The sequence below is a fragment of the Rhinoraja longicauda genome, chromosome 24, assembly GCF_053455715.1.
Source record: "Rhinoraja longicauda isolate Sanriku21f chromosome 24, sRhiLon1.1, whole genome shotgun sequence".
Classification (NCBI taxonomy): Eukaryota; Metazoa; Chordata; class Chondrichthyes; order Rajiformes; family Arhynchobatidae; genus Rhinoraja; species Rhinoraja longicauda.
Window position 1 is genome coordinate 32411327 of NC_135976.1, and position 251610 is coordinate 32662936.

Genomic DNA, 251610 nt, shown 5'->3' on the forward strand with positions numbered 1-251610 from the left:
GTGGGCTTTCTCTGGGCGCTCCGGTTTCCTCCCACATTTCTAAGACGTGCAAGTTTGTAGGTTAATTGTCTTCTGTAAATTGCTCCTGGTGTTTAGGATGTGAAAGTGGGATAAGATTGAACTAGTGTGAATGGTTGATCGATGGTCGGCATAGACTTGGTGGGTTGAAGGGCCTGTTTCCACCCTATATCTTTAAACTAAAACAAAGCTAAATTCCACTCCCATTTGAAGAAGGGTCCCATTCCGAAACATCGCCTATTCATCCTCTCCAGAGATGCTGCCTGACCCGCTAAGTTACTCCAGCACTTTATGTCTTTTTTTTTTTTTGCAAACCAGCATCTGCAGTTCCTCATTTTTCAACTCCCTTGTTCCCAATGATCAGCAATTGGCATTAAATTACTGATGCAAATAGCAGTCACTTTGCTCAATGCAGTGAATGATGCAGTCTCCTTCCTCACACCCATCCCCAGCATCGACTAGGAGGAGTTATGTTACAGTGCAAACATCTTCTATCTACATCTAAAGGTTGTGGGTTCAAATCTCATCACAGCACCTGAGAAAATAACCCACCTGAACACTTCTATGCAGAATGAGTGAGTGTGTCAATCGACAAGGCACCTCCTGCATCGCAGAAGACACAGACAAAACGAAACAAAAGTTGGAGATGGCAAATATTGTATATTGAAGATGATGAATCTGTACTTGTGCAGAGAATGTTTCTGCTTCCAGGAAAAGTCACGCTGAGATCATGTTCAATATTGAGATTAATAACACACAATTAAGCTTTTTTTTTCTCTTCACTTGCGATAATTTTTTACTCAAGCGTGTTTTATTGTCATATGTCCCGAAATGGAACAATGACATTCTTACTTGCAGTAGCACAACAGGTTTGTAAACATAGTTTCAGTTTCAGTTCAGTTTATTGTCTCGCGTACCGAGGTACAGTGAAAAGCTTTCATTGCATGCTAACCAGTCAGCAGAAAGACAGTACGTGCTAACAATTGAGCCATTACATTATAAGGGAATAAATAACGTTTAGTGCTTGGTTAATCCAGCAAGTGCTCAATGGATAAAATACAAGCAAACAAAACAATAAGTTCAACAAATAAAATAAATAGTGCATATTGGGTTCCATATTCAAACCAAAAGCCTTTGGTTATGAGCTGCATGAAAGTGTAAGCTATGAAGAGGACATAGAGAGTCATTGTGGAATGCAGTTTGGGTTAAGTGAATGCACAAGGATGTGGGAAATACAACTTATGAGATAACAGGTGAAGAAAGCATAAATGCTGAACGGTTTTATAAACGGCAAGAGATTGAAAGGTCCTCATGTTCAGTTTAGAGATACTGCGTGGAAACAGGCCCTTCGGCCCACCGAGTCTGCACCACCAGCAATTAATACTACCCTACCCACACTGGAGACAATTTACAATTTTACCAAGCCAATTATCTTGCACCTGTCTGTCGTTGAGCAAAGGAGGAAACCGGAGATCTCGAAAAAAAACCACGTGGTCACGGGGAGAACGTACAAACTCCATACAGTCAGCACCCGTAGTCGGGTCTCTGGTGCAGTAAGCGCTGTAAGGCTGCAACTCCACCACCGTGCTGTGGAGCAGAAGGACCCAGATATCCACCCAAAACTTCATCCTCAACATTGATGGTCTCCCAGTATCCACCTCACCTCACATCCGGAATCTTGGAATCATCCTTGATCAAACCCTCTCCTTCGACAAACACATCAAACACATCACAAAGACAGCCTTCTTCCACCTCAAAAACATTGCCCGTCTCCGTCCATCCCTCTCCTCCACAGCTGCAGAAACCCTCATCCACGCCTTCATCACCTCCCGTCTGGACTACTGCAACAGCCTCCTCTATGGCGCACCCTCAAAAATCATCAATAAACTTCAATACATTCAAAACTCCGCTGCCCGTCTACTCACACACACCTCGATCCGTGACCATATCACCCCCGTCCTTTATAAACTCCACTGGCTCCCCATCCCCCAGAGAATCCAGTACAAAATCCTCCTCATAACCTACAAAGCCCTCCATAACCTGGCCCCATCCTACCTGACCGACCTCCTCCACAGACACACTCCCACCTGCACCCTCCGCTCTGCTGCTGCCAATCTCCTATCCCCCCACATCCGGACCAAACTCAGATCCTGGGGGGACAGGGCTTTCTCCATCGCTGCTCCCACCCTATGGAACTCACTACCCCAAACCGTTAGAGACTCCTCCACACTCACCACATTCAAAACATCGCTGAAGTCTCACCTGTTCAGTACTGCCTTCAACCACTGAAGGTCACCTCACCTTCTGTCTCCTTTCTCTGTTCATTTATTTATTTACTTATTTATCTATTTATTCATTTCCCTATGTTCTCAAAATCTCTGTAAAGCGTCTTTGAGTATATGAAAAGCGCTATATAAATAAAATGCATTATTATTAATATTATTATATCCCTGTACATGAATCATTGAAAGTTGACAAACAGCATGTGGGCAATTGTTGCAAGAAATTTGAGTGCAAGAATAGTGACACTTTAGTTCAATTATATAGGGATCTGTTGAGACTGCGTCTGGAATATTTTGTTGGTCTGGTCTCTATACTTAATGACAGATATACTTGCAAAGGAGAGAGTGCAGCCAAGATTCAACAGTTTGATGCACAGCTGGTAGAGCTGCTGCCTCACAGCACCAGAGGCCCAGGTTCAATCCTAACTCTTGGTTCTGTCTGTGAAGAGTTTGCACGTTCTCCCTGTGACTGCATGGGTTTTCTCTGGGTGCTCCGGTTTCCTCCCACATTCCAAAGACTTGCAGTTTTGCAGGTTGATTGGCTTCTATAAATTCTCCCCAGTGTGTAAGATGTGAAAGTGGGATCACATAGAACTAATACAAAGGTGATAGACGGTTAGCATAGACTCGGTGGACCGAAGAGCCGGTTTCAACACTATATTTCAACTAAACTAAAAATTCAGCAGTCTATACTCTGAACAAGGAGGGTCTTGACCCAAAACATCACCTATTACTTTTCTCTGGAGATGCTGCCTGACCAGCTGAGTTACTCCAGCTTTTTGTGGCAAATCGTATGGAAGCAGGTACAAGAGATGCAACTGCTTGTGCATCTGCCTCACAGCTCCAGTCGCCTGGTTTCAATTCCGAACTTCATTGCTTTCTGTGTGGAGTTTGCATGTCCTCCCTGCGACAGCATTGTCATCCTCTGGATTCTTCGGTGTCCCTCCCACATTCCCAGAGCATGCGAGGTGGTAGGATAACTGGCAACTGTAACATGCAAGAGAATAGGTGAAGGGATGTAGGTTGGGGAACAGATTAATGGGATTGTTCCAAGAGCTGGTATGGAATCGGTGGGCCTAATGGGCTCCATATATTAATAGGGTTTGACAGGATATCAGCAGGGATGAAGCTTTCCCTGTTTATATGGTGCATCTGACTCAAAACATGAGGTCATTCATTCAAGAATTGGACAAGAAGAAGCCTCTTCACAAAGAACATGGTGAATCCTCGAAGTTCTCCCATCAGGAAGCCATGAAGGCTCAATCACAGTGTATAATCAAAGTAAAAATCAACATTTTCATTTGAAATTATAGGAAACAAGGGATATGGAATCTGATCACAAAAGTGGGGCAGTGTCAGCCATGTTGCCAGTAAGTGGCGGAGTAGATACAAAGGGCCAAATAATCTACTGAAGATAGACACAAAGTGTTGGAGTAACTTAGTGAATCAGGCAGCATCTCTGGAGATAAAGGATAGGTGAATTTGTAGGTTGAGACCCTTCTTCAGACTATACTCTTGCTTTATGTTCTCTTCAAACTATGAGCACTGCATGGTATGATTTTGGACACATTGCTGTTATCTTAGTCGAATGTTGTTTAGAACAATTAAGGAAGTTCCTTTAAATGCTCTATTTTGTTAACAGCAATACAAAAAAGGAGCCCTCAAAGCCCACAAGTTGACAGCTTTTTCTCCACCTTCCTGCGGCACAGTGGTGCAGCTGGTAGAGCTGCCGCCTCACATCGCCAGAGACCCAGGATCCATAAATTTTAGCTCCTTTGTCAGACATGACCTCACTCTCATAAATGCACAATGATTCTGTCACAATTGCTTGCTAAGATCACATTAACTTCGCCCTAAAAAATGCGGAAGTGAGATGCTGAAATAATCTATTTTGGATTTCCCAACAGTCTCACTTCTCTGTTTTTCTTTCCGAGAAAGTATATTGAATGTGTTCAAAACATATCTCCTCCAAGAGATCCTTACTAATTTAATTTGCCCAAACCTAAAGAGGATTGAACTCGGACACAATCATTTCATTACCACTATTAGTTCTTTACTGATTGTGTGTCCAATCGTACACCGACTGTACCAGGGTCGAGGCACAACTCCAAGCAATCCTTCCAAGCGGTTAGTAATTCTTATCGCCACAAAGGCTAACTTTAAGGGCACCAGTCTGCCTTGAAATAAATTAAAGTGAGATATAATTATTTTATTATCTTTGTCCTTTATTAACACAGTGTCCGATTGTATACCAACCTCCCTTCCATTGACTCCATTTACACTATATGCAGCGTAGGCAAGGCCACCAGTATAATCAGGGTTGAGTCACACCCTGGTCACTCCCTCTTCTCCCCTCTCCCATCAGGCAAGAGGTACAGAAATGTGAAAATGCATACCTCCAGATTCAGGGTCAGTTTCTTCCCAGCTGTTATCAGGCAACTGAACCATCCTCTCACCGACTAGATAGCGGTCCTGACTTCCCATCTACCTCATTGGAGACCCTCAGGCTATTTTACTCGGACTTTACTGGACATTATCTTGCATTAAAAGTTATTCCCATTGTCCTGTATCTGTACACTGTGGATGGCTGATTGTAATCTTTCCACTAACTGGAGAGCATGCAACAAAAAGCTTCTCACTGTGAGAATCTATGTTGTATAAGGATGCTATTAGCTGGTATAGTTAATTAGTGATATTGATATGATATTGATATTTTGTTGTAGATGGTTACATTTGTTGTTGCTTTAGTTAATAGAAAATGAATGTCTATTTTAAGTAGAGAGCAGTGAAATGGATGCCGGTTTTGAGAAACAGTGTTATCGGGTGGAAAGAATGTGTTTATTAGCTTAAGAGTGATTGGGAACAGACAGGTGCTAAAGGGTTTCTTTGTTCTTAAATGGGTGCTTTGTTTTGTCGTATTAGCTTGGATGTTGAAGTACTTAGAAGCAAATTCATGCAGTTGCAGAATAGTAGATAAGAGTTTTTCTTCTTTCTCAATAACAACTCCTTATATGGGCATATGTGAAATTCAGAAAAGTTAGTTTCAAATCTCTCAGTGCTGCATTTCCCTGAAAGCATGTGACCTGTATTAATAGGTTTGGGTTTTTTCTGTAACCATGGGAATTGTATTAAGATTGTAATTGGTTGTTAATTTCCTATGTAACACCCCTTTTCCTTTCTGTATTAAAAAGTAATCAATCATGGAAAAGCTGTTCTTTCCCTCTCCCTAGTTGAGATTTCTTCAGACACTGTATTGTATCTGGAGATCTTCAAGGGAAGAACCCCACTCTGTTGTACTCATCCAGTATTCATATAATTTTTAGATCCAGACTGAAGGCAAAGAACTCGGATTTTATTTCGGAGTCACGTGAGTGACTACGTGAAGACCCCGTCCTGCACGCATGCGCGACATTAGCGTTCACGCAATGCACCCGCGACGAACGGGAGTCCAAGGTGCTCCCGCTACAATTTAAAAAGTCGGGCCGACAGGTAAGTTCTACTGTGGCCGTGAATATTTCTCTGTGCTCTGCTTTAGGAAGCATTGGCGACCCAAGATGAGCAAGACCAGAGGAAGGAAAATTGCAGTTCGCCCCCGTTCGTTTCCCGTTGAGGAACGTTCTTTGGAGGGGGGGCAAGAGGCGGCAGTAACTACCGAGCCGAGCCCAGCACCGCTAGTGCAGCCTGAGCAGCGGGCTGGAGGTACCTGCAGCCAGAACCGGGCGGTAGTGTCCGACGATTCGGATGAAGATGCTACACCGCTACACAGCGGCTCTGGCAGCCGCCTAAGCCGAATGGAACGGCTTATGGAGCAAATGCTCCAGCGAGACCTGCTAAGAGAGCAGCAGCAGACTCGCCAAGGGAGGGCTCAGAGCGCCCAGGCACTCCCGCAGTACCCTTTAGGGGCACTGGCCATTGTGTCACCTTCTAATGAAGGCAGCAGTGGCGACCAGGCCTGGGCTGGTCAAGAAGAGGGGTTGTTGGCTGAAGATGTCCGGAGTACGCAGAGTGTACAGGATCAGGAAGAGCTGCTGGGGGTGGTCAACCGCTACGTGGTCATTCCACGAGGGGGTCGGCCTTTAGAGCCGAAACTTGCAGCCAGCATTGACCACCTGTCCTCAAAACCCCTACAAGAACGGGTGGTCAATGAGGCTCTTGAGCTATACACAGCCCCAGAAAATTGTACATCATTAAATGTACCAGCTGTAAACAGCCAAATTTGGGGACATTTGGGGCCGAATATCAGGACCCTGGAGTTGAAGCTCCAGAAGATCCTTAAACTCCTGACTGCAGGAATAACATCATATGCTCGGTCCATTGATGGGGTGGACATTTCCACAAACCAGCAAGACACATTAGCTCTGCTGTGTACCACCCAATACCAGATAAATATCCTACGGAAGGAAAACATCAAGCCTGCCCTCAACCCTAAGTTTGCGGGACTCTGCAAAACACCGGGTTCAGAACCTCCAATTCTGCTCTTTGGGAAGGATCTTCCAAAAAAGGTGAAAGACCTAGAGGAAGAATCCAAGACCTTTGGTCTCGTGAGGGTAGGTTTAGGACCGAGCAGACCTAACAAACCCAGGCGGCAGTACCTCACGGCGTCCACCAGTCATAGACCACCATATGGGACTGGTGAAAGCTCGGGGTCCGCAATTATTCCCCGTAAGCCTTTTTTAGGCCAGGGCCCAGAGCAGACCCCATGGAAAATGCGCCACCCCCAACAACAACAACATCAACGTCAACAGCAGCCCTCTACAGCCCAGCAGACACCTCATCGTCTAGCGAAGAGGCGCAAGAAAAATTAATACCAATAACCATGGAGGTAGGTGGGTCTGGTACCTCTCGGCATATGAGCAGTAGGGGCTCTATATTATCAGGGGGGAGATTGCACTTGTTTTTGGATGCATGGGAAACCATTACTAATGACAAATACATACTAACCTGCATTCATGGTTATAAGATTGAATTTGTTCATGAAAACGTTCCGCCAGTTCAGCACATACCCCAAAGGGTATTCACCCTCTCAGTCAAAGACAAACAAGAGGGTCAAGCTGAACTTGTGAGGCTACTAGCAAAAGGTGTCATTGAAAGAACAAATCATGAACCTTTGGAATTTGTGTCTAATATTTTCACCAAAACTAAAAAAGATGGTGGATGTCGCATCATCATTGACTTAACTACGTTAAACGACTCAGTTAAGTATACACATTTTAAGATGGAAACTTTTGAAACCGCCAGACTTTTGATTTCTACAGGTTACTTTCTAGCAGGCATTGATTTAAAAGATGCCTACTACTCAGTACCCATACACAAGGAGCACCGTAAATATTTAAAATTTATCTGGATGAAACAGCTATGGCAATTTAAAGTCTTACCAAATGGACTAACCTCCGCTCCAAGGTTGTTCACTAAAATCTTAAAACCCGCCTTGGCGTTATTAAGAAAACAAAAGCATATAGTCATGGCGTACTTAGACGACATTTTAATAGTAGGGAAAACCTTGGAGACAGCTATTTTGGCAGTAGCAGCCACCAAACGTTTGTTTGAAACTTTGGGGTTTGTCATACATCCAGATAAATCCAATCTTACACCGTCCACTACCATGGACTATCTTGGATTTACGATTGATACTGTTCGCATGGTTGTAACTCTGCCAAAGGGGAAAGCATCAAAATTGGCACTATCATGCCACGAACTAATGCATAAACGTCAGCCAACCATACGGCAGGTAGCTAGAGTTATTGGCAAAATGGTAGCAGCCTTTCCAGCTGTACAATTAGGGCCTTTGCACTACCAAAATTTACAAAGAGCAAAAGTGCACGCACTAAAGCAAAACTCAGGTCACTTTGACCGAGCTATGTATTTAACTGCTGAATCCATTACAGAGTTACAATGGTGGACAAGGAACATTAGCCTCAGTTCCAGTCCCATAATTATCACTAACCCAGTATTAACCATTCAAACGGATGCCAGTGCTTTGGGTTGGGGAGCAACTAACATGCAATCCAGCACAGGGGGCAGATGGACTAATTCTGAATCATCTTGCCTACAGACACGAGGTATCAACTATTTAGAAATGTTGGGTGCGTTTTATGGTTTAAAAGCATATTCATCTAATACGCATCATGCACATGTCCGGTTGCAATTAGATAATACCACGGTGGTGGCCTATATCAACCACATGGGTGGTATAAAGTCAACATCGTGTGACAAATTGGTCAACATAATTTGGCAATGGTGTGTCGAAAGACATACTTGGTTATCAGCAACTTACCTACCAGGTAAGCAAAATACAGTGGCAGACACCAGGTCACGCAAATTTAACGATAACATCGAATGGATGTTAAATCCCAAAGTATTTGCCGAAATTACAAAACAATATGGCACACCAGATATCGATCTATTTGCATCCAGGCTAAATCACCAGGTACCAACGTATGTCGCTTGGGAACCAGACCCTGAGGCAGCAGCAGTTGATGCATTCACGCTGTATTGGGGGAAAATGTTCTTTTATGCTTTTCCACCCTTCTGCCTCATCAGTCGGGTGTTACGCAAGATTCAATTGGATTCCGCTTCAGGAATCTTGATAATACCCGACTGGCCTACACAGCCATGGTTCCCAGTGGCCCTCGACATGGCTGTCGAAACACCGTTGGAATTCCCCAGCAGTCCGGAATTATTAATCCACCCAGTGTCAGGCATTAGTCACCCGTGCCATGACAGAGTCAATCTCCTGGCTTGCAGATTCTAAAAAGACCTATACTGGGCCTGGGACTGTCTGAGGACGCCATCAACATGATGACCGCATCCCACCGGGAGTCCACCAGGCGACAATACCTGACCAACATAAGAAAATGGGAACGGTATTGCTCCGAAACAGGAACTACCTACACTACAGCAACACCCACCAGTGTTGTAGAATTCCTGGTTGGATTACATCGGGAAGGACTCAGCTACAGCGCCATAAATACAGCCAGGAGTGCGTTGTCAGCTTATTTGGTTCCAGCAGCAGGACAACTGGCTTTGGGGTCCCATCCACTAGTAACCAAAGTCATGAGGGGCATTTTTAACACTAACCCTCCCAGACCAAGGTACACTCAGATCTGGGATGTCAGCATTGTGCTGACGCACCTTAGGGGATGGCCACCACCCAGGGCACTCACGCTGGAACAACTTACACTGAAATCAGTCATGCTCATGGCACTAGTGTCAGCTCAAAGGGTACAATCCCTCCACCTTCTGAGGCTGGACAGCATGACAGAAACATTGGACTGTTTCACATTCCACATTCAGGGACTGGTCAAACAAACTAGACCAGGTACCACGCCTCCAGTTATGGAGTTCTGCACATATTTATCTGACCCACGGCTGTGTGCCAAAACCCATCTCGCCAATTACATAGACACAACACTCAACTTAAGAGGGAGAGAAAAAGCCTTATGGATAAGCCACAAGAAGCCTCATGGTCAGGTGACGAGCCAAACCATTTCAAGGTGGCTCAAGCAGGTGCTTAAGTCCGCGGGAGTAAATACCAATGTTTTCAAATCTCACTCCACCAGGGCTGCATCTACGTCGGCGGCAAGTCGAATGGACGTGCCTATGGACCATATACTGGCCAGAGCAGGATGGTCCTCGGAAAGAACTTTCCAAAGGTTTTATAATAAACCGCTGGCGCAACCTGCTACATTTGCAGACAGAATTTTAGAGTCTGCAGATAATATTTAATTTGAGCCCTGGGGAGCTCTCTGTTTTTTGTTGTCATTAATAAACCTTTTTTGTTCACAAACAGGCTCTTTATTGCGATAACATACTTCCTCCCTCTAAGGTCTTCAGACAGTGAGTGAAGCATGAGCTGGTACACGGTTCGGAATCACAGAGCTTTGAAGTCTTCACGTAGTCACTCACGTGACTCCGAAATAAAATAGTAAGATTAAATGAGAACTTACCAGTTCGAAGTTTGATCTGTATTTTATGAGGAGTTACGATGAGGGACTACGTGCCCTCCGCTCCCACCCTTTTTTATACAGATCAACTGGTAATCAAGTTCTTATTTTTTCTTTACTATATTTATTTCAATCGTTGTGTTTTTTCTGTGAATCCACACCGCTGCTTTGAAGAATGTCGCGCATGCGTGCAGGACGGGGTCTTCACGTAGTCCCTCATCGTAACTCCTCATAAAATACAGATCAAACTTCGAACTGGTAAGTTCTCATTTAATCTTACTATTATCAACTGTACCTCAGTGCATATGACGATAAACTAAACTAAACTAAACTTGTCAACTGGACTGTGAATGATAACCTGACCAAAGATTTTGTAAAATGAGCAAGAAGAGATTTATAAAAACATACAATGGTGTTGAGGTTTAGTCGGAAATCCAATCCCCCTCCCAACCAGGAAGGCTTGCTGGGAAAGTCTAACTTTCGCCAATTGTGGGTCAGGTTGTACTGGGTTACTTAGCTGGTTGTGAGAATCGAACTTGGAATGAAGCAAAACCCATCAGGAACAGTGGTGCAGTGGTAGAACTGCCGTCTCACAGTGCCCGAGATCTGGATTCGATCCTGACATCAGGCGCTGTCTGCGTGGAGTTTGCATGTTCTCTCTGTGACCACATGGGTTCTCTCCAGGTGTTCTGGTTTCCTCCCACATCCCAAAGATATACAGGTTTGTAGGTTCATTCGCATCTGTAAATAGCCCCCAGTATGTAGGATGTGAACGTGGGATAACATTGAACTACAATGGTGTGGAATGGGTTGGCCCGAAGGGACTGTTGCCATGCTGCATCTCTAAACGAAAATATTAACAAGCTCCGGACATGAAACGAGACCCCCCCCCTGAGATCAAAGTCCCAGCCAGGAGCACACCCATCACAGTTCAGATCAAATCCCACCCACATTGGCATGTCTTGCCCAACACTAGTTGCCTGCCAATGAGCCATTCCTTGGTCAAGGGTGATCAGAAAGATGGATGTGGGTGTCCTGGAGACCTCTGTAGCCAACATGCAGCTTAGACATGGTGGTCCTCTCTCAACTACAGAAGGAGATGATTCCAAAGGTGTGTCCAGAGTTGGCACAATCCCTTCTGACTCTGTCCAGTTATCTGGACCTCGTAAGTTCATAAGTCATAGCAGTAGCATGGAGTCATAGCGTGACTACATTCTATCATTGATGAAAATTCCCTTTGATTCTTGCAATAATTTATTTCCAGAGGGAACTTCCAGCTGTTTGTCAGCAATTAGCTCACTCATGTTTCACTATCAGTTTTCTTGTTGCTTTCTTCCTCGTTTATATTATAACATTTTGTTCGCGATGGGTGTTTAGTTCTCTGGACTAAGAGCTGAATGATAAACATCCCAGCATGGGGTCTGCATCTAAAATGATGTTGGTGCCAATTCTTCTCATTTGTTTCTTGCCTGGTGAGTAACATTCAGAATTGGACATTCTGATAATTAGTATTAGTTTGGGTGTTATACACTGTTTCCACTGCAGAGATAGTTAAAAATGTGTAGACACGTAAAGCTGGAAAATGTTCAGCACGTAATAATATGACTAGTATTGGAATACACCGATCAGCCAAAACATTATGACCACTGACAAGTAAAGTGAATAACATTGATTATCTTTTAACAATTGCACCTGTCAAGAGGTGGGATATATTAGGTAGCAAGTGAACAGTCAGTTCTTGACGTTGATGTGTTAAATGCAGGAGAAATGGGCAGGAATAAAGACCTGAGCGACTTTGACAAGGGCCAAATTGTTATGGCCAGACGAGTGGGTCAGAGCATCTCTGAAACGGCAAGGCTTGTGCGGTGCTCCCAGTCAGCAGTGGGGAGTACCTACCGACAGTCGTCCGAGGATGGACAAACTACAAACCGGCAACAGGGTGTTGGGCTGCCAAGGCTCATCGATGCGCGAGGGCAACGAAGGCTATCCCGTTTGGTCCGAACCGACAGAAGGTCTACTGTGGCCCAAGTCACAGAAAATTTTAATTGAGGTCACGGGAGGAATGTGTCACAGTACACAGCGCATTGCACCCTGCTGTGTATGGGGCTGCACACGGAGGACCAACGGCATATTAGTCAGGTGGTCATAATGTTTTGGCTCATCATGTCTTAATGTTTTGGCTGATCGGTGTACAGTCACATAGCCCCCTTCAGTCTGTAGCACGGTACTACATAAATCATCACCAATGTATCTGAGACAATGTATTTGCACCTCATATTTCGCTTGGGCAGCTTCTTGAAGTGTACTTCAAATAGCCCTTGTTTTCCCTCTGTCTCCATCCCCTCCCCCTTCCCAGTTCTCCCACCAGTCTTACTGCCTCCGACTACATTCTATCTCTGTCCCGCCCACTCCCCTGACATCAGTCTGAAGAAGGATCTCGACCCAAAACGTCACCCATTCCCTCTCTCCACAGATGCTGCCTGACCCGCTGAGTTACTCCAGCATTTTGTGTTTGTCTGAGACTATGATTGATTGTGAAATAAGCAAAATGGGAGTTTATTTTTAGTAAGATCATCGAAGTAATATCTTCAAGGTTTAGTTGCACCCATTCCATTTGTCAACAGTTTCCTCGTTCTCATTAAAAGCTGTTGTGGAAAAACATTGTCTCCAAATAGGTTCTCTCCAAATTATACTAGACCGATTATTTAATGTACAATGTATGAAAAATGAAATGGCTCCGGAACATGGATGAAGAAATAAAATGAGGAGCTTGACTGCGTTGACAGCATTCTCGGCATTAGTAATCATTTTTTATTTTAACTTTCTAGCCTCACCTTGCTGTAGTCCACCGTAACCCGTCTGCCCCTTTGCCAAATGCAACTTCTGCCAATATCACTGATTGTCAAAACCGTCATTTATGGTTTTGAACTCAATGTCTTTCTGGGCCATTTCCGGACAATTGGTGGTCACACATTTTGGTGGGTTTGGAAGGCGACGTATAAAGAGGAGAGGGGGGGGAGGGGCACTGAGGCAGGGGCAGGTAGGTGGCGGGGGCAGGTAGGTGGCGGGTGCACCTGGAGAGGGTGAGGGATGATGGCTGGAAGATGGGGAGGGGGGAGATTTGGGACGAGAGGCCAATGTGTGGAAGGGGACAAGAGGATAAACAAGGTTCAGGTGAATTAGATGGAGATATCTGGTGGTGAGTAGACTTAACGAGCAACAGCACCTCCAACACTCGGGTAAGTGCCTGCCATTGCTTATGGCTACATATTGGTACATGATAATAGAAAAATTAGGTTGAAGTGGAACTAAGGACGGTTGGGAGAGGTTGGTTTGTCTAATGATAAGATTGTTCACATCAACATTTGTGGCTCAGGCATTTCAGTGCAGATGGTGGTGCAGCGGTAGAGTTGCCGCCACACAGCTCCAGAGACATGCACGTTTGTAGGTTAATTGACTTTACTAAAAATGTACATAGCCCCTAGTGTGCCTAGTAGGATCGTTCTAGTGTACGGAGATCACTAGCTAGCGCGGACTTGGTGAGCAGAAGGTCCTGTTTCCGCGCTGTATCTTGAAAGTAAAGTGTAAAATCTGTTCTTCAAGGCAGTGTAGGGTCACCCAGGGATTCATCCTGGATCTCTGGAGTGGAGAGTAACCCTAGAATATACTGACATGGGTGGGGGTGGGGGTACTGACATGGCTGGTCCAACTGCACTTCAGGCTAAAATGATTGAGCAACAAGGGCTGAAGAGGGCCATGCTTAGAGAGTGAGAGCAGATTGGTGGACGATCAAGGAGCCCCCCCCAACAAAGAAATGGGCAACAGGGACGAAGTGGAAGAGTGTCAATCACAGATAACACGACACGAGGAGTATTTACTCTGACTGTGAACTCAATCAATAGAAAAAAGTCTTATGATCATTGAATTCTCCAATTTTACATTACACACACCCTACTCTCTCTCAGTTTTCTGTGACGGCCCCACTCAGGTGCACGGCCATTTCACCCATGCCTCTTCCTCCCTTTCTGCCCTGCCCACTAGCAAATATACCCCTCCCTCTGACTTTACATTTTGCTTCACTTCTCTCCTTATCTGACAAACTTTTCACCTCCAGTCTTTTTCCACCCGTGGACCAGTGAAACTTCCACCTTTCACTTGCCAGGCTTTATCCCATCTCCACCTTTCTACACCCTACTTTAATCAGTCTGAAGAAGGGTCCCAACCTGAAATGTCACCAGAACATTCCCTCCACAGATGCTGCCTGATCTGTGAGTTACACTGGCACTTTGTGTTTGGTTCAAGGGCAAGTGAATGTCCAGACACGGGTTTGACCATTCGGCGCATCGTTGGATAGGGGAAGAGTGGGTGGGCCAACAAACACTGCGTTAAGTAGATTTGTCCTGTACATTTTCTGAAGATTTTTCCTCTCAGTTTCAGGTGCACCGCGGGCAAAGAAATATGTAAGTGGAGTTGTGGGAAAAAATATCACAATCGATTGTCACTATGAAGCATGGTACCATTCACACACAAAATACTGGTGTCAAGGGTGGACTCACCAGTGTACAGTTGTAGTGGAAACAAATGGGCAACACAGACGGAATGGACGAGTATCAATCACAGATAACCCGACACAAAGAATATTTACTGTGACTGTGGAGGATCTTCACTCTGGAGATACAGGATGGTACCGTTGTGGAATTACTGCACCTGGCAAGGATCGAATGTTTAACGTTTATCTCCAAGTATCTGACGGTACGTTTTTCAGTGAATGACTTGGTGTCTCCACTGAAGTGCCTGATCCATGTTTTCTCCTGGAAGGTTCAGGGCAGCACTGATATCCCGAGGCTCCGCAGCAGTGCAAAGACCTGCGGGGAGCAGTCGGGGGTGGGGCCCGGGAAACCCCACTCATGTTGCTCCCATCCAGTGCGGGCTCTGTCCCACTGAACGGCCACCCACTTCAAGTGGGATGCTCCGCACATTTCCCTGCTTCTGTACTGTATGAAATGTCACCCTGTCAGAGGTTTGCATTCCCACGCAAACTAATAATTCGACAGGAACAGATCAGTGAGAAACAAGTGAATCAAATGTATCAAAATGACCTTTCTGTCCTGGGCCTCCACCATTGCCAGAGTGAGGCCACATGCAAACTGGAGAAACAGCACCTCATATTCCATTTGGGCAGCTTACAACACAATGGCATCAATGTTGAATTCTCCAGTTTTAGATAATGAACAAATCCAGCCCCACTCCCATTCAAACTGAATGTGCACACATTTCTTCCACATTCCCATCCTCCTCCCCCCCTACCTCCAATCTCCCAATGCCAATCTTGCCAATCTCCATCTCTATTTTCCATCTCCATCCACTGTGGCAAGCACAGGAAGTCAGATTATTATCTGAATGGTGTCAGATTAGGAGAAGGGGAGGTGCAACGAGACCTAGGCGTGCTTGTACATCAGACAATGAAATAAAGCAGGCAACGAAGAAAGCTAAAGTCCAGAACCAGGAGTCACAGGTTAAGAATAAGGGGTAGGCCATTTAGGACTGAGATGAGGAAAAACTTTTTCACCCAGTGAGTTGTGAATCTGTGGAATTCTCTGCCACAGAAGGCAGTGGAGGCCAATTCACTGGATGTTTCCAAGAGAGAGTTAGATTTAGCTCTTAGGGCTAAGGGAATCAAGTGATATGGGGAAAAAGCCATAACGGGGTACAGATTTTGGACGATCACCCAAGATCATATTGAATAGTTCAAAGGCCTGAATGTCCTACTCCTGCATGTATTTTCTATGTTTCTATGCCACCTATTTCCCTTCCTCTGGCTTCAAATTTCACTTCTCTTCTCTCCCTATCTCCTTATCCCACAGCCTTTTGTCATTTCATCTGTCTTTGCACAACAATCTGCCAATCAAACCCCCCCCCCCCACGCTCCCACCACTTGTATCCACCTATCACTTCTCTTCCAGCTTTCCCTCCCTACCGCCCACCATAATACGTCTGAAGAAGGTCCAGACCCAAAAAGTCACCTACTCGTTTTTTTATTATATACTAATTGTACATAATAATCTACTTAGTATCTCTATTACAACCATCCTTAATTTCATTTTAATTTCAATAGAAAACCAATCTCTATTTCAGTACAGCTTTTCGGACACCCAGAAACAACTTCTGCTGCAATCTAATAATAAGGAACTCTAGATGCTGGTTTATAACAAAGAAAGCCAAAACAGTGGAATAACTCAGCAGGTCAGGCAGTATCCCTGGAGAACATGGATAGGTGAAGTTTTGGGTTGAAACCCTTGGGTTCTGAGCCAAAACGTCACCTGTCCATTTTCTCCACGGATGCCACCTGACCCAGCATAACTCCACCATTTTGCGTCTTTCTGCTGATATTTTCTCCTTCCCTGTTGCTCCTCAGCTCCAAATCGTACCTATTCTCCATCATGTTCAGTCTCAGCGAGATCCTTTCAAACTACTGCATTCATGAGATTCCCCCAGTAATAACATTACCCCATCTCTCCAGTAGGTATCTGAGCCACTGGGCTAGATCTCCCAGTGCAGGAAAGGCCAGCTCTCTGGTCAGAATTTGCCCTTGCGTTTGTCAGGGTTAAATGGGCTTTGCAGTCCCACCAATCTAAGCTCTTTAATTGTCCCGGCAGCGTGTCGACATCACCAGAGCTCAAATATGGGAAGGAAAGAGAACTTATCAATAAATGTGATCAACAGTTAAGTCTTAGCAGCAGAAGCAACCTTTTTTCATAGAGGGTGGTGGGCGTATGGAACAAGCTGCCAGAGGAGGTAGTTGAGGCAGGTACTAACGCAATGTTAAAGGAACATTTAGACAGGTACATTGATGGGATAGGTTGAGAGGGATATGGGCTAAACACAGGCAGGTGGGGCTATACACTGAACTTTTCTTTTCTTCCATTTATTATATTGCTATATATTGTTTACAAAGTACTATGTTTACATTTTCTGTTGTTCTGCTGCAAGTAAGAATTTCATTGTTCTTTCTGGGGCAAATGACAATAAAACACTCTTGCCTCTAGTTGGGACATGTTGGTCAGTGTGGGCATGTTGGGCTGAGTGGCCCGTCTCCATGCCGTATGACTCTTTGTGACTCTTATTTGCTGTAAAATAAGGCCAATTACACCAAAGAAACATCAGCACATCCACAAAATCAATCAGCGTTTAACTCAAGGCAAGGGCTTCCTTCTGACAATCGCAGTGACTTACTTGAAGGCAGCAGAATGCAAGAGAATGGGGTAGAGAGGGAGGGACGGATCAGCTGTGATTAAATGGTGGAGCAGACCATATGGTGGGACCCATGTCTGAGGAAGGATGTGCTGGTTCTGGAGAGGGTCCAGAGGAGGTTTACGAGAATGATCCCAGGAATGAGTGGGTTAACATACGATGAGTGTTTGACAGCACTGGGCCTCTATTCGCTGGACTTTAGAAGGATGAGGGGGGGATCTCATTGAATCTTACCGAATATTGAAAGGCCTGGATAGAATGGATACGCAGAAGATGTTTCCACTAGTGGGAGAATCTAGGACCAGAGGTCGCAGCCTCAGAATTAAAGGACATAGCTTTAGGAAGAAAATGAGGAGGAATTTCTTAAGCAAGAGTGTAGTGAATCTGTGGAATTCATTGCCATAGAAGGTTGTGGAGACCGACTCAAAGGATATTTCTAAGGCATTGTACGGTTGTCAGGGGTTATGGGGAGAAGGCAGGAGAATGGGGTTAGGAGGGAGGGATAAATCAGCCATGTTTGAATGGTGGAGGAGATTTGTTGGGCTGAATGGCCTAAGTACGCTCCTATCACTTGTGAACATGAACTGACGAACTCGATCTGCCAAATAGCCTAATCCTGCTCCTATGACTAATGAATTTAGGATTGCAAGTGAAAAGCAGGTGATGCTGAATTGTATATCCTTGTCTCAACAGAACCTAATAGCCCTTCTGGGACTGAACCAATGATGACTACACCTTTGACAAGTGCAGAAAAAAGATCCAATGATAGTCAAAATGGCACCACCCGATGCAATTGCACTGAATGGTACAATTATGTTATTACTGCTGTTTTGATTGGCTCTGCTTCCATATGAGAATTAACAGAAAAAGAATTTCCTCTTTCATTTACTAGTGTTAAGTGCCTCAGAGTATTACGTCAATCAATTCAAATGTTCAGATTGGAGTGTGCAGTAGAATTGAAAGAAATAATCTAAGATCCAGCACACACTCAATGGGCCAAATAACCTCTAGCTATTTTTTTAGTTTTTAGTTTTAGCAAAACAGCACAGAAACAGGCCGTTCCACCCTTCGACACCCATAAATCAGTCTGAAAAAGGTTCTCAACACGAAACGTCATCTAGTCCTTTTCTCCAGAGATGCTATCTGACCCGCTGTGTTACTCCAGCTTTTTGTGTCTATCTTTGATCCCCCCGTTAACACTAGTTCTATGTTGTACCACTTTATTGTTTACTCCCAACACATTAAGAGCAATTTTACAAATGCCAATTAACCTCCAAACCCGCATGTCTTTAGGATGTGAGAGCAAACCAGAGCACCTGCAGGAGACCCACGTGGTCAAAGGGAGAACGTACAAAATCCACGCAGCCATCACCCCAAGGTCAGGATCGAACCCAGGTCTCTGGCGCCTTGAGAAAGCAGCTCTATCAAATGTGCCAATGTAACGCAGAAAAGATGAGAAAGTAATTGATGATTCATCTTTTGATTTTGTGCACCTCCATAACATCACCCCTCATCCTCCTGCTCTCCAAGGAACAATGTCCTAGCCTGCTCAACCTTTCACTATAGCTCAGGCCCTCGAGTCCTGGCAACATCCTCGTAAATCTTCTCTGCACCCTTTCCAGCTTGACAAAATCTTTCCCACAACATGGTGACCAGAAATGAACACAATACACTCAACGTGATGAAGCTCCAGGATTACACAGAATCACATCGGGTCACATAGGATTTAAGGCACAGAACAGATCTTCAACTAAGCTGGTCCATGCTGGTGTTTACATACCACTCGTCACTTCTCCCATCTTTCCTTATCTAACTTTATCATCGGTAGACACAAAATGCTGGAGTAACTCAGCGGGGGGAAGGCAGCATCTCTGAAGAACATGGATAGGTGACCTTCGGGTCGAAACCCTGGAAGGTGGAATCTCCCAGTTGAACTGCTTGGGCTCTGGTGCTATATCCTGCTTCATGCAGAGATTTCACACAATCAGGATATGAATGTTTCCAACACAAAGTAGTTTTTTTTTCCTCCCACTGATTCTGTATCTTTTCTCCATTGCTCAGTTACATGTTATGGAAGGTAGGACGCTGGCTGTACTTCACTCTGCTTGGGATGTGCAGTATCTCAGTCTCATTGTACACAAGTATAAGGAAGGTATGTTTTGCGGAGATCATCAGAATCGCTGAATGCTTCCAAATGATGTCCATTAATACTTTCAAACATGCTGATAAAATAAAACAACTGAAGAGTGTTCACATAAAGCATTTCACAAATTCAGGCCAAACCAATGCTACACGTAGATGATATCAATTGGTCTTGTGTGCAGAATGAACTGAAGTGCTTGACGTAGATGTTGTAGAGTCATTGAATCAGAAAGAAATACAGCGTGGAAACAGGCCCTTTGGCCTACTGCGACCACGCAGGTCATCTTTTCTGACCCCCCAGTTCCCTCCCCTCTACTTTCAGTTTGAAGAAGGGTCCCGACCTGAAATGTCACCTATCCTATTTCTCCAGAGATCTTGCCTGACTCGCTGAGTTACTCCAGCACTTTGTGTCTATCAGGCCATTGATCACCAGTACACATTAGTTCCATGTTATCCCATTCACTGATCCCAACTCTCAATACACTTGGGGAAATTCACACTGGCCAATTAACCTGTAAACCCACAAATCTTTGGGATGTGGGAAGAAAACAGAGCACCTGGAGGAAACCCACATGGCCACAGCGAGAACATGCAAACTCCACACAGATAGCACTGAGGTCAAAATCCAAGCAAATTATTGGACGCTATGAGGCAGCAGCTCTATCAGCTGCATCAATGTGCCAATGGGAAGCAGAATTCTGGTGCAAGTGGCCTTGTGAAATAAAGCACATTCCCACAATCAATGAATCTGCTGACTTCGGTTTTCTTTTTTGCAGTGACACAATGAACTGAAACCTCACAGCTTGCCTAAGAAGTCAGAATGAAGATCCACTGGTGATAGTGATTGAGAAACAACTCAACTCTACAACAAGACCAAATGATCATTATTATTTTGAATGAATCCATTAATTAATAAATTGATTGATTAATACTTTGAGATTTTGAGATTTTTGAGATTTTGAAATACAGCGCAGAAACAAGCCCTTTCGGCCCACCGGGTCCGCGCCGCCCAGCGATCCCCGCACATTAACACTATCCTACACCCACTAGGGACAATTTTTACATTTGCCCAGCCAATTAACCTACAAACCTGTACGTCTTTAGAGTGTGGGAGGAAACCGGAGATCTCGGAGAAAACCCATGCAGGTCACGGGGAGAACGTACAAACTCCGTACAGACCGCACCCGTAGTCAGGATCGAACCTGCTTCTCTGGCGCTGCATTCGCTGTAAGGCAGCAACTCTACCACTGCGCCACTGTGCCGCCCAAGTGACAATGTGACAAGCCACAGTGAAATTCTTTGCTTGCTAAACCGAGCTATACAAATAGTTACCCATAAAGAGCACTGACAAAGTGTTTTTCATTTTGCTTCCATAATACACTGTACAGAATTAACTTTTCTTCTCCTAAAACTATTAACTTAGTTCACTCACTATTGACTCAGTAAAGATGCCATCAAAACAATATTGCTACTCTTTATAACAATGACTTATTATTTTGTATTGTGTAGCATGAAATTTCAGTCATGAGGAATAAATTGTATTAAATCCTGGAAATGCCTCATGGTTTTAACTGTGAAGAATATTTAGAAGAAGGAAATTATAAGCTATGACATCCCATCGATAGATAGAGCTTTGGGGGCTAGTGGAATCAAGGTATATGGGGAGAAGTTGGGCACAGGTTACAGATTGTGGATGATCAGCCATGAATGGCGGTACTGGCTCGAAGGGCCGAATGGCCTCCTCTTGCACCTATTTTCTATGTTTCTATGTTTCTATCAGATCAATTGTTCCGGGAGTATTTTTTCTCATGAGAACATCATTGTTCTCCCAAAATTCAACAACATCAACAAAGATTTTTTTAAAGCTATATAAAAGCAGATAAATTATTGAATTATTTGAACAAAATGCGATATCCTGGATAATATTTACAAAACCTTGCCTGTCCCGTCATTACGAGAACATTTCTATCTTCTTGAAATATGGAGGATCGTACCAACAAATGTGATTGTTGGTTTCTAGGGCATTTGGTGAAATATTGCACTGTCTTGCAGAAAAGTAAGAGAAGTGAGTATTTTAATCCTACTCTGGAATCTAGTTCTGCTGTTAAAAAGGCAAGTGTAAGTATTTTGAATGAATGAATGAATGAATGAATAAGTTTATTGGCCAAGTATGCATATACAAGGAATGTGCCTTGGTACTCCGCTCACAAATGACAACACAAACTTACAGTTAACAATTAAGAATAAAGCATAACCACATCAAAACAATAAGGATACAACATTACAATAGACAATAGACAATAGGTGCAGGAGGAGGCCATTCGGCCCTTCGAGCCAGCACCGCCATTCAATGTGATCATGGCTGATCATTCTCAATCAGTACTACGTTCTTCCCTTTTCCCCATACCCCCTGACTCCGCTATCCTTAAGAGCTCTATCTGGCTCTCTCTTGAATGCATATCTTATTACGGTCTCAACATGCGGGTGAAAATAAACCAGAGCAAAAAAAGAGACTACAGACTTTGGTTATTGAGTAGAACTATCACCTGTGGAAAAAAGCTGTTTATATGTCTGGCTGTGGCTGCTTTGACAGTCCGGAGGGAAGTGATCAACCATAAATGTGTTAACTTTCTATTTTATCCAAAACAGTAAACTAAAAAACTGCTCTTGCAGCTTTCTCTAGAACATGAAGGAGGAGGTTCTGAGTTTATGACTGTTATTTCCTTTAATCATTTTTTTATTAACCGTTCGTGACGTGGTAGACAGTGCAGATTTGCTTATCTAAGCAAAAGAGTCAGAAATGGAATGTTTATTCATAAAGCAGAGTGTTAGAATACACCTGTGAAGGTTACAGATCCATTATTGATGGATACCAGTAACTTACCATTTAATCTGCTTGGAATAGAATCAGTTCAATTAGTCTGGCACAGTGGAGCAGCGGCAGAGCTGCTGCCTCAGAGTGCCAGAGATCCAGGTTCGATCCTGACTACGAGTGCTGTCTGCATGGAGTTTGTACGATCTCCCTGTTACCACATGGGTTTCCTCCAGGTGCTCCAGTTTCCTTCCACATTCCAGAGACGAGCAGTTTTGTAGGTTAATTAGCTTCTGTAGATGTCCCCAAGTGAGGAGGAAGTGGGTGAGAAAGGGGGATAACATAGAAATAATCTAAAACAAACTAAACTAGTACGAAAGGGTGATTGATGGCCATTGTGGACTTGATGGGCCAAAGCGACTGTTACCACTCTGTGTCTCTAAACTAAATTAGTGAGGATGGCTGTCAAAGTGTACAGAGGGATATAGATCAACCGCAGAAATGGGCGGAGAAATGGCAAATGGAGTTTAATCCATGCTCCATGTGAAGAGTTGTACTTTGGGAGAAAATAATGTAAGAGGAAGGTCAAGATGCCTTCTTTACCACTCTATCTTTTTGTGTTACCACTTCCAGTGAGTCATGGATATGGACCAAAAAATCCCTCTGCTCATCAATGGTGTTAACCTTAACAATTATCAATTGTTACCAACCTTAACACCATTAAGAAATACCATTTGAGTCATGGTTGAGATGTTAAAATAATATCTTACTTCTAAAGCAACTTTAACACAGTGGAACATTTCAAGACTCTGCACAAGAGAATTCGTAAATAAAATCTTGTTCCACACCACATAGGGATGTTTGTAGTCAGGAGGTATTAAGAGGTCCACTCTTCAAAAGATTGATGAACAAAATTACTTCTGCCCCACTCGCATAATCAGCCAGAGGTTAGGGGAAGATTTTGCAACCAATGGATTATTAAAGTTCATTTGGAAGTTTGGCTCCAGTGTGATCGAAACTAGTTTAAAAAATCAACGCATAACAACAGAAACAGGCACGCCCTCGTGGAGCCTTTTGTAAAATAAGCAAAGTGACTGAAGTGGAAATAGATGCCTACAGATCTCATCAGTATTGGGGGGAAAAAATGATCATTAGTCTACTTTACTTTACACTTTACTTTACACTTTACTTTACTTTACACTTTACTTTACTGTCATAGCATCATCGAGTCATACAGCATGGAACCAGGCCTTTCGGCTCAACTTGCACACAGTAACATGCCCCATCTACACTAGTCCCGCCTGCCTGCGTTTACCCCATAACCCTCCAAATCTGTCCTATCCATCTACCTTGTCTTATTGTTTCTTAAACGTTGCGATAGTCCCTGCCTCAACTACCTCCTCTGGCAGCTTGTTCCATACACCCACCACCCTTTGCATGAAATGATTACCCTTCAGATTCCTATTAAGTCTTTCCCCCTTCATGTTAAACCTATGTCCTCTGGTTCTCTATTCTCCTACTCTTGGCAAGAGACTCTGTGCTGAGACAATCAAGCCGTCCAAGTGGACAGATACAGGATAACGGAAATAACGGTCAACTTCACACTTATGTCCATGTTGGGTCACATTGTTTAGTTCAGTTTAGTTTATTGTCATGTGTACCGAGGTGCAGTGAAAAGCATTTCTGTTGCATGTTATCCAGTCAGCAGAAAGACTATACATGATTACAATCAATCCGTCCACAGTATGCAGATACAGGATCAAAGGAATAATGTTTAGTGCAAGATAAAGTCCAGTAAAGTCCAATTAAATATAGTTCAAAGGTCTCCAATGAGGTAGATGGGAGGTCAGAGCAGCTCCATAGTTGGTGAGAGGATAGGTCAGTTGGGTGATAAGAGCTGGGAAGAAACTTCCGTGATTCTGGAGGTGTGCGATTTCAACCTCGTACCTCTCAAGCACTTCGTACCTGATGGGAGAGGGGAGAAGAGGGAGAGACCCGGTCTTGATTATGTTGGTGGCCTTACTGAGGCGGTGTGAGGTGTAGAAGGAGCCAATGCATGTCACTCCTCTGTGGATTTTGAATTCTTTTCTGTCCTGGACTTCTGCTTAGATCATATACAATCAAGCCAAAACTTAAGTATAATAGGTAGAGTGAAGGTAACGATACAGATGCAGAATATAGTTCTCAGCATTGAGAAATGATTTGATCACCAGATCCCAAACACCAGCCATTAAGATTTATTTTTGTTCAGCCACTGCTAATTTCCAATCCTGAAACTTGCAACAATGATAGAATGAGCTGAGTAAAACAGAAAGACTTCTATAAGCCCCACCCCATTGCTATGAATATACTTATACTGTAATGAATGGTAATTTCGAAACTCAAGCAGGGCTGTGCGAAGATACAAAATAGGAACAATATCACAAGTTTCACTGGGATCATATTTGCTTTAAAAACGGAAAACTATGGACTTTGTATTTCTTTATTTCATGATCTCCTTCTCCGGTAAGTGCCTGCAATTGCTCTCAGCTACATATTGGTACATGATAACAGATAAATTAGGTTTTAGTGGAACTAAGGACGATTGGGAGTGGTTGGCTTGTCTAACGATAAGATTGTTCACACCAACAGTTGGGCGGCACAGTGGTGCAGCAGTAGAGTTGCTGCTTACAGCGCTGGAGACCCGGGTTCGATCCTGACTACGGGTGCACTCTTTATGGAATTTGTACGTTCTCCCCGTGACTCCAAAGGTTTACATACTTATGTTAATTGGCTTGGTATAATTGTAAATTTTCCCTATTGGGTGTAGGATAGTGCTAGTGTGCGTGAGTCGCTGGTCGGCGCGGACTCAGTGGGCCGAAGGGCCAGTTTCCATGCTGTATCTCTAAACTAAACAAAACTAAATTAGCTTATATAATAATAATAATAATGCATTACATTTATATAGCGCTTTTCAAACACTCAAAGACGCTTTACAGGGATTACTAGAACATAGAGAAGAAAATAAATAGATAAATAAGTAAACGAACAGAGAAAGGAGACAGAAGGTGAGGTGACGGTCAGTGGTTGAAGGCAGTGCTGAACAGGTGAGACTTCAGTGTTGTTTTGAATGTGGTGAGTGAGGAGGAATCTCTGACGGTTTGGGGTAGTGAGTTCCAGAGGGTGGGAGCAGCGATGGAGAAAGCCCTGTCCCCCCAGGATCTGAGTTTGGTCCGGATGGGGGGGGGGACAGAAGGTTGGCAGCAGCAGAGCGGAGCGTGCAGGTGGGAGTGTGCCTGTGGAGGAGGTCAGTCAGGTAGGATGGGGCCAGGTTATGGAGGGCTTTGTAGGTCATGAGGAGGATTTTGTATTGGATTCTCTGGGGGATGGGGAGCCAGTGGAGCTTGCAAAGGACGGGGGTGATATGGTCACGGATCGGGGAGTGGGTGAGTAGACGGGCAGCGGAGTTTTGAATGTATTGAAGTTTACTGATGATTTTTGAGGGTGAGCCATAGAGGAGGCTGTTGCAATAGTCCAGACGGGAGGTGATGAAGACGTGGATGAGGGTTTATGCAGCTGTGGAGGAGAGGGATGGACGGAGACGGGCGATGTTTTTGAGGTGGAAGAAGGCTGTCTTTGTGATGTGTTTGATGTGTTTGTCGAAGGAGAGGGATTGATCAAAGATGATTCCAAGATTCCGGATGTGAGGGGAGGTGGATACTGGGAGACCATCAATATTGAGGATGAAGTTTATATGGATGGGAAGTCATGCAGTCTCCATTATCCTACCTCTATAATCTGCAAAGTATATTGGTCACAGAAGATCAAACATACCCAACCATGGGAACATGATTGAATCTGAGTGTCCGATCCCTCTTTGTACTCGTAGGAGATTGATGCACACAAATCAGTCCTCTTGCCTCATTCATTACGACAGTGACTGCATTAAAAATCTCTTGATTGTCTGCAAATTGTTTGGAAATTCTCTGACGATGTTTCAAGTCATCCTTGTTTCCTTTTGCTTTGTGCAGCATCTGTTCTTGATAGATTGATTTGGGTTTTTTTTCCACATAATTAAAGCCATTTTAAGCATTTTAATTCCGAACACACTTATCCGTTATCCATACTTTTTAATTGCTTTCTGCTTCACTAACTGGGCTGGATGTCAACCCAAAACATTGCTTATCCTTCTCCATAGATGCTGCCTAACCCGTTAAGTTACTCCAGTACTTCATGTCCTGTTCTGAGCCATATCATGTCACTAAAAGGACGGTTAGGTGATTGGAGAAAAAAACAAGTGCAAGATGATATGAAGAATTGTGAAATTATCTATCATGACACGAAGCAAGCATAAGCAGAATATTTCTTAAGAGCTACCAACGTGGTTAAACTTTGGCATTCCTTGCAATCTCGCTGTCCCGTTTCTGAAACCGTTTCAATTATTTGAGGAGTTCAGGAACTGAAAAAAAAGTACTTAAAGCAATGTACATATATATATATATCTGGGGATGAAGTAAGGACAAAATATTTTATGCAGCAAGAAATCATGATCTGCCACTTTCACATTTAAACACTCAAATGAAACAGACGTCTCTTGCCCAGAGTAGGTGAATCGAGGACCAGAGGACATAAGTTTAATGTGAAGGGTAAAAGATTTAATAGGAATTTGAGGGGTAACTTTTTCACACATAGGGTGGTGGGAGTATGAAACAAGCTGCCAGAGGAGGTAGTTGCGGCTGGTACTATCCCAATGTTTAAGAAACAGTTAGACAGGTACATGGAGAGGACATGTTTGGAGGGATATGGGACAACCTTGGGCAGTTGGGACTAGTGTAACTGGGACATGTTAGCCGGTGTGGGCAAGTTGGGCCAAAGGGCCTATTTCCATGCTGTATCTCTCTTTGACTCTATGTAGGGTGAATTAGAATTTGGTGAGAGTCAGGACATTGGAAAAGCAGCCAATGTAATCAAACACTTGTCTCACCCTTGTCAGTCCTTCTTCCTGTTCCCATCCAGCAGAAGGTGCAGAAGCTTGAAACAATGCACTACCAGACTCAGGAACTTCGTTCCCTCTGTAATCAAGCTGCAGAACGGTCCTTCCATAAGCTAGGGTACTGTCTTATTCACCTCTACCCCATTGCGGACATTGTACTTTGTCTATGAAACTGATGCGCTACAATGCTTAGAACTATTCTGCACTCTATATCTTCCCCTTTGCTCTATCTATTGCACTTCAGTAGGATGATTGCATTTATGTTTTGTTTAGTTTAGTTTAGTTTAGTTTAATTTATTATTGTCACATGTACCAAGGTACTTACAGTGAAAAGCTTTTTGTTGCACGCTATCCAGTCAGCCGAAAGACTATACATGATTACAATCAAGTCATCCACAGTGTACAAATACAGGATAAAGGGAATAATGTTGAGTGCTTGGATGGCATGCAAAACAAAGCCTCCCACTGTACCTCTGTACTCTTGACAATAATGAACCTAAACATGGAGCATATGTTTGAAAGTCCTTAAGTTCTCCAGTTACTAATCTGTCACAAATATTGTGTTTTAATATGTGTTTTATATTTTCACACTGAAGTTACAAATGCTGCTCTAAGTGGACCACGTGCAGTAAATGGATCAGAGGGGCAATCAGTCCAAATCACATGTACATATGATCGACATTACAGCAACTTCCCAAAGTACTGGTGCAAAGGCAGTGACTGGATGACCTGTACTATTCTGGTACAAACCACAGGCCGCAACAAGACCTCTAATGACAGAATAACCATTGCAGATGATACCAAAGTCAGGCAATTCTCAGTCACTATGGAACATCTCACACTGAATGATGAAGGGTGGTATTGGTGTGCGATTATGAGCTATATCTTCGACCTGCGAAGTCGTGTGAAACTTAATGTCATTCAAAGTAAGGCTTGAATATACTTTTGTAAACGTAAATGCTTTTACATAGTCTGCTGTATGCATTATTATATAGTTTGCAGTTCCCATAGCTTTTATCAGAATTATAATTCTTGAAAGAAATTAGGATATTTTCTGTTGGAACATTGAATTTTAACTATTTTAATCTTAATTTTAATTTAACCCTTAATTTAAATTTAATTTAACCTTTAATTTAAGTTTCATTTAATTTAATTTCAGTTCAACTGGAACATAGATAGGACAGGTTTGGTGGGATATGGGCCAAGCGCAGGCAGCTGGGACTAGTGTAGCTGGGACATGTTGTGGGCAAGTTAGGCCAAAGGGCCTACTTCCATGACTCTATGGCACTACGATTCTAACTTAAATTTTAACATAGTCATTGTACTAGTTTCACTGCCATCCTAACATTCTGTCTGTAAAACTCGTTCACACCTAGCTCACAGCTATCAATGGCCTGTTTCCTTGATCATTGTTACTGTTTTACATATCTTTCATTCATTTGTTCCATATCTCTCTGTTCCATCACCGTCTATATCTCTAATTTCCCTTTCCCCTGACTCTCAGTCTGAAAAAAGGTCTCGACCCGAAATGTCACCTATTCCCTTTCTCCAGAGATGCTGCCTGATCTGCTGGGTAACTCCAGCTCTTTGCGTCGATCTTCATTTTAAACCAGCATCTGCAGTTCTTTCCTTCACATTAAATTTTAAGTTTTTGTTTGGGTATTGGGATGGGTTAGATTAAACATTTTATAGACATTTACCTGCACTACTAGTGAACAGTAATTTACCTCAATTTTAACAAGTCATCATTTACTTCTTCCATTCACAGATACGACAATGACAAAGGAAACCTGGTAAAGACTAAATCTTTATAAAGTTATATCTTTTGAGCACTTAGCTATAGTGATGGATGATACATTACTTCTGTACATGGGATTATCATTGTTTCTTGATGGTTGTACTGGTCAATGTTTGGCTAGAGAGTTGGGGGAGAATGTAGAGAATGATGGATTATTTTTATATGGCTTCAGAATCAAGGGGAATATGATAGACCATGTAAAAGTGTACAATATGTGGTGGAGAATCAACATGTTGGATTGTACTTTAGTTTCTTTTAGTGATACAACGTGAAAACACATCCCTTGGCCCACTAAGTCCATGCCGACAAATGATCACCTGTGTACTTGTTCCATCCTAAACCTTATGGACAATTTACAGAAGCCTGAAGAAAGGTCCTGACCCAAACTATTACCTATCCCTGAACTTCAGAGATGCTCCCCGACCCGCTGAGTTATTCCAGCACTTTGTCCAGCAATAGTCTTGCCCAAGCAAGCAAGTACAAATAATCGGACGCACATCGACCTGTACTGTCAGTAAACTCCATTAGTTTAAACTGTTTTGCCTCTTTTCTCTCAGGAAACATAATACTAATTACCATTTCATTTGGAGCATTATGCGTTGGATATTCCTTGCCATTCTGCTTGTCTGGGGTATTGTGACCATGAGAATGTAGGGGAAGAAAACAGGTAAGATTTATTTTATTCACTCCTTTCTGCATCTTTAAATTCAACATTGACAGCACAAAGAGAGCTGGAGTAACTCAGCAGGTCAGGCAGCATCTGTGGAGGGGATGAATAGGGGATGTTTCCGGTCAGGACCTTTCTTCAGACAGATGAGGGAACACTTTGTTGGGAATTAAGTTAATAAGTTCATAAGTGATAGGAGCAGAATTAGACCATTCGGCCCATCAGGTCTAGTCCGCCATTCAATCGTGATTGATCTATCTCCCCCTCCTAACTACATTCTCCTGCCTTCTCCCCATAACCTCTGACACCCGGAGTGTAATAGCAATCTCTGCATGGGTAAAGCTGTTGCCTCACATGCCAGAAACCTGGGTTCGATTCTGAGCTTGGGTGCTCTCTGTGTGGTGTTTGCACGTTCTCCCTGTGATTATGTGGGTTTTCTCCGGGTGCTCCCATTTCCCCCCCACATCCCCAATCCTTCACAGGTGGCACAGCAGTAGAGCTGCTGCTTCACAGCGCCAGAGACCCGGGTTTGATCCTGACTACGGGTGCTGTCTGTACGGAGTTTGCATGTTTGCCCCGTGACCTGCGACAGCTTCGGTTTCCTCCCACATTCTAAAGACGTGCAGGATGGTAGACTAATTGGCTTGGTAAAATTGTAAATTGGCCCTAGTGTGTGTAGGATAGTGTTAGTGCGTGGGGATCGCTGGTCGGCGCGGACTGGGTGGGTCGAAGGACCTCTTTCTTTGCTGTATGTCTAAACTAAACCTAAACATGCTGATAAATCGGTAGTTTGCTTCTCTTTTATTAAAGTTCTATCCTACACCCTAGGGACAATTTATGGGGAGTTACAGGAGAGCTGTCAGTTGCCCAACCTGTCGGGTATTTTGGAGTTCTCTGATTTTATTCCTTTTGTTTAGCATGTGTGTAAAATGATGATTGCCAAGTATAAATTGGCAGGACGCAGAGACTCAATTCTGTTTTGCAAGATGTGAATTGTCTTTCATTCTTTCCCTTCCAGGGCAAGATGGGTCTGTTACTCTGCACCACTTCCTCATAACTCATCTGTTCTTTCAACACTGAAGACCATCCAGTGAAATGAAGAACAGGGACTATGACTCAATCCACCTAGTTTCTTGTGATGACTCTATCACACCCTGTTTCCTGTAAAGTCTATCACACCCTGTTTTCTGTAAAGACTCTATCCACCCCGTTTCCTGTAAAATGACTCTATCACCCTACTCCCAATTCCTCTGTCTATGCCACATCTGTGCCCAGGATGAGGTGTTCCATAGCAGGGCATCGGAGATGTCTTCATTCTTTAGGAAACGGTGGGTCCCCTCTTCCATTATAGATGAGGCTCTCACTATGGTCTCCTCGATATCCCACAGCTTTGCTCTTGCTCCCCCTCGCCCCATTCGTAACAAGGACGAATCCCCCTTGCCCTCACTTTCCATCCCATCAGCCGTCGCATACAACATATAGTCCTCCAACATTTTCGCCTCTTCGGGATTCGACTACAGGCCACACCTTCCCATCTCCACCCCTTTCCGCCTTCCGCGGAGACTGTTCCCTCCGTAACTCCCTGGTCCACTCGTCCCTTCTCAACCAAACCACCCCCTCCCCAGGTACTTTCCCCTGCAACCACAGGAGATGCAGCACCTGTCCCTTTACCCCTCTCGACTCCATTCATGGACCCAAGCAGTCTTTCCAGGTGAGGCAGAGGTTCAACTGCACCTCCTCCAACCTCATCTATTGTATCCGCTGTTCCAGGTGTCAACTTCTCTACATCAGCGAGACCAAGCGTAGGCTCGGCGATCGTTTCACTGAACACCTCCGCTCAGTCCATCTTAAACTACTTGATCTCCCGGTGGCTCAGCACTTCAACTCCCCCTCCCATTCCCAATCTGACCTTTCTGTCCTGGGCCTCCTCCATTGTCAGAGTGAGGCCGAACGCAAATTGGAGGAACAGCACTTCATATTTCGCTTGGGTAGTTTACTCCCCAGCGATATGAACATTGACTTCTCTAACTTCAGATAGTCCCTGCAAGATCAAACACTGGTCTTTGGCGCTGTGAGGAACAAACTCTATCACTGTGCCATTGTGAGACCCTGTGTAATTTCAACCGTTAAACCTTTAGTGTTTCTCCTGATTGCTTGCCACACAGCAAAGGCACTTCCCCTGAGAAGTCTCCAATATTCCAGCAGGACGTGAGGAGATTTGCACAGAATTGCATGAAATAGTGTAATGTTATGATTGTGAGGAAGCATTACCAGCTGGGTTGGCTATTTTGTGAAGTCAATAACCAATTTCTCATTCTTTGAACTAAAGCTCAAGTTTCCGAGGTACACTGCATGTTGCTGAAGCTCAGTGCCAGGAACTAGTTTGGTTTAGTTGAGGGATAAAGCATGGGAAGAGGTCCTTGGCCCAGCGAGTCCACACCAATCATTGACCGCCGTTCACACAAGTCAGATGTTATCCCACTTTCCCATCTACTCTCCACTGGCGTCAATTAACCAACAAACCTGTACGTTTTTGGGAAGTGGGAGGAGGTCGGAGCATCCGGAGGAAGCACAGGTGGTCACAAGGAGAACCCACAAACTCCACACAATCAGTACCTCAGGTCAGGATCAGACCTGGGGCTCCTGGTGCTTTGAGGCAATTAATTTCACAATTATGCATGAAAGCAACATTTTATTCGTACCTTATTTGGTCTTGGTTTAATTAAAGCCCGTCATGTTTACAAAATTACCTGTTTATCAAAGAAGCAGTCTCTAGACGTTAGTAATTTTTATAAAACGGAAATGTGGTAAAAACTATTTTGTTGAAAAAAATCACCATACTCATGAAAGTTTGTTATAACTGTCACCACTTCCGCAAACTACTTTCTAAAACTATTGCAGAGTTGAGAAACAATGAACTTCCTCACCACAGTTCGTCTGAATTTTTTTAATAATGATTTGGGGGTTATAGTGTTGCTGACAAGGCATGTGTTTATCACCCATTCCTTACTGCCCTTGTTGAAGTGGCTGTCAGCTGCCTCCTTGAACCACTGCTCTCCTGGCAAGGGTTCCACCACAATTGGGCAGTGTGTTCCAGACTTAGACACAGCCAGCGATATATTTTGAAATCAGGCTGGTGCGCGTGACTTGAACTGATGAGTTGGGAGCATGATTTGATGACTCAGAACATAAGAAATAGGAGCAGGGGTTAGTCATCCAATGCTCAGTCCCACTTTAACATTAATGGCACCTACATAAACTAGGGTACTGTCCAATTCACCTCCGTCTCATTGTGGACATTGGACTTTGTATATGGAACTGACGCGTTACTCTGCTGAGAACTATATTCTGCACTCTGTATTTATGTTTAGAGATACCTCATGGAAACAGGCCCTTCGGCCCTCCGAGTCTGCGCTGACCAGTGATCACCCATTCTATCTTGCACAATAATTCTGTCCACACACTGATTTACAATTGTCCAGTTGCTTTGCTAGATTTGATCGCCCTTTCACAAATCATTATTCCAGGTCAACGTGTTACCATTTCAGCAATGTAACTGCTCTGATATAATAGTGTAAGAAAATAACTGCAGATGCTGTACAAATCGAAGGTATTTATTTCACAAAATGCTGGAGTAACTCAGCGGGTCAGGCAGCATCTCAGGAGAGAAGGAATGGGTGACGTTTCGGGTCGAGATCCTTCTTCAGACTGATGTCAGGGGGGCGGGACAAAGGAAGGATATAGGTGGAAACAGGAAGATAGAGAGAGAACTGGGAAGGGGGAGGGGTAGAGAAGGACAGAGGAACTATCTAAAGTTGGAGAAGTTGATGTTCATACCACTGGGCTGCAAGCTGCCCAGGCGAAATATGAGGTGCTGTTCCTCCAATTTCCGGTGGGCCTCACTATGGAACTGGAGGAGGCCCATGACAGAAAGGTCAGACTGGGAGTGGGAGGGGGAGTTGAAGTGCTCAGCCACCGGGAGATCAGGTTGGTTAAGGCGGACTGAGCGAAGGTGTTGACCGAAACGATCGCCGAGCCTGCGTTTGGCTTCGCCGATGTAAAGAAGTTGACATCTAGAGCAGCGGATACAATAGATGAGGTTGGAGGAGGTGCAGGTGAACCTCTGTCTCACCTGGAAAGACTTTTTGGGTCCTTCCATGAATATAATATACACTGATATAATACACACTTTATATCCAGTTTTATCCAGTTTTACTCTGCCATCATAGAGTCTGTCCTCACCTTTTCCATCATGATCTGGTTTGGCTCAGGCACTAAGCATGTCATCTGGGGGCTGCGGCGCATCGTTTGATCAGCCGGGAAGGTTGTTGGCTGCAACCTTCCCCCCATTAACGAACTGTTACACTGCAAAGGCCAGGAAGCAAGCGGGTAAGATCATCTCTGATCCCTCTCACCCTGGCCACAAACTCTTTGAAGCACTTCTCTCTGGAAGGCGAGTCCGGACTGTCAAAGCAGCCACAGCCAGACATAAAAACAGCTTTTTTTCCACAAGCAGTAGGTCTGCTCAACAACCAAAAATCTATAGCCTCCTTTTGCTCTGGTATTTTATTTGATTTTTCACATGTGTAAATTATATTGTTTTATTCTTAATTGTTTACTGTATGTCATGTTGTTACTTGCGAGCAAAGCACCAAGGCAAATTTCTTGTATGTAAACATATTTGGCTAATAAAATTTATTCAATTCAATTCAATTCGATTCAATTCACTTTTCAACAGTGATTCAGCAATGGGGACCATGGGTGATTCACAATGGTGTCGAACCAGCCAGCTTCTTTCTACCTGGTCCTTCCAGGTGGTAGGATCCGCTGGACCGAGCTGCACTCTTGAAGAAGCTCAGACCAACTTATGATATTATGATGGGGTTGAGAGAGAAAAATAGACCAGTCAATGGCGGAGTGGACTTGATGGGCAAATGACCTAATTCTGCTCATATGTCTTATAGTATTAGGGTCAATGGCTACAGCATCAAATGCGGTCTTCATTGTAAGTCCCATCAAAATTATCCAGCAAGTCTCCAAGTTGCAACAGAGTTCTATTACTGAGAACCATTGTAAGAAAGGATTGGGAAGGTTTAGAGGGAAAGTAATAAAAAGGATGCTGGTGTATACCAAAGATGGACACAAAATGCTGGAGTAACTCAGTGGGACATGCAGTATCTCTGGAGAAAATGGATATGTGATATTTCAGGTTGCGACAGAGTCCTAGAGTCATACAGCATGGAAACAGGCCCTTCGGCCCAACTTGCCCACAACAACCAACATGTCTCATCTAGGCTCGTCCCACCAGCCTGTGTTTGACCCATATCCCCCAAAACCTATCCTAGCCATGTACTTGTCCAAATGATTCTTCCCCAGGCTCATTGAAGAGGGTGAGGGGACCTGCAACCAAGAAAAGAGCAGGATAAACTAGGGCTAGCAATACACATCTGAATAAGGTTTTGAGGGATATAAGCCAAATGTGGGCAAATGGGACTAGCTTAGATGGGGCATCTTGATCGGCATGGACGAATTGGGTCACAGGTCCTGTTTCTATGCTGTATGACCCTATAGCACTAACTCAAACTGCTTATAAGTTGGAAATGAACAGGAAGTGCTTGCAAGAGAATCACGGGGCGGGAAGAGCAGGCACCAGCTGGCTTCAGAGTTTTTTAACTTTTAGACTTTAGAGAAACAGCGCGTAAACATGCCCTTCGGCCCACTGACTCCACGCCGACTAGCAAACACCCCATACACTAGCACTATCCTACGCACTTGGGACAATTTACAATTTTTACCAAAGCCAATTAACCTACAAACCTGTACGTCTTTGGAATGTGGGAGGAAACTGGAGCACCCGGGAGAAAATTGCCGGGTTAAACTAATAGACAATAGACAATAGGTGCAGGAGTAGGCCATTTGGCCCCTCGGGCCTAATCTCCTCTGTCTGCATATGATCTATATCCTTTAATTCCCTGCAGACCTACGTGCCTCTTAAAAGTCATTCTTGTGTCTGTCTCCACCACTTCTGGTAGTACATTCAAAGCACCCAACACAATCTGTGGAAAAATTTGCCCCGCACATTGCCTTTGAATTTTGCCCCCTTCACCATAAAGCTCTGTCCTCTAATCCTTGAAATCACTACCGTGGGCATAAAGGTTCTAACTGTCTACCATATTTCTGCCACTCACAATATTATATACTTCTCTAGGGTGGCACAGTGGCGCAGTGGTAGTGTTGCTACCTTACAGCGCCAAGTTCAATCCCGACTTTGCTTTCCGTATGGAATTGGTACATTCTCCCTGTGACTGCGTGGGTTTTCTCCAGGTGCTCCGGTTTCCTTTCACACTCCAAAGACCAGTGTGGCAGTGCTAATTTTTTAGGTGCTGGAGCTGTAACTGGTGCCAGAGCGGCCACTGTTAAATTCCCAGCTAGTTAAAATTCCCCGCTGTTTATTTTAGTTCTTTTTTACAGAGGTGCAGGAGTGGCGCTCCGGTGAGCACCTCTGCCAAAGACATGCAGGTTTGTCGGTGAATTGGGTCCAGTAAAATTGTAAATTGTCCCTAGTGTGTGTAGGATAGTGTTAGTGTACAGGGATCGCTGGGCGGCGCGGACTCGGTGGGCCGAAGGGCATGTTTTTGTGCCGTATCTGTAAAGTATCTTTAAAGTAAAGTAAAGTAAAGGTCTCCTCTCAGCCTCTAACAATCCAGGGATAAAAGACACAGCCCATCCAGCTGTCCTTACATCTCGACTCTTCCACAATAAATAATCCCAAGAATGATAATGGGTTTAGATGTAAATTTGTTCAGCAATTTTTTAAGCAGAACACATCATACCAAATGCATTATGCAGGATTTGAAGCATTTAATAGGGATTGCAAAAGCCATAAGATTTTTAACTCTCCTGGCAACAGTCTTTTCGTCACGAACAATCACACAGTTGATCGAATTCTTCCAACAAGGCTCAGAAAGCAAACAATTAGGCTTTCACAGGGGCCTGGGCATTGTACAATGGATGCCTTGGTACTCATTTATGAGGCTAAATCTGAGGCTATCAAAACAAGAAGTTGCACTTTCCATTCTCCATTTGAGTTGAGGTCATGGTCTTGCAAGTGTGGAGGGGAAGTGGAAGTTTACATACAGCAGCGCAGAAGTAGGAATACAGGCTAAAGAGCAGCTTTTAAAGTGGAGTTAACAACAGTAAATAAAAATGGGTCTTACTCTTCTCCTGTCAGTTGTTTTTCTCTCAGGTAAGAAAACCATTGCCTTGTTTGGATTTTTTTAAGTGTTGTAAATTTAGATTTGTATCTGTCTGATCAAAGATCTTTTGGAATTGCTAGCAACATTTGTTTCATCGGTACAAAATGTCCTTCAACTACCTTTCAGGATGGAATTTTCTTTTAACCCTCAGAGAAATGTAAATGTGTGTGTAGGAAGGAACCACCGATGCTGGTTTACACAGAAGATAGACACAAACTGCTGGAGTAACTCAGCGGGACAGGCAGCATCTCTGGATAGAAGAAAGGGGTGGCTTTTCGGGTCGTGACCCTTCTTTAGACTGAGAATCAGGGGAGAGGGAAACGAGAGATATGGAAGGGTGAGGTGTGAAAATTAGAGATCAATGAAAATGTACAACTTCGTTAGCCAGAGGAAGGTGACAACGAGGCATACAGTGTAAAATGTGTGTCCCTGTTTCAGTCACAATTAATATAACGGAACGTCACACAGATGTGGTTACATGAATTCAAACATGGCTGATATGAATTCTCTCATCAGGCAGATTCACTTCATAACAAATCTTGTTATAACAAACAGGCCATTTTGCTTTAAATAGTACATTTTGCAGGCATCTGCCCCATCCAGATAGCTGGCTTGTTCATATGAATAGGTGATATGCTATTAATGTATGTAGGAAGGAACTGCAGGTGCTGGTTTAAACCGAAGACCAAAATGCTGGAGTAACTCAGCGGGACAGGCAGCATCTCTGGGTAGAAGGAATGGGTGACATTTTGGGTCAAGGCCCTTCTGGGAGAGTATAATTGAGAATGTAAAGGGGTTTTTTAAAACGCCAATTTATGTGCAAAGTTTGGGAGAATCATGAGTGAAAAAACAAACAACTAATGTGGTTTAAAAGCTTTCATTTCCTGTAATGGAAAATTACAAATATTAAAACTGGATTGAAAAACACAATTTTTTGTTGGGATCTGAAGAGGCTTTTAGATGGGTGCATGGGTATGTAAGGAATGGAGGGCTATATCCTGGCTAGACACAAAAAGCTGGAGTAACTCAGCGGGTCAGACAGCATCTCTGGAGAAACGGAATAGGTGATGTTTGGGTCGAATGAATGATATGCAAAAATGTAATAATGATCATATCTTTCATTCGTTTGTTCTCTATCTCTCTATATCACCGTCTATATCTCTCGTTTTCCTTTCCTCTGACTCTCAGTCTGAAGAAGGGTCTCAACCCGAAACTTCACCTATTCATTTTCTCCAGAAACGCTGCCTGACCTGCTGAGCTTCTCCAGCTTTTTGTGTCTATCTTTGGTTTAAACCGGCATCTGCAGTTCCTTCCTACACATATATTATCCTGGCATCATGATCAGCACAGACATTGTGGGCTGAAGGGCCTGTCTCTATGCCGTACTTTTTCATGTTCTATGTTCTACATTAGCTAACCGCATTATCATTTACATTAATATTGACCCCTGTACAACTATAGCAGCCAGTCATTATCTATAGAAAGTGACAGTCTAATATGTTTCTGGCTTTGCTGACTAGGACTAATGAGCCCCCGTATGAATGCAATGAGGTTTAATTGAAGCGATTTTGTACACTCTTGTAGTGATTGGGAAATTTTGGTTTGATTGCATCTGTCAAAACCATTCACGAACCGATTAGTTTAAAGTCTTTATAAATAATTCTGCTGAGCTGAATTCCAGGAAATGAAATTGCTTAATTATTAGGCCAAACGTGTTCAGGATTTCGGTTTAGTTTTAGTGTAGAGATACAACGTGAAAACCGGCCCTTCGGCATCATGTTCAGCACAGACATTGTGGGCCGAAGGGCCTGTCTCTATGCCGTACTGTTCTATGTGCTGTGTTCTATTAAAATGGTAACTACTGTTGCAAAATTCTTTTTTTGGTTTATGAAACACTTTGAAACAACTATGGACCATGAATGGCACTATATGTGAGACCGTTCCTCAGTTAATATTGTCATTTCCAAGTAAAATCTCTCTGTTCAACCTATTTAATGAGATGGAATCAATCGACGTATTTTGTGATGATAGAATTGTGCTAAAAGATGGAAAGAGGAAGAGGTGAGATGGCAGATCTCAAAGGTGAATTTAAATTATTTGTTGGATTCATAGAATCCCTAAATCTCCTAGAGTTCCTTTTTTCTTTAGTTTAGTTTAGTTTAGTTTCTAAATGTCACGTGTACTGAAGTACAGTGAAAAGCTTTTGTGTTGTGTTTTTAACTTTAATAAATCACTCCCACTTGTCATGCCCGGCAGCCACGCCTGCGCAGTAATCCTTCCGTGTTCAGCATCCAAAGGTATCCAGTCAGCGAAAAGACTGTACAAGATTACAACCAAACCGTTCACTGTGTACAGATATAGGATAAAGGGAATAATGTTTAGTGCAGGATAAAGACAGTTCAAAGGTCTCCAATGCAGTAGAGGTCAAGACCGCTGATTAGTTGGTGATAGAATGCTTCAGTTGATCTAGTTTTTTATTTACATGGATCCAGTTTTAATTTAAATTGCCTTTCATGGATTACCCACAGCCTTTGCAAAATGTTCTTAGCAAATTAGCCTGGTAATGGACCACAAGTAATGAAGAAACTTCTATGATAGCCATTGAAGGTGCGAGGGAGAAGATAATGTTAATGCACATTTTATATTGAACCAGATGAGCCATGGACCCATTGGGTGTCATTGTTACTAAAGGTTCTTTAGTAACTTGTGTGCCACTCATCCCGGCCCCGGGCGGCCATTGCGGCGGCCAGCAGCAGGAGAGCGGCCGCAAGGCGCTGCCCCATGTCCGTCCTGCCGGTGGCCATCTTCTTTCACCTTCTCTCTGCCGTCGCGCTGCACCACGTGAAGAAGGTCAGGCAGGGCACGCCGGGATGGGCGCCGGTCCTCCCGGCTCCGCTGCGCAGGCACCCCACCCCCGGGCCCAGAAACCCTCCCCCGTTGTGACGCTGTATTAAATCAAAATGGCAATCTCAAAATTGCAATCTCACATATGACCCGTTGGGTTCCCATTGTGATGCTGAACACGGAAGGATTACTGCGCAGGCGTGGCTACCGGGCATGACAAGTGGGAGTGATTTATTAAAGTTTAAAATGTGAATGACTTTAAACATATAACAACAATTTTAACGAATCTTGCTACTGCACACCGCAGGCCAATGATAAGTATGGTGCCCCAAACATTGTTGTGCTATTGTGTACCATTTTGGCTGTATTTCGGGAACATACATACAAACATACATACTACATACATACATACATACATACATACATACATACATACATACATACATACATAAATACATACATACATACATACATACATACATACATACATACATACATACATACATACATACATACATACATACATACATACATACATACATACATACATACATACATACATACAAGATGAGCGTTTTAGTGACATGTAGATGGATAAATGAGGAGGATTTTAGTCTAGGAGGGATTTTACAAGGGTCTTCCTGAAATGAAATGCCAGCCTACATAAAAGGATAATCCTTTCTGATATTTCTGCATGCCATTCTACCCTGGTCATCCTGAATAGACAATGCAATGGAGGTTTTTAAAGAATGACTCACACAAAGCAGAAGTGGGTGCACATTTTGTACCCTTATCTTCTTTCTGGGGTATTTAGTGTCATTTAACTCAATGGTTCAATGGTTCTTGAGGCAGAGACTATCTCAATGTTTAAGGAACAATTGGACAGGTACTTGGATAGGGCAGCTTTAGAGGGATATGGGCCAAACACTGGCAGGTGGGACAAGTGTAGATGGGGCATGGTGGTCGACGTGGGCAAGTTGAACCGAAGGGCCTGTTTCCACGTCGTATGATTCTATGACTCGATGGCTCTTTACTGTAAGTGAGATCAAGTCCATTTGCATTTGAAAACAAATGGACTGAAACTTTGCAACTATAATCACTTCCATTAAGATTGTATTTTCAGCAAAGCAATACGTTTAGTTCTAGTTTCAGAGATACAGCATGGACACAAGCCCTTCGGAGCACTGAGCCCACGCCGGCCCATTCACACTAGTTCCATGTTATCCCACTTTCTCATCCATTTCCTACGCACTAGTGGGTAACTTATAGTGGCCAATTAACCTGCAAATTACAAGGTCACAGGGAGAACATGCAAACGAGAACATCAAACTTTCTGCAATTTGGTTTTGGGCAGACAGAAATGCAGAAGTAATCAATTGTAAGTAAAACAGTCAGACCAGGTGCAAGGTGAGGAGAGGCTGAGATGACCTGGAAGCAGGCCCTTCAGCCCAACACGTCCCTGCTGACCCTCACGTCTTTGATGAATGAATGATACTTTATTGCCACTTGTACCTAGGTATAGTCAATTGTTTTGTTGTGCCATTGCTGGAGATCTCTGGAGGACATGGAGAGGTGATGTTTTGGCTCAAGTCTGAAGAAGGGTTCCGATCTGAAACATCACATATCCATGTTCTCCAGAGATGCTGCCTGACCCATCGAGTTACTCCAAGGCAGTACACCACGTGTAGAGCACCACAGCCGAGGCTGTACAACACGAGTGCAACACCACAGCCTACAGCCATTCTGTACACCGCCATTGGTCGCCAACTCGCGGTTCACAGACCCGCCAGCCGCCTGCCACAAGAGTCTGTGTTCCATGTGTGCATGGAGTGTGTGAGGTTGCAGTACCTGCAGGGGCTACACCTTGCCTTCTGGCTGCACTTCACATCCACCATCCTCATCTTTGGACACGCTGTGCGTAGGGGAGAGGGTAGGAGGGCCTGAATATGTCCTGGTTGGGTTGCTCCTAGGCCTGGCCAAGCCGGCCATCCGCGAGTCACGGCGCCAGGCGGAAGAGGGCTCTGCCTGAGCTGTTTGCCTGCTCCTTTTCCGGGGTTACCTCCATAGAAAGGGACTTAGCGCTGTCAACGGGCTCTCTGGGAGATTTCCGGGACCGCTGGGCACCACGGGGGATGGAATGGAACCTCAATAAGGATGGGAAAATAGTGATTTAATATTAAAGAATATTTGCTTTATTTTGTGTTATGGTGGTGGGTTTGTTTGTATTTTTGAGTGTATTTTTGTAAAAAGTTGATTTAAATTATTTTTGGTTAAAAAAAACCTCATGTGTCGCCATCAAAGAAGCTCACTGGCTCACAACAGTGGCAGTGTTCCCCTCTTGTACATTTGTTGTATGTTTTCGATCTCGCAGTGACGCACGCCGACATCAATGGACCAGGTGTGGCAACTGGAACCGTAGGAGGCAGAGTGGAAATCACCTGCAAATTTCACACGTCCTTCAGCGGCTATCAGAAATACTGGTGCAAAGGATACTATCCACGAACCTGCGTGGTTTTAGTTCAAACGCAGGGACCCGAGACGAAAAGCGGAGATGGCAGAATAAGGATAACAGCTGATAATAAAAAGGGAGAACTTAAAATCCAAATGGAGGGGCTAAGAAACGGCGACAAGGGTTGGTATTGGTGCGGAATAGAAAGATCTCACCTTCTGGACCCATTACATCCTGTGGAGCTTAAAGTTCGTGAAGGTAAGATGTAGATTTGTGTTCATTAATAAAAATGCAATATGTCTCTACATTTTTGTTCAATTAAGTATCTGGTTGGAAACTAAACTGAACCAGTAACATTAATATAGAAAAGAAGAAGTACAGATGCTAGTTTACCAAAAACAAGATACAGATTGCTGCAGTAACTCTATGGGTCAGCCAGCAGAGAGTCATAGAGTCATTGAGTCATAACAGTGTGGAAACTGGCCCTTCGGCCCAATTTGCCCACACCAACCAACATGTACCATCCACACTAATCCCACCTGCTTGCGTTTGGCCTATATCCCTCCAAACCTGTCCTATCCATGTACCTGTCCAATTGCTTCTTAAACAATTAAACAATCCTTATTGAGGTACCTTAACTACCTCCTCCAGCAGCTCATTCCACAAACCCATCTGCCTGTGTGTGAAAAAGGTACTCCTCAGATTCCTATCAAATCTTTCCCCCTTCACCTTAAACTTATGCCCTCTCTCGAGATCTCTGGAGAACATGGATGTGATTTTTCAGGTCAAGTCTGAAGAAGGGTCCCAACCCAGAACATCACATATCCATGTTCTCCAGAGATGCTGCCTGACCCATTGAATTACTCCAGCACTTTGATTTTTATTTCAATTAGATTCATACCTTTGTCTATAAAATTGGATGAAATGTGGTGTTTTCTTGTAAACCTGACCTCCCAAAGCCTTTCCAACATTTACAACACATAGATCACCTATGATTGAATGGCAGAGTAGACTTGATGGGCGGAGTGGCCTAACCCTGCTCCTATAACTTATGAACATGAACACACAAGGCAGTAACATAATGGAATAATCTCCACTAGCCTGCAAGAATGCACTTTTAATCAGGCCCGGCTCACCTGCTGCAGATTGAGGACCCACGGAAACTCACCTGGAGGGCCAAGTTTATGAAGCCAACTTGTTAATAGATTAACAAAGACATTTGGAGAGAAAGAAAACAATTAAAAAATAAAGCTCTGACCTGCAGTTCACTGATTTTTATGTTACTCAGTTTGTTTTCTCTCTCTAACTTCACTTGTTAATTTATTAGTATGTTCTTTCTGTTTGAGTTGCATTATAACAGTAAATCCACAACTCAATGTTAGCGAATAAGTGAATGACAAAATTATGTTTTTATGCATTTTACCAGGTCAAAAGCTACTTCCTTCGGACAAAGAAAGACTAAGGTAAACAATAAATATATTTTTGTAGCTCTGCACAAAATATTTAATAAATATTTAAAGAAGGATATTAATAAAGTGTGGTCAAAGAATCTTAGAGTTGTACAGCACAGAAACAGGCCCTTTAGCCTAACATGTCTTTCCCGACCATTGTACCTATGTACTTATACACTTCACTGTATTCACTGTATTAATTCCAAATAACTTAGGATAGTACGGTGGCACAGCGGTAGAGTTGCTGCCCTACAGTGCCAGAGACTCGGGTTCGATCCTGACTCGGGGTGCTGTCTGCTCAGAGTTTATACATTCTCCCTGTGACCTGCGTGAGTTTCCTCCGGGAACTCCAGTTTCCTCCCACATTCCAGAGACATACAGGTTTGTAGGTTAATTGGTGAATCCGGTAAGCATTGTAAATTGTCCCTAGTGTGTAGGATAGTGCTAGTGTACGGGAATCATTGGTCGGCGTGGACTCAGTGGGCCGAAGGGTCTGTTTCCATGCTGTGTCTCTAAACTAAACTTCTATGTCTTGCTCATTCGAATATTCATTTAAGTACCTTGTAGTCTTTCTGCCTCCAGTACTTACTCTGGCAGCTTACTCCAGATACCAACTACTCTCCAAGTTACTCACCTTTACACCTCCTCCTCTCACCTTAAACCTGTGCCCTCTAGTTTTTGACACCTTCACCATGAGAAACAGACTGTGGCTCTCTTCTATACTGGGCCTCTCATTATTTCATATATCTCTATCTTGTCAGCCTCCTTTGCTCCAGGGAAAACAGACACAACTTATCCAATTTCCTCTCATCACTCACGCCCTCTAGTCCAGGCAACGTTTGCAGCAGTTTAAAGAACTTCATAGACGAATGCTTCTTAAGGGTTGCCTATGTTAAGGAAATTTTAGACAGATCCAGGATTACATCCTCTGAACTTCAGAAGACTGAAAGGTAACTTCATGGAAAAGTGGAACATCCTTAAGTCTGGAGATGGGAAGACTGCTCCCTCTAGTGGGAATAGTCTAGAATTAGGAGTCAATGTTTAAAAACATTGTTCATTTAAGACAGAGATAAGAGGAAGTTATTTTCTCTCAGATGTTATTAAGTCTTAGGAACGTTCTTCCTCAAAGGGCGGTGGAAGTGGAACCTCTGAGTATATTTTAGGAAGAACTATCTGATGAGCAAGGGTGTGAAAAGTTATAGGGGGACTGTTCAGGTTACAATCACGATCGTTTGATTGACACATACAGCGTAGGTACAGGCCCATTGAGTCCATGCCGAACATCGATCAGTTAGTCACTCTAGTTCTGTGTTATCCCACTTTCACATCCACGTCCTACACTAGGAGCAATTTACGGAGGCCAATTAACCTAAGAATCCTCATGTCTTTGGGATGTGGCCGGTTTTTAGATATGATAGTGGCATTTAAAAGGCTTTTAAACAGGGACATGGAAGGGCAGGGAATAGAGGGATATGGATCACGTGAAGGCAGATGAGATCCGTTTAACTTGGCATCATGTTTGGCACAAACATTGTGGGCCGAAGGGTCTCTACCGGTACTGTACTGTTCTTTGTTATAGACAATAGACAATAGACAATAGGTGCAGGAGTAGGCCATTCGGCCCTTCGAGCCAGCACCGCCATTCAATGTGATCATGGCTGATCATTCTCAATCAGTACCCCGTTCCTGCCTTCTCCCCATACCCCCTGACTCCGCTATCCTTAAGAGCTCTATCTAGCTCTCTCTTGAATGCATTCAGAGAATTGGCCTCCACTGCCTTCTGAGGCAGAGAATTCCACAGATTCACAACTCTCTGACTGAAAAAGTTTTCCCTCATGACAACGTTGTTCTATGACAACGGAGCACCCAAAGGAAACCCACGTGGCCTCAGGGAGAACGTGCGAACAGACAGCAGGTGAGGTCAGGATCTTATTAAAGGGCAGAGCATGTTTGGGGAGTTGAGTGAAACATTGTTCCTAATTTTTGAGCGGGTATATATTTTTTGAATTTCCTTTCCTATCAGAGAGATGGTTCCCCTGGTGTAGGCAGTATCCATACCGACAGAGAGCAGTAGAATGAAGACCATTGAACCCCCAGCACTAACCCAAGTGGTTGGATTATTCTGATCCCACAGCTCACAACCACCTCTTACGGGATGCCAGATTTTAAACCATAAGACTATATGACATAGAAGCAGAATTAGGACATTCGACCTATCGAGTCTGCTCCGCCATTCAATCGTGGCTGATCTATCTTTCCCTCTCAACCCCATTCCCTTGCCTTCTCCCCGTAACCGTTGACGCCCTTATTAATCAAGAACCTATTAATCTCTACTTTAAAAATACCCAATGACTTGGCCTCGACCGCCGTTTGTGCCAATGAATTTCACTGATTCACCATCCTCGGGCTAAAGAAATTCCTCCTCATCTCCTTTCCTAAGGTATGTCCTTTTATTTTGGGCCTGTGCTCTCTGTCCCGATACTTTCCTGCTACTGGAAACATCCTCTCCATATATGTATATGCTCCATCCCGTACAGCCACAGGGCTCCCAAAATCCCACCCACTTCTCTCTCACTCTTGTGGCAATCCTTCTACACAGAGTTGACTTTGAGCAAAGACTAAGCCACAGACATTGGGAGCAAGCCCAGGCCCACTGCCCACTTCGTTCCCTTCAGGCAGCTCACTCTGCCACCGGTCCTTTGACTGATTCTAAAAATCGTTTTCACACCTTACCCTTCCATGTCTCTAGGTCTCCCTCTCCCCTGATTCTCAGTCTGAAGAAGGGTCTCGACCAGACACATCACCCATTCCTTCTCTCCAGAGATGCTGCCTGTCCCGCTGAGTTACTCCAGCATTTTCTGTCTATCTTCGGTGTGAACCAGCATCTGCAGTTCCTTTCTACACATCAGTTAAAAAAAATGGAATTATGTTAGATATATTAAAATATTGATAAAAATTGATCAGTAAATAAAAATAATAGAATTTAAAGACATAAGTTAATTAATTAAAATGGGAAACATGGAATTTTTGCTTATATATTTCGTAAGAACAGCAACATCGTTGAACTGAAAAGAGTCATGCTAAGGTGGCACGTTGGCACAGCGGTAGAGTTGCGCCTTAGCGCCAGTGATCCTGGTTCGGTCCTGACAATGTGTGCTGTCTGTGTGGAGTTTGCACGTTCTTCCTTTGACTGCATGGGTTTTCTCCGGGTGCTCCGGTTTCCTCCCACACCCCGAAGACGTGCGGGTTTTGTAGGTTAATTGACTTTGGTAAAATTGTAAATTGGACCTATTGTGAGGGGTAGGGCTAGTTTACGGGATGATCACTGGTTGGCATGGCCCTGATGGGCCGAAGGGCTTGCTTCCGTGCTGCATCTCTGAAGTCAAAAGCCCAAAATCTAAAAGAAGAACCAACTTTGAGAAATGCAAAGTTGAGGGGAAGGGTGTCGATATGGAATAGGGGTAACACGGTGGTGCAGGTGGTAGAGTTGCTCCCTCACAGCGCCAGAGACCCTGGTTCGATCCTGACTACGGGTGCTGCCTGTGCAGAGTTTGTACGTTCCCCCTGTGACCACATGGGTTTTCTCCAGGTGCTCCGGTTTCCTCCCATATCCCAAAGACATGCAGGTTTGTAGGTTAATTGGCTTCTGTGAATTGTTCCCAGTGTGTAGGATAGAACCAGTGTGAACGGGTGGTAGTTGGTCCGCGTGGACTTGGTTGGCCGAAGCACCTGTTTCCACGCTGAATCTCTAAAACGAAAAATTTAAAACTACTAGAATTAGATAAATGCAAATGTATTGCCTGCAACTTTGATACCTCAGACTGTACTGAGAGGTTAAACAGTGATCTTCTACATTAAATCAGAGATAATAAGATCTTGCATAATTGTTCATTGTTATCTTTCACGTTTCAATGATATGTGATCTGATATGTCTGCAATTATTTTAATGATTTTCTCTTTTTCAAAACCGCCAAGGTTTTTCTTAATACTCGGACTAGTCTTCGGAATACTAACGATTATGTTCTTCGGACTCCTGTTCCTGGTTATCAGAAAAATTAGAAACCACAAAAATAATGGTAAGTTCAGAAACTAAAGCAAGGTTAAACCTTGTTTTAATGGCACACACTAGCTGGATGAAATAAAACTAGTTTAAATGGTTGTAGACATGTATCATGTTGGAAACATGTATCAAACAAAGAGGGCCCGGATAGCTCAGTCGGTAGAGCATCAGACTTTTAATCTGAGGGTCCAGGGTTCAAGTCCCTGTTCGGGCGTTCATTTTTAGGGCGGTCTGGTGGTGCAGCGGTAGAGTTGCTGCCTCACAGCGCCAGTGACCTGGGTTCGATCCTGACTACGGGTCAGGAGTTTGTACGTTCACCCCATGACCTGCGTGGGTTTGCTCCTGGATCTCCGGTTTCTTCCCACACTCCAAAGACCTACAGATTTGTAGGTCAATTGGCTTGGTATAATTGTAAATTGTCCCTAGTGTGTGGGATAGTGTAAGTGTGCAGGGATCACTGGTCGGCGCGGACTCGGTGGGCCAAAGGGCCTGTTTCTGCACTGTATCTCTGAACTAATCGCTAAACTAAATAAACGAAACTAAACATGAAGTGCAGGAGTAACTCAGTGGGTCAGGCAGCATCTCTGGAGGACATAATGTGTAGGAAGGAACTGCAGATGCTGGTTCAAACTGAAGATAGACACAAAAAGTTGAAGGAACAGCATTTAATCTTTTGCTTGGGCAGCTTATACAGCCCAGTGGTATGAATATTGATTTCTCTCACTCCAAGTAACCCAGGCATTCCCTCTCTCTCCATCCCTCCCCCTGGGTCAAGATGCACCAGCTTCTCACTTTCACCCGACAAACAGCTAACAATGGTCTGTTTCCTTTATTTTGGTTACTTTTTTGCATATTTTTCATTCATTGTCCTTTATCTCTCTACATCATCGTGCATATCTCTCGTTCCCCTTTCCCCTGACTAGGCTGAAGAAGTGTCTTGACCCAATACGTCACCCATTCCTTTTCTCCAGAGATGCTTCCTGTCCCGCTGAGTTACTCCAGCTTTTTGTGTCTGCCTCTGGAGGACATAGATAGGTGACCTTTCAGTGCACGACTCTTCCTGAGACACATGAGAAAGCTGGGAAAGAGTTGTAGCAGGACAAAGACTAGCAAATTAGAGTTGGAAAATCTAAATCTACATCCGCAGTCCCTTACACCTCCAAGTGTGAGTTGCGCTCAGATGTGGGGGATTTCTGATCGGCAAATGGGTGGACAAAGGTTAGAGTGAAAACGGAGACAAAATGATAATGAAAATGACAAAGGCAAAAGAGGAGTTAATAGGGTGTTTATAAGTGGAAGAGGATGGGTACACGTTTAGTTTCGTTTACTATTGTCACATGTACTGAGGTAGAGTTGTTGTCTATTTTGTTGCGTGCTATCCAGTCCGCAGAATGACTAAACATGATTGCAATCAAGCCATCCACAGTCTACAGATATGTGATAAAGGGAATAACATTTAGTGCAAGATAAAGTCCTGTAAAGTCCAATTGAAGATTGTCCAAGGGACTCCAATGAGGTGGGTGGGAGGTCAGGACTGCTCTCGAGTTGGTGGTAGGATGGTTCAGTTTAGGTTTGCCAACTTTCTAACTCCCAAATACGGGACAAGGCGATGTCACCGCCCGCGCCCCACGTGACCTCACCATGCCAGCGGCCACGTGCTCCCGCTCCACCAATGGCGGCCGCCCGGGCTGGGAGGCAGGTTGCTACGCAACCTCCGTTAGGCGAACACACTTGTTCCTGTTCCCCGAACACACTAAGTTGGCCTATGTCCGGGCCTAATACGGGACAAGGTCGGTCCTGGATGGGACAAACAAATTTAGCTCAAAATACGAGATGTCCTGGCTAATATGGGACAGTTGGCAAACCCTAGTTCAGTTGCCTGATAACACCTGGGAAGAAACTGCCCCTGAATCTGGAGATGTGCGTTTATAAAGAGAAGTGAAATGTTAAGCCTGAAGGAGGGATATCGGTAGAAGCGAACGGAAGGGACAGGAGGAAGGAATGGTTGGCACAGTGGGAGAATGAGTCTGCACCAGGGTCAGGAAAGGGAGGGGGGGGGGGGGGGTGGAGAAAGAGAATGGGATGGGGTGTTACCTAAAATTAAATAATGCAATGTCCATGTCGTTAAGTTGTAAGCTACCCAAGCAGAACTTAAAGCATTGTTTCAATGGTTAAATCTTGATTTGCAATGATCTAAACACATCTGCATTTCAGAACTGTACGCATGTTGTCAGGCAGAGATCTCCTCATATTTTCATTTCAATAACCTCATTTTTAAAAATTTCATTCTGGCATAGATCTCATTAAAGGAGTCTGCCAGAATTGCTGGGACATCCTTTATCTCTTTGAAAGAATAGGAGCTCTGTTATGCTGTCTGTCTATTCAGCACAATATAATGGTGACATGACGGCCGCTAACGTCGAGGCAATTTGTGTGTGGTACAAAGCAGCATGCATTGTTCCTTGCAGGCGATCTTAAAATCTTTGAGAGTCACGTTAGCTACACAAAGGTGATTTTTATGTGCTAATTAAAAGGACCATTTGTCAGCAGTTTCTCAGAGTCAAGTCCATCCCCAGTCCGGTACGGTGGAAAGAAACAAAACAGCTATACTTTCCTGAACAATTGTCGACACACTAGACGAGTGAGCTGGCTAATATGAAATGATTCTTTTGTTAATAAAACTGGAATGTAGAAGGATGAGAGTGGATCTTCTCGGAACGTATAAAATTATAAAAGGACTGGACAAGCTAGATGCAGGAAAAATGTTCCCAATGTTGGGGGAGTCCAGAAGCAGGGGCCACAGTCTAAGAATAAAGGGGAGGCCATTTAAAACTGAGATGAGAAAAAACTTTTTCACCCAGAGAGTTGTGAATTTGTGGAATTCTCTGCCACAGAGGGCAGTGGAGGCCAATTCACTGGATGAATTTAAAAGAGAGTTAGATAGAGCTCTCGGGGCTAACGAAATCAAGGGATATGGGACGAAGGCAGGCACGGGTTACTGATTGTGGATGATCAGCCATGATCACAATAAATGGCGGTGCTGGCTCAAAGGGCCAAATGACCCCCTCCTGCACCTATTTTCTATGTTTCTATGTTTCTAAAACAGGCCCTGAGAGTTCTGCAGCATCGTCTCTTGCTGCTCCCCCTCTGTGATTCCTCCTGCTCTCCGACTCTACGACCCCATGCATCTTTCATTCATTCGTTCTATATCTCTCGTTTCCCTTTCCCATGACTCTCAGCCTGAAGGAGGGTCTCGACCCGAAGCATTACCTATTCCGTTACTCCAGAGATGCCGTCTGACCCGCTGAGTTACTCCAGCTCTTTGTGTCAATCTTGGGTTTAAACCAGCATCTGCAGTTCCATCCTACACATTTCATCTGCTTCACTGCGAAATCTCCTCAAGGCATTGAATGGCGGTGCTGGCTCGAAGGGCTGAATGGTGTCAAGTTAGGAGGAGGGGGCGTTCAACGAGATCTGGGTGTCCTAGTGCATCAGTCAATGAAAGGAAGCATGCAGGTACAGCAGGCAGTGAAGAAAGCCAATGGAATGTTGGCCTTCATAACAAGAGGAGTTGAGTATAGGAGCAAAGAGGTCCTTCTACAGTTGTACCGGGCCCTGGTGAGACCGCACCTGGAGTACTGTGTGCAGTTTTGGTCTCCAAATTTGAGGAAGGATATTCTTGCTATGGAGGGCGTGCAGCGTAGGTTCACTAGGTTAATTCCCGGAAAGGCGGGACTGTCGTATGTTGAAAGGCTGGAGCGATTGGGCTTGTATACACTGGAATTTAGAAGGATGAGGGGGGATCTTATTGAAACATATAAGATAATTAGGGGATTGGACACATTAGAGGCAGGAAACATGTTCCCAATGTTGGGAGAGTCCAGAACAAGGGGCCACAGTTTAAGAATAAGGGGTAGGCCATTTAGAACGGAGATGAGGAAGAACTTTTTCAGTCAGAGAGTGGTGAAGGTGTGGAATTCTCTGCCTCAGAAGGCAGTGGAGGCCAGTTCGTTGGATGCTTTCAAGAGAGAGCTGGATAGAGCTCTTAAGGATAGTGGAGTGAGGGGGTATGGGGAGAAGGCAGGAACGGGGTACTGATTGAGAGTGATCAGCCATGATCGCATTGAATGGCGGTGCTGGCTCGAAGGGCTGAATGGCCTACTCCTGCACCTATTGTCTATTGTCTATTGTCTATGCCTGCATTGAAGAAGTTCTCCTCTCTCTGACGAGAGTTCTGCAACATCCTCTCTCGCTGCTCCCCCTCTGTGAGTCCTCCTGCTCACCGACTCTATGACCACGCATACCTTTCCTTCATTTGTTCTCTATCTCTCTATATCACCGTCTATATCTCTCATTCCTTTTTCCATGACCCTCAGTCTAAAGAAGAGTCTTGATCCGGAACAACACCTATTCCTTTTTTTCGCAGATGCTGCCTGACCCGCTGAGTTACTCCAGCTTTTTGTGTCCACCTCCTGTTTCACTACCTGCTGTATAATCTTGTTTAATAGAAACATAGAAAAATAGGTGCAGGAGTAGGCCATTTGGCCCTTCGAGCCAGCACCACCATTCAATATGATCATGGCTGATCATCCAAAATCAGTACCCTGTTCCTGCTTTTTCCCCATACCCCTTGATTCCTTTAGCCCAAAGAGCTAAATCTAACTCTCTCTTGAAAATATCCAGTGAATTGACCTCCACTGCCTTCTGTGGCAGAGAATTCCACTGATTCACAACTCTCTGGATAAAAAAGTTTTTCCTCATCTCAGTCCTAAATGGCCTACCCCTTATTCTTAAACTGTGACCCCTGGTTCTGGACTCCCCCAATGGTTTGTTAAATTATATATTGTTTTTCTGTTAGGAGTTAGTGTTTTGTGCTTTTGTTTAGTTTGAGCAGCAAGGTACGTAGATTAGGCAGAAATTATATTACTACAAAATACCAAAATATCCATGGTATACCCAGGACACAGTTCAATTCTTTAGATTAAATTGTCTCTGTATAAAATTCGGTCTTAGATTTAAGTTTAGGATTATTATTGTCGCATGTACTGAGGTACAGCGAAAAGCTTTGTTTTGCATGCTATCCAAACAGATCACATAATACCATTACCATAAGTACAAGCAAAACAAACACAAGTACCAGAGGTGGAGCAAAGGGGAAGATACAGAGTGCAGAATATAGTTCTCAGCATTGTAGCGCATCAGTTTCGGAGACAAAGTCCAATGTCTGCAATGGACTAGAGGTGAATTGGACAGTACCTTAGCTTACGGAAGCTACCATTCAAAAGGCTAATAAAACATTGTTCCCAATGTTGGGGGAGTCCAGGACCAGGGGTTTAAGAATAAGGGGTAGGCCATTTAGAACGGAGATGAGGAAAAACCTTTTCTCTCAGAGAGTTGTAAATCTGTGGAATTCTCTGCCTCAGAAGGCAGTGGAGGCCAATTCTCTGGATGCTTTCAAGAGAGAGTTAGATAGAGCTCTTAAGGATAGCAGAGTCAGGGGGTATGGGGAGAGGGCAGAAACGGGGTACTGATTGTGGATGATCAACCATGATCACATTGAATGGTGGTGCTGGCTCGAAGGGCCGAATGGCCTACTCCTACACCTATTGTCTATTGTCTATTGTCTAAAAGAGGAAAATAAGCTGTTCCTGAGTCTGATGGTACACGCCTTCAAGCTTCTGTATCTTTTGCCTGACAGGAGCAGGGCGAGAAAGGAATGGCCAGGCTGGGACAAGACTTTGATTATGTTGGTTGCTTTTCTGAGGCAGCGTGAAGTGTGGATGGAAATCAATGGCGGGGAGTCTGGGCTACATCTGCAACTCTGTCATTTTCTGCCGTCTCAGGCGAGGCTGTTCCCAAACTAGCCTGTGATGCAACCTGACATCACAGCCTTCTATGCTTTCTATGGTGCATCTGTTAAGTAAATAGGAGAGTGTGTCTGAGCACAGCAAACGACAAGGGAAATCATTGTTGATTAACAGAACTCGTCCTGCCCAATTAACACGAATGATCCAAAACAATTTTAAACTAATCTGACAGCGTGGTGCTGCAGCAGTAGAGTTGCTGCCTGACAGCGTCAGAGATCTGGGTTTGATCCTGCAACGGGGAGCCACCTGTACAAAGTTTGTACGTTCTCCTCAGGACCTGCGTGCGTTTTCTCCAGGTGCTCCGGTTTCCTCCCACACTCCAAAGACGAATGGATTTGTAGGTTAATTGGCTTGGTATAATTGTAAATTGTCCCTAGTGCGTAGGATAGTGTTAGTGTACAGGGATCACTAGTCGGCGCGGACTCGGTGGGCCGAAGGGCATGTTTCCGCGCTGTGTCTCTAAAACTAAAAGTAAAAAACTAATCTGTATCTCAGCTGGAAGATAATTGTTGATCTGACTCAATTTTTAAAGCTCGGCCTTTGCATGTAATTGTTCACAGGTTCGAGTGAACGTGTGGATGGCTGCAAAGTGGAATTTAAAGGAATGCAGGAAATTGAAGGTGAAGCGACAGGTGAGTGGACCAAGATTCTAAAAAGGACCGGGAAATCTCAGTGTGACACGGTGGCTCAGTAGTAGAGTTGCTGCCCCGCACCGCAAGAGACCAAGGTTCAATCCTGATTATGGGTGCTGTCTGTAAGGAGTTTGTACCTTCTCCCAGTGTCTGTGAGGGCTTTCTCTGGGTGCGCCAGTTGCCTCCAACATCCCAAAAACGTACAGGTTTGTAAGTTAATTGGTTTCGGTAACTTGTAAATTATAAATTACATGGTTACAATCAAGTTCTATATTAGATCTATTGCGCTTGATAGCGCTAGTGTACGAGGTGATCACTAGTCAGCATGGACTCAGTGGGCCGAAGGGCCTGTTTCCACGCTGTATCTCTAAAGTCTAAATCTTTAGAGACAAGTTTGCAGGGTTATGGACCAAGCGCAGACAGGTGGGACTAATGTAGCTGGGACATGTTGGCCGGTGTGGGCAAGTTGGGCCGAAGGGCCTGTTTCCACACTGTATCACTCTATGACTCTCGGCAAATCTTTATTGACACTGCATCTATCTAGGTTTTGCTTTTAACATTTGGGTGTGCATGTTAAAAAAAACAGTGCATTTTAGAAATTGCATTAGACAGAAATGTTTTTAAACGTTTCCAGTTGGCCCAACTTAATATCTTTGTGTTTTTTTTAGATAAGAAGGAAGGAGACTCAACAATAGGGAACTCTGTCCCTAAGTCAAACTCTATGGTAAGGCCTACAAACTTTTAGCAACATTGGATGTTTCAGTGCCTGCATAATTATTTAAGGGGCGCATTGCAATTGTGATACAAATCTCCGTTATTTGCAAACTAAGATATCTCAGTCAACAAATTTTATTTACCACTGCAATCAAAGTTGTAAACTTTCTCACAGTACAGTAACTAAACTTTAAAATGTGAGCCAAAGGTAGACACAAAATGCTGGAGTAACTCAGCAGGACAGGCAGCATCGGTGGCGCAGCGGTAGAGTTGCTGCCTTACAGCGACGCTGGAGAACCGGGTTCGATCCTGACTACGGGTGCTGTCTGTACAGAGTTTGTACATTCTCCCCGTGATCTGCGTGGGCTTTCTCCGAGATCTTCGGTTTCCTCCCACACTCCAAAGACGTACAGGTTTGTAGGTTAATTAGCTTGGTAAATGTAAAAAATTGTCCCTAATGGGTGTAGGATAGTGTTAAAAATTGTCCCAAGGAGGGAAAAGGATACTTCCAATATAGTCCCTGGTGGACTCTTCGGAAGTGATGACCACACGATACAAGATACAAGATGCAAGAGAAGGAATGGGTGACATTTCAGGTCGAGACCCTTTTTCAGACACATCTCCACCCGAAACGTCACCCATTCCTTCTCTCCAGAGATGCTGCCTGCCCTGCTGAGTTACTCCAGCATTTTGTGTCCATCTTTGGTTTAAACCAGCATCAGCAGTTCCTTCCAACACATTTAAAATATGAGCTGCATCCTACCTTAAACATGCCATCGACCTATCCTGGGGGGGATTAGATTTAAAAGATCCCTTGTAAAGCTGTCCCTGCTTACCTCAAATTTATAACCTCTAATTCTAAACCCCCCTACCCTGGGATAAAGATTGTGAATCTACGTCCCTGATCATTTGATACACGCCTCAACGTCCTTTGCTCCAGAGAAAGAAGCCCCAGCCTATCCAACATCTCCTTATTACTCCAGGTCACATCCTTGTGAGATTTTTCTGCATCCTTTCTAGCATAATGAGGTCCTTCCTGCAGCTGGGTGATCAGAACAGTGCACAACTTGCTGTTTTATAGCAACTGGTTCATGCATTCCAATATATAATATCCTTACTTTTAATTATTGACTGTATTTCTTTGAATTGACTAAATGTATTGATGTACTATAACCATTAAGTGCTCCATTCCTGCCACTTACACTCGTGATTGAAAGATACAGCATGGAACGCACTAGGGGAAATTTGCAGAGGCCAATTAGCCAACAAACCCACATGTCATTAGGATGTGGGAAGAAACCGGAGAACCCGGAGGAAACCCACGCAGTCACAGGGAGAACATGCAAAATCCGCTGCGCCACTCACTCTTCTGATCCATAATTTCATATTTTGTTACAAGATAGTTTTCGGACCATCAAGCCTACGTTAACTCTCGGGGCCTATGTGTTCAGTGCACAAACATCTGCTTTACTCCGGTTGCTGGACTTTGCTGATAAATCAAAAAATTTGCCCTCAGATGAAACCCAGTCCTGTTCGCCTTTATCAGTTCAATGCCGTGATGTACAGTACGTTCAGCCAAGCCGCTCCAGTTCAACAACTACCCTCATGGAAACATGATAACAACCAGATAATCTCATTTCACTTTTTTCTAAACTATTGGCAAGGTCGTCAATTGTAACTCTCCTGCTCTTTCACCAAGTATACCCAGGGGATTTTTACATAGAAACAAAAAACTCAACAGGCTGAATAATACGCAAAAAGACACAAAGTGATCGAACCCTGGTCTCTAGTGCTGTAAGGCAGCAACTCTACTGCTGCGCCACCGCACCGCCCCTTTTATAGGTGACGTTTCGGATCAAGACCCTTCTTCAGATATGTTAGCTTCAATGTCTGAAGAAGGGTCTCAATCTGTAACGTCATCTATCCATGTTTTCCAATGATGCTGCCTGACCCGCTGAGTTACTCCAGCCCTTTGGGTCCTTTCATGGGATTCTTCTGTCCATTTGAGAGTGTGAAGGGATCCTTGGATTAAGATTTATCCCGTTTTCCCCTTCCTTCAGTTTCCTCTATTTGACAATTGAACCATCCCCTCACCCACAAGAGCGGTCCTGACCTCCCATCCACCTCATTGGAGACCTTTGATCCACTCCTAACTTCACTGGACTTTATCTTCCATTAAACGTTATATCATTTATTCTGTATCTGCACACTGTGGACGACTTGATTGTAATCATGTAAAGAAGCCAATTAACTTACAAAGCCATACGTCCCCAGGACATATGGGTTTGTAATTTAATTGGCTTCTGTAAAATTGTTCCTCGTGTGTGAGATAGAACACGTTGGCCAGTGGGGACTAGGCGGGCAGTAGGACTTGTTTCCATGTTGTATATCTAAACTAAATTAAATTAAATCAATATCAAACTTGGCCACTTGAATTTAGTTTAGAGATACAGCATGAAAACAGGTCGTATGGCCCAACCACGCCAACCATCAAGCACCCATTCATACCCTTTTTATGTTATCCCACTTTCTCATTCACTCCCTGCACATTAGGAGCAATTTTTTTAACAGAACCCAAATGACCTAGAAAGTTGCACATCCTTGTTAATCAACAACTTTCTTTCTTGCACAAATGTTATTGGCTCCAGCACCACTGTTTGTTTTACTGGGAAATATATTATTGCTAGAGCCAGCAGTTAGTTAGTTGGACAAAAGTACATCTTCAATTAATCTGGTTTCATTTTTTGCATGCGTATTTAAAAAAAATATAGGTGCAGGAGTAGGCCAGTGGGCCCATCGTGCTAGCACCGTCATTCAATATATTATCATGGCTGATCATCCAGAATATCAGTACCCAGTTCCTGCTTTCTCCCCATATCCCTTGATTCCGTTAGCCCTAAGAGCTATATCTAACCCCCTCTTGAAAACATCCAGCGAATTGGCCTCCACTGCCTTCTGCGGCAGAGAATTCCACGGAGTCACAACTCTCTGGCTGAAAAAGATTATCCTCAACTCAGTCCTAAATGGCCTACCCCTTATTCTTAAACTGTGACCCCTGGTTCTGGACTCCCTCAACATGGGGTACATTTTTCCTGCATCTAGCCAGTCCAAGCCCTTAAGAATTTTATATGTTTCTATAAGATCCCCTCTCATTCTTATCTCTTCTAAAAGACTAAGTCCTCTCCTCTATCTAAGTGTGTTCAATTCAAAACTAGTCCCAAGCTGCACAAATCCACTGTCTAAATTCTGGGGAGCAGGAGAATCTCTGAGACTCAGTTTAGTTTCATTTTAGTTTCGTTTGTTAATGTCATGTGTACTGGGGTACAGTGAAAAGCTTTTTTGTTGCGTGCTATCCCGTCAGCAGCAAGACTATACATGATTACAATCAAGCCGTCCACAGTGTACAGATACAGAATAAAGGGTATAACGTTCAGTTCAAGTCCAGTAAATTCCAATTAAAGATAGATCAAAAGTCCTCAATGAGGTAGACGGGAGATCAGGACCGCTCTCGTTGGTGAGAGGATGGTTCAGTTGTTGAATAGAGGAAAACAGGGAGAATGTACAAACTCAATACATGGATTTATGACATTTCAAGTTGGGACCCTTCTTCAGACCCTTCGCCAGACAATAGACAATAGGTGCAGGAGTAGGCCATTCGGCCCTTCGAGTCAGCACCGCCATTCAATGTGATCATGGCTGATCATTCTCAATCAGTACACCGTTCCTGCCTTCTCCCCATACCCCCTGCTTCTGCTATCCTTAAGAGCTCTATCTAGCTCTCTCTTGAATGCATTCAGAGAATTGGCCTCCACTGCCTTCTGAAGCAGGGAATTCCACAGATTCACAACTCTCTGACAGAAAAAGTTTTTCCTCATCTCCATTCTAAATGGCCTACCCCTTATTCTTAAGAGTCCGAAGAAGGGTCCCAACCCGAAACGTCACCCATCCATGTTCTCCAGAAATGCTGCCAGACCCGCTGAGTTACTCCGGCACTACTCCGGTTTTGTAAGCCAGCATCTGCAGTTCCTTGTTTCTAACACGTCGGTTTTGTTTTTCCCTTCTCAATGTCCGCAGTTGGCCAAGGAGATGGAAGCCGCAGTTACCTACGCCACCGTGGCAATCCAGCAGAGCGACAACCGACAGGGAGACTCTGCCACGTATGATAACGTGAACCCTTCCAAGATTCAAGAAGAGAACAAGCCGTCGGTAACCGAGCCTCCAAACTCAGAACCGATCGAGTATTCTACAATTGCATTCAAAAAGTAAAACTCTTCCCCAGACGATCGAGCCGTTCTTTGCAGAACAACATCCCTCCAAGTCACAACTTATTCCATTTGGATATGCGTGTCATTTTGCACCTGGTGTCCATCCACAGGTCAGAAGCCCACGTTATCCCATTGCTTACCCTTGGTACACAAGTGCCCACCACTAAGACAAAGGGAGAATCTACTTCATCTGGAGAAAGAGCCCAGACCAAGGGGAAATAAGGCAACACACATACTTGCAGATACTGAAGCACAGTGAAAACTGCTGGAAGAACTCAGCAAGCCAGCAACATCTGTAGACACAAAGGGATGGACGGATGTCTCTGAGCCAAAACATCGACCATTACTTTGTCTCTGCAGAGGTTGCTTGGCCCATTTATTTCTTCCATGTGTTTTTTTTTTGGCTGAGGGGAAGTCAATTGGATCTCGGTTCTTTTCTTTACACAAAATGGAAAGGAAATATGGGATTCCCTCTCCCAAACATTTGCTGAGGTGCGCAGGGTCGTAGGGGAGGGAGGACAATTGAAAAGTTTGCTAGGCTGGGGAATCACGGCCCAAGATAGTTCCAGATATAATTAGCCGCAATCCAATTGAACTGTAGAACTGGCTCAAGGGGCCGAATAGCTGTCTCTTCTAACCTAAACTGCCCATCTAACCTAAGATGTGACATCTTAGTCAGCATCACTAATATCCTACTTAACTACAAAGTCATTCCCCAGCAAAAAAAAAAGCTTTAGACTTTAGAAATACAGCGCGGAAACAGGCCCTTCGGCCCACCGAGTCCGTGCTGCCCAGCGATCACCCCGTACACAAACAGTATCACAGAAGCCAATTAACCTCCAAACCTGTACGTCTTTGGAGTGTGGGAAGAAACCGGAGCACCCGGAGGAAACCCACATGATTAAAGGGAAAACATATGGACTCCGTACAGACAGCACTTGTAGTCAGGATTGAACACGGGTCTCTGGTGCTGTGAGGCAGCAACTCTACCGCTGCACCACTGTACCACACCGCTATTCTCAGATTCAGGGATAAACACAAAGGTAGAGGGTCTGCTTTAGATTAAACGGGGAGGAACAGGAGGTTGAAACACAATGCTATTTGATGGTTCCTTGCATTTCTGGCCTGTCTCATGTAAAATGGCTGTGCCATTCTGATACATACTGCCCCAGAACGACATGAGGGGACATGCACAACTAGCATTTCTTCCTGATTATTCACTATTTAACAATTAGTTTATTTTACACATAGTTGATGCAGGCTTTTGTTACAGTATTTATAATGCATGGACTGCCTATTTACACTTAATGTGACTGATGTGCTGTGGCTTTAGTTTAGTTTAGTTTAGTTTAGTTTAGTTTCGACATACAGCGTAGATTGAATTGAATTGAATTGAATAAATTTTATTAGCCAAGTATGTAAACATACAAGGAATTTGCCTTGGTGCTTTGCTCGTAAGTAACAACACGACATACAGTAAACAATTAAGAATAAAACATAAAACACTAAAACATTAAGAATAAAACATTATAGTTTAACCTTGTGAATGAAATAAAATACCAGAGCAAAAGGAGGCTACAGACTTTTGGTTGTTGAGTAGACCTCCTGCTTGTGGAAGAAAAGCTGTTTTTATGTCTGGCTGTGGTGGCTTTGACAGGCCATTCAGCCTACTAAGTCCACGCCGACCATCAATCACCCATTCGTACTAGTTTCATGCTATCCCAATTTCGCATCCTACACGCTAGGAACAATTTACAGAAGCCAATTAACCTACAAACCCGCACATCTTTGGAATGTGAGAGGAACCGGAGCACCCGGAGGAAACCCACGTGGTCACAGGAGGAATCATATCATATCATATCATATCATATATATACAGCGCGGAAACAGGCCTTTTTGGCCCACCAAGTCCGCGCCACCCAGCGATCCCCGTACATTAACACTATCCTACACCCACTAGGGACAATTTTTTAATTATTTGTTTTAACATTTACCCAGCCAATTAACCTACATACCTGTACGTCTTTGGAGACGTTTGAATGTACAAACTCCTTACGGACAGCACCCATGGTCAGGACCGAACCCGGGTCTCTGGTGCTGTGAGGCAGTAGCTCTACCGTTGTGTCACCATGCTATCTAGTGTTCTGTTCTCCAGGTTTAGTTCTCCATTAAAGGTAAGCAGGTAGCTGTGCATGATTCATTGTAATGGAACAATGGAGCAAAGTAAATTGTTTTCTGTATGTCCTGTTGTTACTTGCGAGCAAGGCACCAAGGCAAATTGCATGTATGTAGCTCGGTGGTAGAGTTGCTGCCTTACAGCGCCAGAGACATGGGTTTGATCCAGACTATGGGTGCTGTCTGTACGGAGTTTGTACGTTCTCTCCATGACCCGCGTGGGTTTTCCCCAGGAACTCCGGCTTCCTCCCACACTCCAAAGGTGTACAGGTTTGTTGGTTAATTGGCTTGGTAAATTTGTAAATTGTCTCTAGTGTGTGTAGGATGGTGTTAATGTGTGGGGATCGCCGGTCGGGGCAGGCTCGGTAGGCCGAAGGTCCTGTTTCTTCATTGATTCTCTGAACTACATTGAACTAAACTAAACAACAAGAGAGCTGAAAGGAAACACAAGGAATTGCAGATGCTGGAATATTGAGTAAAAGACAGTGCTGGGGTAATGGGTCAGGCAGCTGCCGTGGAAGGCAACGTTTTGAGTCAGGACCCTTCTGCAGTCTGAACATTTCGTATTTTACTCAAAAGGGGGGGTTACCAACTGATCTTTACTTTAGTCTTTAGACTTTAGAAGCACAGCATGGAAATAGGCCCTTCGGCCTACCGAGACCGCGCCGAACAGCGATCGGCCCTCGACTAGCACTATCCGATATATTAGGGGCAATTTACAATTTTACCAAAGCCAATTAACCTACGTCGTTGGAGTGTGGGAGGAAACCGGAGCCCCCTGAGAAAACCCACACGGTCTTAGGGAAAATGTACAAACTCCATACAGACAAAACCCATAGTCAAGATCGAACCCTGGTCCCTGGGGCTGTAAGGCAGCAACTCTACTGCAACGCCACCATCCGCCCCAATCATGATCCATGAGACCTTTCCCATTATTGCCTTTTGGTTAAAACTTCTGTTAAACCTACACTTTATTATTGCAGTTGTGAATGAGTGGTGTTAAGAAAATTAATTACTGAAGGTGGAAATGCGATGTTAACACAATTGGGAATTGCAATTGTGATGAGTGATCTAAAAATAGTAGTTAGCGTACTCGGAGACAGGTAATGTTCACGCAGTTTGAAGCACAGTTTGAAATGAGTGTTATTGAAACCTAATTTGTGGTGCAGTTGGGATTATGGATCTGTGACGTTTAGAGGGATATGCGCCAAACGCGGGCAGGTGGGGCTAGTGCAGATGGGGCATTTTGGTCGGCATGGGCAAGTCAGGCCGAAGGGACTGTTTCCTTGCCATATGACTATGACTCTATGATTGCTGATAACAGTATGGGTTTTGAAACCGAAGATGAGTAACATTAATATCATTTGAAAATCCAGTTGGCCAAGGGTGGTGTTGATACATTTGGGTACATCAGGCAAGAATGAATGTTGTTAGAACTATTGGCTACCACAGTTGGCAATGACTAGTGGTCACACAATTTTTGCCACAGATGGAAATGTTTGGTGTGAACACCAAGAGGTGCTGTCGTTGTGATGTCGGGTGTTGAGACTAGTGGTTGCTTTCGTTTAATTTTAGAAATTCAGAGATACATCGTTGAAACAGGCCCTTCGACCCACCTTGTCCACGCCAACCAGCAATCATCCCGTACACTTGTTCTATCCTACATATTGGGGACAATTTACAGACACCAATTAACCCATAAACCTGCATGTCTTTGGAATGTGGAAGAAAACCAGAGCTCCCAGAGAAAACCTACGCAGTCACAGGGAGAACATGCAAACTCCATATAGACAGCATCCTTAGTCAGGATCAAACCCAGGTCTCTGGCGCTGTAAGCTCGTAAGTTCATAAGTTGTATGAGCAGAATTAGGCCATTCAGCCCATCAAGTCTACTCCGCCATTAAATCTTTCCCTCTCAACCCCATTCTCCTGCTTTCTCCCCATAACCCCTGATATCTATACTAATCAAGAATCTGTCAATCTGCACCTTAAAAATATACCATTGATTTGGCCTCCACAACCTTCTGTGTCAATGAATTCCAGACAGGCTGGGCAGTAACTCTACCGCTGCACCACTGTGCCATCCGGTGATAGTACTGTTATTTTCTATAGCTGATGATTAATAATGTTTGCAGCATTGGTTGGTATTTGGGAAGTCGTGGTATTAGCTGCAGTTGAGAGCTGAGTGGTGTTAAACCAGTTGATGACCACGGTTGATGTGTCATAGCGCTTACAATATTGTTGCAACAGGTTAGAAATGAGTGGGGTTGAAACTATTGGCTAAGATGAGTTGGAAATGAGTAATAGTAACATTATTACACCTGGTGTCAAAGAGTGTTAACACTGTGGGTCACTACATTTGCCAATTAGCTGCAATTTGCACCATTGGTTAGCAAGTTGGTCATGAGACATGCTTATTCTGGTGATTACTGCCATTGGGGATGAGTGGTGTCAACAATAAAGGTTTCCAGAGTTGGGGATGAGTGATGTTTATGCTGTTGGTTATTGTATTGGATATAAAAGGTGATTACATAAGAGCAATCTATTCATGACTGGAATAGATCAAGTAGATGCTCAGAGTCCCTTGCCCAGAGCAGATCAATCGAGGACCAGAGGACATAGGTTTAAGGTGAAGGGAAAAGATTTAATAGGAATCTGAGGGGTAACTTTTTCACACAAAGGGTGGTGGGTGTGTGGAATAAACTACCAGAAGAGGTAGTTGAGGCAGGGACTATCCCAACATTTAAGAAACAGTTGGGCAGGTACATGGATAGGGCAGGTTTGGAGGTTTATGAACCAGGCACGGGCAGGTGGGACTAGTGTACCTGGGACATGTTGGTCGGGGTGGGCAAAAGGGCTTGTTTCTACGCTGTATCGCTCTATGACTCTATGACTGTAACACTATAGTTTAATGCAGTTGAGACTGAATTATGTTTCCGCCCTAGGCTACCACAGCTGGATAGGAGTTGAGTCAATACTATTATTTATTGGATTGGGTAGCATGAGATGACGTACTGTTGGCTGCTACAGTTGGTTATGAATGATGTTAATACTATTTATTACTGAATGTTGATACTATAGTTGAGAATGAGTGACGTTCACATTATTAGTTACAACATCTAGGGTGAAGGCTATTAGACTATTGATTCCTACAATTGGATGGTCAACCTATCTTGCTGTAACCAAGAGTCTAAATACCACTGTTGCACAACTGTAAATGCTACAGGTAACACTGCTCATAACCAACTGTAGGAACCCAACAGTGTTAACTCTTTACAATTTAATATTGTTAAAGATACTCCTTACTGTGGTCTAAAGAAGGGTTCCAATGCGAAATCTAGGGTTCGCCAGAGATGCTGCCTGACCCGTTGAGTTACTCCAGCACTCGGTGTCCTATTGTGCCTGAGTACAACTCTGTGGAAAAGACAAATTACTGCAAGTTTTGAATATGGCAAGCATAAAGGACAGGAGACGGGTGCACGAGATTCAAATGAATCATAAACACTTGAGCTTAAAGGCTAGGTACTCTTTCATCAATCCTATATTAAGTGGCATAGACATAAATTACATTTTTCCATCATTGTTACATTGGATCCAACCCAATCATTATCCTTTGAGATACTGTATAAGCTCCAACTAATTTCACCAAAAGTCCAACTTGAGGTACTAACTTGTCTGCAGTACAACACAGTCCACACACACATCTGTGGAGATTTAAGTCTGCAATGTGCGAGGTGAATCATTTAAGAATTAACTTTAACTAACATCAATATTAAATTCATATTGCAATTGATGGGGCCAATGTGATGCTACATGAGCACAACTTGTCACCTTTGAGATGTGCCCTGAGTTGTAGAACCATTTCGGTACTTTAGTCACTGTTGAGTCAAGTAGAATGGTCCTTCTCTGAATTAATGCTATAATCTTGGTCGAGGTGGTCCTTTGCCCAGCTGATCGATGATTGCTGAGCGACTTTGTCGACCTGTACGATATTGAGTCTTACCACTTGAGTGTGGTATCGTAAAGAAACGTATGTAGTGTCAAACACACAATCAATTTGAGGCTGAGAATGAACTGAATCTTCATAATTTATTGCAAAGGGAATAAAAGGCTTCACTGAGTCTGTTCTGCTGTGATGCAATGGATAACCAGGAAGATGATAGAGTTGCATTTTATGTTAAGGTTGATAATGAATTATGTTCTAATATCTTTTTGAGCAATGAATTCTTGTTCCCTGATACAAACGCAACACTAAACTTTGTATTTGTGCAAATGATACTGAAATCTTGTTTGTTTTGTCAAATTTGAACAACAACTTGACAGTAACTCAAAACGTTATGTTTTAAAATGTCTTTTGTAACAGTTACTGACTTTTAAATAATGATTTCTGCATTCCACATGTTAAGAAATTGAAATACAATTTAATGTATTTTCTGGCGTATTAATGCCTGGATAGCTCACATTTCTTTTCAATCTAACTTCGCATTCGAACGATTACTAGCCTCCAAGAAACTGTTTTTGTATCAATACGTGACCACTTTTCATGTTTGAATGATTGTGCTGCTCTTTACTTCCATGTTGGTATTAAAATTTTACAAACGCTTGCTTGGATTACGAAGCTTTTCTTTCCACCTCTCATCTCTCTGATTGCAAAGTCTATATCTGTAAGTCAAAGGCAGAATCTTTTTCCCGTGGTGGACAATAGACAATAGACAATGGACAATAGGTGCAGGAGTAGGCCATTCGGCCCTTCGAGCCAGCACCACCATTCATGGCTGATCATTCACAATCAGTACCCCGTTCCTGCCTTCTCCCCATACTGAAGACTAGAGGGCACAGCTTTAAGGTGAGAGTGGCAACGTTCAAAGGAGATTTTCTTTTACACAGAGAGTGGTTGGTGCTTGGAACGTGTTGCTGGGGCTGATGGTGGAGGCATCGATTGTCAGGCACCGATTTTCAATATTCTATTATTCGGCAACAAGACCATATGTTGCACAAGATGTGTCCCAACAAATTCTCGATGCAGCCTCTTCTTTCATAAGTCCTGTTTCCCAGCAGTTGTAACCTGCTCTATGAGATCCATGCCAGAAATACAAATAAGCACACATTGGATTATCACCTGATGAAGTAAAGTCTCAAAACAGGGAAAACACATCTTTGACATTTGCAACATTATATTGGCCATCAGATAACCTTGCAGTGGAGGGTTACGCAATTTATTGCAAACATTTTATTCTTGCTAAGTCCAGGTAGAAAGCGAATGACAGTATCTGGACAAACATCGACGGTGCAAAGTGGCGATCATATGAAGGATTGGCAAATTATTATTAATCATGAAAAATATTCATTTTACTCTGTTCCTGACCACCCTTTCATTGGCAGGTAAGCAAAACTATTTGATTATGTTTTACGGAGGAAGGAACTGCAGATGCTGGTTTAAACCGAAGATAGACACAAAATGCTGGAATAATTTAGTGGGATAGGCAGCATCTCTGGAAAGAAGGAATAGGTGATGTTTCGGGTCAAGACCTTTCTTCAAAACAAATTATGTTTTATTTCAACTCCAATTTAGTTTAATTTAGATTAGTTTAGAGATAGAGTGCGGAAACAAGCCCTTCGCCCCACTGAATCCGCACCGACCAGCGATCCCCGCACATTAACACCACCCGACACACACAAGGAACAATTTTACATTTATACCAAGCCAATTAACCTACAAACCTGCATGTCTTTGGAGTGTGGGAGGAAACCAGGGATCTCGGAGAAAAACCGCGTAGGCCACGGGGAGAATGTACAAACTCCATACAGACAAGCACCCATAGTCAAGTTTGAACCCGAGTTTCTGGTGCTGTAAGGCAGTAGCTCTACCGCTACGCCACCGTGCAACCCATATTGGCAAGCTTTCACTGGATCCTGGTCAAATGTTAAGAGGAATGTTAAGAGGTGGCATAATGGCACAGCGGTAGAGTTGCTGCCTTACAGCGCCAGAGACCCAGGTTCGATCCAGACCACGGGTGCTGTCTGTACAGAGTTTGCATGCTCTTCCTGTGACCATGTGAGACTTCTCCAGGTGCTCCAGTTTCCTTCCACTTTCCAAAGACATGCAGGTTTGTAGATTCATTGCCTTCTGTAAACAGTCCCTGGAGTGTAGGATAGAACTAGTGTACGGGGGTAATCGCAGGTCAGCACGGACTCGGTGGGCCGAAGAGCCTGAGTCCATGCTATATCTCTAAATCTATAACTAAAACTAAAGGAATTAGTTTATTAACTCTCTCCTCTAATGATAAGATAAGCTTTACATTTAATTTGATATTTGATGGGTCATGCATTATCCTATTTATTGGAGTTGTCTGTAGACTTGCTCAATAAAATTGATACTTCTTAAAAAGTTTAATTTACACAATTTAACATGCATTTTACATTGGACTTTTCCCCAGGCACTGTCGTGCTACAATTCTGCAAAACTATATATACTACAGCGGTAATTTTCTCTTTGCTCCAGCTGTTATATTTGTGCATGGCTTGATTGTATTCAAGTATAATATTATCTGATTTAATTGGAAAGCACACAAACAATAAAACCTTTCATTCTATACTTGACAATAATATACCAATACCAATATTTAAAGCTATTTTTATGAGCTTTAAATATTGGAAGAAAATTTTGATTTTATATTGTAACTTTTATGAACTTCAATTTCTTTAGGCTTATTAAATTATTTTGAAAATAAAGTCATTGATGTCATGTAAGGAACATTGCAACAAAATTCAAAGCTTCCACAAGCAGCAATATAATGATGGGCATATAATCCATTATTATTCAATGATTATGGCTGAGAAATAAATATTGTCCTTCTCTAGAAACAATATGATCTGCACAAAAATAAGTATTAGGATAAGCTCTAATTAAATAGAGAACCATGCCTTTAAGCCTTTAAGGGCACTACGCCCTAAAAAATATACTTGCAGTTGTACTCTTTCAGGCATGTTGTGTTCAGTTTAGTTTAAAGAACAGGCCCTTCGGCCCACCGAGTCCATGCCAACCAGCAATCATCCGTACACTAGTTCTATCCAACACGCTCGGGACAATCTACAGAAGCCAATTAATCTACAAACCTGCATGTCTTTAGAAAGTGGGAGGAACCCGGAGTACCCAGAGAAAACCCACACGGTCACAGGGAGCGTGTACAAACTCCGCACAGACAGCACCCATGGTCAGGATCAAACCCGGGACTCCGGCGCTGCAAGGCAGCAACTCTACTGCTATACCACCGTGTAGGAAGTGGTTGAGAAAGTGGGATTACATAGAACTAGTGTGAATGGGTGATCAATAGTCGATATGGACTAGGTGGGCCAAAGGGCCTGTCTCCAAACTGTATTTTTCAATCAACCAGTCAAAATTCCCTCACTTTGCAATTGATCTTTGTATTTAAAGTCAGTTAATCACACAGTGATTAATGATGTTGACTTAGTGGTCTTTATTGAAGCGTTGTCGATGTTGAGGTGGTCTTGAGGAAGTTAAATAGGTGATCCATGCATTTATTTGTAACCACAGTGTTGATGTGACTGAATAATATATTTTCTCATCAACAATTCCTCCCTGATTTTGGGGACTTGATCCACCAGTGAGTATTTGGGATTTTCTCACTGGAGCTTATGTATTGAAATGGAAATTTGGATATTAAAGGACTCATTTTTCTGGGTTTATTGCACAAAGGCGCAACTGGCTGGCTCCCACTTCTATTTCGTGCCTTCTTACAATACCTCACATGGGCAGCTTACAACCCAGCGGCATGATTGTTGAATTCTCAACCTTCAAGTAACCCTTGTGTTCCCTCTCTCTCCGTCCCTCTCCCACCCAAGTCCTCTTGCTAACTCCACCATTTATATTCCTTCATTATCACCTCATCCCCAGCCAACAATGGATCATTGTGGGCTCCATCATTCCTGAGTCATCGACGCAGGCTCGGCTTTGTTCTGCACTTTCCCATGCCTCTTGTTTCCCCCTCCCTGACCCTCAGTCTGATGTAGAGTCTCGATTCGAAACGTCACCCATTTCTTTCTCCAGAGTTGCTGCCTGGTCCACTGAGTTCCTCCAGCATTTTGCATCTATCTTCAGTGCAAACCAGCGTCAGCAGTTCCTTCTTACACACTGTCTATCTTATAAATCTCAGGTTGAGCATGATTCACTGGCCAACCTGAGGAGCACCTTCAGCAACAGACTGGTCCCACCAAGATGCAGCACAGAAAGCCACAGATAGCCCTGTGGCTATCAGACTGTACAACCCCTCCCCCTTCTGTCGTGGGGTAGACTGACTCTACCCCCCCCCCCCCCCCCCCCCCAACAACAGCCTCCCCAATCTTTGCACTTCCCTAATCCTTTCCACTTGTCACTTTACTTTCATGTTTCAAGTGTTTTTATGACTGTTGGCAGACCAATTTCCCTTCTGGGATAAATAAAGTTCCTATTTTATCGTATCATATAAATGTAAATACTGTTGTTAAGGACTGTAGTATGAAGCTTTGTCATAGTGAACACGCTATCTCAGGGGAAGAGAAGGAGAAGGTTGGGGAGGGAGGTTCATCAAATGTGTCGGATCACAGCAGTTTAAGAAGATAATAGAAACACCACCAGTGATTGTGAAACCAGTTGCTGGAAAACTTCTCAAAAATGCCGTTTAAAGTCTATCGAGGGAGTTGTTTGTTTCCTGACGAAGGGCACTAAGGTTCAATATTTAGAGACAGGGTCATGTTCTGTAGATAATACCTATCCCACAAGCTTATGTCAATGCACTGAGGTTTAAATGCGTTCTGCTCCTTCCATATTCACAACCTAATGAATCGCACCAGGAACAAGACTCAACTAATTTCTAAATGTCTAAAAGAGGGTTTGGTTTAGTTTAGTTCAAGGTTTCAAGGTTACTTTATTGTCACATGTACCAATTAAGGGATACAGCATGGAAACTTTGGCCTACCGAGTCCACTCCGACCATCGACTACCCACACACTAGTCGTGGAGTCATACACCATGGAAACAGGCCCTTCGGCCCAACTTGCCTGGGATGGCGGGACTTACATATGAGGAAAGACTGGATAGACTGGGCTTGTACTCGCTGGAATTTAGAAGACTGAGGGGGGATCTTATAGAAACATATAAAATTCTTAAGGGGTTGGAGAGGCTAGATGCGGGAAGATTGTTCCCGATGTTGGGGGAGTCCAGAACCAGGGGTCACAGCTTAAGGATAAGGGGGAAGTCTTTTAGGACCGAGATGAGAAAACATTTCTTCACACAGAGAGTATAACAGTATAACAGTATAACAGAGCTTTATTTGTCATTCGGTACCAAGGTACCGAACGAAACTACATAGCAGTCATACAAAAAAAGAACACAAGACACATGACCCCAACACAAACGTCCATCACAGTGACTCCAAACACCCCCTCACTGTGATGGAGGCAACAAAACTTCCACTCTCTTCCCCACGCCCACGGACAGACAGCTCGTCCCCGACCAACCCGCACAGTCACCGCGGCCGAGTCGCACCGGGCGCTGAAACGTCTCGCGGCCGAGCCGGGCGATGGAAGGCCCCACGACCAAGCCTTGCGCAGCTAAGTCCCGTGGCCGAGCCGCACCGGGCGATGTTAAGTCCCGCGGCCGAGCCGCACCAGCGATGAAAAGTCCCGCGGCCGAGCCGCACCGGGCGATGTTAGGCTATGGTGAGTCTGTGGAATTCTCTGCCACAGAAGGTAGTTGAGGCCAGTTCATTGGCTATATTTAAGAGGGAGTTAGATGTGGCCCTTTTTGCTAAAGGGATCAGAGGGTATGGAGAGAAGGCAGGTACAGGCTACTGAGCTGAATGATCAGCCATGATCATATTGAATGGCGGTGCAGGCTCGAAGGGCCGAATGGCCTACTCCTGCACCTATTTTCTATGTTTCTATGTTTCTATGCCCACCCCGACCAACATGTCCCATCTATCCATCTGCAAAAAAGTTACTCCCTAGATTCCTATTAAATCTTTCCCCCCTCACCTTAAATCTATGTCCTCTGCTTCGTGATTCCCCTTCTCTGGGCAACAGACTCTGTGCCTCCCCAATCTATTCCTTTCATGAATGTGGACACCAGTTCTATGGTAACCCACTTTTGCATCCTACACACTAGAGGCAATTTCCAGAGGGCCAATTAAACCTACAAACGGAGTCAAGGGATATCGGGAGAAAGTAGGAACGGGGTACTGATTTTGGATGATCAGGCATGATCATATTGAATGGTAGTGCTGGCTCGAAGGGCCGAATGGCCCACTCCTGTACCTATTTTCTATGTTTCTACACGTCTTTGGGATGTGGGAGGAAACTGGAGCACTCACGTAGTCACAGGGAGAACATACAAACTCAGCACAGACAGTACCCGTAGCCAGGATCGAACCGGGGAAGTGGGGACAAGTCTCTTCATAGCTGGAGGGAAGAGAGTGTTCGCTGGAATCGGATAGAAACTGATGACATGTTCGTGCCAAGACAAACTGTTTGAAGTCCTGATTCAGCTAACATGCCTAAAGTCAAGCCTTGGTGGTCATCTGTTAAATCGCTGGCCTCATGTACTGTTATTATTGCCAACTTTGGATAGTCGGGAAAGGCTCAGTGCAGGAAGCCACCATTAATAGACCATAGACAATAGACAACAGGTGCAGGAGTAGGCCATTCGGCCCTTCGAGCCAGCACCGCCATTCAATGTGATCACGGCTGATCATTCGCAATCAGTATCCCGTTCCTGCCCTCTCCCCATACTCAGCTATCCTTAAGAGCTCTATCTAACTCTCTCTTGAAGGCATCCAGAGAATTGGCCTCCAATGCCTTCTGAGGCAGAGAATTCCACAGATTTACAACTCTCTGAGTGAAAACGTTTTTCCTCATCTCTTATTCTTACCCCTTATTCTTAAACTGTAGCCCCTGGTTGGGATGTTCAGAACCAGGGGTCACAGTTTAAGAATTAGAGGTAGGCCATTTAGGACTGAGATAGGACTGAGATGAGGAAAAACTTTTTCACCCAGAGTTGTGAATCAATGGAATTCTCCACCATAGAAGGCAGTGAAGGCCAATTCACTGGATGTATTCAAGAGAGAGATAGATAGAGCTCATAGGGCTAACAGAATCAAAGGATATGGGGAAAAAGCAGGAACAGCATACTGATTCTGGATGATCAGCCAGGGTCACATTGAATGGCGGTGCTGGCTCGAAGGGCCAAATGGCCTACTCCTGCTCCTACTTTCTATGTTTCTATGACACAATGACTAAGATCGTAAAAAGAAAGAAGACAGTGCAGGTATGTAGGTTAATTGGCTGGGTAAATGTAAAAATTGTCCCTAGTGGGTGTAGGATAGTGTTAATGTACGTGGATCACTGGGCGGCACGGACTTGGAGGGCCGAAAAGGCCTGTTTCCGGCTGTAGATATATGATATGATATGATATGAAATAACCAAGACAACAAAATAAGACATTAGCGCTAGTCCTCTGATGGCCTCCAAGAGTTTTGCTGGACTGCGAATAATTACCAATTGCGCTTTGTACTTGCAGCTGCATTAACTGGGCCGAAGCTAGTGTCCGGGACCTTGGGAGGAGCCGTTACCATAAGGTGCCAGTATTATGCCTCATTTTACAAGTATCATGAAAAGTACTTGTGCAAGGGCTCTGATTGGAAATCCTGCAATGTTCTGGTCTATTCTGCAAGCCAACCTTCAAACATTGACCATAGAATAAAAATGGAGGACAATCAAACAGCTGGAGAATTTATCACTCACGTGACCCAACTATCTGCCAATGATGCAGGCCGTTACTGGTGTGGCATTGTGCTCTTCGGCTATGACCAAATGGTTGCGATACAACTGAACCTTTCAGAAGGTAAGATCAACTTAATTTCTTCCTGATTAGATGTTCCCATCTATTCAGACCAAAAGGGGTGTAGAAACAAGGAATGACGGATGCTGGTTTACTAAAGAAAGACGCAAAATGCCGAAGTAGCTCAGCAGGTCAGGCAGCATCTCTGGAGAAGGGTCTCGATCCGAAACTTCACCTATTCTTTTGCTCCAGAGATGCTGCTGAGTTACTCCAGCTTTTTGTGTCTATCTGTGGAGAACATGGAGATGTTTCGGGTCGGGAAGAAGTCTGATTCTCTTTAGCTAGCATGTTAACGAGGGAGGGAGGAATTATGGACTTAGTGTTGAGAAATAAAACTGAATTAAGCTTTTCGATCCCCAGTGCGTAGGATTGAACTAGTGTATGGGGTGATTGCTGGTCAGCACGGACTCGGTGGGCCAAAGGGCCTGTTTCCATAATGTATCTCCAAACGTGCTTTCAGGCTGAAGAATGGTCCCAACTCAGAAAGTCACCTATCCATGGTCTCCAGAGATGTTGCCTAATCCGCAAAGTTACTCCAGCATTTTGTGTATTTCCATAGAACGGACTGATATAATGCTTGTAAATAAGAAATACTTGGATTTTATATTTTAATTTTTGAATCTATGGTCAATTAGAGATTCACTTAGAGTTGTCAGAAACTTTAGAAGAAACCTCTCAGATTTTCTTTCGCCAGCATGTAACCAAAGGTGGGAAAACCTCTGGGCTTAATGTTGAGGAAAAGTGCTGGATTTATGCTTTCAGTACAGAAGCATTTTAATAGCAGTAATCATAATTTATTTAGATCTCCTATGGTTATGGTAAAGGACAAAGGTAGTCTCGTAACAATTGATCGCAGTTGGACAAACCCAATTTTACGAACCTGAGGTGTGACCTCATTTTAGGTCTCGCTTTGCTTACATTCAATAGGCAAGGTGGTGCAGTGGTAGATCTGCTGCCTCACAGCGCTAGAGACCCAGGTTGGATCCTGACCTCAGATGCTGACCATGCAGTGTTTGTAAGTTCTCCCTGTGACCTCATGGGTTTCCTCTGGGTGTTCCGATTTCTTGGTTCTTGGTCCTCCAAAATATTCCAAATGGAATTTAAACTGGAGTTGGCGGAGTATGGACTTAAGCAAGAAGGGCTTCTTGGAGAAGAGCTGCCTTAAATTTAATTGCGTCTGTTGGACACGTTAGAGGCAGGAAACATGTTCCCAATGTTGGGGGAGTCTAGAACCAGGGGCTACAGTTTAAGAATAAGGGATAGGCCATTTAGAACGGAGATGAGGAAAAACTTTTTCAGTCAGAGAGTTGTAAATCTGTGGAATTCTCTGCCTCAGAAGGCAGTGGAGGCCAATTCTCTGAATGCATTCAAGAGAGAGCTAGATAGAGCTCTTAAGGATAGCGGAGTCAGGGGGTATGGGGAGAAGGCAGGAATGGGGTACTGATTGAGAATGATCAGCCATGGTCACGTTGAATTGTGGTGCTGGCTCGAAGGGCCGAATGGCCTACTCCTGCACCTATTGTCTATTGTCTGGTTGAGTAACTATAGTAGGGTGAAGACTAATCCATGCTTTAATTGTGCGAGGGAAGAATGAATTGCTATATACATCTGTCTTGATAGCTTGATAGATTTCCTCCCACATTCCATAGACGTGCAGATTTGTAGATTAATGGGCATCTGTAAATTGCCCCTCGTGTGTAGGATGAGAAAGTGGTTTAACATAGAACTAGAGTAAACGGGTAATCAATGGTCGGTGTGGACTCTGTGGGCCGTGGTGTTTCCATGCTATATCTCTAAACTAAACTAAACTAAACCAGACCATGCCACAATAAACTCTGTGTAGGTTCCTTCGCACAGAATGGTGGATCAACTTTTCCAAAGGCCAAAGACAAAATGTTATCTCTCTATACAGCGTGTTGGATATAAACGTATACAACTGTAAAGTGCATCATGTACGATTGTTTTTCAGATCCAACAACACAACCAACTACGATACCTCCTGAACCTCTGGAAACAGTTCATCAGGGATATCAAAGGTAATAGTGGAATCTATATACTAAAACTCTCATTTGTTTGCTTGTTTGTTCCTGAACTACAGCCAAAACGGTACACGATAGCGCCACAATTTTAGGCCCACCTTACTCACCGTCGTCCCTTTGGTGCTAATGGAAGAAGTTTCATTGAAATCTATCTCCTAGGGAGGGAGGGGGAGGGAGGGAGGGAGGGGTGGAAGGAGGGGGAGTGGAAGGGAGGGGGGAGGATAAGGGGGGTTGAGGGAGATGGAGTGGGGGGAAGGAAAGGGGGGAGGGGAAGGAGAGAGGGGAAGGGGAGAAGGGGAGTGGGAGGGGGAGGGGGAGGGGGAGGGGGAGGGGGAGGGGGAGGGGGAGGGGGAGGGGGAGGGGGAGGGGGAGGGGGAGGGGAGGGGGATAGAGGGGAGGGGATAGAGGGGAGGGGGATAGAGGGGAGGGGGATAGAGGGGAGGGGGATAGAGGGGAGGGGGATAGAGGGGAGGGGGATAGAGGGGAGGGGGATAGAGGGGAGGGGGATAGAGGGGAGGGGGATAGAGGGGAGGGGGATAGAGGGGAGGGGGATAGAGGGGAGGGGGATGGAGGGGAGGGGGTAGAGGGGAGGGGGGTAGAGGGGAGGGGGATAGAGGGGAGGGATTAGAGGGGAGGGGGATAGAGGGGAGGGGGATAGAGGGGAGGGGGTAGAGCGGCGGGGGATAGAGGGGAGGGGGATAGAGAGGAGAGGGTGCTGCACTAATACACGAGAGGTTTGGTTGGGCCCAATGGGTTCACTTGGTCTGGTAAATAAACAGCATTGATTGTCATAGTGTTATCGTCATACAGCGCGATAAACAGCCCTTTGGCCCAATTTGAGAGAGGGGAGGGGGAGAGGGAGGGGGGGGAGTACGGAGGGGGAGGGAGTGGAGGGGGAACGGGGAGAGGGGAGGGGGAGGGGGAGGGGGAGGGGGATAAAGGGGAGGGGGATAGAGGGGAGGGGGATAGAGGGGAGAGAGTGCTGCACTAATACACGAGAGGTTTGCTTGGGCCCAACGGGTTCACTTGGTCTGGTAGATAAACAGCATTGATTGTCATAGTGTTATCGTCATACAGCGCGATAAACAGCCCTTTGGCCTAATTTGTTCATGCCAATCCAAATGCCCCATCTGCTCTGGTCCCATTTTCCCACTTTTAACCCTTATCCTTCTAAATCTTTCCTATCCATGTACTTTTGTTTAGTTTAGAGATACAGGGTGGAAACAGGCCCTTCGGCCCACTGAGTCTGCGTACTGAGTCTGCTTTGACCAGTGATCCCCACATATTAATACTATCCTACAAACACTAGGGACAATTTACATTTATAGACAGCCAATTAACCTACAAACCTGTAGGTGTTTGGAGTGTGGGAGGAAACCAAAGATCTCGTAGAAAGCCCACGCGGGTCACAGGGTGAACGTACAAACTCCGTACAGACAGCACCCGTAGTCAGGATTGAACCCGGGTCTCTGTCGCTGAAAGCGCTCTGAGGCAGCAACTCTACCGTTGCTCCACTGTGCCGGTCCTGTCCAAATGTCTTTTAAATGTTGTTGGAGTACCTGCCTCATCAACTTTATAACTTTGTCAGTGGCCTAGACTAATCACAGACCGTGGGTATGCAAGCAAAGAATTTCACTGTGACTTGTTATATGTTTAAATAAAGTATTTAATTCAATTTAACTTCCTTTGGTATGATTACTGTTATTGGCAGTTTACTTCTTATTCCACAAAGCCGTTAAGGTTTAGTTTAGAGATACAGCGTAGAAACTGACCCTTCAACTCACCAAGTCCACCCTGACCATTGCTCACCCGTTCAGACAAGTTCCGACGTTATCCAACTTTCTCAACCACTTCCTTGACAAATCTGTGTCACGTAATCAACAAAACTGAGATTTGTTTTCCGCTGATATGCCCTTTAGTAAACTTTGAGTGCTGCAGTTACAGTATATTAACTGTGTTGGACAAGTGTTCAAAACTGTGTGTCAAATATTGGACACGTTTGCCTTCGCAAGAGTACTAAGACGAGAATGGAATGAGAACACTTTTAGTGGGTCTTCTTCGTTGAAACAAAATGGCCCAGATCACTCATCACAAAGCAAATTCAATTTTACGAGCCACATTTCAACCACAACCATGGAAACCACTCAATATCAATGCCCAGATGAGCCTGTTGATGATGGAGTGGAGAAAGTACAAGCTTGTACTTGCATCCAAAACTCTGTAATGATTTGGATTGTGCAGCTGTTGCTGTTACCACATGGAAGAATGCACCAAGCATCTCCAGAGCTAATTCCCACAAATAGCGACTGGCACGGTGGCGCAGTGGTAGAGTTGCTTCTGTACAGCGCCAGAGACCCGGGTTCGATCCTGAGTACAAGTGCTGTCCGTAAAGTGTTTGTACATTCTCCCTGTGACCACTTTAGTTATCTCTGGGTGCTCCGGCTTCCTCCCACACCCCAAAGACGTGCAGGTTTGTAGGATAATTGGCTTCTGTAAATTGGCCCTAATGTGTGGAGAGTTGATGAGAAAGTGGGATAACATAGAAGTAATGCGAGCGGATGACGGCTGGTCGGCACTGACTCAGTGGGCCGAATGGCCTGTTTCCACACTGCATCTCCAAACCGAACTACCTAAATTAATAGCAATTTGATGTACTGACTGATTAAAGAATCGCAGGATTGTTACATCATGGGAAAAGACTATTCAGCCCATCTAATCTCTACTAGCTCCATGTTGGAGTAACCCACTTGGTCTAACTATCCTTCAATCTCCCCGGATCCCGGCAAACGTTTCCTGTTTAAGTAACTACCTAGTTCCCCGTCGAACACTTTCATTCCATTTGCCACCACAGTTTCCGCACTGTATCTCTAAACTAAATTAATCCACTCACCTCTGGCAATGATCCAAACCACAAACTGTTTTTAAATAAACTTCCCCATGTTACCTTCAGTTACTCTTTTATTGCCAATTGAAAATAAAAATAAAGTTTTAAATAGGATATACAATGACATGTGACAAAGTACGGTGAAAATCTGATTCTATATTTAAACTGAGCTGCAGCCCATGTAGTTCCTCTGGGGAATTTCATTCTCAGGGTGAATATTGATCAGGGCTTCCTTTCTTGATCGCTCTCGAATAACTTGCTCAATTTTATTTCCGTGAGAACATGAACGACGCGGAGGTTTGCAAACTGCTGAAGCTGAATGGAGACAGAAGGAACTGCAGATGCTGGAATCTTGAATAAAATAAAAAAATGCTGGAGTAACTCAGCAGGTCAGGCAGCATCTGTGGATAGACAATGAATAGTCAATGTTTTGGGTCAAGACAGCAGTTTTGGGGTTCCATGTGTCTCTTGACCCACTGGGTTACCTTGTATTTTCTTAAGATTCCGACATCTGCAGTTCCTTGTGTCTCAGTCTGCAGAAGGGTCCCGACCTGAAACATTGCCTATCCATTCCTTCAACAGATGCTGCTGAGTTACCACAGCAAGTTGCATTTTATTCTGAATTCCAGCATCTGCAGTTACTTGTGTCTCAATCTTAAGCAGGGTTCCGACCTGAAACATTGCCAAACCATTCCTTCCACAGATGCTGCCTGACCCATTGAGTTATTCCAGCACTTTGTGCTTCGCTAAAGCTGAATGGCCAGCTGCATGTGACTTGTGTATGTACATGGTGTCGGGTACATAGTTAGTGTCTTGAGGTCTGCATCTGACAAACTTTAGTGGTTTCAGCAACTGTTGCTGGCAATGCTAGCATTTATTTCAAGAGGGTTAGAATACAAAGACAGAGATGTAATGCTGAGGCTCTATAAGGCACTGGTCAGGCTGCTTTTGGAGTACGGTGAGCAATTTTGGGCACCGTATCTGAGGAAGGATGTGCTGACGCTGGAGAGGGTCCAGAGGAGGTTTACAAGAATGATCCCAGGAATGAGTGAGTTAATATATGATGAGCGTTTGACGGCACTGGGCCTGTACTCGCTGGAGTTTAGAAGAATGAGGGGGGATCGCAATGAAACATACAAAATAGTCAAAGGTTTGGATAGAGTGGATGTGGAGAGGATGTTTCCACTAGTGGGAGAGTCTAAGACTAGAGGTCATAGCTTCAGAATTAAAGGGCGTTCCATTAGGAAGGAGATGAGGAGGAATTTCTTTAGTCAGAGGGTGGTGAACCTGTAGAATTCTTTGCCACAGAAGACCGTGTAGGCCGTCAATGGATATTTTTAAGGCAGAAATATATAGAAGGATTCTTGATTAGTATGGGTGTCAGGGGTTATGGGGAGAAGGCAGGAGAATGGGGTTAGGAGGAGGAGATAGATCAGCCAGGATTTAATGGCGAAGTAGACTTGATGGACCGAATGGCCTAATTCTGCTCCTATCATTTATGACCTGACCGAACAGAAATGGGGGAAGAAAATTGAAAAACATAAGAAACAGCAAGTATGAAAATTGGCTTGGGATAATTAAACTTTGCAATTTTTTTTGTTCCCACAGTTCCACAAATTTATTCATTCTTCTGGGAAGCATATTTGGAATTTTGATTGTTGCTGCTGTTTTTGTGGCAAGATGCAGAAAACATTCAGCAGCGGGTAAGTGGCACAACTTTAAACATCCCAATTGTACATGAGAAAACTTTCTACTTTCAGTGGATGAGCTGAAGAGGGAAGTGTGGAATTATCCTGAAACCTCTCCCACTCCTTCAGTTCCAACCCTACAAGAGGAACCCCAAGCAAATTCCCACTCCTGTGTACAGTTGCAAATTTGATTTGATGAGGCCACAAAAATTCTCCAGGAGTATTTCTATCAAAAAGATACGAAATAAAGCTTCATCCATCCATGTGCTTGTGAGGTATATCTGAATTATCAAAATTATATACTACTAGACCAAGTGGACCCATTGGGCCCAAATCTCTCCTGCATTGGTGCAGCACCCTGTCCTCCCCTCCTCCCCTCTCTCCTCAACCCCCCTCCCCTCTCCCTTCTCCCCCACTCCCCCCTTCCCCGTTCCCTCCCTCCTCCCCTCCTTTGAAACTTTAAAATGTGAATAACTTTAAAAATATAACACGGATTTCAATAAAACTACTTGCATTATGACTAAAGTGACAACGGTGAGTAAAGTGGGCCTAAGATTGTCGCACTATCGTGTACCGTTTTGGCTGAAATTCAGTCACAAACAAGATAACAAACGAGTTTTAGTATATAGATGTATTAACAAAATCCTAATTCCATTTATGAAAATAAAAGCTAAAACGAAGGGGAAAAGAAACAGAAAAAAGAGCACACTACCAAAAATTTATTTTGAGTTGTTTAAAATGTGGAAAACATGACAACAAACAGGATCTTTAGTTTAGTTTAGAGATACGACATGGCAACAGGCCCTTCGGCCCAGCAAATCCACACCGCCCATTGATCACCCACTCGCACAAGTTCTACGTGATCCCACTTTCACATCCATTCCCGACACTTGGAGCAATTTTACAAAGGTCAGTTATCCTAAAAGCTTTTCATTGTACCTCGGTACACGTGACAATAAACCAAACTCAAGAAGCTAAACTCGACTACAAACATCGCATGTCTTTGGGAGGAGGGAGGGAACAGGAGCACCCGGAGAAAACCCACGCGGCCACAGCGAAAACGTGCAAACTGATGTGTCCATGCTCAGATTATTTGTGTTTTCAATAAAATGAGGACATGGATCATGTGGGGGCAAATGATAATCAATTCACCTTGGCAAAGGACCTCATTTATCCTCGAGTCAAGAGTATTTAATTATCATATTTACTGAAAACAGAACAATGAAACTCTTACTTGCAGCAGCTTCACAGACCCTACAGAGAGAGCAGGGAAAACCTAAGTTACTTGTCTCATCTGACAGCGTCTCCAACAATAATTCACTGCTTCAGTTCCATGCTGAATGGTCAGACACGGTCTTTGTGCTCAACTCACATGGCAGTGGGATTTGAACCCACAACCTCTGGCTCACAGTGTCACCAACTGAATGCCAGCTGACACCTGCAGGAATCTATGGAGAGACAGCACGCGAGACGAACAATGAATGAGAATATGCCCTGAAGCTACAGACCCAAACAGAGCAATAGACAGAGAACAATATACAATGCCATACATACAAGGCACAAGTATGCACAAGGACAGTAACATAACGTTCCAATCATAGGAGTGATAAAATAGGTCCTGTGTGCGTGAAATTCATTCAAGTCCATCCTCCATCACCACAGTATGGTTCAATTATTCATTTACTGAATTATTAAATCAGTACCAAGAGCAAGAGGTGCCGTTTTCAGGTGAATTAAAGTCAGGCTGACATTATAACAACTAGCAATCCTACAGTGACACATTATTCTGTGTGCTTGGAAGTGTTTTAAAGGGGCATCTTTTGAGATATAATTTTTTGTTGCATGTTTAGTTTAGTTTAGTTTAGACATACAGCATGGAAACAGGACCGTCAGCCCACCGAGTTCGACCAGCATACACTAGTTCTATCCTACACACAAGAGACAATTTACAGAAGTCAATTAACCTACAAACCTGCACATCTTTGGAGTTTAGTTTAGTTTACTTTAGTTTAGTTTTGTTTAGTTTAGTTTAGAGATACAGCGTGGAATCAGGTTCTTTCGGCCCACCGAGTCCTCACCAATCAGCGATCACCCCTTACATCAGTTCTATCCTACACACTAGAGACAATTTCCAGAAGCCAATTAACTCACAAACCTGCACGTCTTTGGAGTGTGGCAAGAAAAAAGAGCACCCGGCCACAAGCCACGCAGGTCACGGGGAGAACATGCTAACTCCGTACAGAATCAGGATCGAATCCATGTCTCCGGTGCTCTAAAGCAGCAACTCTACTGCTGCGCCACTGTGCTGCTTTGAAGTAAAAGATTACCTTTTAGTCGACTTGTCTATTGCAAAAATGTCAAAAACACACTGCAGACCGCGATTCCTTAAAATATGTACTGCAACGGGTTTACAGTATTAATTTTTAGTCATATCACTGTAATCTACTTCTTTATCATCCTTAGGGGAGAAAGGAATCAGTCGCAAAGAGGAAGCATATAATCCAGTCTGCAATTCTGTGGTAAGGAATTCTCATCTGATGGCTAATCATTACTAGAATGTCTTTATACTATCTCTTGCATAAATGTTTATGCTGTGTGTTCTATATAATATCCTTTCACATAATCCACTAAACGACAAGTACAATCTGGGAGCATGTGAGTGCCCAAGGGTTATGGGGGTTAGATGGAGTTGACATATAAGATTAAAAATACAGATCACAGAACAGTACAGCACAGGAACGGGCCCTTCAGCCCACAATGTCTGTCGTTTAGTTTAATTTATTTTAGAGATACAGTGTAGAAACAAGAACTTCAGCCCACCGAGTCCACGCCGACCAGCGATCCCCGCACACTTACACTATCCTACAGGGACAATTTACAATTTTAGGAAGCCAATTAGCGTACAAACCTGTACATCTTTGGAGTGTGGGAGGAAACCGTAGCTCCCGGAGAAAACCCACGAAGGTCACGGAGAATGTAACAAACTCCATACAGACAGCACCCGTAGTCAGGATCAAACCCAGGTCTCTGGCTCTGTAAGGCAGCAAATCTACCGCTGCGCCACCATGCAGATTAAAAATAAGTGGTAGGACATTTAGGACTGAGATGAGAAAAAAAAAATTCACCCAGAGAGTTGTGAATCTGTGGCATTCTCTGCCACAGAAGGCAGTGGAGGCCAATTCACTGGATGTTTTCAAGAGAGAGTTAGATTTAGTTCTTAGGGCTAACGGATTCAAGGGATATGAGGAAAAGCCAGGAACGGGGTACTGATTTTGGATGTCAGCCATGATCATATTGAATGGCTCGGAGGGCCGAATGACCTACTCCTGCACCTATTTTTCTATGTTTCTATGTGCCGCCCCTGTACTGACCGTGATATCGAGACCAACCCCTAATCTGCCCGCACATAATCAGTATCCCTGCATATCCATGTGCTTGTCCAAGTGTCTCTTAAATGCCACTTTCATAATCTGTCACCACCACCATCACACACAGCTGTGCATACCAGGCACCCACCACCCTCTGTGTGTAAAAAAATAAACTTGGGCCTTACATGTCCTTTAAACTTTGCCCCAATCACTTTAAAGCTCTGCTCTCTAGCCTGGGAAAAGGTTTCTGATTGTCTATCCTCTCAATGCTGCTCATAGTTTTATATCTATCAGGTGTCCTCTCAATCTTCGGCATTCCAGAGTACACGTGGCAGATCTGGCTTAAAGAGGCAGATCATCCCTTTAGCTTCTACTTGCTATGTTATTTTATAATGAGCATGGTTCAGTTAGAACATGTCATAGGGCCCTCTTCATATATTTAGATTAAAGCTGAAGTACAATATAGTCCTGCTTAATTTAAATATATGTACAGAGTCTCTTGCCCAGAGTAGGTGAATCTGAGGACCAGAGGACATGGGTTCAAGGTGAAGGGGAAACGATTTAATAGGAATCTGAGGGGTAACTTTTCACACAAAGGGTGGTGGGTGTATGGAACAAACTGCCAGAGGAGGTAGTTGAGGCAGGGACTATCCCAACATTGAAGAAACAGTTAGACAGGTTCATGGATAGGACAGTTTTGGAGGGATATGGACCAAGCGCAGGCAGGTGGGACTGGTGTAGCTGGGACATGTTGGCTGGTGTGGGCATATTGGGCTGAAGGGCCTGTTTCCACACTGTATCACTCTATGACTCAATATAAAGATGGCTCGTTGGCAAATTCTAACTGAACCGTACTAATCATTAAAAAAATAACTTCAAGTACAATGTAGTCCTTTGTACAAAATGTACAGCTAACAAGTTCATCTATTGTTCCAATTAAATCATGGCAAGAATTAAAACAGAGCAATATACAGCATTCTGTGGTGGAAGCAATAATCAATAAGAAGGTTTAAATTTGCTTCAGCTTAAAGATTGACTGATGACGTACTGTTTAACAATAAAATATTGACCTTCTTTTGAAAGTCTTCCAGAGATAATGAAGAAGATAATGCAAGTGACACGACCACGGATAAATCCAGCACTCAGACACAAGAAACCCTCCGAGATATTCATCAGACAACCGACCATGAAGAGAAGGAGAATTTCTCGTGCCAGAATTGATCCAACAATTGGATTATAACAACAATTGGATTATAATTATAGTGCATCTGCTTGCAACACTTCAAACTTGTGCGTTAACTTTATCAGGAGAATCTGAAACCACATTTTAATGGGTTCCTTCAACTCAGCTAATAGCTTCACTTCTGCAGCCTGGCATTGAATCAGAGTCCATATGTTATTTAGTTTTAGTTTTCAATTCAGGGATGCAGAGTGGAAACAGGCCCTTCGGTCCACCGAATCCAGACACCGACCAACAATCACCTGTACACTGGATCTATCCGACAGACTGGGGACAATTTACAGAAGCCAATTAGCCTGAACAATAACCAACGGTCACCCCGTACACTAGCACTATCCTACACACCAGGGACAATTTACAGAAGCCAATCGACCTACAAACAAGCTGCCTGCCCCGCTGAGTTACTCTGTAATTTTGTGTCTATATTCGGTGCAAACCAGCATTTCCTTCCTGCACATCTTTGGAATGTGGGAGAAAGCCGGAGCACCTGGAGAAAGCCTATGTGGTCACAGAAAGATCGTACAAACTTCATACAGATGGCAACCGTAGTCAAGATTGAACCTGGGTCTCTGGTGCTGTAAGGCAGCAACTCCACCACTGTTGCCATCCTAATGTCAGTGTTGTAAACAGATAAATGCCTCACATTTGTGTACTGCGACACTACTTGAGTAGAAAGGGTAACTCTCTGCACTAAACAAGAGTGAGGGTTAACTTGTGGATTCACCCTCAGACACAGACCGATAACCTTGGTTTTACAGAGGAAATGCCTTCAAATGCTTTCATGAAGTTCTTTTCCAAAATAATTGCCATAAACATAGTCATAGAGTGATACAACTTGCCCACACCAGCCAACATGTCCCAGCTACACTCGTCCCACCTGCTAACGTTTAGCCCATATCCCTCCAAACCTGTCCAATCCATGTACCCTATCTAACTGTCTTAAACGTTGTGATTGTCCCTGTCTCAACTACCTCCTCTGGTAGCAATAGACAATAGACAATAGACAATAGGTGCAGGAGTAGGCCATTCAGCCCTTCGAGCCAGCACCGCCATTCAATGCGATCATGGCTGATCACTCTCAATCAGTACCCCGTTCCTGCCTTCTCCCCATACCCCCTCACTCCGCTATCCTTAAGAGCTCTATCCAGCTCTCTCTTGAAAGCATCCAACGAACTGGCCTCCACTGCCTTCTGAGGCAGAGAATTCCACACCTTCACCACCCTCTGACTGAAAAAGTTCTTCCTCATCTCCGTTCTAAATGGCCTACCCCTTATTCTTAAACTGTGGCCCCTTGTTCTGGACTCCCCCAACATTGGGAACATGTTATCTGCCTCTAATGTGTCCAATCCCCTAATTATCTTATATGTTTCAATAAGATAACCCCCTCATCCTTCTAAATTCCAGTGTATACAAGCCCAATCGCTCCAGCCTTTCAACATACGACAGCCCCGCCATTCCGGGAATTAACCTAGTGAACCTACGCTGCACGCCCTCCATAGCAAGAATATCCTTCCTCAAATTTGGAGACCAAAACTGCACACAGTACTCCAGGTGCGGTCTCACCAGGGCCCGGTACAACTGTAGGAGGACCTCTTTGCTCCTATACTCAACTCCTCTTGTTACGAAGGCCAACATTCCATTGGCTTTCTTCACTGCCTGCTGTACCTGCATGCTTCCTTTCATTGACTGATGCACTAGGACACCCAGATCTCGTTGAACTCCCCATCCTCCTAACTTGACACCATTCAGATAATAATCTGCCTTTCTATTCTTACTTCCAAAGTGAATAACCTCACACTTATCTACATTAAACTGCATCTGCCATGTATCCGCCCACTCACACAACCTGTCCAAGTCACCCTGCAGCCTTATTGCATCTTCCTCACAATTCACACTACCCCCCAACTTAGTATCATCTGCAAATTTGCTAATGGTACTTTTAATCCCTTCGTCTAAGTCATTAATGTATATCGTAAATAGCTGGGGTCCCAGCACCGAACCTTGCGGTACCCCACTGGTCACTGCCTGCCATTCCGAAAGGGACCCATTTATCCCCACTCTTTGCTTTCTGTCTGTCAACCAATTTTCTATCCATGTAAGTACCCTACCCCCAATACCATGTGCCCTAATTTTGCCCACTAATCTCCTATGTGGGACCATACACCCACCACCCTTTGTGGGGAAAAGTTACCCCTCAGATTCCTATTGAATCTTTTCCTCTTCACATAAACCTATGTCCTCTGGTCCTCGATTCACCTATCTGGGCAAGAGACTCTGTGCATCTACATGATCTATTCCTCTCATAATTTTATACATCTCTATAAGATCAGCCCTCAGCCTCCTGCGCTCCAAGGAATAGAATCCCAGCCTACTCAACCTCTCCCTATAGCCCAGACCATGCAATCCTGGCAACATCCTCGTAAGTCTTCTCTGTACCCTTTCCAGCTTGACAACATCTTTCCTTTCACACAATGCTTTTGAAAGACCCATCTCGTTATTATATCAATTGATCACTAATTACTGTCCTCACATCCTCACATCTAATGACAATAACAGCTTAGGTTAACCAATAAAATATGTTTGTTAATAAACAGCCTTTTAAACCAAAGCAGTTCTGCTGTTTGGCATAATTCTTTCCTAAAAGCAATTGATTATACAATGCTTATACAATACTTGGGGTGCTGTATCGGGTAATATGGTTAATGTATGGTAATATGCTTACTGTAGATCGGTGCTAGTTTTGATGTAGGAACAGGCCTGGGTAACATGTGGGATATGAGAAAGATTAGTTTGGTTTAGAGCTACCACATGGAAACAGGCCGATCAGCCTACCGAGTCCACGCCAATCATTGATCACCTGTGCACAGTCGAAGGTATTTATTTCACAAAATGCTGGAGTAACTCAGCAGGTCAGGCAGCATCTCAGGAGAGAAGGAATGGGTGACGTTTCGGGTCAAGACCCTTCTTCAGACCTGTACACACTAGTTCTGTTATCCCACTTTCTCATCCATTTCGTACACATTTGCGACAATCATGCAGAGGTATTTAACCTATAAACTTCCATGTATTAGGGATGTGGGAAGAAACCTCGAAGGAAACCCATGAGGTCACAGGAAGAAACTTCAAACTACACACAGCCAGCACCCGTAGTCATGATCAAACCCGGGTCTCTGGCGCTGTGAGGCAGCAGGTAACTGCTGCACCACCGTGCCACCCTGAAGAGAGAGAGCAGGCTTGAGGGAGCAGACAGCAGATCAGCAGATCAGCTAAATAGCTTATCAGAGTGACAGTGCCTCCAGCAACTTCAGATACAGTTCTTAGCACTAACGGAATTAAGGGATATGGGGAGAAGGCAGGAAATTGGTACTGATTTACGATGATCAGCCATGATCATATTGAATGGCGGTGCTAGCTCAAAGGGCCGAATGGCCTACTCCTGCAACTATTATCTATGCTTCTATGTTTTTAATGTCCCTCAGTACAGCTCTCCATCCGTGCTCAGCGTTCTGGAGTGGGAACTTAACAAATAATTCTTCGATTCCCTCAATATTTTTCACAAACTGAGCTTGCAGAACCCAACACTGGTCATTGGTGTGGCACAGTTAGCGTGGGAAAGTCACACAGGACCACTCCTAGAAACAGCGTGGGAAATGTTGAACCAAGACCATCGTTCACACAAATTAAAAACGTGTGAAACCAGCCGTTGGCGACAGGCGCACTTCGGAAACGAGGAAGCACCACGGTGACTTTACATTTTTGCATTCAAGGAATCTGGGGCAAATGTCCGAATTCTGCACCTATGTTTGCAGACACCTCTGTCCATCCTGACATTCACCCAAAAGACAGCAGTACGTAGACTTGAACTCAAAGCTGGCTCTCCAGAATGTGAACTTTTAACTTCATTAGCAATTGAATTGCTGTGTAAAACCCAACACATTGAATATTGATTAAAATAATCCAGCGTAAATAAAGATGGCTGAATTTTAGTCATAAGGTCAGAAGTGATAGGTGTAGAATTAGGCCATTCGGCCCATCAAGTCTACTCCGCCATTCGATCATGGCTGATCTACACCTCCCTCCTAACCCCATTCTCCTGCCTTCTCTCCAGAAGCTCTGACACCCATACTAATCAAGAACATATCTAGCTCTGCCTTAAAAATATCCACTGACAGCCTCCACAGCCTTCTGTGGCAAATAATTCCACAGATTCACCACCCTCTGACTAAAGGTTTATTGAGCAATTCTTTGAAATAATGCAACAACAACTGGCATTTGAACACCACCTTAAAGGTGATGGAAAAGACTCAAGGTTCTTCACAGCACCGTTGTCAGTTAGAGTTTGGCATCGATTCACCTGCCGGGTTTAGAGATGGAAACAGGTCTTTCGGCCCACCGAGTCCACACTAAACATTGATCACCCTTTCACACTAGCCTCCCGTTATCCCATTTTTGCATGCGCTCCCTACACATTGGGTGCAATTCCACAAGAGGGCCATTTAACCTACAAAGCGACACGTCTTTGGGATGTGGGAGGAAACCGGAGCACCCTGAGGAAACCCACCGGGTCACAGGGAGAACATGCAAACTCCACACTGATAACGCCGGAGTTCAGAAACGAACCTGGGTCTCAGGGGGTGGTTGTAGTTTCACCTACAGCAAACCCAACCCACAGATATCACCCACAACAACCCTCTCCATCACTAGTGTAGTAGTGTTATAACACAATGCGAGCAACTCAGGTCAAAATAGGTTGACAAACAAGAAGACACAAGGAAGTACAGATGCAGCAATATCAGATAGTCCGCTTGGGCAGACTGGAACCCAATGGGGTGAACATTGAATTCTCTAGTTTAAGTAACTAAACCACAACAATCCTTTCCCCTAACCTCTGTCCCTTCCCACCTATGTATACACTTTCCTCTAGTGTAAGAAAATTACTGCAGATGCCGATACAAATTGAAGGTATTTATTTCACAAAATGCTGGAGTAACTCAGCAGGTCAGGCTTTCCTCTAGCTTCACATTTTGTGCCTCTTCTCTCCATATCTCAAAGCCTTTTATCTTCTTTCCATCTCTGGCCTTCGTCCACTCATCAGCCAATAACCCTCTCATCCTCACCTGTATCCAACATTCACTTCCCAGGCTTTATCCTGCCCCACCTCCCTTCCAGCTTTCTCCCCCCCCCCCCCCCCCCCCCACTCAAATCATCCCGAAGAAGGGTCCCAACCAAAAAACATCACCTATCCATGTTCTCTGGAGATGCTGCCTGGCCCATTGAGTTACACTAGCACTGTGTGTCTATTTTTGAAAACTAGGAGGATGTGAGGTCGATAAGAAGAGTTGAAAACACCAGTGTAAATAATTTGAAACCAAGTCATTGGTTCTACGGGTTATGGTTGGTTGTGAGGGTCTGCAGGGTGGGTTGGCAGATCTGTGCGGTGTGGAGAACTATGGTCAAGTCCGAGTCCACCAATATGTCACAGTGCCAGTGGAGGTGGCAAGTGAGTCACCAAGTTATTCTCGAACCTCAGCAAAGTTGTTTCCTGAGTAAACGGAAATTGACTGTTTGACTTCTGTGGTGAATGAGGAAATGGACAAATCAAACGCAGTGCAGGGACCAAACCGATCCAACTCAGCCGAGACATGGCGGTGGCACAGGAAGAATTCACCCACCAGAAATGGCCCAGATCCAGGGGAACAGTCGCTCTGTTGGTTCTTGTCGCTGTTGGTCTCATATCAGGTAAATCGGTGTTTTACAAAATGCTCTGTTCTTTAGAATTATTTACTCTCACCTTGAATAATTTGTAACCATGGACCTCTCTGCACTGTGTGGGGACCTGAGGATAAATTGCTCAACACTCGTTCGTTCCTGTAAAGATTTCCATCAGCGATTGTTGTCGTGTTGTGTGCAGCCAATTCGCACGCAGACAAAGGAGATAACTGTCTACAGCCTGTGGACCACATTGAAACTTAACGAGTGGTGAAAGGCTTGGAGAGAGTGGATGGGGTGAGGATGATTCCACTTGCAGGAGAGTGTAGGACCAGAGGTCGCAGCCTCAGAATGAAAGGGGATGAGGAAGAATTTCTTGTGTCAGAGGGGGACAGAGTAAACATAAATTGACCATTCCCCCCTGACTCGGTATGAAGAAAGGTCTCGACCCGCAACGTCACCCATTCCAGAGGGATCTCTCCAGAGATGCCGCCTGACCCGTTGACTCCAGCATTTTGTGTCTATCAACGACACACGGCACTCCCTCCAGGCACTGCAATGGGAGATGTTGAACCTAAACCTTCGCACATTCAAAGAAAAAAAACTTGTGACAGACAGCCATTGGGGACAGGCGGGCATTTCAAATGAGAAAGCACCACAGTGACTGTCCAATTTAGCATTTGAAGAAGTTGTGGTAATCTCGCCCTTCTGAGAAAAATCAGTCGCCTCACACCAGACGCTGCTGCTCGAGCTGTTCTTCACACCGTGCTTTCCCCAGCCTCTGAGTTCTCTTTCAAGGCATTTGTCTTGTGGCTTGTGAGCGGTCCTGGACTGATGTGGTGATGTGTCGTGTGCTAGAGTCATAGAGTGATACAGTGTGGAAACAGGTCCTTCGGCCCAACCTGCCCACACCAGCCAACATGTCTCTGCTACACTGATCCTACCTGTCCACGTTTGAACCATGTACCTTCAAACCTGTCCTATCCTTGTACCTGTCCAACTGTTTCTTAAATGATTGGATATTCCCTGCCTCAAATACTCATCTGGCAACTAATTCCATACACCCACCAACCTTTGTGTGAACAGATAACTCATGATTATTCCAGGTGGACGTGGAGTTTGAAACATCAGTGGCAGTTCCAGCTTCCACCACAGGCCGGGAAGTTTAGTTCAATGGGGCAAAAAGTGCTGGCGTAACTCAGTTGGTCAGGCAGTATCTCATGGTCTTGACTTGAAACGTCACCTATCCATGTTCTCCAGAGATGCTGCCTGCCCTGCTGAGTCACCACATACAACTGGCCATTCAGCTTTAGTAAAACACAAAGTGCTGGAGGAACATTACAGATCAAGCTACACCTCTTGGTGACTTTCCTTTAGTGAATTTAGCGATACAGCACGGGTCGGCCATTTAGGACTCAGATGAGGAAAAATCTTTTCACCCAGAGAGTTGCGAATCTGTGGAATTCTCTGCTACAGAGGGCAGTGGAGGCCAATTTACTGGACATATTCAAGGGGGAGTTAGATATAGCTCTTAGAGCTAATGGAATCATGGGATATGGGGAGCAAGCAGGAACGGGATACTGATTTTGGATGATCAGGCATGATCATGTTGAATGGCAGTGCTGGCTCGAAGTGCCGAATCGCCCACTAATGCACCTATTTTCTATGTTTATATGTTTCTATGAATCGTCACCTACCCACTTTCCCCAAAGAGAGTTCCTGACCCGTTGAGTTACTCCAGTACTTTGTGTCCTTTTAAGTATTAACCAGCATCTGCAGTTCCTTGTTTCTACTAGTTCAATGGGGAAGTGAGTTTTACTGAGATTGAACCCAGGGTGGGTCAGAGTGAGAGGCAGATTGGCTTCCTGTCACATGACCACCACTCGGGTCAAGCCACACCCACAGTGAAGGAGGATTTGGGCGCCAGGTAGATTCAGGAACTTGGGGAACAATCCCGGTGAAACGGGAATTAACACCAGCGGTAAAAGCATTAAAGTGCAACATGATCTATGCAAAAGAAGAGAGACACAAAATGCTCGAGTAACTCAGCGGGACGGGCAGCATCTCTGGAGAGGAAACATCAACCATCAGTTTGTCCAGAGATGCTGCCTGCCCCGCTGAGTTACTCCAGCTCTTTGTGTCAATCTTTGGTATAAACCAGCACCTGCAGTTCCTTGCTACCCATGATCTATGCGAAACCATGGACCTGTCTGGACAGTGCAAATGACGTGTTTTTTATTGTTAAAACTCAGCTTGTGTTGATGCAGTGCGATTGATCTTTCATCATTAATGTGCCAACAGGGTCAAGGGGAATAATTGGACCCAAGGAGGTGAGGGGAGTGTTGGGGCAGTCGGTCACTGTGGAATGTCGGTATGGTCAGAAATACAGGAACGACAAGAAGCTATGGAGTAAAGGTGATTATTACGGTTTCTCCAGTACCGTGGTTTCTACTGATGACCCACACCGAGGGAGAACATCGATGACTGATAACAAAACACAACAGAAACTTTCAGTAACCATCGACAACCTAGAGAAGAGTGATGAAGGATATTACTGGTGGGCGATAGTAAGGGAAACGTATCCATACAATGAAATGACATACATCTCATTGAAGGTTTCTTTTTTTTTCTTTTTTTAATATTTTTTATTTTTGAAAAGCATATGTACAAATAGAAATAAGAAAAAACACATTTGTTACAAAGTTCTTACATAGCTTCAATTTTTAAATTTTTGAAGAGAGAAAGTAAAAATAAAAATAAAAAACTATAAACTTGGGGAGAGAGAATAAGAGGGTTAAAAAAAAGGATCTAACAATAGAAATTAACGGGAGTAGATCCGGGAGACAATAACCACAGTTGTACATCCAACCCCTAACTCAAGTTTCAACTTTTAATTTAAAATTTTTATTTTAGTCCTGTGCCAAACCCATTTACTTTTCTAAAAATTCAATAAATGGAGACCATATTTTTAAAAATAACTCAGGTTTGTCGATTAAGGCAAACCTTATTTTTTCCAAATGCAGGGTCTCTGTCATTTCCGTAGTCCCACATTTTAATTGTGGGGGTTATTGGTTTTTTCCAAAATTTAAGTATTAATTTTTTCGCAGTTATTAGACTGTAATCAAGAAAATGTACCGGACTTACTGTAAAATTTGTAGTATGTTCTGATAATCCTAATATAATTAATTTTGGGTCCATATCTAATTTTTTATTAATAACTTTAGAAACTATTTTAAAAATCTCCAACCAGAAGTTTTGCATTTTTATACAAGTTACGAAAATATGAGTTAAATTAGCTTCTTGAAATTGACATTTATCACAAATAGGAGAGATACTAGGAAAAATCCTATTTAATTTCGTCTTCGAATAATGTAATCTATGTATTATTTTAAATTGTATTAAGGAATGTCTAGTATTCAATGAACATTGATGTATATGTTGTAAACTTTCATCCCATAGATCTTGCATTATAAATTGATTCAATTCGTCCTCCCATGCTCGTCTATAAGATTCTGATGACGGAATATCAGTGTCAAGGAGAGTATTGTGAATAAAGGATATTAATTTATTTGAGTTATAATGTCGATTCAGGCATACATCAAGTGTTTCTGGACCTCTAAACTTATATTCTTGCATGTGTGATTTTACATAATCTCTAAGTTGTAAATATCTAAAATAATTATTAACATGTAATCCGTACTTCTGCTGTAAATCCTGAAAAGAAAGAAAAGTTCCCTTATGATAAAGATCTCCCACCCTTTTGATTCCATAACTTTTCCATTGAGCAAAGCCTCTATCTAAGACAGACGGTTTAAAAGAAGGATTATTCGCAATAGGAAGGAAAACAGATAATTTACTCAATTTTAACGTAAGCTTTAATTGTTTCCAGGTACGGATAACACTATGTATAATGGGATTACCTCCATATGTTTTTTTATTTAAATTTATTGGAGCTAAGAGGATCGCACCAACATCGAATGGTAAACAATCCTCTTTCTCCATCTTTAACCAATCCGGTTGTTGATCAGAATCATCCAACCAGCAGGTTATATTTTTAATATTAACCGCCCAATAATAAAATAAAAAGTTAGGTAAAGCAATTCCTCCATTAATTTTAGACTTACATAGATGTCTTTTATTTATTCTATGAGTCTTGTAGTCCCAAATAAAATTAGTAACAATTGAATCAATTTTTTTAAAAAACTTTTTTGGAAGATAGATCGGAATTGCTTGAAATAAGTATAGTAGCTGTGGAAGAAAGATCATCTTTATAGCATTACTGCGACCAACTAATGATATAGGGAATGTTTTCCAAAATTGGATATTTCTGTGTAATTTAGCGAGTAAAGGAGGAAAATTTAATTTAAATAAAGAAGTATATTTCCTAGTCACGTAAATTCCAAGATATTTAAACTTTTCATAGGCAATTTTAAAAGGAAATTGTTGAAGTATGGCCGGATTATGCTCCATTATTGGCATAATTTCACTTTTATACCAGTTAATTCTATAACCTGAAAATGAACCAAATTGAGTTATGAGATTTAATAAATTCGGAATGCTAATTTCTGGCTTTGTAATATATATTAATACATCATCCGCATATAAATAAATTTTATTGGTTGTATGTTTAGTGTTATAGCCATGAATATCTGAATTTGATCTAATACTCTCAGCAAGTGGTTCTATAATAAGGGCAAATAGAAGTGGTGATAGTGGACATCCTTGTCTACAACCCCTAGCTAAATGAAATTTAGATGACAGCATTTGATTAGTTAATATTCTAGCTGTTGGGGATGTATATAAAAGTTTCACCCATGAACAAAAATTTTCACCTAGTTGAAATTTTTCTATCACTGAGAAAAGATAGGGCCATTCTACTTGATCAAATGCTTTTTCAGCATCTAGCGAGATGATTGCTAAATCTTCATTTAATAGTCTATTTGAATAAATTATATTAAACAAGCGTCTCAAGTTGAAAAATGAATATCGTTTGGCTATAAAGCCTGATTGATCGGGGTGTATCAATTTATCTATAACTAGACTTAATCTCTGAGCTAAGATTTTCGCTAATATCTTCTGATCAGTATTTAAAAGAGCTATCGCCCTATACGAACCAGGGTCTTCAGAATCCTTATCTTTTTTAGGAATGAGGATTATTGTTGATTCAGTCAGAGTTTGTGGTAATCTCTGTTGTTTAAAGGTGTGACTATATACAGTTTGCAAACGTGGAGAGATCAAACCACTGAATTTTTTATAAAATTCATTATTTAAGCCATCAGAGCCAGGAGTCTTCCCATTTTTCATGGATTTAATGGTCTCTTCAACGTCTTTCATAGTTATTTCTGCGCCCAGTAAATTTCTATCACTCACATTCAAACCAGGAAGGTTACATTCCTGCAAATTTTTTTGCATCTGCGCAGAAGTATCTGTTATTTTTGATGAATATAATGACTGATAAAATTGCAAAAATCTCTGATTAATATCCTTAGGTAGTTTAAGCAAATCTCCATTTTCTGATCTAATTTTATGAATTGTAGAATCATCTTCTAATTTACGGAGTTGACGTGCTAGCAATTTCTGTGGTTTATCTCCAAATTCAAAATGTTTTTGTTTAGTATATTGAAAAAGCCTTAAAATATGAGCTGAGAGGATATAATTTAACTTATATTTGAGAGCTGCAATTTTATTATGTATTTCAATAGAGGGAGCGATGGCATTTGTTATGTCTAACTGTTTTATCTGACTTTCTAGGTCATTTTGTTCAGCTCGCTTCTTCTTGTTTTGAGACGCTTGAAAAGCAATAATACATCCTCTCACAAACGCTTTAAATGTTTCCCAAAGCAGGGACGCAGGTGTTTCAGGAAGGTCATTTGCGTAAAAAAAAGTCTCAAATTGCGATTTAAGATAGTCATAACATGCTTTTTCATTTAAGATTTGCGGATTAAATCTCCAATTAGTCTGTTTCCCCGTTACTCCTTGGAGTTTTACCCTAAATGTTAAAGGGGCATGATCGGATATAATAATATTATGATATTTTGAATTATACGTAGAAGGAATAAGTTTGGAGTCCACCAAGAAATAATCAATTCTTGAATAAGTTTTATGCACAGGTGAATAAAATGAATACTCTCGGCCTGAAGGATTATCAATCCTCCAAACATCTTTTATATTTGCACTATTTATATAAGAGTTTAATAATTCACACGACTTGGATTTTGTTTTCCTTTGAGTTGAAGATCTATCCAAATAAGGATCTAATGTACAATTTAAATCTCCTCCAATTATCAAGTTATATTGTCCAAATTCTGGAATGGTATTAAATATATATTTTTTAAATAACGGATTATCAAAATTTGGTGCATAGACATTCACCAATATCAATTTTGTAGAATATAGTTCTCCCACTAATATAACATATCTACCTTCAGTGTCGACTATAGAGGAAGTATGTATAAATGGTATACCCTTACGAATTAAAATAGCAACACCTCTTGATTTAAAGGGAAACGATGAGTGAAATACTTTATCAATCCATTTGCCTTTCAGTCTATTATGTGCTACATTTTTTAGATGAGTTTCCTGAAGGAACATTATGTCTGCATCAATAGATTTTAAATGTGAAAGTACTTTACCTCTTTTAATTGGTTCATTAACACCCTTGACATTCCAACTACAAAATGTAATACCTTTACCCCCTGTTTTCCTAATAGAATCTTGCATCTTAACCGATAAATGGTCTATAATAAAGCAAATGGTCTGGCACCCGGACTACAACATTTTTCTTGAATGAAGGGTGGATGATCTTTTGTACAACGTAGAGTGTTTCTCGGAAATATCTCCCAAAAGTATGTAATTTCTGAAAAATGACATCATAATAAAAGTTAAATCTAAAAAAAAAATCAATATATAAAAGGTTAAAAGAGTGCAGGAAAGAAGAAGAGACAACTAAAACTACAACTACAATTAGTGCAGCTAGTGTTAGCCACCCTAAGGTGGCAAAAAATCTAAGGACTTCCGTGAGATGTAAAAAAAAAAATAATACTAGCTCCGTTTTTTAACAAAGTTATTGTTTGGTTTTTTTTTTTTTTAAAAGAGAGATAAACGGGTCAGGCCCGAAACTAATTAGTCTATAATAAATCGATTTTTCTATCTAAGGTGTATTAATTAAGTATTCAAAGTAAACTTTACATAAATCAAATATTACTTATACTTCTTATTAGTAATGATTAATAAAAATATATATGTTTTTTAATTAATAATTATTAGTTACGGTTAATATTCGTATAGTATATACACTAAACTTAAATCTTTGAATTTTAATATTTTTAAAGTCCAATTAGATGTCTGCCAATTAAGATAGCCGTGAAATCATAATCAAGCCTTCAGCGACCTTTCGATCTCCCGAGCAAATTCCAGTGCTTTATTATGGTCAGTAAAAAAGGATTCATTTTGATTGTAGGTCACTCGAAGTTTTGCTGGATGCAACATACCAAATCTGAGCGCTGGGATCTTCCTGAGAATAGATCTTGTCTCATTAAACAGTGCTCTTTTCTTAACCACCTCAGAGAGGTAATCTCTGAAGATGCGAATCTCATCGGCTTGGAATGATAAAGCTCTGTTACTAGCAATTCTTGACAGCATATCTTCTAAAACGTGAGCATTATGCACCCTCAGAATCAAATGCTTTGGAGGCGCATTAACACCTGGTCGTGCTCTCAGTGCTCTATGGGCTCGATCCAGCAAGGGCTTTGAATCCATTTTCAAAACTTCTTGTAATAACTCAGCAGTAAAATCACGAAGGTTTTTTATCTTTTTATTTGCCTTCTTTAACTCCAAGGATTCTTAAATTTTGTCGTTTTGAATGACCCTCTAGGTCAGTACATTTTTCGGTTAATCTCATCAATAAATCAGAAAAACGCTGAGTCTCCGACAGTACTACTTTTGTAATTTCAGCACTCGTCTCGGCTAAAGTTTCCAACTCACCTATAGCCTCATCATGTTGTTCTATTGACGCCGTGATGTGGTTCAGCTTACCGGAAAAATCAGAGTCCAACTTTTGTAACTTGGAGGTTACTTCCTCCATGTGTTCATTCATAATTACACACATTTCAGCCTTTGATTTATCCAACTGATCCTTAATAGTAGATAGTATTTCCCCCTTCATTCCTTTAAGGGACACTAATTCAGCTTTCATCTCTTGTAATTCAACTGTCATATTTGCCACTTGAGACTTCATACCTGAAAGCTCCTCACCCACAACGCTGCGAAATTCTTCCAATCCAATTTTTTTAGGCTGTGGATTCCGGGTTCGTTTGGCAATTTCTTCCTGAGTCAACGCTGAGGTTTGAGCTGTAGCAGAGGCTTCCATCTGGCTTGGTTCTTCTTCTTCCACGGGTCTTGTTTTACCCGTTCCTTTTTTAACGGTTTTTAACGGGGGGGGGGTGGGTGCGACTTGTCGACATTTACTATTAAAAGTAGCGATCTGATGACGTCACCCACCCTTCGTTGAAAATTGCCGGTAAGTTGCAACCGGCCCGACCCGTTCCTCTCTTCCTAAATCGAAATGTTCACGGAGCTAGTTGACGTGCGACTTGCTCAGTCCATAGCGCCACCGGAAGTCTCATTGAAGGTTTCTGAAGGTGCGTTGACGATCTCTCCTCACTCTCCCAGTTGTGAAAATTCCAGCTGGGAATTCCCGGCCTCGGTCCTCATGGTGACTCGGTGCCACATCACCGGGGGTCGGGGTAACGGGGTGGGGCTCATTTACTGGTGTCCCGGCCCATGGGGCCACACCAAGAGCCCACTGTCCCAGGAGAAGTGTGTGGGGGGGGGGGGGGGGGACACACACCTCATGAACGGGGACCGGCGTTTCTGCTGCTGACGGCTCATTTCCCCAAAGATGATCGCTCAACGACCAGAACCTCTGCCGCCCCTCAACGGTGCTGGGGGGGGGGGGGCGCCCCCTCACCCGCTCTCCCTGCCCGTCACTGTGACACCCACCACCCACACAAAATCTGAAGAAGGGTCCCAACCCTAAACATCATTTGTTCATTCCTTCCACAGATGCTGCCCGATCTGCTGAGTTACTCCAGCACTTTGTGATTTGCTCAAGACTCCAGCACCTGCAATTCCTTGTGTCTCACAAACATTGTTGATTTATGAGCTCATTTTATTGTTGTCGCTTGTACCGAGGTACAGGGGAAAAGTTTTACCATGTTTCCGATGAGGGCCGATTGATTGGGTATTTTTAAGGTGGAGAATGACAGGTTCTCGATTAGTACGGGTGTCAAGCGATATGGGGAGAAGGCAGGAGGATGTGGTTCAGAGGGAGTGATAGATCAGCCATGATTGAATGGCGGAGTAGACACAATGGGCCAAATGGCGTAGGTCTGCCCCTATCACATGAACTTATGAACTGAGAATCCTCATGAGATGAGTGATATAGTCTTTACACTGAGCCACACAAGCTGTACAAGGCGGGCAGCATCTGTGGAGAGAGAACGAGAGTTAATGTTTCAGGTAGATACCACCAACCAAATTGCATTACTTCCAATTCAGTCCGCGTAATGCAAATAGTCCATGGATCCTCCCACTCCCACTTCAGGTTCTTCTCCATCGCAGAGGACATGTGTCTAACTCCAGCAGCAGGCAGACAACACAGCCTGTGGGACTCTGAAGGGCAAGAAAGAAGTCTCTGAATGCTTGCGACCATCTGTTGGCATCTTAATGGGCGAGCCTCCTGTCTAACTCAAGGGGCTTGGTACATCTATGGTGGCCTCAGTTGGATCTTTGCCCAAATGTCTGGAGTGGGATTCGAACCAGGAATCTCCCCACACAGAGCAAGAGCGCTCCCAACTGAATCATCTCCCACACCTCACTGAAGTGGCACAGAACGTGCTTTCAGACATTGAACGTTCAAAAACATCATTCACTTTATCTCCACAGGGGTCTCAAACACGCCGCCCAGATATGGTCACCACCACCTCTGCAACAATCAGCGCAAGGTCTTCCACCACAACCACTCTGACCACCCTGCCTCATGATGCACCAACCACCAAGGAAACAAGTTCCCCTGAGACTCCCGTTTCAACACCTCCAAACAGGTTAGTAACTCGAAGAGCCCACTCAGCCTCACCTGAGAACAAATTAGTTCAGTTCAGTTCAGCTCAGTTTAAAGATACAGCGTGGAAATGGGCCCTTTGACCCACGAGTCTGCTCTGAGCAGCGAACACTCCATACAACAGTTCTGTTCCACACGCTCGGGACAATTTACAGAAGTCGATTAACCTACAAACCCGCACGCCTTTGGAATATGGGATGAAACCGGAGAAAACACTTACGATCACAGGGAGAACGTACAAACTCTGTACAGACAGCACCGGTAGTCAGGATCGAACCCGGGTCTCCTGCGCTATGAGACAGCAACTCATCCGTTGCGCCACCGTACCGTCCCTAAATGGTCGGCATTGACTCAATGGGCCAAAGGGCCTGTTCCCATGTCATATCTCTAAACTCTAAACTACTTTATAGTTCCTTAGATACCAATAGAATTATTCATAATGTTCTAGAATTTAACCTGCACTGCATTCAAGTATAGTTCCACATTTTTACTTTTCGGTTCGAAACACATGGTGCGTTACTCGAGAGGGAATCGGTCCTTTACTATGAGCTTGCCATTGTTTTTTCTTGTATTTTGCAGGGAGGCAATTACATCTTTATGGCAGGTTGTTCTATCGATTGCCTTGACAATTGTCTTTCTTCTGTTCATCGCTGCCATTATTGGATTTGTAAAAAAAAAGACAGGAAAAGAAAACTGCCTTCGGGCGGCGGGGAGGGGGGTTGGGCTGTCAGACACCGGCCCCACGGAAGGTCCCAGCTACCAGCGGTTCTGCTGCTGTGGCTCATTTCCACAAAGTCCAGAACTTTGATGACTCTGTGTGGAAGTAATGATATTTCCTTGGATTTCCAGGGACGTGATGCTGAATGTTCGCCGTGTTTGGGCTGTGTTACGCTGGGTACTCTTCGGAGCCCTGCTTCTCTTGTCGGTCTCCAACTCCTGTGTGACAACTTTTAAAAGGTAAACGTTTGCAATCTCTTCACTCTGGTGTTCAGATTAAATTCGATTGGTAGTGATGGATCAAGACTAGTTGGGAATTTTACTTTAGAACTGTAGAGATGGAGCGTGGACACGGGCCCTACAGCCGAACAAGTCCGCGCCGACCAACGATCGGCACTATCCTACACACCAAGGACTATCCTACACGAGCACTATCCTACACACGAGCGACAATTTACAATCATATAGAAGCCAATTAACCCTCAAATCTACACGTCTTTGGATTGTGGGAGGAAACCGGAGCACCCGGAGAAAACCCGCGCACTCATAGGCAGAACATACAAACTCCGTGCAGACAGCACCCACAGTCAGGATCAAATCCAAGTCTCCGGCGCTGTCGGGCAGCAACTCTAGCGCGGCGTCACTGTGCCTTGGGTCATTCCCTCGGGTAAAATCTGATGGTAGAGATTATAAATTGCGTTTTAATTGTTATTCAAGGAAAAAAACGGCCGCGACCTTGCAGATGGAGGGGGAAGAGGAACAGCGCTGGTGAGCTGGCTGGGGTCCCACCTCCCGCTCCCTCGGATGCGTTTGGGTTTGCCGAGGTCGGCTGCGGGAGGCACCCGCGCATAAGACCGTGGTCGCGGGAGGAACGGGGAAAAGGGTGCGTTCGAGGGTCGATGTGTGGGCGGAGTGCGAGTGGGCCGCTGGAGGCCCCACAGAGGTCGGGGACGAGCGCATGGATCCGACACGGTCTGCAGCGGCACGGAATGGCACGGCACGGAGCGGCGGTGGAGACACCGACAACATCGCCAGGCCACGCCGACCCCTGCAACTCACACCCAGTGCTGTCCCCACGACAACTGGCCCTTTAGCCCAAAATAAGACGCTACTTCTTTAACAATGTGATCTTTAAGAATATAAGATACCGCCAGAAATGTGGCAACTCGTGTGTGCTGTCTCCTGTAATCTTGTCCTTAGCTTCGACTGGGCTTATATCAAGTAAGATTTTTACTGCATTCTATGCAAAAGAAATTTCACTGTCCGGGTGTACATGAGACAATAAAGTACCATTGGTCCATTGAGCAATGGGGATATAAAAACGGTTAAATGATTACAAGTATTGAACTGTGGACATGCGTTATAAGAATAAGTTAGAAATTAAGGGTAATCGTTATATCAATATTGTTATTCTGATGGAATGGCACCAAACAATAATTTTGAGCTTTTCAGGGCCAGAGAGGGTGTTCACCAGTTGGAGATGAACAAATCTCAGCACCTTGAACCCACAGCATCACCACAACCCCACCTATGTCCAATCTAAAATGACCGCTTGAGGAGAAATTTCTTCCGCCAGAGGGTGGTGAATCTGTGGAATGCATTGCCACAGACGGCTGTGGAGGCCAAGTCAATGGGTATTTTTAAAGTGGAGATTGACAGGTTTACTCAGGCAGTCAAAGGTTGTGGGGAGAATGGGGTGGAGAGGGTAAGATAGACCAATCATGATTGCATGGCGGAGTAGACTCGATGGGGCAAATGGCCGAATTCTGCACCAATGTTTGCAGACACTTCTGTCCATCCTGACATTCGCCCAAAAGACAGCAGTACGTTGACTAGAACTCAAAGCTGGCTCTCCAGAATGTGATCTTTTAACTTCATTAGCAATTGAATTGCTGTGCAAAACCCTGCCCATTGAATATTGATGAAAATAATCCAGCGTAAGTAAAGATGGCTGAATTTTTGTCATAAGGTCATAAGTGATAGGAGTAGAATTAGGCCATTTGGCCCATCAAATCTACTCCGCCATTCAAACATGGCTGATCTATCTCTTCCTCCGCACCCCATTATCCTGCGTTCTCCCCTTAACCACTGACACCTGTACTAATTGAGAATGTATCTATCCCTGCCTTAAAAATATCCATTGACAGCCTCCACAGCCTTCTGTGGCAAAGAATTCCACAGATTCACCACCCTCTGACTAAAGGTTTATTGAGCAATTCTTTGCAATAATGCAACAACAACTTGCATTTCAACAGCAATTTAAACATGATGGAAAAGTTTCAAGGTTCTTCACAGTACCGTTGTCAGGTAGAGTTTAGCATCGAATCATATGCGGGTTTAGAGATACAGCATGGAAACAGGCCCTTCGGCCCACCGAGTGCGCACTGACCCTCGATCCTCCCGTTCACACTAGCCTCCCGTTATCCCACTTTTGCATGCACTCCCTACACATTGGGTGCAATTCTACAAGAGGGTCAATTAACCTACAAAGCCACACGTCTTTGGGATGTCGGAGGAAACCGGAGCACCCGGAGGAGACGCACCGGGTCACAGGGAGAACATGCAATCTCACACTAATAGCGCCGGAGGTCAGAATCGAACCCGGGTCTCAGGAGGTGGTTGCAGTTTCACCTACAGCAAACCCAACCCACAAATATCACACAGAACAAGCCTCTCCATCACCAGTGTAGCAGTGTTACAACACAATGCGAGCTACTCACGTCAAAATAGGTTGACAAACATGAAGACACAAGGAAGTACAGATGCAGCAATATCAGATAGTCCGCTTGGGCAGATTGCAACCCAATGGGGGGAACATTGAATTCTCTAGTTTTAAGTAACTAACCAACAACTATCCGTTCCCCTAACCTCTGTCCCAATAGACAACAGACAATAGACAATAGGTGCAGGAGTAGGCCATTCGGCCCTTCGAGCCAGCACCACCATTCAATGTAATCATGGCTGATCATTCTCAATCAGTAACCCGTTCCTGCCTTCTCCCCATACCCCCTGACTACCCGTATATACCCTTTCCTCTAGCTTCACATTTCAATCCCTCTTCTCTCCATATCTCAAAGCCTTTTATCTTCTTTCCATCTCTGACGTTCGTCCACCCATCAGCCAATAACCCTCTCTACCTCACCCGTATCCACCTATCACTTCCCAGGCTTTATCCTGCCTCCACCTCTCTTCCAGCATCCCCCCCCCTACTCAAATCATCCTGAAGAATGTTCCTGACAAAAAAAAACATCACCTATCCATGTTCTCTGGAGATGCTGCCTGGCCCATTGAGTTACGCCTGCACTGTGTGTCTATTTTTGAGAACTAGGAAGTTGTGAGGTTGATAAGAAGATCTCGGAGAAAATCCAGGCGTTCACGGCAGAATGTACAAACTCCATACAGTGCCGTAGTCGGGATCGAACCCGAATGTCAGCCTAAGGCAGCAGCTCGACGATAGCGCCACCGTGCCACCCTCGTCCACTCGTCCCACTTGCCTCCGTTTGACCCACCTCCATTTTGTTCTGCCATATATTGGTCATGATCCAGTTTTCACCCTCAGTTCCGATGCTGGACAAATTAGTGACGCGCATTTTGAGGTGGGTAAACAGTTCAAAAGTTCACAAGTTCTAGGAGTAGAATTAGGCCATTCGGCCCATCGAGTCTACTCCGCCATCCAAACACGTCTGATCTCTGCCTCCTAACCCCATACAAGTTCAGACGCAGTGTGCCCGCATTTGGGGAGGGGGTTGAGGTGGTGGGCAAGGGAATGTTTGAGGTGGTGGACAGAGTGCCAGTCAAGCGGGCAGACTTCACCAGGATGAAGCGGAGCTTCGAGGAGATGCTCTAATCCATGCAACTGGAGAGCGTTGCGGCGCCCTCCTGATAGGTGCAGTGTCCGTGGTGAGGAGGCTGGGGGGAGGTGGCAAGTGAGTCGCCAAGTTACTCTCGAACCACAGCAAAGTCATTTCCTGAGTAAACGGAAATGGAATGTTTGACTTCTGTTGTGAATGAGAAAGAGGACAAATCAGACGCAGTGCAGGGACCAAACCGAACCAACGCAGCCGAGACATGGCGGTGGCACAGGGGGAATTCACCCACCAGAAACGGCCCGGATCCAGGGGAACAGTCGCTCTGTTGGTTCTTGTCGCTCTTGGCCTCACAGCAGGTACATCGTTGTTTTACAAAATGCTCTGTTCTTTAGAATTATTTACTCGCGCCTTGAATTATTTGTAACCACGGACCTCTCTGCACCTTGTGGGGACCTGATGATAAATTGCTCAACACTCCTTAGTTCCTGTAGACTCCCATCAGCGATTGTTGTCGTGTTGTGCGCAGCCAAATTGCACACAGCTAGCTCCCTGTAGAAAATGACCCAACAGCTGGCCTTGTTGACCTTGGGTGTCGGGATAACTCTTGTCCCCAGAACAGATAGGTTGCTCCACTATTCTGGTGCAAACTATCTCCAGGTGAACTTTCTCAGTTACTTGAGAGATGGCAGATGGCAGATGGCAGATCAGGTAAATGCCTCGGCAAAGTGCCATCGCCTCCAGCAGTGACGACCTCCCTCAGTACCGCGCTCCCTAAGTCCTCGAGCTTCGGGAGTGGGGGTTGAACCAACGACTCTCTGACTCGGAGACCAGAGTGCCACACGCTGACCTTTCGCTAGATGTCAATGCTGGCCCTTGGTGTGGCTCAGTTTGCCCGGGACACAAGTTCTCCTCCTCTCCCCGACGAGAATTCTGCAACAGCCGCCCTCGCTGTTCCCCCTCTGCGATTCCTCCTGCTCTCCGGCTCTGCGACCGACATTTCCTCATCGTCATTTGCTTAGATCTGTCCTTTTCACGCCTTACCAATTGCATATCTCTTGACTTCCTGCCCCACTCACTGTCGGTCTGAAGAAGGGTCTCGGCCCGAAACCTCACACATTCCTTCTCTCCAGAGGTGCTGCCTGACCCGCTGAGTTACTCCAGCATTTTGTGTCGATCAAAGACGCACGGCACTCCCTCCAGTCACTGCAATGGTAAACGTTGAACCTAAACCTTAGCACATTCAAAGAAAAAAACCTGTGGAAGCCACACATTGGGAACAGGCGGGCGTCTCAAATGAGGAAGCACCACATTGACGGTCCAATTTAGCATTTGAAGAAGTTGTGGTAATCTCTCCCTTCCGAGAAAAATCAACCGCCTCACACCAGATTCTGCTGCTCGAGCTGTTCTTCACACCGTGCTTTCCCCAGCCTCTGAGTTCTCCTTCAAGGCGTTTGTCTTGTGGCTTGTGAGCGGTCCTGGACTGATGTGATGATGTGTCTCCACCCCAGCTCCTGAATCTGCAGAGTTTCAAATGTGTTAGAGTCGCCATACAGTGATACAGTGTGGAAACAGGCTCTTCGGCCCAACTTGCCCACACCGGCCAACATGTCTCAGTTACACTGGTCCCACCTGTCCACGTTTGGTCCATGTTCTCTTCAAACCTGTCATATCCATGTTCCTGTCCAACAGTTTCTTAAGTGATGGGATATTCCCTGCATCAACTACCTCCTCTGGCAGCTTGTTCCATACACCCCCCACCCTTTCCTACCCCCCACCCTTTGCGTGAAAAATACACCTCGTGATTATTCCAGATGGACGTGGAGTTTGAAACATCAGAGGTAGATCCACCTTCCACCACAGGCCGGGAAGTTTCGTTCAATGGGGCACAAACTATTGGCTAGAAGGGCCGAATCGCCTACCCAGAACCTATTTTCGATGTTGATATGTTTCTATGAATGGTCACCTATCCACCTTCTCTAGAGAGAGTTCCTGACCCGTTGAGTTACTCCAGAACTTTGTGTCCTTTTGTGTATTAACCAGCGTATGCAGTTCCTTGTTTCTACTAGTTCAATGGGGAAGTGGGTTTTACTGAGATTGAACATAGGGTGGGTCAGAGTGAGAGACAGGTTGGCTTCCTGTCACATGACCACCACTCGGGTCAAGTTACGCCCACAGGGAAGGCGGATACCGGCGCCAGGTAGATTCAGGAGCTTCGGGAACAATCCCGCTGAAATGGGAATTAACACCAACGGTAAAAGCATTAAAGTGCAACAGGATCTATGCAAAAGAAGTGACACAAAATGCTGGAGGCGGGACGGGCAGCATCTCTGGAGAGGAAACATCACCCATCGGGTTCTCCAGAGATGCTGCCTGGCCCGTTGAGTTACTCCAGCTCTTTGTGTCTTTGTTTGGTGTAAACCAGCACCTGCAGTTCCTTGCTACCCATGATCTATGTGAAACCATGGACCTGTCTGGACAGTACAAATGACGTGTTTTTTATTGTTAAAACTCAGCTTGTGTTGATGCAGTGCGATTGATCTTTCATCATTAATGTGCCAACAGGGTCAAGGGGAATAATTGGACCCAACGAGGTGAGGGGAGTGTTGGGGCAGTCGGTCACAATGGAATGTTGGTATGGTCAGAAATACAGGGACGACAAGAAGCTATGGAGTAAAGGTGATTATTACCTGTCATCTGATACCGTGGTTTCTACTGATGACCCACACCGAGGGAGAACATCGATGACTGATAACAAAACACAAGGGATACTTTCAGTAACCATCGACAACCTGGAGAAGAGTGATGAAGGACGCTACTGGTGTGCGACAGTAAAATTTCCAGTCTATGAACGGACCTCCATCTCATTGAAGGTTTCTGAAGGTGCGTTGACGATCTCTCCTCACTCTCACAGTTGTGAAAATCCCAGCTGGGAATTCCCGGCCTCGGTCGTCATGGTGACTCGGTGCCACATCACCGGGGGTCGGGGTGAGGGGGGGGGGGGGGGGCTCATTTACTGGTGTCCCGGCCCATGGGGCCACACCAAGAGCCCACTGTCCCAGAAGCAGTGTGTGGGGGGGGAGGGGCGTCATGAACGGGGACCCGCGTTTCTGCTGCTGACGGCTCATTTCCCCAAAGATGATCGCTCAACGACCAGAACCTCTGCCGCCCCTCAACGGTGCTGGGGGGGGGGGGCGCCCCCTCACCCGCTCTCCCTGCCAGTCACTGTGACACCCACCACCCACACAAAATCTGAAGAAGGGTCCCAACCCTAAACATCATTTGTTCATTCCTTCCACAGATACCGCCCGATCTGCTGAGTTACTCCAGCACTTTGTGATTTGCTCAAGATTCCAGCACCTGCAAATCCTTGCGTCTCACAAACTTTGTTGATTTATGAGCTCAGTTTATTGTTGTCGCCTGTACCGATGTACAGGGGGAAACCTTTATCATGTTTCTGATGAGGGCCAAGTCATTGGGTATTTTTTAGGTGGAGAATGACAGGTTCTCGATTAGTACGGGGTCAAGCGATATGGGGAGAAGGCAGGAGGATGTGGTTGAGAGGGAGAGATAGATCAGCCATGATTGAATGGCGGAGTAGACTCAATTGGCCAAATGGCCTAAGTCTGCCCCTATAACTTATGTACTTATAGAACATCGAAATAGGTGCTGGAGGACGCCATTTTGCTCTTTGAGCCAGCACTTATGAAATAAGTATCCTCATGAGATGATTGATATAGTCTTTACACTGAGCCACACAAACTGTACAAGTTGAAATACTCAACAGGTCGGGCAGCATCTGTGGAGAGAGAACGAGAGTTAATGTTTCAGGTAGATCCTACCAACCAAATTGCATTATTTCAAATTCAGTCCGCGTAATGCAAATAGTCCATGGATCATCCCACTCCCACTTCAAGTTCTTCTCCATCGCAGAAGACACGTGCCTAACTCTAGCAGCAGGCAGACAACACAGCCTGTGGGACTCTGAAGGGCAAGAAAGAAGTCTCTGAATACTTGCGACTATCTGCAGGCATCTTAATGGGTTAACCTCCTGTCTAAATCAAGGGGCTTGGTCCATCTATGGTGGTCTCAGAAGGATCTTTGCGCAAATGTCTGGAGTGGGATTCGAACCAAGAATCTCCCCACACAGAGCAAGAGCGCTTCCAACTGAAGCATCTCCCACACCTCACTGAAGTGGCACAGAACGTGTTTTCAGACATTTAACGTTCAAAAACTTCATTCACTTTATCTCCACAAGGGTCTCAAACACGCCGCCCAGATATGGTCACCACCAACTCTGCAACAATCGGCACAAGGTCTTCCACCACAACCACTCTGACCACCCTGCCTCAGGATGCAGCAACACCCAAGGAAACAAGTTCCCCTGAGACTCCCGTTTCAACACCTCCAAACAGGTTAGTAACTCGAAGAGCCCACTCAGCCTTACCTGAGAACAAATTAGTTAAGTTCAGTTCAGCTCAGTTTAAAGATACAGCGCGGAAATGGACCATTTGGCCCACGAGTCGGCTCTGAGCAGCGAACACTCCATACAACAATTCTGTTCCACACGCTCGGGACAATTTACAGAAGTCGATTAACCTACAAACCCGCACGCCTTTGGAATATGGGAAGAACCCGGAGAAAACTCTTGCGATCACAGGGAGAACGTACAAACTCTGTACAGTCAGCACCGGTAGTCAGCGTCGAACCCGGGTCTCCTGCGCTATGAGACAGCAACTCTTCCACACTGACCTTTTGGTCGGCATGGTCGGCATGTACTCAATGGGCCAAAGGGCCTGTTCCCATGTCATATCTCTAAACTCTAAACTACTTTATAGTTCCTTAAATACTAATAGAATTATTCATAATGTTCTAGAATTGAACCTGTACTGCATTCAAGTATAGTTCCACATTTTTACTTATCGGATCGAAACACATGGTGCGTTACTCGAGAGGGAATCAACCCTATTACCATGAGCTTGCCATTGTTTTTTCTTGTATTTTGCAGGGAGGCAGTTACATTTTTATGGCAGGTTGTTCTATCGATTACCTTAACAATTGTCTTTCTTCTGTTCATCGCTGCCATTATTGGATTTGTTAAAAAAAAGACAGGAAAAGAAAACTGCCTTCGGGCGGGGGAGGGGAGGGGGCTGTCAGACACCGGCCCCACGGAAGGTCCCAGCTACCACCGGTTCTGCTGCTGTGGCTCATTTCCACAAAGACCAGAACCTCTGCCGCCCCTCACTGGGGAAATAGGGAGGGGGGGGAACCGCCCCTCGCCCAACAGGGAGGAGAATGGGGGAAAGGGGGGGGGGAGGGGCAGATTAATAGAAGATATTTAAAGTTAGAAAATTCAACGTTCAAACCGTTGGGTTGTCAGCTACATAAGCGTAATATGAGGTGCGGGTCCTCCAATTTGCATGTGGCCTTACTCTGGCAATGGAGGAGGCCCAGGACAGAAAGGTCAGTGTGGGAATAGGAAAAAACGTTGACAGTATTGGCAACCGGAAGACCAAGATGGTTCCCGACCCGAAAAGGACACCCATCCTTTTCCTCCAGAGATGCTGCCTGACCCGCCGAGTTCCTCCAGCACCTTGTGTCTGTCCATATTCTCCAGCGATGCAGCCTGACCCGCCGAGTTCCTCCAGCACCTTGTGTCTGTCCAAATTCTCCAGAGATGCTCCCTGACCCGTTGAGTTACTCCAGCACTTTGTGTCTGTCCATATTCTCCAGAGATGCTCCCTGACCCGTTGAGTTACTCCAGCACTTTGTGCCCATCTTTAGGATAAACCAGAATCCGCAGTTCTTTGTTTCCACAATTGAATTAACATATCTGTCATCTCATTGTTTCTTGGTATAAATGCACCAGCGTCGTTCTCTGGCGGTCCCACGCCTATCTTAGCCGCCTTCTTCCCCTTTATATATCCAAAGAACATCCGCTCTTTCTTTAGATGTGACACTCAATTTTTCTCTCAAAACCAATCGTCCCCTTTATGGGCTTTTTAATCTTTCGCTGCTGGATCTTCAATACTTCCCATTGCGGTAATCCTCGCCACATTGTATGCCCTATTCTTCAATTTAACCTTCCCCTTCAACTCCTGCGTTGATGTGGTTGTCTCAGGAATTGGAACACATGTATATCTCGTGATGCTTTGAGCAATGCTTGACCATTTTGCTTCTATTTACTTTGTGGCAATTTGCACAAGGCTCAGGTAATAAACTGGCAATTCTCATTCTTGTGGTTCTAACTTCTCCTCAAAATCCTCCAGCAAAATATCCTTCCTTGCCCGACCTGTGTGCTCGGAGCTGATGTGGACCATGGGAGATGACCCTCCCACTCCAGGTTCTTCAGCCCAGAAGGGACATACTTAATTCTGGCATCACAACTTGTGGGACTCTGGACTGCATGAAATAAACCTGGGAATGCTTACAACCATCTGGCGGCATCTCAATGGGCGAGACTCATGTCTAGATCAAGGGACTTGGTCCATCTATGGTGGCATCGGTCGGATCCTTCCTCAAATCGGTGGATTGGGATCCGAACCAAGAATCTCCCAACACAGAGCAAGAACGCTCCCAACTGAAGCATCTCCCATACCTCGCTAAAGTGGCACAGAACGTGCTTTTAAACATTTAATGTTGAAATACTTCATTCACTTTATCTTCACAAGGGTCTCAAACACGCCGCATTGATATCCTCGCCACTTTGCCGGGGGGGGGGTTGGAAGCCCCCCGGCCTGCTGGCACTTCTCTGCCCCACATACCAGTTGCTCCTTATCCCTCTGTGGTCTAACATCCAAAAGGATACAATTTTGGTGTCATCTGTTAACTCACTAATCGTACTGCCAATATTAGCACCTAAAGCAGGTAGATGGGACGAGTGTAGATAAGGGCATCTTGGTCGGCGTGGGGAAAGTGGGTCAAAGGACTTGTTTCCATGCTGTTTGACTCTGACCACCAACATTAACATCTAAGTTGTCGTTGTATGTAGTCATGGAACACCTCCAAGGGGTGGATGCATGTTGCGGTACAAAACATCTCACCAATGTCTACGCCACAACCTTGGATCACGTTGAATGATTCCATGCGCAATATGATGACAAATGTTTTCCCAGCGCTGATCGTTGATGGCTCTGTGTGGAACTAATGATATTTCCTTGGATTTCCAGGGACGTGATGCTGAATGTTCGCCAAGTTTGGGCTGTGTTACGCTGGGCACTCTTTGGAGCCCTGCTTCTCTTGTCGGTCTCCATCTCCTGTGTGACAACTTTTAAAAGGTAAACGTTTGCAATCTCTTCAATCTGGTGTTCAGATTAAATTTGATTGGGAGTGATGGATCAAGTCCAGTTGGGAATTTTACTTTAGAACTGCAGAGATGGAGCGTGGACACGGGCCCTACAGACGAACAAGTCCGCGCCGACCAAAGTACACTAGCACTATCCGACACACGAGGGACTATCCTACACCAGCACTATCCAACACACGAGGAACAATTTACAATTATATAGAAGCCAATTAACCCACAAAAACTACCCGTCTTTGGATTGTGGGAGGAAACCGGAGCACCCAGAGAAAACCCGCGCAGTCATAGGCAGAACATACAAAATCCGTGCAGACAGCACCCACAGTCAGGATCAAACCCAAGTCTCCGGCGCTGTCGGGCAGCAACTCTAGTCACTGTGCCTTGGGTCATTTCCTCGGGTAAAATGTGATGGTAGAGATTATAAACTGCGTTTTAATTGTTATTCAAGGAAAAAAAACGGCCGCGACCTGGCAGATGATGGGGAAAGAGGAACAGCGCCGGTGAGCCGGCTGGGGTCCCACCTCCCGCTCCCTCGGATGCGTTTGGGTTTGCCGAGGTCGGCTGCGGGAGGCACCCGCGCATAGAGGCCGTGGTCGCGGGTGTAGCGGGGAAAAGGGTGCGTTCGTTGGTCGATGTGTGGGCGGTGTGCGAGTGGGCCGCTGGAGGCCCCACAGAGGTCGCGGACGAGCACATGGATCCGACACGGTCTGCAGCGGCACGGCACGGAGCGGCGGTGGAGACACCGACAACATCGCCGGGCCAGGCCGACCCCTGCAACTCACACCCAGTGCCGTCCCCACGACAATTGCCCATTTAGCCCAAAATAAGACGCCACTTTTTTAACAATGTGATCTTTAAGAATATAAGATACCGCCAGAAATTTGGCAACTCGTGTGTGCTGTCTCCTGTAATCTTGTCCTTAGCTTCGACTGTGCATATATCAAGTAAGATTTTTACTGAATTCTCTGCAAAAGAAATTTCACTGTCCGGGTGTACATGAGACAATAAAGTACCAGTGATCCATTGAGAATTTGGGATATAAAACCGGTTAAATGATTACAAGTATTGAGCTGTGGACATGCGTTATAAGAATAAGTTAGAAATTAAGGGTAATCGTTATAGCAATAATTTTATTCTGATGGAATGACACCAAACAATCACCGTTGAGCTTTTCAGGGCCAGAGAGGTTGTTAACCAGTTGGAGATGTCCAAATCTCAGCACCTTGACCCACAGCATCACCACAACCCCACCTATGTCCAATCTAAAATAACCGCTAGAGCAGGAATTTGTTCCGCCAGAGGGTGGTGAATCTGTGGAATGCATTGCCACAGACGGCTGTGGAGGCCAAGTCAATGGGTATTTTTAAAGTGGAGATTGACAGGTTTACTCAGGCAGTCAAAAGTTGTGGCGAGAATGGGGTGGAGAGGGAAAAATAGACCCGTCATGATTGAATTGCGGAGTAGACTCGATGGGGCAAATGGCCGAATTCTGCACCAATGTTTGCAGACACTTCTGTGCATCGTGACATTCACCCAAATGACAGCAGTACGTAGACTAGAACTCAAAGCTGGCTCTCCAGAATGTGAACTTTTAACTTCATTAGCAATTGAATTGCTGTGCAAAACCCTGCACATTGAATATTGAAGAAAGTAATCAAGCGTAAGTAAAGATGGTTGAATTTTTGTCATGTCATAAGTAATAGGAGTGGAATTAGGCCATTTGGCCCATCAAAGCTACTCCGCCATTCAAACATGGCCGATCTATCTCTTCCTCGCACCCCATTATCCTGCGTTCTCCCCATAACCACTGACACCTGTACTAATTGAGAATCTATCTATCTCTGCCTCAAAAATATCCAGTGACAGCCTCCACAGCCTTATGTGGCGAAGAATTCCACAGATTCACCACCCTCTGACTAAACGTTTATTGAGCAATTCTTTGCAATAATGCAACAACAACTTGCATTTCAACAGCACCTTAAAGGTGATGGACAAGATTCAAGATTTTTCACAGCACCGTTGTCAGGTAGAGTTTGGCATCGAATCATATGCGGGTTTAGAGATACAGCATGCAAACAGGCCCTTCGGCCCACCGAGTCCACGCTGACCATTGATCCATCCGATCGCACTAGACCCCCGTTATCCCAATTTTGCATGCACTCCCGACACATTGGGTGCAATTCTACAAGAGGGCCAATTAACCTACAAAGCCACACTTCTTTGGGATGTGGGAGGAAACCGGAGCACCCGGAGGAGACCCACCGGGTCACAGGGAGAACATGCAATCTCACACTGATAGCGCAGGAGTTCAGAATGGAACCCGGGTCTCAGGAGGTGGTTGCAGTTTCACCTACAGCAAACCCAACCCACAAATATCAGCCAGAACAAGCATCTCCATCACCAGTGTAGCAGTGTTACAACACAATGCGAGCAACTCACGTCAAAATATGTTGACAAAGAAGAAGACGCAAGGAAGTACAGATGCAGCAATATCAGATAGTCCGCTTGGGCAGATTGGAACCCAATGGGGGGGGGGGACATTGAATTCTCTAGTTTTAAGTAACTAACCAACAACCACCCTTTCCCCTAACCTCTGTCCCAATAGACAATAGACAATAGACAATAGGTGCAGGAGTAGGCCATTCGGCCCTTCGAGCCAGCACCACCATTCAATGTGATCGTGGATGATCAGTCTCAATCAGTACCCCATTCCTGCCTTCTCCCCATACCCCCTGACTACCCGTATATATCCTTTCCTCTAGCTTCACATTTCAATCCCTCTTCCCTCCATATCTCAAAGCCTTTTATCTTCTTTCCATCTCTGACGTTCGTCCACCCATCAGCCAACAACCCTCTCTCCCTCAGCTGTATCCACCTATCACTTCCCAGGCTTTATCCTGCCCCCACCTCTCATCCAGCATTCCCCCCCCCCCCCTACTCAAATCATCCTGAAGAATGGTCATGACAAAACAAACATCACCTATCCATGTTCTCTGGAGATGCTGCCTGGCCCATTCAGTTACTCCAACACTGTGTGTCTATTTTTGAGAACTAGGAAGTAGTGAGGTTGATAAGAAGATCTCGGAGAAAATCCAGGCGGTCACGGCAGAATGTACAAACTCCATACAGTACCGTAGTCGGGATTGAACCCGAATGTCAGCCTAAGGCAGCAGCTCGACGATTGCGCCACCGTGCCACCGTCGTCCACTCGTCCCACTTGCCTCCGTTTGACCCACCTCCATTTTGTTCTGCCATATATTGGTCATGATCCAGTTTTCACCCTCAATTCCGATGCTGGACAAATTAGTGACGCGCATTTTGAGGTGGGTAAACAAATCACAAGTTCACAAGTTCTAGGAGTAGAATTAGGCCATTCGGCCCATTCCTCCATCCAAACACGTCTGATCTCTGCCTCCTATCCCCATACAAGTTCAGACGCATTGTGCCCGCATTTGGGGAGGGGGTTGAGGTGGTGGGCAAGGGAATGTTTGAGGTGGTGGACAGAGTGCCAGTCAAGCGGGCAGACTTCACCAGGATGAAGCGGAGCTTCGATGAGATGCTCCAATCCAGGCAACTGGAGAGCGTTGCGGCGCCCTCCTGATAGTTGCAGTGTCCGTGGTGAGGAGGCTGGGGGAGGTGGCAAGTGAGTCGCCAAGTTACTCTCGAACCACAGCAAAGTCATTTCCTGAGTAAACGGAAATTGAATGTTTGACTTCTGTTGTGAATGAGGAAGAGGGCAACTCAGACGCAGTGCAGGGACCAAACCTAACCAACGCAGCCGAGACATGGCGGTGGCACAGGGAGAATTCACCCACCAGAAACGGCCCGGATCCAGGGGAACAGTCGCTCTGTTGGTTCTTGTCGCTCTTGGCTTCACACCAGGTAAATCGTTGTATTACAAAATGCTCTGTTCTTTAAAATTATTTACTCGCGCCTTGAATTATTTGTAACCACGGACCTCTCTGCACCTTGTGGGGACCTGATGATAAATTGCTCAACACTCCTTAGTTCCTGTAGACTTCCATCAGCGATTGTTGTCGTGTTGTGCGCAGCCAAATTGCGCACAGCTAGCTCCCTGTAGAAAATGACCCAACAGCTGGCCTTGTTGACCTTGGGTGTCGGGATAACTCTTGTCCGCAGAACGGAAAGGTTGCTCCACTATTCTGGTACAAACTATCTCCAGGTGAACCTTTTCAGTGACTTGAGAGAGCAGATGGCAGATCAGCTAAATGCCTCGGCAAAGTGCCATCGCCTCCAGCAGTGACGAGCTCCCTCAGTACCGCGCTCCCTCAGTCCACGAGCTTCGGGAGTCGGGGTTGAACCAACGACTCTCTGACTCGGAGACCAGAGTGCCACACGCTGACCTTTCGCTAGATGTCAATGCTGGCCCTTGGTGTGGCTCAGCCCGGGACACAAGTTCTCCTCCTCTCCCCGACGAGAATTCTGCAACCGCCTCCCTCGCTGTTCCCCCTCTGCGATTCCTCCTGCTCTCCGGCTCCGCGACCGACATTTCCTCATCGCCATCTGCTTAGATCTGTCGCTTTCACGCCTTACCAATTGCATATCTCTTGACTTCCTGCCCCACTCACTCTCGGTCTGAAGAAGGGTCTCGGCCCGAAACGTCACCCATTCCTTCTCTCCAGAGATGCTGCCTGACCCGCTGAGCTACTCCAGCATTTTTGTGTCGATCAAAGGCACACGGCACTCCCTCCAGGCACTGCAATGGGAAATGTTGAACCTAAACCTTAGCACATTCAAAGAAAAAAACCTGTGGAAGCCACACATTGGGAACAGGCGGGCGTCTCAAATGAGGAAGCACCACATTGACTGTCCAATTTAGCATTTGAAAAAGTTGTGGTAATCTCTCCCTTCCAAGAAAAATCAACCGCCTCACACCAGATTCTGCTGCTCGAGCTGTTCTTCACACCGTGCTTTCCCCAGCCTGCGAGTTCTCCTTCAAGGCATTTGTCTTGTGGCTTGTGAGCGGTCCTGGACTGATGTGATGATGTGTCTCCACCCCAGCTCCTGAATCTGCAGAGTTTCACATGTGTTAGAGTCGCCATACAGTGATACAGTGTGGAAACAGGCCCTTCGGCCCAACTTGCACACACCGGCCAAAATGTCTCAGTTACACTGGTCCCACCTGTCCACGTTTGGTCCATGTTCTCTTCAAACCTGTCCTATCCATGTACCTGTCTAACTGTTTCTTAAGTGATGGGATATTCCCTGCATCAACTACCTCTTCTGGCAGCTTGTTCCATACTCCCCCCACCCTTTCCTACCCCCCACTCTTTGCGTGAAAAAGACACCTCATGATTATTCCAGATGGACGTGGAGTTTGAAACATCAGAGGCGGATCCACCTTCTACCACAGGCAGGGACGTTTCGTTCAATGGGGCACAAAGTACTGGCTCGAAGGGCCGAATCGCCTACCCGGAACCTATTTTCTATGTTGATATGTTTCTATGAATCGTCACCTATCCACCTTCTCCAGAGAGATTTCCTGACCCGTTGAGTTACTCCAGCACTTTGTGTCCTTTTGTGTATTAACCAGCGTCTGCAGTTCCTTGTTTTTACTAGTTCAATGGGGAAGTGGGTTTTACTGAGATTGAACCCAGGGTGGGTCAGTGAGAGACAGTTTGGCTTCCTGTCACATGACCACCACTCGGGTCAAGCCACGCCCACAGGGAAGGAGGATCCGGGCGCCAGGTCGATTCAGGAACTTGGGGAACAATCCTGGTGAAATGTGAATTAACACCAGCGGTAAAATCATTAAAATGCAACAGGATCGATGCAAAAGAAGAAAGACACAAAATGCTGGAGTAACTCAGCGGGACGGGCAGCATCTCCGGAGAGGAAACATCACCCATCGGGTTCTCCAGAGATCCTGCCTGCCCCGCTGAGTTACTCCAGCTCTTTGTGTCAATCTTTGGTGTAAACCAGCACCTGCAGTTCCTTGCTACCCATGATCTATGCGAAACCATGGACCTGTCTGGACAGTACAAAAGACGTGTTTTTTATTGTTAAAACTCAGCTTGTGTTGATGCAGTGCGATTGATCTTTCATCATTAATGTGCCAACAGGGTCAATGGGAATAACTGGACCCAACGAGGTGAGGGGAGTGTTGGGGCAGTCGGTCACTGTGGAATGTCGGTATGTTCAGAAATACAGGGACGACAAGAAGCTATGGAGTAAAGGTGATTATTACAGTCTCTCCAGTACCGTGGTTTCTACTGATGACCCACACCGAGGGAGAACATCGATGACTGATAACAGAACACAACAGATAATTTCAGTGACCATCGACAACCTGGAGAAGAGTGATGAAGGACACTACTGGTGTGCGATAGTAAAATTTGCAGCCAATGAACAGACGTCCATCTCATTGAAGGTTTCTGAAGGTGCGTTGACGATCTCTCCTCACTCTCACAGTTGTGAAAATCCCAGCTGGGAATTCCCGGCCTCGGTCGTCATGGTGACTCGGTGCCACATCACCGGGGGTCGGGGTGAGGGGGAGGGAACCTCATTTACTGGTGTCCCGGCCCATGGGGTCACACCAAGAGCCCACTGTCCCAGGAGCAGTGTGTGGGGGCGGGGGGGGGGGTAACCTCATGAACGGGGACCGGCGTTTCTGCCGCTGACGGCTCATTTCCCCAAAGATGATCGATCAACGACCACAACCTCTGCCGCCCCTCAACGGTGCTGGGGGTGGGGCGCCCCCTCACCCGCTCTCCCTGCCCGTCACTGTGACACCCACCACCCACACAAAATCTGAAGAAGGTTCCCAACCCTAAACATCGTCTGTTCATTCCTTCCACAGATACTGCCCGATCTGCTGAGTTACTCCAGCACTTTGTGATTTGCTCAAGATTCCAGCACCTGCCATTCCTTGAGTCTCACAGACATTGTTGACATATGAGCTCAGTTTATTGTTGTCACCTGTACCGAGGTACAGGGGGAAATCTTTACCATGTTTCCGATGAGGGCCAAGTCATTGGGTATTTTTAAAGTGCAGTTTGACAGGTTCTCGATTAGTACGGGGTCAAGCAATGTGGGGAGAAGGCAGGACGATGTGGTTGAGAGGGAGAGATAGATCAGCCATGATTGAATTGCGGAGTAGACTCAATTGGCCAAATGGCCTAAGTCTACCCCTATCACTTATGAACTTATAGAACATCGAAAATAGGTGCTGGAGGATGCCATTTTGCCCTTTGAGCCAGCACATGAAATAAGAATCCTCATGAGATGAGTGATATAGTCTTTACACTGAGCCACACAAACAGTACAAGGTGAAATATTCAACAAGGCGGGCAGCATCTGTGGAGAGAGAATGATGGTTAATGTTTCAGATAGATACCACCAACCAAATTGCATTATTTCCAATTCAGTCCGCATAATGCAAATAGTGCATGGATCATCCCACTCCCACTTCAAGTCCTTCTCCATCGCAGAAGACATGTGCCTAACTCTAGCAGCAGGCAGACAACACAGCCTGTGGGACTCTGAAGGGCAAGAAAGAAGTCTCTGAATGTTTGCGACCATCTGTTGGCATCTTAATGGGTTAGCCTCCTGTCTAAATCAAGGGGCTTGGTCCATCTATGGTGGCCTCAGAAGGACCTTTGCCCAAATGTCTGGAGTGGGATTCGAACCAAGAATCTCCCCACACAGAGCAAGAGCGCTCCCAACTGAATCATCTCCCACACCTCACTGAAGTGGCACAGAACGTGCTTTCAGACATTTAACGTTCAAAAACTTCATTCACTTTATCTCCACAAGGGTCTCAAACACGTCGCCCAGATACGGTCACCACCAACTCTGCAACAATCGGCACAAGGTCTTCCACCACAACCACTCTGACCACCCTGCCTCAGGATGCAGCAACACCCAAGGAAACAATTTCCCCTGAGACTCCCGTTTCAACACCTCCAAACAGGTTAGTAACTCGAAGAGCCCACTCAGCCTCACCTGAGAACAAATTAGTTAAGTTCAGTTCAGCTCAGTTTAAAGATACAGCGTGGAAATGGACCATTTGGCCCACGAGTCTGCTCTGAGCAGCGAACACTCCATACAACAGTTCTGTTCCACACGCTCGGGACAATTTACAGAAGTCGATTAACCTACAAACCCGCACGCCTTTGGAATATGGGAAGAAACCGGAGAAAACTCTTGCGATCACAGGGAGAACTCTGTACAGACAGCACCGGTAGTCAGCGTCGAACCCGGGTCTCCTGCGCTATGAGACAGCAACTCTTCCGCTGCGCCACCGTACCGTCCCTAAATGGTCGGCATGGACTCAATGGGCCAAAGGGCCTGTTCCCATGTCATATCCCTAAACACTAAACTACTTTATAGTTCCTTAGATATCAATAGAATTATTCATATTGTTCTAGAATTTAACCTGCACTGCATTCAAGTATAGTTCCACATTTTTACTTATCGGATCGAAACACATGGTGCGTTACTCGAGAGGGAATCAATCCTATTACCATGATCTTGCCATTGTTTTTTCTTGTATTTTGCAGGAAGGCAATTACATCCTTATGGCAGGTTGTTCTATCGATTGCCTTGACAATGTCTTTCTTCTGTTCATCGCTGCCATTATTGGATTTGTAAAAAAAAAGACAGGAAAATAAAACTTTCTTTGGACGGGGGTGGGGAGTTGGGCTGTCAGTCACCGGCCGCACGGAAGGTCCCAGCTCCCACCGGTTCTGCTGCTGTGGCTCATTTCCACAAAGACCAGAACCTCTGCCGTCCCTCACTGGGGAAATAGGGAGGGGGGGACCGCCCCTCACCCACCAGGGAGGAGAATGGGAGAAAGGGGGAGGGGAAGGCGCAGGTTCATAGAAAATACTTCAACTTAGAGAATTCAACGTTTAAACCGTTGGGTTGTCAACTACATAAGCATAATATGAGGTGCGGCTCCTCCAATTTGCATGTCGCCTTACTCTGGCAATGGAGGAGGCCCAGGACAAAAAGGTCAGTGTGCGAATGGGAAAAAAACGTTGACAGGGTTGGCAACCGGAAGACCAAGATGGGCCCCGACCCGAAAAGGACACCCATCCTTTTCCTCCAGAGATGCTGCCTGGCCCGCTGAGTTACTCCAGCAAAAGACAATAGACAATAGACAACAGGTGCAGGAGGAGGCCATTCGGCCCTTCGAGCCAGCGCCGCCATTCAATGTGATCATGGCTGATCATTCTCAATCAGTACCCCGTTCCTGCCTTCTCCCCATACCCCGTGACTCCGCTATCCTTAAGAGCTCTATCCAGCTCTCTCTTGAATGCATTCAGAGAATTGGCCTCCACTGCCTTCTGAGGCAGAGAATTCCACAGATTGTATCTGTCCAGATTCTCCAGAGATGCTGCCTGACAAGCCGAGTTCCTCCAGCACTTTGTGTCTGTCCATGTCACCAGAGATGCTCCCTGACCCGTTGAGTTACTCCAGCACTTTGTGCCCATCTTTAGTATAAACAATAATCCGCAGTTCTTTGTTCCCACAATTGAATTAACATATCTGTCATCTCCTTGTTTCTTGGTATAAATGCACCAGCGTCGTTCTCTGGCGGTCCCACAACTATCTTAGCCTCCTTCTTCCCCTTTATATATCCAAAGAACATCCGCACTTTCTTTAGATGTGACACTCAATTTTTCTCTCAAAACCAATCGTCCCCTTTATGGGCTTTTTAATCTTTCGCTGCTGGATCTTCAATACTTCCCAGTGCGGTAATCCTCGCCACATTCCAAGCCCTATTCTTCAATTTAACCTTCTCTTTCATCTACTGCGTTGATGTGGTTGTCTCGCGAATTGGAACCCATGTATATCTCGTGATGCTTTGAGCAATGCTTGACCACTTTGCTTCTATTTACTTTGGGCAATTTGCTCAAGGCTCAGGTAACAATCTGGCAATTCTCATTCTTGTGGTTCTAACTTCTCCTCAAAATCCTCCAGCAAAATGTCCTTCCTTGCCCGACCTGTGTGATCGGAGCTGATGTGGACCATGGGAGATGACCCTCCCACTCCAGATTCTTAAACACAGAAGGGACATACTTAATTCTGGCATCAAGCAAGCAACACAACTTGTGGGACCCTGGACTGCATGAAATAAACGTGGGAATGCTTGCAACCATCTGGCGGCATCTCCATGGGCAAGGCTCATGTCTAGATCAAGGTGCTTGGTCCATCTATGGTGGCCTCGGACGGATCCTTGCTCAAATCTGTGGATTGGGATCCGAACGAAGAATCTCCCAACACAGAGAAAGAACGCTCCCAACTGAAGCATCTCCCATACCTCACTAAAATGGCACAGAACGTGCTTTTAAACATTAAATGTCCAAAGACTTCATTCACTTTATCTTCACAAGGGTCTCAAACACGCCGCATAGATAACCTCGCCACTTTGCCGCGGCGGGGGGGAAGACGGGGGGGGGGGGGGGCGAGCTCCCCGGCCTGCTGGCACTTCTCTGCCCCACATACCAGTTGATCCTTGTCCCTCTGTGGTCTACCATCCAAAAGGATATAATTTTGGTGTCATCTGTAAACTCACTAATCGTACTTCCAATATTAGCACCTAAGGCAGGTAGATGGGAAGAGTGTAGATATGGGCATATTGGTCGGCGTGGGGAAAGTGGGTCAAAGGACTTGTTTCCGTGCTGTTTGACTCTGACCACCAACATTAACATCTAAGTTGTCGTTGTAGGTAGTCACGGAACACCTCCAAGGGGTGGATGCATGTTGCGGTACAAAACATCTCACCAATGTCTACGCCACAACCTTGGATCACGCTGAATGATTCCATGCGCAATATGATGACAAATGTTTTCCCAGCGCTGATCGTTGATGACTCTGTGTGGAAGTAATGATATTTTCTTGGACTTCCAGGAACGTGATGCTGAATGTTCGCCGTGTTTGGGCTGTGTTACGATGGGCACTCTTTGGAGCCCTGCTTCTCTTGTCGGTCTCCATCTCCTGTGTGACAACTTTTAAAAGGTAAACGTTTGCAATTTCTTCACTCTGGTGTTCAGATTAAATTCGATTGGGAGTGATGGATCAAGACTAGTTGGGAATTTTACTTTAGAACTGTAGAGATGGAGCGTGGACACGGGCCTTACAGCCTAATAAGTCCGCGCCGACCAACGTACACTAGCACTATCCTACACACGAGGAACTATCCTACACTAGCACTATCTTACACACGAGGAACTATCCTACACCAGCACTATCCAACACACGAGGAACAATTTACAATTATATAGAAGCCAATTAACCCACAAAAACTACACGTCTTTGGATTGTGGGAGGAAACCGGAGCACCCAGAGAAAACCCGCGCAGTCATAGGCAGAACATACAAACTCCGTGCAGACAGCACCCACAGTCAGGATCAAACCCAAGTCTGCGGCGCTGTCGGGCAGCAACTCTAGTCACAGTGCCTTGGGTCATTTCCTCGGGTAAAATGTGATGGTAGAGATTATAAACTACGTTTTAATTGTTATTCAAGGAAAAAAAACGGCCGCGACCTGGCAGATGGAGGGGAAAGAGGAACAGCGACGGTGAGCCGGCTGGGGTCCCACCTCCCGCTCCCTCGGATGCGTTTGGGTTTGCCGAGGTCGGCTGCGGGAGGCACCCGCGCATAGAGGCCGTGGTCGCGGGTGTAGCGGGGAAAAGGGTGCGTTCGTTGGTCGATGTGTGGGCGGAGTGCGAGTGGGCCGCTGGAGGCCCCAAAGAGGTCGCGGACGAGCGCATGGATCCGACACGGTCTGCAGCGGCACGGCAGGGAGCGGCGGTGGAGACACCGACAACATCGCCAGGCCAGGCCGACCCCTGCAACTCACACCCAGTGCAGTCCCCACGACAATTGCCCATTTAGCCCAAAATAAGACGCCACTTTTTTAACAATGTGATCTTTAAGAATATAAGATACCGCCAGAAATGTGGCAACTCGTGTGTGCTGTCCCCTGTAATCTTGTCCTTAGCTTCGACTGTGCTTATATCAAGTAAGATTTTTACTGAATTCTATGCAAAAGAAATGTCACTGTCCGGGTGTACATGAGACAATAAAGTACCATTGATCCATTGAGAATTTGGGATATAAAACCGGTTAAATGATTACAAGTATTGAGCTGTGGACATGCGTTATAAGAATAAGTTAGAAATTAAGGGTAATCGTTATATCAATAATGTTATTCTGATGGAATGACACCAAACAATCACCGTTGAGCTTTTCAGGGCCAGAGAGGTTGTTAACCAGTTGGAGATGTCCAAATCTCAGCACCTTGACCCACAGCATCACCACAACCCCACCTATGTCCAATCTAAAATAACCGCTAGAGCAGGAATTTGTTCCGCCAGAGGGTGGTGAATCTGTGGAATGCATTGCCACAGACGCCTGTGGAGGCCAAGTCAATGGGTATTTTTAAAGTGGAGATTGACAGGTTTACTCAGGCAGTCAAAGGTTGTGGGGAGAATGGGGTGGAGAGGGAAAAATAGACCCGTCATGATTGAATGGAGGAGTAGACTCGATGGGGCAAATGGCCGAATTCTGCACCAATGTTTGCAGACACTTCTGTCCATCCTGACATTCGCCCAAAAGACAGCAGTACGTAGACTAGAACTCAAAGCTGGCTCTCCAGAATGTGATCTTTTAACTTCATTAGCAATTGAATTGCTGTGCAAAACCCTGCCCATTGAATATTGATGAAAATAATCCAGCGTAAGTAAAGATGGCTGAATTTTTTTCATAAGGTCATAAGTGATAGAAGTAGAATTAGGCCATTTGGCCCATCAAATCTACTCCGCCATTCAAACATGGCTTATCTATCTCTTCCTCCGCACCCCATTCTACTGCGTTCTCCCCTTAACCACTGACACCTGTACTAATTGAGAATGTATCTATCCCTGCCTTAAAAATATCCATTGACAGCCTCCACAGCCTTATGTTGCAAAGAATTCCACAGATTCACCACCCTCTGACTAAAGGTTTATTGAGCAATTCTTTGCAATAATGCAACAACAACTTGCATTTCTTTTTTTTTTGAATAAATTTTTTATTGGAGATAGGTACATAACCTGTTTACATCTTTACAGTCATACATTTTTAAATTGATAATATTGTCAATTATTATTATATTGTCTCCAATACCTTTTGCCCCTTTTTTTTTAAACTAGATAGAACTAAAGAACTAGATGAAGTAAAGAAAGAAAAAAGAGAGAAGAAAAATAAAAACAAAAACAAAAACAGATTATAAAGATAAGGAAAAAGTTAGTTAAAGAAGAGTGGAGAAATTTATTAAAATAACAAAAACTTCATTCGAGATATATTCGTACATTTCAAAGTATAGCATTTCATCCATTCTTTAGTCCGAGTGCTAGTCAGGTTCCTGTGCTGAACCATTCTGACCCTTTAAGTAATCAATAAAAGGAGACCATATTCCAATAAATAATTCCTGTTTATCCAACAGGGAAAATCTGATTCTTTCCACGTTTAAGGTCTCCGTCATTTCTATAATCCACATTTTGATTGTGGGGGACGTAGGGCCTTTCCAAAATTTTAGAATTAATTTTTTTCCTGTTATTAAACTATAATCCATAAAGTTTCTTTGTGTTGTTCTAAATGTTTGATTTAATTCTAATATTCCGAGTATAATTAATTTTGGATCTGGGTCCAATTGTGTGCTGGTTACTTTAGATATTATGCTAAAAATATTTACCCAGAATTTTTTAATTTTTATACAGTTTGCAAACATATGAAATAATGTAGCTTCTAAATGTTGACATTTATCACATTTAGGTGAGATATGTTGGAAAATTTTATGTAGTTTTGTTTTTGAATAGTGTAACCTATGTATTACTTTAAATTGTATTAGAGAATGTCTGGCGTTTAGTGAACACTGATGTATATGTTGCAAACTTTCTTCCCAAGTATCTTTCGTAATTACTTGGTTTAATTCTTTTTCCCATTTTTGTCTGTATAAGTCCGTGGAGGGAATGTCACTGTCTAATAAGATATTATATATATAAGATATTAATTTTTCTGTATTAGGATGTTTGTTCCAACATTCATCAAGAATTTCTGAATTTCTAATTCGAAAATTTTGGGAGTTCGATTTTACATAATCTCTAAGTTGAAGATATCTGAAATAATCATTTCCACGAAGACCATAAGTCTGTTGCAACTCCTGAAATGTCAGAAAAGTGCCTTCCTTATAAAGTTGTCCCATATTTTTAATTCCATAATCCTTCCATTGTGTAAAACCCCCGTCTACCCATGAAGGCTTAAACAAAGGATTATTCACAATTGGAAGAAAAAGTGATAAATTATCTAATTTTAATGTCTTTTTTAATTGTTTCCAAATTCGTATAGCACTAAATATTATAGGGTTTTCCCTATAAATTTTTTTGTTTAATTTAGACGTAGCAAATAATATCGAACCAATATCAAAAGGTAAACAATCCTCCTTTTCCATTTTTAACCAGTCTGGTTGATGATCTATTTCTTCCAACCAGAAATTCATATTTTTAATATTAACTGCCCAGAAATAAAACAAAAAATTGGGTAAAGCCAGGCCTCCATTTATTTTTGATTTACACAAGTGTCTTTTGTTTATCCTATGATTCTTATAATCCCAGATAAAATCATTAACAATTGAGTCCAATTTTTTAAAAAAGTTTTTTGTCAGATATATCGGAATTGTCTGAAAAAGGTATAATATTTGCGGTAAAAAAATCATTTTTATGGCATTAATTTTGCCAACCATTGAGATAGGGAGTGTTTTCCAATATTGAATATTCTTATGTAGTTTGTTCAGTAATGGGGGGAAATTTGCTTTAAATAATGATGTATATATCTTAGTTACATAGATACCTAGATATTTAAATTTTTCATTTACTATTTTAAATGGAAATTGTTGTATTATCTGTTTATTATGTTCCCTTATTGGCATAATTTCGCTTTTATTCCAATTTATTCTGTATCCTGAAAGTGAACCAAATTGGGTTATTAGCTTTAATAAGTTTGGAATACTAATTTCTGGTTTTGTAATGTAAATTAATACGTCATCTGCGTATAGAGAAATTTTATTCACTGTGTCCTTTGTGTTATATCCATGTATTTCCGGATGCCCCCTAACTCTTTCTGCCAGTGGCTCAATAGCAAGCGCAAATAATAATGGGGATAACGGGCATCCTTGTCTACAACCTCTAGATAGGCTAAATTTCGATGACAACCTTTGGTTTGTAAATATTCTGGCCGTGGGATTTGTATATAACAGTTTTATCCATGTACAGAATTTCTCCCCTAGCTGCATATTTTCCATCACCGAAAATAAATAAGACCATTCAACCTGATCAAATGCTTTTTCAGCATCAAGTGAGATTATTGCTAGATCTTCATTAATAATTCTCTTGGAATATATAATATTAAATAATCTTCTTAGATTATAGTATGAATATCGTTTCTGAATGAAGCCTGTTTGGTCAGGGTGTATTAATTTATTCATCACTGTACTTAATCTATGCGCTAGTATTTTAGTTAAAATTTTTTGATCTGTATTTAAAAGTGCAATTGCTCTGTATGATCCCGGGTCTTCCGGATCTTTATCAGCTTTAGGAATAAGTGTTATTATAGATTCATTTAGAGTATCTGGAAGTTTCTGTTGAGTATATATATACTCATACAGTCTATGTAAACGTGGGCTAAGCAAATCATAAATTTTTTTATAAAATTCGGAGCCTAAACCATCTGGTCCTACTGCTTTACCATTTTTTAAAGAACCAATAGACTCCTCAATATCCTTTATCGTAATCTCCCTTTCTAGTACTTCTCTATCTTTTGAATCTAAACCTTGTAAATTACATTTTTTTTAAAAGTCTGCTATTCCTTCTGATTGTGCTACGGTTTTAGTTGAATAAAGGTTCTGATAATATTGGAGAAATCTATCATTTATGTCCTTGGGCATTTTTAATAATTCTCCTGTCTCTGTTCTAATTTTCTGAATTATTTTTTCCCCTTCCATTTTTCGTAACTGACGTGCTAATAGTTTTTGTGGTTTGTCTCCAAATTCAAAATGTAATTGTTTTGTTTTTTGATAAAGTTTTATTACTTGTTCTGAATACATTTTATTTAGTTTATATTTCAATACAGCAATTTTATTATGTTTTAGAGTAGATGGCATTCTCGCATTTTCTATATCTAGTTGTTTAATTTCACTTTCCAATGTTTGTTGCTTAATCCTGTTCTCTTTATTATAAAAAGCTTGAGCGGAAATTAATGTACCTCGAACAACTTGCATTTCAACAGCAATTTAAACATGATGGAAAAGTTTCAAGGGTCTTCACAGCACCGTTGTCAGGTAGAGTTTAGCATCGAATCATATGCGGGTTTAGAGATACAGCATGGAAACAGGCCCTTCGGCCCACCGAGTCCACACTGACCATCAATCCACCCGTTCACACTAGCCTCCCGTTATCCCACTTTTGCATGCACTCCCTACACATTGGGTGCAATTCTACAAGAGGGCCAATTAACCGACAAAGCCACACGTCTTTGGGATGTGGGAGGAAACCGGAGCACCCGGAGGAGACCCACCGGGTCACAGGGAGAACATGCAATCTCACACTAATTGCGCCGGAGGTCAGAATCGAACCCGGGTCTCAGGAGGTGGTTGCAGTTTCACCTACAGCAAACCCAACCCACAAATATCAGCCAGAACAAGCATCTCCATCACCAGTGTAGCAGTGTTACAACACAATGCGAGCTACTCACGTCAAAATATGTTGACAAAGAAGAAGACGCAAGGAAGTACAGATGCAGCAATATCAGATAGTCCGCTTGGGCAGATTGGAACCCAATGGAGGGGAACATTGAATTCTCTAGTTTTAAGTAACTAACCAACAACCACCCTTTCCCCTAACCTCTGTCCCAATAGACAATAGACAATAGGTGCAGGCGTAGGCCATTCGGCCCTTCGAGCCAGCACCACCATTCAATGTGATCATGGCTGATCAGTCGCAATCAGTACCCCATTCCTGCCTTCTCCCCATAGCCCCTCACTACCCGTATATACCCTTTCCTCTAGCTTCACATTTCAATCCCTCTTCTCTCCATATCTCAAAGCCTTTTATCTTCTTTCCATCTCTGACGTTCGTCCACCCATCAGCCAATAACCCTCTCTCCCTCAGCTGTATCCACCTATCACTTCCCAGGCTTTATCCTGCCCCCACCTCTCTTCCAGCATTCTCCCCCCTACTCAAATCATCCTGAAGAATGGTCCTGACAAAACAAACATCACCTATCCATGTTCTCTGGAGATGCTGCCTGGTCCATTTAGTTACTCCTGCACTGTGTGTCTATTTTTGAGAACTAGGAAGTTGTGAGGTTGATAAGCAGATCTCGGAGAAAATCCAGGCGGTCACGGCAGACTGTACAAACTCCTTACAGACAACACCGTAGTCGGGATCGAAACCGAATGTCAGCCTAAGGCAGCAGTTTCGACGATTGCGCCACCGTGCCACCGTCGTCCACTCGTCCCACTTGCCTCCGTTTGACCCACCTCCATTTTGTTCTGCCATATATTGGTCATGATCCAGTTTTCACCCTCAGTTCCGATGCTCGACAAATTAGTGACGCGCATTTTGAGGTGGGTAAACAAATCACAAGTTCACAAGTTCTAGGAGTAGAATTAGGCCATTCGGCCCATTCCTCCATCCAAACACGTCTGATCTCTGTCTCCTATCCCCATACAAGTTCAGACGCAGTGTGCCCGCATTTGGGGAGGGGGTTGAGGTGGTGGGCAAGGGAATGTTTGAGGTGGTGGACAGAGTGCCAGTCAAGCGGGCAGACTTCACCAGGATGAAGCGGAGCTTCGATGAGATGCTCCAATCCAGGCAGCTGGAGAGCGTTGCGGCGCCCTCCTGATAGGTGCAGTGTCCGTGGTGAGGAGGCTGGGGGAGGTGGCAAGTGAGTCGCAAGTTACTCTCGAACCACACTAAGCCATTTCCTGAGTAAACGGAAATAGAATGTTTGACTTCTGTTGTGAATGAGGAAGAGGGCAACTCAGACGCAGTGCAGGGACCAAACCGAACCAACGCACCCGAGACATGGCGGTGACACAGGGAGAATTCACCCAGCAGAAACGGCCCAGATCCAGGGGAACAGTCGCTCTGTTGGTTCTTGTCGCTCTTGACCTCACACCAGGTAAATCGTTGTATTACAAAATGCTCTGTTCTTTAGAATTATTTCCTCGCGCCTTGCATTATTTGTAACCACGGACCTCTCTGCACCTTGTGGGGACCTGATGATAAATTGCTCAACACTCCTTAGTTCCTGTAGACTTCCATCAGCGATTGTTGTCGTGTTGTGCGCAGCCAAATTGCGCACAGCTAGCTCCCTGTCGAAAATGACCCAACAGCTGGCCTTGTTGACCTTGGGTGTCGGGATAACCCTAGTCCGCAGAACGGAAAGGTTGCTCCACTATTCTGGTACAAACTATCTCCAGGTGAACTTTTTCAGTGACTTGAGAGAGCAGATGGCAGATCAGCTAAATGCCTCGGCAAAGTGCCATCGCCTCCAGCAGTGACGAGCTCCCTCAGTACCGCGCTCCCTCAGTCCACGAGCTTCGGGAGTGGGGGTTGAACCAACGACTCTCTGACTCGGAGACCAGAGTGCCACACGCTGACCTTTCGCTAGATGTCAATGCTGGCCCTTGGTGTGGCTCAGCCCGGGACACAAGTTATCCTCCTCTCCCCGACGAGAATTCTGCAACAGCCGCCCTCGCTGTTCCCCCTCTGCGATTCCTCCTGCTCTCCGGCTCCGCGACCGACATTTCCTCATCGCCATCTGCTTAGATCTGTCGCTTTCACGCCTTACCCCTTGCATATCTCTTGACTTCCTGCCCCACTCACTCTCGGTCTGAAGAAGGGTCTCGGCCCGAAACGTCACCCATTCCTTCTCTCCAGAGATGCTGCCTGACCCGCTGAGTTACTCCAGCATTTTTTTGTCGATCAAAGGCACACGGCACTCCCTCCAGGCACTGCAATGGGAAATGTTGAACCTAAACCTTAGCACATTCAAAGAAAAAAACCTGTGGAAGCCACACATTGGGAACCGGCGGGCGTCTCAAATGAGGAAGCACCACATTGACTGTCCAATTTAGCATTTGAAGAAGTTGTGGTAATCTCTCCCTTCCAAGAAAAATCAACCGCCTCACACCAGATTCTGCTGCTCGAGCTGTTCTTCACACCGTGCTTTCCCCAGCCTCTGAGTTCTCCTTCAAGGCGTTTGTCTTGTGGCTTGTGAGCGGTCCTGGACTGATGTGATGATGTGTCTCCACCCCAGCTCCTGAATCTGCAGAGTTTCAAATGTGTTAGAGTCGCCATACAGTGATACAGTGTGGAAACAGGCCCTTCGGCCCAACTTGCACACACCGGCCAACATGTCTCAGTTACACTGGTTCCACCTGTCCACGTTTGGTCCATGTTCTCTTCAAACCTGTCCTATCCATGTACCTGTCTAACTGTTTCTTAAGTGATGGGATATTCCCTGCATCAACTACCTCCTCTGGCAGCTTGTTCCATACTCCCCCCACCCTTTCCTACCCCCCACTCTTTGCGTGAAAAAGACACCTCATGATTATTCCAGATGGACGTGGAGTTTGAAACATCAGAGGCAGATCCACCTTCTACCACAGGCCGGGACGTTTCGTTCAATGGGGCACAAAGTACTGGCTCGAAGGGCCGAATCGCCTACCCGGAACCAATTTTCTATGTTGATATGTTTCTATGAATCGTCACCTATCCACCTTCTCCAGAGAGAGTTCCTGACCCGTTGAGTTACTCCAGCACTTTGTGTCCTTTTGTGTATTAACCAGCGTCTGCAGTTCCTTGTTTTTACTAGTTCAATGGGGAAGTGGGTTTTACTGAGATTGAACCCAGGGTGGGTCAGAGTGAGAGACAGTTTGGCTTCCTGTCACATGACCACCACTCGGGTCAAGCCACGCCCACAGGGAAGGAGGAACCGGACGCCAGGTAGATTCAGGAACTTGGGGAACAATCCCGCTGAAATGGGAATTAACACAAGCGGTAAAAGCATTAACCATATAACAATTACAGCACGGAAACAGGCCCGTTCATCCCTACCAGTCCACGCCGACCACTTTCTCTCACCACTGAGTAAAGAAGTTGCCCCTCATGTTACCCCTAAACTTTTGTCTCTTAATTCTGAAGTTATGTCCCCTTGTTGGAATCTTCCCCACTCTCAAAGGGAAAGGCCTACCCACATCAACTCTGTCCGTCCCTCTTAAAATTTAAAAAACCTCTATCAAGTCCCCCCTCAACCTTCTACGCTCCAAAGAATAAAGACCCATCCTGTTCAACCTCTCTCTGTAGCTTAAGTGCTGAAACCCAGGCAACATTCTAGTAAATCTCCTCTGTACCCTCTCCATTTTGTCAACATCCTTCCTATAATTTGGCGACCAGAACTGCACACCATACTCCAGATTCGGCCTCACCAATGCCTTGTACAATTTTAACATTACATCCCAACTTCTATATGCGATGCTTTGATTTATAAAGGCAAGCATACCAAACGCCTTCTTCACCACCCTATCCACATGAGATTCCACCTTCAGGGAACAATGCACAGTTATTCCCAGATCCCTCTGTTCCACTGCATTCCTCAATTCCTACAATTTACCCTGTACGTCCTATTTTGGTTTGTCCTACCAAAATGCAGCACCTCACACTTATCAGCATTAAACTCCATCTGCCATCTTTCAGCCCACCCTTCCAAAAGGCCTAAGTCTCTCTGTAGACTTTGAAAATCTACTTCATTATTAACTACACCACCTATCTTAGTATCATCTGCATACTTACTAATCCAATTTGCCACACCATCATCCAGATCATTAATGTAAATGACAAACAACAGTGGACCCAACACAGATCCTTGGGGTACTCCACTAGACACTGGCCTCCAACCTGACATACAGTTGTCAACCATTACCCTCTGGTATCTCCCATTCAGCCATTGTTAAATCAATCTTGCAACCTCACTATTAATACCCAACGATTTAACCTTCTTAATCAACCTTCCATGTGGAACCTTGTCAAATGCCTTACTAAAGTCCATATAGACAACATCCACAGCCTTGCCCTTATCAATTTCCCTGGTAACCTCTTCAAAAAATTCAAGAAGATTAGTCAAACATGACCTTCCAGGCACAAATCCATGTTGACTGTTTCTAATCAGGCCTTGTTTATCCATGTGATTATATATATTGTCCCTAAGTATCTTTTCCATTAATTTTCCCACCACAGACGTCAAACTAACAGGTCTATAATTGCTAGGTTTACTTTTAGAACCTTTTTTAAACAAAGGCACAACATGCACAATGCGCCAATCTTCCGGCACCATCCCCGTTTCTAATGACGTTTGAAATATTTCCGTCATAGCCCCTGCTATTTCTGCACTAACTTCCCTCAATGTCCTAGGGAATATCCTATCAGGACCTGGAGACTTATCCACTTTTATATTTTTCAAAAGTGTCCGTACCTCCTCTTCTTTAATCCTCATAATTTCCATCACTACTCTACTTGTTTCGCTTACCTCACATAATTCAATATCCTTCTGCTCGGTGAATACCGAAGAAAATAAATTGTTTAATATCTCCCCCATTTCTTCCGGCTCAGCACATAGCTGTCCACTCTGACTCCCTAATGGACCAATTTGATCCCTCGCTATTCTTTTGCTATTGACATATCTGTAGAACCCCTTGGGGTTTACTTTTACTTTACTTGCCAAAGCAACCTCATATCTTTTTTTTGCTTTTCTAATTTCCTTAAGATTCCTTTTACATTCTTTATATTCCTCAAGAACCTCATTTACTCCCTGCCGCTTATATTTATTGTATATCTCCCTCTTTTTCCAAACCAAATGTCCAATTTCCCTGGAAAACCACGGCTCTTTCAAATTATTATTCTTTCCTTTCCACCGAACAGGGACATAAAGACTCTGTACTCTCAAAATGTCACCTTTAAATATCCTCCATTTCTCTATTATATCCTTTTCATAAAACAAAATGTCCCATTTCACTCCTTTTAAATCCTTTCTCATCTCCTCAAAATGAGCCTTTCTCCAATCCAAAATCTCAACCCTTGGTCCAGATATAACCTTCTCCATAATTATATTGAAACTAATGGCATTGTGATCACTAGACCCAAAGTGCTCCTCAACACATACCTCCATCACCTGACCCGTCTCATTCCCTAACAGGAAGTCCAACACTGCCCCTTCTCTGGTAGGTACCTCTACGTATTGCTGCAAAAAACTATCCTGCACACATTTTACAAACTCCAAACCATCCAGCCCTTTAACAGAATGTGATTCCCAGTCTATGTACGGAAAATTGAAATCACCCACAATCACTACTCTGTGCTTACTACTAATATCTGCTATCTCCTTACATATTTGCTCTTCCAATTCCCGTTCCCTATTTGGCGGTCTATAATACACCCCTATAAGTGTTGCTAAGCCTTTCTCATTTCTGAGTTCCACCCAAACAGCCTCCCTAATCGAGCCTTCTAGTCTGTCCTGCCAAAGCACTGCTGTGATATCCTCCCTGACAAGCAATGCAACACCCCCACCTCTTGCCCCTCCGATTCTATCACATCTGAAACAATGAAATCCTGGAATATTTCATTGCCAATCGCAACCCTCCTGCAACCATGTTTCACTGATCGCCACAACATCATACTTCCAGATGTTAATCCAGGCTCTAAGCTCATCCACCTTTCTTACAATGCTCCTAGCATTAAAATATACACATTTAAGGGACCCATCTTTTCTTATTCTCAGTTTATTTCTTTTCACTTCTTTCACTCCTACATATTGGGTCTGAGTGTTTCCCTTTTCTGCCTCCTGCCTCACACACTGCCTATTAGCTATCTGTGTTTGAGTCTCTCCCCCCAACCGTACTAGTTTAAAGTCTCCGCAATTACCTGAGCAAATCTCCCCGCCAGGATATTGGTTCCCCTCAGGTTCAGATGCAACCCGTCCTTTTTGTACAGGTCATACTTACCCAGAAGAGGTCCCAATGATCCAGAAACTTGAATCCCTGCTCCCTGCACCAGTCCCTCAGCCATGTATTTATCCTCCACCTCACTCCATTCCTATTCTCACTATCGCGTGGCACAGGCAGTACGCCTGAGATTATCACTTTGGAAGTCCTTTTTTTTAAACTCTCTTCCTAGCCCCCTAAATTCTCCTTTCAGGACCTCTTCCCTTATCCTACCTATATTGTTGGTACCTATATGTACCACGACCTCTGGCTCCTCTCCCTCCCTTTTCAGGATATCTTGGACACGTTCAGATACATCCCGGACACTGGCACCAGGGAGGCAAACTACCATCCGGGTCTCCCGACTGCGTCCACAGAATCGCCTATCTGACCCCCTCACTATAGAGTCCCCTATCACTATCGCTCTCTTCTTCCTTTCCCTACCCTTCTGAGCAACAGGGCCGGACACCGTGCCAGAGGCCCGGGCGCCGTCGCTGCCCCCAGGTAAGCTGTACTCCCTAACAGTACCTAAACAGGAGTATTTATTGCCAAGGGGTACATCCACTGGGGTACTCTTTAGTCCCTGCCTCTGCTCCTTGCCCCCCCTAACCGTGACCCACTTGTCTACCTCCCGTGGTCTTGGAGTGACCACCTCTCTATAACTCCTCTCTATAACCTCCTCACTTGTCCCTGACCAGACGGAGGTCATCAATCTGCCGCTCCAGGTTCCTAATACGGTCCCTTAGGAGCCCCATTTTGTCGCACCTGGCGGAGATGTGGATGTGTGGAAGACTATCAGACTCCCAGATTCCCCACATCCGACACCCAGAACAATAAACTGCCCTGGCAGTCATACTCCCCCTTAACCGCTCCAACCGCCCACCCAAAAGAACTGAGTGATCTCCTGGGAGAGGCGAAAAACCGGATAAAAACCCAGGCCAATTTGGGGAAGAAAAATCCGGGAAATTCCTCTCCGACCCCAAGCTAGGCGATCGAAACTTGTCCGGGAGATCACACAGGTCTTACTCCTTACTATCCCCCACACAATACTACGGTCTCTGCTCTCTCTCACTCACACACACGCACACTGATTGCTGCTGCTGATTGCTACAGGATGCAAGTGCAACAGGATCTATGCAAAAGAAGAGAGACACACAATTCTGGAATAACTCAGCGGGATGGGCAGCATCTCTGGAGAGGACACATCACCCATCAGGTTCTCCAGGGATGCTGCCTGTCCCGCTGAGTTACCCCCGCTCTTTGTGTCCATGTTTGATGTAAACCAGCACCTGCAGTTCCTTGCTACACATGATCTATGCGAAACCATGGACCTGTCTGGACAGTACAAATGACATGTTTTTTATTCTTAAAACTCAGCTTGTGTTGATGCAGTGCGATTGATCTTTCATCATTAATGTGCCAACAGGGTCAATGGGAATAACTGCACCCAACGAGGTGAGGGGAGTGTTGGGGCAGTCGGTCACAATGGAATGTCGGTATGTTCAGAAACACAGGGACGACAAGAAGCTATGGAGTAAAGGTGATTATTACCGTCTCTCCAGTACCGTGGTTTCTACTGATGACCCACACCGAGGGAGAACATCGATGACTGATAACAGAACAGAACAGATAATTTCAGTAACCATCGACAACCTGGAGAAGAGTGATGAAGGACGCTACTGGTGTTCGATAGTAAAATTTGCAGCCAATGAAAAGACGTCCATCTCATTGAAGGTTTCTGAAGGTGCGTTGACGATCTCTCCTCACTCTCCCAGTTGTGAAAATCCCAGCTGGGAATTCCCGGCCTCGGTCGTCATGGTGACTCGGTGCCACATCACCGGGGGTCGGGGTGAGGGGGAGGGAACCTCATTTACTGGTGTCCCGGCCCATGGGGCCACACCAAGAGCCCACTGTCCCAGGAGCAGTGTGTGGGGGGGGAGGGGCGTCATGAACGGGGACCGGCGTTTCTGCTGCTGACGGCTCATTTCCCCAAAGATGATCGCTCAACGACCACAACCTCTGCCGCCCCTCAACGGTGCTGGGGGGGGGGGGGCGCCCCCTCAACCGCTCTCCCTGCCCGTCACTGTGACACCCACCACCCACACAAAATCTGAAGAAGGTTCCCAACCCTAAACATCGTCTGTTCATTCCTTCCACAGATACTGCCCGATCTGCTGAGTTACTCCAGCACTTTGTGATTTGCTCAAGATTCCAGCACCTGCCATTCCTTGAGTCTCACAGACATTGTTGATCTATGAGCTCAGTTTATTGTTGTCACCTGTACCGAGGTACAGGGGGAAATCTTTACCATGTTTCCGATGAGGGCCAAGTCATTGGGTATTTTTAAAGTGCAGTTTGACAGGTTCTCGATTATTACGGGGGTCAAGCAATGTGGGGAGAAGGCAGGACGATGTGGTTGAGAGGGAGAGATAGATCAGCCATGATTGAATTGCGGAGTAGACTCAATTGGCCAAATGGCCTAAGTCTACCCCTATCACTTATGAACTTATAGAACATCGAAAATAGGTGCTGGAGGATGCCATTTTGCCCTTTGAGCCAGCACTTATGAAATAAGAATCCTCATGAGATGAGTGATGTAGTCTTTACACTGAGCCACACAAACCGTACAAGTTGAAATACTCAACAAGGCGGGCAGCATCTGTGGAGAGAGAATGATGGTTAATGTTTCAGATAGATACCACCAACCAAATTGCATTATTTCCAATTCAGTCCGCATAATGCAGTGCATGGATCATCCCACTCCCACTTCAAGTTCTTCTCCATCGCAGAAGACATGTACACCAGTCATTGAAAGTAGGCATGCAGGTGCAGCAGGCAGTGAAGAAAGCAAATGGTATGTTGGCATTCATAGCGAGGGGATTTGAGTATAGGAATGTCTTCCCTCAGATTAGGAGACCAACTCGCTCTCGGTCTGAAGAAGGGTCTCGGCCCGAAATCTCACCCATTCCTTCTCTCCTGAGGTGCTGCCTGACCCGCTGAGTTACTCCACCATTTTGTGTCGATCAAAGACACACGGCACTCCCTCCAGGCACTGCAATGGTAAATGTTGAACCTAAACCTTAGCACATTCAAAGAAAAAAACCTGTGGAAGCCACACATTGGGAACAGGCGGACGTCTCAAATGAGGAAGCACCACATTGACTGTCCAATTTAGCATTTGAAAAAGTTGTGGTAATCTCTCCCTTCCAAGAAAAATCAACCGCCTCACACCAGATTCTGCTGCTCGAGCTGTTCTTCACACCGTGCTTTCCCCAGCCTATGAGTTCTCCTTCAAGGCATTTGTCTTGTGGCTTGTGAGCGGTCCTGGACTGATGTGATGATGTGTCTCCACCCCAGCTCCTGAATCTACAGAGTTTCACATGTGTTAGAGTCGCCATACAGTGATACAGTGTGGAAACAGGCCATTCGGCCCAACTTGCACACACCGGCCAAAATGTCTCAGTTACACTGGTCCCACCTGTCCACGTTTGGTCCATGTTCTCTTCAAACCTGTCCTATCCATGTACCTGTCTAACTGTTTCTTAAGTGATGGGATATTCCCTGCATCAACTACCTCTTCTGGCAGCTTGTTCCATACTCCCCCCACCCTTTCCTACCCCCGACTATTTGCGTGAAAAAGACACCTCATGATTATTCCAGATGGACGTGGAGTTTGAAACATCAGAGGCGGATCCACCTTCTACCACAGGCCGGGACGTTTCGTTCAATGGGGCACAAAGTACTGGCTCGAAGGGCCGAATCGCCTACCCGGAACCTATTTTCTATGTTGATATGTTTCTATGAATCGTCACCTATCCACCTTCTCCAGAGAGATTTCCTGACCCGTTGAGTTACTCCAGCACTTTGTGTCCTTTTGTGTATTAACCAGCGTCTGCAGTTCCTTGTTTTTACTAGTTCAATGGGGAAGTGGGTTTTACTGAGATTGAACCCAGGGTGGGTCAGAGTGAGAGACAGTTTGGCTTCCTGTCACATGACCACCACTCGGGTCAAGCCACGCCCACAGGGAAGGAGGATCCGGGCGCCAGGTAGATTCAGGAACTTGGGGAACAATCCCGGTGAAATGTGAATTAACACCAGCGGTAAAATCATTAAAGTGCAACAGGATCGATGCAAAAGAAGAAAGACACAAAATGCTGGAGTAACTCAGCGGGACGGGCAGCATCTCCGGAGAGGAAACATCACCCATCGGGTTCTCCAGAGATGCTGCCTGCCCCGCTGAGTTACTCCAGCTCTTTGTGTCAATCTTTGGTGTAAACCAGCACCTGCAGTTCCTTGCTACCCATGATCTATGCGAAACCATGGACCTATCTGGACAGTACAAATGACGTGTTTTTTATTGTTAAAACTCAGCTTGTGTTGATGCAGTGCGATTGATCTTTCATCATTAATGTGCCAACAGGGTCAATGGGAATAACTGGACCCAACGAGGTGAGGGGAGTGTTGGGGCAGTCGGTCACAATGGAATGTCGGTATGGTCAGGAATACAGGGACGACAAGAAGCTATGGAGTAAAGGTGATTATTACCATCTCTCCAGTACCGTGGTTTCTACTGATGACCCGCACCGAGGGAGAACATCGATGACTGATAACAGAACAGAACAGATAATTTCAGTGACCATCGACAACCTGGAGAAGAGTGATGAAGGACGCTACTGGTGTGCGATAGGAAAATTTCCAGCCAATGAAATGACGTCCATCTCATTGAAGGTTTCTGAAGGTGCGTTGACGATCTCTCCTCACTCTCCCAGTTGTGAAAATCCCAGCTGGGAATTCCCGGCCTCGGTCGTCATGGTGACTCGGTGCCACATCACCGGGGGTCGGGGTGAGGGGGAGGGAACCTCATTTACTGGTGTCCCGGCCCATGGGGTCACACCAAGAGCCCATTGTCCCAGGAGCAGTGTGTGTGTGGGGGGGGGGGGGGTAACCTCATGAACGGGGACCGGCGTTTCTGCCGCTGACGGCTCATTTCCCCAAAGATGATCGATCAACGACCACAACCTCTGCCGCCCCTCAACGGTGCTGGGGGTGGGGCGCCCCCTCACCCGCTCTCCCTGCCCGTCACTGTGACACCCACCACCCACACAAAATCTGAAGAAGGTTCCCAACCCTAAACATCGTCTGTTCATTCCTTCCACAGATACTGCCCGATCTGCTGAGTTACTCCAGCACTTTGTGATTTGCTCAAGATTCCAGCACCTGCCATTCCTTGAGTCTCACAGACATTGTTGATCTATGAGCTCAGTTTATTGTTGTCACCTGTACCGAGGTACAGGGGGAAATCTTTACCATGTTTCCGATGAGGGCCAAGTCATTGGGTATTTTTAAAGTGCAGTTTGACAGGTTCTCGATTAGTACGGGGTCAAGCAATGTGGGGAGAAGGCAGGACGATGTGCTTGAGAGGGAGAGATAGATCAGCCATGATTGAATGGCGGAGTAGACTCAATTGGCCAAATGGCCTAAGTCTGCCCCTATCACTTATGTACTTATAGAACATCGAAAATAGGTGCTGGAGGACGCCATTTTGCTCTTTGAGCCAGCACTTATGAAATAAGTATCCTCATGAGATGAGTGATATAGTCTTTACACTGAGCCACACAAACTGTACAAGTTGAAATACTCAACAGGTCGGGCAGCATCTGTGGAGAGAGAACGAGGATTAATGTTTCAGGTAGATACCACCAACCAAATTGCATTATTTCAAATTCAGTCCGCGTAATGCAAATAGTCCATGGATCATCCCACTCCCACTTCAAGTTCTTCTCCATCGCAGAAGACACGTGCCTAACTCCAGCAGCAGGCAGACAACACAGCCTGTGGGACTCTGAAGGGCATGAAAGAAGTCTCTGAATGTTTGCAACTATCTGCGGGCATCTTAATGGGTTAGCCTCCTGTCTAACTCAAGGGGCTTGGTACATCTATGGTGGCCTCAGTTGGATCTTTGCCCAAATGTCTGGAGTGGGATTCGAACCAGGAATCTCCCCACACAGAGCAAGAGCGCTCCCAACTGAATCATCTCCCACACCTCACTGAAGTGGCACAGAACGTGCTTTCAGACATTGAACGTTCAAAAACTTCATTCACTTTATCTCCACAAGGGTCTCAAACACGCCACCCAGATACGGTCACCACCACCTCTGCAACAATCAGCGCAAGGTCTTCCACCACAACCACTCTGACCACCCTGCCTCAGGATGCACCAACCACCAAGGAAACAAGTTCCCCTGAGACTCCCGTTTCAACACCTCCAAACAGGTTAGTAACTCGAAGAGCCCACTCAGCCTTACCTGAGAACAAATTAGTTCAGTTCAGTTCAGCTCAGTTTAAAGATACAGCGTGGAAATGGGCCCTTTGGCCCACGAGTCTGCTCTGAGCAGCGAACACTCCATACAACAGTTCTGTTCCACACGCTCGGGACAATTTACAGAAGTCGATTAACCTACATTGGAATATGGGATGAAACCGGAGAAAACTCTTACGATCACAGGGAGAACGTACAAACTCTGTACAGACAGCACCGGTAGTCAGGATCGAACCCGGGTCTCCTGCGCTATGAGGCAGCAACTCATCCGTTGCGCCACCGTACCGTCCCTAAATGGTCGGCATTGACTCAATGGGCCAAAGGGCCTGTTCCCATGTCATATCTCTAAACTACTTTATAGTTCCTTAGATACCAATAGAATTATTTATAATGTTCTAGAATTTAACCTGCACTGCATTCAAGTATAGTTCCACATTTTTACTTTTCGGATCGAAACACATGGTGCGTTACTGGAGAGGGAATCGGTCCTATTACTATGAGCTTGCCATTATTTTTTCTTGTATTTTGCAGGGAGGCAATTACATCTTTATGGCAGGTTGTTCTATCGATTGCCTTGACAATTGTCTTTCTTCTGTTCATCGCTGCCATTATTGGATTTGTAAAAAAAAAAGACAGGAAAAGAAAACTGCCTTCGGGAGGCGGGGAGGGGGGTTGGGCTGTCAGACACCGGCCCCACGGAAGGTCCCAGCTACCAGCGGTTCTGCTGCTGTGGCTCATTTCCACATAGTCCAGAACTTTGATGACTCTGTGTGGAAGTAATGATATTTCCTTGGATTTCCAGGGACGTGATGCTGAATGTTCGCCGTGTTTGGGCTGTGTTACGCTGGATACTCTTCGGAGCCCTGCTTCTCTTGTCGGTCTCCATCTCCTGTGTGACAACTTTTAAAAGGTAAACGTTTGCAATCTCTTCACTCTGGTGTTCAGATGAAATTCGATTGGTAGTGATGGATCAAGACTAGTTGGGAATTTTACTTTAGAACTGCAGAGATGAAGCGTGGACACGGGCCCTACAGCCGAACAAGTCCGAGCCGACCAACGATCGGCACTATCCTACACACCCAGGACTATCCTACACGAGCACTATCCTACACACGATCATATAGAAGCCAATTAACCCACAAATCTACACGTCTTTGGATTGTGGGAGGAAACCGGAACACCCGGAGAAAACCCGCGCAGTCATAGGCAGAACATACAAACTCCGTGCAGACAGCACCCACAGTCAGGATCATATCCAAGTCTCCGGCGCTGTCGGGCAGCAACTCTAACGCGGCGTCAATGTGCCTTGGGTCATTCCCTCGGGTAAAATCTGATGGTAGAGATTATAAACTGCGTTTTAATTGTTATTCAAGGAAAAAAACGGCCGCGACCTTGCAGATGGGGACAGCAGCGGTGGAGGGGAAAGAGGAACAGCGCCGGTGAGCTGGCTGGGGTCCCACCTCCCGCTCCCTCGGATGCGTTTGGGTTTGCCGAGGTCGGCTGCGGGAGGCACCCGCGCATAGAGACCGTGGTCGCGGGAGGAACGGGGAAAAGGGTGCGTTCTTGGGTCGATGTGTGGGCGGAGTGCGAGTGGGCCGCTGGAGGCCCCACAGATGTCGGGGACGAGCGCATGGATCGGACACGGTCTGCAGCGGCACGGAACGGCACGGCACGGAGCGGCGGTGGAGACACCGACAACATCGCCAGGCCACGCCGACCCCTGCAACTCACACCCAGTGCTGTCCCCACGACAACTGGCCCTTTAGCCCAAAATAAGACGCTACTTCTTTAACAATGTGATCTTTAAGAATATAAGATACCGCCAGAAATGTGGCAACTCGTGTGTGCTGTCTCCTGTAATCTTGTCCTTAGCTTCGACTGTGCTTATATCAAGTAAGATTTTTACTTAATTCCATGCAAAAGAAATTTCACTGTCCGGGTGTACATGAGACAATAAAGTACCATTGGTCCATTGAGCAATGGGGATATAAAAACGGTTAAATGATTACAAGTATTGAACTGTGGACATGCGTTATAAGAATAAGGTAGAAATTAAGGGTAATCGTTATATCAATAATGTTATTCTGATGGAATGACACCAAACAATCACCTTTGAGCTTTTCAGGGACAGAGAAGGTGTTCACCAGTTGGAGATGTCCAAATCTCAGCACCTTGACCCACAGCATCACCACAACCCCACCTATGTCCAATCTAAAATAACCGCTAGAGCAGGAATTTGTTCCGCCAGAGGGTGTTGAATCTGTGGAATGCATTGCCACAGACGGCTGTGGAGGCCAAGTCAATGGGTATTTTTAAAGTGGAGATTGACAGGTTTACTCAGGCAGTCAAAAGTTGTGGCGAGAATGGGGTGGAGAGGGAAAAATAGACCCGTCATGATTGAATTGCGGAGTAGACTCGATGGGGCAAATGGCCGAATTCTGCACCAATGTTTGCAGACACTTCTGTGCATCGTGACATTCACCCAAATGACAGCAGTACGTAGACTAGAACTCAAAGCTGGCTCTCCAGAATGTGAACTTTTAACTTCATTAGCAATTGAATTGCTGTGCAAAACCCTGCACATTGAATATTGAAGAAAGTAATCAAGCGTAAGTAAAGATGGTTGAATTTTTGTCATGTCATAAGTGATAGGAGTGGAATTAGGCCATTTGGCCCATCAAAGCTACTCCGCCATTCAAACATGGCCGATCTATCTCTTCCTCGCACCCCATTATCCTGCGTTCTCCCCATAACCACTGACACCTGTACTAATTGAGAATCTATCTATCTCTGCCTCAAAAATATCCAGTGACAGCCTCCACAGCCTTATGTGGCGAAGAATTCCACAGATTCACCACCCTCTGACTAAACGTTTATTGAGCAATTCTTTGCAATAATGCAACAACAACTTGCATTTCAACAGCACCTTAAAGGTGATGGACAAGATTCAAGATTTTTCACAGCACCGTTGTCAGGTAGAGTTTGGCATCGAATCATATGCGGGTTTAGAGATACAGCATGCAAACAGGCCCTTCGGCCCACCGAGTCCACGCTGACCATTGATCCATCCGTTCGCACTAGACCCCCGTTATCCCAATTTTGCATGCACTCCCGACACATTGGGTGCAATTCTACAAGAGGGCCAATTAACCTACAAAGCCACACTTCTTTGGGATGTGGGAGGAAACCGGAGCACCCGGACGAGACCCACCGGGTCACAGGGAGAACATGCAATCTCACACTGATAGCGCAGGAGTTCAGAATGGAACCCGGGTCTCAGGAGGTGGTTGCAGTTTCACCTACAGCAAACCCAACCCACAAATATCAGCCAGAACAAGCATCTCCATCACCAGTGTAGCAGTGTTACAACACAATGCGAGCAACTCACGTCAAAATATGTTGACAAAGAAGAAGACGCAAGGAAGTACAGATGCAGCAATATCAGATAGTCCGCTTGGGCAGATTGGAACCCAATGGGGGGGGGGGGGACATTGAATTCTCTAGTTTTAAGTAACTAACCAACAACCACCCTTTCCCCTAACCTCTGTCCCAATAGACAATAGACAATAGACAATAGGTGCATGAGTAGGCCATTCGGCCCTTCGAGCCAGCACCACCATTCAATGTGATCGTGGATGATCAGTCTCAATCAGTACCCCATTCCTGCCTTCTCCCCATACCCCCTGACTACCCGTATATATCCTTTCCTCTAGCTTCACATTTCAATCCCTCTTCCCTCCATATCTCAAAGCCTTTTATCTTCTTTCCATCTCTGACGTTCGTCCACCCATCAGCCAACAACCCTCTCTCCCTCAGCTGTATCCACCTATCACTTCCCAGGCTTTATCCTGCCCCCACCTCTCATCCAGCATTCCCCCCCCCCCTACTCAAATCATCCTGAAGAATGGTCATGACAAAACAAACATCACCTATCCATGTTCTCTGGAGATGCTGCCTGGCCCATTCAGTTACTCCAACACTGTGTGTCTATTTTTGAGAACTAGGAAGTAGTGAGGTTGATAAGAAAATCTCGGAGAAAATCCAGGCGGTCACGGCAGAATGTACAAACTCCATACAGTACCGTAGTCGGGATTGAACCCGAATGTCAGCCTAAGGCAGCAGCTCGACGATTGCGCCACCGTGCCACCCTCGTCCACTCGTCCCACTTGCCTCCGTTTGACCCACCTCCATTTTGTTCTGCCATATATTGGTCATGATCCAGTTTTCACCCTCAGTTCCGATGCTGGACAAATTAGTGACGCGCATTTTGAGGTGGGTAAACAAATCACAAGTTCACAAGTTCTAGGAGTAGAATTAGGCCATTCGGCCCATTCCTCCATCCAAACACGTCTGATCTCTGCCTCCTATCCCCATACAAGTTCAGACGCATTGTGCCCGCATTTGGGGAGGGGGTTGAGGTGGTGGGCAAGGGAATGTTTGAGGTGGTGGACAGAGTGCCAGTCAAGCGGGCAGACTTCACCAGGATGAAGCGGAGCTTCGATGAGATGCTCCAATCCAGGCAACTGGAGAGCGTTGCGGCGCCCTCCTGATAGTTGCAGTGTCCGTGGTGAGGAGGCTGGGGGAGGTAGCAAGTGAGTCGCAAGTTACTCTCGAACCACAGCAAAGTCATTTCCTGAGTAAACGGAAATAGAATGTTTGACTTCTGTTGTGAATGAGGAAGCGGACAACTCAGACGCAGTGCAGGGACCAAACCGAACCAACGCAGCCGAGACATGGCGGTGGCACAGGGAGAATTCACCCAGCAGAAACGGCCCGGATCCAGGGGAACAGTCGCTCTGTTGGTTCTTGTCGCTCTTGGCTTCACACCAGGTAAATCGTTGTATTACAAAATGCTCTGTTCTTTAGAATTATTTACTCGCGCCTTGAATTATTTGTAACCACGGACCTCTCTGCACCTTGTGGGGACCTGATGATAAATTGCTCAACACTCCTTAGTTCCTGTAGACTTCCATCAGCGATTGTTGTCGTGTTGTGCGCAGCCAAATTACACACAGCTAGCTCCCTGTCGAAAATGACCCAACAGCTGGCCTTGTTGACCTTGGGTGTCGGGATAACTCTTGTCCGCAGAACAGAAAGGTTGCTCCACTATTCTGGTGCAAACTATCTCCAGGTGAACTTTTTCAGTGACTTGAGAGAGCAGATGGCAGATCAGCTAAATGCCTCGGCAAAGTGCCATCGCCTCCAGCAGTGACGAGCTCCCTCAGTACCGCGCTCCCTCAGTCCACGAGCTTCGGGAGTCGGGGTTGAACCAACGACTCTGACTCGGAGACCAGAGTGCCACACGCTGACCTTTCGCTAGATGTTAATGCTGGCCCTTGGTGTGGCTCAGTTAGCCCGGGACACAAGTTCTCCTCCTCTCCCCGACGAGAATTCTGCAACCGCCTCCCTCGCTGTTCCCCCTCTGCGATTCCTCCTGCTCTCCGGCTCCGCGACCGACATTTCCTCATCGCCATCTGCTTAGATCTGTCGCTTTCACGCCTTACCCATTGCATATCTCTTGACTTCCTGCCCCACTCACTCTCGGTCTGAAGAAGGGTCTCGGCCCGAAACGTCACCCATTCCTTCTCTCCAGAGATGCTGCCTGACCCGCTGAGCTACTCCAGCATTTTTTTGTCGATCAAAGGCACACGGCACTCCCTCCAGGCACTGCAATGGGAAATGTTGAACCTAAACCTTAGCACATTCAAAGAAAAAAACCTGTGGAAGCCACACATTGGGAACAGGCGGGCGTCTCAAATGAGGAAGCACCACATTGACTGTCCAATTTAGCATTTGAAGAAGTTGTGGTAATCTCTCCCTTCCAAGAAAAATCAACCGCCTCACACCAGATTCTGCTGCTCGAGCTGTTCTTCACACCGTGCTTTCCCCAGCCTCTGAGTTCTCCTTCAAGGCGTTTGTCTTGTGGCTTGTGAGCGGTCCTGGACTGATGTGATGATGTGTCTCCACCCCAGCTCCTGAATCTGCAGAGTTTCAAATGTGTTAGAGTCGCCATACAGTGATACAGTGTGGAAACAGGCCCTTCGGCCCAACTTGCACACACCGGCCAACATGTCTCAGTTACACTGGTTCCACCTGTCCACGTTTGGTCCATGTTCTCTTCAAACCTGTCCTATCCATGTACCTGTCTAACTGTTTCTTAAGTGATGGGATATTCCCTGCATCAACTACCTCCTCTGGCAGCTTGTTCCATACTCCCCCCACCCTTTCCTACCCCCCACTCTTTGCGTGAAAAAGACACCTCATGATTATTCCAGATGGACGTGGAGTTTGAAACATCAGAGGCAGATCCACCTTCTACCACAGGCCGGGACGTTTCGTTCAATGGGGCACAAAGTACTGGCTCGAAGGGCCGAATCGCCTACCCGGAACCAATTTTCTATGTTGATATGTTTCTATGAATCGTCACCTATCCACCTTCTCCAGAGAGAGTTCCTGACCCGTTGAGTTACTCCAGCACTTTGTGTCCTTTTGTGTATTAACCAGCGTCTGCAGTTCCTTGTTTTTACTAGTTCAATGGGGAAGTGGGTTTTACTGAGATTGAACCCAGGGTGGGTCAGAGTGAGAGACAGTTTGGCTTCCTGTCACATGACCACCACTCGGGTCAAGCCACGCCCACAGGGAAGGAGGAACCGGACGCCAGGTAGATTCAGGAACTTGGGGAACAATCCCGCTGAAATGGGAATTAACACCAGCGGTAAAAGCATTAACCATATAACATATAACCATATAACAATTACAGCAGGGAAACAGGCCCGTTCATCCCTACCAGTCCACGCCGACCACTTTCTCTCACCTAGTCTCATCTACCTGCTCTCAGACCATAACCCTCCAATCCCTTCCTATCCATATACCTATCCAATTTACTCTTAAATAATAAAATCGAGTCTGCCTCCACCACTTCCACCGGAAGCTCATTCCACACAGCCACCACCCTCTAAGTAAAGAAGTTCCCCCTCATGTTACCCCTAAACATTTGTCCCTTAATTCTGAAGTTATGTCCCCTTGTTGGAATCTTCCCCACTCTCAAAGGGAAAAGCCTACCCACGTCAACTCTGTCCGTCCCTCTTAAAATTTAAAAAACCTCTATCAAGTCCCCCCTCAACCTTCTACGCTCCAAAGAATAAAGACCCATCCTGTTCAACCTCTCTCTGTAGCTTAAGTGCTGAAACCCAGGCAACATTCTAGTAAATCTCCTCTGTACCCTCTCCATTTTGTCAACATCCTTCCTATAATTTGGCGACCAGAACTGCACACCATACTCCAGATTCGGCCTCACCAATGCCTTGTACAATTTTAACATTACATCCCAACTTCTATATGCGATGCTTTGATTTATAAAGGCAAGCATACCAAACGCCTTCTTCACCACCCTATCCACATGAGATTCCACCTTCAGGGAACAATGCACAGTTATTCCCAGATCCCAGATCCACTGCATTCCTCAATTCCCTACAATTTACCCTGTACGTCCTATTTTGGTTTGTCCTACCAAAATGCAGCACCTCACACTTATCAGCATTAAACTCCATCTGCCATCTTTCAGCCCACCCTTCCAAAAGGCCCAGGTCTCTCTGTAGACTTTGAAAATCTACTTCATTATTAACTACACCACCTATCTTAGTATCATCTGCATACTTACTAATCCAATTTGCCACACCATCATCCAGATCATTAATGTAAATGACAAACAACAGTGGACCCAACACAGATCCTTGGGGTACTCCACTAGACACTGGCCTCCAACCTGACATACAGTTGTCAACCATTACCCTCTGGTATCTCCCATTCAGCCATTGTTAAATCAATCTTGCAACCTCACTATTAATACCCAACGATTTAACCTTCTTAATCAACCTTCCATGTGGAATCTTGTCAAATGCCTTACTAAAGTCCATATAGACAACATCCACAGCCTTGCCCTTATCAATTTCCCTGGTAACCTCTTCAAAAAATTCAAGAAGATTAGTCAAACATGACCTTCCAGGCACAAATCCATGTTGACTGTTTCTAATCAGGCCTTGTTTATCCATGTGATTATATATATTGTCCCTAAGTATCTTTTCCATTAATTTTCCCACCACAGACGTCAAACTAACAGGTCTATAATTGCTAGGTTTACTTTTAGAACCTTTTTTAAACAAAGGCACAACATGCACAATGCGCCAATCTTCCGGCACCATCCCCGTTTCTAATGACGTTTGAAATATTTCCGTCATAGCCCCTGCTATTTCTGCACTAACTTCCCTCAATGTCCTAGGGAATATCCTATCAGGACCTGGAGACTTATCCACTTTTATATTTTTCAAAAGTGTCCGTACCTCCTCTTCTTTAATCCTCATAATTTCCATCACTACTCTACTTGTTTCGCTTACCTCACATAATTCAATATCCTTCTGCTCGGTGAATACCGAAGAAAATAAATTGTTTAATATCTCCCCCATTTCTTCCGGCTCAGCACATAGCTGTCCACTCTGACTCCCTAATGGACCAATTTGATCCCTCGCTATTCTTTTGCTATTGACATATCTGTAGAACCCCTTGGGGTTTACTTTTACTTTACTTGCCAAAGCAACCTCATATCTTTTTTTTGCTTTTCTAATTTCCTTAAGATTCCTTTTACATTCTTTATATTCCTCAAGAACCTCATTTACTCCCTGCCGCTTATATTTATTGTATATCTCCCTCTTTTTCCAAACCAAATGTCCAATTTCCCTGGAAAACCACGGCTCTTTCAAATTATTATTCTTTCCTTTCCACCGAACAGGGACATAAAGACTCTGTACTCTCAAAATGTCACCTTTAAATATCCTCCATTTCTCTATTATATCCTTTTCATAAAACAAAATGTCCCATTTCACTCCTTTTAAATCCTTTCTCATCTCCTCAAAATGAGCCTTTCTCCAATCCAAAATCTCAACCCTTGGTCCAGATATAACCTTCTCCATAATTATATTGAAACTAATGGCATTGTGATCACTAGACCCAAAGTGCTCCTCAACACATACCTCCATCACCTGACCCGTCTCATTTCCTAACAGGAGGTCCAACACTGCCCCTTCTCTGGTAGGTACCTCTACGTATTGCTGCAAAAAACTATCCTGCACACATTTTACAAACTCCAAACCATCCAGCCCTTTAACAGAATGTGATTCCCAGTCTATGTACGGAAAATTGAAATCACCCACAATCACTACTCTGTGCTTACTACTAATATCTGCTATCTCCTTACATATTTGCTCTTCCAATTCCCGTTCCCTATTTGGCGGTCTATAATACACCCCTATAAGTGTTGCTAAGCCTTTCTCATTTCTGAGTTCCACCCAAACAGCCTCCCTAATCGAGCCTTCTAGTCTGTCCTGCCAAAGCACTGCTGTGATATCCTCCCTGACAAGCAATGCAACACCCCCACCTCTTGCCCCTCCGATTCTATCACATCTGAAACAATGAAATCCTGGAATATTTCATTGCCAATCGCAACCCTCCTGCAACCATGTTTCACTGATCGCCACAACATCATACTTCCAGATGTTAATCCAGGCTCTAAGCTCATCCACCTTTCTTACAATGCTCCTAGCATTAAAATATACACATTTAAGGGACCCATCTTTTCTTATTCTCAGTTTATTTCTTTTCACTTCTTTCACTCCTACATATTGGGTCTGAGTGTTTCCCTTTTCTGCCTCCTGCCTCACACACTGCCTATTAGCTATCTGTGTTTGAGTCTCTCCCCCCAACCGTACTAGTTTAAAGTCTCCGCAATTACCTGAGCAAATCTCCCCGCCAGGATATTGGTTCCCCTCAGGTTCAGATGCAACCCGTCCTTTTTGTACAGGTCATACTTACCCAGAAGAGGTCCCAATGATCCAGAAACTTGAATCCCTGCTCCCTGCACCAGTCCCTCAGCCATGTATTTATCCTCCACCTCACTCCATTCCTATTCTCACTATCGCGTGGCACAGGCAGTACGCCTGAGATTATCACTTTGGAAGTCCTTTTTTTTAAACTCTCTTCCTAGCCCCCTAAATTCTCCTTTCAGGACCTCTTCCCTTATCCTACCTATATTGTTGGTACCTATATGTACCACGACCTCTGGCTCCTCTCCCTCCCTTTTCAGGATATCTTGGACACGTTCAGATACATCCCGGACACTGGCACCAGGGAGGCAAACTACCATCCGGGTCTCCCGACTGCGTCCACAGAATCGCCTATCTGACCCCCTCACTATAGAGTCCCCTATCACTATCGCTCTCTTCTTCCTTTCCCTACCCTTCTGAGCAACAGGGCCGGACACCGTGCCAGAGGCCCGGGCGCCGTCGCTGCCCCCAGGTAAGCTGTACTCCCTAACAGTACCTAAACAGGAGTATTTATTGCCAAGGGGTACATCCACTGGGGTACTCTTTAGTCCCTGCCTCTGCTCCTTGCCCCCCCTAACCGTGACCCACTTGTCTACCTCCCGTGGTCTTGGAGTGACCACCTCTCTATAACTCCTCTCTATAACCTCCTCACTTGTCCCTGACCAGACGGAGGTCATCAATCTGCCGCTCCAGGTTCCTAATACGGTCCCTTAGGAGCCCCATTTTGTCGCACCTGGCGGAGATGTGGATGTGTGGAAGACTATCAGACTCCCAGATTCCCCACATCCGACACCCAGAACAATAAACTGCCCTGGCACTCATACTCCCCCTTAACCGTTCCAACCGCCCACCCAAAAGAACTGAGTGATCTCCTGGGAGAGGCGAAAAACCGGATAAAAACCCAGGCCAATTTGGGGAAGAAAAATCCGGGAAATTCCTCTCCGACCCCAAGCTAGGCGATCGAAACTTGTCCGGGAGATCACACAGGTCTTACTCCTTACTATCCCCCACACAATACTACGGTCTCTGCTCTCTCTCACTCACACACACGCACACTGATTGCTGCTGCTGATTGCTACAGGATGCAAGTGCAACAGGATCTATGCAAAAGAAGAGAGACACACAATTCTGGAATAACTCAGCGGGATGGGCAGCATCTCTGGAGAGGACACATCACCCATCAGGTTCTCCAGGGATGCTGCCTGTCCCGCTGAGTTACCCCCGCTCTTTGTGCCCATGTTTGATGTAAACCAGCACCTGCAGTTCCTTGCTACACATGATCTATGCGAAACCATGGACCTGTCTGGACAGTACAAATGACATGTTTTTTATTCTTAAAACTCAGCTTGTGTTGATGCAGTGCGATTGATCTTTCATCATTAATGTGCCAACAGGGTCAATGGGAATAACTGGACGCAAGGAGGTGAGGGGAGTGTTGGGGCAGTCGGTCACAATGGAATGTCGGTATGGTCAGGAATACAGGGACAACCAGAAGCTCTGGAGTAAAGGTGGTTATTACCATCTCTCCAGTACCGTGGTTTCTACTGATGACCCACACCGAGGGAGAACATCGATGAATGATAACAAAACACAACAGATAATTTCAGTAACCATCGACAACCTGGAGAAGAGTGATGAAGGACGCTACTGGTGTGTGATAGTAAAATTTGCAGCCAATGAAATGACGTCCATCTCATTGAACGTTTCTGAAGGTGCGTTGACGATCTCTCCTCACTCTCCCAGTTGTGAAAATCCCAGCTGGGAATTCCCGGCCTCGGTCGTCATGGTGACTCGATGCCACATCACCGGGGGTCGGGGTGAGGGGGGGACCTCATTTACTGGTGTCCCGGCCCATGGGGCCACACCAAGAGCCCACTGTCCCAGCAGCAGTGTGTGTGTGGGGGGGGGGGGGGGGTAACCTCATGAACGGGGACCGGCGTTTCTGCCGCTGACGGCTCATTTCCCCAAAGATGATCGATCAACGACCACAACCTCTGCCGCCCCTCAACGGTGCTGGGGGGGGGGCGCCCCCTCACCCGCTCTCCCTGCCCGTCACTGTGACACCCACCACCCACACAATATCTGAAGAAGGTTCCCAACCCTAAACATCGTCTGTTCATTCCTTCCACAGATGCTGCCCGATCTGCTGAGATCTTCCAGCACTTTGTGATTTGCTCAATATTCCAGCACCTGCCATTCCTTGTGTCTCACAAACATTGTTGATTTATGTGCTCAGTTTATTGTTGTCGCCTGTACCGATGTACAGGGGAAAACCTTTATCATGTTTCTGATGAGGGCCAAGTCATTGGGTATTTTTTAGGTGGAGAATGACAGGTTCTCGATTAGTACGGGTGTCAAGCGATATGGGGAGAAGGCAGGAGGATGTGGTTGAGAGGGAGAGATAGATCAGCCATGATAGAATGGCGGAGTAGACTCAATTGGCCAAATGGCCTAAGTCTGCTCCTATCACTTATCAAACATAGAACATCGAAAATAGATGCTGGAGGAGGCCATTTTGCTCTTTGAGCCAGCACTTATGAAATAAGAATCCTCATGAGATTAGTGATATAGTCTTTACAGTGAGCCACACAAACTGTACAATTTGAAATACTCACCTTGTCGGGAGAGAGAACGAGAGTTAATGTTTCAGGTAGATACTACCAACCAAATTGCATTATTTCCAATTCAGTCCGTGTAAAGCAAATAGTCCACGGATCATCCCACTCCCACTTCAAGTTCTTCTCCATCGCAGAAGACACGTGCCTAACTCTAGCAGCAGGCAGACAACACAGCCTGTGGGACTCTGAAGGGCAAGAAAGAAGTCTCTGAATACTTGCGACTATCTGCGGGCATTTTAATGGGTTAGACTCCTGTCTAAATCAAGGGGCTTGGTCCATCTATGGTGGCCTCAGAAGGATCTTTGCGCAAATGTCTGGAGTGGGATTCGAACCAAGAATCTCCCCACACAGAGCAAGAGCGCTCCCAACTGAATCATCTCCCACACCTCACTGAAGTGGCACAGAACGTGCTTTCAGACATTTAACGTTCAAAAACTTCATTCACTTTATCTCCACAAGGGTCTCAAACACGCCGCCCAGATACGGTCACCACCAACTCTGCAACAATCGGCACAAGGTCTTCCACCACAACCACTCTGACCACCCTGCCTCAGGATGCAGCAACACCCAAGGAAACAATTTCCCCTGAGACTCCCGTTTCAACACCTCCAAACAGGTTAGTAACTCGAAGAGCCCACTCAGCCTTACCTGAGAACAAATTAGTTAACTTCAGTTCAGCTCAGTTTAAAGATACAGCGTGGAAATGGACCATTTGGCCCACGAGTCCGCTCTGAGCAGCGAACACTCCATACAACAGTTCTGTTCCACACGCTCGGGACAATTTACAGAAGTCGATTAACCTACAAACCCGCACGCCTTTGGAATATGGGAAGAACCCGGAGAAAACTCTTGCGATCACAGGGAGAACGTACAAACTCTGTCCAGACAGCACCGGTAGTCAGCGTCGAACCCGGGTCTCCTGCGCTATGAGACAGCAACTCATCCGCTGCGCCACCGTACCGTCCCTAAATGGTCGGCATTGACTCAATGGGCCAAAGGGCCTGTTCCCATGTCATATCCCTAAACTCTAAACTACTTTATAGTTCCTTAGATACCAATAGAATTATTCATATTGTTCTAGAATTTAACCTGCACTGCATTCAAGTATAGTTCCACATTTTTACTTATCGGATCGAAACACATGGTGCGTTACTCGAGAGGGAATCAGTCCTATTACCATGATCTTGCCATTGTTTTTTCTTGTATTTTGCAGGAAGGCAATTACATCTTTATGACAGGTTGTTCTATCGATTGCCTTGACAATTGTCTTTCTTATGTTCATCGCTGCCATTATTGGATTTGTAAAAAAAAAGACAGGAAAATAAAACTGCCTTCGGGCGGGGGTGGGGGGTTGGGCTGTCAGACACCGGCCCCACGGAAGGTCCCAGCTACCACCGGTTCTGCTGCTGTGGCTCATTTCCACAAAGACCAGAACCTCTGCCGCCCCTCACTGGGGAAATAGGGAGGGGGGGGGACCGCACCTCGCCCAACAGGGAGGAGAATGGGGGAAAGGGGGGGGGAGGGGCAGGTTAATAGAAGATATTTAAAGATAGAAAATTCAACGTTCAAACCGTTGGGTTGTCAGCTGCATAAGCGTAATATGAGGTGCGGGTCCTCCAATTTGCATGTGGCCTTACTCTGGCAATGGAGGAGGCCCAGGACAGAAAGGTTAGTGTGGGAATAGGAAAAAACGTTGAGAGTGTTGGAAACCGGAAGACCAAGATGGGTCCCGACTCGAAAAGGACACCCATCCTTTTCTTCCAGAGATGCTGCCTGACCCGCCGAGTTCCTCCAGCACCTTGTGTCTGTCCATATTCTCCAGCGATGCTGCCTGACCCGCCGAGTTCCTCCAGCACCTTGGGTCTGTCCAAATTCTCCAGAGATGCTCCCTGACCCGTTGAAGTACTCCAGCACTTTGTGCCTGTCCACATTCCCCAGAGATGCTCCCTGACCCGTTGAGTTCCTTCAGCACTTTGTGTCTGTCCATATTCTCCAGAGATGCTCCCTGACCCGTTGAGTTACTCCAGCACTTTGTGCCCATCTTTAGTATAAACCAGAATCCGCAGTTCTTTGTTTCCACAATTGAATTAACATATCTGTCATCTCCTTGTTTCTTGGTATAAATGCACCAGCGTCGTTCTCTGGCGGTCCCACGCCTACCTTAGCCGCCTCCTTCCGCTTTATATATCCAAAGAACATCCGCTCTTTCTTTAGATGTGACACTCAATTTTTCTCTCAAAACCAATCGTCCCCTTTACGGGCTTTTTAATCTTTCGCTGCTGGATCTTCAATACTTCCCAGTGCGGTAATCCTCGCCACATTGTATGCCCTATTCTTCAATTTAACCTTCCCCTTCAACTCCTGCGTTGATGTGGTTGTCTCAGGAATTGGAACCCATGTATATACCGTGATGCTTTGAGCAATGCTTGACCACTTTGCTTCTATTTACTTTGTGGCAATTTGCACAAGGCTCAGGTAATAATCTGGCAATTCTCATTCTTGTGGTTCTAACTTCTCCTCAAAATCCTCCAGCAAAATGTCCTTCCTTGCCCGACCTGTGTGGTCGGAGCTGATGTGGACCATGGGAGATGACCCTCCCACTCCAGGTTCTTCAGCCCAGAAGGGACATACTTAATTCCGGCATCAGGCAAGCAACACAACTTGTGGGACTCTGGACTGCATGAAATAAACGTGGGAATGCTTACAACCATCTGGCGGCATCTCAATGGGCGAGACTCACGTCTAGATCAAGGGGCTTGGTCTATCTATGGTGGCCTCGGTCGGATCCTTGCTCAAATCGGTGGATTGGGATCCGAACCAAGAATCTCCCAACACAGAGCAAGAACGCTCCCAACTGAAGCATCTCCCATACCTCGCTAAAGTGGCACAGAACGTGCTTTTAAACATTTAATGTTCAAAGACTTCATTCACTTTATCTTCACAAGGGTCTCAAACACGCCGCATAGATATCCTCGCCAATTTGCCGGGGGGGGGGGGGGGGGGTTGGAAGCCCCCCGGCCTGCTGGCACTTCTCTGCCCCACATACCAGTTGCTCCTTATCCCTCTGTGGTCTAACATCCAAAAGGATACAATTTTGGTGTCATCTGTAAACTCACTAATCGTACTGCCAATATTAGCATCTAAAGCATGTAGAGTGTAGTAGATAAGGGCATCTTGGTCGGCGCGGGGAAAGTGGGTCAAAGAACTTGTTTCCATGCTGTTTGACTCTGACCACCAACATTAACATCTAAGTTGTCGTTGTATGTAGTCATGGAACACCTCCAAGGGGTGGATGCATGTTGCGGTACAAAACATCTCACCAATGTCTACGCCACAACCTTGGATCACGCTGAATTCCATGCGCAATATGATGACAAATGTTTTCCCAGCGCTGATCGGTGATGACTCTGCGTGGAAGTAATGATATTTTCTTGGACTTCCAGGGACGTGATGCTGAATGTTCGCCGTGTTTGGGCTGTGTTACGCTGGGTACTCTTTGGAGCCCTGCTTCTCTTGTCGGTCTCCATCTCCTGTGTGACAAATTTTAAAAGGTAAACGTTTGCAATCTCTTCAATCTGGTGTTCATATTAAATTTGGTTGGGAGTGATGGATCAAGTCTAGTTGGGAATTTTACTTTAGAACTGTAGAGATGGAGCGTGGACACGGGCCCTACAGACGAACAAGTCCGCGCCGACCAAAGTACACTAGCACTATCCGACACACGGCCGCGACCTTGCAGATGGAGGGGAAAGAGGAACAGCGCCGGTGAGCTGGCTGGGGTTTCACCTCCCGCTCCCTCGGATGCGTTTGGGTTTGCCGAGGTCGGCTGCGGGAGGCACCCGAGCATAGAGGTCGTGGTCGTGGGAGGAACGGGGGAAAGGGTGCGTTCGTTGGTCGATGTGTGGGCGGAGTGCGAGTGGGCCGCTGGAGGCCCCACAGAGTTCGGGGACGAGCGCATGGATCGGACACGGTCTGCAGCGGCACGGCACGGAGCGGCGGTGGAGACACCGACAACATCGCCAGGCCAGGCCGACCCCTGCAACTCACACCCAGTGCCGTCCCCACGACAACTGGCCCTTTAGCCCAAAATAAGACGCTACTTCTTTAACAATGTGATCTTTAAGAATATAAGATACCGCCAGAAATGTGGCAACTCGTGTGTGCTGTCCCCTGTAATCTTGTCCTTAGCTTCGACTGTGCTTATATCAAGTAAGATTTTTACTGAATTCTATGCAAAAGAAACATCACTGTCCGGGTGTACACGAGACAATAAAGTACCATTGGTCCATTGAGCAATAGGGATTAAAAAACGGTTAAATGATTACAAGTATTGAACTGTGGACATGCGTTATAAGAATAAGGTAGAAATTAAGGGTAATCGATATATCAATATTGTTATTCTGATGGAATGGCACCAAACAATAATTTTGAGCTTTTCAGGGCCAGAGAGGTTGTTCACCAGTTGGAGATGTCCAAATCTCAGCACCTTGACCCACAGCATCACCACAACCCCACCTATGTCCAATCTAAAATGACCGCTTGAGGAGGAATTTGTTCAGCCAGAGGGTGGTGAATCTGTGGAATGCATTGCCACAGACGGCTGTGGAGGCCAAGTCAATGGGTATTTTTAAAGTGGAGATTGACAGGTTTACTCAGGCAGTCAAAAGCTGTGGGGAGAATGGGGTGTGGAGGGAAAGAGAGACCCGTCATGATTGAATTGCGGAGTAGACTCGATGGGGCAAATGGCCGAATTCTGCACCAATGTTTGCAGACACTTCTGTGCATCGTGACATTCACCCAAATGACAGCAGTACGTAGACGAGAACTCAAAACTGGCTCTCCAGAATGTGAACTTTTAACTTCATTAGCAATTGAATTGCTGTGCAAAACCCTGCACATTGAATATTGAAGAATGTAATCAAGCGTAAGTAAAGATGGTTGAATTTTTGTCATGTCATAAGTGATAGGAGTGGAATTAGGCCATTTGGCCCATCAAATCTACTCCGCCATTCAAACATGGCTGATCTATCTCTTCCTCGCACCCCATTATCCTGCGTTCTCCCCATAACCACTGACACCTGTACTAATTGAGAATTGATCTATCTCTGCCTCAAAAATATCCAGGACAGCCTCCACAGCCTTATGTGGCGAAGAATTCCACAGATTCACCACCCTCTGACTAAACGTTTATTGAGCAATTCTTTGCAATAATGCATCTTGCATTTCAACAGCACCTTAAAGGTGATGGACAAGATTCAAGATTTTTCACAGCACCGTTGTCAGGTAGAGTTTGGCATCGAATCATATGCGGGTTTAGAGATACAGCATGCAAACAGGCCCTTCGGCCCACCGAGTCCACGCTGACCATTGATCCATCCGTTTGCACTAGACCCCCGTTATCCCAATTTTGCATGCACTCCCGACACATTGGGTGCAATTCTACAAGAGGGCCAATTAACCTACAAAGCCACACCTCTTTGGGATGTGGGTGGAAACCGGAGCACCCGGAGGAGACCCACCGGGTCACAGGGAGAACATGCAATCTCACACTGATAGCGCAGGAGTTCAGAATGGAACCCGGGTCTCAGGAGGTGGTTGCAGTTTCACCTACAGCAAACCCAACCCACAAATATCAGCCAGAACAAGCATCTCCATCACCAGTGTAGCAGTGTTACAACACAATGCGAGCAACTCACGTCAAAATATGTTGACAAAGAAGAAGACGCAATGAAGTACAGATGCAGCAATATCAGATAGTCCGCTTGGGCAGATTGGAACCCAATGGGGGGGAACATTGAATTCTCTAGTTTTAAGTAACTAACCAACAACCACCCTTTCCCCTAACCTCTGTCCCAATAGACAATAGACAATAGGTGCAGGCGTAGGCCATTCGGCCCTTCGAGCCAGCACCACCATTCAATGTGATCATGGCTGATCAGTCGCAATCAGTACCCGATTCCTGCCTTCTCCCCATAGCCCCTCACTACCCGTATATACCCTTTCCTCTAGCTTCACATTTCAATCCCTCTTCTCTCCATATCTCAAAGCCTTTTATCTTCTTTCCATCTCTGACGTTCGTCCACCCATTAGCCAATAACCCTCTCTCCCTCAGCTGTATCCACCTATCACTTCCCAGGCTTTATCCTGCCCCCACCTCTCTTCCAGCATTCTCCCCCCCTACTCAAATCATCCTGAAGAATGGTCCTGACAAAACAAACATCACCTATCCATGTTCTCTGGAGATGCTGCCTGGTCCATTTAGTTACTCCTGCACTGTGTGTCTATTTTTGAGAACTAGGAAGTTGTGAGGTTGATAAGAAGATCTCGGAGAAAATCCAGGCGGTCACGGCAGACTGTACAAACTCCTTACAGACAACACCGTAGTCGGGATCGAAACCGAATGTCAGTCTAAGGCAGCAGTTTCGACGATTGCGCCACCGTCCCACCCTCGTCCACTCGTCCCACTTGCCTCCGTTTGACCCACCTCCATTTTGTTCTGCCATATATTGGTCATGATCCAGTTTTTTTTTGTTTTTTTTTTTAAATAAAATTTTATTGGGGATAGGTACATAACCTGTTTACATCTTTACAGTCATACATTTTTGAATTGATAATATTGTCAATTATTATTATATACCTTTTACCCCTTTTTTTAAATTTATTTTATATAAACTAAATAAAGCTAACGAAGTAGATGAAGTGAAGAAAGAAAAGAGAGAGAAGAAAACTAAAAACAAAAACCAATTTAAAAGAAAAAATAACTAAAAACAAAAAAAAAAAAAAAAAAAAAAACAAAAACAAAAATAAGGAAAAAATTAGTTAAAGAAGAATGGAAAAATTTATTAAAATAACAAAAACTTCATTCGAGATATATTCGTACATTCCAAAGTATAGCATTTCATTCATTCTTTAGTCCGAGTGCTAGTCAGGTTCCTGTGCTGAACTATTCTGACCCTTTAAGTAATCAATAAAAGGAGACCATGTTTCAATGAATAATTCCTGTTTGTCCAACAGGGAAAATCTGATTCTTTCCACGTTTAAGGTCTCCGTCATTTCTATAATCCACATTTTAATTGTGGGGGCCGTAGGGCCTTTCCAAAATTTTAGAATTAATTTTTTTCCTGTTATTAAACTATAATCAATAAAGTTTTTTTGTGTTGTTCTGAATGTTTTATTTAATTCTAATTCTAATATTCCGAGTATAATTAATTTTGGATCTGGGTCCAATTGTGTGCTGGTTATTTTAGATATTATACTAAAAATATTTACCCAAAATTTTTTAATTTTTATACAGTTTGCAAACATATGAGATAATGTAGCTTCTAAATGTTGACATTTATCACATTTAGGTGAAATATGTTGGAAAATTTTATGTAGTTTTGTTTTGGAATAATGTAACCTATGTAATACTTTAAATTGTATTAGAGAATGTCTGGCGTTTAGTGAACACTGATCTATATGTTGCAAACTTTCTTCCCAAGTATCTTTCGTTATTACTTGATTTAATTCTTTTTCCCATTTTTGTCTATATAAGTCCGTAGAAGGCATGTCACTGTCTAATAAAATATTATATATATAAGATATTAATTTTTCTGTATTAGGATGTTTGTTCCAACATTCGTCAAGAATTTCTGAATTTCTAATTTGAAAATTTTGGGAGTTGCAACAGATTTATGGTCTTCGTGGAAATGATTATTTCAGATATCTTCAACTTAGAGATTACGTAAAGTCGAACTCTCATGATCCAGTTTTCACACTCAGTTCCGATGCTGGACAAATTAGTGACGCGCATTTTGAGGTGGGTAAACAAATCACAAGTTCACAAGTTCTAGGAGTAGAATTAGGCCATTCGGCCCATTTCTCCATCCAAACACGTCTGATCTCTGCCTCCTATCCCCATACAAGTTCAGACGCAGTGTGCCCGCATTTGGGGAGGGGGTTGAGGTGGTGGGCAAGGGAATGTTTGAGGTGGTGGACAGAGTGCCAGTCAAGCGGGCAGACTTCACCAGGATGAAGCGGAGCTTCGATGAGATGCTCCAATCCAGGCAACTGGAGAGCGTTGCGGCGCCCTCCTGATAGGTGCAGTGTCCGTGGTGAGGAGGCTGGGGGAGGTGGCAAGTGAGTCGCAAGTTACTCTCGAACCACAGCAAAGTCATTTCCTGAGTAAACGGAAATTGAATGTTTGACTTCTGTTGTGAATGAGGAAGAGGGCAACTCAGACGCAGTGCAGGGACCAAACCGAACCAACGCAGCCGAGACATGGCGGTGACACAGGGAGAATTCACCCACCAGAAACGGCCCGGATCCAGGGGAACAGTCGCTCTGTTGGTTCTTGTCGCTCTTGGCCTCACACCAGGTAAATCGTTGTATTACAAAATGCTCTGTTCTTTAAAATTATTTACTCGCGCCTTGAATTATTTGTAACCACGGACCTCTCTGCACCTTGTGGGGACCTGATGATAAATTGCTCAACACTCCTTAGTTCCTGTAGACTTCCATCAGCGATTGTTGTCGTGTTGTGCGCAGCCAAATTACACACAGCTAGCTCCCTGTCGAAAATGACCCAACAGCTGGCCTTGTTGACCTTGGGATAACTCTTGTCCGCAGAACAGAAATGTTGCTCCACTATTCTGGTGCAAACTATCTCCAGGTGAACTTTTTCAGTGACTTGAGAGAGCAGATGGCAGATCAGCTAAATGCCTCGGCAAAGTGCCATCGCCTCCAGCAGTGACGAGCTCCCTCAGAACCGCGCTCCCTCAGTCCACGAGCTTCGGGAGTGGGGGTTGAACCAACGACTCTCTGACTCCGAGACCAGAGTGCCACACGCTGAACTTTCGCTAGATGTCAATGCTGGCCCTTGGTGTGGCTCAGTTAGCCCGGGATACAAGTTCTCCTCCTCTCCCCGACGAGAATTCTGCAACAGCCGCCCTCGCGGTTCCCCCTCTGCGATTCCTCCTGCTCTCCGGCTCCGCGACCGACATTTCCTCATCGCCATCTGCTTAGATCTGTCGCTTTCACGCCTTACCCCTTGCATATCTCTTGACTTCCTGCCCCACTCACTCTCGGTCTGAAGAAGGGTCTCGGCCCGAAACGTCACCCATTCCTTCTCTCCAGAGATGCTGCCTGACCCGCTGAGTTACTCCAGCATTTTTTTGTCGATCAAAGACGCACGGCACTCCCTCCAGGCACTGCAATGGGAAATGTTGAACCTAAACCTTAGCACATTCAAAGAAAAAAACCTGTGGAAGCCACACATTGGGAACAGGCGGGCGTCTCAAATGAGGAAGCACCACAGTGACTGTCCAATTTAGCATTTGAAGAAGTTGTGGTAATCTCTCCCTTCCAAGAAAAATCAACCGCCTCACACCAGATTCTGCTGCTCGAGCTGTTCTTCACACCGTGCTTTCCCCAGCCTCTGAGTTCTCCTTCAAGGCGTTTGTCTTGTGGCTTGTGAGCGGTCCTGGACTGATGTGATGATGTGTCTCCACCCCAGCTCCTGAATCTGCAGAGTTTCAAATGTGTTAGAGTCGCCATACAGTGATACAGTGTGGAAACAGGCCCTTCGGCCCAACTTGCACACACCGGCCAACATGTCTCAGTTACACTGGTTCCACCTGTCCACGTTTGGTCCATGTTCTCTTCAAACCTGTCCTATCCATGTACCTGTCCAATTGTTTCTTAAGTGATGGGATATTCCCTGCATCAACTACCTCCTCTGGCAACTTGTTCCATACTCCCCCCACCCTTTCCTACCCCCCACTCTTTGCGTGAAAAAGACACCTCATGATTATTCCAGATGGACGTGGAGTTTGAAACATCAGAGGCAGATCCACCTTCTACCGCAGGCCGGGACGTTTCGTTCAATGGGGCACAAAGTACTGGCTCGAAGGGCCGAATCGCCTACCCGGAACCAATTTTCTATGTTGATATGTTTCTATGAATCGTCACCTATCCACCTTCTCCAGAGAGAGTTCCTGACCCGTTGAGTTACTCCAGCACTTTGTGTCCTTTTGTGTATTAACCAGCGTCTGCAGTTCCTTGTTTTTACTAGTTCAATGGGGAAGTGGGTTTTACTGAGATTGAACCCAGGGTGGGTCAGAGTGAGAGACAGTTTGGCTTCCTGTCACATGACCACCACTCGGGTCAAGCCACGCCCACAGGGAAGGAGGAACCGGACGCCAGGTAGATTCAGGAACTTGGGGAACAATCCCGCTGAAATGGGAATTAACACCAGCGGTAAAAGCATTAACCATATAACATATAACCATATAACAATTACAGCACGGAAACAGGCCCGTTCATCCCTACCAGTCCACGCCGACCACTTTCTCTGACCTAGTCTCATCTACCTGCTCTCAGACCATAACCCTCCAATCCCTTCCTATCCATATACCTATCCAATTTACTCTTAAATAATAAAATCGAGCCAGCCTCCACCACTTCCACCGGAAGCTCATTCCATACAGCCACCACCCTCTGAGTAAAGAAGTTGCCCCTCATGTTACCCCTAAACTTTTGTCCCTTAATTCTGAAGTTATGTCCCCTTGTTGGAATCTTCCCCACTCTCAAAGGGAAAGGCCTACCCACATCAACTCTGTCCGTCCCTCTTAAAATTTAAAAAACCTCTATCAAGTCCCCCCTCAACCTTCTACGCTCCAAAGAATAAAGACCCATCCTGTTCAACCTCTCTCTGTAGCTTAAGTGCTGAAACATAGGCAACATTCTAGTAAATCTCCTCTGTACCCTCTCCATTTTGTCAACATCCTTCCTATAATTTGGCGACCAGAACTGCACACCATACTCCAGATTCGGCCTCACCAATGCCTTGTACAATTTTAACATTACATCCCAACTTCTATATGCGATGCTTTGATTTATAAAGGCAAGCATACCAAACGCCTTCTTCACCACCCTATCCACATGAGATTCCACCTTCAGGGAACAATGCACAGTTATTCCCAGATCCCTCTGTTCCACTGCATTCCTCAATTCCCTACAATTTACCCTGTACGTCCTATTTTGGTTTGTCCTACCAAAATGCAGCACCTCACACTTATCAGCATTAAACTCCATCTGCCATCTTTCAGCCCACCCTTCCAAAAGGCCCAAGTCTCTCTGTAGACTTTGAAAATCTACTTCATTATTAACTACACCACCTATCTTAGTATCATCTGCATACTTACTAATCCAATTTGCCACACCATCATCCAGATCATTAATGTAAATGACAAACAACAGTGGACCCAACACAGATCCTTGGGGTACTCCACTAGACACTGGCCTCCAACCTGACATACAGTTGTCAACCATTACCCTCTGGTATCTCCCATTCAGCCATTGTTAAATCAATCTTGCAACCTCACTATTAATACCCAACGATTTAACCTTCTTAATCAACCTTCCATGTGGAACCTTGTCAAATGCCTTACTAAAGTCCATATAGACAACATCCACAGCCTTGCCCTTATCAATTTCCCTGGTAACCTCTTCAAAAAATTCAAGAAGATTAGTCAAACATGACCTTCCAGGCACAAATCCATGTTGACTGTTTCTAATCAGGCCTTGTTTATCCATGTGATTATATATATTGTCCCTAAGTATCTTTTCCATTAATTTTCCCACCACAGACGTCAAACTAACAGGTCTATAATTGCTAGGTTTACTTTTAGAACCTTTTTTAAACAAAGGCACAACATGCACAATGCGCCAATCTTCCGGCACCATCCCCGTTTCTAATGACGTTTGAAATATTTCCGTCATAGCCCCTGCTATTTCTGCACTAACTTCCCTCAATGTCCTAGGGAATATCCTATCAGGACCTGGAGACTTATCCACTTTTATATTTTTCAAAAGTGTCCGTACCTCCTCTTCTTTAAACCTCATAATTTCCATCACTACTCTACTTGTTTCGCTTACCTCACATAATTCAATATCCTTCTCCTCGGTGAATACCGAAGAAAATAAATTGTTTAATATCTCCCCCATTTCTTCCGGCTCAGCACATAGCTGTCCACTCTGACTCCCTAATGGACCAATTTGATCCCTCGCTATTCTTTTGCTATTGACATATCTGTAGAACCCCTTGGGGTTTACTTTTACTTTACTTGCCAAAGCAACCTCATATCTTTTTTTTGCTTTTCTAATTTCCTTAAGATTCCTTTTACATTCTTTATATTCCTCAAGAACCTCATTTACTCCCTGCCGCTTATATTTATTGTATATCTCCCTCTTTTTCCAAACCAAATGTCCAATTTCCCTGGAAAACCATGGCTCTTTCAAATTATTATTCTTTCCTTTCCACCGAACAGGGACATAAAGACTCTGTACTCTCAAAATGTCACCTTTAAATATCCTCCATTTCTCTATTATATCCTTTTCATAAAACAAAATGTCCCATTTCACTCCTTTTAAATCCTTTCTCATCTCCTCAAAATGAGCCTTTCTCCAATCCAAAATCTCAACCCTTGGTCCAGATATAACCTTCTCCATAATTATATTGAAACTAATGGCATTGTGATCACTAGACCCAAAGTGCTCCTCAACACATACCTCCATCACCTGACCCGTCTCATTTCCTAACAGGAGGTCCAACACTGCCCCTTCTCTGGTAGGTACCTCTACGTATTGCTGCAAAAAACTATCCTGCACACATTTTACAAACTCCAAACCATCCAGCCCTTTAACAGAATGTGATTCCCAGTCTATGTACGGAAAATTGAAATCACCCACAATCACTACTCTGTGCTTACTACTAATATCTGCTATCTCCTTACATATTTGCTCTTCCAATTCCCGTTCCCTATTTGGCGGTCTATAATACACCCCTATAAGTGTTGCTAAGCCTTTCTCATTTCTGAGTTCCACCCAAACAGCCTCCCTAATCGAGCCTTCTAGTCTGTCCTGCCAAAGCACTGCTGTGATATCCTCCCTGACAAGCAATGCAACACCCCCACCTCTTGCCCCTCCGATTCTATCACATCTGAAACAATGAAATCCTGGAATATTTAATTGCCAATCGCAACCCTCCTGCAACCATGTTTCACTGATCGCCACAACATCATACTTCCAGATGTTAATCCAGGCTCTAAGCTCATCCACCTTTCTTACAATGCTCCTAGCATTAAAATATACACATTTAAGGGACCCATCTTTTCTTATTCTCAGTTTATTTCTTTTCACTTCTTTCACTCCTACATATTGGGTCTGAGTGTTTCCCTTTTCTGCCTCCTGCCTCACACACTGCCTATTAGCTATCTGTGTTTGAGTCTCTCCCCCCAACCGTACTAGTTTAAAGTCTCCGCAATTACCTGAGCAAATCTCCCCGCCAGGATATTGGTTCCCCTCAGGTTCAGATGCAACCCGTCCTTTTTGTACAGGTCATACTTACCCAGAAGAGGTCCCAATGATCCAGAAACTTGAAACCCTGCTCCCTGCACCAGTCCCTCAGCCATGTATTTATCCTCCACCTCACTCCATTCCTATTCTCACTATCGCGTGGCACAGGCAGTACGCCTGAGATTATCACTTTGGAAGTCCTTTTTTTTAAACTCTCTTCCTAGCCCCCTAAATTCTCCTTTCAGGACCTCTTCCCTTATCCTACCTATATTGTTGGTACCTATATGTACCACGACCTCTGGCTCCTCTCCCTCCCTTTTCAGGATATCTTGGACACGTTCAGATACATCCCGGACACTGGCACCAGGGAGGCAAACTACCATCCGGGTCTCCCGACTGCGTCCACAGAATCGCCTATCTGACCCCCTCACTATAGAGTCCCCTATCACTATCGCTCTCTTCTTCCTTTCCCTACCCTTCTGAGCAACAGGGCCGGACACCGTGCCAGAGGCCCGGGCGCCGTCGCTGCCCCCAGGTAAGCTGTACTCCCTAACAGTACCTAAACAGGAGTATTTATTGCCAAGGGGTACATCCACTGGGGTACTCTTTAGTCCCTGCCTCTGCTCCTTGCCCCCCCTAACCGTGACCCACTTATCTACCTCCCGTGGTCTTGGAGTGACCACCTCTCTATAACTCCTCTCTATAACCTCCTCACTTGTCCCTGACCAGACGGAGGTCATCAATCTGCCGCTCCAGGTTCCTAATACGGTCCCTTAGGAGCCCCATTTTGTCGCACCTGGCGCAGATGTGGATGTGTGGAAGACTATCAGACTCCCAGATTCCCCACATCCGACACCCAGAACAATAAACTGCCCTGGCAGTCATACTCCCCCTTAACCGCTCCAACCGCCCACCCAAAAGAACTGAGTGATCTCCTGGGAGAGGCGAAAAACCGGATAAAAACCCAGGCCAATTTGGGGAAGAAAAATCCGGGAAATTCCTCTCCGACCCCAAGCTAGGCGATCGAAACTTGTCCGGGAGATCACACAGGTCTTACTCCTTACTATCCCCCACACAATACTACGGTCTCTGCTCTCTCTCACTCACACACACGCACACTGATTGCTGCTGCTGATTGCTACAGGATGCAAGTGCAACAGGATCTATGCAAAAGAAGAGAGACACACAATTCTGGAATAACTCAGCGGGATGGGCAGCATCTCTGGAGAGGACACATCACCCATCAGGTTCTCCAGGGATGCTGCCTGTCCCGCTGAGTTACCCCCGCTCTTTGTGTCCATGTTTGATGTAAACCAGCACCTGCAGTTCCTTGCTACACATGATCTATGCGAAACCATGGACCTGTCTGGACAGTACAAATGACATGTTTTTTATTCTTAAAACTCAGCTTGTGTTGATGCAGTGCGATTGATCTTTCATCATTAATGTGCCAACAGGGTCAATGGGAATAACTGGACCCAAGGAGGTGAGGGGAGTGTTGGGGCAGTCGGTCACTGTGGAATGTCGGTATGGTCAGGAATACAGGGACGACAAGAAGCTCTGGAGTAAAGGTGGTTATTACCGTCTCTCCAGTACCGTGGTTTCTACTGATGACCCGCACCGAGGGAGAACATCGATGACTGATAACAGAACAGAACAGATAATTTCAGTAACCATCGACAACCTGGAGAAGAGTGATGAAGGACGCTACTGGTGTTCGATAGTAACATTTGCAGCCAATGAACAGACGTCCATCTCATTGAAGGTTTCTGAAGGTGCGTTGACGATCTCTCCTCACTCTCACAGTTGTGAAAATCCCAGCTGGGAATTCCCGGCCTCGGTCGTCATGGTGACTCGGTGCCACATCACCGGGGGTCGGGGTGAGGGGGGGGGGACCTCATTTACTGGTGTCCCGGCCCATGGGGTCACACCAGGAGCCCATTGTCCCAGCAGCAGTGTGGGTGGGGGAGGGGCGTCATGAACGGGGACCGGCGTTTCTGCCGCTGACGGCTCATTTCCCCAAAGATGATCGATCAACGACCACAACCTCTGCCGCCCCTCATCGGTGCTGGGGGTGGGGCGCCCCCTCACCCGCTCTCCCTGCCCGTCACTGTGACACCCACCACCCACACAATATCTGAAGAAGGTTCCCAACCCTAAACATCGTCTGTTCATTCCTTCCACAGATGCTGCCCGATCTGCTGAGATATTCCAGCACTTTGTGATTTGCTCAATATTCCAGCACCTGCCATTCCTTGTGTCTCACAAACATTGTTGATTTATGAGCTCAGTTTATTGTTGTCGCCTGTACCGAGGTACAGGGGGAAACCTTTATCATGTTTCTGATGAGGGCCAAGTCATTGGGTATTTTTTAGGTGGAGAATGACAGGTTCTCGATTAGTACGGGTGTCAAGCGATATGGGGAGAAGGCAGGAGGATGTGGTTGAGAGGGAGAGATAGATCAGCCATGATAGAATGGCGGAGTAGACTCAATTGGCCAAATGGCCTAAGTCTGCTCCTATCACTTATCAAACATAGAACATCGAAAATAGATGCTGGAGTAGGCCATTTTGCTCTTTGAGCCAGCACTTATGAAATAAGAATCCTCATGAGATTAGTGATATAGTCTTTACAGTGAGCCACACAAACTGTACAATTTGAAAAACTCACCTTGTCGGGAGAGAGAACGAGAGTTAATGTTTCAGGTAGATACTACCAACCAAATTGCATTATTTCCAATTCAGTCCGTGTAAAGCAAATAGTCCACGGATCATCCCACTCCCACTTCAAGTTCTTCTCCATCGCAGAAGACACGTGCCTAACTCTAGCAGCAGGCAGACAACACAGCCTGTGGGACTCTGAAGGGCAAGAAAGAAGTCTCTGAATACTTGCGACTATCTGCGGGCATTTTAATGGGTTAGACTCCTGTCTAAATCAAGGGGCTTGGTCCATCTATGGTGGCCTCAGAAGGATCTTTGCGCAAATGTCTGGAGTGGGATTCGAACCAAGAATCTCCCCACACAGAGCAAGAGCGCTCCCAACTGAATCATCTCCCACACCTCACTGAAGTGGCACAGAACGTGCTTTCAGACATTTAACGTTCAAAAACTTCATTCACTTTATCTCCACAAGGGTCTCAAACACGCCACCCAGATATGGTCACCACCAACTCTGCAACAATCGGCACCAGGTCTTCCACCACAACCACTCTGACCACCCTGCCTCAGGATGCAGCAACACCCAAGGAAACAATTTCCCCTGAGACTCCCGTTTCAACACCTCCAAACAGGTTAGTAACTCGAAGAGCCCACTCAGCCTTACCTGAGAACAAATTAGTTAAGTTCAGTTCAGCTCAGTTTAAAGATACAGCGTGGAAATGGGCCCTTTGGCCCACGAGTCTGCTCTGAGCAGCGAACACTCCATACAACAGTTCTGTTCCACACGCTCGGGACAATTTACAGAAGTCGATTAACCTACAAACCCGCACGCCTTTGGAATATGGGAAGAAACCGGAGAAAACTCTTGCGATCACAGGGAGAACGTACAAACTCTGTACAGACAGCACCGGTAGTCAGGATCGAACCCGGGTCTCCTGCGCTATGAGACAGCAACTCTTCCGCTGCGCCACCGTACCGTCCCTAAATGGTCGGCATGGACTCAATGGGCCAAAGGGCCTGTTCCCATGTCATATCCCTAAACTCTAAACTACTTTATAGTTCCTTAGATATCAATAGAATTATTCATATTGTTCTAGAATTTAACCTGCACTGCATTCAAGTATAGTTCCACATTTTTACTTATCGGATCGAAACACATGGTGCGTTACTCGAGAGGGAATCAATCCTATTACCATGATCTTGCCATTGTTTTTTCTTGTATTTTGCAGGGAGGCAATTACATCTTTATGGCAGGTTGTTCTATCGATTGCCTTGACAATTGTCTCTCTTATGTTCATCGCTGCCATTATTGGATTTGTAAAAAAAAAGACAGGAAAATAAAACTGCCTTCGGGCGGGGGTGAGGGGTTGGGCTGTCAATCACCGGCCGCACGGAAGGTCCCAGCTACCACCGGTTCTGCTGCTGTGGCTCATTTCCACAAAGACCAGAACCTCTGCCGCCCCTCACTGGGGAAATAGGGAGGGGGGGGACCGTACCTCGCCCAACAGGGAGGAGAATGGGGGAAAGGGGGGGGGAGGGGCAGGTTAATAGAAGATATTTAAAGTTAGAAAATTCAACGTTCAAACCGTTGGGTTGTCAGCTGCATAAGCGTAATATGAGGTGCGGGTCCTCCAATTTGCATGTGGCCTTACTCTGGCAATGGAGGAGGCCCAGGACAGAAAGGTTAGTGTGGGAATAGGAAAAAACGTTGAGAGTGTTGGAAACCGGAAGACCAAGATGGGTCCCGACTCGAAAAGGACACCCATCCTTTTCCTCCAGAGATGCTGCCTGACCCGCCGAGTTCCTCCAGCACCTTGTGTCTGTCCATATTTTCCAGCGATGCAGCCTGCCCCGCCGAGTTCCTCCAGCACCTTGGGTCTGTCCAAATTCTCCAGAGATGCTCCCTGACCCGTTGAAGTACTCCAGCACTTTGTGCCTGTCCACATTCTCCAGAGATGCTCCCTGACCCGTTGAGTTCCTCCAGCACTTTGTGCCTGTCCACATTCTCCAGAGATGCTCCCTGACCCGTTGAGTTACTCCAGCACTTTGTGCCCATCTTTAGTATAAACCAGAATCCGCAGTTCTTTGTTTCCACAATTGAATTAACATATCTGTCATCTCCTTGTTTCTTGGTATAAATGCACCAGCGTCGTTCTCTGGCGGTCCCACGCCTACCTTAGCCGCCTCCTTCCCCTTTATATATCCAAAGAACATCCGCTCTTTCTTTAGATGTGACACTCAATTTTTCTCTCAAAACCAATCGTCCCCTTTACGGGCTTTTTAATCTTTCGCTGCTGGATCTTCAATACTTCCCATTGCGGTAATCCTCGCCACATTGTATGCCCTATTCTTCAATTTAACCTTCCCCTTCAACTCCTGCGTTGATGTGGTTGTCTCAGGAATTGGATCCCATGTATATCTCGTGATGCTTTGAGCAATGCTTGACCACTTTGCTTCTATTTACTTTGTGGCAATTTGCACAAGGCTCAGGTAATAATCTGGCAATTCTCATTCTTGTGGTTCTAACTTCTCCTCAAAATCCTCCAGCAAAATGTCCTTCCTTGCCCGACCTGTGTGGTCGGAGCTGATGTGGACCATGGGAGATGACCCTCCCACTCCAGGTTCTTCAGCCCAGAAGGGACATACTTAATTCCGGCATCAGGCAAGCAACACAACTTGTGGGACTCTGGACTGCATGAAATAAACCTGGGAATGCTTACAACCATCTGGCGGCATCTCAATGGGCGAGACTCACGTCTAGATCAAGGGGCTTGGTCCATCTATGGTGGCCTCGATCGGATCCTTGCTCAAATCGGTGGATTGGGATCCGAACGAAGAATCTCCCAACACAGAGCAAGAACGCTCCCAACTGAAGCATCTCCCATGCCTCGCTAAAGTGGCACAGAACGTGCTTTTAAACATTTAATGTTCAAAGACTTCATTCTCTTTATCTTCACAAGGGTCTCAAACACGCCGCATAGATAACCTCGCCACTTTGCCGCGGCGGGGGGGAAGACGGGGGGGGGGGGGGAGCTCCCCGGACTGCTGGCACTTCTCTGCCCCACATACCAGTTGCTCCTTATCCCTCTATGGTCTAACATCCAAAAGGATACAATTTTGGTGTCATCTGTAAACTCACTAATCGTACTTCCAATATTAGCACCTAAGGCAGGTAGATGGGAAGAGTGTAGATATGGGCATCTTGGTCGGCGTGGGGAAAGTGGGTCAAAGGACTTGTTTCCATGCTGTTTGACTCTGACCACCAACATTAACATCTAAGTTGTCGTTGTGTGTAGTCATGGAACACTTCCAAAGGGTGGATGCATGTTGCGGTACAAAACATCTCACCAATGTCTACGCCACAACCTTGGATCACGTTGAATGATTCCATGCGCAATATGATGACAAATGTTTTCCCAGCGCTGATCGTTGATGACTCTGTGTGGAAGTAATTATATTTTCTTGGACTTCCAGGGACGTGATGCTGAATGTTCGCCGTGTTTGGGCTGTGTTACGCTGGGCACTCTTTGGAGCCCTGCTTCTCTTGTCGGTCTCCATCTCCTGTGTGACAAATTTTAAAAGGTAAACGTTTGCAATCTCTTCAATCTGGTGTTCAGATTAAATTTGATTGGGAGTGATGGATCAAGTCTAGTTGGGAATTTTACTTTAGAACTGTAGAGATGGAGCGTGGACACGGGCCCTACAGACGAACAAGTCCGCGCCGACCAAAGTACACTCGCACTATCCGACACACGAGGGACTATCCTACACTAGCACTATCCTACACACGAGGGACAATTTACAATTATATAAAAGTCAATTAACCCACAAAACTACACGTCTTTGGATTGTGGGAGGAAACCTGAGCACCCGGAGAAAACCCGCGCAGTCATAGGCAGAACATAAAAAACTCCGTGCAGAGAGCACCCACTGTCAGGATCAAACCCAAGTCTCCGGCGCTGTCGGGCAGCAACTCTAGCGCTGCGTCACTGTGCCTTGGGTCATTTCCTCGGGTAAAATTTGATGGTAGAGATTATAAACTGCGTTTTAATTGTTATTCAAGGAAAAAAACGGCCGCGACCTTGCAGATGGAGGGGAAAGAGGAACAGCGCCGGTGAGCTGGCTGGGGTCCCACCTCCCGCTCCCTCGGATGCGTTTGGGTTTGCCGAGGTCGGCTGCGGGAGGCACCCGCGCATAGAGGTCGTGGTCGTGGGAGGAACGGGGGAAAGGGTGCGTTCGTTGGTCGAGGTGTGGGCGGAGTGCGAGTGGGCCGATGGAGGCCCCACAGAGGTCGGGGACGAGCGCATGGATCGGACACGGTCTGCAGCTGCACGGAATGGCACGGCACGGAGCGGCGGTGGAGACACCGACAACATCGCCAGGCCAGGCCGACCCCTGCAACTCACACCCAGTGCATTCCCCACGACAACTGGCCCTTTAGCCCAAAATAAGACGCTACTTCTTTAACAATGTGATCTTTAAGAATATAAGATACCGCCAGAAATGTGGCAACTCGTGTGTGCTGTCCCCTGTAATCTTGTCCTTAGCTTCGACTGTGCTTATATCAAGTAAGATTTTTACTTAATTCTATGCAAAAGAAATTTCACTGTCCGGGTGTACATGAGACAATAAAGTACCATTGGTCCATTGAGCAATGGGGATATAAAAACGGTTAAATGATTACAAGTATTGAACTGTGGACATGCGTTATAAGAATAAGGTAGAAATTAAGGGTAATCGTTATATCAATAATGTTATTCTGATGGAATGACACCAAACAATCACCGTTGAGCTTTTCAGGGACAGAGAAGGTGTTCACCAGTTGGAGATGTCCAAATCTCAGCACCTTGGCCCACAGCATCACCACAACCCCACCTATGTCCAATCTAAAATAACCGCTTGAGGAGGAATTTGTTCCGCCAGAGGGTGGTGAATCTGTGGAATGCATTGCCACAGACGGCTGTGGAGGCCAAGTCAATGGGTATTTTTAAAGTGGAGATTGACAGGTTTACTCAGGCAGTCAAAGGTTGTGGGGAGAATGTGGTGGAGAGGGAAAAATAGACCCGTCATGATTGAATTGCGGAGTAGACTCGATGGGGCAAATGGCCGAATTCTGCACCACTGTTTGCAGACACTTCTGTGCATCGTGACATTCACCCAAATGACAGCAGTACGTAGACGAGAACTCAAAGCTGGCTCTCCAGAATGTGAACTTTTAACTTCATTAGCAATTGAATTGCTGTGCAAAACCCTGCACATTGAATATTGAAGAATGTAATCAAGCGTAAGTAAAGATGGTTGAATTTTTGTCATGACATAAGTGATAGGAGTGGAATTAGGCCATTTGGCCCATCAAATCTACTCCGCCATTCAAACATGGCCGATCTATCTCTTCCTCCGCACCCCATTATCCTGCGTTCTCCCCATAACCACTGACACCTGTACTAATTGAGAATCTATCTATCTCTGCCTCAAAAATATCCAGTGACAGCCTCCACAGCCTTATGTGGCGAAGAATTCCACAGATTCACCACCCTCTGACTAAACGTTTATTGAGCAATTCTTTGCAATAATGCAACAACAACTTGCATTTCAACAGCACCTTAAAGGTGATGGACAAGATTCAAGATTTTTCACAGCACCGTTGTCAAGTAGAGTTTGGCATCGGATCATATGCGGGTTTAGAGATACAGCATGCAAACAGGCCCTTCGGCCCGCCGAGTCCACGCTGACCATTGATCCATCCGTTCGCACTAGACCCCCGTTATCCCAATTTTGCATGCACTCCCGACACATTGGGTGCAATTCTACAAGAGGGCCAATTAACCTACAAAGCCACACCTCTTTGGGATGTGGGTGGAAACCGGAGCACCCGGAGGAGACCCACCGGGTCACAGGGAGAACATGCAATCTCACACTGATAGCGCAGGAGTTCAGAATGGAACCCGGGTCTCAGGAGGTGGTTGCAGTTTCACCTACAGCAAACCCAACCCACAAATATCAGCCAGAACAAGCATCTCCATCACCAGTGTAGCAGTGTTACAACACAATGCGAGCAACTCACGTCAAAATATGTTGACAAAGAAGAAGACGCAAGGAAGTACAGATGCAGCAATATCAGATAGTCCGCTTGGGCAGATTGGAACCCAATGGGGGGGAACATTGAATTCTCTAGTTTTAAGTAACTAACCAACAACCACCCTTTCCCCTAACCTCTGTCCCAATAGACAATAGACAATAGGTGCAGGCGTAGGCCATTCGGCCCTTCGAGCCAGCACCACCATTCAATGTGATCATGGCTGATCAGTCGCAATCAGTACCCCATTCCTGCCTTCTCCCCATAGCCCCTCACTACCCGTATATACCCTTTCCTCTAGCTTCACATTTCAATCCCTCTTCTCTCCATATCTCAAAGCCTTTTATCTTCTTTCCATCTCTGACGTTCGTCCACCCATTAGCCAATAACCCTCTCTCCCTCAGCTGTATCCACCTATCACTTCCCAGGCTTTATCCTGCCCCCACCTCTCTTCCAGCATTCTCCCCCCCTACTCAAATCATCCTGAAGAATGGTCCTGACAAAACAAACATCACCTATCCATGTTCTCTGGAGATGCTGCCTGGTCCATTTAGTTACTCCTGCACTGTGTGTCTATTTTTGAGAACTAGGAAGTTGTGAGGTTGATAAGAAGATCTCGGAGAAAATCCAGGCGGTCACGGCAGACTGTACAAACTCCTTACAGACAACACCGTAGTCGGGATCGAAACCGAATGTCAGCCTAAGGCAGCAGTTTCGACGATTGCGCCACCGTGCCACCCTCGTCCACTCGTCCCACTTGCCTCCGTTTGACCCACCTCCATTTTGTTCTGCCATATATTGGTCATGATCCAGTTTTCACACTCAGTTCCGATGCTGGACAAATTAGTGACGCGCATTTTGAGGTGGGTAAACAAATCACAAGTTCACAAGTTCTAGGAGTAGAATTAGGCCATTCGGCCCATTTCTCCATCCAAACACGTCTGATCTCTGCCTCCTATCCCCATACAAGTTCAGACGCAGTGTGCCCGCATTTGGGGAGGGGGTTGAGGTGGTGGGCAAGGGAATGTTTGAGGTGGTGGACGGAGTGCCAGTCAAGCGGGCAGACTTCACCAGGATGAAGCGGAGCTTCGATGAGATGCTCCAATCCAGGCAACTGGAGAGCGTTGCGGCGCCCTCCTGATAGGTGCAGTGTCCGTGGTGAGGAGGCTGGGGGAGGTGGCAAGTGAGTCGCAAGTTACTCTCGAACCACAGCAAAGTCATTTCCTGAGTAAACGGAAATTGAATGTTTGACTTCTGTTGTGAATGAGGAAGAGGGCAACTCAGACGCAGTGCAGGGACCAAACCGAACCAACGCAGCCGAGACATGGCGGTGACACAGGGAGAATTCACCCACCAGAAACGGCCCGGATCCAGGGGAACAGTCGCTCTGTTGGTTCTTGTCGCTCTTGGCTTCACACCAGGTAAATCGTTGTATTACAAAATGCTCTGTTCTTTAAAATTATTTACTCGCGCCTTGAATTATTTGTAACCACGGACCTCTCTGCACCTTGTGGGGACCTGATGATAAATTGCTCAACACTCCTTAGTTCCTGTAGACTTCCATCAGCGATTGTTGTCGTGTTGTGCGCAGCCAAATTACACACAGCTAGCTCCCTGTCGAAAATGACCCAACAGCTGGCCTTGTTGACCTTGGGTGTCGGGATAACTCTTGTCCGCAGAACAGAAAGGTTGCTCCACTATTCTGGTGCAAACTATCTCCAGGTGAACTTTTTCAGTGACTTGAGAGAGCAGATGGCAGATCAGCTAAATGCCTCGGCAAAGTGCCATCGCCTCCAGCAGTGACGAGCTCCCGCAGAACCGCGCTCCCTCAGTCCACGAGCTTCGGGAGTGGGGGTTGAACCAACGACTCTCTGACTCGGAGACCAGAGTGCCACACGCTGACCTTTCGCTAGATGTTAATGCTGGCCCTTGGTGTGGCTCAGTTAGCCCGGGACACAAGTTCTCCTCCTCTCCCCGACGAGAATTCTGCAACCGCCTCCCTCGCTGTTCCCCCTCTGCGATTCCTCCTGCTCTCCGGCTCCGCGACCGACATTTCCTCATCGCCATCTGCTTAGATCTGTCGCTTTCACGCCTTACCCCATTGCATATCTCTTGACTTCCTGCCCCACTCACTCTCGATCTGAAGAAGGGTCTCGGCCCGAAATCTCACCCATTCCTTCTCTCCAGAGGTGCTGCCTGACCCGCTGAGTTACTCCAGCATTTTGTGTCGATCAAAGACACACGGCACTCCCTCCAGGCACTGCAATGGTAAATGTTGAACCTAAACCTTAGCACATTCAAAGAAAAAAACCCGTGGAAGCAACACATTGGGAACAGGCGGGCGTCTCAAATGAGGAAGCACCACATTGACTGTCCAATTTAGCATTTGAAAAAGTTGTGGTAATCTCTCCCTTCCAAGAAAAATCAACCGCCTCACACCAGATTCTGCTGCTCGAGCTGTTCTTCACACCGTGCTTTCCCCAGCCTATGAGTTCTCCTTCAAGGCGTTTGTCTTGTCGCTTGTGAGCGGTCCTGGACTGATGTGATGATGTGTCTCCACCCCAGCTCCTGAATCTACAGAGTTTCACATGTGTTAGAGTCGCCATACAGTGATACAGTGTGGAAACAGGCCATTCGGCCCAACTTGCACACACCGGCCAAAATGTCTCAGTTACACTGGTCCACCTGTCCACGTTTGGTCCATGTTCTCTTCAAACCTGTCCTATCCATGTACCTGTCTAACTGTTTCTTAAGTGATGGGATATTCCCTGCATCAACTACCACTTCTGGCAGCTTGTTCCATACTCCCCCCACCCTTTCCTACCCCCCACTCTTTGCGTGAAAAAGACACCTCATGATTATTCCAGATGGACGTGGAGTTTGAAACATCAGAGGCGGATCCACCTTCTACCACAGGCAGGGACGTTTCGTTCAATGGGGCACAAAGTACTGGCTCGAAGGGCCGAATCGCCTACCCGGAACCTATTTTCTATGTTGATATGTTTCTATGAATCGTCACCTATCCACCTTCTCCAGAGAGATTTCCTGACCCGTTGAGTTACTCCAGCACTTTGTGTCCTTTTGTGTATTAACCAGCGTCTGCAGTTCCTTGTTTTTACTAGTTCAATGGGGAAGTGGGTTTTACTGAGATTGAACCCAGGGTGGGTCAGAGTGAGAGACAGTTTGGCTTCCTGTCACATGACCACCACTCGGGTCAAGCTACGCCCACAGGGAAGGCGGATACCGGCGCCAGGTAGATTCAGGAGCTTCGGGAACAATCCCGCTGAAATGGGAATTAACACCAACGGTAAAAGCATTAAAGTGCAACAGGATCTATGCAAAAGAAGTGACACAAAATGCTGGAGGCGGGACGGGCAGCATCTCTGGAGAGGAAACATCACCCATCGGGTTCTCCAGAGATGCTGCCTGCCCCGTTGAGTTACTCCAGCTCTTTGTGTCTATGTTTGGTGTAAACCAGCACCTGCAGTTCCTTGCTACCCATGATCTATGTGAAACCATGGACCTGTCTGGACAGTACAAATGACGTGTTTTTTATTGTTAAAACTCAGCTTGTGTTGATGCAGTGCGATTGATCTTTCATCATTAATGTGCCAACAGGGTCAAGGGGAATAACTGGACCCAACGAGGTGAGGGGAGTGTTGGGGCAGTCGGTCACAATGGAATGTCGGTATGTTCAGAAACACAGGGACGACAAGAAGCTATGGAGTAAAGGTGATTATTACCATCTCTCCATTACCGTGGTTTCTACTGATGACCCACACCGAGGGAAAACATCGATGACTGATAACAGAACACAACAGATAATTTCAGTAACCATCGACAACCTGGAGAAGAGTGATGAAGGACCCTACTGGTGTGCGATAGTAAAATTTGCAGCCAATGAACGGACCTCCATCTCATTGAAGGTTTCTGAAGGTGCGTTGACGATCTCTCCTCACTCTCACAGTTGTGAAAATTCCAGCTGGGAATTCCCGGCCTCGGTCCTCATGGTGACTCGGTGCCACATCACCGGGGGTCGGGGTGAGGGGGGGGGGGGGCTCATTTACTGGTGTCCCGGCCCATGGGGCCACACCAAGAGCCCACTGTCCCAGGAGCAGTGTGGGTGGGGGAGGGGCGTCATGAACGGGGACCCGCGTTACTGCTGCTGACGGCTCATTTCCCCAAAGATGATCGATCAACGACCAGAACCTCTGCCGCCCCTCAACGGTGCTGGGGGGGGGGGGCGCCCCCTCACCCGCTCTCCCTGCCAGTCACTGTGACACCCACCACCCACACAAAATCTGAAGAAGGGTCCCAACCCTAAACATCATTTGTTCATTCCTTCCACAGATACCGCCCGATCTGCTGAGTTACTCCAGCACTTTGTGATTTGCTCAAGATTCCAGCACCTGCAAATCCTTGCGTCTCACAAACTTTGTTGATTTATGAGCTCAGTTTATTGTTGTCGCCTGTACCGATGTACAGGGGGAAACCTTTATCATGTTTCTGATGAGGGCCAAGTCATTGGGTATTTTTTAGGTGGAGAATGACAGGTTCTCGATTAGTACGGGGTCAAGCGATATGGGGAGAAGGCAGGAGGATGTGGTTGAGAGGGAGAGATAGATCAGCCATGATTGAATGGCGGAGTAGACTCAATTGGCCAAATGGCCTAAGTCTGCCCCTATAACTTATGTACTTATAGAACATCGAAAATAGGTGCTGGAGGATGCCATTTTGCTCTTTGAGCCAGCACTTATGAAATAAGTATCCTCATGAGATGATTGATATAGTCTTTACACTGAGCCACACAAACTGTACAAGTTGAAATACTCAACAGGTCGGGCAGCATCTGTGGAGAGAGAACGAGAGTTAATGTTTCAGGTAGATCCTACCAACCAAATTGCATTATTTCAAATTCAGTCCGCGTAAAGCAAATAGTCCACGGATCATCCCACTCCCACTTCAAGTTCTTCTCCATCGCAGAAGACACGTGCCTAACTCTAGCAGCAGGCAGACAACACAGCCTGTGGGACTCTGAAGGGCAAGAAAGAAGTCTCTGAATACTTGCGACTATCTGCAGGCATCTTAATGGGTTAACCTCCTGTCTAAATCAAGGGGCTTGGTCCATCTATGGTGGTCTCAGAAGGATCTTTGCGCAAATGTCTGGAGTGGGATTCGAACCAAGAATCTCCCCACACAGAGCAAGAGCGCTTCCAACTGAAGCATCTCCCACACCTCACTGAAGTGGCACAGAACGTGTTTTCAGACATTTAACGTTCAAAAACTTCATTCACTTTATCTCCACAAGGGTCTCAAACACGCCGCCCAGATATGGTCACCACCAACTCTGCAACAATCGGCACAAGGTCTTCCACCACAACCACTCTGACCACCCTGCCTCAGGATGCAGCAACACCCAAGGAAACAAGTTCCCCTGAGACTCCCGTTTCAACACCTCCAAACAGGTTAGTAACTCGAAGAGCCCACTCAGCCTTACCTGAGAACAAATTAGTTAAGTTCAGTTCAGCTCAGTTTAAAGATACAGCGCGGAAATGGACCATTTGGCCCACGAGTCGGCTCTGAGCAGCGAACACTCCATACAACAATTCTGTTCCACACGCTCGGGACAATTTACAGAAGTCGATTAACCTACAAACCCGCACGCCTTTGGAATATGGGAAGAACCCGGAGAAAACTCTTGCGATCACAGGGAGAACGTACAAACTCTGTAAAGTCAGCACCGGTAGTCTGCGTCGAACCCGGGTCTCCTGCGCTATGAGACAGCAACTCTTCCACACTGACCTTTTGGTCGGCATGGTCGGCATGTACTCAATGGGCCAAAGGGCCTGTTCCCATGTCATATCTCTAAACTCTAAACTACTTTATAGTTCCTTAAATACTAATAGAATTATTCATAATGTTCTAGAATTGAACCTGTACTGCATTCAAGTATAGTTCCACATTTTTACTTATCGGATCGAAACACATGGTGCGTTACTCGAGATGGAATCAACCCTATTACCATGATCTTGCCATTGTTTTTTCTTGTATTTTGCAGGGAGGCAGTTACATTTTTATGGCAGGTTGTTCTATCGATTACCTTAACAATTGTCTTTCTTCTGTTCATCGCTGCCATTATTGGATTTGTTAAAAAAAAGACAGGAAAAGAAAACTGCCTTCGGGCGGGGGAGGGGAGGGGGCTGTCAGACACCGGCCGCATGGAAGGTCCCAGCTCCCACCGGTTCTGCTGCTGTGGCTCATTTCCACAAAGACCAGAACCTCTGCCGCCCCTCACTGGGGAAATAGGGAGGGGGGGGGAACCGCCCCTCGCCCAACAGGGAGGAGAATGGGGGAAAGGGGGGGGGAGGGGCAGATTAATAGAAGATATTTAAAGTTAGAAAATTCAACGTTCAAACCGTTGGGTTGTCAGCTACATAAGCGTAATATGAGGTGCGGGTCCTCCAATTTGCATGTGGCCTTACTCTGGCAATGGAGGAGGCCCAGGACAGAAAGGTCAGTGTGGGAATAGGAAAAAACGTTGACAGTATTGGCAACCGGAAGACCAAGATGGTTCCCGACCCGAAAAGGACACCCATCCTTTTCCTCCAGAGATGCTGCCTGACCCGCCGAGTTCCTCCAGCACCTTGTGTCTGTCCATATTCTCCAGCGATGCAGCCTGACCCGCCGAGTTCCTCCAGCACCTTGTGTCTGTCCAAATTCTCCAGAGATGCTCCCTGACCCGTTGAGTTACTCCAGCACTTTGTGTCTGTCCATATTCTCCAGAGATGCTCCCTGACCCGTTGAGTTACTCCAGCACTTTGTGCCCATCTTTAGGATAAACCAGAATCCGCAGTTCTTTGTTTCCACAATTGAATTAACATATCTGTCATCTCATTGTTTCTTGGTATAAATGCACCAGCGTCGTTCTCTGGCGGTCCCACGCCTATCTTAGCCGCCTTCTTCCCCTTTATATATCCAAAGAACATCCGCTCTTTCTTTAGATGTGACACTCAATTTTTCTCTCAAAACCAATCGTCCCCTTTATGGGCTTTTTAATCTTTCGCTGCTGGATCTTCAATACTTCCCATTGCGGTAATCCTCGCCACATTGTATGCCCTATTCTTCAATTTAACCTTCCCCTTCAACTCCTGCGTTGATGTGGTTGTCTCAGGAATTGGAACACATGTATATCTCGTGATGCTTTGAGCAATGCTTGACCATTTTGCTTCTATTTACTTTGTGGCAATTTGCACAAGGCTCAGGTAATAAACTGGAAATTCTCATTCTTGTGGTTCTAACTTCTCCTCAAAATCCTCCAGCAAAATATCCTTCCTTGCCCGACCTGTGTGCTCGGAGCTGATGTGGACCATGGGAGATGACCCTCCCACTCCAGGTTCTTCAGCCCAGAAGGGACATACTTAATTCTGGCATCACAACTTGTGGGACTCTGGACTGCATGAAATAAACCTGGGAATGCTTACAACCATCTGGCGGCATCTCAATGGGCGAGACTCATGTCTAGATCAAGGGACTTGGTCCATCTATGGTGGCATCGGTCGGATCCTTCCTCAAATCGGTGGATTGGGATCCGAACCAAGAATCTCCCAACACAGAGCAAGAACGCTCCCAACTGAAGTATCTCCCATACCTCGCTAAAGTGGCACAGAACGTGCTTTTAAACATTTAATGTTGAAATACTTCATTCACTTTATCTTCACAAGGGTCTCAAACAAGCCGCATTGATATCCTCGCCACTTTGCCGGGGGGGGGTTGGAAGCCCCCCGGCCTGCTGGCACTTCTCTGCCCCACATACCAGTTGCTCCTTATCCCTCTGTGGTCTAACATCCAAAAGGATACAATTTTGGTGTCATCTGTAAACTCACTAATCGTACTGCCAATATTAGCACCTAAAGCAGGTAGATGGGACGAGTGTAGATAAGGGCATCTTGGTCGGCGTGGGGAAAGTGGGTCAAAGGACTTGTTTCCATGCTGTTTGACACTGACCACCAACATTAACATCTAAGTTGTCGTTGTATGTATTCATGGAACACCTCCAAGGGGTGGATGCATGTTGCGGTACAAAACATCTCACCAATGTCTACGCCACAACCTTGGATCACGTTGAATGATTCCATGCGCAATATGATGACAAATGTTTTCCCAGCGCTGATCGTTGATGGCTCTGTGTGGAACTAATGATATTTCCTTGGATTTCCAGGGACGTGATGCTGAATGTTCGCCAAGTTTGGGCTGTGTTACGCTGGGTACTCTTTGGAGCCCTGCTTCTCTTGTCGGTCTCCATCTCCTGTGTGACAACTTTTAAAAGGTAAACGTTTGCAATCTCTTCAATCTGGTGTTCAGATTAAATTTGATTGGGAGTGATGGATCAAGTCCAGTTGGGAATTTTACTTTAGAACTGCAGAGATGGAGCGTGGACACGGGCCCTACAGACGAACAAGTCCGCGCCGACCAAAGTACACTAGCACTATCCGACACACGAGGGACTATCCTACACCAGCACTATCCAACACACGAGGAACAATTTACAATTATATAGAAGCCAATTAACCCACAAAAACTACCCGTCTTTGGATTGTGGGAGGAAACCGGAGCACCCAGAGAAAACCCGCGCAGTCATAGGCAGAACATACAAACTCCGTGCAGACAGCACCCACAGTCAGGATCAAACCCAAGTCTCCGGCGCTGTCGGGCAGCAACTCTAGTCACTGTGCCTTGGGTCATTTCCTCGGGTAAAATGTGATGGTAGAGATTATAAACTGCGTTTTAATTGTTATTCAAGGAAAAAAAACGGCCGCGACCTGGCAGATGATGGGGAAAGAGGAACAGCGCCGGTGAGCCGGCTGGGGTCCCACCTCCCGCTCCCTCGGATGCGTTTGGGTTTGCCGAGGTCGGCTGCGGGAGGCACCCGCGCATAGAGGCCGTGGTCGCGGGTGTAGCGGGGAAAAGGGTGCGTTCGTTGGTCGATGTGTGGGCGGTGTGCGAGTGGGCCGCTGGAGGCCCCACAGAGGTCGCGGACGAGCACATGGATCCGACACGGTCTGCAGCGGCACGGCACGGAGCGGCGGTGGAGACACCGACAACATCGCCGGGCCAGGCCGACCCCTGCAACTCACACCCAGTGCCGTCCCCACGACAATTGCCCATTTAGCCCAAAATAAGACGCCACTTTTTTAACAATGTGATCTTTAAGAATATAAGATACCGCCAGAAATTTGGCAACTCGTGTGTGCTGTCTCCTGTAATCTTGTCCTTAGCTTCGACTGTGCTTATATCAAGTAAGATTTTTACTGAATTCTCTGCAAAAGAAATTTCACTGTCCGGGTGTACATGAGACAATAAAGTACCAGTGATCCATTGAGAATTTGGGATATAAAACCGGTTAAATGATTACAAGTATTGAGCTGTGGACATGCGTTATAAGAATAAGTTAGAAATTAAGGGTAATCGTTATAGCAATAATGTTATTCTGATGGAATGACACCAAACAATCACCGTTGAGCTTTTCAGGGCCAGAGAGGTTGTTAACCAGTTGGAGATGTCCAAATCTCAGCACCTTGACCCACAGCATCACCACAACCCCACCTATGTCCAATCTAAAATAACCGCTAGAGCAGGAATTTGTTCCGCCAGAGGGTGGTGAATCTGTGGAATGCATTGCCACAGACGGCTGTGGAGGCCAAGTCAATGGGTATTTTTAAAGTGGAGATTGACAGGTTTACTCAGGCAGTCAAAAGTTGTGGCGAGAATGGGGTGGAGAGGGAAAAATAGACCCGTCATGATTGAATTGCGGAGTAGACTCGATGGGGCAAATGGCCGAATTCTGCACCAATGTTTGCAGACACTTCTGTGCATCGTGACATTCACCCAAATGACAGCAGTACGTAGACTAGAACTCAAAGCTGGCTCTCCAGAATGTGAACTTTTAACTTCATTAGCAATTGAATTGCTGTGCAAAACCCTGCACATTGAATATTGAAGAAAGTAATCAAGCGTAAGTAAAGATGGTTGAATTTTTGTCATGTCATAAGTGATAGGAGTGGAATTAGGCCATTTGGCCCATCAAAGCTACTCCGCCATTCAAACATGGCCGATCTATCTCTTCCTCGCACCCCATTATCCTGCGTTCTCCCCATAACCACTGACACCTGTACTAATTGAGAATCTATCTATCTCTGCCTCAAAAATATCCAGTGACAGCCTCCACAGCCTTATGTGGCGAAGAATTCCACTGACTAAACGTTTATTGAGCAATTCTTTGCAATAATGCAACAACAACTTGCATTTCAACAGCACCTTAAAGGTGATGGACAAGATTCAAGATTTTTCACAGCACCGTTGTCAGGTAGAGTTTGGCATCGAATCATATGCGGGTTTAGAGATACAGCATGCAAACAGGCCCTTCGGCCCACCGAGTCCACGCTGACCATTGATCCATCCGTTCGCACTAGACCCCCGTTATCCCAATTTTGCATGCACTCCCGACACATTGGGTGCAATTCTACAAGAGGGCCAATGAACCTACAAAGCCACACTTCTTTGGGATGTGGGTGGAAACCGGAGCACCCGGAGGAGACCCACCGGGTCACAGGGAGAACATGCAATCTCACACTGATAGCGCAGGAGTTCAGAATGGAACCCGGGTCTCAGGAGGTGGTTGCAGTTTCACCTACAGCAAACCCAACCCACAAATATCAGCCAGAACAAGCATCTCCATCACCAGTGTAGCAGTGTTACAACACAATGCGAGCAACTCACGTCAAAATATGTTGACAAAGAAGAAGACGCAAGGAAGTACAGATGCAGCAATATCAGATAGTCCGCTTCGGCAGATTGGAACCCAATGGGGGGGAACATTGAATTCTCTAGTTTTAAGTAACTAACCAACAACCACCCTTTCCCCTAACCTCTGTCCCAATAGACAATAGACAATAGGTGCAGGCGTAGGCCATTCGGCCCTTCGAGCCAGCACCACCATTCAATGTGATCGTGGATGATCAGTCTCAATCAGTACCCCATTCCTGCCTTCTCCCCATACCCCCTGACTACCCGTATATATCCTTTCCTCTAGCTTCACATTTCAATCCCTCTTCCCTCCATATCTCAAAGCCTTTTATCTTCTTTCCATCTCTGACGTTCGTCCACCCATCAGCCAACAACCCTCTCTCCCTCAGCTGTATCCACCTATCACTTCCCAGGCTTTATCCTGCCCCCACCTCTCATCCAGCATTCCCCCCCCCCCCTACTCAAATCATCCTGAAGAATGGTCATGACAAAACAAACATCACCTATCCATGTTCTCTGGAGATGCTGCCTGGCCCATTCAGTTACTCCAACACTGTGTGTCTATTTTTGAGAACTAGGAAGTAGTGAGGTTGATAAGAAAATCTCGGAGAAAATCCAGGCGGTCACGGCAGAATGTACAAACTCCATACAGTACCGTAGTCGGGATTGAACCCGAATGTCAGCCTAAGGCAGCAGCTCGACGATTGCGCCACCGTGCCACCCTCGTCCACTCGTCCCACTTGCCTCCGTTTGACCCACCTCCATTTTGTTCTGCCATATATTGGTCATGATCCAGTTTTCACCCTCAGTTCCGATGCTGGACAAATTAGTGACGCGCATTTTGAGGTGGGTAAACAAATCACAAGCTCACAAGTTCTAGGAGTAGAATTAGGCCATTCGGCCCATTCCTCCATCCAAACACGTCTGATCTCTGCCTCCTATCCCCATACAAGTTCAGACGCATTGTGCCCGCATTTGGGGAGGGGGTTGAGGTGGTGGGCAAGGGAATGTTTGAGGTGGTGGACAGAGTGCCAGTCAAGCGGGCAGACTTCACCAGGATGAAGCGGAGCTTCGATGAGATGCTCCAATCCAGGCAACTGGAGAGCGTTGCGGCGCCCTCCTGATAGTTGCAGTGTCCGTGGTGAGGAGGCTGGGAGGAGGTGGCAAGTGAGTCGCAAGTTACTCTCGAACCACAGCAAAGTCATTTCCTGAGTAAACGGAAATAGAATGTTTGACTTCTGTTGTGAATGAGGAAGAGGGCAACTCAGGCGCAGTGCAGGGACCAAACCGAACCAACGCATCCGAGACATGGCGGTGGCACAGGGAGAATTCACCCAGCAGAAACGGCCCGGATCCAGGGGAACAGTCGCTCTGTTGGTTCTTGTCGCTCTTGGCTTCACAGCAGGTAAATCGTTGTATTACAAAATGCTCTGTTCTTTAGAATTATTTACTCGCGCCTTGAATTATTTGTAACCACGGACCTCTCTGCACCTTGTGGGGACCTGATGATAAATTGCTCAACACTCCTTAGTTCCTGTAGACTTCCATCAGCGATTGTTGTCGTGTTGTGCGCAGCCAAATTACACACAGCTAGCTCCCTGTCGAAAATGACCCAACAGCTGGCCTTGTTGACCTAGGGTGTCGGGATAACTCTTGTCCGCAGAACAGAAAGGTTGCTCCACTATTCTGGTGCAAACTATCTCCAGGTGAACTTTTTCAGTGACTTGAGAGAGCAGATGGCAGATCAGGTAAATGCCTCGGCAAAGTGCCATCGCCTCCAGCAGTGACGACCTCCCTCAATACCGCGCTCCCTCAGTCCACGAGCTTCGGGAGTGGGGGTTGAACCAACGACTCTCTGACTCGGAGACCAGAGTGCCACACGCTGACCTTTCGCTAGATGTCAATGCTGGCCCTTGGTGTGGCTCAGTTAGCCCGGGATACAAGTTCTCCTCCTCTCCCCGACGAGAATTCTGCAACACCCGCCCTCGCTGTTCCCCCTGTGCGATTCCTCCTGCTCTCCGGCTCCGCGACCGACATTTCCTCATCGCCATCTGCTTAGATCTGTCGCTTTCACGCCTTACCCATTGCATATCTCTTGACTTCCTGCCCCACTCACTCTCGGTCTGAAGAAGGGTCTCGGCCCGAAACGTCACCCATTCCTTCTCTCCAGAGATGCTGCCTGACCCGCTGAGTTACTCCAGCATTTTTTTGTCGATCAAAGGCACACCGCACTCCCTCCAGGCACTGCAATGGGAAATGTTGAACCTAAACCTTAGCACATTCAAAGAAAAAAACCTGTGGAAGCCACACATTGGGAACAGGCGGGCGTCTCAAATGAGGAAGCACCACATTGACTGTCCAATTTAGCATTTGAAGAAGTTGTGGTAATCTCTCCCTTCCAAGAAAAATCAACCGCCTCACACCAGATTCTGCTGCTCGAGCTGTTCTTCACACCGTGCTTTCCCCAGCCTCTGAGTTCTCCTTCAAGGCGTTTGTCTTGTCGCTTGTGAGCGGTCCTGGACTGATGTGATGATGTGTCTCCACCCCAGCTCCTGAATCTGCAGAGTTTCAAATGTGTTAGAGTCGCCATACAGTGATACAGTGTGGAAACAGGCCCTTCGGCCCAACTTGCACACACCGGCCAACATGTCTCAGTTACACTGGTTCCACCTGTCCACGTTTGGTCCATGTTCTCTTCAAACCTGTCCTATCCATGTACCTGTCTAACTGTTTCTTAAGTGATGGGATATTCCCTGCATCAACTACCTCCTCTGGCAGCTTGTTCCATACTCCCCCCACCCTTTCCTACCCCCCACTCTTTGCGTGAAAAAGACACCTCATGATTATTCCAGATGGACGTGGAGTTTGAAACATCAGAGGCAGATCCACCTTCTACCACAGGCCGGGACGTTTCGTTCAATGGGGCACAAAGTACTGGCTCGAAGGGCCGAATCGCCTACCCGGAACCAATTTTCTATGTTGATATGTTTCTATGAATCGTCACCTTTCCACCTTCTCCAGAGAGAGTTCCTGACCCGTTGAGTTACTCCAGCACTTTGTGTCCTTTTGTGTATTAACCAGCGTCTGCAGTTCCTTGTTTTTACTAGTTCAATGGGGAAGTGGGTTTTACTGAGATTGAACCCAGGGTGGGTCAGAGTGAGAGACAGTTTGGCTTCCTGTCACATGACCACCACTCGGGTCAAGCCACGCCCACAGGGAAGGAGGAACCGGACGCCAGGTAGATTCAGGAACTTGGGGAACAATCCCGCTGAAATGGGAATTAACACCAGCGGTAAAAGCATTAACCATATAACATATAACCATATAACAATTACAGCACGGAAACAGGCCCGTTCATCCCTACCAGTCCACGCCGACCACTTTCTCTGACCTAGTCTCATCTACCTGCTCTCAGACCATAACCCTCCAATCCCTTCCTATCCATATACCTATCCAATTTACTCTTAAATAATAAAATCGAGCCTGCCTCCACCACTTCCACCGGAAGCTCATTCCACACAGCCACCACCCTCTGAGTAAAGAAGTTGCCCCTCATGTTACCCCTAAACTTTTGTCCCTTAATTCTGAAGTTATGTCCCCTTGTTGGAATCTTCCCCACTCTCAAAGGGAAAAGCCTACCCACATCAACTCTGTCCGTCCCTCTTAAAATTTAAAAAACCTCTATCAAGTCCCCCCTCAACCTTCTACGCTCCAAAGAATAAAGACCCATCCTGTTCAACCTCTCTCTGTAGCTTAAGTGCTGAAACCCAGGCAACATTCTAGTAAATCTCCTCTGTACCCTCTCCATTTTGTCAACATCCTTCCTATAATTTGGCGACCAGAACTGCACACCATACTCCAGATTCGGCCTCACCAATGCCTTGTACAATTTTAACATTACATCCCAACTTCTATATGCGATGCTTTGATTTATAAAGGCAAGCATACCAAACGCCTTCTTCACCACCCTATCCACATGAGATTCCACCTTCAGGGAACAATGCACAGCTATTCCCAGATCCCTCTGTTCCACTGCATTCCTCAATTCCCTACAATTTACCCTGTACGTCCTATTTTGGTTTGTCCTACCAAAATGCAGCACCTCACACTTATCAGCATTAAACTCCATCTGCCATCTTTCAGCCCACCCTTCCAAAAGGCCCAAGTCTCTCTGTAGACTTTGAAAATCTACTTCATTATTAACTACACCACCTATCTTAGTATCATCTGCATACTTACTAATCCAATTTGCCACACCATCATCCAGATCATTAATGTAAATGACAAACAACAGTGGACCCAACACAGATCCTTGGGGTACTCCACTAGACACTGGCCTCCAACCTGACATACAGTTGTCAACCATTACCCTCTGGTATCTCCCATTCAGCCATTGTTAAATCAATCTTGCAACCTCACTATTAATACCCAACGATTTAACCTTCTTAATCAACCTTCCATGTGGAACCTTGTCAAATGCCTTACTAAAGTCCATATAGACAACATCCACAGCCTTGCCCTTATCAATTTCCCTGGTAACCTCTTCAAAAAATTCAAGAAGATTAGTCAAACATGACCTTCCAGGCACAAATCCATGTTGACTGTTTCTAATCAGGCCTTGTTTATCCATGTGATTATATATATTGTCCCTAAGTATCTTTTCCATTAATTTTCCCACCACAGACGTCAAACTAACAGGTCTATAATTGCTAGGTTTACTTTTAGAACCTTTTTTAAACAAAGGCACAACATGCACAATGCGCCAATCTTCCGGCACCATCCCCGTTTCTAATGACGTTTTAAATATTTCCGTCATAGCCCCTGCTATTTCTGCACTAACTTCCCTCAATGTCCTAGGGAATATCCTATCAGGACCTGGAGACTTATCCACTTTTATATTTTTCAAAAGTGTCCGTACCTCCCCTTCTTTAATCCTCATAATTTCCATCACTACTCTACTTGTTTCGCTTACCTCACATAATTCAATATCCTTCTCCTCGGTGAATACCGAAGAAAATTAATTGTTTAATATCTCCCCCATTTCTTCCGGCTCAGCACATAGCTGTCCACTCTGACTCCCTAATGGACCAATTTGATCCCTCGCTATTCTTTTGCTATTGACATATCTGTAGAACCCCTTGGGGTTTACTTTTACTTTACTTGCCAAAGCAACCTCATATCTTTTTTTTGCTTTTCTAATTTCCTTAAGATTCCTTTTACATTCTTTATATTCCTCAAGAACCTCATTTACTCCCTGCCGCTTATATTTATTGTATATCTCCCTCTTTTTCCAAACCAAATGTCCAATTTCCCTGGAAAACCACGGCTCTTTCAAATTATTATTCTTTCCTTTCCACCGAACAGGGACATAAAGACTCTGTACTCTCAAAATGTCACCTTTAAATATCCTCCATTTCTCTATTATATCCTTTTCATAAAACAAAATGTCCCATTTCACTCCTTTTAAATCCTTTCTCATCTCCTCAAAATGAGCCTTTCTCCAATCCAAAATCTCAACCCTTGGTCCAGATATAACCTTCTCCATAATTATATTGAAACTAATGGCATTGTGATCACTAGACCCAAAGTGCTCCTCAACACATACCTCCATCACCTGACCCGTCTCATTTCCTAACAGGAGGTCCAACACTGCCCCTTCTCTGGTAGGTACCTCTACGTATTGCTGCAAAAAACTATCCTGCACACATTTTACAAACTCCAAACCATCCAGCCCTTTAACAGAATGTGATTCCCAGTCTATGTACGGAAAATTGAAATCACCCACAATCACTACTCTGTGCTTACTACTAATATCTGCTATCTCCTTACATATTTGCTCTTCCAATTCCCGTTCCCTATTTGGCGGTCTATAATACACCCCTATAAGTGTTGCTAAGCCTTTCTCATTTCTGAGTTCCACCCAAACAGCCTCCCTAATCGAGCCTTCTAGTCTGTCCTGCCAAAGCACTGCTGTGATATCCTCCCTGACAAGCAATGCAACACCCCCACCTCTTGCCCCTCCGATTCTATCACATCTGAAACAATGAAATCCTGGAATATTTCATTGCCAATCGCAACCCTCCTGCAACCATGTTTCACTGATCGCCACAACATCATACTTCCAGATGTTAATCCAGGCTCTAAGCTCATCCACCTTTCTTACAATGCTCCTAGCATTAAAATATACACATTTAAGGGACCCATCTTTTCTTATTCTCAGTTTATTTCTTTTCACTTCTTTCACTCCTAAATATTGGGTCTGAGTGTTTCCCTTTTCTGCCTCCTGCCTCACACACTGCCTATTAGCTATCTGTGTTTGAGTCTCTCCCCCCAACCGTACTAGTTTAAAGTCTCCGCAATTACCTGAGCAAATCTCCCCGCCAGGATATTGGTTCCCCTCAGGTTCAGATGCAACCCGTCCTTTTTGTACAGGTCATACTTACCCAGAAGAGGTCCCAATGATCCAGAAACGTGAATCCCTGCTCCCTGCACCAGTCCCTCAGCCATGTATTTATTCTCCACCTCACTCCATTCCTATTCTCACTATCGCGTGGCACAGGCAGTACGCCTGAGATTATCACTTTGGAAGTCCTTTTTTTTAAACTCTCTTCCTAGCCCCCTAAATTCTCCTTTCAGGACCTCTTCCCTTATCCTACCTATATTGTTGGTACCTATATGTATCACGACCTCTGGCTCCTCTCCCTCCCCTTTCAGGAATCCTGGACACGCTCAGACACATCCCGGACACCAGCACCAGGGAGGCAAACTACCATCCGGGTCTCCCGACTGCGTCCACAGAATCGCCTATCTGACCCCCTCACAATAGAGTCCCCTATTACTATCGCTCTCCTCTTCCTTTCCCTACCCTTCTGAGCAACAGGGCCGGACACCGTGCCAGAGGCCCGGGCGCCGTCGCTGCCCCCAGGTAAGCTGTACTCCCTAACAGTACCTAAACAGGAATATTTATTGCCAAGGGGTACATCCACTGGGGTACTCTTTAGTCCCTGCCTCTGCTCCTTGCCCCCCCTAACCGTGACCCACTTGTTTACCTCCCGTGGTCTTGGAGTGACCACCTCTCTATAACTCCTCTCTATAACCTCCTCACTCTCCCTGACCAGATGGAGGTCATCAATCTGCCGCTCCAGGTTCCTAATATGGTCCCTTAGGAGCCCCATTTTGTCGCACCTGGCGCAGATGTGGATGTCTGGAAGACTATCAGACTCCCAGATTCCCCACATCCGACACCCAGAACAATAAACTGCCCTGGCAGTCATACTCCCCCTTAACTGCTCCAACCGCCCACCCAAAAGAACTGAGTGATCTCCTGGGAGAGGCGAAAAACCGGATAAAAACCCAGGCCAATTTGGGGAAGAAAAATCCGGGAAATTCCTCTCCGACCCCAAGCTAGGCGATCGAAACTTGTCCGGGAGATCACACAGGTCTTACTCCTTACTATCCCCCACAAAATACTACGGTCTCTGCTCTCTCTCACTCACACACACGCACACTGATTGCTGCTGCTGATTGCTACAGGATGCAAGTGCAACAGGATCTATGCAAAAGAAGAGAGACACACAATTCTGGAATAACTCAGCGGGACGGGCAGCATCTCTGGAGAGGACACATCACCCATCAGGTTCTCCAGGGATGCTGCCTGTCCCGCTGAGTTACTCCCGCTCTTTGTGTCCATGTTTGATGTAAACCAGCACCTGCAGTTCCTTGCTACACATGATCTATGCGAAACCATGGACCTGTCTGGACAGTACAAATGACATGTTTTTTATTCTTAAAACTCAGCTTGTGTTGATGCAGTGCGATTGATCTTTCATCATTAATGTGCCAACAGGGTCAATGGGAATAACTGGACCCAACGAGGTGAGGGGAGTGTTGGGTCAGTCGGTCACAATGGAATGTCGGTATGGTCAGGAATACATGGACAACAAGAAGCTCTGGACTAAAGGTGGTTATTACGGTCTCTCCAGTACCGTGGTTTTTACTGATGACCCGCACCGAGGGAGGACATCGATGACTGATAACAAAACACAACAGATACTTTCAGTAACCATCGACAACCTGGAGAAGAGTGATGAAGGACGCTACTGGTGTTCGATAGTAAAATTTGCAGCCAATGAAATGACATCCATCTCATTGAAGGTTTCTGAAGGTGCGTTGACGATCTCTCCTCACTCTCCCAGTTGTGAAAATCCCAGCTGGGAATTCCCGGCCTCGGTCGTCATGGTGACTCGGTGCCACATCACCGGGGGTCGGGGTGAGGGGGAGGGAACCTCATTTACTGGTGTCCCGGCCCATGGGGTCACACCAGGAGCCCATTGTCCCAGGAGCAGTGTGTGGTGGGGGGGGGGGGGTAACCTCATGACGGCTCATTTCCCCAAAGATGATCGATCAACGACCACAACCTCTGCCGCCCCTCAACGGTGCTGGGGGGGGGGGGCGCCCCCTCACCCGCTCTCCCTGCCCGTCACTGTGACACCCACCACCCACACAATATCTGAAGAAGGTTCCCAACCCTAAACATCGTCTGTTCATTCCTTCCACAGATGCTGCCCGATCTGCTGAGATCTTCCAGCACTTTGTGATTTGCTCAATATTCCAGCACCTGCCATTCCTTGTGTCTCACAAACATTGTTGATTTATGTGCTCAGTTTATTGTTGTCGCCTGTACCGAGGTACAGGGGAAAACCTTTATCATGTTTCTGATGAGGGCCAAGTCATTGGGTATTTTTTAGGTGGAGAATGACAGGTTCTCGATTAGTACGGGTGTCAAGCGATATGGGGAGAAGGCAGGAGGATGTGGTTGAGAGGGAGAGATAGATCAGCCATGATAGAATGGCGGAGTAGACTCAATTGGCCAAATGGCCTAAGTCTGCTCCTATCACTTATCAAACATAGAACATCGAAAATAGATGCTGGAGGAGGCCATTTTGCTCTTTGAGCCAGCACTTATGAAATAAGAATCCTCATGAGATTAGTGATATAGTCTTTACAGTGAGCCACACAAACTGTACAATTTGAAATACTCACCTTGTCGGGAGAGAGAACGAGAGTTAATGTTTCAGGTAGATACTACCAACCAAATTGCATTATTTCCAATTCAGTCCGTGTAAAGCAAATAGTCCACGGATCATCCCACTCCCACTTCAAGTTCTTCTCCATCGCAGAAGACACGTGCCTAACTCTAGCAGCAGGCAGACAACACAGCCTGTGGGACTCTGAAGGGCAAGAAAGAAGTCTCTGAATACTTGCGACTATCTGCGGGCATTTTAATGGGTTAGACTCCTGTCTAAATCAAGGGGCTTGGTCCATCTATGGTGGCCTCAGAAGGATCTTTGCGCAAATGTCTGGAGTGGGATTCGAACCAAGAATCTCCCCACACAGAGCAAGAGCGCTCCCAACTGAATCATCTCCCACACCTCACTGAAGTGGCACAGAACGTGCTTTCAGACATTTAACGTTCAAAAACTTCATTCACTTTATCTCCACAAGGGTCTCAAACACGCCGCCCAGATACGGTCACCACCAACTCTGCAACAATCGGCACAAGGTCTTCCACCACAACCACTCTGACCACCCTGCCTCAGGATGCAGCAACACCCAAGGAAACAATTTCCCCTGAGACTCCCGTTTCAACACCTCCAAACAGGTTAGTAACTCGAAGAGCCCACTCAGCCTTACCTGAGAACAAATTAGTTAACTTCAGTTCAGCTCAGTTTAAAGATACAGCGTGGAAATGGGCCCTTTGGCCCACGAGTCGGCTCTGAGCAGCGAACACTCCATACAACAGTTCTGTTCCACACGCTCGGGACAATTTACAGAAGTCGATTAACCTACAAACCCGCACGCCTTTGGAATATGGGAAGAAACCGGAGAAAACTCTTGCGATCACAGGGAGAACGTACAAACTCTGTACAGACAGCACCGGTAGTCAGGATCGAACCCGGGTCTCCTGCGCTATGAGACAGCAACTCTTCCGCTGCGCCACCGTACCGTCCCTAAATGGTCGGCATTGACTCAATGGGCCAAAGGGCCTGTTCCCATGTCATATCCCTAAACTCTAAACTACTTTATAGTTCCTTAGATACCAATAGAATTATTCATATTGTTCTAGAATTTAACCTGCACTGCATTCAAGTATAGTTCCACATTTTTACTTATCGGATCGAAACACATGGTGCGTTACTCGAGAGGGAATCAGTCCTATTACCATGATCTTGCCATTGTTTTTTCTTGTATTTTGCAGGAAGGCAATTACATCTTTATGACAGGTTGTTCTATCGATTGCCTTGACAATTGTCTTTCTTATGTTCATCGCTGCCATTATTGGATTTGTAAAAAAAAAGACAGGAAAATAAAACTGCCTTCGGGCGGGGGTGGGGGGTTGGGCTGTCAATCACCGGCCGCACGGAAGGTCCCAGCTACCACCGGTTCTGCTGCTGTGGCTCATTTCCACAAAGACCAGAACCTCTGCCGCCCCTCACTGGGGAAATAGGGAGGGGGGGGACCGCACCTCGCCCAACAGGGAGGAGAATGGGGGAAAGGGGGGGGGAGGGGCAGGTTAATAGAAGATATTTAAAGTTAGAAAATTCAACGTTCAAACCGTTGGGTTGTCAGCTGCATAAGCGTAATATGAGGTGCGGGTCCTCCAATTTGCATGTGGCCTTACTCTGGCAATGGAGGAGGCCCAGGACAGAAAGGTTAGTGTGGGAATAGGAAAAAACGTTGAGAGTGTTGGAAACCGGAAGACCAAGATGGGTCCCGACTCGAAAAGGACACCCATCCTTTTCCTCCAGAGATGCTGCCTGACCCGCCGAGTTCCTCCAGCACCTTGTGTCTGTCCATATTCTCCAGCGATGCTGCCTGACCCGCCGAGTTCCTCCAGCACCTTGGGTCTGTCCAAATTCTCCAGAGATGCTCCCTGACCCGTTGAAGTACTCCAGCACTTTGTGCCTGTCCACATTCCCCAGAGATGCTCCCTGACCCGTTGAGTTCCTTCAGCACTTTGTGTCTGTCCATATTCTCCAGAGATGCTCCCTGACCCGTTGAGTTACTCCAGCACTTTGTGCCCATCTTTAGTATAAACCAGAATCCGCAGTTCTTTGTTTCCACAATTGAATTAACATATCTGTCATCTCCTTGTTTCTTGGTATAAATGCACCAGCGTCGTTCTCTGGCGGTCCCACGCCTACCTTAGCCGCCTCCTTCCCCTTTATATATCCAAAGAACATCCGCTCTTTCTTTAGATGTGACACTCAATTTTTCTCTCAAAACCAATCGTCCCCTTTACGGGCTTTTTAATCTTTCGCTGCTGGATCTTCAATACTTCCCAGTGCGGTAATCCTCGCCACATTGTATGCCCTATTCTTCAATTTAACCTTCCCCTTCAACTCCTGCGTTGATGTGGTTGTCTCAGGAATTGGAACCCATGTATATACCGTGATGCTTTGAGCAATGCTTGACCACTTTGCTTCTATTTACTTTGTGGCAATTTGCACAAGGCTCAGGTAATAATCTGGCAATTCTCATTCTTGTGGTTCTAACTTCTCCTCAAAATCCTCCAGCAAAATGTCCTTCCTTGCCCGACCTGTGTGGTCGGAGCTGATGTGGACCATGGGAGATGACCCTCCCACTCCAGGTTCTTCAGCCCAGAAGGGACATACTTAATTCCGGCATCAGGCAAGCAACACAACTTGTGGGACTCTGGACTGCATGAAATAAACGTGGGAATGCTTACAACCATCTGGCGGCATCTCAATGGGCGAGACTCACGTCTAGATCAAGGGGCTTGGTCTATCTATGGTGGCCTCGGTCGGATCCTTGCTCAAATCGGTGGATTGGGATCCGAACCAAGAATCTCCCAACACAGAGCAAGAACGCTCCCAACTGAAGCATCTCCCATACCTCGCTAAAGTGGCACAGAAGGTGCTTTTAAACATTTAATGTTCAAAGACTTCATTCACTTTATCTTCACAAGGGTCTCAAACACGCCGCATAGATATCCTCGCCAATTTGCCGGGGGGGGGGGTTGGAAGCCCCCCGGCCTGCTGGCACTTCTCTGCCCCACATTCCAGTTGCTCCTTATCCCTCTGTGGTCTAACATCCAAAAGGATACAATTTTGGTGTCATCTGTAAACTCACTAATCGTACTGCCAATATTAGCATCTAAAGCATGTAGAGTGTAGTAGATAAGGGCATCTTGGTCGGCGCGGGGAAAGTGGGTCAAAGAACTTGTTTCCATGCTGTTTGACTCTGACCACCAACATTAACATCTAAGTTGTCGTTGTATGTAGTCATGGAACACCTCCAAGGGGTGGATGCATGTTGCGGTACAAAACATCTCACCAATGTCTACGCCACAACCTTGGATCACGCTGAATTCCATGCGCAATATGATGACAAATGTTTTCCCAGCGCTGATCGGTGATGACTCTGCGTGGAAGTAATGATATTTTCTTGGACTTCCAGGGACGTGATGCTGAATGTTCGCCGTGTTTGGGCTGTGTTACGCTGGGTACTCTTTGGAGCCCTGCTTCTCTTGTCGGTCTCCATCTCCTGTGTGACAAATTTTAAAAGGTAAACGTTTGCAATCTCTTCAATCTGGTGTTCATATTAAATTTGGTTGGGAGTGATGGATCAAGTCTAGTTGGGAATTTTACTTTAGAACTGTAGAGATGGAGCGTGGACACGGGCCCTACAGACGAACAAGTCCGCGCCGACCAAAGTACACTAGCACTATCCGACACACGGCCGCGACCTTGCAGATGGAGGGGAAAGAGGAACAGCGCCGGTGAGCTGGCTGGGGTTTCACCTCCCGCTCCCTCGGATGCGTTTGGGTTTGCCGAGGTCGGCTGCGGGAGGTACCCGAGCATAGAGGTCGTGGTCGTGGGAGGAACGGGGGAAAGGGTGCGTTCGTTGGTCGATGTGTGGGCGGAGTGCGAGTGGGCCGCTGGAGGCCCCACAGAGTTCGGGGACGAGCGCATGGATCGGACACGGTCTGCAGCGGCACGGCACGGAGCGGCGGTGGAGACACCGACAACATCGCCAGGCCAGGCCGACCCCTGCAACTCACACCCAGTGCCGTCCCCACGACAACTGGCCCTTTAGCCCAAAATAAGACGCTACTTCTTTAACAATGTGATCTTTAAGAATATAAGATACCGCCAGAAATGTGGCAACTCGTGTGTGCTGTCCCCTGTAATCTTGTCCTTAGCTTCGACTGTGCTTATATCAAGTAAGATTTTTACTGAATTCTATGCAAAAGAAACATCACTGTCCGGGTGTACACGAGACAATAAAGTACCATTGGTCCATTGAGCAATAGGGATTAAAAAACGGTTAAATGATTACAAGTATTGAACTGTGGACATGCGTTATAAGAATAAGGTAGAAATTAAGGGTAATCGATATATCAATATTGTTATTCTGATGGAATGGCACCAAACAATAATTTTGAGCTTTTCAGGGCCAGAGAGGTTGTTCACCAGTTGGAGATGTCCAAATCTCAGCACCTTGACCCACAGCATCACCACAACCCCACCTATGTCCAATCTAAAATGACCGCTTGAGGAGGAATTTGTTCAGCCAGAGGGTGGTGAATCTGTGGAATGCATTGCCACAGACGGCTGTGGAGGCCAAGTCAATGGGTATTTTTAAAGTGGAGATTGACAGGTTTACTCAGGCAGTCAAAAGCTGTGGGGAGAATGGGGTGTGGAGGGAAAGAGAGACCCGTCATGATTGAATTGCGGAGTAGACTCGATGGGGCAAATGGCCGAATTCTGCACCAATGTTTGCAGACACTTCTGTGCATCGTGACATTCACCCAAATGACAGCAGTACGTAGACGAGAACTCAAAACTGGCTCTCCAGAATGTGAACTTTTAACTTCATTAGCAATTGAATTGCTGTGCAAAACCCTGCACATTGAATATTGAAGAATGTAATCAAGCGTAAGTAAAGATGGTTGAATTTTTGTCATGTCATAAGTGATAGGAGTGGAATTAGGCCATTTGGCCCATCAAATCTACTCCGCCATTCAAACATGGCTGATCTATCTCTTCCTCGCACCCCATTATCCTGCGTTCTCCCCATAACCACTGACACCTGTACTAATTGAGAATTGATCTATCTCTGCCTCAAAAATATCCAGGACAGCCTCCACAGCCTTATGTGGCGAAGAATTCCACAGATTCACCACCCTCTGACTAAACGTTTATTGAGCAATTCTTTGCAATAATGCATCTTGCATTTCAACAGCACCTTAAAGGTGATGGACAAGATTCAAGATTTTTCACAGCACCGTTGTCAGGTAGAGTTTGGCATCGAATCATATGCGGGTTTAGAGATACAGCATGCAAACAGGCCCTTCGGCCCACCGAGTCCACGCTGACCATTGATCCATCCGTTCGCACTAGACCCCCGTTATCCCAATTTTGCATGCACTCCCGACACATTGGGTGCAATTCTACAAGAGGGCCAATTAACCTACAAAGCCACACCTCTTTGGGATGTGGGTGGAAACCGGAGCACCCGGAGGAGACCCACCGGGTCACAGGGAGAACATGCAATCTCACACTGATAGCGCAGGAGTTCAGAATGGAACCCGGGTCTCAGGAGGTGGTTGCAGTTTCACCTACAGCAAACCCAACCCACAAATATCAGCCAGAACAAGCATCTCCATCACCAGTGTAGCAGTGTTACAACACAATGCGAGCAACTCACGTCAAAATATGTTGACAAAGAAGAAGACGCAAGGAAGTACAGATGCAGCAATATCAGATAGTCCGCTTGGGCAGATTGGAACCCAATGGGGGGGAACATTGAATTCTCTAGTTTTAAGTAACTAACCAACAACCACCCTTTCCCCTAACCTCTGTCCCAATAGACAATAGACAATAGGTGCAGGCGTAGGCCATTCGGCCCTTCGAGCCAGCACCACCATTCAATGTGATCATGGCTGATCAGTCGCAATCAGTACCCCATTCCTGCCTTCTCCCCATAGCCCCTCACTACCCGTATATACCCTTTCCTCTAGCTTCACATTTCAATCCCTCTTCTCTCCATATCTCAAAGCCTTTTATCTTCTTTCCATCTCTGACGTTCGTCCACCCATTAGCCAATAACCCTCTCTCCCTCAGCTGTATCCACCTATCACTTCCCAGGCTTTATCCTGCCCCCACCTCTCTTCCAGCATTCTCCCCCCCTACTCAAATCATCCTGAAGAATGGTCCTGACAAAACAAACATCACCTATCCATGTTCTCTGGAGATGCTGCCTGGTCCATTTAGTTACTCCTGCACTGTGTGTCTATTTTTGAGAACTAGGAAGTTGTGAGGTTGATAAGAAGATCTCGGAGAAAATCCAGGCGGTCACGGCAGACTGTACAAACTCCTTACAGACAACACCGTAGTCGGGATCGAAACCGAATGTCAGCCTAAGGCAGCAGTTTCGACGATTGCGCCACCGTGCCACCCTCGTCCACTCGTCCCACTTGCCTCCGTTTGACCCACCTCCATTTTGTTCTGCCATATATTGGTCATGATCCAGTTTTCACACTCAGTTCCGATGCTGGACAAATTAGTGACGCGCATTTTGGGGTGGGTAAACAAATCACAAGTTCACAAGTTCTAGGAGTAGAATTAGGCCATTCGGCCCATTTCTCCATCCAAACACGTCTGATCTCTGCCTCCTATCCCCATACAAGTTCAGACGCAGTGTGCCCGCATTTGGGGAGGGGGTTGAGGTGGTGGGCAAGGGAATGTTTGAGGTGGTGGACAGAGTGCCAGTCAAGCGGGCAGACTTCACCAGGATGAAGCGGAGCTTCGATGAGATGCTCTAATCCATGCAACTGGAGAGCGTTGCGGCGCCCTCCTGATAGGTGCAGTGTCCGTGGTGAGGAGGCTGGGGGAGGTGGCAAGTGAGTCGCAAGTTACTCTCGAACCACAGCAAAGTCATTTCCTGAGTAAACGGAAATGGAATGTTTGACTTCTGTTGTGAATGAGGAAGAGGGCAACTCAGACGCAGTGCAGGGACCAAACCGAACCAACGCAGCCGAGACATGGCGGTGACACAGGGAGAATTCACCCACCAGAAACGGCCCGGATCCAGGGGAACAGTCGCTCTGTTGGTTCTTGTCGCTCTTGGCCTCACACCAGGTAAATCGTTGTATTACAAAATGCTCTGTTCTTTAAAATTATTTACTCGCGCCTTGAATTATTTGTAACCACGGACCTCTCTGCACCTTGTGGGGACCTGATGATCAATTGCTCAACACTCCTTAGTTCCTGTAGACTTCCATCAGCGATTGTTGTCGTGTTGTGCGCAGCCAAATTACACACAGCTAGCTCCCTGTCGAAAATGACCCAAAAGCTGGCCTTGTTGACCTTGGGTGTCGGGATAACTCTTGTCCCCAGAACAGATAGGTTGCTCCACTATTCTGGTGCAAACTATCTCCAGGTGAACTTTCTCAGTTACTTGAGAGATGGCAGATGGCAGATCAGGTAAATGCCTCGGCAAAGTGCCATCGCCTCCAGCAGTGACGACCTCCCTCAGTACCGCGCTCCCTAAGTCCTCGAGCTTCGGGAGTGGGGGTTGAACCAACGACTCTCTGACTCGGAGACCAGAGTGCCACACGCTGACCTTTCGCTAGATGTCAATGCTGGCCCTTGGTGTGGCTCAGCCCGGGACACAAGTTCTCCTCCGCTCCCCGACGAGAATTCTGCAACAGCCGCCCTCGCTGTTCCCCCTCTGCGATTCCTCCTGCTCTCCTGCTCCGCGACCGACATTTCCTCATCGCCATCTGCTTAGATCTGTCGCTTTCACGCCTTACCCCTTGCATATCTCTTGACTTCCTGCCCCACTCACTCTCGGTCTGAAGAAGGGTCTCGGCCCGAAACGTCACCCATTCCTTCTCTCCAGAGATGCTGCCTGACCCGCTGAGCTACTCCAGCATTTTTTTGTCGATCAAAGGCACACGGCACTCCCTCCAGGCACTGCAATGGGAAATGTTGAACCTAAACCTTAGCACATTCAAAGAAAAAAACCTGTGGAAGCCACACATTGGGAACAGGCGGGCGTCTCAAATGAGGAAGCACCACATTGACTGTCCAATTTAGCATTTGAAGAAGTTGTGGTAATCTCTCCCTTCCAAGAAAAATCAACCGCCTCACACCAGATTCTGCTGCTCGAGCTGTTCTTCACACCGTGCTTTCCCCAGCCTCTGAGTTCTCCTTCAAGGCGTTTGTCTTGTGGCTTGTGAGCGGTCCTGGACTGATGTGATGATGTGTCTCCACCCCAGCTCCTGAATCTGCAGAGTTTCAAATGTGTTAGAGTCGCCATACAGTGATACAGTGTGGAAACAGGCCCTTCGGCCCAACTTGCACACACCGGCCAACATGTCTCAGTTACACTGGTTCCACCTGTCCACGTTTGGTCCATGTTCTCTTCAAACCTGTCCTATCCATGTACCTGTCTAACTGTTTCTTAAGTGATGGGATATTCCCTGCATCAACTACCTCCTCTGGCAGCTTGTTCCATACTCCCCCCACCCTTTCCTACCCCCCACTCTTTGCGTGAAAAAGACACCTCATGATTATTCCAGATGGACGTGGAGTTTGAAACATCAGAGGCAGATCCACCTTCTACCACAGGCCGGGACGTTTCGTTCAATGGGGCACAAAGTACTGGCTCGAAGGGCCGAATCGCCTACCCGGAACCAATTTTCTATGTTGATATGTTTCTATGAATCGTCACCTATCCACCTTCTCCAGAGAGAGTTCCTGACCCGTTGAGTTACTCCAGCACTTTGTGTCCTTTTGTGTATTAACCAGCGTCTGCAGTTCCTTGTTTTTACTAGTTCAATGGGGAAGTGGGTTTTACTGAGATTGAACCCAGGGTGGGTCAGAGTGAGAGACAGTTTGGCTTCCTGTCACATGACCACCACTCGGGTCAAGCCACGCCCACAGGGAAGGAGGAACCGGACGCCAGGTAGATTCAGGAACTTGGGGAACAATCCCGCTGAAATGGGAATTAAACACCAGCGGTAAAAGCATTAACCATATAACAATTACAGCACGGAAACAGGCCCGTTCATCCCTACCAGTCCACGCCGACCACTTTCTCTGACCTAGTCTCATCTACCTGCTCTCAGACCATAACCCTCCAATCCCTTCCTATCCATATACCTATCCAATTTACTCTTAAATAATAAAATCGAGCCAGCCTCCACCACTTCCACCGGAAGCTCATTCCACACAGCCACCACCCTCTGAGTAAAGAAGTTGCCCCTCATGTTACCCCTAAACTTTTGTCCCTTAATTCTGAAGTTATGTCCCCTTGTTGGAATCTTCCCCACTCTCAAAGGGAAAGGCCTACCCACATCAACTCTGTCCGTCCCTCTTAAAATTTAAAAAACCTCTATCAAGTCCCCCCTCAACCTTCTACGCTCCAAAGAATAAAGACCCATCCTGTTCAACCTCTCTCTGTAGCTTAAGTGCTGAAACCCAGGCAACATTCTAGTAAATCTCCTCTGTACCCTCTCCATTTTGTCAACATCCTTCCTATAATTTGGCGACCAGAACTGCACACCATACTCCAGATTCGGCCTCACCAATGCCTTGTACAATTTTAACATTACATCCCAACTTCTATATGCGATGCTTTGATTTATAAAGGCAAGCATACCAAACGCCTTCTTCACCACCCTATCCACATGAGATTCCACCTTCAGGGAACAATGCACAGTTATTCCCAGATCCCTCTGTTCCACTGCATTCCTCAATTCCCTACAATTTACCCTGTACGTCCTATTTTGGTTTGTCCTACCAAAATGCAGCACCTCACACTTATCAGCATTAAACTCCATCTGCCATCTTTCAGCCCACCCTTCCAAAAGGCCCAAGTCTCTCTGTAGACTTTGAAAATCTACTTCATTATTAACTACACCACCTATCTTAGTATCATCTGCATACTTACTAATCCAATTTGCCACACCATCATCCAGATCATTAATGTAAATGACAAACAACAGTGGACCCAACACAGATCCTTGGGGTACTCCACTAGACACTGGCCTCCAACCTGACATACAGTTGTCAACCATTACCCTCTGGTATCTCCCATTCAGCCATTGTTAAATCAATCTTGCAACCTCACTATTAATACCCAACGATTTAACCTTCTTAATCAACCTTCCATGTGGAATCTTGTCAAATGCCTTACTAAAGTCCATATAGACAACATCCACAGCCTTGCCCTTATCAATTTCCCTGGTAACCTCTTCAAAAAATTCAAGAAGATTAGTCAAACATGACCTTCCAGGCACAAATCCATGTTGACTGTTTCTAATCAGGCCTTGTTTATCCATGTGATTATATATATTGTCCCTAAGTATCTTTTCCATTAATTTTCCCACCACAGACGTCAAACTAACAGGTCTATAATTGCTAGGTTTACTTTTAGAACCTTTTTTAAACAAAGGCACAACATGCACAATGCGCCAATCTTCCGGCACCATCCCCGTTTCTAATGACGTTTGAAATATTTCCGTCATAGCCCCTGCTATTTCTGCACTAACTTCCCTCAATGTCCTAGGGAATATCCTATCAGGACCTGGAGACTTATCCACTTTTATATTTTTCAAAAGTGTCCGTACCTCCTCTTCTTTAATCCTCATAATTTCCATCACTACTCTACTTGTTTCGCTTACCTCACATAATTCAATATCCTTCTGCTCGGTGAATACCGAAGAAAATAAATTGTTTAATATCTCCCCCATTTCTTCCGGCTCAGCACATAGCTGTCCACTCTGACTCCCTAATGGACCAATTTGATCCCTCGCTATTCTTTTGCTATTGACATATCTGTAGAACCCCTTGGGGTTTACTTTTACTTTACTTGCCAAAGCAACCTCATATCTTTTTTTTGCTTTTCTAATTTCCTTAAGATTCCTTTTACATTCTTTATATTCCTCAAGAACCTCATTTACTCCCTGCCGCTTATATTTATTGTATATCTCCCTCTTTTTCCAAACCAAATGTCCAATTTCCCTGGAAAACCACGGCTCTTTCAAATTATTATTCTTTCCTTTCCACCGAACAGGGACATAAAGACTCTGTACTCTCAAAATGTCACCTTTAAATATCCTCCATTTCTCTATTATATCCTTTTCATAAAACAAAATGTCCCATTTCACTCCTTTTAAATCCTTTCTCATCTCCTCAAAATGAGCCTTTCTCCAATCCAAAATCTCAACCCTTGGTCCAGATATAACCTTCTCCATAATTATATTGAAACTAATGGCATTGTGATCACTAGACCCAAAGTGCTCCTCAACACATACCTCCATCACCTGACCCGTCTCATTTCCTAACAGGAGGTCCAACACTGCCCCTTCTCTGGTAGGTACCTCTACGTATTGCTGCAAAAAACTATCCTGCACACATTTTACAAACTCCAAACCATCCAGCCCTTTAACAGAATGTGATTCCCAGTCTATGTATGGAAAATTGAAATCACCCACAATCACTACTCTGTGCTTACTACTAATATCTGCTATCTCCTTACATATTTGCTCTTCCAATTCCCGTTCCCTATTTGGCGGTCTATAATACACCCCTATAAGTGTTGCTAAGCCTTTCTCATTTCTGAGTTCCACCCAAACAGCCTCCCTAATCGAGCCTTCTAGTCTGTCCTGCCAAAGCACTGCTGTGATATCCTCCCTGACAAGCAATGCAACACCCCCACCTCTTGCCCCTCCGATTCTATCACATCTGAAACAATGAAATCCTGGAATATTTCATTGCCAATCGCAACCCTCCTGCAACCATGTTTCACTGATCGCCACAACATCATACTTCCAGATGTTAATCCAGGCTCTAAGCTCATCCACCTTTCTTACAATGCTCCTAGCATTAAAATATACACATTTAAGGGACCCATCTTTTCTTATTCTCAGTTTATTTCTTTTCACTTCTTTCACTCCTACATATTGGGTCTGAGTGTTTCCCTTTTCTGCCTCCTGCCTCACACACTGCCTATTAGCTATCTGTGTTTGAGTCTCTCCCCCCAACCGTACTAGTTTAAAGTCTCCGCAATTACCTGAGCAAATCTCCCCGCCAGGATATTGGTTCCCCTCAGGTTCAGATGCAACCCGTCCTTTTTGTACAGGTCATACTTACCCAGAAGAGGTCCCAATGATCCAGAAACTTGAATCCCTGCTCCCTGCACCAGTCCCTCAGCCATGTATTTATCCTCCACCTCACTCCATTCCTATTCTCACTATCGCGTGGCACAGGCAGTACGCCTGAGATTATCACTTTGGAAGTCCTTTTTTTTAAACTCTCTTCCTAGCCCCCTAAATTCTCCTTTCAGGACCTCTTCCCTTATCCTACCTATATTGTTGGTACCTATATGTACCACGACCTCTGGCTCCTCTCCCTCCCTTTTCAGGATATCTTGGACACGTTCAGATACATCCCGGACACTGGCACCAGGGAGGCAAACTACCATCCGGGTCTCCCGACTGCGTCCACAGAATCGCCTATCTGACCCCCTCACTATAGAGTCCCCTATCACTATCGCTCTCTTCTTCCTTTCCCTACCTTTCTGAGCAACAGGGCCGGACACCGTGCCAGAGGCCCGGGCGCCGTCGCTGCCCCCAGGTAAGCTGTACTCCCTAACAGTACCTAAACAGGAGTATTTATTGCCAAGGGGTACATCCACTGGGGTACTCTTTAGTCCCTGCCTCTGCTCCTTGCCCCCCCTAACCGTGACCCACTTGTCTACCTCCCGTGGTCTTGGAGTGACCACCTCTCTATAACTCCTCTCTATAACCTCCTCACTTGTCCCTGACCAGACGGAGGTCATCAATCTGCCGCTCCAGGTTCCTAATACGGTCCCTTAGGAGCCCCATTTTGTCGCACCTGGCGGAGATGTGGATGTGTGGAAGACTATCAGACTCCCAGATTCCCCACATCCGACACCCAGAACAATAAACTGCCCTGGCACTCATACTCCCCCTTAACCGTTCCAACCGCCCACCCAAAAGAACTGAGTGATCTCCTGGGAGAGGCGAAAAACCGGATAAAAACCCAGGCCAATTTGGGGAAGAAAAATCCGGGAAATTCCTCTCCGACCCCAAGCTAGGCGATCGAAACTTGTCCGGGAGATCACACAGGTCTTACTCCTTACTATCCCCCACACAATACTACGGTCTCTGCTCTCTCTCACTCACACACACGCACACTGATTGCTGCTGCTGATTGCTACAGGATGCAAGTGCAACAGGATCTATGCAAAAGAAGAGAGACACACAATTCTGGAATAACTCAGCGGGATGGGCAGCATCTCTGGAGAGGACACATCACCCATCAGGTTCTCCAGGGATGCTGCCTGTCCCGCTGAGTTACCCCCGCTCTTTGTGCCCATGTTTGATGTAAACCAGCACCTGCAGTTCCTTGCTACACATGATCTATGCGAAACCATGGACCTGTCTGGACAGTACAAATGACATGTTTTTTATTCTTAAAACTCAGCTTGTGTTGATGCAGTGCGATTGATCTTTCATCATTAATGTGCCAACAGGGTCAATGGGAATAACTGGACGCAAGGAGGTGAGGGGAGTGTTGGGGCAGTCGGTCACAATGGAATGTCGGTATGGTCAGGAATACAGGGACAACCAGAAGCTCTGGAGTAAAGGTGGTTATTACCATCTCTCCAGTACCGTGGTTTCTACTGATGACCCACACCGAGGGAGAACATCGATGACTGATAACAAAACACAACAGATACTTTCAGTAACCATCGACAACCTGGAGAAGAGTGATGAAGGACGCTACTGGTGTGCGATAGTAAAATTTGCAGCCAATGAAAAGACGTCCATCTTATTGAAGGTTTCTGAAGGTGCGTTGACGATCTCTCCTCACTCTCACAGTTGTGAAAATCCCAGCTGGGAATTCCCGGCCTCGGTCGTCATGGTGACTCGGTGCCACATCACCGGGGGTCGGGGTGAGGGGGGGGGGGGGCTCATTTACTGGTGTCCCGGCCCATGGGGTCACACCAAGAGCCCACTGTCCCAGGAGCAGTGTGTGGGGGGGGGTGGGGGGGGCACCTCATGAACGGGGACCGGCGTTTCTGCCGCTGACGGCTCATTTCCCCAAAGATGATCGATCAACGACCACAACCTCTGCCGCCCCTCAACGGTGCTGGGGGGGGGGGGGGGCGCCCCCTCACCCGCTCTCCCTGCCCGTCACTGTGACACCCACCACCCACACAAAATCTGAAGAAGGTTCCCAACCCTAAACATCGTCTGTTCATTCCTTCCACAGATACTGCCCGATCTGCTGAGTTACTCCAGCACTTTGTGATTTGCTCAATATTCCAGCACCTGCAAATCCTTGTGTCTCACAAACTTTGTTGATTTATGAGCTCAGTTTATTGTTGTCGCCTGTACCGAGGTACAGGGGGAAACCTTTATCATGTTTCTGATGAGGGCCAAGTCATTGGGTATTTTTAAAGTGCAGTTTGACAGGTTCTCGATTATTACATGTGTCAAGCAATATGGGGAGAAGGCAGGAGGATGTGGTTGAGAGGGAGAGATAGATCAGCCATGATTGAATGGCGGAGTAGACAATTGGCCGAATGGCCTAAGTCTGCCCCTATCACTTATGAACATAGAACATCGAAAATATGTGCTGGAGGAGGCCATTTTGCTCTTTGAGCCAGCACTTATGAAATAAGAATCCTCATGGGATGAGTGATATAGTCTTTACACTGAGCCACACAAACTGTACAAGTTGAAATACTCAACAGGTCGGGCAGCATCTGTGGAGAGAGAACGGGGGTTAATGTTTCAGGTAGATACCACCAACCAATTTGCATTATTTTCAATTCAGTCCGCGTAATGCAAATAGTCCATGGATCCTCCCACTCCCACTTCAAGTTCTTCTCCATCGCAGAAGACATGTGCCTAACTCTAGCAGCAGGCAGACAACACTGCCTGTGGGACTCTGAAGGGCATGAAATACGTCTCTGAATGCTTGCGACCATCTGCTGGCATCTTAATGGGTTAGCCTCCTGTCTAAATCAAGGGGCTTGGTCCATCTATGGTGGCCTCAGATGGATCTTTGCCCAAATGTCTGGAGTGGGATTCGAACCCAGAATCTCCCCACACAGAGCAAGAGCGCTCCCAACTGAATCATCTCCCACACCTCACTGAAGTGGCACAGAACGTGCTTTCAGACATTTAACGTTCAAAAACTTCACTTTATCTCCACAAGGGTCTCAAACACGCCACCCAGATACGGTCACCACCAACTCTGCAACAATCAGCACAAGGTCTTCCACCACAACCACTCTGACCACCCTGCCTCAGGATGCACCAACCACCAAGGAAGCAAGTTCCCCTGAGACTCCCGTTTCAACACCTCTAAACAGGTTAGTAACTCGAAGAGCCCACTCAGCCTCACCTGAGAACAAATTAGTTAAGATCAGTTCAGCTCAGTTTAAAGATACAGCGTGGAAATGGGCCCTTTGGCCCACGAGTCTGCTCTGAGCAGCGAACACTCCATACAACAGTTCTGTTCTACACACTCGGGACAATTTACAGAAGCCGATTAACCTACAAACCCGCACGCCTTTGGAATATGGGAGGAAACTGGAGAACCCAGAGAAAAGCAAAGAGTGGGGATAAATGGGTCCCTTTCGGAATGGCAGGCAGTGACCAGTGGGGTACCGCAAGGTTCGGTGCTGGGACCCCAGCTATTTACGATATACATTAATGACTTAGACGAAGGGATTAAAAGTACCATTAGCAAATTTGCAGATGATACTAAGCTGGGGGATAGTGTGAATTGTGAGGAAGATGCAATAAGGCTGCAGGGTGACTTGGACAGGTTGTGTGAGTGGGCGGATACGTGGCAGATGCAGTTTAATGTAGATAAGTGTGAGGTTATTCACTTTGGAAGTAAGAATAGAAAGGCAGATTATTATCTGAATGGTGTCAAGTTAGGAGGAGGGGGAGTTCAACGAGATCTGGGTGTCCTAGTGCATCAGTCAATGAAAGGAAGCATGCAGGTACAGCAGGCAGTGAAGAAAGCCAATGGAATGTTGGCCTTCATAACAAGAGGAGTTGAGTATAGGAGCAAAGAGGTCCTTCTACAGTTGTACCGGGCCCTGGCGAGACCGCACCTGGAGTACTGTGTGCAGTTTTGTTCTCCAAATTTGAGGAAGGATATTCTTGCTATGGAGGGCGTGCAGCGTAGGTTCACTAGGTTAATTCCCGGAATGGCGGGACTGTCATATGTTGAAAGGCTGGAGCGATTGGGCTTGTATACACTGGAATTTAGAAGGATGAGGGGGGATCTTATTGAAACATATAAGATAATAGGGGATTGGACGCATTAGAGTCAGGAAACATGTTCCCAATGTTGGGGGAGTCCAGAACAAGGGGCCACAGTTTAAGAATAAGGGGTAGGCCATTTAGAACGGAGATGAGGAAGAACTTTTTCAGTCAGAGAGTGGTGAAGGTGTGGAATTCTCTGCCTCAGAAGGCAGTGGAGGCCAGTTCGTTGGATGCTTTCAAGAGAGAGCTGGATAGAGCTCTTAAGGATAGCGGAGTGAGGGGGTATGGGGAGAAGGCAGGAACGGGGTACTGATTGAGAGTGATCAGCCATGATCGCATTGAATGGCGGTGCTGGCTCGAAGGGCTGAATGGCCTACTCCTGCACCTATTGTCTATTGTCTATTGTCTAAAACTCTTGCAATCACAGGGAGAACGTACAAACTCTGTACAGACAGCACCGGTAGTCAGGATCAAACCCGGGTCTCCTGCGTTGTGAGACAGCAACTCTGCCTCTGCGCCACCGTGCCGTCCCTAAATGGTCGGCATGGACTCAATGGGCCAAAGGGCCTGTTCCCATGTCATATCTCTAAACTCTAAACTACTTTATAGTTCCTTAAATACCAATAGAATTATTCATAATGTTCTAGAATTTAACCTGCATTGCATTCAAGTACAGTTCCACATTTTTACTTACCAGATCGAAACACATAGTGTAAGAAAATAACTGCAGATGCTGGTACAAATCGAAGGTATTTATTTCACAAAATGCTGGAGAAACTCAGCAGGTCAGGCAGCATCTCAGGAGAGAAGGAATGGGTGACATTTTGGGTTGAGACCCTTCTTCAGTCTGAAGAAGGAATGGGTGTCATTTTGGGTCGAGACCCTTCTTCACTCTGAAGAAGGTCTCGACCCGAAACGTCACCCATTCCTTCTCTCCTGAGATGCTGCCTGACCTGCTGAGTTACTCCAGCATTTTGTGAAATAAATAAGATCGAAACGCATGGTGCGATAGTGGAGAGGGAATCAGTCCTACTACTATGAGCTTGTCATTGTTTTTTCTTGTATTTTGCAGGGAGGCAGTTTCATGGCAGGTTGTTCTATCGATTGCCTTGACAATTGTCCTTCTTCTGTTCATCGCTGCCATTATTGTATGTGTAAAAATAAGGCAGAGAAAGAAAACTGGTAAGTTCCGTTGAAGGTAAATATCAAGGGGCACTCGTGTTGATTAAAAAAGATTTGGCACTTTTTTCTGAGGTGCCTTTCACAAACTCAGACCATTGCGTATAACAGCAGGGAAAGACACCAAGTGCTGGAGTAACTCAACGGGTCAGGCAGCATCTCTGGAGGTCATGGACAGGTGACATTTCAGGGTGGCACAGTGGCAAAGCGGTAGAGTTGCTGCCTTACAACGCCAGAAACCCGGCTTCGAGCCTGACTACGGGTGCTGTCTGTGTGGAGTTTGTACGTTCTCCCTGTGAGCATGTGAGTTTACATCATAGACACAGGCCCTTTGGCCCAACTCGTCCTTACTGACGCCCAAGGTGCTTCCCTAAGCTAGTCCCATTTACCTGTGTTTGTCCCCCATCCCTCTTAAAGCTTTCTTCTCCATGTACCTCTCCAAATGTCTTTTAAACGCTGTAATTGGACATGCCTCTGTCGGTAGATCCATGTGATGAGGGTGGTCAAATCTGGGGTGAATTGATGGGAAGATGGGGTGAATAAAATGGGATTGTGGAGATGAATGGAAATGGATGCTTGATGGGCCAGCATGGACTCGAAGGGCCAATGTTTGCATGCTGATCATTCTGTGAGAACCATCTGGTTAGAAGCTGCAATAATATGCAGAAGTGCGTCAGTCTGATCTAGATTGAACAAGAATGTTTTTATCTGCAAATGGTACAGAGGAAGTGTTGGCCACGGGAAACCAGGAAGCGATTGAGATCTTTCAGAAACAGAAGCAGCCAAACGATTTCTCAACAGGGTCAGGCATCGATGCCCGGTTAGTGATGATAGGCAAAACCACTGAATCTCCATGCAGTGAAATTATCCAGAAACTTTAAAGCTGTTTTGAAGCAGAACCCTTGTAAATGTTCAGGAGCAGTGAACGTAAGATCTGCAGGGGGGGGGGGGGGGGCAGGAGTGATGACTGGTGCCAACTTTGCCTAATTCATGAAGTCATGGTGCCATACAGCACTGGCAAAGCACTGAAGTTTAAATGTGTTCTGCTCCTTCACCGCTCACAACCTAATGCTTCACAATGGAAACAAGGCTCAGCCCATTGATAAATGACTAAGAGGGCATTTGGTTTCGATTAGAGATACACTGTGGAAACCTCGGCCAACAAGTCCCTGCTGACCATCAATGATCCGCACACTAGTCATAGAGTCACACAGCATTGAAACCGGTCCTTCGGCCCAACTTGTGCACACCGACCAACATGCTCCATCTACACGAGTCCCACCTGCCTGCGTTTGGCCCATATCCCTCTAAACCTGTCTGATCCATGTACCTGTCTTAATGTTTCATAAACGTTGTGGTAGAATTGAAGACGACTGTGCAGTGTTACAATACAGTGAACATATTTGTTTTGCTTAGTTGGTAGATACAGCATGGAAACAGGCCCTTTGACCCACCAAGTCCACGCCGAACATTCACACTAGTTCTACATTATCCCACTTTCTCATCCGTTCCCCTGCGCACTGGAGCAAATCAACAGATTTGCAGAGGTTCAAGAATGTGGTTCACCAGCAATGGTTTTTGATTGTTTTTTGTTGCCTTGGCCATCTCTGAGGTCTCTCCCTATTGTTTCAGTTCCTTTCTCATGGCCTAAGAAGCGTTACAACACAGGCAGCACCGTGACTATTCCCATCATCGGCATGGCCTCTTGCGCATTGGGTCCAAACAACATGAGGGACTTTGCCAATTTTAGTCACAAATGAAAAGGAAGTGTAGGTGCGGTTTGGGAATCTGAAACCAGACAGGGCCTTTGACGAATTTAAAGAAAGTAGCGGAGAACTTAATAAGCAGAGAATCAGGAGGGCTAAGAAAGGCCATCAAATGTCCTTCGTAGAAACAGACAGAAAAATTGTTCCTAGTGTGCATTAAATGGCTTCTGTAAATTGTTCCTAGTGGGTAGGATAGTGCCAGTGTATGGTGTAATCGCTGGTCCGCGTGGACTCGGTGTATCTTCGAGTCGAAAGATGTAAACAAAGCATTTAATCCCCTTCCTTATGGAAGCACCAAAGACCCGTACACTAACTCTATCCTACCCACTAGGAACAATTTATAGAAGCCATTTAATGCACAAACCGACACATTCTTAGAATGTGATAGGAAACCGGAGCACCCACGTGGTCACGGGGAGAACGTACAGACTCTGTACAGACAGCACCTGTAGTAAGGATCGAACCCGGGTCTCTGGCGCTGTGATGCAGCGACTCTACCACTGCACCTTCATTGCCAGGAGGCATTCCCTTGCTACATTTCCTCGATGCAATAGATTGTATTAGATAGAAACATCCTCCTCTCCAGAGATGCTGCCTGTCCCGCTGAGTTACTCCAGCATTTTGCGTCTAATGTCGGCGTAAACCAGCATCTGCAGTTCCTTCCTACACAGATTATATTAGAGTTGCGGGAAGTAACTTCATGAAAACATATTCGTCCTGCACCTAATCCTCCTCCGCAAACAGTGAACCGTACAACTGTGCCTTACAGCGCCAGAGACCAGGGTCCAGTCTTTATGGAGTTTGTACGTTCTCCCCATAGTTTTTCTCCGAGAACTTTGGTTTCCTCCCACACTCCAAAGACGCACAGGTTTTTAGATTAATTGGCTTGGTATAAATGTGAATTGTATACAGACCAAACAGCAGTAGGGAGGTTGGAATAGCTTCATGCAAGAAATTAGGAATGCGTGCAGCAAAGGTACAGTGGTTATCATGGGAGATTTTAATCTACATATAGATTGGGCCAACCAAATTGGTAACTGTGCTGAGGAGGAGGATTTCCTGGAATATATATGGTAAGGGTTTTTAAACCAATATATCGAGGAACCGACTAGAGGGCAGCCCATCCTAGACTGGGTATTGTGTTTTGAGGAAGGATTAATTAGCGATCTTGTTGTGCAAGGCCCCTTGGGCAACAGTGACCATAATTTAGTGGAATTCTGCATTAGGATGGAGAGTGACACGGTTAATTCAGAGACTAGAACTTGAATAAAGGAGACTTTGAAGGTATGAGATGGGAATTGGCTCAGATGGACTGGCAACTTATACTTAAAGGGTTGACATTGGAGATGCAATGGCAAAGATTTAAGGACCGCATGGATGAACTCCAGAAATTATTAATTCCTGTCTGGCGAATAAATAAAAATGGGAAGACGGCTCAACCGTGGCTGACGAGGGAAGTCAAGGATAGTGTTAAACCCAAGGAAGAGGCATATAAATTGGCCAGTTGAAGTGGCAAACCAGAGGACTGGGAGAAATTTAGAACTCAGAGTGGTAAATTAAGATGGGGAAAAAAGAGCATGAAAGAAAGCTTGCGGGGAATATAAAAACTGACTGTAAAAGTTTCTTTACGTATGTAAAAAGGAAAAGATTAGTGAAGCCGAATGTAGGTCCCTTACAGTCAGAGGCAGGTGAATTTATAAGGGGAAAAAAGGAAATGGCAGAACTGTTAAACGAGTACTTTGGGTTTGTCTTCGCGAAGGAAGACACAAACAATCTCCCGGAAATACTAGGGGACCGAGGATCTAGTGGGAGGAACTGAAGCGAATCCACATTAGCCAGAAAATGGTGTTAGGTAAACTGTTGTGAATGAAGGCAGATAAATCCCCAGTGCCTGATGGTCTGCATCCCAGAGTATTCAAGCAGGTGGCCCTAGAAATCATGGATGCATTGGTGATCATTTTCCAATGTTCTCTCGACTCTGGACCAGTTCCTGTGGACTGGAAGGTAGCCAATGTAACCCTGCTTTTTAAGAAAGGAGGGGGTAAACGGGGAATTATAGTCCAGTTAGCCTTACATCGGTAGTGGGGAAGATGCTGGGGTCGATTATTAAAGATGTTATAGTAGCGCATTTGGAAAGCAGTGACTGGATTGGTCAAAGTCAGTATGGATTTATGAAGGGGAAATCATGCATTACTAATCTTTTGGATTTTTTTGAGGATTTAACAAGTAGAATGGATAAGGTAGAGCCAGTGGATGTGGTGTATCTGAACTTTCAGAAAACATTTGACAAGGTCCCACATAAACATAGAAACATAGAAATAGGTGGAAGAGTAGGCCATTCGGCCTTTCGAGCCTGCACCGCCATTCAATATGTTCATGGCTGATCATCCAACTCAGTATCCTGTACCTGCCTTCTCTCCATACCCCCTGATCCCTTTAGCCACAAGGGCCACATCTAACTCCCTCTTAAATATAGCCAATGAACTGGCCTCAACTACCTTCAGTGGCAGAGAATTCCACAGATTCACCACTCTCTGTATGAAAAAAAACGTTCTCATCTCGGTCCTAAAAGACCCCCCTTATCCTTAAACTGTGAGCCCTTGTTCTGGACTTCCCCATCATCGGGAACAATCTTCCTGCATCTAGCCTGTCCAACCCCTTAAGAATTTTGTAATTTTCTATAAGATCCCCCCTCAATCTTCTAAATTCCAGCGAGTACAAGCCGAGTCTATCCAGTCTTTCTTCATATGAAAGTCCTGCCATCCCAGGAATCAATCTGGTGAACCTTCTCTGTACTCCCTCTATGGCAATAATGTCTTTCCTCAGATTAGGAGACCAAAACTGTACGCAATACTCCAGGTGTGGTCTCACCAATGCCCTGTACAACTGCAGCAGAACCTCCCTGCTCCTATACTCAAATCCCCTCGCTATGAATGCCAACATACTATTCGCTTTCTTCACTGCCTGCTGCACATGCATGCCTACTTTCAATGACTGGTGTACCAGGACACCCAGGTCTCGTTGCATCTCCCCTTTTCCTAATCGGCCACCATTCAGATAATAGTCTGCTTTCCTGTTCTTGCCACCAAAGTGGATAACCTCACATTTATCCACATTATACTGCATCTGCCATGCAATTGCCCACTCACCTAACCTATCCAAGTCACGTTGCAGCCTCCTAGCATCCTCCTCACAGCTAACACTGCCCCCCAGCTTCGTGTCACTCGCAAACTTGGAGATGTTGCATTCAATTCCCTCGTTCAAATCATTAATATATATTGTAAATAGCTGGGGTCCCAGCACTGAGCCTTATGGTACCTCACTAGTCACTGCCTGCCATTCTGAAAAGGACCCGTTTATTCCTACTCTTTGCTTCCTGTCTGCCAGCCAATTCTCTATCCACATCAATACTGAACCCACAATAGATTAGTGTGCAAGTTTAGAGCACATGGTATTGGGGTAGGGTATTTTAGATTTAGATTCTACAGCGCGGAAACAGGCCCTTTCGGCCCACCAAGTCCGCGCCGCCCAGTGATCCCCGCACATTAACACTATCCTACACACACCAGGGACAATTTTTACATTTACCCAGTCAATTAACCTACAAACCTGCACGTCTTTGGAGTGTGGGAGGAAACCAAAGATCTCGGAGAAAACCCACAGATTGACATGGATAGATAACTGGTTGGCAGACAGGAAGCAAAGAGTAGGAATTAACGGGCCCTTTTCGGAATGCTAGGCAGTGACTAGTGAGGTGCCGCAAGGCTCGGTGCTAGGACCCCAGTTGTTTACAATATATATTAACGATTTAGACGAGGGAATTAAATGTGACATCTCCATGTTTGCGGATGACACAAAGCTGGGTGGCAGTGTGAGCTGAGAGGAGGATGGTATGAGGCTGCAGGGTGACTTGGACAGGTTGGGTGAGTGGGCAGATGCATGGCCTTTGCAGTATAATGTGGATAAATGTGAGGTTACCCACTTTTGTGGCAAGAACAGGAAGGCAGATTATTATCTGAATGGTGTCAGATTTGGAGAAGGGAAGATGCAATGAAACATGGGTGTTCTTGTACATCAGTCACTGAAAGTAAGCATGCAGGTACAGCAGGATGTGAAGAATGCTAATGGCATGTTGGCCATAGAAACTGTGATGTCTTGAGAGGTCGGGGCTTTTCTCTTGAAGGTTGGGAGGTGTGGGTGCCGGAAATGAAGACAGAAAAGGATTTTACTTGTCTCTTTGATACAGGTCGTGGCCAATCTTGGATGGCCCTTAGTTTAGCATCTTGAGGTTTAACAAGGCCACGCCCTATTGTGTAACCAAGGTACTCTGTTTCACTATAGGCTAGCCTGCACTTGCAGGGATTGGCTGTGAGACCTGCTACATGTAGAGCATCCAGTACCTTCTGTACTCGGGGCAAATGACTTTCCCAATCTGTGCTATGTATCACTAAGTCATCTAAATAGGCTGCAGCATATTCTTTGTGGGGCCGCAGGACCCGGTCCATCAGCCGCTGGAAGGTGGCAGGCGCTCCGTGTAGACCAAATGGTAACTTGGTGTACTGGAAAAGCCCTTCACTTGTTGCAAAGGCTGTTTTCTCTCGGGATTCTAGGGAAAGCGGAACTTGCCAGTACCCCTTTGTGACGTCAAGGGTTGTGATGAAGCGAGCCATTCCCAGACGGTCTATTAGTTCATCTACCAGGGGCATGGGGTAAGCATCGAACTCGGACACTCGACGTATCAGGTTTGGGGACCAGTACAATTGGGCTTGCCCAGGCACTATGGGATTCTTCAATAACTCCTAGTTCAAGCATCTTTTTAATTTCCTCTCTAATTGTTTCCTTATGGGCTTCTGGAACACTACAGGGCCGCTGATGGACTACCTTTCCAGGCTTAGTGCGAATTTCATGTACCGCGAGATGTGTAGTGCCCAGCTTGGCCGAGAACATATCTTGGTTACGGTCAACCAGCTCCATGCACTCTTGACGTTGCTGGGGTGACAACTCTGGGCCCACCTTTATGTCATCTCTTGGTGGTGCTCCTGACTCTTTTGGGGGTAAACAACTTAATAGAACCTCTGCCAGGTGCCATTTTTTCAACAGGTTCACGTGGTAAGTCTGTTCTGGTTTTCTCCTTCACGGTTGCTTTACCTTATAGTTTACCTCTCCCACCTTTTCGATGATTTCGTATGGCCCCTGCCAAGTGGCTAAAAATTTACACTCAACAGTGGGCACCAGAACCAGAACCCGGTCGCCTGGCTGGAACTCTCGGGGCTGTGCAGGGCGGTTGTAGGATGCTTGCTGTTCCCTTTGAGCTTTTTCCATATGATCTCTGACAATAGGATAGATAGTAGCCATCCTGTCTTTCATGGCCTCCACATGCTCAATAACAGTGCGGTGAGGACAAGGCTGTTTCTCCCATGATTCTTTAGCTAGGTCAAGAAGCCCCCTGGGTTTGTGACAGTATAGGAGCTGAAAGGGTGAGAAGCCTGTAGAAGCTTGGGGCACCTCCCTAACTGCAAACATCAGGTACGGAAGGAGCTGGTCCCAGTTGCACCCATCTCTTTCAATTGACTTCCTTAGCATGGCTTTAAGGGTCTTGTTGAACCTCTCTACCAGACCGTCAGTTTGAGGGTGGTATACTGATGTTCTGAGATGCTTGATCCTTAGGAGGGAGCACAGGCCCTTGGTGATACAAGGCATGAAAGGGGTCCCCTGGTCTGTTAATATTTCTTTTGGAATCCCTACTCTACTGCACAGGAGGAACAGTACCTTTGAGATATGCTGGGCTGTAGCCTTTCTGAGGGGTACAGCCTCGGGATAACGGGTAGCATAGTCTGCCAGGACCAGAATATACTGATGCCCCCGAGCACTTTTGGGTAGGGGGCCCACAATATCTAACCCAATCCTTTCAAAGGGGACTTCAATGATTGGTAGTAGGATAAGGGGATTCCTAAATGAGGGCCGGGGGGCAGTGAGCTGGCATTCTGGACAACTACGGCAATAATTTTCAACTTCTTTGTGGATGCCTGGCCAAAAGAATCTCTGCAGAATTCTGTCTTTTGTTTTTTCCACTCCTAGATGTGCCCCGAGCAAGTGTGTATGGGCCAGTTGTAACACTGTGAGACCAAAAGCTTTTGGCACTAACAACTGCTCTGTTACCTCATCTTGCCCTTTTTTCATCTGGTACGGAAGCCCATTCTTTAAAGCAAAATGAGGGTGTTAAACCACTTCCCGGCCCCTGGTCCACACCCTCTAGTACTCTAACATTTTTTAAAGCATTTATCAATGTAGGATCTTTGAGCTGAGCAGTACCATACTGGCCTGAAAGCGGGGGTGGTCTGTCTGCTACCCAGTTAGAATCCTTACTTGACGATGGCCAATTGTTTCCTTGCAGCCCCTCCCCTTCAGAAGCCGGCCCCGTATCACTGGATGATGCTACCGCGCCCAGGAGAGCATTTACTGGAGGAGAAGTAGGCGTTAAACTAGCACTGGACCTATTCTTAGGACTGCTTCTCTTATGCTTGTTCTTACCTCTGGGCAGTGATGTCTCCCTAGATCGTCTCTCTTCCCTCCAGAGTCTGTGGAACAGGGGGCAGTCTCGTCCTATTAAGAGTGGGACTGGCAGGGCATGCAAACCCCCGGCATTGACCTCACACATGCCTTGGGTTGTGACTAGCTTCAAACTACTAGTAGGATATTCACGAGTGTCACCATGGACGCAGGAGACGGGTCGGGTCTTTTCCTGCAGCAAGTCTGTTTCATCTATTAAAGATTTGTGAACTAGTGTGAAATTACTCCCCGAGTCCAGCAAAGCTTCCACATCTTGGTTATTTAGCTTCACAGGGCACATAAAAGCTGGGTGTTCAGCACCCTCCATCAAGGCAGCATAAAGGGTCTCGACCCGAAACGTCGCCCATTCCTTCTCTCCTGAGATGCTGCCTGACCTGCTGAGTTACTCCAGCATTTTGTGAATAAATACCTTCCATTTGTACCAGCATCTGCAGTTATTTTCTTATAATAAAGGTTTGTGGGTTGGCTGCCAGAGGAGTCTGCAGTGGGCATCAATTCATCCACTTTGTCACATTGCCATGAAATATGACCCATTTCCCCACATCAGTAGCATCTTCTGGTGTCCCTGTCCAGGATTTTTCTCCTTTGTTCAGCCTGATATAATCCCTGTACATTAACCTGTCTGGTTGGGTTGCCCTGTATGGGTTTTGGGGGCTGTGGCCGAGGATTTGCTTGACGTCCTTGAACGATAGGTTGCTTTTTTTCCCCCAAGCGCAGCATTTCATTAGTAGCCTGAAACTGTTCAACTGCATCCACTAAGGCACTAGCTGCAACAGGAGCACTGTGGCCGATAACCCTTTTTGCCTCATAGGGTAGAGCACGTAAATATCGATCCACAACAATGGCTTCCACAATGGCTACTGCAGAGTTTTTAATCAGGATCAAGCCACTTCTTTGTAATACAAATAAGTTCATGCATCTGAGTCCGGGGGGGTTGGTCATTCCTAAAACCCCAATTATGGAAACGCTGAGCCATTCCAAACTTTGTAAGTCCTATTCTGCTCAATATTTCCTGCTTCAAGATGTCATAGTTATTCGCTATTGTACTGTCCAAGTCTTGAAAAGCTTTCTGTGATTCCCCGGCTAGGAACGGGGCTAGGATACCAACCCACTGGTCTTTAGGCCATTTTTCTCTGGTTGCAGTAGTCTCGAATGCATGGAGATAGACCTCTGGATCATCGGTGGGTCCCATTCTAGGAATAAAATGACTGGCACGGACCCTCGGGTTGGTGGTTGATGACCCCGCTCCTTGAGACTGGATCCTCTGTAGCCTGAGTTCCTCTTCTTTCAACATATTGGCTTTTCTTTGTTCCTCCAAAAGAGCCCGGCTCGTCTCTATTTGGAGCTGGTTACTCTGAGCCAGCATCTTCAACATTTCCTCCATGTCGTTCTCACTGGTTCTCAATTGTGCCAAGCGGATAGTCAAATCACTGATGGACATTCGCACTCACCCACCCCTCCTTATTTGGCATTCTCCACCATTGTGATGTCTTGAGAGGTCGGGAGCTTTTCTCTTGAAGGTTGGGAGGTGTGGGTGCCGGAAATGAAGACAGAAAAGTTCTCGTTTCCAAACTTAAATTCCATATATTTAGTCTTTTCCAAAAACAGGTAAACTTAATTGTTTGCAGACGGGTACACAAAACCAAAACAGGTAGTTAAATCAAAACTGTAGCTTGCTGCCTTCTTACAAAATATAACTCAAACACTGCTTCTCTCCCTGTCTGCTCCAGTCGTTGTCTCTCCTTTTTAAATACTGTTTCCCTTCCCTTTTAGCTCTCTCACTGAGGCAATCAGCTCATCTGGTTCAGCTGGGCAACAATCAGTGTCAGCAGCAATCAGTGTCAGCAGCAATCAGTGTCAGCAGCAATCAGTGTCAGCAGCAATCAGTGTCAGCAGGGCAGGCAGCCCTGCTGACTATGGGTTTTGTAGTCTTTTGCTGGCAGCCATGATGGTTTGTAGTCCTTGTTCCATCCACCGGGAGGAAATGTATCTCCCCTCTATGACTCTACCTCTCATGATATCACAAAATATATAAAATTATTTGAGGATTGGGTAGGGTAGATGCAGGAAAAATGTTCCCGATGTTGGGGGAGTCCAGAACCAGGGGTCACAGATTAAGAATAAGGGGTAGGCCATTTAGGACTGAGAAGAGGAAAAACCTTTTCACCCAGAAAGTTGTGAATCTGTGGAATTCTCTGCCTCAGAAGGCAGTGGAGCCATTCACTGGATGTTTTCAATAGAGAGTGAGATTTAGCTCTTCGGGCTAAGGGAATCAAGGGATATGGGGAAAAAGCCGGAGCGTACTGGTTTTGGATGATCGGCCATGATCATATTGAATGGCGGTGCCGGCTCGAAGGTACGAATGGCCAATTCCTGTACCTATTTTCTATGTTTCCATGTTTCCAGGTGGGACTCATGTAGATGGGGGCATGTTGGTCGGCATGGGCTGAAGGGCCTGTTTCCATAATGTATGACCCTATCCCAAAGAAGTGCAGGTTTGTAGGTTAATTGGCCTCTATAAATTGCCCTACTGCTTTCGGTGGCAGAGAATTCCACAGATTCACAACTCTCTGGGTGAAACGTGTGTCTCTGGGAGAACTAATGTGAATGGGCGTTCAATGGTCGGTGACATCAATGGATAAAATGCAACATTATCCTTCGTCTGTTTGACTTCAATGAAGTCCATGTAAGAATTAATTATCATTATATTTTTCAGGCTCAAATGGACAGAGAATTATAAGTCAGGAAAATCCAGCAGAAAGTTTCATGGTAAGGCAATGCCGCAGCATGTTGTAGCCCTAGGGGAAATAAGGCAACCTTACTGGAAGTCCCCCCTGAAGGGACACACATCACATGACATATCGATCACTTGACCGCACATAACATGGCACCTAAATGATCGAGTGTCCATCCTTGGCCTTCTCCACTGCCTTGGTGAGGCCAGGCACAACATCTGGGTTTGATCGTGACCACGGGTGCTGGCTGTGTGGAGTTTGCACGTTCTTCCTGCGACCACCTGGGTTTCGTCCAGATGCTCCGGTTTCCTCCCACATCCCAAAGATGGGTGGGTTTGTAATTGAAGTGTCCTCCATAAATTGTCCCCCAGTGTGCAGGGAGTGGATGAGAAAGTGGGATAACATAGATCTAAGGTGAACAGGTGACCGATGGTCGCTGTGGGGCAGTAGGTCTACCAGCTGTGCCTCTGTGCCGCTCCTTTCACTTTCTCTGTGACCATTAATGGTCTCGACTGAATTCACTCCTGTTGTCAGTGGGCGGTACAGTGGCGCAGCGGTAGAGTTACTGCCTCACAGCGCCAGAGACCCAAGTTCCATCCTGACCTCGGATGTTGTCTGTGCAGTGTTTGTATGTTCTCCCTGTGGCAGCCCGGGTTTTCTCTGGGTGATCCAGTTTGCTCCCACATTCCAAAGATGTGCAGGTTTGTAGGTTAATTGGCTTCTGTAAATTGCCCCTAGTGTGTAGACTGCGAAAGTGGGATAGCATGGAACAACTGTTAACGGGTGATTGATGGTCAGCGTGGACTTCGTGGGCCAAGGGGCCTGTTTCCATTCAACATATCCAAACTAAACTAAACTAAGTAATTATGTTTAGGTCTGAAGAACGGTCTCAACCCAAAATGCTACCCTATTCCTTTTCTCTAGAGATGTTGCCTGACCCGCTGAGTTACCCCAGCATTTTGTCTATGCTGTTCTCAAAAAGACGGCCAGCATCATCAGAGACCCACACCACCCTGCCAAACACTCATTTCACCCCTGCTATCGGGAAGCACGTACAGGGGCCTGAAAACCTCAACGTCTAGGCTCAGGAACAGCTTCACCCCCACAGTCAACAAGCTATTAAACACTACAACCTCCAATAAGGTCTGAACAACATGGTCTTGGGAGCATTAGTTTTGTCTTTCTTCCGCTATTACTTTGTTTTGTGTGTGTGTGTGTGTGTGTGTGTGTGTGTGTGTGTGTGTGTGTGTGTGTGTGTGTGTGTGTGTGTGTGTGTGTGTGTGTGTGTGTGTGTGTGTGCGCGCACGCGTGTGTGTGTGTGTGTGTGTGTGCGCGCGTGTGTGTGTATACATATGTGTTTATATATACATATATACATACATACATATATACATACATATATACATACATATATACATACACACACTGAACTTTTTTTCTCGTTTTTATATTGTTCACAATGTACTATGTGGACATATTCTCTTGAGCTGCTGCAAGTAAGACTTTAATTGTTTTATCCGGGACATATGACAATAAAACACTCCTGAGTCTATCTTTAAGTAATTATGTTTCCCACTTTACTCCAAAGGAAACCCCAGTCATTTATACCACCGTGAAGACCCGTTCCCCAGCTAGCACGGAGAATAGTTACATGAACTTTCAGAGTGTGAATACACAAGGACAAGCCAAGCAGCAAGGTGCCGCAGAAGTTGTATACTCAACAATTCTCACTAATAATGATTAATTCAAGCACCAACAAACACCAAGAATGCATTGGAAACGGACAGTCTGGTGAAATTGTCTTTGCTTACCCACAAATCCAGACATTTGCGTTTGGATCTCACCAAGAACGGTGCCTGGTCATCAAGATAACAACAGAGTTTGGGAATCCAATAAAGTACAACAGGCCCTTCGGCCCATAATATCCGTGCTGAAAATGAAAAATGCGAAAACACTCAGCATGTCAGGCAGCACCTGTGGAGATAGAAACAGAGATGACATGATAGTTCGATGACCTCAAGGTGAGAGGGGAAAGATTTAGTAGGATCCTGAGTTTCAACTTTTTCACTTAGAGGGTGGTGGGTGTAAGGAACAAGCTGCCAGAGCAGGTACTATAATAATAATAATAATAATAAACATTTATTTTTTATAGCGCTTTTCCAAATGCTCCAAGGCGCTTTACAAAAACAGTCAAGACATAAAAACAAACAGACAAACTATCCTGACAACATTTAAAAGACTTTTGGACAGGTACACGGGTAGGAAAGGTATAGATCCAAACGAGGGAAGGTGGGACTATCATGGATGGGTTGTCAAGGACAAATTGGGCCAAATGGCCTGGTTCGTGCTGCATCTCTCTTAGACTTATTTTGTATTCAACATAAGAAAATAAGAGCAGAAATAGGCCATTCAGCCCCTCAAGCCCATTCCGCCATTCAACACGATCATGGCTGATCTGCCTCCAACCTCCTCTCCTGTGCCGGTTCCTCAATGCCCTCGACTCCCTGCCCCTTCAAACTCCTCTTTAAATACCCCTAATGATCCAGCCTCCATAATCTCCCAGCAGCAGGTTATTCCAGGGATTCATCACTCCGTTCCTCGTTCCACAAATGCCGCCGAACATGTTGAGATTTTCCACCATTTTTCTTTTGCCTCCATTAGAGCAGCTGTGGAATTTGAACTCTGTTATTAATTTGTGATTTAAAGAGAAATATGTATATGTACTGTTGAACACAAAATTACCGGCTTGTTGTTAAAACCCAGTGGTTGACTTTCCACCATCCAGTTTTCCAACAAAAACTCTACTCTTAATAAGTCAGAGAGTCATACAGCGTGGAAACAGGCCCTTCTGCCCAACTTGCCCACATCAACCAACATGTCCCATCTATACTAGTCCCATCTAACTATGTTTGGCCAATTTCCCTCTAAACCTGTCCTATCCATGTACCTGTCAAATCTATGTACCAAAACTCTCCTTTGGTTGTTTGTTTGTTGCTGAACTACAGCCAAAACGGTACACGATAGCGCCACAATGTTAGGCCCACCTTACTCACCGTCGTCCCTTTGGTGCAATTAGAAGAAGTTTCATTGAAATCGGTGTTATATTTTTAAAGTTATTCACATTTTAAAGTTTAAATCTCTCTCCTAGGGAGGGAGCGGGGAGGGAGGGGGTGGAGGGAGGGGGTGGAGGGAGGGAGGGGGAGGGAGGGAGGATAAGGGGAGTTGAGGGGGATGGAGTGGGGAGGGGAGGAGGGGAGAATGAGGGGGAGGGAGGGGGAGGAGGGAGGATAAGGGGGGTTGAGGGGGATAGAGTGGGGGGAGGGGGGGAGGAGGGGGAGAGGAGGGGGGAGGATAAGGAGGGTTCAGGGGGATAGAGTGAGAGGAGGGGAGAGGAGGGGGAGGGGAGTGGAGAGAGTGGGAGGGGGAGGTGGGGAGGGGGGGAAGAGAGGGTGCTGCACCAATGCAGGAAAGGTTTGGGGCCCAACGGGTCCACTTGGTCTAGTTGTTTCTTAAAAGTTACAATAGTCCCTGCCTCAACTCTCTCCTCTGGCAGCTTGTTCCGTACATCCACCACCCTTTACGTGATAGTCAGACCTATATAGAACATGGAATATAGAAAGGAACAGCACAGGAGCAGGCCCTTCGGCCCACAATGTGTGTGCTGAATATAATGTCAAGATGAACTAATCTCATCTGGCTGCACATAATCCATACTTCCCCCATTTCCAGCAGATCCACGTGCCTATCCAAAAGCCTCTAAAATGCTAGTATCTCTTTTGCTTCCATCAACATTCCAGGCACCTCACACATGCTTGGATTAAACACCATGAGGGCAGCACAATAGTGCAGCGGTCGAGTTGCTGCCTCACAGCGCCAGAGACCCGGGTTCGATCCTGACTACGGGCGCTGTCTGTACTGAGTTTGCACGTTCTCCCCGTGACCTACGCAGGTTTTCTCCGGGTGCTCCGGTTTCCTCCTACACGCCGAAGGCGTACAGCTTTGCAGGTTAATTGGCGGGGTGTAATTGTAAATTTCCCCATGTGTGTGTAGATTAGTGTGCGGGGATGGCTGGTCGGTGCGGACTCAGTGGGCCGAAGGGCCTGTTTCCGCGCCGTATCTCGAAGCTAAACGTTCCCTCAAAGTCCCAGACTAGATCAACAGTTGTTTGAGAAGTCAGTTGCAGGGTTGTGGCCCTATCCCTGTATTGCTCCTGGGAAGTTTCCACCTGCTTTCGAAACAATTGCTTTAATTTCCCTGTATTTTGTGAATGTTTACGTGAAGCGCAGTGGCTGGCAAATATGTGTATGAGGAACAGGAATCGCAAGTGAAAGATTGTGTAAATATGTTCCAAAGCTTTGTCATTAAACATCTACAGATAACATGTTGTAAGCGTTCAATAAAGTGCACTCGGCTTCTGAATACCTGGTGAGCCCAATTAGCAATGAAAGATATTACCGACATTGTCAAAGGTGGTTTCACAGATGGACGTAGAACAGCACAGGAACAGGCCCTTCGGCCCACATTATCCATGCCAAACATGAAGCAAAGTTAAACTAACCTCACCTGCCTGCACATAGTCCACTATCCCTCCATCCCATGCATATCTATGTGCCTATCTTATGCTTGTGCTGAAATGTATATAAAAATGAATTTCACTGTACCCTCGGTACAACACAAATAAAGTACCGTATCTCATGCCATCTAAAAGCCTCAGTGGGCCGAAGGGCCTCTATCTCTAAAGTCTAAAGTGCCACAGAGGGACAATGGCGCAGCGGTAGATTTCCTGCCTCCTGGCGCAAGAGACCCAGGTTCGATCCTGACCTCGGCTGCTGTCTGTGTGGAGTTTGTTCACTTTCTCTGTGATCGAGTGGGTGGTCTCCAGCTTCCTCCCGCATTCCAAAGACGTGCGGGTTCATTGGCTTCTGTAAAATTGTCCCTAGTGTGTCCCTAGTGTGTCGGATAAATGGCCTACCCCTTATTTTTAAACTGTGACCCCTGGTTCTCGACTGCCCCAACATCGGGAACATTTTTCCTGCATCTACCCTGTCCAATCTCTAAGAATTCTATATGTTTCTATAAGATCCCTTCTCTTCCTTCTAACTTCCAGCGAATATAAGCCCAGTTGACCCATTCTTTCATCGTATGTCAGTCCCGCCATCCCAGAAATTAACCTGGTGAACCTACGCTGCACTCCCTCGATTGCAATAATGTCCTTCCTCAAATTAGGAGACTAAAAATACTCCAGGTGCGGTCTCACCAGGGCCCTATGCAACTGCAGCATGATATCCTTGCTCCTAAACTCAAATCCTCTCGCAATGAAGGCCAACATGCCATTACGTTGGCTACCCTCCAGTCCACAGGAACTGATCCAGTCAAGAGAACATTGGAAAATGACCAGCAATGCATCCACGATTTCTAGGGCCACCTCCTTGAGTACTCTGGGATGCAGACCATCAGGCCCTGGGGATTTATCTGCCTTCAGTCCCAACAGTTTACCCAACACCATTTCCTGACTAATATAGAAATATGATATTAAAGTACCAGACCATAACATAATTATTCTGCAGGCAGTTTCCATAAATAGTAAGATAACTCGAAAGATGGTGGCCTTTAATTGGTTGTACTTGTTTGCTTTTGTTTTAAAGTGGTATGTGGTTTAGAGCTCGTTTTTGAGCAGAAGTCCATACGACAGAGGAGCAGCATTAGGCCATTCGGCCCATCGAGTCTGCTCTACCATTTGATCATGGCGCAAGAGACCCAGGTTTGATCCTGACCACGGCTGCTGTCTGTGTGGAGTTTGTTCACTTTCCCTGTGATCGAGTGGGTGGTCTCCAGCTTCCTCTCGCCTTCCAAAGACGTGCAGGTTCATTGGCTTCTGTAAAATTGTCCCTAGTGTGTCGGATAGAACTCGTGTAACGGGTGATCGCTGGTCGATGTGGACTCAGCGGGCCGAAGGACCTGTTTCCACACTGTATTTCGAAACTAAACTCATCTAAAGCATTACATATTAGATGGCAAATGGGATAAATCAATACCTGAAGCAAAGTCAGCTTCATGAGAAGTCCATGGGTGTACAACCGAGCTTCACGACGCACATGGAAAGAGACGTTTTTTCAATTGCAATGTCCTCCAAGGAGCAACTCTACCGCTGCGCCACCGAGCGGCCCCGTGAAAAAGCCTCTGGTTATTAAACTGGTAGAGACGTGGGGGCGGCACAAAATGTTGCGAGTGATAGGTGGATACAGGAGAGGAGAAGGGGGGGGGTGATTGAATGCTATTATTGATTACTGACCATCTAAACAACTTTAAATAGTTAAACAACACCCATATTTCCGCTGGCAATTCTCATTGCTCTTGTTCGTCTAAACAGAAGGACAACAGACAAATTTAGTTGCATTTAACAGTTTTTCTTGTTTTCAAGAAATTGAAAAAACACCTCGCTAACATTGCAGCACTGTGGTTTTCCTGCGTGTATCACAGCTAACTGTACATTGCTATACACTTGTACTGTATCTGAGATGCTTATCTAAGATGTATCTAAGTGCTTATGTATAGTGATACTTGCACTGAACAGTAGAGGGAAACATAGAAAATAGGAGTAGGACATTCGGCCCTTCGAGCAAGCACAGCCATTCAATGTGATCATGGCTAATCATCCAAAATCAGTACCCCGTTCCTGCTTTTTCCCCATATCCCTTGATTCCCTTAACCGTAAGAGTTAAATCTAACTCTCTCTTGAATACATCCAGTGAATTGGGCTCCACTGCCTTCGGTGGCAGAGAATTCTACATATTCACAACTTTCTGGGTGAAAATCCCACAGATTCACAACGCTCTGGGTGAAAGGTGTGTCTCCAGGAGAACTAATGTGAACGGGTGACCAATGGTCAGTATGGACTCGGTGGGCCGAAGGGCCTGTTTACATATTGTATTTCTAAACTAAGTTTCATGAATTGGCCTTCACTGCCTTCTGTGGCAGAGAATTCCACAGATTTACAACTCTGGGTGAAAAAGTTTTTCCTCATCTCAGTCCTAAATGGCCTACCCCTTATTTTTAAACTGTGACCCCCAGGTTCTGGACTCCCCCAATATCGGGAATTTTTTTCCTGCATCTACCCTGTCCAATCTCTAAGAATTCTATATGTTTCTATAAGATCCCTTCTCTTCCTTCTAACTTCCAGCGAATATAAGCCCAGTTGACCCATTCTTTCATCATATGTCAGTCCCGCCATCCCAGGAATTAACCTGGTGAACCTACGCTGCACTCCCTCGATTGCAATAATGTCCTTCCTCAAATTAGGAGACTAAAAATACTCCAGGTGCGGTCTCACCAGGGCCCTATGCAACTGCAGTATGATATCCTTGCTCCTAAACTCAAATCCTCTCGCAATGAAGGCCAACATGCCATTACGTTGGCTACCCTCCAGTCCACAGGAACTGATCCAGTCAAGAGAACATTGGAAAATGACCAGCAATGCATCCACGATTTCTAGGGCCACCTCCTTGAGTACTCTGGGATGCAGACCATCAGGCCCTGGGGATTTATCTGCCTTCAGTCCCAACAGTTTATCCAACACCATTTCCTGACTAATATAGAAATATGATATTAAAGTACCAGACCATAACATAATTATTCTGCAGGCAGTTTCCATAAATAGTAAGATAACTCGAGAGATAGTGGCCTTTAATTGGTTGTACTTGTTTACTTTTGTTTTAAAGTGGTATGTGGTTTAGAGCTAGTTTTCGAGCAGAAGTCCATACGACAGAGGAGCAGCATTAGGCCATTCGGCCCATCGAGTCTGCTCTACCATTTGATCATGGCGCAAGAGACCCAGGTTTGATCCTGACCACGGCTGCTGTCTGTGTGGAGTTTGTTCACTTTCCCTGTGATCGAGTGGGTGGTCTCCAGCTTCCTCTCGCCTTCCAAAGACGTGCAGGTTCATTGGCTTCTGTAAAATTGTCCCTAGTGTGTCGGATAGAACTCGTGTAACGGGTGATCGCTGGTCGATGTGGACTCAGCGGGCCGAAGGACCTGTTTCCACACTGTATTTCTGAACTAAACTCATCTAAAGCATTACATATTAGATGGCAAATGGGATAAATCAATACCTGAAGCAAAGTCAGCTTCATGAGAAGTCCATGGGTGTACAACCAAGCTTCACGACGCACATGGAAAGAGACGTTTTTTCAATTGCAATGTCCTCCAAGGAGCAACTCTACCGCTGCGTCACCGAGCGGCCCCGTGAAAAAGCCTCTGGTTATTAAACTGGTAGAGACGTGGGGGCAGCACAAAATGTGGCGAGTGATAGGTGGATACAGGAGAGGAGAAGGGGGTGATTGAATGCTATTATTGATTACTGACCATCTAAACAACTTTAAATAGTTAAACAACACCCATATTTCCGCTGGCAATTCTCATTGCTCTTGTTCGTCTAAACAGAAGGACAACAGACAAATTTAGTTGCATTTAACAGTTTTTCTTGTTTTCAAGAAATTGACAAAACACCTCGCTAACATTGCAGCACTGTGGTTTTCCTGCGTGTATCACAGCTAACTGTACATTGCTATACACTTGTACTGTATCTGAGATGCTTATCTAAGATGTATCTAAGTGCTTATATTTAGTGATACTTGCACTGAACAGTAGAGGGAAACAAAGAAAATAGATGCAGGACTAGGCCATTCGGCCCTTCGAGCAAGCAGCGCAATTCTATATGATCATGGGTGATCATCCAAAATCAGTACCCCGTTCCAGCTTTTTCCCCATATCCCTTGAATCCCTTAACCGTAAGATTAAATCTAACTCTCTCTTTAATACATCCACTGCCTTCGGTGGGAGAGGATTCTACATATTCACAACTCTCTGGGTGAAAATCCCACAGATTCACAATTCTCTGGGTGAAAAGTGTGTCTCCAGGAGAACTAATGTGAACGGGTGACCAATGGTCAGTATGGACTCGGTGGGCCGAAGGGCCTGTTTACATATTGTATTTCTAAACTAAGTTTCATGAATTGGCCTTCACTGCCTTCTGTGGCAGAGAATTCCATAGATTTACAACTCTGGGTGAAAAAGTTTTTCCTCATCTCAGTCCTAAATGGCCTACCCCTTATTTTTAAACTGTGACCCCAGGTTCTGGACTCCCCCAATATCAGGAATTTTTTTCCTGCATCTACCCTGTCCAATCTCTAAGAATTCTATATGTTTCTATAAGATCCCTTCTCATCCTTCTAACTTCCAGCGAATATAAGCCCAGTTGACCCATTCTTTCATCATATGTCAGTCCCGCCATCCCAGGAATTAACCTGGTGAACCTACGCTGCACTCCCTCGATTGCAATAATGTCCTTCCTCAAATTAGGAGACTAAAAATACTCCAGGTGCGGTCTCACCAGGGCCCTATGCAACTGCAGTATGACATCCTTGCTCCTAAACTCAAATCCTCTCGCAATGAAGGCCAACATGCCATTACGTTGGCTACCCTCCAGTCCACAGGAACTGATCCAGTCATGAGAACATTGGAAAATGACCAGCAATGCATCCACGATTTCTAGGGCCACCTCCTTGAGTACTCTGGGATGCAGACCATCAGGCCCTGGGGATTTATCTGCCTTCAGTCCCAACAGTTTACCCAACACCATTTCCTGACTAATATAGAAATATGATATTAAAGTACCAGACCATAACATAATTATTCTGCAGGCAGTTTCCATAAATAGTAAGATAACTCGAGAGATAGTGGCCTTTAATTGGTTGTACTTGTTTGCTTTTGTTTTGCAGTGGTATGTGTTTTAGAGCTCGTTTTCGAGCAGAAGTCCATAAGACATAGGAGCAGCATTAGGCCATTCGGCCCATCGAGTCTGCCCCACCATTCGATCAAGGCTCATCTATTTTTTCCCTCTCAGCCCCATTCTCCTGCTTTGTCCCCGTAACGTTTGCCGCTCATACTCTGAGTTAATCATGCTTGCAATCTTCGCAATGTAAAGTTGTGCAATTGGAGCCCGTATTCCTGGTCACACCACGCGTTCCCAGCACTGCTGACATGCAGTAAATGACTGCATTCATTGCACAACCACCATTTTTACTCACACCAATAATAAATTACTCAAAACTGCAAACCAACATCATCACAAAACTGTCCCATTGAAATTCAAGGCACATTCCGCTAGTTTGTACTCTCCTTATTACTGAAAGGCCACTCAGCTGACACGAGCATTTCTAAGTTTAGTTTAGTTTAGTTTAGAGGAACAGTGGGAGAAACAAGCCCTTCGGCCCACCAAGTAAGTCTGCGGTGACCAGCAATCCCCGCACACTAACACCATCCATCCTACACATCAGGGACAATTTACAACTATACCAAGCCAATTAGCCTACAAACCTGCACGCCTTTGGAGGGTGGGAGGAAACTGGAGATCCCGAAGAAAACCCACGCAGGTCACGCGGAGAACGAATAAACTCCACACAGACAAGTACCTGCCATTAGGATCAAACCCGGGTCTCTGGCGCTGAAAGGCAGCAACTAAACCACTGCACCCCAAGATATTATGTTACCTTATGATGTTCCAAGGCTGTCTTCATTGGGATACAGGAGGACCTTCATACCTGGTCTGCTCTATCCATGGAGGTCAAGATCACATTGACTCTCATGTTCATAGTCATAAGATCTGGCCGTTGTGCAGCAGATCTTCGCAGCATCAGAGATGTTATCTAGGTAATGAATTAGAATCATAGATTCGTACAGTTATGCAGCACGGAAATAGACCCTTCACCATCACTTATCCATGACGACCAAAATGCCCCACCTGAGATAGAGCTCTAGGGGCTAGTGGAATCAAGGGATATGGGGAGAAGGCAGGTACGGGTTATTGATTGTGGACGATCAGCTATGATCACAATGAATGGCAGTGCTGGCTCGAAGGGCCGAATGGCCTCCTCCTGCACCTATTTTCGATGTTTCTATGAGCTAATCCCATTTGGCCGCATTTGATCCATAACCCTCTAAGCCTTTCCTATCCATGGACCTGTCCAATTGTCTTTTAAATGTCGTTATAGTAGCTGCCTCAGCTACCTCCTTTGGCAGCTCATTTCATCTACCCACCACCCTCTGAGTGAAAAGTTCCTGTTAAATCCCTCCCCCCTCAAACTTGTCCTCAGCATTTTGATTCCTCTACTCCAGGTAAAAGACTGTGCACTCACATCATGAGTTCCTCCTCATGATGTTAAACACCTCTACAAAATCACCCCAAGGAATAAAGTCCTAGATTATCCAAATTTAGTTTAGTTTATCATTGTCACATGTACCAAGGAAGAATGAAAAATCTTTTTGTTGCGTGCTATCCAGTTAGCAAAAGGACTATAGGTGATTGCAATCAGTACAGTACAGTATAGGTGATTGCAATCAGTACAGTACAGTATAGGTGATTGCAATCAGTACAGTACAGTATAGGTGATTGCAATCAGTACAGTACAGTATAGGTGATTGCAATCAGTACAGTACAGTATAGGTGATTGCAATCAGTACAGTACAGTATAGGTGATTGCAATCAGTACAGTACAGTATAGGTGATTGCAATCAGTACAGTACAGTATAGGTGATTGCAATCAGTACAGTACAGTATAGGTGATTGCAATCAGTACAGTACAGTATAGGTGATTGCAATCAGTACAGTACAGTATAGGTGATTGCAATCAGTACAGTACAGTATAGGTGATTGCAATCAGTACAGTACAGTATAGGTGATTGCAATCAGTACAGTACAGTATAGGTGATTGCAATCAGTACAGTACAGTATAGGTGATTGCAATCAGTACAGTACAGTATAGGTGATTGCAATCAGTACAGTACAGTATAGGTGATTGCAATCAGTACAGTATAGGTGATTGCAATCAGTACAGTACAGTATAGGTGATTGCACAGTGTACAGATACAGGATAAAGGGAAAAAGGTTTAGTGCAAGATAAAGTCCAGTGAAGTCCAATTAAAGATGGTTCAAGGGTCTCCAATAAGGTATATGGTAGGTCAGGATCACTCTCTAGTTAGTGATAAGAAGGTTCGGTTTCATGATAACATGAAGGAAGGAAAAATCTCCCTGAATCTGCAGGTGTGCGTTTTCCAACTTCTGTACCTCTTGCCTGATGAGAGAGGGGAGAGGAGCATGAGGCACATCCTCCTTGTAGCTCAGTCCTTCGAGTCCGGGCGAAATCCTGATAAATCTTCTCAGCACTCTTCCCAGCATGAAGGAATAATTTCAACTGGTTAGGAAGGAACTGCAGATGCTGGTTTAAACCGAAGGTAGGCACAAAGTCAAGTCAATTTTATTTGTATAGCACATTTAAAAACAACCCACGTTGACCAAAGTGCTGTACATCAGTTCAGGTACTAAGAACGAACATACAATGGCACACTAACATAACAGCACATACATAAACAGTTCACAGCGCCCCCCTCAGAGGGCCTCAAACGCTAGGGAGTAGAAATAGGTTTTGAGCCTGGACTTAAAGGAGTCGATGGAGGGGGCAGTTGTGATTGGGAGAGGGAATCTTTTTTGTGTCTACCTTCAGTTTAAACCAGCATCTGCAGTCCCTTCCTAAACAGTTGAAATTATTCCGCCATGCTGGGAAGAGTGCGGGGAAGATTTATCAGGATTTTGCCAGGACTGGAAGGACTGAGCTACAAGGAGAATGAATGTCACCCTGGTCACTTGCTCTTCTCCCATCACTCATCAGGCAAGAGGCACAGAAGTTTGAAAACACACACCTCCATAAGTGGAAGCAAGTCAGTCACAATCCTCAGCATCATCTCAAAAGAAGAAGAGATATTATTGTGGTTCTCCATCTAATAACGGTGCCAGGAACTAATAGTATATAAACGGAAATGAAAACTGCAGTTGCTCGAAAATATTCATCAGGTCAGGCAACCTAGAAACACAGTCAATGTCAATAGACTTTAGACTTTAGAGATACAACGTGGAAAGAGGCCCTTCTGCCCACCGAGTCCACGCCGACCAGAGACAACCCTGTACGCTCGGACTATCAGACACACTAGGGAAAATTAACAACTTAGCGAAGCCAAATAACCTACAAATCCACATGTCTCTGGATTGTGTGAGGAAACCGGAGCACCCGGAGAAAACCCATGCGGTCATGGGGAGAACGTACAAACCCCGTATGGACAGCACCCGTAGTCACTATTGAACCCAGGTCTCTGGCGCTGTAAGTTCAGCAAGTTGTAAAACAGGATGTTTGTCAATGTTCCTTATTCTACATTGGATTGCAAAGTATTTATTCACTTTAAGAAAGTACATCTCCCAACATCAATCTTTAAGACGGACAGGAATGGGATATTAGCATGCAGGTTGTGGGTACCTTCACTGGAAACCTGCTTCAGTTCAGGATGTCTTCTGCCCAACCACAGTTAATGGCCCAAAGTGGAAAGGTTGACAATGTGCACGCAGCAGATTGCAAAACAGGATATGGGCCAATGTTCCTTATTCCATGTCACATTGCAAAGCATTTGTTCATCTGTGAGGAAGTGTGCCACACGGAACAGGTCGTTAAATCAAACAAGAGTAAGACGTGAACAGCGCAAATTGGAGACCGCTTCATCAGAAAACAAGGACCTCTCTCTCTGGAACCATGATGTTTTATATTCTGCTGTTTCTGTCCGTGACTTCACGTAAGATTTTCCACTTAAAGCTGAGATGGACAGATTCTTGATTCGTACGGGTGCCAGGGGTTATGGGGAGAAGGCAGGAGAATGGGGATAAGGGGGAAAGATAGATCAGCCATGAGTGAATGGCGGAGTAGACTTGATGGGCTGAACAACCTAATTCTGCTCCATTAACTTATGAACTTACGGTCATGGAACCATCACGCACAGTTATATGTTAACGCAAAGATTAGCTCTTGTTACTTAAATAAGTGATGACACACTGCTGTTCAGCCAAAGGACCAGGAACCTAGAAAGGAACTAATTAACTTCACATTTTAGCAGGAGTTCAGACAAACTGTGACAAGAGCCTGGGATTTAGCAGAGGATTTAAGAGACTTTCAGACTAGCACATGCATGTAAGAGAAAAAAAGACACAAAGTGCTGAAGTAACTCAGCGTCTCTAAAGAACATGGATAGGTGATATTTTGGGCTGGGACCCTTCTTCAGACTGATTGTGGTGGGGGGGGGGGGGGGGGGGTGCACCAGAGTGCACAGTCTCAGAATAACAGGATGGTTAGTTTAGTTTAGAGAAACAGCGTGGAAACAGGCCCTTCGACCCACCAAGTCCCTGCAAATTAGTTCTATCCTACACACTAGGAACGATTTTTACCGAAGCCAATTAACCTACAGACTTGCACATCTTTGGAGTGTGGGAGGAAACCGGAGCACCCGGAGAAAACCTATGCAGGTCACAGGGAGAACGTACAAACTCCGTACAGACTGCACAGGTGCCCGGGTCTCTGGCGCTGTAAGGCAGTATCTCTACCGCTGCACCACTGTGCTGACGTACCTGTACAAGGGAGTTGTGGAGGGATTTCTTTTGTCAGAGGGTGGTGAATCTGTAGAATTCGTTGCCACAGATGGCTGTGGAGGCCAAGTCATTGGGTATTTTTAAGGCGCGGATTGTCAGTTTCTTGATTAGTGCGGGTGTCAGGGGTTATGGGGAGAAGGCAGGAGAATTGGGTTGAGAGGGAGAGATCGATCGGCCAAGATTGAATGGCGGGGCAGACAATGAACCAAATGACCTAAATGTTCTCCTATAACTTATGAACATGAGATTATGTCCGGGGGGGGGGGGGGGTTTATGGGAATATTTGATGTGATTCTGTAAAATTTCCAACAGGTTCCTTAGCACAGTTTCACTTGATGGTGATAAGAGCTGGCGAGGGAGAAACAGTGACAATAGACTGTCCAAACGCCCAGAAAAGCGGACGCATCAGCTGGTGCAAAGTCTCTCATAAAGTGAAGTGCCATGAAATAGTCAACACTGATAAAGAAGAGGAGGGCGGAAGGATATCAATGAGAAGACTCAATGGGTCTGTTTTTGTAACAAGTGAACTTCAGAAGAATGATTTAGGAATATACTGGTGTGGACAAATTAAGGAAAACAAAATCTTTTTTTTAGATATTGTCATGCTGGATGTTTTCACAGGTAAGAGGTTTTCCAAAGATTTTAAGACTGATAATATGCTTCACTGATAATATACACTTGGACTGCTGTGCCATAATGAGCATTTCCTTCCACACTCCAAAATTTGCAGGTTAATTGGCTTCAGTAAAATTGTAACTCATCCCTAGTGTGTGCAGGAAAGTGTTAACGTGCAGGGATCGCTGGTCAGTGCAGACTCGGTGGGCTGAAGGGGCTGTTTCCACGCTGTATCTTTAACATCAAGGAGCTCTTAGTCTCGGGTTGAGACCGACGTCGGGAAGCTCCAAAGGCTGCACGACATTCGACAAGCCCCGACGCGGGGTAGATCAATAGACAATAGACAATAGGTGCAGGAGGAGGCCATTCGGCCCTTCGAGCCAGCACCACCATTCAATGTGATCATGGCTGATCATTCTCAATCAGTACCCCGTTCCTGCCTTCTCCCCATAACCCCTGACTCTGCTATCCTGAAGAGCTCTATCTAGCTCTCTCTTGAATGCGGCATGGAGTAGCTGAGATTCCCCACCGTAAGATGGTCCCATCAACGGAAAGTTAGAGGCCCCCGACCGTTGGAGGACAAAGAAAGGAGAGATTGGACTTTTTTTCGCTTCCCATCACAGTGAGGAATGCAGAGGAGTCACTGTGGTGGATGTTCATGTTTAGATGTATTTTGTGTGTCCTGTTGCTTTTTATTGATATGACTGTATGGCAAATGAAATTCCCGGTATGGTGCAAAACATACTTGGCTAATAAGGTATGATTATGATTATGATTTTTACACTAAACTAAGGTTCGTGGACCCTTCTAAAGTCAACAGTCAGCAGCTCTGATCTCTCACACCCTCGTTTTGTTTTAATTACAGCAGATTCACGGATACTAAAACATACCACAGTCAAGGGCGTAATGGGAAATGCCACCACTATACATTGCCGTTACAAGGCGCAATTTGAAATATACGAGAAATTCTTGTGTAAAGTAGTCTCTGTGAACAGTTGCAGCATCATAGCGACGCCTCGACACTACAACAGCAGCAAATTATCAATCCGTGCGAACAAATTCAACCTTTCTATCACGATATGGCGCACTGATGAAGGAGATGTGGGAGAGTATTGGTGTGGGGCCAGGACAGCAGTCGACTTTGAGATCTCACAGGTTAAAACCGTGATGTTTAAAGGTATAAATCAACATAAAATTACTGTTATTCAACATTTATGTAGAAATTCAGCATGCAAACAGTCTTTATTGATATTATATGCCACGTATCTCTCTCAATTCTCGTAAATTATTGCAGCAGAATTCGGGCATTCGGCCCATCAAGTCTACTCCACTGTTCAATCATGGCTGATCTATCTTTCCCTCTCAACCCCATTCTCCTGCCTTCTCCCCATAACCCCTGACATCGGGTGGCACCACCACAGTGGCTGCCTCGCCAATAGTCTGTCTGTTCTTTCTACTGTTTTTATTTTGTGTTAAGAGTATGTTTTAGTGTTTCTTGTTTTTTTTTGTGGCGGGGGGAATTTTTTTTCAATCTCTTACCTCAGCGGAGGTGCAATTTTTTTCCGTATCGTATCTCCGTCCCCTCTGCGGCCTAACATCGGGAGTGGTGCGGCCTTTCCTGGAGACCGGCCCGGCGCTTCAAGCCGCGGGCACGGCGCGGACTTTAGCATCGTGGAGCTGCGATCCTTTGCCGAGGATCGACGAGATCCAACCGCGGGGCCTGTGGACTTTAACAAAAGACAATAGGCAATAGACAATAGGTGCAGGAGTAGGCCAATTGGCCCTTCGAACCAGCACCGCCATTCAATGTGATCATGGCTGATCATTCTCAATCAGTACCCCGTTCCTGCCTTCTCCCCATACCCCCTGACTCCGCTATCCTTAAGAGCTCTATCTAGTTCTCTCTTGAATGCATTCAGAGAACTGGCCTCCACTGTCTTCTGAGGCAGAGAATTACACAGATTTACAACTCTCTGACTGAAAACGTTTTTCCTCATCTCCGTTCTAAATGGCCTACCCCTTATTCTTAAACTGTGGCCCCTGGTTCTGGACTCCCCCAACATTGGGAACATGTTTCCTGCCTCTAACGTGTCCATCCCCTTAATAATCTTATATGTTTCGATAAGATCCCCTCTCATCCTTCTAAAATCGGGAAGCCCGCGGTCTCAGGTAAGAAGAGGCCGATTCAGGAGCCCCATGACGCGGAGAGTTTGTCAACCATCCCGACACGGGAATTCGATCATCCCGGCGCAAGGGCCTCGGACCGTCGACAGCAGCGAGTGCGGACGGTTCAACAGCCCCGACCGCGGGTGAACAAAGAGGAAGCTAATTGAACTTTATAACCTTCCATCACAGCGAGGAATGTGGAGGATGTGGAGGATCCGCTGTGGTGGATGTTTATGTTAAATTTTATTTTATGTGGCTGTGTGTCTCGTTGCTTTTCACTTAGTATGGCTGTATGGTTTCTCAAATTTCACTGTACCTTAATTGGTACATGTGACAATAAATTGAATCTTAAATCTTGAATCAATCAAGAATCCACCAATCTCTGCCGTAGAAATATCCATTGACTTGGCCACCACAGCCTTCCAATTCTTCTCATCGCCCCCAACCTCGTATCTTCAAAGCTTTTCCCTAAACTGTGTCCTGATATTCACCTAAGGGAGTGAGGTCTCTGATTATGGAATTCATTACTAAATATTTCACTCTTATGTTTATTACTCTTGGACAGACTTTCTGAAACTCTTGTTAATATACACATTGATTGAATTGGAAGATGCAACATGGAAACAGGCTCTTCGGCCCATTCTCGTCCATACCAACCATCCATCATCCATTCACACTAGATTTATGTTATCCCATTTTCGCATCTACTCCTTACAGGCTAAAGGGCAATTTGCATGCACAAGATTGAAGTTATGTTGTGTTGTAATTGATATGAATTGGTATAATATGTTTATTTTAACAACCCACCTCAGGAATGAGAAGTAAACCAAAGGTACCAAGCAACAAAGCAAGGTGAGATTTCTGCAGTCATCTTCAATCTAATAATTATTTACTGATTGTTGTTGGTATTGGTTCAATACGTCATGTTTAGTTTAGTTTAGAGATAGAGCAAGGAAACAGGCCCTTCGGCCCACCGAGTCCGTACTGACCAGCGATCCCCGCACACTAACAGTATCCGACACATACCAGGGTCAGTTTACATTCATACCAAGCCAATTAATCAACAGACCTGCACGTCTTTGGAGTGTGGGAGGAAACTGAAGATCTCGGAGAAAACCCACGCAGGTCACGGTGAGAACGTGCAAACTCCGTACAGACAGCGCCCGAGGTCAAGATCGAACCCGGCTCTCTGGCACTGCGTCATTGTGTCACCCCGTCTCTTATTCTTAACCATCATCTGCAGTTCCTCGCATCTTGCTTCCAGTTTCATCCACATTCTAGTTTGTGAACACAAAGACCTGCAGGAGTTGGTTAATACAGAAAAGGATACAAAGTGCTGGTGTAACTCAAACAGATGAGAGCCTCGCTTGAGAACATGGATAGGTGACGTTTCAGGTTAAAACACTTCTTCAGATTCACGTTTCGGGTCGACACCCTTCTTTGATCTGAGGAAAGGTCTCTCAACCAGAAACATCACCTATCCACAATCTCCAGGGATGCTGCCTGACCTGCTGAGCTACTCCAGCACCTCTTGTCCTTACGCATTCGAGTTCAATTGAGTGTTAGAGATATTTTTCCTTGGCCTGTCAATTGCATAAAGCTTCAATCTCAATGAATGTTTCTCAAATTTATTTTTAATAGCGGCACCCTACAGATATGGCACATATTGCTTCCACTCGTGCTGGCACTATTGATTGTACTACTGACAGTTCTACTTGTAAAGAAGAGGAAACAGTCAAAATCTATCCCTCATGAAAGTAAGTAGTCAACAAAATATTTCTTCTGCAGTTAAAATGATAATAGAACAGTACAGGTAACTGTGTATTGATTTATTATTGTCGTACATTGAAAAACTTTGTTTTGCATGCCACCCAGTCAAATCATACTGAACACAAGTACGTGCTGGAAGGAACTGCAAATGCTGGTTTAAACCCAAGATAGACACAAAAAGCTGGACTATCTCAACGGGACAGGCAGCGTCTCTGGAGAGAAGGAATGGGTGATGTTTCGAATCGGACGTTTCGACCCATCTGAAGAAGGGTCTCGACACAAAATGTCACCCATTCCTTCTCTCCAGAGATGTTGCCTGTCCCACTGAATTACTCCAGGTTTTTGTGTCTACCTTCTGTACACGGGTACATCAGGTTGTGCAACAAAAAAAATGGTGTTACAACATCTGTGCAGAATATGGTGTTATAGCTTCAGGGAAAATGCCAGTAAAAATGTTCAAGGACTGCAAAGAGGCGTAAATTGCAATAAATCTCTGTAAATTATCCCTAGTGCGAGGGATAGTTTAGCTTAGATTAGGGATACAGCGTGGAAACAGGCCCTTCGGCACACTGGGTCCGCACCCTTACACTGGATCCCCACACACTAGCACTATCCTACACACACTAAAGGCAGCCAGCATCATCAGAGACCCACACCACCCTGGCCACACACTCATTTCACCCCTGCCATCGGGAAGAAGGTACAGGAGCCTGAAAACTGTAACGTCCAGGTTCAGGAACAGCTTCTTCCCAACAGCCATCAGGCTATTAAACACTACAACCTCAAATAAGCTCTGAACTACAATAGACTATGATTATTATTAATATTTACAGTGTATTATGTTTACATATTCTGTGTTTACATTGTTCTATCTGGGACATATGACAATAAAACACTCTTGTCACTAGGGACTATTTGCTATTTTACCAAGCCTATTAACCTGCAAACCTGTAGGTGTTTGGAGTGTGGGAGGAAACCGGAGTTCCCAGAGGAAACCCACGCAGGTCACGGGGAGAATGTATTAACTCTGTGCAGACAGCACCCAAAGTCAGGATTGAACTTGGGTCTCTGGGCTGCAAGGCAGCAACTCTACTGCTGCGCCACCGTGCCGAACTAGTGTACGGGTGATGTTGATTGTCGTGGAGTCGGTGGGCCGAAGGGCTTGCTTCTGTGCTGTATCACTGAACTAAGCTAAACATGTTCCATGTCAGTGACGGAAGGCTGGGACACCAGAGGTCACCGAGTCTTATTCCAAATAGTGTCACTGGGTGTTGTATGCCCATCTGCAAGATATCGGCGAGACCAAGCGCAGACTGGGCGATTGTTTCGCTGAACACCTTTGCTCAGTCTGCCTTGACCTACGCATTCTCCCAGTTGCCAAACACTTTAACTCCCTTTCGCTCAACACCTGCGCTCAGTCCGTATTAACCAATCTGATCTCCCGGTGGCTGAGCACTTCAACTCCCCCTCCCACTCCCAGTCTGACCTTTCTGTCATGGGCCTCCTCCAGTGCCATAGTGAGGTCCACCGGAAATTGGAGGAACAGCACCTCATATTTCGCCTGGGCAGCTTGCAGCCCAGTGGTATGAACATTGACGTCTCCAACTTTAGATAGTTCCTCTGTCCCTCTCTTCCCCTCCTCCTTCCCAGTTCTCCCTCGATCTTCCTGTCTCCACCTATATCCTTCCTTTGTACCGCCCCCCTGACATCAGTCTGAAGAAGGGTCTCGACCTGAAACCTCACATATTCCTTCTCGCCAGAGATGCTGCCTGACCCGCTGATTCTTTCCAGCGTTTTGTGTCTCCGTTCAGAACAATAAAGCCTTAGTATGTTGTTTCATTCTCCTTCACTGCACCCCCCCCCCCCCCCGCCTCCTCCTCCTCCTCCTCCACTGCACCCCCCCCCCCCCCCCCCTCCTCCTCCTCCTCCTCCTCCTCAGTATCACACTGGAGCGACAACCTCGTTCCTTTGTTCAGGTTTCAGTGGTGGGTCTTGAACCCACAACCACGAGCACCTGCTCAGTGTAGTGTGACAGAGAAAAGGAAGTGGTTCTCTGTTGCTGAGACAGGAAAGTAACCTGTGGTTGCAACGTCCGGCAAAGTGCTGGGTTGGCTGGGGGAGGGGGGGGGGGGGGGGGAGGAGCGTGAGTGCGCAACAGAGTGAGGAACTGAGATGTGGGCTGCGGTTGACAAGCGGAACAAACCTCCAACAGGACGTCTACCATCTCCTTGTTCCCCAGAAGAGAAATAGTGTGCACGTAGGGCCTTTGTCCCACCGAGTCCACACCGATCAACACACCCATACACTAGTTCTATCCTACACATTAGGGGCAATTTACAGAAGCCAATTCACCCACAAACCTGCACGTCTTTGGAACGGCATGGAAACAGGCCCTTGGGTCCAACAAGCGATCACCCCATACACGAGCACTGTCCTATACACAATAGACAATAGGTGCAGGAGGAGGCCATTCGACCCTTCGAGCCAGCACCGCCATTCAATGTGATCATGGCTGGTCATTCTCAATCAGTACCCCGTTCCTGCCTTCTCCCCATACCCCCTGACTCCGCTATCCTTAAGAGCTCTATCTAGCTCTCTCTTGAATGCATTCAGAGAACTGGCCTCCACTGCCTTCTGAGGCAGAGAATTCCACAGATTCACAACTCTCTGACTGAAAAAGTTTTTCCTCATCTCAGTTCTAAATGGCATACCCCTTATTCTTAAACTGTGGCCCCTGGTTCTGGACTCCCCCAACATTGGGAACATGTTTCCTGCCTCTAGCGTGTCCAACCCCTTAATAATCTTATATGTTTTGATAAGATCCCCTCTCATTCTTCTAAATTCCAGTGTATACAAGCCTAGCCGCTCCAGTCTTTCAACATACGACAGTCCCGCCATTCCGGGAATTAACCTAGGACAATTTACAATATTACAGGAGCCAATTAACCTACAAACTTGGACATCTTTGGAGTGTGGGTGGAGCGCCGGTAGAAATTCCACATGGTCACGGGGAGAACGTGCAAACTCCGTACAGACACCACCCGTAGTCAGGATTGAACACGGGGTTCTGGCGCTGTGAGGCAACAACTCTACCGGCTGCCCCACTAACTAAAAATTATTTCAGTCAGAACCTTACTCTCCGGATGGAAATGTGAAAGACTAGAAGGCGTAGCTTTATGGTCAACAGGGCAAACTTTAAAGGAGATGAGCGGGGCAATTGCGGGGAGAGCAGGAGACTCCTGGAATGTTTTTACCATGGGTGGTGGTGGAGGAGGCAGATAGGTTCGTGGCATTTACGAGGCTTTGAGATAGGCGCATGGATAGGCAGGGAATGGAGGGATGTGGATCACTTGAAGGCCGAGGGGATTAGTTTAACTTGGCATAATGTCAGATCTAGACAATGTGGGCCGAAGGGCCCGTTTCCTGTACCGTTCAATGTGAGAACTATTCTTATTCTAAATGACATTCTGCTACCTTTTTTGCAGATGGTTGCAAAAACACAGAAACTCCCACCACAGCCAAGGTAAGAATGTAAAGCTGTCTGAAACCATTGTGTATTATTTCCCTTTTCAAATTCTGAACACAATACATCTCTTCTTTACACGTGTCGAACTGTAGAGGCTGATTTACAAAACAAGACAAAGTGCTGGAGTAGCTCAGCGGGTCAGGCAGCATTTCTGGAGAGGTCGGGACCTTTGGGTCAGGGAGCATCTCTGGAGAATAAACATCATCTATTCATATTCTCCAGAGATGCTGCCTGACCCGCTGAGTTAATCCAGCGCTTTGTCCCCTTTTCTGGCATCTTTTCTTTAACAAATTACAACACAATGCTGCCCTTTGATTCTGTTTCTCTCTCCACGTTTGCTGCCTGACCCGTTGAGCATTTCCGGCAATTAGTTTTTTAGTTTAGAGATACAGCGTGGAAACAGGCCCTTCGGCCCACCGAGACCGTGCCGACCAGCGATCCCCGCACATTAACACTGCCCTACACACACTAGGAACAATTTTACATTTATACCAAACCAATTAACCTACAAACCTGCACGTCTTTGGAGTGTGGGAGGAAACCGAAGATCTCAGAGAAAACCCACATGGTCACGGGGTGAACGTACAAACTCCGTACAGACAGCGCCCGTAGTCGGAATGGAACCTGGCGCTGTGAGGCATCAACTCTGCCGCTGCACCACCCTCAATCTCAGATTTGCACAGTATTTTGCTTTTGTACTTAAACATCTAACTGACTTTTTTTTGTTTCAGTCTGAAAGAGAAACTGAAGATACGGTTACATATTCCACCGTGACCATTCATTCGTCAGCTCAGACTGAAGCAAGCCCTGCAATTTATTCCAATCTTAAGGATCTAAAAGGGGAAAATGAAGACGTCAAGATCCATTCAACAGAATCAGTGGAATATTCTGCTGTGTTGTTCCGATCTTAGTGTAATTGCTCCATCTTCCATAAACAGTACCCCAGGTTAACGTCATTGTCGTAAACACTTACATTTGCAACATGGAAACAGGCCCTTTGGTCCATTAAGTCCAGGTCAGCCATCGATCACCCGTTCACATTTCAACATTGTTCTTGAAATTACTTACAAGCAAAAGCAAGTATGTCCAAGATCGGGAGATCACTGAAGTTTGCCTGTATTTATTCACAAAATGCTGGAGTAACTCAGCAGGTCAGGCAGCATCTCAGGAGAGAAGGAATGGGTGACGTTTCGGGTCGAGACCCTTCTTCAGACTGATGTCAGGGGGGCGGGACAAAGGAAGGATATAGGTGGAGACAGGAAGATAGAGGGAGAACTGGGAAGGGGGAGGGGAATAGAGGGACAGAGGAACTATCTAAAGTTGGAGACGTCAATGTTCATACCACTGGGCTGCAAGCTGCCCAGGCGAAATATGAGGTGCTGTTCCTCCAATTTCCGGTGGGTCTCACTATGGCACTGGAGGAGGCCCATGACAGAAAGGTCAGACTGGGAGTGGGAGGGGGAGTTGAAGTGCTCAGCCACCGGGAGATCAGATTGGTTAATGCGGACTGAGCGCAGGTGTTGAGCGAAGCGATCGCCGAGCCTGCATTTGGGTTTAAGCTCCACTGAAGTTTGCCTGGATCGTGATCTTTGCTTGGCTTTCTAGTTTTAGAGATACATTGTGGAAACAGGTCCTTCAGCCCATCAAATCCACACCGAGCATGGATCACCTAAACACTGGTTCTATGCTACACACTCGGGACAATTTTTACAGAAGCCAAACCCGCACGTCTTTGGAGTGTGGGAGGAAACCGGAGCACCTGGAGAGAAAAAAACCACATGAAAACCACAGTGCAACGTAACAAAATCATGAAAAATTAATTGCCTCACGGATAACTGACTTTCTGATTTAAATCTCAGGCATATTTTTGGAAAACAAGAGGAAACATATTTTTGGGAAACAGAGAGCACTTTTTTTATATATTACATATATGGCGATATAACTCGTTGCTCCAAAATGCAGGAGAAAAGATGCAAAGAAAATAATGACGACTGCTGTGTGTGACATGGGCAGAACATGCAAACTCCGTTCAGTGCCCACGGTCAGGAGGACCGGACCCGGTTGATTGAATGGCGGGGTGGACTTGATGGGCCGAATGGTCTAATTCTGCTCCGAGAACTACTTGAGGGGAAAATGACGAAGGAAAAAAAGAAAGGCTTAAAAATAATCCTTCCTCAATTTTACTCTCATGTAAGAATGGTAGCCAAGCACTCTCTTGGTCATTCCTATTCATCACGTGGAAGTTCAACTCTGACACCATAATATAATATCAGGAGCAGTAGGAACAAATCAAAGTACAATTACATGACTAAACAAGACAGGTTTCCACAAGGATCAAAGTGTTCTCTGCAATACAAGGAGAGGAAAAGGTTGTAATTCATCATCGGCGGTCACTGGAAGCGAGTATGACTGTCCTCTCCATAGAGGACGCCTGTGCGTGACTTTGTTTGACGTGGGGAGACTGGTGCACAGACAGCCACCACACGGTCCTTGACAGATCTGGGTCAGGATCCAGTGGCATGGAGTCCAAGACGACCGGGGACCGCCTTTCCAGCTGTTGTGATGCTCCACTAAAGTCAGCCATCATCCTCCGCCTGTTCCATCGTTGAGGTCTTGGTTGGATTGCTCTTTGTCAGGGACCTCCCCCTCGACCTTACCGCCACGGGTGACATTACCAGGAGCGTAGCTCCAGACGGCATCGCCCTCAGGATGTCAGGACCACACAAGCGACAAGGACTGGAGAAGGGTCTCAACCTGAAACTTCACCCATTCCTTCTCTCCTAGATGCTGCCTGACCTGCTAAGTTACTCCAGCATTTTGTGATACCTTTGATTTGTACCAGCATCTGCAGTTATTTTCCTACACACCCTCTTTTCATCCATCATTTCCAATTAACTATCTGAGTTCTCTGCTCTTCTGCTGTTACTGTTCACTCAGATTCTGCAGAATAGGTACAGGTGTCAGAGGCCATGGAGAGAAGGCAGGAGAATGGGGTTAGGAAGGAGAGATAGATCAGCCACGATTGAATGGCGGAGTAGACTTGATAGGCCGAAAGGCCTAATTCTACTCCTATCACTCACGACCTTATGAATATTTAAAAAAATTGACGTGTCATTTGGTTTTGAATTTGGTCACCAAGTTCCCCATCAAGTCATGCACATCCTGACTTGAATGATAAATGAGTGGTGGAGTCAGATACAATTACAGTAAACACCTCAATTTTACAGACCTCTTTATAAAAACATAGAAACATTGAAAGTAGGTGGAGTAGGCCATTCGGCCCTTCGAGTCAGCACCACCATTCATGGCCGATCATCCAGCATCAGTTCCCATTCCTGCTTTCTGCCCATATCCCTTGATTCCGGTAGCCCTAAGAGCTACATCTAACTCTCTTGAATCTATCCAGTGAATTGGCCTCCACTGCCTTCTGTGGCAGAGAATTCCAGATTCACAACTCTCTGGGTGAAAAAGTCTTTCCTCATCTCAGTCCTAAATGGCCTACCTCTTATTCTTAAACTGTGACCCCTGGTTCTGGACGCCCCCAACATAGGGAAACATTTTTCCTGCATCTAGCCTGTCCAATCCCTTAAGAAATTTATATATTTTTATCAGATCCCCTGTCTTTATATCGCACTTCGATTATAACGGAGAGACCTACCGAACTTCACTGCCAGGCCAGGCTTCCTTGGCCATGCCCGCCTGTATCAAGACCTTGGAGCTTTGTTTAGTTTAGGTTAGTTCAGAGATACAGCGCGTCACAACAAAGCAGCCCTCAAATATAACTGCTGTGGTGGTTAAGAAAACATGATCTTCATTAAATTCCCGTTAAAACCAGTGCTTAGCTCAGTTATATTGATACTGGTTTTGCTGTCTAAACTGTTGAAATTTTAATTTTAAAAATTTTTTTTGCAGCCCAGATTCTGTTTTTTTTTTGTTGTTGTCTGTTTGCTTATTTTAGTTTAGGGGGTAATTTTTTTTTTTTCTTTTCTTTTTATCTTTTTTTTTAATAGACAATAGGTGCAGGAGGAGGCCATTCGGCCCTTCGAGCCAGCACCACCATTCAATGTGATCATGGCTGATCATTCTCAATCAGTACCCCGTTCCTGCCTTCCCCCCATACCCCCTGACTCCGCTATCCTTAAGATCTCTATCCAGCTCTCTCTTGAATGCATTCAGAGAATTGGCCTCCACTGCCTTCTGAGGCAGAGAATTCCACAGAATCACAACTCTCTGACTGAAAAAGTTTTTCCTCATCTCAGTTCTAAATGGCCTACCCCTTATTCTTAAACTGTGGCCCCTTGCTCTGGACTCCCCCAACAT

At 45.7% G+C, this 251610-nt stretch overlaps 5 protein-coding genes and 1 non-coding gene across 7 annotated transcripts; all 6 read left to right on the forward strand.

Moving 5' to 3' along the window:
* The first annotated feature begins 11606 nt into the window (after window positions 1–11606).
* On the forward strand, window positions 11607–20535 carry LOC144605590 (CMRF35-like molecule 5). The gene is made up of 5 exons (XM_078421022.1): window positions 11607–11715; window positions 14675–14995; window positions 18188–18299; window positions 19556–19646; window positions 20413–20535. Exons 1-5 carry the CDS (start codon window positions 11658–11660, stop codon window positions 20413–20415), a joined length of 585 nt encoding a protein of 194 aa, XP_078277148.1. The 5' UTR covers window positions 11607–11657; the 3' UTR covers window positions 20416–20535.
* A 16437-nt stretch (window positions 20536–36972) lies between these two features.
* On the forward strand, window positions 36973–65538 carry LOC144605588 (uncharacterized). Its single transcript, XM_078421018.1, has 7 exons — window positions 36973–37131; window positions 42357–42692; window positions 43861–43897; window positions 47861–47961; window positions 54373–54444; window positions 55113–55168; window positions 59233–65538. The coding sequence occupies exons 1-7, from the start codon at window positions 37092–37094 to the stop codon at window positions 59422–59424; spliced, it is 834 nt and encodes a 277-aa protein (XP_078277144.1). The 5' UTR covers window positions 36973–37091; the 3' UTR covers window positions 59425–65538.
* On the forward strand, window positions 48087–48159 carry trnak-uuu (transfer RNA lysine (anticodon UUU)). Its single transcript has one exon. It is a non-coding gene; the product is annotated as a tRNA-Lys (tRNA).
* A 1118-nt stretch (window positions 65539–66656) lies between the features above and the next one.
* LOC144605589 (CMRF35-like molecule 1) lies at window positions 66657–87318 on the forward strand. Of its 2 annotated transcripts, none has more exons than XM_078421019.1 (6): window positions 66657–66980; window positions 73171–73494; window positions 75461–75527; window positions 80023–80117; window positions 82566–82621; window positions 84554–87318. In XM_078421019.1, exons 1-6 carry the CDS (start codon window positions 66932–66934, stop codon window positions 84689–84691), a joined length of 729 nt encoding a protein of 242 aa, XP_078277145.1. In that variant the 5' UTR covers window positions 66657–66931; the 3' UTR covers window positions 84692–87318. The 2 variants fall into 2 exon arrangements, with proteins under 2 accessions (XP_078277145.1, XP_078277146.1); XM_078421020.1 differs by having other exon boundaries at window positions 84562–84696.
* A 17980-nt stretch (window positions 87319–105298) lies between these two features.
* Window positions 105299–146280, forward strand: LOC144605239 (polymeric immunoglobulin receptor-like). Its single transcript, XM_078420335.1, has 10 exons — window positions 105299–105421; window positions 107628–107945; window positions 118449–118766; window positions 136838–137155; window positions 139832–140149; window positions 141528–141684; window positions 142262–142432; window positions 142533–142640; window positions 143603–143623; window positions 146115–146280. Exons 1-10 carry the CDS (start codon window positions 105325–105327, stop codon window positions 146278–146280), a joined length of 1992 nt encoding a protein of 663 aa, XP_078276461.1. The 5' UTR covers window positions 105299–105324.
* Window positions 146281–162457: 16177 nt separating this feature from the next.
* LOC144605339 (polymeric immunoglobulin receptor-like) lies at window positions 162458–227788 on the forward strand. The gene is made up of 9 exons (XM_078420472.1): window positions 162458–162579; window positions 169016–169333; window positions 179910–180227; window positions 194941–195258; window positions 209688–210005; window positions 211382–211538; window positions 213518–213627; window positions 224677–224729; window positions 226284–227788. The coding sequence occupies exons 1-9, from the start codon at window positions 162483–162485 to the stop codon at window positions 226437–226439; spliced, it is 1845 nt and encodes a 614-aa protein (XP_078276598.1). The 5' UTR covers window positions 162458–162482; the 3' UTR covers window positions 226440–227788.
* Window positions 227789–251610: the final 23822 nt, after the last annotated feature.

Coding starts and splice junctions, on each gene's coding strand:
- LOC144605590 (XM_078421022.1), top strand. CDS start 11,658: ATGGGGTCTGCATCTAAAATGATGTTGGTGCCAATTCTTCTCATTTGT. Junction 11,716..14,674: donor TCTCATTTGTTTCTTGCCTG/GTGAGTAACATT, acceptor TTTTCCTCTCAG/TTTCAGGTGCACCGCGGGCA. Junction 18,300..19,555: donor CGATGCAATTGCACTGAATG/GTACAATTATGT, acceptor TCCATTGCTCAG/TTACATGTTATGGAAGGTAG.
- LOC144605588 (XM_078421018.1), top strand. CDS start 37,092: ATGGGTCTTACTCTTCTCCTGTCAGTTGTTTTTCTCTCAG. Junction 42,693..43,860: donor GGAGCTTAAAGTTCGTGAAG/GTAAGATGTAGA, acceptor GCATTTTACCAG/GTCAAAAGCTACTTCCTTCG. Junction 43,898..47,860: donor TCGGACAAAGAAAGACTAAG/GTAAACAATAAA, acceptor AAAACCGCCAAG/GTTTTTCTTAATACTCGGAC.
- LOC144605589 (XM_078421019.1), top strand. CDS start 66,932: ATGAAAAATATTCATTTTACTCTGTTCCTGACCACCCTTTCATTGGCA. Junction 66,981..73,170: donor GACCACCCTTTCATTGGCAG/GTAAGCAAAACT, acceptor TTGTACTTGCAG/CTGCATTAACTGGGCCGAAG. Junction 73,495..75,460: donor ACAACTGAACCTTTCAGAAG/GTAAGATCAACT, acceptor ATTGTTTTTCAG/ATCCAACAACACAACCAACT.
- LOC144605239 (XM_078420335.1), top strand. CDS start 105,325: ATGGCGGTGGCACAGGGGGAATTCACCCACCAGAAACGGCCCGGATCC. Junction 141,685..142,261: donor GTTTCAACACCTCCAAACAG/GTTAGTAACTCG, acceptor TGTATTTTGCAG/GGAGGCAATTACATCTTTAT. Junction 142,433..142,532: donor AGACACCGGCCCCACGGAAG/GTCCCAGCTACC, acceptor TTGGATTTCCAG/GGACGTGATGCTGAATGTTC.
- LOC144605339 (XM_078420472.1), top strand. CDS start 162,483: ATGGCGGTGACACAGGGAGAATTCACCCACCAGAAACGGCCCGGATCC. Junction 180,228..194,940: donor CTCATTGAAGGTTTCTGAAG/GTGCGTTGACGA, acceptor ATGTGCCAACAG/GGTCAATGGGAATAACTGGA. Junction 195,259..209,687: donor CTCATTGAAGGTTTCTGAAG/GTGCGTTGACGA, acceptor ATGTGCCAACAG/GGTCAATGGGAATAACTGGA.